General features: G+C 60.1%; 12 protein-coding genes across 47 annotated transcripts; 5 read left to right on the forward strand and 7 right to left on the reverse strand.

The window, feature by feature from the left end:
* Nucleotides 1-505: 505 nt before the first annotated feature.
* Nucleotides 506-134,298, reverse strand: BSG (basigin (Ok blood group)). Of its 3 annotated transcripts, XM_068919713.1 has the most exons (9): nucleotides 134,293-134,298; nucleotides 16,805-16,877; nucleotides 8,581-8,737; nucleotides 6,602-6,690; nucleotides 5,980-6,107; nucleotides 5,493-5,766; nucleotides 2,680-2,704; nucleotides 2,279-2,349; nucleotides 506-1,662 (listed from the first exon to the last, which is right to left on the reverse strand). In XM_068919713.1, exons 1-8 carry the CDS (start codon nucleotides 134,296-134,298, stop codon nucleotides 2,292-2,294), a joined length of 810 nt encoding a protein of 269 aa, XP_068775814.1. In that variant the 3' UTR covers nucleotides 506-1,662; nucleotides 2,279-2,291. The 3 variants fall into 3 exon arrangements, with proteins under 3 accessions (XP_068775814.1, XP_068775813.1, XP_009678697.2); XM_068919712.1 differs by lacking the exon at nucleotides 134,293-134,298 and having other exon boundaries at nucleotides 16,805-17,151; XM_009680402.2 differs by lacking the exons at nucleotides 16,805-16,877; nucleotides 134,293-134,298 and adding an exon at nucleotides 10,324-10,665.
* CDC34 (cell division cycle 34, ubiqiutin conjugating enzyme) lies at nucleotides 21,514-28,466 on the reverse strand. The gene is made up of 5 exons (XM_068919678.1): nucleotides 28,168-28,466; nucleotides 24,628-24,714; nucleotides 23,835-23,932; nucleotides 23,285-23,419; nucleotides 21,514-22,592 (listed from the first exon to the last, which is right to left on the reverse strand). Exons 1-5 carry the CDS (start codon nucleotides 28,342-28,344, stop codon nucleotides 22,382-22,384), a joined length of 708 nt encoding a protein of 235 aa, XP_068775779.1. The 5' UTR covers nucleotides 28,345-28,466; the 3' UTR covers nucleotides 21,514-22,381.
* TPGS1 (tubulin polyglutamylase complex subunit 1) lies at nucleotides 31,965-33,358 on the reverse strand. The gene is made up of 2 exons (XM_068920151.1): nucleotides 33,024-33,358; nucleotides 31,965-32,811 (listed from the first exon to the last, which is right to left on the reverse strand). Exons 1-2 carry the CDS (start codon nucleotides 33,356-33,358, stop codon nucleotides 32,280-32,282), a joined length of 867 nt encoding a protein of 288 aa, XP_068776252.1. The 3' UTR covers nucleotides 31,965-32,279.
* MADCAM1 (mucosal vascular addressin cell adhesion molecule 1) lies at nucleotides 34,212-42,897 on the reverse strand. 3 transcript variants are annotated; one of them, XM_068919716.1, is made up of 6 exons: nucleotides 42,388-42,897; nucleotides 37,808-42,301; nucleotides 36,732-36,998; nucleotides 36,297-36,611; nucleotides 35,282-35,950; nucleotides 34,212-34,863 (listed from the first exon to the last, which is right to left on the reverse strand). In XM_068919716.1, the coding sequence occupies exons 2-6, from the start codon at nucleotides 37,983-37,985 to the stop codon at nucleotides 34,739-34,741; spliced, it is 1,554 nt and encodes a 517-aa protein (XP_068775817.1). In that variant the 5' UTR covers nucleotides 37,986-42,301; nucleotides 42,388-42,897; the 3' UTR covers nucleotides 34,212-34,738. The 3 variants fall into 3 exon arrangements, with proteins under 3 accessions (XP_068775817.1, XP_068775818.1, XP_068775819.1); XM_068919717.1 differs by lacking the exon at nucleotides 42,388-42,897 and having other exon boundaries at nucleotides 35,282-35,947; nucleotides 37,808-42,150; XM_068919718.1 differs by lacking the exon at nucleotides 42,388-42,897 and having other exon boundaries at nucleotides 34,212-34,719; nucleotides 37,808-42,150.
* On the reverse strand, nucleotides 43,046-59,472 carry LOC104147632 (hippocampus abundant transcript 1 protein). Of its 2 annotated transcripts, XM_068919719.1 has the most exons (12): nucleotides 59,275-59,472; nucleotides 55,069-55,164; nucleotides 53,690-53,752; nucleotides 52,398-52,525; nucleotides 51,812-51,926; nucleotides 51,027-51,245; nucleotides 50,061-50,174; nucleotides 49,506-49,577; nucleotides 48,634-48,746; nucleotides 48,355-48,452; nucleotides 47,606-47,772; nucleotides 43,046-47,516 (listed from the first exon to the last, which is right to left on the reverse strand). In XM_068919719.1, exons 1-12 carry the CDS (start codon nucleotides 59,356-59,358, stop codon nucleotides 47,313-47,315), a joined length of 1,473 nt encoding a protein of 490 aa, XP_068775820.1. In that variant the 5' UTR covers nucleotides 59,359-59,472; the 3' UTR covers nucleotides 43,046-47,312. The 2 variants fall into 2 exon arrangements, with proteins under 2 accessions (XP_068775820.1, XP_009678694.1); XM_009680399.2 differs by lacking the exons at nucleotides 52,398-52,525; nucleotides 53,690-53,752; nucleotides 55,069-55,164; nucleotides 59,275-59,472 and adding an exon at nucleotides 52,169-52,379.
* On the forward strand, nucleotides 67,156-72,745 carry SHC2 (SHC adaptor protein 2). The gene is made up of 12 exons (XM_068919711.1): nucleotides 67,156-67,719; nucleotides 68,525-68,595; nucleotides 69,304-69,364; nucleotides 69,523-69,642; nucleotides 69,728-69,781; nucleotides 69,868-69,919; nucleotides 70,070-70,196; nucleotides 70,294-70,477; nucleotides 70,570-70,636; nucleotides 70,713-70,877; nucleotides 71,003-71,304; nucleotides 72,090-72,745. The coding sequence occupies exons 1-12, from the start codon at nucleotides 67,162-67,164 to the stop codon at nucleotides 72,216-72,218; spliced, it is 1,890 nt and encodes a 629-aa protein (XP_068775812.1). The 5' UTR covers nucleotides 67,156-67,161; the 3' UTR covers nucleotides 72,219-72,745.
* Nucleotides 77,433-81,635, forward strand: C2CD4C (C2 calcium dependent domain containing 4C). The gene is made up of 2 exons (XM_068920150.1): nucleotides 77,433-77,535; nucleotides 78,264-81,635. Exon 2 carries the CDS (start codon nucleotides 78,275-78,277, stop codon nucleotides 79,526-79,528), a length of 1,254 nt encoding a protein of 417 aa, XP_068776251.1. The 5' UTR covers nucleotides 77,433-77,535; nucleotides 78,264-78,274; the 3' UTR covers nucleotides 79,529-81,635.
* On the forward strand, nucleotides 101,395-119,937 carry MIER2 (MIER family member 2). 18 transcript variants are annotated; one of them, XM_068919822.1, is made up of 16 exons: nucleotides 101,410-101,452; nucleotides 102,666-102,876; nucleotides 103,745-103,819; nucleotides 106,835-106,922; nucleotides 107,064-107,118; nucleotides 107,478-107,629; nucleotides 108,373-108,558; nucleotides 108,998-109,121; nucleotides 109,907-110,016; nucleotides 110,697-110,766; nucleotides 112,322-112,470; nucleotides 113,292-113,373; nucleotides 113,469-113,563; nucleotides 114,365-114,492; nucleotides 115,541-115,677; nucleotides 116,701-119,931. In XM_068919822.1, exons 3-16 carry the CDS (start codon nucleotides 103,761-103,763, stop codon nucleotides 117,174-117,176), a joined length of 1,911 nt encoding a protein of 636 aa, XP_068775923.1. In that variant the 5' UTR covers nucleotides 101,410-101,452; nucleotides 102,666-102,876; nucleotides 103,745-103,760; the 3' UTR covers nucleotides 117,177-119,931. The 18 variants fall into 18 exon arrangements, with proteins under 18 accessions (XP_068775941.1, XP_068775935.1, XP_068775931.1 ...); XM_068919823.1 differs by having other exon boundaries at nucleotides 114,365-114,468; nucleotides 116,701-119,924; XM_068919825.1 differs by having other exon boundaries at nucleotides 101,417-101,452; nucleotides 108,433-108,558; nucleotides 114,365-114,468.
* Nucleotides 125,984-131,280, forward strand: PLPP2 (phospholipid phosphatase 2). Its single transcript, XM_068920149.1, has 6 exons — nucleotides 125,984-126,190; nucleotides 129,343-129,494; nucleotides 129,762-130,039; nucleotides 130,163-130,220; nucleotides 130,310-130,486; nucleotides 130,602-131,280. Exons 1-6 carry the CDS (start codon nucleotides 126,139-126,141, stop codon nucleotides 130,737-130,739), a joined length of 855 nt encoding a protein of 284 aa, XP_068776250.1. The 5' UTR covers nucleotides 125,984-126,138; the 3' UTR covers nucleotides 130,740-131,280.
* A 341-nt stretch (nucleotides 134,299-134,639) lies between the features above and the next one.
* Nucleotides 134,640-149,897, forward strand: LOC138062348 (transducin-like enhancer protein 1). Of its 4 annotated transcripts, none has more exons than XM_068920065.1 (21): nucleotides 138,517-138,637; nucleotides 139,107-139,236; nucleotides 139,999-140,147; nucleotides 140,852-140,915; nucleotides 141,405-141,449; nucleotides 144,064-144,126; nucleotides 144,259-144,333; nucleotides 144,649-144,829; nucleotides 144,998-145,014; nucleotides 145,130-145,234; nucleotides 145,312-145,356; nucleotides 145,440-145,595; nucleotides 145,669-145,789; nucleotides 145,886-146,061; nucleotides 146,131-146,207; nucleotides 146,311-146,560; nucleotides 147,897-148,144; nucleotides 148,338-148,485; nucleotides 148,569-148,719; nucleotides 149,155-149,231; nucleotides 149,497-149,897. In XM_068920065.1, the coding sequence occupies exons 2-21, from the start codon at nucleotides 139,213-139,215 to the stop codon at nucleotides 149,602-149,604; spliced, it is 2,280 nt and encodes a 759-aa protein (XP_068776166.1). In that variant the 5' UTR covers nucleotides 138,517-138,637; nucleotides 139,107-139,212; the 3' UTR covers nucleotides 149,605-149,897. The 4 variants fall into 4 exon arrangements, with proteins under 4 accessions (XP_068776165.1, XP_068776166.1, XP_068776167.1 ...); XM_068920066.1 differs by having other exon boundaries at nucleotides 146,332-146,560; XM_068920064.1 differs by lacking the exon at nucleotides 138,517-138,637 and adding an exon at nucleotides 134,640-134,757 and having other exon boundaries at nucleotides 145,669-146,061.
* A 1,200-nt stretch (nucleotides 149,898-151,097) lies between these two features.
* TLE2 (TLE family member 2, transcriptional corepressor) lies at nucleotides 151,098-171,041 on the reverse strand. 8 transcript variants are annotated; one of them, XM_068919704.1, is made up of 21 exons: nucleotides 171,027-171,041; nucleotides 170,016-170,113; nucleotides 169,283-169,346; nucleotides 167,794-167,838; nucleotides 165,684-165,746; nucleotides 165,374-165,448; nucleotides 164,688-164,880; nucleotides 162,352-162,368; nucleotides 161,495-161,569; nucleotides 158,803-158,904; nucleotides 158,245-158,289; nucleotides 156,899-157,039; nucleotides 155,717-155,858; nucleotides 154,316-154,476; nucleotides 153,844-153,920; nucleotides 153,248-153,497; nucleotides 152,818-153,065; nucleotides 152,405-152,552; nucleotides 152,171-152,321; nucleotides 151,944-152,020; nucleotides 151,098-151,820 (listed from the first exon to the last, which is right to left on the reverse strand). In XM_068919704.1, exons 3-21 carry the CDS (start codon nucleotides 169,301-169,303, stop codon nucleotides 151,713-151,715), a joined length of 2,139 nt encoding a protein of 712 aa, XP_068775805.1. In that variant the 5' UTR covers nucleotides 169,304-169,346; nucleotides 170,016-170,113; nucleotides 171,027-171,041; the 3' UTR covers nucleotides 151,098-151,712. The 8 variants fall into 8 exon arrangements, with proteins under 8 accessions (XP_068775805.1, XP_068775799.1, XP_068775798.1 ...); XM_068919698.1 differs by lacking the exon at nucleotides 171,027-171,041 and adding an exon at nucleotides 170,198-170,329 and having other exon boundaries at nucleotides 164,688-164,877; XM_068919697.1 differs by lacking the exon at nucleotides 171,027-171,041 and adding an exon at nucleotides 170,198-170,329.
* Nucleotides 171,042-176,718: 5,677 nt separating this feature from the next.
* TLE5 (TLE family member 5, transcriptional modulator) lies at nucleotides 176,719-189,140 on the reverse strand. 4 transcript variants are annotated; one of them, XM_068919707.1, is made up of 7 exons: nucleotides 189,012-189,140; nucleotides 187,320-187,417; nucleotides 185,415-185,478; nucleotides 182,066-182,110; nucleotides 180,173-180,235; nucleotides 178,689-178,763; nucleotides 176,719-178,002 (listed from the first exon to the last, which is right to left on the reverse strand). In XM_068919707.1, the coding sequence occupies exons 1-7, from the start codon at nucleotides 189,036-189,038 to the stop codon at nucleotides 177,784-177,786; spliced, it is 591 nt and encodes a 196-aa protein (XP_068775808.1). In that variant the 5' UTR covers nucleotides 189,039-189,140; the 3' UTR covers nucleotides 176,719-177,783. The 4 variants fall into 4 exon arrangements, with proteins under 4 accessions (XP_068775808.1, XP_068775806.1, XP_068775810.1 ...); XM_068919705.1 differs by having other exon boundaries at nucleotides 176,719-178,005; XM_068919709.1 differs by lacking the exon at nucleotides 180,173-180,235.
* Nucleotides 189,141-208,485: the final 19,345 nt, after the last annotated feature.

The raw sequence follows: 208,485 nt of genomic DNA on the forward strand, positions 1-208,485 counted from the left end.
AGAGCTGATACTATTACCCCGTCCCCCAAGCTGGATCAAACACATTAGGGCTTTATTTGGTTCCAGCATCCCTTTAGACAGCATAGCTTTGATTTAGCAGGACTCCAGGATAACATATAACAAAGCTCTTCAAGGTTAAGGCAGGATCTGGAAAGGAGACTCAACCTCTGCTTAGGTTTGTGCCATCCTCACGCTCCCACCAGTGTTGCTTCTGCTAATGTGAAACTGGGAACTGAAGTCTGTGCAACAAGAGCAATAATGCCAGAGACCCCATCACCTTGGCCTCTGTCTCTGCAGAGCAGGGAACAGTGTTCATCTCCATTTGTAAAGGCCTGAACACCTCTCAAAGGTGCAAGCACTTGGCAAAGAGTCCAGTCTGAGTTAGCATGAGCTCATGAGACAAAGCTTCATGTTCTACAGCCAGAGGACCAGAAATGAGTCAGAGCAGATCAGACAGCCCAAGTGTCCAACTAGTAGGGAAGAGTTACCAGAATCCAAACAGAGGTGGAAAAAAAGAGGAATCATCTTTATTTGTGAAGTATGTTAACAGATGGAATAGTTCAGTGCTACCCAACAATAAAGATAACAGACTCCACTTAGCATTTGACTGCTTTCAGGCTTCTATGTCACACAAACATCAAGATAGCTTAAGCACAAGAATACATGCTGTTAAGCTGCTCCCCAAAGCACCGCAGCCCCAGTGTTCACTCCAACACTTTGCCCCTATCCCCCACTGTAGCAATTTTAGAAGAGACACTAACAAAACCCCATTAAATAAGTTAACACTAATCATATTTAGTCAGTTTTCAGCTCTAACACCGCCTCACGGTTGTTCAAGAGGGCAACAAGAGCAACTCTGGAGGGAGCCAACTGGGATGCTGGCCTGAAGTAGTATGGCACTGTGTGCGAGTCCAGGGGTGGTGTCCTACACACCGAGGAATGAGTTGTTCCATCACTCTTCCCCAAGGAACCACACAGAAACATGCCCGGCAGCCCTGCATGAATGACTCACCGGAGCATACCCTGCCTGAAAGCTAGGGAAAGATGCAGCTTTGCTCCAGGTGATGCACTGGGAAAGACACATAACTAGTTTCCTAATCCCTTCAGTCAGGTCAGGCCACTTCCAGAAGGTTACCAAAGCAGTTTCTTCCTGATCGATGCAAAACAGGACAGCAGATCTACTGGAAACACAGGCCATACCAGCCACCTCCAACAGAATAGCACACAAGCAGCTGTGCACATTTCACTTTCATGCTCAGGGTCAGCTCTCCTTGCCTCCTTGTATGGCCTCTTAAAAGCTAAGGTGGGGCAAAGAGGGCATTTCAGAAGAGCCCTACCCAACATACCCTGTTCTTCCCACAGATAAGGAACAGAAGTAGGTTCTGCTCCCACCCACTCCCTCTGTAACATGAAGAAACCTAGGACAGCCAGCCAGTGACCAAGACTACCAGCAACAAGGGATTTACATTTATAGGTAGAAAAACCCTCCCACAACTCTTTCTTTTTTTTAAAAAAAAGTATATTTTAGATTCTACAACTTAAGTTTCTTTAGAAAGTGAAATAACTGAATCGCAAGGATGCACTAGGATATTCGTGGTGCTATTTTACCAAAAAAAATTAGAAGAAAAAAATGTCCAGACAAGTTCTTCAGCTACACGTCACCTGGTATGAGAGAAAAAAAGCCAGTTAGAGAACCCATTCATGCCAGCAAGGCCGCACTGCACTAGAGGGGTTGATAAAACAGAACCGGACAAAGGCTGCCTTGAGTGAAGTTCTGGGCTGGGACTCACTTCCTGCCCAAGTCCAGAGCAGGAGTTATCAGGCAGTCCTGACCCTCCCATGCTATAGAGGCACACAGCAGACTATCACTTTCTTCTCTGCCTCCCCTAGTCTATCTGACAGAGGCCACATACACTGTTGCGCCCTGCATACACTCAGCTCCAGCAGCTTTGGCAGTTTCCTGGGAGGCTACTACTGGCCTGTGCCCGAACTTCACAGCAGCACTTCCTACTCCCTCTCCCCAGATACTGTGGTATGATGTTCGGCCAGAAGAGCCTCTGCCTACAGGGATGTTACATCAGGACCTTTCTGCTTCCTCCAGGGTCCTTTTCTGGCTGCAGATACTGCAGTCCTCTGAACAACTGATAAATATCTCCAGCGAGGTTCCACCTAGACAATCCTCTCCAGACTACTGCGTGAACCTTCCACTGAGGAGGTAGAGATGTCCGATACAGCAACAGTTCTCAGCAAAACCTCTGCCCTCAGAAATTGTACTCACCTGGCTCCTGCTCTTAGTTAGCGTTTCTCTGGCGGACATTCTTGTCCTTATGGTTTGTGGCATTACTTTTCCTGGAAAAGGGAGAAAAGGGACAGTGAGGAAAAAAGCTAGCACAAAAGCCCACCCTAGCCACTACTGGAATTCAGGTCCCAGTAACTAATCTTATCTTGTCACACCTTGAGCATTTCTCAGGACAATGACAGTTTTAGAGACCTTTCTGCCATTCTTAGTTTTATGCCATGGATGCACAGGCCACATTAGATGAACTATGGGGTGAAAAAAGGTCTCCCAGAAAGCTAGTGAGGTATCCCAGCACCAGCTAGTTTGTATTCAGAGCAGATTCCCCAAGGAATGTGATCTACCAGTAGGAGCCGGGCTTAACAGGAAAACAAGGTACTTACAGTGGTGCAGAACCTCCATCATCATCTTCATGTTCAGGACAGCACAGAAAGAAGAGAAAAATAGCATCATCAGGGAGGAATATGCAAGAAGTAAACTGTTCTACTTTGCCACCTCTTTAAAACTCTCCAAGGACTGGGATTCCACACAGATTACTGGATACTAGTGTCCATGCAGGACTGGAGCCTGAAGCAATGACAGCAAGCTGTCATCCCATGCAACAGAACTTGCATTTCACTGGGGATAGCAGGGGGCTACTTCCTAGCAAAACACTGCCATCCCCTTCACGATTATTAAGCTGCTTTTTGTCTAAGCTCATGTCCTGCCTAAGCTTAGATATAAGCTCCTGTTATGCAGTTGCTTCTGTTGGCATGGAGTAGGTTTGGCTCACAGGATAACCAAGTCTTTACCCTCTGCTCAGCAGAGATCAGGTCCTGCACTTCATTAATCCTGAGGCACACTTTGAAGCCACCCCAGGAGGTTACAGAAGTAGAAGAATTACATAGGAAAGTGTCCTGGACAGTCTCTGAAGCAGCACCTGCTGACTGGTAAAGTCTGTTTATTAATATTTGCGCTCTTTGCATCCTCAGCATGCCAGCCAGTCCTCCCACTAGGGCTTAAAATTTGAACAGAGCCACACATCCATGCAGTGAGACAGCACAGCTGCCACTGGAAATATCCCTTGCTCTCAGCCCTTCAACCCCATGAATTCAGATGGCCCCCAGATCCAAACACACAGACTTCAACAGCAAGTCAAGAGGAATCCAGGGAGGATGCTTCAAGAATGAGGCTTTAGGTATCAGCAGTACTGAGCCCTTCCTCCTCCCCATACATTTTGCCAAATCAAAAGACACACTGCACACCACATTCTTGCTACACTGAGAGAAGCACAGATAAGAAAAGAGCTCTGCCAACATCTGCCAGGTTGTGGGACCTTTCACCAGCCCCTTGCAATCTGCCACCTTCCAGCAGAAGGCTCCTATCATCTCTTCCATTTGAGAGAAAGCCTGGACTATGGAAAGGACTGATGAGGTCCAAGCTCTAAGTACTGAGACTGCCTTGAGCACCAAGAACTGCATACAGCTGGTGAGAGGATTGATGCAGAAACATGCCTGGAACCATCTTCTACTTACCATTGAGGTAGCACCCAGCAGCAGAGGAGGGAAGAGCGGAAAGGTAACACCAGCAAGGATATCACATCAATACACAAGCTAGACTCTCCCCCATCCCAGGGGGCAGGAAGTGACCAATTCACAACCATATATCCTTAAGGAGCAGCGTTCATCTCAACACTGGCTTCCTGTTACCTCCTCAAGAGGGCCAAAGCTACAGAGTGATGTGTAAAGCTCTGTGTTTGTAGAATGACACTCCGTCCTCACCCACAAGCACCTGGAAAGCCGAGCTTAGGAACTCTGGCCTCAGAGCCACCTGAAAGGGTCTCTGGAAGTTTCAGTATACATGCCCTGTCTTCAAATGTCAAAGCATTCATTACAGCCACTGGTAGATCAGCACTTGACTGGACCTTGACCAGGCAGATGTTATCAGAAGCCAGATCACTCAACACCCAGGCTCTAGACTTTTTGCAGATAGAACAACCTTAAGATAGAAGTCATCTACCCAGCCTAGAGCATCAGATGGCAAAGCATTTATAAGACTGCTTTGAGTGGGATTTCAAGCTATGTAGACAGGGTAGGGATATTTAACATTTAGCCCTCTGCTTGCCTTGCACCACCACCCTCAGCCTACCTGGTGTGCTCTTCCCTAGTAAAGGGCTAAGGTGACTGACCTCATAAGCAGGAAGGATACCAATCATTTAGGCTTCATTGTTAACTGGATCAGATAAGGGAGCAGGCCGCTGGGCTAACACAATGGAGATTCTAACAGATAAGGAAAGGGAGGACCCAGTGTTTCCAGAACAGAGTAAAGATAGCACTAGACTTTGAAGACGAGCCTGAATATGTGGATTTAAAGCCCAAAAACAAACTCAAGGATGAGCTGAACTTAAATTAAGCTACAGAGCCAGCAACATGGTCCTCGGTTCTGCAGCACCAGAAAAGCTCTACTGCATAGTGGCAAATCAACTTCTCCAGAACATTACTGCCACAGACAAAATCCAGTCCTGGAAACACTCATGTGAAGTACTTCAGGAAAGTACAAAGGAACTGGTAAGATAAAGGGGTACTGAACCTTCTCCCACTCCCAACCCAAAGCACCACTTGAAGAGCTGTCAAAAACAGCACACTGGCTTGCAACTTCCTGACTAAAACACTGAATCACAGAATCACTGAGGCTGGAAGGAAACTCTGGAGATCATCTGGTTCAACCCCCCTGCTCAAGCTGGGTCAACTACTGTAGGTTGCTCAGGACCCAAGCAATGGAGACTTTACAACCTCCCAAGAATGGAGACTTTACAACCTCTCTGGACAACCTGTTCCAGCAGTCACAGTGAAAGTGTTTCCAATCTTGCAGTGAAAAAGTGTTTTCTTATGTTCAGATGGAATTTCCTGTTTTGGTCTTTGCACATTGCCTCTCGTTCTGCCATTAGGCACACCTGAGAACAGTCTGGCTCTGTCTGCTTTACATCCTCCCAATGGATATTTATAAAGGTTGATAAGATCCCCCCAGAAGTAAACAGGACAGACATTTTCTCTTTAGCCTGATTATATTGGAAACAGGCTGAGAAGCAGCCCTCAAATTCCAGTGTAAGGCCCATCCTACAAAGGGAACTCCTCAGAGTTCGCGATGAAAACCTTTTGCCTGCATTTTACAGGTTACTTGGTCTCCCCAGAAAGACCTAACTCCAGGTGCCTCTTACCATCAAGAACCTCATCTGGCTTCCTCCTCTTCTCATAGATGAAGATGATTGTGACAAGAACCAGGACTTCTGCCACAATACCCAAGAAGGGCCAGAGCGCTGCCAGACGGCTGCGTACACGCAGGTTCACTGTAGCCCCACCAAAGCCAAGGGAGTTGGTGGCATTGCAGTGGTAGTCGCCTGTATCTTCCTCTATATTCAGTTTAAGAATGCGTAACTCTGTTTTGTTGCTACCAGACTTGATAATGAATCGACCAGAACCATTGATGATAGGCTGGAAGGAGGGATAAAAAAACAGCTCTCAGGGCAATGCTGACATGAGGGGAGCAGTTCACTTACCATGTATGGTTCTACCACTATCGAAATCCTCCTTGCCAAGGCATTGGGAAGGCTATTTTGAAATAGCTTGTTGCAAGGGAAGATGTCCTCCACCTCTTTGCCAGAAGGCAGGGTAGGCAGAAGGGGAGGAAGATGCTCTAGTGCTTACCTCTTGACCATTTTTGTACCAGATCCAAGAAGCGACAGGGGGGAAAGAGGAACTCTTGCAGGTCAGCACTCCTGTGTCTGCCTCATTTCCATGCTCAGACTTCTTGTACGCCACCACTTGGGGTGGAACTATGGCAAGAGAAACCAGACACTTCAGATCAGACAAAAAGATCAGACAAAAGATTTGAACTGCCCACAGTCTACCTAGCTAGTACCAAAGGAAGTTACCTAGAGGACTTCACTTCAGTTTGAGAAATGCATTATGAGTCTTATTCAAACTTTAGCACTTAGAGAATGCACGTCAAGCTGCTTTGAAAGGCTCAAACTGATCCGACCACCAGGTATTACCCCTCTCCCATGTCTGGTGGGCATGTGTCCATAGCAGCAGATTGATTTACTGCAAGGCCTAAGACTTAATCTTACAGACAATTTAGCACTTGATCAAGTGGAACTACCTCACAGGGTGAATCTGGAAGTACACAAGTACAGTTCCGCAACCCTATTGGTGAGGCCTAGGAACAGCTTTTCAAGAAGTTGAAAAGTTACCAAAGCAAAGTATTCAGGAAACTACAGCTTCCCCTCTCCCCCTCCCCTCCACCCCAGAAGGAAACATATGAGGTTACCTGATATATTCACTTGTCCTTTTATCATTGGGCTTGTTTTGTAGATGCAATCATACACTCCAGAGTGCTCTTCCATCTTCCCCTCAATTCTGCCAAGAAAAACAGGTTGTCAGATAAGCATGCAGCACAACTGACTGCTGTTCACAAAACAGATACTGAATTCCAGAGCCAGGGAAAGTAAGTCATGTATAAACATCTAAACAGCAGTCTCCTCTATAGGCAATTTCTCCTCCTCCGGCATTTATGTAGCACCATGTATCTACTACAACCCTGCTCTTTACCCCTTTCCCCAAACATTTAGGGGAGCAGAAGAGGATTTCATGTACGCTTGAGTCTGACATAGGCCTGTCAATTCACAGTGATCATTTAGACCACCTGATCTTGAGTTCTGAAGCCTGGAAACCAGCAGCTTTTACTCCCTACCCAAGTCACTCTTCTCATCAGGGCCTTTACCAAGTAGAAAAATTAAGACCTGACCGTTAGCTAAAACCAAAGCAGGAAACCAGGAGCAACAGGACAATACGGCTTCATCACCAGATGTAGTATCACATGTAGTGCCTCAGTAGTGCTGATTCCACGCCCTTCCCTCTTTTATACAGGCCACAGGCCTGCTAAAAAACATAACCCTGCAAAGTAAGCTACAGAATCAGAAGTGCAGCGGAGTTTTCTAGTTAGTTCAACACAGGATATACAGCCACACACCTCAGGGCTAAAACATTAGCCCTGCAGTTCAGCTTTAAAGCAGATAGGCAAAGAGCCTAGGATAACAGATTCAGAGGAAGGCAGGCAGAGTTAGGAGCTATTCTTCCCATAAAAGAAACTCCACTGGAACACACTGCAATGCAGTGACAAAGAAAAAACTAGGCTGGGTTTCTAGACTGATGCAAGCATAGTGAGACCTCTCCCCATTTTCATCTTTGCAAATTCACTGCAATGGGATTTAGTGGATTATGGTGCATTGCAACAAACATCTCATTCTGCAGCTTAGTAATACCCGCTTGAGAGAAGGGGCAGGCGCAAAGTTTTAGTTCTCTGGCTGCACTGGGACAACAGGCTGTTTGTTAGCTCTGCTGTGCATGGAGCTTCCCACTCCCAAAAACCACTCAGCTAAGGAATTGAGGTCACGCGAGGGAGGCTGGGTTATAAATACTTTAATCCTTGTTCAGCTCCCTGTTGCTATGGGGAGAGAGGCACGTCGGCACAGCCACACAAAAGGACATGATGCCTCTCCAGCTGCTGGGCCAGTGCCAGCCAGGCCTGACTGTAATCAAAGTGGAAAGCTCACTGCACTGTTACAATAAGGTTGGTATTCCAGTTTCTGCTCAGCTACAGCCTGGAAACAGTTTCCAACTGTAACTTGCAGGCAACTACTCAGCTTGTTCTACAGGGACAGGCTAGACTTTGAAAGTATACTTGAGGTACATACATAAAAGCCAACTGTACAGATAACATTTCTCCTGTTCCACACATGGCCTCTGGGGGAGCAGAGAGCTCATTTCCTTTCCAGAGCCACAGATCCTTAAAGCTCTGGGAAAACATCTCACTGCACTGATGTCAATGCTGCAGAAAGCCAAGTGCTCATGTTCTCCAGACAGCAGGCCAGCCAAGCAGGCAGCCCTAGCCACCTGGCACCTACCTGGTGCTGCTGAATCCAATAGAAACTCACCTAGCCCGGCAGAACATGGGCAGGAAAACTTTAAGTAGCAGTACTTTTCAATTTATTAAGAGGGCATGGTGGCCTATTCACTTTCCCTTCTTCCTCCTTTCTGCCCCCTCCTCCCCAAAAAGGAAATGCTGGGCCTTAGCAAACCTTTATTTTGCTCATGTTCTGAAGTTCCAAAGTTTATATTTTATGCAAGACTGTATGTGACAGTCCTTCGGTTTAGGTTCAACTGATATGAAACATTAGCCGTTTCTGGTAAAATAACTGTCCCTTGCGTACAGACATATTCTTATCTGGCCTTGCCCCCGACACTTACGTGTAACTGGTGAAAGCATTCGATTCCGTGTCCGTTTGAAGTATCTTGTCTCCTCTCATCCACTCATGGCCCTCAATGGAAGCGTAAGGCGTAGTCATGTTACAGGAGAGGACCAGTTTGCCAGAATTGACAGTTACGAGAGTTACGATGTTTGGACCTGCATTTGTAAATTCAGCTGAAGTTAACATGTGCTATTCCAGAGGTTATACACCTCCCCAAGAACCTTTAAGGCAAATATTTCCCAAAAAATACAGCTCCTTGTCTCCACCATAGCTTTCTACTTACCTTCTTAAATCAGATTCCTACCAGGACTGATGATACCAGCACAGGACAGAGTTGAAAGCCCGATGACTAGGGCCTGATGGCACTTAGCAACAATAGGATACTGACCCTACAGCTGCTACCACCACGGTCAGGATCACTGCCATGCACTCAACAGTTTTGAGCCTCCTGCTATCTCTACAATGGGTGCAGTTCATATATTGCAATGGAGCTAAGTGCTCAAATAAGCAATGAAAAAGGTCACACTGAAGGGTTTCATGAACCATTTTAGCACTCGCTGCATGTTAGCACCTTCCAGAATTTGAGCAGATCTGAACATCTCCAGGTAGCATAATTGAGGACAGCAGTCAAGACACTTTCGTCAGGAGCAACAAATATGACAGTATGCAAGCAATATGCACACCACCTGATACAGCTCAAGAATTTATAGCTATATTTATTCCAATGAGAACCTATGTAGCCATGATTCCAAAAGGTCCTAGATCTCCATTATGCAACATAAGATTACTCAGACACTTCTACTTGTAAGAGGTAAGTCCAAGAAAATAGCTGTCATTAGTAGAGCCATTATACAGCCCTGTGACACTTTAGGTTTCCTACCCTCCCACCCATTTGCACTTTTTTGGAAGGAATAATTTTTACACAGGGCTGAAAGGCATTTTGTTTCTCCTCCTACCCAACAAATTCCCCCGGAAGAAAAATCTGCTGGAACTTTGTATTTCCTAGTACATTTAAGCTGAGGAAAATGTTAGTAATTTTGCTCCATTAACTTCAGGATTCACGACAGGATCTTAGCAGGATGTTAAATTCCCTCAAACTAGTTCAGGTTTCTATTATTGGGAAAGAAGCAGCCTCTTAGCTCAAGAGTTCAACTTTCAGCTCTGCAAGTAGAGGGAGTCTGGTCACTTCCACAGTACAAGCAACTTAATCACATTCAGTGTCACACACAGACACGGCCATTTCAAAAATGGTTGCTTCACAAGAAACTAAAAGCAGATTTTGATCCCCACAGCTTGTAACACTAGCAAGAAAGCGAGCTTAAAGCAAGACGTTCACAGGAGCAGAAGCTGTAATGAGCTGTAGGGCAGGGCTGGTTTGTCAGTGGTGGTTAAGGCAGAGTCTACCAGCAGAATCAAAATTCTTAATTCTGCAAGCCGGCACTAGGACACGGAGGCACTTAAGCAGTATGTTCTACTGTCTTGGGCTCTGGAAAAGGTATAGGATTGCTGCATGGTGTTTTGGTTGGGAAGTCACAACCCTTTTTGAGCAGGGCCACTTCGGATCAAGTCACAGGTGGTGAGGGAGATCACAGGAGGGTAGGAGTCTCAGTTCTACAGCCAGGATGGGAAGGTGAAGGGAACTTTCAGGAAGTCACAGGACACAGGTGCAGGGGTGAGCATGGCAAGAGACTCAAGACATCAGTGTCCGAGCAAGTGCCAAGGCCTCAGTATGGCCACTCACGTTCGATGACAAAAACGTTAGCCTGGGAACGGATCCACTTGACTTTGGGGCTCTTCGACAAGTGGTTGCGGTCAGGGTCGTTGCTAGCCCGGCACTCGTACATGCCCGAATCGTCGATTGAGAGGTTTGCGATGTAGATGGTACTGGTAGAGTGCAGGTTGTAGGTGGCGTTGATTTTGACACGGTCCTGCCGTGCACCATCCCAAAGCTGAGCATAGGTCTCATTTGGTTCGCTTCCCTCAAACCACCACTGGATCTCAGGAATAGGATTGCCAATTGCCTCGCAGTACAATTCGACGCTGTCCTGAGTCAGTCTCTTTTGAGACAGCGGTGACTTTACAAAACCAGCTATGAGTTGAAGAGGTATTAGTGCAAAGTGTTAGTGCAAAGCAAGAATTCAACCTCTACAAGGAAAAAATTTCAGCCACTGAGAAGATGGAACATAACTCTTCAGAGTAGCATACTCTCCCAGCTCCCTCCCCTCTACAATCCATAAGCTATCTCCAGCTACACAGTCAACTGCCCCATGCCGTGTCTACAGCCAACAACACTTTTCGCCACTCTGATGCAAAACCAGAGCTTGCAGAACAGCCACACTTACAAACACTAGCTGCATGAGCAGAGAAATACGAGGCAGGAAGAGAAAGAACAATGATAACGTTCCAGATATTCAAGAATTGCATTCAGTGGGCTGTAGCTGCGTCAGTGGAAGTTTGATAACTACTCCAGCCACAGAATTAAGTTTCAAGCTCAAAGTTACCAGCCCTGATCATTGTTACCTCATTACCTTGGTTAAGTTCTGCTCAATGGTCTCTGTCTGGGAATACAGAGAGCCTATTTGCAATACTGATTGAATTCCATTGTGATGTTAGTTATCAGCTACTTAACCAGCAGTCACTGAATTGCATCCTTTCTGTCACAGTCTGCATTACAAACATGATGCTCACACTGGGTCGGACCAAGTATCTCTCTAGCCTAGTACCCAGATTCCAGAGGCGACGAGCTAGACACGCCTGCAATACTTCTTTCACACTCCTCCCTGTCTCCAAGCATTTTCAGCTCAGGATGTAAACTTCAATGGATTTTTGTTCCAACAGCTTATCCAGTCTCTCCTGTCCCCCCAAAATTTTAGTATCTGCTATATTCTGAAAAGGAGGTCCACAGGTCTGCCAAAATCTCTGTTGCATATTGCAGTAAAAGGCTGGCAGCAGCAAGACAGCATCATCTAGTATGCGTTCCACTGTAAAAAGGACACAAAGAAAGCAGCCACACAAGCCTGGTGAACTAGCAATCCTACACTGGCCTCCCTACTCTGACACACTGAAGGTCAGAACATTTTGTGCATACAAACGTTCACACTACAGAGACATAGCTCCCCACTCGCCCGCAGAGAGGGGCATGTCAGTCCCTCCCTGAGCTTTACGCGCCCAAAGTCAGTTGATCTCATTTGAGACCTGGCCAGAGCCTGGCACTCATCCTGTCACTACGTGGTGACTAGATGATGTTGGGCATTGTTACACTTATGGTACCATTTGCCTGCCTCATCTGCCAGCCTTCATTGCACTGCAAGATCTGTTCTCCTTCACGTTCGCACATGCTTGCTTAGTCATCCTGCTCACTAAGATGCAAGTCAGATACTTCTAAATACAATATTCAAGACAGCTGCAATTTCTGAGAGCATCTTGCAGTCTGCAAGATGTCACAAGCCAGGTTAAGAAATCTGTAATATTCGTTGTAATACAAACAACGAAATTATACTTTCTTCATCCCAGGCAAGCTAAATTAATAACACAGATTAAAAAAACATGAGAGACAGCTACAGGCTAAAACTACAGTATTTTTCAAATTGCTCTTGTGCTCAGAGTCCAGAGGGTTCAACTTCTGAAAACAGACAGTTCAAAGGTAAAGCCATAAGTCAGTGCACTGCAGAAAGCAGAGCTGCCAACCATTTTTAGGGCTATTAGCCAGATGCAGCACTATCAACTACGAGCAGCAGCTCCCAGATGTAAGATTGTCCAAATCATTACAAGACAGATGGGAGGAGAAGGCCCAAGCAGGGCTTTCTCCCCCCTCCCCCCGGGGGGGCAGGAAGGAAGTCTCTAGCAACAGCATTTCAGGAAAAGACATCATATTTGCGTCAAGGTTACTTATGTGACTCAATTTCAGCAAGATTTAAGCAGAGCTACTTAACTTTGCAACATGCACTTCCTGTACACTGATTTCAGACTGCACTACTCAGACACCAACAGTAGACCTGCCAAGTATCTACCATACCAAGAGTCATTCCAAGAAGTTAACTTACTCAGTAATAAGTATTAAGAAAGCTCTGATTATATAGATGCCCTCCACACACGTATCATGTCATACAGGCTTAAGAGAGGTGGGTTGGGGGATTTCTTTGTTTTTGAATGCCCAAAGACATTTTAATAAAAAAAATCTTTTTTTGCAAGCGTGGGAATAAATCAGCATTATAAAACCAAGTTTGCTCAAATCCAAGCAAAACAGAGACGTTTGCTAGGTAATTTTCAGAGGCCTACATAAATAATTTCCACTGTTTAAACATTTCTCAAAGGAAAATTTAGCCTTACACTCTGAAGCTTTAGAAGTCTGAAAGAACAGACAGGTTTGGACAAGGGAGGAGAGAGCTGACTCTCACCTGAGACCAAGACAGTTTTAAGAGAAGGCTGATAATTAAAACTGAGATATTTTGAAGCAGAGGTCTGTTTGAGAATAACTCAGTGGCTAAAAAAGAAGTCTGGTGCCATTTCACGTACTAACAACAGTATCAACTGTTACATTCACAAATGCACCATTCAGTAATATATTGGCAGAGGTTTTTAAAGCCTCAAACTGACTCTGTATTACAGAATTTGACTAGATACACTAGAATGATCTTCCTGATTTTTTTTTTTTAAAAAGGTCACTAGGGGTTCTAAAAGAAATATGGAAGTATTAATCGCAACTTCCTCACACACTGAGCTTCACTTCTAGAACATATTAGAAGTTGAATCCTGTTAAGCAGCTAGAAAAAAGTTAAACAGCCCACCAAGGTTAAACTCATACTGGTGTGGGATAAGCTGTGCTGTATTTTGGTGGGTGAGTTTCCTGACAATTTTGCATGCCAGTTTAGTTTTTAAATCACAAGCCTGTGATTTAACCCTCCCAATCACCTAATGTTGAAAGTCACAGAATTGACTACAGTATTTGTAAAAATCAGTCCCATTTTAACTGAAGCCTGATTTAAAGTGGGAGCTGCTAGTGATCAAGGTTTCCTTTACAGATACAAGCTGATTATAGTGCACTGATAAGATATTTCAAAGTTACTTGCTCCAAATTAGAAGGCACTTCATGCACAGCTCAGATAGTAATGTGGATCTGCTGAGCCTCTCTAGGCACCCTTGAATTCAAATGATAAAAATAACAAGTATCATTCCCTTTTCACATGGGATTAATATCCCCTCTCTGCTTTTCCAACACAAAGCAGACTAATCGAAGTCTCGGACGCTCAAGGCTGGGGAAAGCACCTGCTGAGTCCTAGGACATACCAGTACAGCCAGCATCAACCCACTGGAATTGATCAGAGGCATTCAAACGATTTCAAATGGTGTTGGGCTGGAAATTGAAATCAGCTCACAAAAGCCAGGCATTCCTCACAGAACAGAGCCAATCACAGAGCTGAGCAATTCTCCTGGGGACCGGGCAGTATTCGATCAAGCTGGACAGTGGCAAAGACAGACATGACCAGATAACACTCTCTAGAGTCACCTTCAAACTAAAAACAACCTCTCCCCACTGAGCAGAGGGAGGAGCTCTCATGGCACTCGCAGCACCCAACAAGCACAGACAGATCTCAGTGCAGTTAAACCTGGCAGAAACCTGTGTCTTCCTGCAGGGTACACTCATCCATGGCATGACCTTTGTTTCTCAGCGTAGGAAGGGGATATATGAAGCTCTGACACTTATTGCCATTTCCACTAATAGCTATAAAGCCTACTCTCTCTCAAGTTTCATATAACCAGGCAATCACTAAATAACCAAGTCAAAGGCAAGTGCTTTCAGTCAGTTCAGGAAGTCGGAATACTTTGTCCTCTCATGATCTGAGAGCAGAGTCCAAGCATGCACCTACCTACAGACTTGGGCCTCTACAACTTAGGCAATTGTTCTCTGCTGCAAGCTGCAAAGAGTTTTAACAGTGCAGTTTAAAAGGAACATCTCTCAAGAAGTCTGCTCTCTAGATGGAAGTCTAATGTTAAACACAGCTGAGAGGTAAGGAAAATCCTTACAGTCCGCTATTATGTTTACTTCAGCAAAAATAGAGCATTGTTACACACTCGCCAAAAGCAGGACTTCAATGACCAACACAACTCTGTTACCATTAGAGGATCTCAGAACAATAACACCCCTACAAAATAAGGGTGAGCTAAAGCTCAGGTAAGAGACACCCTCAAAAGGCACAGTAAAATAGAGACAAGTCTCTACAACTGCCCAGAGAGAATGCTGGACTTCAAGAGACAGATGACCAATAAGCAGCTACATGATTGGGGGTTTTTGTGTTTTTAAGTTCAGCCATTTTCCAGAAGTAACATTTGGATTAGCAAACCAGTGTGAAGTGATCTAACCTAGTACTCCACCATCCAAAGCATTATAGCCCTACAGACTGTTGCCCTACAGACTGAGACCAAAGGCTTGGCTGGAAATACCAAGCCTAAGAGAATCTACATCACTAGAAGGGCAGGGTACACATATTACAGAACAGATTGGCCTGTGAAGGAACTCTTGCTTCCAAGGCGTTTCAGACCAAGAATAGAAATAACCTTTTCCAGATGTCTCACTTCGTGTTATACATTAAATACTTTGTTGGAAGTAAACAAGGCAAACAGGAGAGTCACTATCCAGATTAAGCCAACCTCAACTGCAACAAGGCAAGTTTACAACTGGTTTCTCATCCAAAATAGACCACCATAGTACCCAGAAATCAACAAATACACAATTAAGGAAATTAGTCAGGATTACCAGTCCCCCTAGGTGCGTCCTTCCAGTAAAATTTCCTAAAAACAGGCTCTTGCATACTCTAATGAACCATTTTCTTCATTTAATTTGCTCATGGAGAGAGAGAAAAAGATAAAAACGCACAGTAAGGGAAAGAAATAAAAAGTTTCCCCTTAAGAATGATATAAAAGCAAGATCAATAAATGCACAGACAGGAAGCATTCAAAATCCTCACCAAGGCAAGTGTTAAACTCTAAACTCAATTCCCAACCCTCAATTCAATTTGTGTCAGCCCTCTAGAGAAAAGACTGCTCATTACAAGTCCATGCAGAACTTCAGTGTAGTGGAATGGAGCAGAAGTACCCTAATATGGGCAGTTTCAGGTTAGCTTATCAGACTTGCATTCCTGCATGTGGGTTTAGGAAAGAATGCTCCCCCCACCCACTTTTCTGTTCTACAACATTAAAATGCAACTCTGCCACAGAGAAATATTAGAGCCTAAAACCTCCGTTGCTATCCTTGGCTTTTTCAGGCACTTCCCACCACATCGCTTTCAGTCTTCACATTTAGCTCTACTACACTGAAGTAAGTTTGATACCACGCACAGACTAAGAGAATGCCAGCATCCGATAGGCTAAACAGTGAGCAACTCAAGCAAGAGACTTACAATGAAACAAAGCCTCTAACATCAGCACCTCCTGCATTAGGTCTAAACCAGAGACTGGAGTCCTCCAGGCAAAAGACCAAGCTGCATTTGTCAAGGCAGACTGCTCACCTATGGCTCTGGATAGCTAAATCTAGCAGGCTTCTCTGATGCTAGCTCAAGAAGTGAGAGACTGAACCATCAAAGCAGCAGCACATGCCAAATCATGGTTCATTTAAGGCTCTGCTTTTAACAATAGGTTATTGTAACTCTTAGCACCGCATCCAGGCTCTATCTGTATATCATAAACGGCCAAGAGACCAAAACCGGGCATTGTTTCCTCATTAGGGGATTATCAACTTAAAGCACCATGTGAACATCCTTAAGGCTTTAAGTCCTAGAGATCTGCGCTACTTCTCATAAGCCGCAGAAACCGGAGAAGCGGCTGCGGGGAATAAAGCTCCTCGCTTGTAGTTCAGGGGAAACACACCCGCGTCGCCGAAAGCGACACCCACCACGCTTGGTTTCCGCAGCTTCCCCCCCTCAGGGGGCACCAGCACGTGCGGGGGGACCGCAGGGCCAGCGGGCGGCAGGCCGGGGGCTGCCGGACCCCCGCTCCGGGCACAGCCCCGACTGGGAGCCCCCTCCTTCCCCCCCCCCCCGCGGACCGCCCCTCCCCCCAATCCCCCCCACCCCCCCCGCCGAGGAGGCCTCGCAGGCCTTGCAGGCCTCGGCACCGAGGGGCCCAAGCCGCCCCCCGCCTCACGGCCCCCCCGGCCCAGCTCAGGGCCCCCCGCCGCGCCCCAGGGCCGCCCCACAAGGGCCCCCCCCGCCCCGGCCGGCCCGTACTTGTCCCCGCGGCGCCGGCGAGGACCCCACTGAGGACGAGGAGGGCCAGGAGCCCGCGCCGACCCGCCGCCGCCGCCGCCATCATCTCCCGCTCGCGCCGCGCCGCGCCGCGCGCCGCCCGCTATAAGACCCGCGTCGGGTCACGCAGGCGGGGCGGAGCCCCGGGCGGCGAGGCCCCGCCCCCGAGGCAACGGCCACGGCCAATCGTGCCGCCGCTTCGGCCGGGTGGCCCGCCCACCCGGCTCGGCCTGGCCAATGAGCGGGGAGAGCTAACGGAGGGCTTTCCCCCGCCCTCGTCTCCCCTGCGGAGCGAGCCGGTTCGGGCCAGTCCAGCCGCGGCCACGCCCACTGCCCGGGATGCCAGCCAATCGGAAGGGCGCGGCCGGGCCGCCTCCCGCCCACCCGGCCGGGCGGCGGAGGACGGGAGGCGGGAGGGGACAAGCGGCCGCGTGACCGCCCGCGGGGCTCGTGTGACCGGCTCCCCGTGGGGCGCCGGGGCGGGAAGAGCCGGGGCGCGGCCTGCCGGGGGGAGCGGGGCCTCGAGGGGCCTTACGGGGCCGCGGCCTGCCGGGGGGAGCGGGGCCTCGAGGGGCCTCACGGGGCCGCGGCCTGCCGGGGGGAGCGGGGCCTCGAGGGGGAGCGGGGCCTCGAGGGGCCTCACGGGGCCGCGGCCTGCCGGGGGGAGCGGGGCCTCGGGGGGGAGCGGGGCCTCGAGGGGCCTCGGGGGGGAGCGGGGCCTCGAGGGGCCTCACGGGGCTGCGGCCTGCCGGGGGGAGCGGGGCCTCGAGGGGCCTCACGGGGCCTCCCGGGGCCGCAGCCTCCCCGGGGAGCGGGCCCTCACGGCGCCATGGTCCCCGCAGGCGCCCGAGCTGGGCTCGCCTCCCCGCCCCGGCTCTGCCGTGGTGATCCCAGCGGCGAGAGCGGAGCTGCAGCTGGGCCCGGGGCCCCGGCGCTGCTGCCCGCGTGCGGCGGGGTCCCGGGGGCGGCCCGCTCACTGCGGCGCCAGGCCGCCGACCGCCCCGGGCTGGAGTGTGGCCAGGAGCTTCGCCCGGGCGCGCCGTTCCCCCTTCGGGTGCAGCTAATCCGACCACCTGCCGGTGACTCAGCGCAGCGCCCGGCCGCCAGCGCGCGAGCCCCGGGCCCCGGCCGGCGGAGCGAAAGCTGAGCACGCCGCATCGAGCTGAGCCGCGGGAGCGGCCACCCTCGGCGTCGAGGGCCCCAGGCGGCGAACGAGCCTCGGAGACGCTCCGCTCCTTGCCAGCCCCGGGCCGACCGTCCTGCGGGTGGCCGGGCTGCTGCAGGAGGCAGGCCGTTGAGTTTTACCAGGCGGCTGGAGGATAGATGCAGCGCGGCGCGCATCTGCGCGCGGAGCAGGGGCCAACGCGGCGTTTTGGTGCGCGTGGCACAAGGGGGGACGGCTCGGAGGGCTGCGTTTACTGCGGGGAGGTGTGTGGGGCTGCGCAGGCTCTCCCCTCATCCCCCGGCAGCATCCTGATGGCTACTTTTGGGGTAGCCTAAAGCGTAAGCAGATTGAGAGGCCAAGCAGTAAATGCCGCTCCTGAGCCTGACTTGCTCTACGGCTCTGTAAACTCAGCATGAGGAAGGGAGAAGAAAGCCCTGAGCCCAGGTCTGGCAAACTAGCAAACACGGTGGCCAGACATCCACAACGGCTTACAGTAAAACGCTGCCCAGATGGGAGGAAGTGCGTTTGGCCGCTGCCAACGGCTGCAGACAGAGGTACCGGAGGGTCCAGGCTTCTTTCTGGCACAAGAGCCGGATCGGTTCAGCGGGACAGCGAAACCCTCTTTGCCCCATGGCGCTGCCCCTGTGCCCGGGGGGCTCAGCCGCGGAGCTGGCCGCCCACCCCTCCGGCCCAGCTGTCCTCGCCTGTTAATGGTTAATGTTTATGGCGGGTGCAGCGGCAGCGCGGTACCTCCTCCCCTGCGGCCGGAGCGGGAGCCGGTGCCCTTCGCCCGCAGCCCTCGCCGGTGTCTTCCCCGGCGTGTTTACAGACAGGGATTTGCAGAGGCTCCAGTGGGCAGTGGGGGGAGTGTGGATAAGCCAATTACCCCGGGACTGGCTGCGCCGCCGTCCCCGAGCCGCACTTTGTGTGCCGTGCAGGGAGGCAACGGGGATGGGGCAGCAGGGACCCCCCCCCCGCAGGGACTGTGGGGGGGGGGGGGATCGACAGCCATGCAGAAAGGGAGGTTAAAAATATGTTTGCAAGAGTCTCCAGTGCTGTCAAGCCAAGGACGCTGTGTGTTGCGGAAGGAGCGCTGCCGTGACTGCCCGGCGGCTCCGGCGCTGGGGGAAGCCGGGGCCACCTGCCCGGAGCCGGCATTCCTGCAGTGGGGGTGCGCGGGAAGAGGCACGGGGCAGCGCTTCCTCGGCGTGGGGGGCAAGGCAGGAACAGTAGCAGCCTGCAAACAACAGCGAGGCCCGTGCCAAGGTAAACCGGCAGCCCCTGGCCCCTGCCTCCCCGGGCCCTCTGCAAGGGGCCCCGGTGCCCGGCCGTGCGACGGTCCTGCGCCGAGGCACGTGTCCCCAGGACCGACCAGCTCGCCCAGCGCTCCCAGGCTGAAATCGTCCTGGCAGCCTCAGCTGAAGCGGCCCGATAAGCTCAGAGGTGCTTGGGGCAGCTGATAAGCAGGCTGGAGGGGCCTCCAAGGGGCAGCAACTTCTCCCTGCGGCTCTGCCCCGAGCCGGGAGCAGGATCTGCGCCCCGGCCCGGCCCTGAGGACGAACCGGGGAGTGCTCAGAGCCAGCAGGCGGGGGCCGGGGCCGGACAGGAGGGGCAGGAAGAGGCGAAACAATGGGGCCCGCGGCGCCAGCTCGGCTGCGCTCCCCACGGGGATGTGCCGGCACTTGCGAGCCCCTCCGCTCCCCCAGAGTGATTCTTCCTCCAAGTGCCGGGTCTGTCCCGGAGCAGCCTGCCCGGCTGCCGCTCCCGTCCGCCCGTGGCCACGGCTGCTTGTGGGGCCGACGTGGGTTTGGGCACAGCGCCGTGGGGCGCAGACGCCTGCCAGGCCAGCAGCGGGGAGGGAAACCTCCGGGGCCAGGGGAAAGGGGGCTGGCAAAGCACCTCCCCAGGCTCGGTTTGGCACCCGGCTCGGTTTGGCGTCCGTCTGCTGCTAAAAGCGCTGCTGGGGATGCACAGCCCTCCTGTCCTGGGGGGGACCCCCAGCTGCCCACCAGAGCCCAGTGGAGGGACTTGGGGTCTCACCCCGGGAGAGGGGCTCAGACAAGGGCAGAGCCTGGGGCGCCCACCACCGGCCGGGTGACCTTGGCAGTCCTTTGCCTTGGTGAAGTGGTAATAATCCTATTCACCGTCTCGCCTGGTTTCCTAAGGCAACAAAGCACACGTGTCTGCCGCGTGTGCTCACAGGTGTCCATGGAGCCCTTATCCAATTTGCACAACAGGAACCAGGGGGAGGTTTTGCTAATTACAGGTGCAGGGAGTTGTGTTGGGGGAGGTGGGGAGCAGGGGCAGGAGCCCCACTGGGGCCTGTGGACAGCCCCAAATGAGGGGTTTGGCACCAGCACGGCCCGGAGGAGGGAGCCGGGGAGCTCGCAGGTGCCTCGCAGCCAGGACGAGGGACGAGCTGCGGCAGGAGGAGCGGAGCGGCACCAAGGGCATGGCCCGCCGCAGCCTCGGCAGCTCACCCGTCCCAGCCAGGCCTGGCCTGCGGGCTGAGCCTGCACCCAGCTGCGCCTGGCACCACCGCTCCTGCGTAAGCAGGAGGCACCGGGGCCGGCAGGTGCTGCCCAGACAAGTCCTGCTACATACAGAGGTGCCTGCACCGCACGTCTCCTCTTGGAGGAGGCGTTCAGAGACCTTAGAGGAAAGGGAAGAAGGAAAGACAAAGGCTTTTTCCAGTGCAATGCAGACTCCTCGTCGCTGGAGGGTTTTGAGGACCTCGCTGGGGTTGCTGCTGCTCTGGGGCAGGAGCTGGACTAGGTGCCCCCATCCCCTCCCACTCACCCCCAGCATTCCCCCAAGCATTAGCAGCAGAGAGGCATGTGAGGAGCAAGTCTCACCCTCCTCTCTGCAGCTTGGGTGATCCACACACTTATTTTCCTCCCTTGCTCCACCTGCAAAATCCTGGGGAGTCCAGCCACAGCCACCCAGCCCCACACAGCTCAATGGGGAAAAACCTCAGCTGCTGTTGGTGCCCCAGGAAGCTTCCCCAGGGTGCACCGAGGCCGAGCCAGAAAGGGGCCCCTGGGGCAGGCGCTGTGGGTGACACTGGCACACTTGCAGGGAGAGGTGGCTGCAGGGCCCTGCGCTGGGGCCAATGCCCAGGGCATGGGGAGCCAAGGCTGCAATTCTGCCAGAGAGACCAAAGCTCCAGGCCTCACTTCCCAAACGGAGCTGCTGTGAGCCAGTCCGGTCCTGACAGGTCTATGAGCTCAGGGCACAGAGGCAGAAAACATGCTGAGAGCAATTACTCATCTCCCCCCACCCCACCCCACCCGCAGAGATGCTCTTCAAGGTTAAAGGCAAGACTGGCCCAATATTCCTGCTCTCTCTGCAAGTTCAGGGAGGGAGGGGGGGAAGAGGTTTGCTGGAGGGCTCAAAGCCTGTGGCAGCCCCCATCCACAGCCTGGGGAGACTGCAAACATCAGGGAAAGAGCTTGTCCAAGGCCATCATCAAAACCCCTCCAGCCCAGGGGGAGGGCCAAGCTTCAGCCACTCACGCACAACACAGTTGTTCCCTTAAAGTACTTTATTAAATAGTTTCCAAAAAACAGAGAAGCAGAAAGATTCAGAACTACCCCGTCCTTCCCAGCTAGTTAAAAACTACAAGCTGCCCCTCCCTGCGCCAGCGCCCGCTAGCTACGCTGGACAGCTGGGCCCTGCCTGCCCCGCAGCCAAGGCTCGGGGTCCAGCTCCACAGTGGAGCAGGTGCCCCAGGAAGAAGTGGCAGAAAGGTCCCACACAGGAGAGCTGGGCTGAGCCACGCCAACGCCTGACTGCTCCTTCTAGCGGCCACAAACAGCAGGGCCACGCCGGGGAGCAGCTCAAAGCCCCTGGCAGTAGGAGGGAAGCACTGCTTACCCTGACACCCTTCCCACTCTGACAGCTCAAAGGCTGTAGAAAGCTACATAAAAGCTCACGCACCTCCCACCCAAAGTGGCTATTCACCAGCTCCACAGCCTCCTGAAACCGTTTCTCCCATGCAGGGGTTAAGATGAGTCGAGCATGCCCAAACAAAGAGCAGCCAACCCCAGATTTTACTGTCATTCCTCAATCCAGCCAGAGTCATCAGCTCCCTGGTTACTGTGGATTTGTGAATGCCCCAATGTGACTTTCCCTTCCCCCCCACCCCTCACCCAGGAAGTTTAAAAATAGGGTTTGGGTGTTTTTTTAGTTTTTTTTTCTTTTTTTCTTTCTTTCTTTTTTTTTTTTTTTTTAAACAAAGACAGTGGTGGATTTTCCTTTACAACAGCAGAACAGTCTCCCTGCGAGGTAGAGAGTTAATTTCAGGGCTGACAGATCCTAAATTCAAACCAGTTTGTCCTAGTTGAGGTAAAATTCAGTAGTTTATAATAAGTTTTGCAACTGCCAGAAGGCCATCAAGATTCCTCATTTCCAGAGTCATCCTCATCACCATAGCAACTGTCTGCTTCCTCCTCCATCTCATCATCTTCATAATAGTCATCATAGAAGAGGTCTGAGCCTTCATCCGGGGCTGGAGTCTTGGTCTTCACACAGTACTCTGCCAGAGTGGTGGGGACCTTCACGCCATCCCGCTCAGCGTCCACCTTTGTTCCCAAGACTTGCTTCCTGTGGGGGTGAGAAACAGGAGGGGTGAGAACAGAGGAGCTCTGATGGGGCACGTCCTGGTCATTCTGTGCAGCTCATCCCGCTCAGGATGCCCGGTGGCAATCTGGGGACAGAGCTCTTCCCCTGCACACGCCAGCTCGAGAGTCGCTGGCCTGCACTGTCACAAGACTGGCAAGCGAGGACAAGGCAGGGAGAGCACGAGAACACGCCCCACGTTCTGAGGCACCCTCTTGCCATTATGCCAGGGCTGGCCAGTCTGTAGCTCACAACCTCCAAGTACCAGTCTCATGACGTCGGGCAGTGCTGGCACGTCTGCTGCATATCCAGATCCCCAGCTCTGGAGCAGAAGAAAGCCAGGGCTTTGGCTGACATCAGAGCTGGACGTGTAACCCAGCCAAGCTTCTCCTCAAAAGCCATGCTCAGAGCCAGAATCCTTCCTCCTACCAGCCTGCAGATGGGAGCAAACAGGGCAGATGTGCCCTCAAGATCCTGGCACCTACTGTGTCTTACAAGATCACAGCTTAATTAGAAGTCTTCTCAGCACTGCAGCGTTGCTGTTACTTACAGCAATAAAAGGGGAAATCTTCAGAAGATCTTTGTTACACTTGCCCTCCACTCTACTTGCAAACATTCCCTCCCCTTGGTTAAGCACTCAGCAGTTCTGCTGAGTCTGGGCTCAGCTCGCTACGCACCTGATGATGTCCGTGTACTCCCGATCCTTCCCTTTACTCTCCTTCCACTTGCGGTACATCACTGAAGCATCCACGTTGGCTGGAGAAAACGTGTTGGGTTCATTCAGCAGTGAGATCACGCTCAGAAGAATGGTCCTGGCAAACAATCAACATTAGCAAGTAAGAGCCAAGGTGGGTCAACAAGTAACCACCTGCACCTCAGCAAACACTAGCCAGCCTCGAGTGTCACAGCACCGCTGCATCCCATGGGTCAAGGGGAAAGCTTGGTGCTGGCCCACCTGTGAAGGCATATTTTACAGGAACAGAGCAGGCCCCGCCCTGGAAAATGCAGAGGAGAGCAGTGTGTAGGCTGCTCAGCTCACACACGTTCCTGTGCAAGTTTTAGCTGTCCTTCAACAGAGCACACAGTCTGAGTGCCAGACACTGTCTTTCAAGAACCTCAAACGTATGGAAAAGGCATCTCCTGCAGGCTTTGGGAGTGGAAAGCAGTCTCCATCTCCCGTCTTTTCCAACCCGGCCTCAGATGAACCCTTGCCGGCGTTGTCCTTACCGCACGTTCTGAGTGGGGTTCCATCGCTCAGACGGCAGCTCCCCACTCTGTGGATCGTCCACTGGCGGGTGGAGGATTGAGATGCAGACATCACCGGTCTGAAAGCACGAGCAAAGCAAGCTCCTTAGGAACTAACGCCCCAAACACCTTCCACAAGCAGTTCAATTCTCTGTATGCAGTACCCTGCTTGCTCTTCACTTTGGCTTAAGCCAGGTGAGAAAATCCCAGCCAGGCACTTTTGGTCTCTAGGAGGGGACAGCAGAGGTGGCTGCCCCAGCTACGATACCTGCACCTTCGGGTCTCAGATAAGCATCCTGTACTGCTAATACTGTACAGACAAGGCTGCCTCGCTATCAACTGTCCAACACCAGAACCTGGTGTCATCAGCACAGCCTCCCCTGGTGCTCACTTGACACAACCCAACCCCACGTACCCTAAAGCCCTTCAAGCAGCCTTCCACCACAAGCACACAACTGCTGGACCTGTAAATCACTTGCTCACTCTGTATCCACCCTTGGCTTAAGCACAATCCCCCCAGCGGCCAAGCATGGCAAGCCTGGAAAGTCTGACTAACCCTGGAATCAGTCCCAGGAAAGAAGACAGGCTGTCACAGGAGACAGCAAGCCTAGGTTAGCTGCATTTCCAGTGCCAGACACTAAGCCCTAAAGACATGGAGTTTCCAGTGCTGTGCCCATGACAAAAGCTGGGGTTTTCATCCCGCACCTTTGCGGTAAGTAGGTTCGTGCCCTCCCTATCTGTCCCAGAAGCTCCCATGCTGTCCTGGGTGACCTACCTCATAGATGTTGGGGTGCCACATTTTGGTTAAGAACCTAAAGGCAGGAGGAGAATAGGGGTAGTCAATGGGAAACCTGAGACGAGCCTGCAAGGAAACAAGAAAGAGAAGTTCATGTCAGCTGGTGAGAAGGAAGGGAAGGAGGCCCACAGATCTCCTGGTACGCCAGGGCAAAGAAACCTCTGCCAAGGCCAGCTGTATTCCAGTGGAGACAGAGCCTTGTGCCTGCTGGCAGTCCTTCAGGAGGTGAGCTCTTTCTCCTGTGCCACTCCCACTTCCCAAGGCCAGGGCTAACCCCCAAGCACCCATGCATTTACAATCATTGAGACATCTTTACTGCCTGTCGAGGAAGAGGAAGTAGGCCACAGGGTGAGAGCAAAGGCACCAGCAAACAGAGCACCACTCCCCCCGTGGGTTACCTGCTAGCTCCGCAGTGGCTCCCTGCCACTGCAGTGAGAAAGGAGAATGGGTGGTTGGAAACGGGTGGTTTCCAGACCCTGAGCACTACAGCTCTGGAAGGAGCACAGAGTATAGGCTGGGATGATCTAGGTCACTCACAGACATATTAATCCTGAGCAGAGGACATGCCTGCATACTGTGGCCGTGTTTTGTGACCTACCCTCTCACCACCATGCTGCCCCACAACCTCTCCTCCACCAGGGCCCATCCGTACTAACACCAGCGCTCCTATTCTAGGAGGCGTCATGCATCTGACGACAGCCTCAGGAGCTCCGAGCAACACTGCCTTGAAAAGGTGCATCTCCCCTGCACAGTGTGGTGGGACAGTCCCACCTCGGGCCCCAGACACAGCATTATCCTAGCACCGTCCAGCCCTTCAAGCTCTGTCAGCTCAGGAGCAGTGCTGTGTGAAAACTGCCAGGCTTGTTTCTGCTCAGGAATCTCCAGGCTGTGCTTCCCTGCCTTGGACAGTCCAGTCCAGAGACTGCTAAAACAACATTCACATCTATTTTCAGTATGCTAGTAAGCGTGATGTGCTTCCTGCAGAGTAGGAAGAAAACAATGCCAAGAAGGGATGAAGCCATCAAGATGAGCAGGCTTCTCTCAAAGGCAAAGCTCGATAACCCCTGGAATGAGTTCCCACAGACAAAAGGGGGCAGGGGAGTTTCCAGGTTTCAGTACAGTCTTCTGCCCCTAACAGAAACAGCAAGCAAAGCTCAGCACCTCTCTGCTGCTTAGAAAACAAACAAGCACTTCAGGCTACTCCCCGGATGTTATTCTCACCTAAGGCCTTTAGAAACAAATTCCACCTCATCTTGCAATTAGCATCTCTGCACACCTGACATGGAGGGGAGCCGGAACGCCCCACACACAGCGTGGAAGTTGAGCTCACAACGCCCGCCCGTCCTTCTAGTCTGCCTGTCCAAAACAACTCCCTGTGTGTTTGCTTCCCCAGCTGCATACCAACACTGACGGGGGCAGAGCTGACAACAGGGCCAAGCTGTTTCCAGATGACAGAAACACAGCGGTGATGTAAGCGTTTGATGTTTATAAGAAGGTAAATGGGATTTGAAGGCCGAGACCAAGCAATATACCTGAACAAAACCAAACGGTAGGCAGAGCAAAGCCAGACGTCTCAGAAGGCCTAAGATTATTCCCCCTTCTTGCTGTAAGGGACATGGCTACAACTAGATGATCAGAGGAAAGACTTTTTACCTTTTATCAGAGCTTAAAGGGGAAAAAAAATCCACTCTTTGGCACTGTGATTAACACACACATTGATGAATCTCTAAAAATAGTTGTTCACCACTGAAAAACAGACCAAGTCAAAACTGGCCACACTGCATAGTTCAGGTGCTAAAAATAAATGCGCTCAAACACCATGCAGCAATCCATGTCTCCAGCTCGAGCAAAGACAACAGACCCACAGTTGGGTTCCCTTGCAGGCACGGGCCACAAGAACAGAAAGACTAAAGCAAGCGAAGGAGACAGGCTCACTGTCAGCCTTTGAGTGAGAAGACAAAGCTGCTCCTACAGCAGCATGATGGAGAAATACAGTAACATCCCTGCAGGGCCACTATTTTAGCCCATCAGCACCGCACTTCCCCACAAGGTTAGAGACAACTTCTCTCCACGTTGCAGCATAACCTCTGGTGAATGTTTTTGCTTTCTGGGTGTTTCCCAAAAGGTCAACATCCAGAAACCAAAAACACTGTTAAGATTAGGATTTAAAGTGCATAGTAACTCTCAAACATTTCTTGCTCTCTCAAGTCCTGCACACGCAAATTTAGAACAGTTAGGTCTGTTAAGCGACCGTGCCAGCTAAAAATCACTCTGCTTAGCAAAGGCTCCCCAGCGATTCAGAATCGCTATTCTCTCTCTCATCCTTTCTCCTCCGTGGAGCTAGACCCATGGACCTAATGCAGTCCCCATTCAGAAAGGTAATTGCAGACTAGGCTTCGGATGCTTCTGGAATTACAGCCTCAACAATACACGATGCTGCCTAACCCACTCATCAGCTAATAGCCGTTAAAAGATTAGTGTAGAAGGCAGAGACACATCTGTCTTTGTCCCTATTGCCCAAAATCTGATCCTCAGCTCAAATGCCTTTTCCCCCCGTCCCCCCTTTCACCCTGCCAGATTCAGTCCTGTGGCACAAGTTGTTCTTATCATGAGTCAAAGAAGCCTCATATCTGTGGGGAGCGATGGGAATTACCGTGATCTGTCTCTTTAAGTACGTTACCGTCCTGTTTTCCAATGTAGCCCTTTGTTTGACTACTCTGTTCTCTTCAACACAGAGGAAGGGGTGGAAAGAAGGAAAAATGAAAAAGATATTGGGTTTTAACCCATTTTGTGTGTATGCATGAAGCTTCAAATGGTTCAGGGCAGAACAGGCATACAACACAAGGCCTTGTGCCGCGCTGTGCTCTGGTCAAACCGCTGAACTTCTCCAAATAATCCCTTTTGTTGTCCTGGAGAGGATCAGAACAAAACCTTCCAGAGGCTAGATGGTCCCAAAAGGGGACTCTGAAAGCAGCCACGCTGCTTACATGGAAGAGGCTGACATTGTCACCAGCTGAAAGAGGGGACTCGGCCCCTTCCCTCTCCTCTCACACAGGAGGTCTGATCTACTGCCAAGGAGTACATCTGCCGAGTTTGAAAACTCTCGGGTACAAAGCAGGACCGTGAGCTCCCGAAAGGGTGAAACTTCACGCTTCCTTGAGGGTTCTAGAGCTTCGCATTGAGGGCCAGAAGAAGGGATGATGGAAAAGGGCTCCACTTCAGCAGAGACATAACACCCGTCTTCGAAGCATCCGACTCGCCTGCCACAGCCCTACATCAAAAACAAGTCACCCGGTTTCTTGGCCACAGCTGACCCCGGGGCTGGCTCACCCGCTCGGTGCCTCCCCACCCAGGCAGCGACAGGGCGGAGAGAGAGGAGCGCGGGGGGCGGCTGGGGGGGAGAAAACAGCTGCGCAGGTTGCACAACACCTGGAGGGGGCACACTGGCCCTTCCGCGGGGCCTGCCCCACAGCGCCCCCGGCCCGCCGCCCCCCGCCCGCCGGGCCCCGCCGGCCCCACCTTGAAGTAGCCGCCCTCGTAGTGGGTGTTGGGGGGCCCGAAGATGGCCACCTCCCAGTTGTAGAGGTCCCCCTCGTCCACCAGGCTGACCCGGAACCCTTCCACGGGCTCCTCCTGCAGCCCCTTGAGCTCCAGCAGCAGCGCCTTCTGCGAGCTGGGCACCGGCGGCCGCGCCATGCCGGGACCGGGCGGGACCGGACCGGGCCGGGACCGGACCGGGCCGGGGGGGAGGCGGCGGCGGCTCCTGCTGCTCCGCGCGCGCCGCTCTGAGCCGCCCGCGCGGGGCACCACGGGAGCTGTAGTCCGCCCGCGCCCGGCCCCGCCCACCGCCGCCCTGCCGGCCAATGACCGCGCGGCTGCCGGCGCGCGGAGGAGGACGCGGGCTTACGTGACGGCGGTCCGCGAGGGCCTTGTTACCTCAGCGGGGACGGGGCCGGCGGGGCTCCACCCCCCTCCCCCGGCGGCCTCCCTCCACCTCGGCCCCGGCCTCCACCCCCCGGGGGGCCTCCCCGCACCACAGTCCGGCCTGGGCCTCCACCCCCCGGGGGGCCTCCCCGCACCACAGTCCGGCCTGGGCCTCCACCCCCCGGGGGCCTCCCCGCACCACAGTCCGGCCTGGGCCTCCATCCCTCCGGGGGGCCTCCCCGCACCACAGTCCGGCCTGGGCCTCCATCCCTCCGGGGGGGCCTCCCCGCACCACAGTCCGGCCTGGGCCTCGACCCCCCGGGGGGGCCTCCCTGCACCACAGTCCGGCCTGGGCCTCGACCCCCCGGGGGCCTCCCCGCACCACAGTCCGGCCTGGGCCTCCATCCCTCCGGGGGGGCCTCCCCGCACCACAGTCCAGCCTGGGCCTCCATCCCTCCGGGGGGCCTCCCCACACCACAGTCCAGCCTGGGCCTCCATCCCTCCGGGGGGCCTCCCCGCACCACAGTCCAGCCTGGGCCTCCATCCCTCCGGGGGGCCTCCCCGCACCACAGTCCAGCCTGGGCCTCCATCCCTCCGGGGGGCCTCCCCGCACCACAGTCCGGCCTGGGCCTCCATCCCTCCGGGGGGGCCTCCCCGCACCACAGTCCGGCCTGGGCCTCCACCCCCCGGGGGCCTCCCCGCACCACAGTCCGGCCTGGGCCTCCATCCCTCCGGGGGGCCTCCCCGCACCACAGTCCGGCCTGGGCCTCCATCCCTCCGGGGGGGCCTCCCCGCACCACAGTCCGGCCTGGGCCTCGACCCCCCGGGGGGGCCTCCCTGCACCACAATCCGGCCTGGGCCTCGACCCCCCGGGGGCCTCCCCACACTGTGACCCCGGCCTCCACCCCCCAGGGGCCTCCCCGCACCACAGTCCGGCCTGGGCCTCGACCCCCAGGGGCCTCCCCACTCCATGGCCTGGACTCGACCCCAGTCCGTGGAAGGCTCCTCTAGGAGAGGCCACGGGGGCCGGACGGGGCCCCGCTCTGCGGAGGCTGGCATTGAAGGGAGCCCCCAGAGCCATTTCGCCCACCTTTGGCCCCGCAGTCGCGTTTCGAGGGGCCCAAGGGACCGCAGAGCCTCCTGGCGCCAGGGGGTCACAAACCCAACTGCCTCCTCCGCGGCCGGAACCTTCCTGCATCTTCGCAGCGCACATTCTAAGACCCTGTTTAAACGCTTCTGACGTCTTACAACACGCTCAATTTTCCCGCCAAACATAAATTGTTCAAATACGCAATATTGTTTATCAAAGATTTCCCCTTTCAGGCTAAACAACTGCTTTTAGGCTGTCACCTTGCTGTCTTTGGGTTCATCATTGCCTGATGGCCAGAAGAGACCATCCACACCGTCGCGCGTCAGGACGCTCTCTGGATCACTGACAAGCGCATCACTTCACGGATGGTAACACCGGAGCCCTGGCTGATGTTTGTAACACAGTCGTGCTGCTTCACATCAGGCTTCGGCATGAGTAAAGTGGTTTACGTTTTGCTAGATTATTATACCTGTCAGCTAGGAGGAAGCACTTAGTGCAATTACTACACTTACATAATATTTTAGGGCAATTTACAAGGCAGAGTACAGCAACACTGCTTGCACATACAAGAATGGGAAATTGCCTGGTAATAGGAAAAACAGTACCGTTGATTTGGCTTTTTGAGCACCCCTGAGAAGAGCAATCACTGGCTCTGCAACACTCACTGGTTACTTCCTGCAGTCTAGTGAGAAAGAAGATGCTTGCACTCTTATTTGCCCCGTGAAGAACTGCAGAGCACAGGAAAGGTTTATTTCAGTAGGCCTATTTTCTACTCCCCCAAGACAGTCAGGCAGGCAGACTTCAGCACTGATGATTCTGTAAGCTGCAGCAGCAGCAACCACCCCCTCATCCCTTCCCACTATGAGCCTAGAAACTATGAGCCTACGTGCCTAGAAACGTCCAGAGCTAGTGACGGCCTTTCTCCCTTTCACAGCACTAAAAAGGCAGTCAGTTTTCCAAATTTGATTGAAATGGAAGTCTCAAGAAGAAAAAATAAATTAAAAAAAAAAAACACACAGAGAAGGCAACAGTGCTGAGCAGCTGCTCCCAAGAATGAGGAAAGCAGTGAGAAACACAGGAAGCGGCACATGGCCAGGCCTTAGGCAACATCCAGGTCGAGTTTACTCACAGTCTGGATGTGAAGCAGAGGCCACTCTCGGAGCAGCCCCAGCGGAGATCGAGCCGTCCAGCACGGCTGGTTCCTCCCCCTCTCGTCCCCTCACAGCATCAGTCAGCTGCCGCCCGGAGCTCCGCGTGCGCTGGTTTGGTCTAGTGCCCTCTCCCTGCCTCGCTCATTCAGACACCTCCTGCAGGGATCAAAATAGCCCTTCCAAAAAGAAGGAGCCCCACAGTATCAAGGACGTCCTTTTTTCAGCTTTTTTTCATAGCAAGCACAAGTGCTTTGCACTGCCAGATCTTCACATGAGCAGGCTGCCAGAAGCCAAAAACAGTGAATCCTTAAAGAAAGAGGCTGTCTCAAGATTTGAGCACTTGCAATTTATCTGGCACTAAGTATTACCAAGCAGTAAATAAATTTGCCATTAAATAATAACAATAATTTTTTAAAAAGCTTTAATATATTACAGTAAACCAATAACTGGCCCAGTATAAATAATCAGCATGGATAATTTAAAATAAATAATGTATGATTCAAAAAACTTCTGTTTAAAAGCAAAATATCACCTCTAAGGGAATGGAGTTTGTTTTTACTCTACGTCATGCTCAAAGTCCCAGATTATTATCAAATCAGTAGTAGTATGCATCTTTGCTTGAAAAATCATTAGTCAAGTATGAGCTTTAATTTTCAGTCTAGACTGCAGAAGCCAGAGGCAGTTTGGTAAGTTCAGAACAATGAAACACTAAGAAGAGTTTAATGCCAACATGAGCTTTACAACTCAGCTATTGGCCAAGACAAAATGGACTTTTTGGCTAGCAGCTCTTCCCAATGAAGACTGCTTTCCAGCCAACCGTTCTTCTAAGCAAAATGTTTTAAATGCATCACAAATAATGCTTTATGTCATGCTTCAGATCAGCCCAGCATTTACCTGGGAATCCTCACAGCAGTCTGTGAGGTAGATAAGCATCACCCCTCATTTTATAGGTTGGGGGAAAACAAACCCAAAAGCAGAGACTAAGTTCCCTGCTGAAACTGCACAAATATGACACTGTCAGCATTAGAACGAAATGGAGGCTAGCTGGAGTACCAGCCCCATGCGTAGTCCATTTTGGCTCATTTTTAATTGCTAACACTGGCCTACAGTTTACGGGCCTCCTTGCAAGATCCCAATTAAAAACCTAAAAAAGGTTTACTAATGCCAGTCGTAGATGAAGAGGTGCTACAGCTAGGACAGGCAGACCTGGATATAGAAACATCAAGTGCTAAAGGTGACTGGTCAATCACAGCGCTCAGAGCAGGGGATAAAACACGAAAATCAGTAATCTCTAGTCAAGCAGATCCAGGGCCCTCCAGCAATGAGCAGGACCTGACAAGCCCACTGGCGCCTTACTGTCCGGCTTAGGTCCTGCAACTGAAGCTTCCTTAGAACAGACTGCTCTGTTTGAAGCACTTAAGGAATTTAGGAACGGAAGCAGTGAGTGTTGGTCCCACTTGGAAACGCTAGTCAATGGGTTTGACTTTCGCAACAAACAAGGCCGTGGCTTTCTTCAGGAACTCCTCCCTGCTCATGGAGACGCTCAGCTTCCTCTCCTGCAGCGCTCGGTCCATGGCCAAAGCCAAACAGTCCGGGCCCAGCTTGGAGCCGGCCTCCAGGTAGCGGATGGGCACAGAGAAGTCGCTGGCCCCGAGCGCGTCTTCCAGCGTGTGCAGGACGGCCTGGCAGACGCGCTTGTCTGCCGGGCCGGAGCCGCCGTCCAGCACGTCGTAGAGGGTGCCGGCCTTGGCGGCGAACTCCAGCAGCACGAAGCAGGTGAGCACGCCGTAGCGGAAGACGTCGAAGGGCACGGCCTCGTGGTCCCGGCACTGGATCTTCCGCAGCAGCGCGGCCACCACGTCCTCGGGCGCAGCCCCCGTCCGGCAGATCCGCCGCAGCAGCTCGCTGTACAGCCGCCCGTCGACGCCGGGCCGCTTCCGCCGGCCGCTGGCGCTCAGGCACTCGTAGGCCATGCCCATGTTGTTGCTGAACGCCGTCCTGCCACGACACGGGGCAACACGCCCTCACCCACCGCCGCGGGGCCGGGGCCGCCCTCCCGGCCGCCGCCGCCCCACCACCCCGCCCTCCCTCCTCCGAACTGCAACTCCCAGCGTGCTCCGCGCGCGCGGTCCCGCCGGGAGCACGGGGCGCCGCGCCCCGGGGCACGCCGGGAGCTGTAGTCCGCGGCTCCCCGCCCCGCCGCTCCGCACCTGTGCGAGTGATGGGCCAGGCGCACGTACCACAGGGCCCGGGCCAGGCGCTGCGACGGCCCCGGGGGCTCCGCGGCGGCCTCGCCCCCCGCGCCGGGGCCGCTCAGCACCAGCTTCTCGAAGTAGTCGGCCAGGAAGGAGACGGGCTCCTCGGGCCGCGCCTCCAGCACCTTCAGCAGCGCCTCCCGCACCATGGCGGTCACGCCCGCCTGCAGCAGGAACTCCGCCTCGGTGCCCAGCCCGCGGGCCGCCGCCGCGCGAGCCGGCTCCGCCAGCCCGCTGCCCGCCGCCGGCACCGGGGCAGCCGCCGCCCGCCGCTTCTCGTACGCCGCCATCTTGGCCTCGGGCGGCGAAGGCCGGTTCCGGCCATCTTGGCTGGGGGCCGCCATTCCGCCGGGGCAGGAAGCTCCCGCGCCGCCATCTTGCACGCTGGCATCCAATCCGTGGGAGGGGAAGAACGCGAGCGCGCCGCCATCTTCGTCCCGGGCAGCCAATCAGTTGGCGGGAGGAAACGCGCCCGGCCGCCGCCAAGCCTGCGGGGCGCCATCTTGACTGCGGGCAGCGCGGCCCGCGGTAGCCCTAGCTGTCCCAGCGCGGCGGGGGCCGCACCGACACCTGCCTCCTGCCGGCCGTCCCCTCCCGCGACGCAGCCCCTCCCCAGCCCGGCGGGAGGGCGCGGGCGCGGGCGCGGGCGGACGGCGCCCCCCGGCCCCGGCCGCCATGGCTACTCCGGGCAGGTGCCGCGCCCTCGGCCGCAAGTCAAGCCCCTGCCCTGGGCATTTCCGAAGGGAGATGGTGTCAGCCGGCCTGGAGCAGAGCAGCCGCCCTGTCGAAGGGACGGGGGCGAGGGGTGGGGGAGCGCATAGGGGCGGTTTTGGCTTTGTCAAGGAGGCTGCTCCGGCCTGGCGCTCCAGGCGTGAACACCAGCCCTGCTGGGTCAGGGCCTGGCCGGACGGGGCCTGGGCCTCTGCTTCAGCACTGCCCATGATTTTCTGCTGCAGCCAGAACGTCTCCTAAGAGATGCTCTGTGAGGCTTGTGGGTCGAGACCTCAGGCACCCCTCGGCCAAGCAATCAGGCGTAAACGCATACCCAAACCCCCCGCACAGACGCAGCCTGCAAAGAGGACAAGCAAGAGCCAAAGGACCAGAAGGAAATTTGTTTGGGGTGGAGACCAAAAAAACAGAAAAAAAATCACAAAACCCTTTATTAGAAAAGGATCCCCCCCTGTGCACAGACACTCTATGCGGTGGACTGGCCTCCTCACTCAGTTTTCAATGCGCAGATTGTTAACGCAGCCGGTTTCACCCACTGCACCACCCACAGCGGTTTCCTGACATGTTTTTTGTAACAGAGAGGACTTTCCCTCGGTCGGCAGACTGTCGGGGCGGCCGTGTGTGACGGAGCCCCCCCGGCCCCTCTGGAGGGGCTGCCCTGCCGCGCGAGGGGCACGGCCGCCTTCACGGAGCCGCTGCGAGATGACCCAGCCTGAGCGCTGCGACGGGGCCAGAACGCCTCCGGCCTGTCCGTCGCTGCGGGTGCTTCGCTCTTCTCTCGGGTCTCACAGCAGCACCCCGCAGCCGGCAGCTCCTCCGGCCCCTGGCAGCCTGGCACTGCCGGGCGCGCAGCTCCCCCGGGGGCCCGGCAGGTCCAGCAGCTGAGACGGCGCTCAGGACTGGTCCGGGGGGCTGTGGGCACCTGTAGGCAGGTCCCACTCTTAGGACAGATCATACTGTGATTTGAGTCGTTTCCACAGGCAACGAGATGTGACTGCGGTCACTATCAGTCCTAAAAGCGAGACCGTTGTCCCTACGGCTATGGTAGGGTCGGTGCTGAACGTATCTGCAAAGACACAAGAGGGACTTAAACTTGCAGCCAGACTCTGCTTGTGACAGCAAATACCCGGTCCGAGCGTAGCATCTCCGCACGGCCCTAACGCAACTGGCTGCAGCGCATGCGTTCGCCGATCCACAGAGGGGAGCGTGCACGCGCATGTGGCGTGCACGAGCGGGGACAGACCTTTGTGGTCATAGTGCAGGTCAGAAGGAGCCATGGGACGATAGGAAAAGCAGATACGAGCCTGGAGTGAAATCCCCGAGCGCAGCCAAAGCAGCGGGTGGTGGCGCCATGCGATGGGGAGCAGCTCTGCAGATTCTTCCCGGTCCAGCCCTGCGCGCCCGCATGCTCCCCTCCCCGCAGCCAGCTCGCAGCCCCGGGCCAAGCCGTGGGCTGAGCTCGGGCGCTGCAGGCAGCCACTCACCGGCGGACACGGCCAGCTGCAGGCTGGCCACCGGGGCCCGGCGGCTGAGCACGGCGCACTGGTAGCGGCCCTGGTGCTGCAGCTCCGCGTGGTCCAGGCTCAGCGTGGAGCCGCTGCCCGCCGCCTCCTCCCGGTACTGCGACAGGGCCACCGGCGTGCTCAGCCAGCGGACGGTGACGTTCTCGCCGCACTGCGCCTGGCACTCGATGCGCAGGGCCCGGCCCCGCGTCCCGCTGGGCGGCAGCGACCAGATCCGCAGGCTGCAGGCTGGCGCCGTGCCGGCAGCCGGCCCCGTGGTGGGGGAGCCCCGGTGGTGCCCGGTGCTGTCCGCGGCGGGTCCCTGCGCCTGGGCCGTGCTCCCGGCCGCGGGGCTCGCCGTGCCAGAGCCGGGCACCACGCTGGTGGCCGGACGTGCCGTGGGACTGCCTGTGGCAGGGTCCGGAGGAGCGGGGCTCGCCGTGGAGGGATTTTCGGTGGCAGCGGCCCAGTCCGAGGTGGCCCCATCACCAGGCTCCCACGATGTCGCGGTCCAGGCCGTGGTGGCATCGCGCACGGATGGCAGAGCTGCGGCAGCCTCGGACGTGGCCGTGCTGGGGCTCCCCGTCGTAGCCGCGGAGCTCGGGGGGGTCTCTGGGGCAGCGGCCGCGGCCGCTGGCTGCTCCGTCACTGCTGCAGACAGAGCCACAGAGCGGGTCGCAAGGGCTTGGCTGCAGCTCGGGGCAGGATGTCGCCCCCCCGCCGCGGCGCTGTCCCTGCAGGGCCCCTGCCGCCCCCGTCCTCCATCGCCGCCCCGCGATCGCAGCCGGCGCCGGAGCGGGAAACGTGCGGGGAGGAGCAAACCGAGCGCCCCCAGCGCTGGCGTCCTGGCCCTCTTGGGAGAGTTACGGAGCGGTGCAGAGATAGCGGCTGTTCCCCCTCCAGCAAACAGGGACCTTGAGCAGTGCAGGGAAGGGGGGGCTCGGGCGGGCGGGTAGCGCGCGCGGACTCGGTGCCCAGCGCCGCTCCCGGCACTCACCGGCATCGCTCACGGCCACAGCCGCCACCCGGGCGAAGGTCTCCCGCCGGACGGTCAGCGTCACCTCGCACCTGAACTCCGCGCCCGCGGCCACGTCGTCCCCCGCCAGCGGCAGCGTGGCGGCGATGTCGAACAGCTCCTCCTCGGTCTCCTCGACGTCGAAGTCTGCCTGCCGCAGCAGCCGGTCCCCGCGGTACCAGGCGAGCGCCAGCCCGGCCAGCGGGTAGACGCGCCGCGCCGCGCAGCGCAGGGTCGCGGGCTGCCCCGGCGCCAGGGCGGCCGGCTGCGCCGCCAGCTGCAGCGTGTCCGGCAGCGCTGCGGGGAGACGAGCGGGCGTGAAGCCGCGATTTTGGGCACCGCCAGCCCCGAGCGAGCGGGTCGTCTCGGGGCGTTCGGGGCTGTGCAGGGGAGGAGGCTGGAGCAAGGGATGCTTACAGTAGACCTTGAGGTCGACAGTGCGCTGGTAGCGCCGCCCGCCGCACGTGCCCTGGCAGATCTTGGTGCCCTCGGCGGCCACCACGGCGTCGCTCACGCGCAGGACGCTGTGGCCGGCGAAGGAGACGACGCTGCCCAGGTTGGTGTCCAGCCCCCGCCACTGCACCGTGCCCTCGGGGCAGGCCAGGGAGCAGTTCAGCTGGACCGAGCCCCCGTACGGCACCACCGGCTCCGGCGGCACCACCACCAACTCGTTGGCCGGGCGCCCTGCCGGAGGGAGAGGGGGAAACCGCGGGGGTTTAGCAAAGTGAGCAACCGCTGCAAGCCGGGCACGCGGCAGCCAGCACAGATTTCGGCTGAGGGCACCCCCCTCTCTGCTCTGCAACATGCCCAAGCTCTGCGTCTGCACAAAGACGGTATAAAAGTGCCTTTTAACGCGCAAACGGCCCCAGGCAGGAGCCCCGGACGAGCTCTCCGGGGGCCTTCTGCCCTCCGGACGGCAGGAGCGGCTCGAGGACGCCGTTTGTCGGTGCTCTGCCGCGGCGTTGGGCGCTGCTGGGGGCCTTGCTGCCGCGGGAGGAGCAGGTCCCCTGCGGCGCAAAAGAATCGAGAGCAGAAGTGGCTCTCGGCTATTTTCTAATGAAAGATGGCACAAACCCTCTCAGGTTCAGGGCTATCCATACTCATCAGCCTAACGCGCTGCAGACAGATCTGAAGTCTAGAGCAGGTCTGTCTGATGCGCAGGGTTTTCCTTCCCCTTTCTGAAGCGGTTTCGCTAAGTTTTAAGCCTGGAAAAAGACCATTAACCCCCTTCACTGAGTAAACGCTCCGCCAGGAGGGCTGGGACGGGGAGGGAACGGCACGCAGGGCTGCCTGCGCCTGGAGGAGGGCAGCGCCCTGGCGCCACGGTGAGGGTCTCCGGTCCCTCTCTGGGGCGAGCCCGGCCGCCGCAGCCCCGCTCGCCGCGGTGCGGCCAGGGGCTCCCTGCTTGTGCAGCCGGGGGCTCCGAGAGCCGCCGCGGCCCCCGCGGGACGGGGCTCGGGCAGAGCGGGGTGAGCGCTGCCCCGGGCACTCACCGCTGCAGCCCCAGAGCCAGCCGAGGAGGACGAGCAGCACCGTCTCCATCGCCTGCGGCGGCCTCTCCTCCGGTGCAGGGCAGCAGCGAGCAGCGGGTTTCACTTCCCTCCTTCCTTCCCTCCTTCCTCGCGGCCGGGAAGGCGACGGCTGGGGCTGCTCTCTGGCCGCCAGCCCCATCCTCGGCCTTTCTTAAAGCCCTGCGGGAACCGCCCCTGCACGCGCCGGCCCCGGGGCCTCCCGGCCTGCCAGCCAGCAGGGTATTTCCAGAGGGAGTTTCTAATTTTGCTCAAAATTTAGCTCTCGCGCATGCCCAGCTCTGCAGGCGCTGGCTGCGCTGGCAGCCTGGCGCCAGGGAGAGCACCTGGGTCTACGGGGCACCCGGCTGCGGCACTAGGACACCTCGTGTGCCCAAAACGCTCCCGCCCGTGGTCCCCCTGCTCTCGCCCCCGGGAGGACACGACCCCTCTGAGACAGGCGAAAACCTCTGCTCCAGCAGCCCCGGCCCCGAGCGAGGATGGCTCAGCCCTGGCCGCCGCGGTGCGGCGAGAGCTGAGTTCAAACCGCGGGGGAGCCGGGAGAGGCGAAGGGCCGGAATTTGTCCCATAGACCAGGGGGTAAAACCGAATGCTACCGAAGGTTGGGACCTCAGTGCTGCTGGGCCGAGGGTCTGGGGGGACGGGAAGCCCCATCCCAGCCTGGCTGAGCCACCCTCGGGCTGGTGGGGAGCAAGGGGATGCTGGCCAGCGGCTCCTTCGTGGACCCGGCCAAGCAGCGCCAGCCAGCAGGGACACTTCGCATCAGAGGGGCCTCGCTTGGCCCCAGAAGCGGAGCTAACGCTGCTGCTGCGGGACGCGCAGTGCTCAGCGTCGCTCAGCCCTTGCTTGCTGTGGGCCAGGAGCTGGGGCAGCCCCCGGAGGGGCTCCAGCTCCGGGGCAAAACCAGCTTTTCCCGGGTCCCAGAGGAAGGGGGTCAGAGCAGCGTCCCCGGGCCGGGGCTGCCGCGGGCTTCGCCTCCGCAAAAGCTCCCACCAGGAGTCACATCTCTCTCATGACACCCTTGGGAACAGCAGCTCCGCTACGAGGGGTAAAACCGCCCCAAACGGGGACTGTCTCTGGCCCACCCTGGTGACACGGGCACCTCTCGCCTGGACTGCCAGCGTCTCCTGTCCTGGTGCTCCAAGAGCCTGGAAACCCCGCATCGCGCGGCCCGAGAAGCGGCACCAGCTCACGCGGGAGAAACCGGCCCCGGGAGCGCCGGCTTTCCCGGAACGGGGAGGTTGCAAAGGGGCATCCTGAGGGCAGGAGAAGGCGCTCAGCCCCGAGCTGGATGCGGCGCCCCAGGGCTGCGGACAGTGTCTATTCCCAGGACAGGGAAGTCTCAAGGACAAAAGTGGATGTTCCTACGAGGGCTGGGTTTATGGCACAGAAGGAAAAAGTGTCTTAGCAGGTGGAAGATTGTTCCCACCCTACATTTTCAGGCTACGTGGCCCTGGCACGCGCCCTGTGCCCATCCTGGGTCCCCCAGCGGGTCCAGCATTGCTCCCTGGCTCCTCTCCAGCTCCCTGGAAAGGGATGGGCCCTGCTCGTGCCGGCATCCCATCCCGCTGTGCATGGCCGTGGGATGCTCCCGCGGAGCCGGAGGTTCTCCCGGCCCCCTGCGCCTTCCCGTATCAGTACCGAGAAAAGGGAAAGTCTGCACAGACCCCACGGCTTCCTGGCCGGGAACTCTACGGAGATGTCACTACTGGTAGTAGGCGTGTTGCTTATTCTGTCAGCTGGCTGGATAATTAACCATCTGACATTTTTTTGAGGCCTTCTGATGGCAAGGGAAGTGCTTTGTAAACAGCAGACCATCAGAATACGCGCATTCAGCCAAAACTGGTGATTAATGGCATTGGGGTTTTTGTTCCTTCCATCCTGTGTTAACATAGCCACTTCCCGGAGTTTCCCATGGCTGCTGCGGGGCTGTTCCCGGCCGCTACAGCCCTCCGCCACGGCCCCCAGCCGTCTCTTGGACCAACCTGCCCATTGGTCGTTTCTGCCATTGGATGGAGATGCTCTTTGGTGCAAACCTGGGGGCAAAGCGCTCAGGGGCCCCCGAGGCTGCTCCACCGTGCAGGACACGGCCCACGCCTCCCGCTCTGCCCCGGGCCCCCTTGCCGGCTCTGCGACCCCCTGGATGCCGCGCACCGAGCCCAACCCTGCTGCTTCAACCCTGAAATGAAAAGTGGAGCACGTCTGTAGGAGGCCTTTTTAAAAAAAGAAACTTTCTCCAACAGATCATTGAAAGATTAATAACTACCCGAAACTCATGTGCTTAATAACGTCCTTCCTCTGATTTGAGATTTGCAGAACACTTAAAGTTATGAGTGATTGGAGATTTGCATACAGCATTTCTCGGAGCTGCTGTGGCCTCCGCAGCGCAGGCGAATAAGCAATGCAGATTCAGAAGAAATTACAGCTATGGAAACTGAATAAATCCCCACTGTCAGGATTGCCAACTTTAACAGCTCTGGCACCTTTTGGAGGCGGAGGGAGGCGATGGGACCTGCCTGAGTTCAGAGCGAGGGGGTGGTGGAGCCACCAGTAGAAACAGATCTCTCGTCCCTCCGTCGGTCCCCGAGTTTCCCTTCATCCCGTACACAAGTGCCATCACCCCGTTTCCCACTCCGGGACCCCCCTTCTCTCCCACCCTGGCCAGCCGGGGACGCGCTCCGCCGCCCGACCCCGCTGTCCTCCCTCGTGCGAATGCCCCGGCGGCGGCCCCGGTGCCCGGCTCCCACCTCGCTCCCGTCTCGGACTTTAACACACTTGGGGTGTTTTTCTTCCGCGCTCACACAAGCAATACTTTGAGCCTGGCAGCAAGAGAACAAAGCTCCCTCATCCCCAAAATAGCAAAAAGAGATCGATCAGTCATCGATAGGATGCAGACGCAGGGCAGAAGGAACAAGCCCCCAGGTACAACCGTTTTCCAGGAAACAAAAAACCTTTTGGGTCAGAAAAAGGGCAACGCTGATTTTTGACGAAACGTAAGTCGCAGTTTTTCTCTTGGGAGCCGGTAACGCTCCTTCCCGGCAGCGCGGAGCAGAAGGGCTCTTGCTGGACGATATCAGCTCCACCAACATTTCTCAGGAAACAGACGGCGAAACAGTTCAAGGAGGTGAGAGGCAAGCGGCCGCCACGGAGCCCGCCAGGCCTGGGGGAGCGCGGGGCCGTCATCGCCTTCGCTCACCAACGCCCAGCCTCAGAAAGGAAAAGCGTGGAGGTGAAGGGGGAGAGCTGGAGCCAGATCAAGGCTTTCCGCCCCATACAAAGCACGCTCGCGCTCAGGCCAGGGCTTTTGCCAGCAGCTGCCGTCGGGCTCCCGAGGGGAACCGGCCGTCCCTGCGCCCATTCGCCCCGCGCTCGGCGCTGGCTTGGCGGCTGCTCGAACGGGACCTGACCGTGGTTCTTGCTGAAGGGCCCCGTAGCCCAGTGGGAGGGCAGCAGAAACTTAAAGGTTTTCATTTTGAGGGTGAGATAGGGTTACAGCATTGGACTTCTCAACTCAGGCATCACGGAAGAGATCAGACCGTTAACGAGAGGGGAACCTCGACCAAACCCTCCCTGGGAGGGAAGGGGAGGAAAACCGAGCCGAGAAGGACGCTGTCGAGCCCAGAGCCCCGACAGCTCCCGAAGAACGGAGCGAGGGCTTTCCCTTGGGGAAATCAGATCGGACACCCTCGCTGGGTGAGCGAGTCAAGCGGTTTCAGCTCCATCTCTTCCTCCCTCCCCGAGTATTTTTACTCCGTTAGCGTCAGCTCCCCAGGCACCCTCCGTCAACCAGAAACACGCAGGAGTTGAGCTAAGGCTGACGACCAAGTACCAGCAGCCAGTCGGCTCTCCGTTCCTGAGCAGAGTTCCCACAGCACAGGCAAATCCCATGAGCAGGCAGGGGCATCCACAGGATGCACAAGGTTACTCCGTAAAGGCGGTTTAGCCCATCACTGCACCATTCCTACAAAAATAAGCTTTCGATCAAAAGAACGAAAGCAACAGTTTTCACAAATAAAGGCCAATAGGCAATGGCAAGCAAGATGGTAGTTAGCCAGCACCAAAGTCCTTCTGAAGTTTGCTGTAATGAAGTATCAGACTCTCACAGAGCTTAAGTTACTTTGCTGCCTAAATCCCTCCAGCTCTTTTGAAAAAGCCCCTTTTGAACTCTAGGCTGTGATTGTACATAAACACCTTCCCTTTTCTCTCCAGCCAAACCAATGCAAAGGGAGACGAGCTGAGGGTTCTTGCTCAAGGAATGGCCGGGGGGCAGACAGAATAAGCTCAGAAGTCCAGAGGAAATAAATGCAAAATGCATTTATTATTTTGTAATAAATGGCTTGCTTTTCCAGCTCATTACAGGATATCAGCCATCAAGCAACAGATGCCGTCCAAGAGTTGACTTGGATTTGTTTATATTTCTTGTGATTATATTGTTTGCATTAGTACCATCCTCAAACACTAAAAAAAAAAAAAAAGGTTAAATGAATGAGATAAGATCTAAATTAGGCCTAGCTGGAAATGAACAGTTTCAGAGACTAACTTACGGCCTCAGCCCCCATCCCGTCACAAAAGAAGGCTCCTGGGGGTCAGGGCGGATGCAGGTAGCCTTACCCACGTCCTACAAACCAGAGCTGACGTGTCCTGACCTGTGAAATGCGATAAATTAGGCCACTAAGGCATTTACCGCACGAAATGCAGTAGACTAACTCATCCAGAGCATTTTCTTGCTCACTATGAGTCTGAAGGCTTGTCTTGCATTCCAAGCATTACATCGCACACTTTGCCTGAAACCCTCCCTCTTTGCAGAAGCACTCCGCATGCATTCGGTAAGACAGAGAGAGACAGCATGAGCTCAGGAGGTTTGTGACTCAAGAAAAGTTTGTATGCTTAAGCACCAAAGAAGTTAGAGCTGTGAAGATACAGTTCTTTTAATACTCTGGTGGATACCTGGATAGCTGTTTTAGGATCAGTGGAGAATTTGAATTGGTTTCAAGTAAGTTTTTGTACTAGAATGATTTAGCTCGTGTCTGTTAAAGACAGAACAGATTTACAGCGCCTGACGTGTAGCCTCTTGCAAGAATCCCTTTAGCACAGTTAACCCAAGGACCAAGAGGCATGTTGCCTAGAAGCACAAGAGACACTTTTGACCAGATGCCCTGTAACAGATGGGAGGAGAAGAACGAGAACAGAGAGCTTCACAACAACAGGAAAGTAGCAGTTTAATAAATAATCCATCAGAGGGAGAGATTAGCCGGTTCTAAACACAATTTGAAGTAAAATAAATACATTCCATCATTAGCTTAAGAAACAAACAAAACCCAGAAACACACGCAATAACAAACTTTAACTGAAAGAGCAGAGGTACTGCCGTTCTTCAATGAACGTGGGCTTGCCACATGCCCGCGCTTTTTTGAAGATAACCAAAGATGCTCACAGCCATCCAAGCGCAGAGAAAAGAATAAAACCCAGTGAAGTAAAAAGTTACTATTTTGCAAAAGTAACAGCAAAAGAGAAAGTAATGTTTTAATGCATTGTTCTTTTTAATGCAAAGAGATCAGTTTTTAAACTTTCTTGAACTGCTGCAATTAATACTGGAGCTGCAGAAGGGCAATTAAGCCAATTTTTGCCTTATGTTTGGGGTGTTGCTGTTACTGACCTGAACTACAACCCACTGCAGACAAATTATGGGAACACTGATGTTACACAGCCAGTATCAGTCATTACTCAGCAGATCAAGGGGATTTTAAGAAAAGGCTCTTTAAAAAAAAAAGTCACTTTTTGTTATAAAGTAACAAAAATTGTCAAAACTAGCTGAATGCTCTGTACAGATTTTCCAGTCTCCACAGGGAATGCTGCAAAAATTACCAGCCCTTCAGAACAGTAACATTCTTCATTCAGGTCCAGTAATTTCAGCTCCTCCACAGCTTGGCCCAAGTCCTTCTCTTTCACTTAAAAGGCAGAATGGTGGGTCGCGTCCCTACATTAACGTTTGGTTAAGATGCCCTCCCCTACCGAATAAGGTAAAAAATTCCAAAAGTGCGGAAACAAACTGCTGTCCGTTTCCGCTGCTAGTAACAAGTGGAATTTCGGGGGAATGCAAGCCGTCCTGTCACCACGCGGCACTCAAGTTTCCAGAGTAAATCATTACACTGCAGGCGCTACCCAGGCCCGAGACCTGCCACGGACCGTCCGGACTTGAAGCAGCACAGCTGCTCCAGCAGGAACTGCCGTATCAGTGAAAGGCCACCCACACCAGCACAGCTAAGGATAGCTATGCAAGCGTGCCACCTTTACACCGATAACTGCATCCACAGTGTAACTTTTACTGGTATAACTACATAAAATTGTACTCTCTTAACCTGGATAGCGATATCGTAAAGACATACAAAGGCAGACCAGGCAGCTGAAGAAACCAGCTTCTTCAGAGCTGGAGCCTGGCACGAACGGCCAGACCGCAGCCAAGACACAGCAAAATTGCTTACATCTTCTGGCTCCAAGTTCAAGGACTTTTTAACTGCTCTAAAACACTTAGGTTAACTAGTAACAAACCTGAGGAATTCAAGTGTTACTGGAAACTGGGGTATCACATCATGACAGAAAAGGACCGAGAAGCGAAGCTCGCCTGGTTAGCTCCATGGTCCGAGGAACAAAAGGCTGAGAAGCCTCAGGCAGCAGCAGTGGCGAAAGGGAACTGGATTAGAAACACATTGGTTTCAATAAACTATTAAATAAAGGAAAGGACTCTTAAAAATATATATATATATAATTTATATTATATAAATTATGTTTGTCTTTCTTGTAACGTTCTATTTTACCCGTGAAGTTTTGAGTGCCTCAGTGTGAATGAGGTAACTATTCAGTGTTTTGTTTCACTTCATTTTTGTGTGAGGGACAAAGTACTCAAGTTGATTTTCATACATAGTGTAAATAAATGAATTGGCAGATTTGCTTGTTAAACTTCAGTTTTAAAAAGTCATTTCTGTGAGCAGTACAGAGTTGGGGTGGTTGTGTAGAAGTTTAAACAAGTGGTTTTCCTTCAGGAAAGAAGTCTGCTGTGCATACGCAGTACAGACTATCCCAGTAACAGTTGAAAATTCGGGGCATCGCCACCATAAGCATGAGAAAACTGGAGTCACCATAGGTGAGTAGAACTTTTTGCTAGCTCTGTTCTCCAGTCCTGCAGTTAGATCCATATAAGCAAAGCCTCACATCCTCATACTGCCCTCGGTAACTGCCCTCCGCACAGACAAGAGTCTACTCTTTCAGTTCTGATTACAGGATCTAGGTACCAGGCAAGATTAACACTAAACAAACTCTGAATCATTTCATTTAAATGGCCACCTCCAATAACTAATTGTTTCAGAAAACTGGTAAACGGACATTACGTTATTAGTTCAGCCCAGCCTAGGCAAGCAGTGATTCCAAGCTTGTTAATATCTGACGGGCTTTTAAGTGACTTACATGAAAATGCAGATCCATCCAAAGTGAACATTAACCAGTCTCTGCTCTGACAAGCAGAGGGAAGAGGAGCTCAGGGAAGAGGTCAGAAGCTGAGTGTACCCTGGAGACCACATCCCTTTGCTCTCGTGAAGCGGACGCTCCAGGAGAGGGCCGAGCTGCACAGTCAGAGCAGAGCAGGGATTTTGCTGTGCTGGTCCCTATACTTGGGCTGTTGCGAGTCAGGGCACTGGGATCTTCGGGGCTGTCCAGTTGGTATTTTTCATTAAATCCAGAAGCAAATGGCATCTGTGAACACTGCTGCATATGCACAACATCAGCCGTGATTTCCTATTCACAAACAACCAAGACATCAAGTGACAGTACTCCCTTTGGCCTTTCTCCCCTAAGTTACTTGTCACAAATCTACAGATAAATGATCCCAGTCAGAGAACAATACAGCTGTTACACATACTCCACTCTGAGGCAGGATTATTTTTGGCAATTGTATCCTCAATTCCCTTAGCAATTAATTTCTTAAGTGTTCCTAATTTGGTTTTACTTCCCCAGAGATTGCTCAATCACATTACTTCTGATCTCACCCAAATGAGAAAAATTGTTTCCTGTCCACTTCACAATACCTCTATATATCGACAAAAAAATGAAGCTTTCGTATATATTTCTCTTAGCTTTTTCCACACACTCAAGTTCAAGCATCTTTCTAAACTGAGCTGAACCCTGCAGCTGAGGCTGCAATTTCATTTTTCAACAAAATGAAAGCGTTCATAGCAGGCTCAGAAATGCTACATGGAATCCAAACCTGTAAGTTCAAGTCAATTGTAAACATCATCATGATCTTTTGGACCGAGCAAAACAAGCTACAGTTATTACCTGGTTTTAACATCAGATGGCAGCATTTGGGGAGGAGAAGCGGGGGGGGGGGGAAATCAGCAAGCTTTATAAAAGCGCTCAAGATAAACAGCTATTTCTCTGACTGTTCTCAGGAAACTATGCTTTATCAAAGTGCTTAGCAGAGTTTAGTTGTTTCTCCAACCTCTCAAGGAACTATATTTTCTAAATAACCTTTCCAGTTCCAGAAAGAGACCACCCCCCCCACCCAAAACCTTCCAATTCCCCTCTAGAGGTAACTGCAGACAAGTGTTACATTAGCGTAACTATTCAACAAAAAAGAAAAAAACCAAGCCCAACCAGAAATACAAGTGTTGTCAACCATCTAAACATTTGTAATTCATATAATTGCCTTTCCACCATCTGTCCATTCTCCCTTGTGAACTAAGGACAGTCTCAGTTGCAACTTTACTTCTTAACTTTTGTTACCTTCATCACAACAGTAAAGTCTTTTTATTTTTTGTTCGAGTTTCACTTGGGCTGGAATGGACAAATTCATCAGCTCCTCAAGCAGTGAGGATCTACTCAAAGTTGTTGACTATATTATTTATTCTTCATACATGTGCCACTTTCTTCATAGTGTATTATCGCAGTACAAGTTGCGTATACTGCATAACACATCTTTCACCACCCTCCCAGGCCTGAGAAGGTTTGCCAATGGAGCTGTGATGGGATCAGTAGCGAGTACCAATTCTATAAGGGGATGGAGGGCATGTAACAGATGCCTTGCTTTATTCTTGCTGGCAGATCAGTTAGTTCACATTATAACAAAGACAAAGCTAGTTCCTTAATTTTTCACTGGCAAGTTGAGTATTTGGCAGGTCACATCATGAAGTTCAGTATCCACATACGAGAGCAGGTTTGCTTTAAAGAACTATTCCTTCAGGTAGTGCAGTTCAGTATCTCCCCTTTCCATCAGCACCAGATGATACAATTCCATTTTTGCACCAGCTGGATATATTTGGCTTGAAGGGAAACTGTTTCCCTTCTCATTAGCTGTTGATAGTACAGTCCATTACCTCGTTTCTTCTCTCCCCCCACCCTCTCTCTCCCCAAACTCCAACTGGCTAAGTCCTTTCTTGATCTGGAGTTGAGACACAAGCCAGGCTCTTCTCTCCCAACCTCATACACTACTGTCCTCGAGCAGGGGTTCCTTGCCATCCAATCCTCCAGCCTGTGGGCTGTGGGTCTGGGCTCCATTACTATGTTTCTTGTGGCTGCCTGATCTCAGTGCAAGGTTGTGTTCTGGAATGAACAAGGCCACTAGGAGCGACAGCAGGACAGAACATGCCCCAAACAGGAAAGGAGGCCCTGGGATAATGCTGCTCTGTAGGGCAAAGCAGAGGAACAATTAATGCTGCAAGTGTACTGACAGAAGACGACTGACAAACTGAATGATAAAGCTGAATGTGTTACCTCATCTGTAGGGTTGGCCATGTTGGGTTTTGGGGCTTTACCTAAAGTTTCCACCTCAGCCATTTCATTTAACTCGACATGAAAGAGATAGAAGACAAAGCCATAGAGAGCTGGCCCCAGTCCATTACACAGACCCCGAATTCCAGTGATCATCCCCTGAACTACACCTGGGGACGGAGAGAGGAAAGAAAGATAAGCATCCAGCTTTCTGGAAAAAAAAAAAAAAACTCATTTTTTTCAAGGGTGCTTATGTTTGAAGACAGGATCAAACATTTAGATCTAGATTGACACACACTCTACAGATGAAGTGGTTAGCTGATGATTAGCTTAGCTTAATAACAGGTTTTACAAACTCAGTAATGCTGGGCTGGCTTGCTACTTTCTAGAATAAAATGAGCATGGGTACATCGCGCAACAACTTCCAACTGAACTGAAACTGAAGGCAGCCAAATCTGAGGATTCTCTGTTAAACCGTGAAGCAGAAAAATGACTAAACAACAGCCCCCTCTCTACTTTGAGCAGGCAACATTGAACAGTTGTCTATGTGCATAATTTAAGAATCTCCTCCCAAAGCATCAAGTATGGTCAAAGGCAAGACAGGGTCAATACCACTAAGAATAAAGATATGCTTTATAGTTGACACAGATGTTATTACAGCTCTTTCCAGTGGGGACAATTAAAATATTTCTCAGTCTGAACGCCTGCTTAGATGAACTAACCCATGAGATAAATCAGTAACTCTAACTTACCCTGTTGGTCAGGGTCAGCGTTTCTAGATACCATGGCACTAATGGCTGGGAACGTGATGCTAGACATAGCAGCCACAGCTCCTGCTGCCCACATCATCCTTAGTGGGGAGAGAGGCAGAAATTAGAAGGCAGGCTCCCAAGGGATCAGCTACAGATCAACATCGAACAGCAGACAAGCATCTCCCTCTGGCGGGGGACTGAGCGCATCACAGAGCCACAGAGGTACCGAGGAGGAAGAAACCTGCCAACTCCGTTAAACAAGCGTTGGCAAACTCTTACCAAGGCTGTGATCCGAAGCCATACCAGGCAAGCTGCAGGATCTGGAAGCCTAATCCCAATAAGATGGTGTTTTTGTTTCCTATTGAACGCATGAGAATTCCCAACACTACTGTCTGGAAATAAAAGAAAAATGGGTGCTTTCAAATAAGTGCAGAGAAAGATGACAACACTGGAAGAGAAGAGGACAGGAATTAGAGGGAACCCTTGCCACTGTGAGACTGTTCTACTATGCACACGCTTTCCTCCACAGACAACAAAGCATTCTGATAACGCTTCACAAGGGCCACAAAGCATGGCTAGTGATAAAAGCCTCAATTCGTTTCTGGTCGGTTATGGCTCATCAAACCAGAACTCTACTAATTCTCATTCAAACTGTCCTCTGAGAATTTAATTCCAATGGTACACTACATAAAAAGCTTCTTTCTATTATCTTTAACTCTTTTGTACCATCTTCATCCATGCTTGCTACTTAAGTGTGGAACCTTTTTTCCATATAAACACTGCAATTTCTCCTTCTATTCGCAAGAGTTAGTTACACAGGGACTATGCAGAAATGCAGAAGGGACCTGCACTAGCAACCCTGGCTCTAATTGAGGGTAGGAAAGATAGGATTATATCAATAAGCATTCTGTTTGAAACTGGCGCTTCCCTTTCCACAGTCTGTGGAGTTTTACAGAGCAACATGGGGATGTCCAACATGCAGAAGTTTACCAGTTTGTTATGCAACAAAGAGCTACATTCAAAAGATAATACAGGGACCTTAGATGCATGGGACTGAGGATGCTTAAGTCACCATCCCAGCCCTGATTATCAACAATTTAAGGCATTCTTACAAACAGACTGCTGGATTATAGCCAGGAATTCCTTCTCACCTGGGCGAGTATAGAGAGAATTCCAACTACACCAATAAAGGCTGCTACAGTCTCTGAGGAAAAACCAATGACCTGTGAAAATACCAGAAAGGGACTTTTCAGGCAAAAGACTTGCAGCATATGAGAGAAACCACTCCATCAGAGAGTCAATAATGTTTATTGACATTGCTTATCAGGTGCTTAAACGTTAATCAGCTGTACCTCCCACCACCTCAGTGCTGCCACAGGAATAAAATAGAATATTTTCCATTGGCTATTGGCTAAAGTAGTAGCTTTAAATCAATAGGTACGCCTTAAATGCCTGAAAGTGACACAGGCAAGAGGGACAGGCAAACAGCTAGTAAGAAGCCAAGCAAGTGTCCTGGCAGTGCCTTTGAAGTGGTCACCAAACTCCTGTACTTTTTACAAAAGCTGGAATATGTCACTGTTTCTTATGGCTTCAACTCTACTAAAGTTATTGGCCAAGATCAGCTTTTCCAGCGCCTGCACCTAAGATAATATTTTTAGGCCAGGGGTTTTTGCATTCAGAGCCTTTCCTTATTGCAAGAGACTGACCTGTCGCAGATACAGGAAGAAGCTGGAGTACTGGCCAGCTTCAGGAAGGTAGGAGAGAAAGACGGTGATGCAGATGAGCAGCACCGTAGAATCCTGACCCACTTTCCGCAGGGACTGTAGAAAAGGGGAAAAAAAGAAAAAAAGAGAGAGAGAAGGCAATATCCTTAAATATTTTCCAAGTATAGAGAAATGAAAACCGAAGTACTTGCTGCAGGAAGCAGGACAAGCCTGACAATCAGCAACATCAAGCACTTCTACCTTGAACAGCGATCATATCTGCTGCAGCAAGAACTGTTGCTACTGTTGTGTCAGGTTTCTGCAACCAGCTCTCAAGAGAGCACACCTACAGCAGCAACTCCACTTCACTAATACATCAGCAAAGCTAACTCACCACAAGAGAGGCAAAACGTTGGCTTCTGTGTCCCAGTCAAGTTCACAGTTACTCCAGTCTTAATGAAATTCCCTCATTCCCTTTCATTTCATCCACATTCTCATGCATTTAAGTTACCACCTTATATCTAAGAAGTGAATTTTGCTGATCAAAAGCATTTCCCCTCCTTCCCTGCAGACTGCCAACACCACCTCTCCAGCAAGCAAAGCTGAAGGAAATCTATGCAGAGATTAACACCTTTAGTAAGGGTCCTAAAAAGCCAGCAACATAGAAGGCTTCTCTTGACACAGTACTACTGCTAGGTAATGAAACTTATATTCAAGCAACTGGTACATTTCCACCAAAAGATCTTGCTTCAGGGATACTTGAAGCTGGTTTTAGAAGTTACAAAGCTATATTAAAAAGTCAGCAGCTGCTAGACAGCTTTTTGATAAGTATAGCCTGTTATCAGTTGGACACTGCACCTTTGGCAGGGATAATCAGAATGCATCTTTCTTTTAAGAGAAAAGAGCAAAACTAAAGCATACATAAACATTACCTGGGTGCAGAAAACAAACAGCAGCAAGATTACTTACAGCAAACGGGTCTGCTTGCTCCCAAGAGATAGGAGCTCCCCAGGAGACTGGGCGCATTTCTTCTGGCAGAGATTCTGGCACAGCCAGCAAGATGAAACCAATATCCAGTAAAGCAACACCTGAAGCTAGCACAACCACCAGTGTATCGCCATAGGCTTGGGAAAGGTATGCACCAATTGCTGGACTTGTGACCAGACTAGCAGCAAATGTGGCTGACACCTGGAAGCATAAAACATTAATGCAGCCTCTTGCTAGAGCCTGTTTTCTCCTCCAAAGCAATCCAAGGGTATCAGTTTCACCACCTCTGAGAGGGATGATCCAGGTGGACAGGGCCTCCTGTACATAGAAAGATGACATGTCCCCTTCTTGGTACAATCTAGGCCAAGATCCAGCACAGGAAAATTAAAGCTATCTTAACACTTCATAAATGATACTTTCAGTAACCCTACAGAACGCGCAGGACCACAAGCTACTCATATGGATGACAGCATTACAGTTCCTGACCCCTTTACCGGTGCAAAGAATTTCACAGAGCAGGCTGGAGAAGAGACTTAAGTGACAACACATCTGGAATTCAGATCTCAGAAACCAGCCCGCTCTCAGTGCTAAGTCAAGAACAGAAGCAGAAACAAGGACAGTGTGCTGTTTATGAAGTGCCTGTCTTTTCACTGATACTCTCCTAAGACTAGTTGCCAACAGATCTCCCACCCTAATTTTACACCTCTCCTAACCTTGAAGCGCTAGATATTTCCTTCAAGAGGTAAGCCAGTTACTCAGTTCCTTACCAAGCCATATGCTGTGCTGCGTTCATGCTCCTGTGTGATATCAGCAACGTAGGCAAAAATCACAGAAAAGGTGACAGCAAAGACTCCAGACATGGAAATGACAGCAAAATACCACCTGGAACGGGAGTTGCCAAAGGTAAAGTTAGAGACCAACCACATGGCAGAGTCTACAGCTGCTGAATTAGAACCTTTCCCCATATTCCTCCTTCAGTCCATACTCTTTCACTGCATCACAAAGTGCTCAAAAACACTTAACTTCAGTCCTGTGGCCCTTACGTTTTATGGCTTATTTTCCTACACAGCAAGGAAACGTTAACATGCTTTAATAGCAATAATGTGCTTATCGGGAGAACAGACCTTAGGAGAAGCATGAAATATTTTTTTCTTCCTGAAACAGAGCCATCTGGTAGAACAGGACAGGTAAATTGGCATCCAGGCTGATGAAACGGTACACCCTCAGGCTCCTTTTCCAGTGCACAAGACACTTCCATCATCTCTAAATGCAACACCAGCAAATCCTCCACCATTCAGCTTCATGCTGATTCCTCTTCTCAGAAACCCTCAGCTACGAGGGGAGTAAACTCACCACGGACTGATCTTCATAAGGGGAATTGGCGCACACGTGAAGAACACAGTGAGGAGGAGGAAGGATTTCCTGCCCCAGACGTCAGAGAGAGCACCAATCAGTGGGGCACTTAGAAAAGAAAGCAGGCCCTAAGACAAGACAGACAAGATTACAGAGAGAAATCCCTCACTTTAAATTTAGACTGTCAATAGCAAGAGCTTTTGGTAACATTGTCCAAAGATAAAGTGTGAGGAGGCAATCCATTCCTATTTTCTACAAGCAGGAAACGTTACCTAAACACAACAATTAAAACTGCTGACATCCTTTACTGAGAAAAACTATCAGCTCAATGCTGCTAAATACTTCAGTCATTTCCCTCTCTCTGCAACTGCTTGGCCTGCAGCTGTGGTCTTCTCAGGCAGCCTTGTGCAGCAGGGAGTTGCCCTGCCAGTACCTAAAAAGATGTTGGCATAGCTCTATCACATTAACATCTGCTACGGTTCTAGGGAAAGCTTTCTCTTTTAGGTGGAGACAAGACAGTCCTGAACAGATGCCAAGGCCATAATGTCTTTCAAACTATGCAATGACTTTCAAACTGAGACAGATAGGTAAGAACCTTTAAGTGTATACAGGAGTGCCCAAGTCACATCAAAGGAAACCTCACTGAGGCCTTTTCTTGGGGAACCTCTTGCTAGAGCCAAGGCCTAACAATTAGTTTTGCCACGCTCCCTTGAGTCAGAATGCATGACCATTGCTCATTAGCTATACTTGCCTCAAATCCTGGTCTGGAAATGCTGGCCTAGTCCAAAGGCACTGCACCCATTTACTGTACCACAGCATACTCCCTACTGCTATGTGGGGACAGCCCACTCTTCGAGCCAGCATAGTTTCAGTTTCTATTACTGAAAAGTTCTGATATCATGAACTTTTTATTTTGTTACCCTCCAGAATGTGGTTACAGGGCCATCTCAGACTGATTAAAAATATTTTCAACCAAAATAAACACAGCTGTGATAGCCTTAAAAAAAAAAAAAAGTTAAAGACGTATGCTGTTAATACTACTTGGTAAGGTCTACTATGCAAGCAACCCAATTTTTATGCTCTGTCAATTCTTCTTTTTCCATCGAATTTGCCAGTGGGCTCCCCACACCGAAATACAGATGTTTATCTGTCAAATATTGGTTTACAACAGCAAGTGACATGGGTTATAATGGCTTGTCACTTCTTGCAATGATCTCAGGTTCAAATGGAAGCCCACGCACTCAGACTCATCTATTGCATGTGTCTATAAAACCAGAAGAGATATTCCTTACCTTGACTCCATGAATCAGGCCATTCATCAAGAACGTATGCTGAGGAAAAGTCTGGTGTAACACCTAGAAAAAACAGAGCCAGCACCTTTTACAAAATCTCCATTAAGTTCTGCAAGCGCCTGACAGCTAAATGCCTGTAAGAGCGCAACACAGGGAAAATGGGAAGTACACTGTGGACAATCCCACTGCTATAATCACATAAGGAATTCACCTCATCTCTCAGTCATGGGCAGCCACTTTCTCTAATACATCTCAGGCCTATAAATTATTCCACTATGTTCGGTTCAGGGTGAGCGCACAGACATTTTACTAAGGCTGAGATAATTTGACACATGCCTTTCTCCATCCCTGTCCCATCTGGTTTCCCCCTGTTTTTACTTCATGTAACCACATAACTTTTCTGTTCCTCCCTCTCACTTTTGTACCCTCTATACACTTGATTTGCATTTTACACTACTAAGCGTATTTCTAAAGGCCTTTGTATAAACAAAGACTCCTTTTGTGTAGTTACCTAGACATCAGGTCAAAAATATGCATGGCACATTAGACTTCAGCGTGAGCTTGGCATACCAACACCAGGAAAAAAAAAAAAAAAAAAAAAAAGAAGAACTTCCTGAAGTTGCCAAATTAGAAGTTTCCAGCTCCTTAACTCAAGACAAATATCTGAAATGAGATTTCTAGTTTCTTTAATAAAGCTAATCCTCTGTGCTTAACTTCATTGCGAAGCTGGGTTTGCTGCCTGCGTTAATCATAACTGTCAAGTCCTGAATGAATTACTGATGGGACCTTGTAGAATCAGCATGACATGGTGTGGTAAATAATTGCAGGGAATTTGTCTCTGTGCTTTGATACCTCAGGAAATGATGCTGGTTGCTCAACAAAAGGTTGTTTTATCCCTAAAAAAACTGACAGTAAATCCATAGTCCAGTATAGGGCAAAAGGAGCAGTCTTTGGATAAAAAAAAGTCAAAGTCTAACTCATCTTTCATTCATTAAGATCCCACATACACCTTTTTTTTTTCTAATCCCCCTCCCTTCAAAAAAAAGCAGTAAGTCATAGTAAGTTACTAGTAAATTCTAGTACTTTCAAGTCAGGTCTTTCAGTCTTGGTATCTCAAAATCCTGTGAAAACTTTCAAAAATGTTACTCACGTTTTACTGAGCTAAATGGTAATAACTTAAAAAATTGCTAAGCTCCATAAGAAATTGCTATAACTCCAGCTTCTTCATACAGAAAAGTTTTCAGGTACAAATCATTACATTTTTGGTTTCTATTTCTTAAACTTCAAACTCAAATAGCCTATATTAAGATCTTTACCCTCAGCATCGGGAGGTGTCCTCTAGTCTACAAGAGCCAGTACTCCCAAGGAGACTTACTCACCGTTAACATAGGAGTGGTCAACAGCCCCCAGGCAAAAAACTCCAGGAAAATAACCACCACTGCATGGTACACACTGGGTTCGCCAATCCCCTGTCGCTGTAAAACAAAGTTCCACAAGTAACAACAATACACGAATCCTGATCTGCTACAGATTTAAGGCTTGTGATTGGGTGGATGCTGAAGTGTAGACTCTGACCTAAGCTCTTCCTGAAACGATTCACTGCTGCTGCAGCACCACCTCTCCTACTGGGGACTACCCACGTACATCTCTTCCATCAAGCTAATCATTTTCAATTTTTTTCCTCCAATAACTTAATAGCTTCAATATCATAATCCTTTTCCTGAAAGGTGACTGAATGTTTCAACCTTTCAATTCTCACCTTAAGGACTTTGAGAGGAAACACCTAACTTCTTTGTGCATTTTGATAGCAGCATATGCAATACTTATTTAAAAAAAAAAAAAAAAAAAAACTGGGAGTTTGGAAAGGCAGTTTTACTCCTCAGTCCTGACTCCATATATGCTGCATGGTGGGAAGGGCACAGTCGTTAGATTAGCTAAAAAAAAAAGCCCTCAAGGCCTCGCTTATCTTTCTTTCATTGAAGACTTCTCATAGCACTTTTAGTGTAACATTTGTTCTGTCACTTTTCTCAGGGCCAAACCTCAGATGCTAGCCCAGAAGGTTTTCTCTTGCCATGCAGAATATACCTGCAAATTCACAAGTCTACAAAGAAAACATATCACGAGGCACTGAAGGAAAGCACACATTTCAGCCAACTCACATCGCAGAACTGCACAGACCAAACACGCACAATGTGCTTTTCCACAAAAGCCAGTTTCTTAGTCTTAGCAAACCATACGATTTGAACACACAAAGAAGTGTAGACTAACCCTCATAAAATTATTAACACAACCACTTGAGATGTCTGCAATCCCAGCAACTTAGACAGCTCCCAATGACTTGAAGAATACCAAAAGTTAAAGGGTTAAAGTAAAAGTTTCCCGTCTTGGTAACTGCTGGGTTAACTATGTGTTTTCTTCAGTGCACGTGCTGCAAGCTCCCCTTTCTGGTCTGGCATTGAAAGAGATCTGTATCCTAAAAAAACAAATCTTGTGGTCAGCTAACTCAGAGGATAAAATATTTGGGACTTAATACCAAAAGCTTCAAACACCAAAGCTATTGCCGTGAATCTGTTAGTAGCAGGTTGTCGTAGTCCTTGGTAAGACCTCAGCTGGGGTTCCACCAAAAACTTACATGGATTAAGTCAGTGGGGTACATGGTTTCCAACTCCTTTCCTCTACAAGGGTATTAAAATATTTCTATCTATGCTGAATGCAGCTGCAGAACATGCCAATCTACTGCTTGGCATACTTTTAACGTTGAAAACATTAAATATTGTTACGAATGGCAAACACAGATGGGATCTTGGGCATTTAATGGAATATGAATTTACTGACCTTTGTAGAAAAGCTATTTTATATTTAAGGTCTTGTTTAACAAAATAGAAAGTCTTTATATTCTATTTTACACCTTCTGATGCTGCCTACTCCTTTCACATGACCAGTTTTACACTAAAAAGCTTCTCTGACACAAGTTAAAACATTGAGGGTCGCATAGAAAAAAAAAAGTACAAATTAAATTCACTTTAGAGACTTGACACCATACACTGATGGAAATTTTCTTGTTTTGACTACTTATGTGGACCGTTAATAGTCAGACATGGAAACAGCATGACAGTTAGCATCTCACTGGCTTCTAATGCTGCTTCATTGCACTTGAATCCCATTCTGCATACCTAGTTCTTATTTACAGAAATACTCAGTTCCCAGTGTAGTTCACCTAAAGATCACTGTGCTAATTAGGTGTTTGGAGCACTTTGTATTTACTAATGGTGGAAATTTAACTATCGCCATTAATTAAGTAAACCTTTGAGTTCCAGATCGCTCAGCCTAAGCAGCAGAAGCTAAACTGGCTTATAACAATCAATTTCTCGTTATGGAATAAGTGCAGGTGAAGTCCAGATCTGACCTGTTCACAGCTTAATGTCACTCCTTCCACTTTGTCCGTCATCTTATTGTGTTAGACTCCTTAAACAATTTAGGAGAGTTAATCTCCCTTAGAGTATGTGGACAGCCCACCAAATCACTCTGCTGGAGGATGTAAAGCCGCCACAGCAAAATATAAACACAATGCTAGGAGACTGCAGGACAGGTCAATGCTTCATGGCTAGAGCTGCCACTGTCTCCCAAGAGAACAAGTACGCTCAGAGAGAGCTTGCAACCATCTTAAGCTCAGGTGCATCTACCTCAAAGCTGTCCTCGTACTAGAGGGAAGGTTGTAATTTGCACCATAGTTATACAGTAGCAATGCCTGGAGCTTCTTGCAGTGCTGTTCTTTTCCCACACTAAGAATTCTTCTCAAATGAGGTAAATATTTTACCTAGATTTGAAGGTGGTTTGACATGCTCAAAGTGAATAATAAATGACAGCATGAACATCTCAAGTACTAGTTAATACTTTCACCCAGTGAATTTGGAAACAGACAGGCCTATCTCGAGGATGACAGCTTCAGACCACGCTGCGCCGCTCCACAGAGGATAAGCTGCACTCGTCCACATTCGAGGGAGCTCCACGGCCCCAAGACCTTGGCAACAGGCACACGAGCTCCTGGCAGGCACTGGAGGCAGCCAGGACATGGCCTGCACCCCAGCTGCAACCTGGCTTCGAGAGCCCAGCGCGGCCGCTGAGGCTGCCAGGGCTTGGCATCCCCACCTTCACCTCCCTGTGCCCCCGCCCCTACCCTGACCCTCTTTCCCTCTGCATCCCCAGCACCTAGCGCCTCCACCTTCTGCTTTCCCCAGCCCAGCACCCCACACTGACCCCCCTGCCTTCCTCCTAGCACCCCACAGCAGCTCCCTGGCCAGCTCTTCATGCCCTCTGCTCCTGCACCCCACGCTCCTGCCCCCCTGGCAGCACAGGTCTGCATTTTGCTTCTCATGCATCTGCTCACCCCATGGCCACTGCTCCCCCAGATCCCTTCCCTCTGCCTCACACTCCCACCCACCCTGTGGTCCCCTCAGCCCCTTTCCCAGTGCCCCCAGCCCTAAACCACCATGCCCCACACACTCCTGCCATCCCTTAGCCCCCCTAAGCCCCCACCCCACAGCCCCCAGCTTGCCACACTGCACCCCATGGTGCCCCTGAGCTCCTAGTACTGCCTACAGCCCTGGCCCCCCAAGCTCCCCACACTGCAACTCACACTCCTGCAGACTCCTGGGCTCAGCACTGCCCCCTACATCCCTGCACTGTGCTCCGGGCCCCCCACATCCCTGCAGACCCCCCAGCACTGTCCCCCGGGCTCCCCACACCCCTGCACACCCCCAGCACTGCCCCCCGTGCTCCCCACACTCCGGCAGACCCCCTGCACTGCCCCCCGGGCTCCCCACACCCCTGCAGGCCCCCAGCACTGCCCCCAAACCCCTGCACTGCCTCCCAGGCTCCCCACACTCCGACAGACCCCCTGCACTGCCCCCCGGGCTCCCCACACCCCTGCAGGCCCCCTGCACTGCCCCCCCACGCCCCTGCACTGCTCCCCGGGCTCCCCACACCCCTGCAGGCCCCCTGCACTGCCCCCACATCCCTGCACTGCCCCCCGGACTCCCCACACCCCTGCAGGCCCCCTGCACTGCCCCCACATCCCTGCACTGCCCCCCGGGCTCCCCATACCCCTGCAGGCCCCCTGCACTGCCCCCACATCCCTGCACTGCCCCCCGGGCTCCCCACACCCCTGCAGGCCCCCTGCACTGCCCCCACATCCCTGCACTGCCCCCCGGACTCCCCACACCCCTGCAGGCCCCCTGCACTGCCCCCAAAACCCTGCACTGCCCCCCGGACTCCCCACACCCCTGCACACCCCCTGCACTGCCCCCACATCCCTGCACTGCCCCCCGGGCTCCCCACACCCCTGCACACCCCCAGCACTGCCCCCACATCCCTGCACTGCCCCCTGGGCTCCCCACACCCCTGCAGGCCCCCTGCACTGCCCCCACATCCCTGCACTGCCCCCCGGGCTCCCCACACCCCTGCAGGCCCCCAGCACTGCCCCCCACGCCCCTGCACTGCTCCCCGGGCCCCCCACGCCCCTGCACTGCCCCCGACCCCCCCAGAGCCCTGCAGACCCCCGTCCCCCCGCTCCGCGGCCCACTCACGCTGGCCCCGTCGCGGATGACGATCTTCTTGGCCAGCAGTACGCTGCGGTTGAGCCGCTTCTTCTTCTTCTTCTCGCCGGTCATGGCGCCGCCGGGCCGCTGCCGTTACCCGCGCTCCGCGGCTGCCCCATCCTCCCTGCGGCGGGCCGGGCCGAGCCGCGCCGAGCCCGGGCCCGGGGCTGGCCGGGCGCTCGGGCGGCGCCGCCGGGCGACGGTGGCGGGGCCCGGCCTGGCCGCGGCGGCGGGCGGGGGCGGGGCGGGGCAGCCCGGCCCGGCCGCCCGCGCCGTGACGTCACCCCGCCCGCCCCCGTCGCCCGGACGATGGCGCTGACGGGCGTTGCCAGGGCCCTATCGCCGTGCTCCCCGCATCGCGCGCCGCTCCCTCGCGCCCCATTGGCTGCTCCGCTCGCTCCCGCCCGCTCGCTCCCGCCTCGTGATTGGGTGAGGAGGACGGAGGGGCGGGACGGGGCAGAGGCGTTGGGGAGCCCCTTCCAGCGGCCTGGCGGGGCGCGCCGCCGCGGTCACGGGGCATCATGGGAAGCGCCGCTCCTCGGCTGAGCGGCGCCTCCTCCCAGGACCGTTGGGGCGGGCTCGGTGCATGCTGGGATACGTCGGTCCTCCGGGGCCCCGCCGCGGTGCCTGCTGGGATGTGTCGGTCCTCCTGGGCGTCGTCGCGGTGCCTGCTGGGATGCGTCGGTCCTCCGGGGCCCCGCCGCGGTGCCTGCTGGGATGCGTCGGTCCTCCCGGGCCTGGCCATGGCGGGTCGGTGGCGCCTGCAAGTCCCCGGGGGGCCAGGCTGGCTTTTGGCTGCTGTCGGGGGAAGCCCCCGCGTGGGGAGGGGGCCACGGGCAGAGGAGAAGAGAGGGGTCGCGGCAGCAGCTGAGCCAGGTTCCCGCCGACTTGCTGCCTGGAGTGACTAATTGTACTGCATTCAAATGAGCGACAGCGAAGCTTGCCGCTGGGAACGAGCTGCGGGCGCGAGTCCGCGGCGGTGACGGATGCGCTGCGCCTGCCGCTCCTCTGGGCCCTCGCCCGGGATTCGCGCCCTGCTGACCTGGGAGGCCGCAGAGCCCGCTCCGGCCGCCTCCGAAGCCGTTTCCTGCCGGCTCTGGCTGTTTGGGGAGAGCAGGGAGCCGTGCTTACTGCCAGAGCCTGGTGGGCTGGTTCTGCTGCGGCCTGTTCCCTCTGGACCCACCATCTCCCATGGCTTCTCCAGAACCATCTGTCGGTTGTTTACCGACAACGTTACCTCTGGGAGAGCATCTGGAAGTAACTCTGAGCTGTACCTTCATTTGCTTGGGCTCCCAGGGACGCAGAGAAGGGGATTTGAGCTCCCCCTATCACTGGCTGACCCAGCCCTTATGAAAGAGGAGTGCTGCATCCACTCCCTCATCCCCACATTAAAGGCACCTGATCTCCCCCAGAACAGCCCTGGCCAGCTGGGTGAAACCTAATGCTGCCGGGGATGCTCAGAGCTGTCCTGCCCCATCTGGGGTGCGCTGGCCGCCGTCTAATCCAGGGGTCTGCCCCCACTCTGGAGCAGGCGGCGCTCAGTGCTGGCTGGCTGCTGGGCGGACGTTGCTTCTAGCCCTCCCCGGGGTGCTGGGGCGCAGCACGGGCAGGGTGTAGTGTTACAGCCCCCCAGGGCACCCCTGCCCCTCGCGGGTGTCCGTTTTCAGCATGCTCGCTTTGTATCAAGCAACTGGCTTTGGAGCGTCAGCACTCTGGAGGGATTAAGGTTTCATGAAGGGCTAAACTCTGCATCTCCGTGAGTCTTTTGGAGCAGAGGAAGCTCTCCGCTCACGCACACGCCTTTCACTACTCATAGCAATTGCTCTGCAGGATTCACAGAGCCCAAGGGGGAACGTAAGAGACTGGGGAAGAAACCGATCCTGCTAAAGCATCAGTTCTCTTAGGTGCCAGGATGAAAGAGGCAGGGCGCCCAAAGGTGCTCGTGGTCGCTGCCCGCCCGAGACACCGGTAGGCCCGTTGCAGAGCTGCTGCTTGCTGTGCTTGGGGGGCAGGAGAGGCCGCAGCACACCGCTGCAGGGACTGCTCTGGGCCCGTGCAGCGCCTGGCACCCAGGAGTCTCGCTCCCTGGCTGTAGTGACTAAATCAGCAATAATTGGTTGCCTTGGTGTGTCCAGATTTTTCATTCTGTGTGTGGCTCAATGTCAGCGTGGCCTATATGTCCTGCAGTGACTCTGGTGAAATCATACAGCTAGTGGGGGCGGGCTGGAAATAGCAAACACGTCCCCAGTGCAGGACAGGCTGCTGAGCCGAGGGCCTGTCACCACCCCCCACCCTCTCTTTCCTGCCTGAAATTTCCCCCTTGCTACAGCATGACTGAACCCTGATGCCTAGCTTTTAAAAAGCTTAACATTTCTTCCAGTTTCCATGATGAAACTGAAATTAAACCCAGCTGGTGTCAAGCCTCTGCTTCCCCCATGTTCTGCCCTAAGAGCTGTCTCTGGCCAAGCCCCGGCACCTCTCCCTGCTGCAGTTTCCCCCCCCTTACAAGATGGGACTCATCCTCCCAGCAGGGCTCATTTCTCCCACGCTTGGAATAACTGCAGGTGCTCCGGCGGACGGATGATGGCAGGCTGGTTAATGCCGCTGCGAGCCCCCCTGAACCCAGCACGGGCTTGTCTACGTGGCACCTCCTTGCTGCAGCAGAGGCAGGGATGGGGCAGGAGGGATTAGACAGCAAACCCACAGCCCCGTGGGTCGGCAGCGTAGGAAGTAGTGGATGGGTTCTCACTTTTTAGCCCTTTGTAGTGTGCACCCGCTCAGGAGAGAGGACCCAGGTGTCCTGGCCGCGTCCTGCTCTCAGCTCCCCGGCAGCGTGCCTCGGCCGCCCCAGAGCCCAGGCGGCCTGGTCCACGGCCCCGTGGGGTGCCTCCACCCTGCCTGTCTGCTGCTTCTTGCCAGGCCCTGGTCCAGGACGGTACAACCTGCCTCCTACACTGGGATTCCTTAACCACGACTACACCCGGCTAACCGCCCCCGCGTACTCCTTCCACCAGAGACTCGATGGCGCTAGTCAGTTAAGGGGGGTTATTGAAGCAAAAGCAGTGGCTCAGCCCCCTCCTGCCTTCCTGGCGCAGGGCATTGCGCGCACCATGCACGCACGCACGCACGAGTCCACGCACGCATCCTGGCAGCACACGGTTGCGTCCCCATCCCAAAGCATGCAAAGCCCTGTTCTCCGTCCGGCGTGTACAAACACAGCCCCTGGAAATGTGTGTTTTTTGCATGCACATGTTCCTTCTCAGGTGGAGGGAAGCACGGAGCAGCATGTGTCCCACATCTTTTCTGTATATGTGATGTGGGCTGCATGTGTTTGTGTCTTCCCCTGTGTCCAGGAGAACGAAACTGCGCGTGGATCCTTTGTGCTGTCTCGCTCCTGCCAGCAAGCCCAAGGAAGCAGCCGCTGGCAAACGGCAGCTCTGAACCGGCCTCTTCCCTCCCTGCGAGCTCGGCGGGGGGAGGCAGCCCCCGCCGCTATTTATGGCTGAGGTCAGGCCAGCAGCTTGCACTAAAAAGCCAGAGCGCATTGTCCTCGAAATGCAGAGCATTCGTAATTACAATCGATACACCTTTCTTCCCTGCTCAGCCCCGCGCAGGACAAGCTGCCCGTCCTCCCGTCCCCAGCCCACCTCCCCTTGCGGGTCTGGCCCGGCCGGCGGCGGCGCCGGGCTCCTGCGGCCCCGGGGGCTGCGGGAGCGGCTTTTCCCGGCTTTCGTACAGGCTCCGAGCTCGGGCGCTCCTCCGCCCCGCGCTCGGAGCGGGTCGCAAAGGAGGGAGGGCGGCGTTTGCAGGGCAGCGTGGCCCTCGGGGCACCCGGGGCTCGCGGGGGGCTGGAGCGGGGGGTCCCGGCCCTGCTGCGCCCCGAGCCACCCCGGCCCCCCAGCTCCGTCCAGCTCCTTTGAGAGCCGCCTGGGGCTGAGGCCGGTGGTGCGGTGCGGGCACCCGCGGGGCTGAACCCCGGCCCCAGCCCGCCGCCTGGGGGGCTGCTGCGGCCCCCACCGGCCCTCCAGCCCCGGCGCCACCGTCTCCCGGCCCCTCGCCAGCTCCCCGCCAGCTTGTACCGTCGCGGCCCCGAGGCCCTGGACCGGCAGGAGCGAGCCCGGGCTCCCCGCGGGCATCCTCGCGCTGGGATGGCCCCTGGCCGCGGGAGCGGGGAGCAGCGGGCGCAGCGGGGCTGCCATCGCCGGCCGCCTGCTCGGCGATGCATCGCGCCTGCTGGCCTTCGCCGGCCGACGGGCCGGGCTGGGTTCCCCTTTGCAGCCCGGGGACCTGCAATAAATAAAGCGGCAGCACGCTGTGGCCCCCGCGCGTCTGCCTCCCGCCCCGCCGGGGTGGCCGAGGCCGAGGCAGCGGCGAGAGTGGCTGCCGGGGGGGCTGGGGAGAGGCGCTGGCACCCGGCCCCAGCGGGGCCGCGGCTGCGGGAGCAGAGGGGAGCGTGCTGGCACGGGGCTCCTCGCCCGGACCGTCGCCCCCGCAGCCCCGCTCGGCGGCAGCCGGCTGCATCCGTCCCCTCTCGGCCACCTTCGGTCGGGGTGGCTGCAGCCCGATGCCTCCCGGGAGGGTTCGAGGCCTTTTCCCTCCCAGCCTGGCTGCCAGGGGGAGAAATTTGGAGAAAGAGGCGGCCATGCCGTGGGGCAGGAGGGCTCGAGGCCGCCTGGTCCCGGGAGCTCAGCACTGACAGCTCGTCACACGTGTGCTCGGCCGTGCACGCGCCTGCTCTCCTCTCCTAATTAATCCTTCGTGGGCTTGAGAGCACTTGATGTCGATTCCCCTCGTGCAGCGCCAGAGGTGTAAGGAGATTAATTAGCACGGTTCAGAACGGTTATGCAAATCGCCCACCGCCGGGGAGAGCCGGGGTGCAGTCCAGCGGCCCCGGGAATCGCCCCGCGCTGCAGCAGAAGCGCGGGCTCCCGGGGAGGGGGGATCGCCCGGCCCCGCTCGGCCCGGCCGCGGGGGCTGCCGCGCGCCCCGCTGCCCCCCGGGCTTCGCTCTCGCGGGCTTTCCTTTAGGTCGTGGTTAAAAACAGGCAGGGGAAAGCCGTCGACGTGCAGCTAAGCGTCCAGAGTCTGAGACCGGCTGCGAACGAGATGAAAATAATCCCTTGGCCCCCGGGGACTGGTGCAAGGGAGGAGAGCGGCTCGCAGCGCCGCGGGGCAGCGGGACGTGGGGCGAGCGCGGCGCGGGGACCGGCCGCTCACCCCCATCCCGGCTGGCGCCGCGACGGCAGCACCGAGGAGCCCAACCCGGGGCTTTGCGGCTGTTTAAAAACAAAACCGAGGAGAGCAGCGAGAGGCTGGGAGAAGAGAAGCGGTTCCTAATACGGCAATAGCAAATGTAATTCTATTACCGTGATTTATTGATTGCACTTAGAGCAATTACTGGCGTCCCCCCCCTCACCTGCCGGGCGCGGGAGCCGGCACGGAGGAGGCAGGACGCCGGTGGCCGCGCTGCCCGACACGGCAGAGGGAATACCGGGGAGCGGGGTGGGCTGCGAGGGGGCACGACTGCCCCGTGGGGCTGCAACATCCCGTCGCCTCACACTGGCGGGGCTGGCGCCCACCCCTGCCCACGCGGCTGCCGGCAGCTCCGGTGGGACCAGCTCCGCTCTGGGCATGGGGCTGCAGGGGGCACAGCCCGGACCTCCCCGAGCCGCTGGTGGGGGCTCGGGCGGCATGGCCTGGGCTCGACAGGAGGCCGGAGTCCTTTCCACCCCTGGAAAAAAGAGACAGCCCCAGGTCTGGAGAGGGAGAGCGTTAGCGGGATTGTTCTGAGCTCAGAAAGTCCCTGCAAGGTTTTTTCTTTGCTTGCTGCAGATACTGGCAGAGAAGCAAGAAAATGATTGTGCTTTTTACCGGCAGCGCCCTCCAGACAGATATAAACATGCAAGAGACAGGCCTGGCTTTGGAGGCAGACAAACTCGGCGTGAACGAGACCACTGGGTTGGGAGGCAGAGAAATAGGCCAGCCCCACTGCGCGGCGGAGCCTTGCAAAGCCAGCCCCAGGCTCCCTGCAAACATTTCCCGATGCTGGAGACACGGAAAAGAGGAGAAAACATCCCAGGCGCAGGAGAGGGCAGGGGCTGGGGGCTGCTGGCCCTTCAGGAGCTGCCTCCTCGCCACTCAAGCTAATTGCAAGCGGGAGCTGCAGAGGAGACCATGCATCACGCTTTATGGCTCCCAGCGGGCAGGCAGTAGCTCTCCCCGGCTCCACGTCACCCGGGAGGCTCCGAGCCCGTTAACCCTGCAGCACCTGCTGCAAAGCCGGGCACCGTGGGGCAGCGGCCGGCCCCGGCCAGGGGCTCCGCTCGGCCATGGCCGCGGCGAGCTGGCTGGGAGCGGGGCGCGGGGCAGGCAGCGCCGTGCAGCTCTGTCCCCATGGGGCTGTGCATGCGGAGGGTGTGCGGACGTGGCGGGGCACCCCCGAGGCCTGGGGGGCTGCAAGGCCGTGCCTGGGGCTCTGCCGGGACAGCACGGGTACCCCAGGCCGTGCAGGGAAAACCCCGCTGGCCTCCATCTCCCAGCTTCGGGGGTCGAGGCATGTCCCCTGCCCTCCTCAGAAGGGATCCGGTGCAGGGACTGTTTCTGCCCTTCCCTGGGGCTCTGTCGCCCCTTCCCTGCAGAGTCAAGGGCTCAGGGGGCAGTGGGGCTGGAGGGATGCTCATGGGCCAGGAAGGATGCTTGCATGGCAGGAGGGATGCGTGTGGTGCCAAAGGCATGTGCGTGGGGTGGGAGGGATGCTTGCACAGCTTAACGGATGCTCGTGGGGCCAGAGGGATGCTGATGGGGCAGGAGGGATGTGCGTGGGGTGGGAGGGATGCTCACAGGGCCAGAGGGATGCTCATGGGGTCAGAGGGATGCTGATGGGGCTGGAGGGATGCTGATGGGGCGGGAGGGATGCTGCACGGCTGGAGGGATGCTGATGGGGCGGGAGGGATGCTGCACAGCTGAAGAGATGCTGATGGGGCGGGAGGGATGCTGCACGGCTGGAGGGATGCTGATGGGGTGGGAGGGACACTTGCATGGCTAGAGGGATGCTTGTGGGGCTAGAGGGATGTGTGTGGGGCCAGAGGGATGCTGATGAAGCAGGAGGGATGCTGCATGGCTGGAGGAATGCTGATGGGGCGGGAGGGATGCTGCACGGCTGGAGGGATGCTGATGGGGCGGGAGGGATGCTGCACGGCTGGAGGGATGCTGATGGGGTGGGAGGGACACTTGCATGGCTAGAGGGATGCTTGTGGGGCTAGAGGGATGTGTGTGGGGCCAGAGGGATGCTGATGAAGCAGGAGGGATGCTGCATGGCTGGAGGAATGCTGATGGGGCAGGAGGGATGCTGCACGGCTGGAGGGATGCTGATAGAGCAGGAGGGATGCTGCACGGCTGGAGGGATGCTGATGGGGCGGGAGGGATGCTGCACGGCTGGAGGGATGCTGATGGGGCGGGAGGGACACTTGCATGGCTAGAGGGATGCTTGTGGGGCTAGAGGGATGTGTGTGGGGCCAGAGGGATGCTGATGAAGCAGGAGGGATGCTGCACGGCTGGAGGGATGCTGATGGGGCGGGAGGGATGCTGCACGGCTGGAGGGATGCTGATGGGGCGGGAGGGATGCTGCGCGGCTGGAGGGATGCTGATGGGGCGGGAGGGACGCGCACAGGGCGGGAGGGACGCGCGGGGTGGGAGGGATGCTCGCGGGGCGGCCTTGGGCGCGCAGCCTGCCGGCCGGCGAGCACTCACACCATGACATCACCGCGCCGCCAGCCCCGGGGGAGCGGGCAGGGGGTGGGGGCCGGCGCGGGCAGCCGCGCCGCCAGCGCGCGCCGCGCCAGGCAGCCGCTCCAGAGGCACGGCCGCAGCGCGGGGCATGCTCCCGGAGCCCAAGTATGACCGCTTTCGCAACGACACGCTGACGGCCGCGGCCGCCCCGCGCCACCCGCCGGCCGCCCCCATGCCGTCGCCGGCCCCCTCGCCCGCCGGCGCGGCCCCGGCCCTGGCCCACCCGTGTCCCCCGCTCGGCGAGGAGCAGGAGGCCGTCACCACCTTCTGCATGCTCATCCCCAGGATGCCCCAGTGGAAGTTCCCCGGCCCCACGGGCTTCCTCAGCCGCAGCCCTTCGGGCTCCAGCAAGGAGCTCTCCTCGCCGGCCAAGGCGGGGGGCCCCGCGGAGCCGGGGGGGCCCCCCTCCAGCCTGGCCGCCGTGCTGAGCGCCTGCGAGCCCGTCTGCTCGGCGCCCTGCTCGCTGCAGGTGATGAGCCGGCTGCGCGGCGGGGCTGGGGCCGCCAGGAAGGCCGCCCGCGTCGAGGGGGCCAAGCTGGCCGGCGACGAGTGGACCCGCAAGGGCAGCTTCATCAGCAAGCCGGCGCAGGGCTGGCTCCATCCCGACGAGCGGGTGCTGGGACCCGGCGTCTCCTACATCGTCCGGGTAAGTCTGGCTGCGGCCGCGTCCTGGTGGGCAGGCGCGAAGCCCCCGGCGCCAAGCGGTGCCGTTGCCCCAGGACCGGGTGCTGCCCGGCTGGGGAGCTCCGCGCCAGCCTCCTGGGGGCTCCATGCTTGGCGCAGGGGCCGCGGCGATGGTTTCCGGGGCCGAAGGCTGCTGGCAGGCTGCACCGTGCTGCGGCCACGCGCCTGGCTCCGAACCAGCCCAGCCTGCACGCGGCTCGGGGCCGGGCGGACGCTCGGGGCCGGGGAGCGAGGCAGAGCCCAGGGATGCTCTGCCAGGACGCACCTGCCCCACGGCCCCGCCGTGCCTCAGTTTCCCTCCAGCCAAAGGGCCGTGCCTGCAGGGGAGCTGGCCGGCAGGGTGACTGGGCGGGTGGCCCCGCGCGGGCGCTGCAGGCGGCAGCCGGCTGCGGGCTGGGGCGATGCTCGGGGCGGGCAGGCCCGGTGGCACGGCGGCGGGCGCCATCCGCGCAGCCCTTTCTCCCCGTCACGTGGCGGCCGAGCTCTGTGAAGCCACTGGCACACGGCGGGGAGGGCGGCTGGGCCGGCTGGGGGCTCCCCGGCCCGGGGGAGCAGCTCTGGGACGTGGCCGGAGCCAGCCCCTCGCAGGCAGACGAGCGTGCCGGGTCTCAGCGCGGGTTCGGGGGCGCGACGGAGCCTCCCCGCTGGGCGTCTGCGCATCGGGGCGAGCCCCGGCGCGGGGTCTCGGGACGCCCCCTCGCCGCCCCGGCTCCCCTCCTTCGCGCCGGTGGCCGCTCTGAGCACCCTCCCCTCCTGCCGCCCCGCAGTACATGGGCTGCATCGAGGTGCTGCGCTCCATGCGGTCCCTGGACTTCAACACCCGCACGCAGGTCACCAGGTAGGGAGGGCCCCGCGCCCCGCCGGCCCCGGCAGTGGCTTCCCTCCCTGCGGGGAGGTGGGGGACGGGGCCGCGGTCGGGGACCCTGCGCCAGGATGGAGATGGAGATGGGGATGGAGATGGGGATGGGGATGGGGATGGGGATGGGGATGGGGATGGGGACCCCTGCACCATGCTGGTGATGATGCCATGGTTGGGGACCCCTGTGCCGTGCCAGAGATGGGGATGGGGACCCCTGCGGCATGCCAGGGATGAGGCCACGGTTGGGTGCCCCTGCACTGTGCTGGGGATGGGAACAGGGACCCCTGCACTGTGCTGGGGACAAGGCCATGGTTGTGGACCCCCGTGCCATGCTGGTGATGAGGCCACAGTCGGGGACCCTTTTGCTGTGCCAGGGCCGGGGCTGTGGTCAGGGACCCTTGTGCTGTGCTGGGGACGGGGTCCCCCATGCTGTGCCGGGGACGGGGCCACGATCGGGGACCCTTGTGCTGGGCTGGGGACGTGGGAGCGGCGCGGCGAAGGGCACCTGCTGCCGATCGATAGCAGAAAGAGGAGAAGGGAGGCGGCTCCGGCCGGGATTATTCACCCGCGGCAGCGGTGACATTGGGGACGGCGGGGGGGGGGGCTGCGGCTGGCCGTGCCCAGGGGACCGGGGGGCCGGGGGGGCCGGGGCTGTGCAGCCGTGACCCCCTGGCGCGGCGCTCGCAGGGAAGCCATCAACAGACTGTACGAGGCGGTGCCGGGCGTGAAGGGCATCTGGAAGAAGAAGGTGAGTTCCCAGCCCGGCCGGCGGCTGCTTCCCGGGGCCGAGCCGGGCCGGGGGTCCTCCCCGCGGGTCGCCCCGTGCCCGGCGCCTCGCTGCCCTCCTTGGCCCCGAGAAACCCGGCCGGGGGGCTGCTCAGCCCAGCGCCGCCCCGTCGCCCCCAGGCCCCCAACAAGGCGCTCTTCTCCATCCTGGGCAAGAGCAACCTCCGCTTCGCCGGCATGAGCATCGCCGTCAACATCTCCGTCGACGGCCTCAACCTCAGCATCCCCAGCACGCGGCAGGTGAGCGGAGCGGCGGCCAGGCGGCGGCCGGGCGGCGGCGGGGGGGCCCCGCGCTCACCCCGCTCCGGGCCGCGTCTCCCCGCAGATCGTCGCCCACCACCACATGCAGTCCATCTCCTTCGCCTCCGGCGGGGACGCGGTGAGGAGCGGGGCCGAGGCGCGGGGTGGGCGCCCCGCGGCGCTCCGGAGGCGGCCCCGGCCCTGACCGCCCCTCCGTGCCCCCAGGACACCACCGACTACGTGGCCTACGTCGCCAAGGACCCCATCAACCAGAGAGGTGACGCTCGCCCGGGAGCCCGCGGGGCGGCGGGGAGGGGGCGCGGGCAGGAGGGCTGAGCCGGGGGCCGGGGCCGGAGCGGGGGACGCGGCGGAGGGGGGCGGCCGAGCCTCCGTCCCTCCGTCCGTCCGCCCGTCCGTCCGTCCGCAGCCTGCCACATCCTGGAGTGCTGCGAGGGGCTGGCGCAGAGCGTCATCAGCACGGTGGGCCAGGCCTTCGAGCTGCGCTTCAAGCAGTACCTGCACAGCCCGCCCCGGGCGGCGGCGCCCGCGGACAGGTAGGGCACCGGCACCGGCACCGGCACCGGCTCCGCCGGGACGGGCGCGGGGGTCGGACGGGGCAGGGTGCGCCCGTCCCCGTGCGTCCCCGCGCAGGGCGCTGGCGGCGGAGGAGCCGGCGTGGCGGGACGACGAGGACGCCGCCGCCGAGCACGACTACTACAACAGCATCCCGGGCAAGGAGCCGCCGCCGGGGGGGCTCGTCGACTGCCGGCTCCGGCACGGCGCGCTGCCGGGCCACGTCCGCCCTCAGCCCCCCGGCGCCAGCCCCGCCGGCCAGGTGAGCCGGGGGCTGCCGCGTCCGGCGCGGGGTTGGGGGGGCCCGCGGACGCCGGGCCCTGCTGACGCCCCCGGCTCTGCTCCTCTCCCCAGGGCGGCTTTTCCCCCCGACGAGAGCCCAGCAGCCAGCCGGGACCGCCGTGGGGGCTGGAGGCGCAGGGTGGGTACGGCGGCGGGGCGGCCGGCCCGGGGGGCGGCGGGGCGGCGGGGCGGCCGCTGACGCCCCGTCCCGGCAGGCCAGCCCGGCGACGGCTACCTGCAGGCGGACGGGCAGCCCCCGGGGCCGCCCGACTACGAGCAGCACATGTACGTCAACACGCAGAGCCTGGAGGCCGGCGAGCCGGAGCCCGCGGCCCGCGGCGCCCCCCAGGACAGCCCCAAAAAGGACCTCTTCGACATGCGTGAGCCCCGGGCCGGGGCGGGGGCCGCGGGGCGGGGGCCGAGGGGGCTCCAGCCGCGGCGGAGGGCAGGGGCCGGCCGTGCCGCGCCGTGACCCCCCCTCCCCGCTGCCCTCGGGCTCCCGCAGGGCCTTTCGAGGACGCGCTGAAGCTGCACGAGTGCCTGGCGGGGGGCGGCGGCGGCCCCCCCTTCGAGGACCGCTGGCCGAGCCCCCCCACCCGCAAGGCCCCCGTCGCCCCCACGGAGGAGCAGCTCAAGCGGGAGCCCTGGTACCATGGGAAGATGAGCCGGCGGGACGCCGAGAAGCTCCTGCAGATGGACGGTGACTTCCTGGTGCGGGACAGCATCACCAACCCGGGGCAGTACGTGCTGACGGGCATGCACGGCGGGCAGCCCAAGCACCTGCTGCTGGTGGATCCCGAGGGCGTGGTGAGGACCGGGGACGGGACGGGGATGGGGATGGGATGGGGACGGGGATGGGGATGGGGATGGGGACGGGGATGGGATGGGGACGGGGACGGGGATGGGGATGGGACAGGGACGGGGATGGGGACGGGATGGGAATGGGGATGGGGACGGGGATGGGGATGGGGATGGGATGGGGACAGGGACAGGACGGGGATGGGGACGGGGATGGGGTGGGGATGGGGATGGGGATGGGGACAGGGATGGGGATGGAGATGGGATGGGGACAGGATGGGAATGGGATGGGGATGGGGACAGGGATGGGGATGGGGACAGGGATGGGGATGGAGATGGGATGGGGACGGGGATGGGGACGGGGATGGGATGGGGATGGGGATGGGGACGGGGATGGGATGGGGATGGGGATGGGGATGGGGATGGGATGGGGATGGGGATGGGGACAGGGATGGGGATGGAGATGGGATGGGGACGGGGATGGGGATGGAGATGGGATGGGGATGGGGATGGGGATGGGATGGGGATGGGGATGGGGACGGGGATGGGAATGGGGACAGGATGGGGATGGGGATGGGGATGGGATGGGAATGAGGATGGGATGGGGATGAGATGGGACGGGGACAGGATGGGGATGGGACGGGGACGGGGACGGGGATGGGGATGGAGATGGGGACGGGGACGAGGCGATGTCCAGGTGGGAAGGGCTGGCGGGCGATGCCAGCCGGCCGCCAGCAGCTCTGCCAGGGCTGGAGGACCGCCGGGCCCCAGCCCGCTGCCCTCTGCACCCCCAGGTGCGGACCAAGGACGTGCTGTTTGAGAGCATCAGCCACCTCATCAGCCACCACCGGCAGCGCGAGCAGCCCATCGTGGCCGCCGAGAGCGAGCTGCACCTGCGCCAGGTGGTCCGGAAGAAGCAGTGACGCCGGGGGCCCGCGAGCCCCCGACTCGCCCCGCTCCGTCCCAGCGGGGCCCCAGCCGGGCACAAGATATTTACTCTGCCGAAACGCCGCCGGGCTCGCTGCAGGGCACCCGGCCCGGCCCTGGCTCTGGCAGCGCTTCCCCGCTCCTGCCCCCGGCCGTGGGCGACCTGCGGGGCCGGCCCGGGGCCACCGGCGGACGGAGCGGGGAGGGGGCCTGGGCGACGCGCGGCCGCCCGTGTCCCTGCCCCTGCTCTGTGTCCGGTGGCCTCGCCGCGCCTCGGTTTCCCCCCGCGCGACGGCTCCTGGGAGGAAGCACCGGGGTCACTCTGGGGCTGGATTTTCCCTGCGGCTCCTGCCCTTCCAGCTCGGCTTCCCTCCGGGAGCCGCGGCTGTGCAAACTGCGGCGCTCTCGGCCGGGGCTGGGGCTGCCGCGGGCTCGCAGGATGCGCGCGGTCCCTCCTGCAGCCAGCGGGCCGGGGCCGGGGGCTGTGCTTTGGGATATGTTTCTAATTAAACCTGGAAATGAATCCGGTGGCCCCCATCATTCGTGCTGCCCTAGGCACCTCGTCGGCGGGGGACGGGTGCTGGGGCAGCTTCTCCATCGCCACCCGCTCCTGGCCGGCGCCGCGCTAGCCATTGCACCGGGGCTGGACACGGGCGCCTGCGCGGGAGCTTCCCGGCACGGCCCCGCTCAGCGGCCGCCACAGCCCGGCTGCCATCGGAGCAGCCAGGGCCGAGCGGCCGCTCGTCAGCAGCTAACGAGCACCGGCAGCCAGCTGGCGAGCAGAGCCCGGCGCGGGGCCTGGCCGCGGCTCCCGAGGATGAGCAGGGCAGTCGGCTGGAAACGACGCCAGCAAGAAGAGCCCTGCTCGGGCGCCGGTGCAGCTCTGCGCCGGGCGGGCAGGAGGCTCCCGCCGCTGCTCGGGTCCAGCTTGGCCCGGCCCCAGTGCCGGGCTCCCGCCGGGCACCCGCGCGAGAGCCCCCGGCTCGCCCCGCGCCCACTGCCGGAGCGGAGCCGGAGCGGAGCCGGAGCGGTCCTGGCGGCTGCCGGGCTGCGGGCAGCACCTGGCCGGCAGGCCGGCCTGCTGCGGGGTGAGTCAATGAATAACATAACCAACTAAATAAAGCCCCATAATGAATGTGTAATTTTCCATTGATAGCTGAATACCTACAGGGACACAGCGCTTCCACCGCGGCTGCTATTTTTTGCCCTGTAGTAATGCGTGCGCGCAGATAATTGCGCCGTTCCCTCAACAGCGGAGGCTCGAAAAGGCAGCGAGAGCCGGCGCTTACTCCTGCCGCCGGCGTGCGAGCTGCACCGCGCTGCTGGCTCTGCTCCCCGCAGACCTTTCGGCTTCCGGGGCCGCGGCCCCGAGGCGCTGCAGGGCTGGGGCCGAGGGGTCCCGCTGCTCTGCTCGAGCCTCGTGTTTGGTGCTGGTTACCCCCAGCCCCGGGGGGCAGGCTGGCCCCGCGGCCCCGGCGCCGCTGCAGGCAGCATGCCGGCGGCCCCGAGCCCTGCGGCAGCCTCCTTGCAGCGAGAAACAATTAACACAAACATGAGGCTTTTACTGAGTTAAGGGTGGACATGAATAATGCAATCGGTTCCCGGGAGTGCTCTGATCTGAAATTGGCTTTCTGCCTGCGCGCTCTGCGCGCCCGCGTTCGGCTCTGCCCCAGGGCTCGGCCTGGCCGGCGGCTCCTGGCGGGGCGGGAGGAGGCGGCTGGAGCCGTGGGACGGCGGCATGGCGGCGGAGAAACGGCCGGCGGCGCGCAGGTGCTGGAACAGCCGGCGACTGTTGACGCGTTTGCGGCAGCAACCTGTAGGCTCCAGAGTTAACACCAGACTGAGGGGGAGGAAGCAACTCCCACCTCTGCGAGCTGCTCTTTCAGCCCATCTGAAGACTGCGAAGCTGAGATGTTTTTGAAAGGTTTCCCTCAGAAGAGTGACTGCAGGAAAAACATGTCTTGTCTTGCTTTTCCAGGCCTTTGGGCTCGTGCAGGCTCGCCGTCCCTCTTTGTCTCCTGCAACGCTTGAAAACACCGGCCTGCTTAATGTTAACTGAACGGAGGGGTAGGCATCTCTGACGTTGATTTTTGATGAGTTTCATGGAGGTAAATAACCAGCTGGGGAAGAGAAGCTCTGCGCGACACCCCCGCCCCGCAGAGGCTGCGGCAGGCGCTCAGCCACGTACGAGACGCCCGAGCATCCCGGGGAGTCGCAGCGCCGGGGCTCAGCCCGGAGCGCGCCCGCGGCCGGGCGCCGTGGAGCGGCAGGTCCCGGCACCTCCCGCCCGGCTCTGCCCGCGGCACCGCCGGGGGACTCCGCTGCCGGAGCCGCCGCGGCAGCTCCCAGCAGATAACGGGAGCTCGGATCCGCCGCCGCCTGCCCCGGGCCTGGCCGGGCTGGGGAGCCGGCACGGGGAGCCCTCGGGTGCCTGCGCTCCCGGCCGCCGGCTCTCTCCTTCCCGGCTTCCAGCAGGTGGTAGCAGGCTGCCGGCTCCGGCGGCAGCTCCAGCCCCAGCATCCCCAGCCGGGCTCCGCTCGCCGCTGCGTCATCCCAGCCTTCGCCCCGCAGCGCCGGCCTGGCCGGACCGGCACCGCGCGCCTCCGGCACTCCGCGTGCCGGCAGCCGCGTCCACCCCGCCGGCCCTGCCGGCTCCTCGGCGCGCTCCCGAGCCCGGGAGAGCCCGGCGCCCACCTGCTGTGCCCCGCTGCCGGCCTCGCAGTGGAGCCGGGCCCCGGAGCGAGCCCCGGACCGCGGAGATGGGCTGGGAAAGGCGCTGCCGCCAGCCCCGTGCGAGGTGCTGAGTCCGGAGACCATGCCGGAGGAAACCTTGTGGATGAGCGTTTGCTTCCCACCCATTCCTGTTCACGGCCCAGCGCTCCCCTCCGAGCTGCAGCGGCTGCGGCCGACACGCCGGAGGCGAACGCGCCCCGTTGAGCTGTGGTGTTTGCACCAGCCCTGCTGCTGAGCGCGGAGGCTCCTGCGCCCCGCGCACCGGCACGGGACACCACCGACCCGGGAGCTGCCTGGAAACCCTGCCCTGAGCTGAGAACAGGCAAGCTCAGCGCAGGCAACGGGCACCTGCGGGCACCCCGCTCCCTCTTCCCTGCCCCAGAGATCGCTGGCCCTGTGCCCAACGTGCAGGCGGGCAGCGCTGGCCCTCGTCCAGAGCTTTTTATTATCTCGAGGGAACTCAACCATTTCTGTTCTTTATTTACCTCCCTTTGTACAGGGGTGGAGAAAAGGCAAACACAGGCCTTTTGTTCAGCAGCCTCTCTTTTGCTTGAGCCTCTTCCTCCTCTCCCCGTCTTCGTCCACCCCCTTCCCCAGCCGCCCAGGACCGAGCGCCCTGCGGCGCAGAGCCGAGCTCCAGCCAGGGCCCAGGAAGCCGCCGTCCCCCCTCTCCCGCTGCCGCCCAGGACGTACCCCGGAGAGGGGCTCTGGCGCAGCAACAGCCCCCCCACGGTTGGGAACCCAAACCCAGACCCTCCCCAGGTGCTGCGGAGGCTCCCGCACCCCGAACGCTCCCTTTGGGGATCCCAGCAGCTCTTCCCGGCTCTGCTCCGGTGGCTCGGGCGAGGGGCGGCTGGTGGCTCGTCAGAGCCGCCGCTCCCCGTGGGCAGAGCGACATGCCGAGAAACTTCATAAATCAGGAGCAGCGAGGCGGCTGCCGGGCGACGGCAGAGCCGGGCCGGCGGGGTCACGCGAGCTCAGCGTGGCGGCGCGGGGAGGGAGAGCGCCGCCAGCTCGTGGGAACGGGGGGCTGTTCTCCCCGGCCCTTGGCCGCGGGCTGGCGCCTCTGCCCTGACCCTGGGGCCGTGCGTCCGGCCGCGCCAGCAGAGCCGGGCTGGGGCTGGGGGGGGGACACCGCAGCCGCTTTCAGGCTGCCACTCGGCTGCCGACGGCCGGCTTCGCTGGCTGCCAGCGCTCTGCGGTCCGTGCGGGACCCTCCTGAGGCCGTCAGCAGGGCCTTGCCGAGGATGTTTTTCCATGTCCCCGTTCGTATGCACTGGCCGGAGCTGCCTCGCCTTTGGTCCGGCTTGGTGCAGCTTTTATCGGCTCGGCCACAGGCTGCGGAGGGAGCCGAGGCCTCCAGCCTCCGTGCCGGGCTGCAGCAGCCTGTAAGGACGGGGTTCCCGAGCCCCGTGTTCCTTTCTGGTAAGTCTACGCAGCCCTGCGCTGCCGTGGGCTGTCGGCACAGAGCACGGCGCCCCTCTGCAGCCCGTGCATCCACGGGGACGGGCCGCCCCCGAGGAGGAGCTGCTGGTCCCTGTCCCCGCCAGGTGCAGCCTCTGTGTCCGCGCGGTACCTGGGCTGGTGCTGATGACACTGGTTTGAGGGTCCCTTGCCCTCCCTCCCACCCCGCTCCGCTGCGCTGGGGCCTGCGGCAATGCTCCATGGATCCCCCTGATGTTTTGCCCTGGGCTGAGCTCCCGACACCACCTGGGCCACATCCTGCCGTGGAGCTGTTCCCACCAGGTGCTAGCAAAACGTGTGGCATGTGCTACTGCCTCCCCCACTCCTCCCAGCCACGATATTAAACCACTTAATGCACTCAGCAAGTCCTTGAGCTCTGAGCCGCTTTGGAGTGCTGTTGGCTTTGTTCAGCACTTTGATGAGCTCAAGAGCTTGGAGGGGAGATTACGCTCCGCGGGCAGAGGGGATCCGCTCGCTCCCTCCACCTTTGGCTCCCGATCGCGGCTCGTGGGGAGGGAGCTGGGGGACCCCCGGGTGGATGCACCCCCACCCAATCCCGGGGCTCCCGCGGGCCGGGCCGGTGCCCGCCGGGCTGCGGGGTCCGGGGGCGGGAGGGCACCGGTGGGGCAGAGCAGCAGGGCTCCCCTGGGGTGCACCGGGGCGGACGGCACGGCTCAGCATGGCTCGGCTCGGCTCGGCGCGGTGGCCAGCTCCAGCTCCAGCCCAGCCTGGCCCGGCCCAGCCCAGCCCGGCACGGGCAGACGTAGCCCGGCTCGCCCCGCCCGGCCCGGCCCGGCTCGGTTCGGTTCGGCCCGGCCCGGCTCGGTTCGGCCCGGCCCGGCTCGGTTCGGTTCGGCTCGGTTCGGTTCGGCTCGGCTCGGCTCGGTCCGGCTCGGTCCGCCCGGTTCGGCCCGGCTCGGTCCGGCTCGGTTCGGTTCGGCCCGGCCCGGCCCCTGGCGCAGCGGGCGCGGGCGGAAAGCGGGGGCGCCGCGCTCGGAGGAATACGGCGGCGGCGCGGCGGTGAATGAGCGGGGCCGGCGCGGCCGTATAAAAGGCGCCGCCGGAGCGACCGCCCGGGCTGGCGGCGGCGGCGGCGGCTCCTCCGGCTCCGAGCAGGTGCGGCGGCGGCGGGCGCGGGCCGCGGGCGCCTCCCGGGGACTTCCCGCCGTCGGGCCGGGGCACCGCGGCCGCCCCCTCCGGTCCCGTCCCGTCCCTCGGGGCCGGCGGCGCCGCCACCGCCCTGCGGGCACCGAGCGCGGCGGGCGGCGCCCTCGGTGCGGCCGGTTCTGCCCGGGCTGGCGGGTCCCGGGCTCGCGGCGCCCTCGGTGCGGCCGGTTCTGCCCGGGCTGGCGGGTCCCGGGCTCGCGGCGCCCTCGGTGCGGCCGGTTCTGCCCGGGCTGGCGGGTCCCGGGCTCGCGGCGCCCTCGGTGCGGCCGGTTCTGCCCGGGCTGGCGGGTCCCGGGCTCGCGGCGCCCTCGGTGCGGCCGGTTCTGCCCGGGCTGGCGGGTCCCGGGCTCGCGGCGCCCTCGGTGCGGCCGGTTCTGCCCGGGCTGGCGGGTCCCGGGCTCGCGGCGCCCTCGGTGCGGCCGGTTCTGCCCGGGCTGGCGGGTCCCGGGCTCGCGGCGCCCTCGGTGCGGCCGGTTCTGCCCTCCCTTCCCTGGGCTGGCGGGTCCCCATCTCCTGGTGCCCAGTGGTGCGGCCAATCCTCCCTGCAGCTGGCAGCTACTGGTGCCTGCTGTGGCCGCCCCTGTGCGGGGTCCCTCTGTGCCTGCAGGGCTGGTGGTCCTGGTCCCCCACCAGTGCCCAGTCCCTAGTGACCGTGCTGCCCCTTGGGTCTCTTGCAGCCTGTGGCAACATGTGGCTCCTGGAGCGGCTCCGTGGCACGGGGGAGAACGGCGGGTCCCGGGGTGCAGGGCCGGAGGAGTCACCGCGGGGTCCCCGCTACAGCAACGTGCTCACCCCTGACAAGATCCCCGACTTCTTCATCCCGCCCAAGCTGAGCGCGGTGCCGGCCGAGGCTGAGGGCCCTGAGGCCCCCCCGCCGCCTGCCCTGGGCGCCTCGGTCTCGGAGCAGGACCTGGCGGGACGCAAGCCCCCGCGCAGCCCCCGGCCGTCCAGCCGCTCCCGGGCCGCCGGCCGGCACATCATCCAGATCGAGAGTGCTGAGGACTGGGCAGCCGAAGGGGGCTTCGGCACCAACGTGGACCCGCAGGCGCAGACGGCCATGTCGCTGCCCTACGTGCCCAAGGCGCAGACCTCCTACGGCTTCGCCACGCTGGTGGAGAGTCCCCACACGCGGCGCAAAGAGTCGCTCTTCCACAGCGAGCACAGCAGCCTCTGCCCCTCGCCGGCCACCTCGCCGGGCACCCAGCGCCGGGCCAAGCTCAACGGCGAGAGCAGCCCTCGGGCGCCCGCCGACCTGGGCGCAGCCCTCATGCACCCCGGCCGCTACTTCAGCGGTGGCGAGAGCGACACGTGCTCCTCGGCCGAGTCCTCGCCCTTCAGCTCCCCGCTGCTTTCCCGCTCCGTCTCCCTGCTCAAGATCTTCAGCCAGGAGAGCCAGTCCAAGGTCATCAAGCTGAAGCACTCGGTGGCCCGCAACAGCTCGCTCTCCACCGACGACAGCTCTGCCGACACCAGCCCCAGCGCCCAGCGCCGTACCAGGAGTGCCCCAGCGGGGGGCCAGCCGCCCCCTGCCCTGCTGCCCCTGGACCTGCCGCAGAGCCGCGACCGGGAGCACAGCCTGCGCCTGAGCCGGGGCGGGAGCCTGCGCCTGGCTGCCGACTACGACCCCTCCAATGCTCGGCTCCGCGTGCGGCTCGTCTCGGCCGAGGACCTCTACGATGCCCTGGTCGACCTGCGCAGCATCAACTGCTGCGTCTCGCTGTGCCTCAACCCCGGGAAGCTGCAGAAGCAGCGCAGCACCATCATCAAGAACAGCCGCAACCCCATCTTCAACGAGGACTTTTTCTTTGATGGGCTGGGCCCCAGCCATGTCAGGAAGATGTCCCTGAAGCTCAAGGTGGTCAACAAGGGCAGCAGCCTTAAGCGGGACACGCTGCTGGGGGAGAAGGAGCTCCCGCTCACCGCCCTCCTGCCCTGCTTGTAGGTGCACCGCGGGCAGGCGCCCACAGTGCGGCGGGGCTGGGCCAGCCCTGGCCCCTCCGGAGAAGGGCTGGGGCTGCGTTGCTGCTGGAGCAGGGCATGGAGGGCTGGGGTCCCTGGGAGCGGTCCCTCCTTGGGGTGCTGCCAAGGGGCTCTGCCACCGTCAGCCCTCCTGCAGCCAGGCCGGCGGCTGCAGCCTCCCCTCCCTGCTCCCTTCCGGAGCCACCGGCCCCCCAGGAAGGGTGGATGTCGCTGCTGGGCTCTACCTGCCTCAGTTCCCGTGGTCTCCGGCTGGCCAGCAGGAAGGTGGTAGGTGGGTAGGTCTCAGTAGCATACTTGCTACCACCTCTCTCAAAGCCCAAGCTCCTGGAGCCAGCTGATGGCATCAATCTGCTTCAGTTTAAAAGACAAGTTTCCAGCCCTGGAGTCTGAGCAATATTGCAGAGGTGACCCAAGTATGGGCAAAGGTGCCCTGGAGCTCCTGGTAAGTGACCCCCCCCCCAATGGAGACCCAAGGGGACAAAACAGATTTCTGGTCTTTTTAGAGCCTTTCCTGGACTCTTCCCAGGCCCCTTTGCTGCAGGAGTGTGCAGGGTGTGCAGCCAGCTTCATCTGAGACCCTGCAGTCTCCTGGGAGCCATTCCTGCCTGCCCAGGGCAGTCACAGTCCCTCCTGCTGCTGCCTGTGCCTGGGGAATTGCCCCATAGTTGAGGGGTCTTTGGGCTTGCTCAGACCTGGGAGGCTACTTGTTCCCTGGCCCCTGCTGGTGGGAGGGAGATGGGGGACCTGCCACCCTGGGTGCACAGGCAGACCCAGGCATGGGTGCCTGGCAGGCTGTCCCGGTGGACGTGCTGGCGATGGGAGCAGGATCAGCTCTCTGCAGGGGCTGGTGGCCTTGTTCCTGCAGGTGCTGAGCCTGGAGAGCAGCACCTGGGACATCTCCAAGGTGTCCTCGAGAAGGGTGACAGGCCAGGGCTGGCTGCCATGGGCTCCCCTTCCCTGTGCCTGGGGCTCCTTCCCCACCTGGGGCTGATCCGGAGCCTGCGAGCGTTGGCCCTGCTGGGGGGAGGCCCCCGCTGTGGGGTTGTCCGTGGAGGGGTCTGCGAGCCCCTCACGCCCAGCAGACCCAGCTCCCCGCGTGGGGCCGGTCGGGCTCTGCAGCCCCCCGCTGCCCCTCTTCCCGTCCCTCCCATGCCAGCCCCGTCTGGCTGGGAGGGGGAAACGCAGGCTGGGGACGTTTTTGCAGGTGGATAAAACCTTGTTGTCGTTGCTTGTGGTGTTACCTATTGCATCGGGCTCTCTGCATGTTTCTGCGGGAGGGAGCAGAACGAGCGGTGCGGCTGCCTGCCCTGCTCGCACGCGTGGACACCAGCACACACGTGTCCCTCTCTGTTAACCTCTGTTGGTGGCGGTTGATGTTCCTTCCTTGTCCTTTGCAGCAGATGGCAGATTTCAGTGTTGGCTATTTATATCAGAGGCTGATCTTTCCCAGCGTGTCTGTCTTCTGTCTGTAAATATGTTTCAGGTACGCGAGGCATGGTTCTGATAGCGCGACGTTTGCATGTCAGGGGGATCTGGGGTGATCGTGGCTGTTGTTGAGCTTGTGGCTGAAAACAAACCACGCGGGATGCAACGAGCAGACGCTTCCTTGGGGGAGGATTTCCCACCTGCTGCTTCCATCGCTCTCCCCGAGGAGCAGGCAGGGGTCCCCAGCCCGATGCTGGCCCCTTCGTGCCCCGACAGGGCCAAGCTCCTGGGCTGGGGCAAACCTGCCGGTGGGCAGGGGGGACCTGCCGGGGCCCCTGGCCCTGCGGTGGGACGAGGGGGGTGGTGTCCCCCCGGCCGCCCACGAGGGAACGGGGGGGCAGTAGCTGAGGGAGGGTTTTGGTGCCCTACGGGCAGGTTGGGGGCGATGCCTCCCCCGGGAGGGGACCTGCTGCTGCGACTCAGCGGTGGGTGGCAGGACGGACGCGTCATCAGCCGGGAGCGTGGCCTGGCTGGGTCTTTCCTCCCCCTCAACTCTTTTCTAATGTTCCTGCTTTGATATATCTGTGGCTGGATTTAATGATGTATTTTTGGAGTGGAAAAATATATATATTAATGTTTGTTTACAGATGACTTCCCCTTTTTAGTGCAATAAAGTCATTTCTAAAGCAGATGCAGATGGTGCTCCCAGCTCCTGGTTTTCCGGAGGTGTTTCCATCGCTGCAGAAGGCACTCCGTGTTGGCGTAGCCCCTGGGTGGCTCCGGGGCGGACAGTCCTGGGAGCTGAGCCGCTGGGTGCCCTGGGTGGGCAGGGGTCCCCCGGGTCCCGTGTTACACTCACAGCTGCCTGCACGTCCCCAGCGCCGGGATGGTGGGGAGGGCAGAGCTGATGTCCCAGGCATGGACCCCTGTGCTTCCGAGTGCAGCTGCCCTTTTCCAACACCCCTCCTTGCCGCGGAGACGCTCAGAGCCCTTTGGCAACTCTCTTCCCAGTGGTGCAGACCAGCTGTCTGGCCTGTGCCCCCAGCCTTGCTGTGGCTGTGGAGATAGCAGCCGGGGAGCACTGCCCTTCCTCCTCCTCCTTGTGCTGTCTCCCTGCAGCTGGGCCCCTGCAGCTCTTCATGGCAATGGTGGCTATTAAGGATGTTATTGTATTTTTTTGCATTCCCATCACCAGTGGCAGCAGCCAGGCTGTGTGGGCTGGAGGCATCCGTGCAGCACGGAGAGGCCGGTGCCTCCTGCAGATGGACAACATGCTCCAGCCCCTGGAAACCTTGCCTTTGGGGCGAAGCCGTGCTCCAAAACAGGCATCCAAACAACCAGGGCGGACTGGAGGTGGGAGCTCCCCTTCCTGGTCTCCATCCCCACTCTTGTACAGGCTCCAGTGGAGCGGCTGTGTCCTGCTGGAGCAGCATCTCGAGCTGGGAATGAGCCTGACCCTGCACAACTATTTCAGCTCATCACATTACTCCATTTTTCCCCTACCTTCCATTTCCAAATCAGCTTTTAACCAGAAGCTGATAAAGGGAAAAAGTGAGGTTTGTGTTATCTAAATGCCACTTCTCTAATTTCCTCCATTCTAATAATTTGTCATTTTGGCAGCAATAGAGAATAGGAGCACTAAACAGAGCCGCCCTCTCCACTCCTGCCCCCACAGGGGCAGAGAAAGCAGCGTGGCGGGTGCTTGGCAGGTGTCAGGAAATTTAAGTAGTTCTTTTTCTAGAGGTGTAAAAGCTACAGCAGTTAGTAATAAAATGAGGCTGTTTAAGTTAGTCTGAACTAGAGTAGATGGGGTCAGCCTGAACACTTTTCAGGGATTTTTAGTGTTTCCAACATTCAAAGTAAGGGAAGCAGTCACATTTGGAGAGGGGTGTCTTGCGGGGGAAGATCTAACTCTGAATTAATAATCAAGTAATGGCAGGAGAGAAACGAGGCTTCCCACGGATGCCCGGGGCTGGGGTCGGGCTGGCGACAGCCGCTGAACTGGGAAGCGGCGGTGGCCAAGGGAGGGAGCTGGCGGCGCTGCCCCGGGGAGCCCCCGGACGGGGCTGGCAGCGGTGCCCTGCCTGGATGCAGCCCCTTGGCTGGGAGATGCTGGAGGGAAGCTGCCGGAGGCTCCGCGGCGAGGGCTCGGGGCCGGGGCGGGGAGCGCTGGCCTGCACTCTGCAGAGCCTCCCAGCTGTATTGGGTGAGCCGGGCTTTCCCACCCTGGGAAATCCTCCTCTCAAACCGGGACCTGGATGCTCCCCATCACCAGGAGCCTTCCTCAGTGCTGAGGGTTCGCTGGCCGGAGGTCCCTGACTGCGCTGCGCTGTGCCGGGGACGTGTGTCGGGGCAGCTGCCGTCCTCGGCTGCCGTGCAGGAAACCCAGGCTGAGGGAGAGGAAATGCTGTGTTTCTGAGCAAGCGGTGGCAGATGCTGCAGATATGGTCTCGCTTACCCTGACCCATCCTCCAGAGCGAGATTCACCTGGGTGAGATGCGTGCACAGACCTTGCCTATTTTTAGCCCTGTGTTCCCACAAAGCAAGGACTCAACTTCTGAGAAAATTGCCTGGAGCTCATTTAGCTGAGTGCTTGATCACCGGAGAGAGGGAGAGAGCAAATTAGGGGATCAATCTCACAGGGAGTGCTTAGGGGATGGAGGGACGGGGCTCCCAGGGAGGGTATTTCCCATGGCCCGGCCCCTCCGGATGCCCCGATGCGGCTGGCGGGTGGTTCCTGTGCCCTTTGCAGGGCGATGCAGGGAGAGCGATGGTTTTCAGCCAAACAGGGCAGCAAAAATGACTTTTCCATCCCAGATTTCCAGGTGCTGTTCGGGTGGGGGAGCCCCAAATGCCCCCTCCCAGCACCACGCTGGGGCAGGACCCTCGGCTGGGCCTGGGGGCTGCCTGCCCTTCTCCCCCCGGCAGCGGCGGGGGCTGGTCCCTCCCCCAAACCCCGTTGCTGATTATTATTTCGGTCAGGCAAAGCTTCTCCCTGTTGCTTAGCAACCCATCCCGGGCTGGCGCCCGGACCGCGGTCCAGCGCCTGCTGCGCCGCGGGATGCTCGCCCTCCGCCTCGGCTGGCCGCTCCCCCCAGGCCCCTTCATCGCCCCGAGGGGGGTCCGGGGCAGCAGCTCAGCCCTGCCGTGCGCCCATCCCTGTTCCTGCCACACTCGTGTCCCCATCCCCGTTCCCGCCACACTCCTGTCCCTGTCCCCGTCCCCGTTCCCGCCATGCTCCTGTCCCTGTCCCCATCCCCATTCCTGCCACACTCCTGTCCCCGTTCCCGCCACGCTCCTGTCCCTGTCCCCATCTCCATACCCACCACATTCCCATCCATGTCCCCGTCCCCATCCCTGCCGCATTCCCATCCCTGTCCCCATCCAGCTCCCACCCCCTTCCCTGTCCCCAGGCGAGGGTCTGCTGGACCATGCGGGGCCCGCGGCTGCACGAGCGCCGGGGCTGCGCGGCGGCGCTCCCTCGGGCTGCGCAAGCACGCGGTTTGCCACCCCGGGCTCGGCGCCGAAGGGTGTGAAACTGCCCGTCGGTGACGGGTTCACCGCTTGTGAGCGCAACCCGCCTCCGTCAGGCATGATGGCTCCCCCAGGATGTGATTCACGAGGCCGGTAAGCAGACAAGCACATCCAGCGCTCAAGCGGTGCGGAAGAAACTCTGGAGCGAGGACGTTCAGCTCGCGCTCAGGGCGAGAGCCCCGGAGCCGGGCGCTGCTGGCTGCAGGCGCCGCAGCTGCCCTCCCGTCCCGTCCCGTCCCGTCCCGTCCCCGTCCCCGTCCCGGCGTGCAGAGGCGAGGGCCCACGGCGGCGGCGGGGTGGGCGCTTGCCCCTTTGAGGGTGCAGCCCCGAGCGCGCGGCGGGGCCGGGTGGCTGCACAAGAGCTGTCGGCCCCCCTGCGGCATGCACGCGCCTTTGCTTTATTGCGGGCATTTGTCTTCCGTGGCAGCATGTCTGTTTTTAAAGCTGAGATGAGAGACTCCCGCTGTTACTGGGAAGAAAACAGAACTTAATTGAATCCCGCAGCCCTGTGCGGACGCATCGGCGAGGGCAAAAGCTGGCAACGAGCTCGCGCCCGCGGCTCGTGGGGCGCCGCGTCCTGGCCCCAGGGCTCTCGCCGAGCTTGTCGGGACGTGGGTGCAGTGCTGCCCCTGGCTCTGAGGCCGGCTCCAGCAGGGAGCCGGGGCCGTCCGGCCGCGGGCTCTCCCTGCCCGTCCTCCAGCCCCTGCGGCGGGGACGGCCGGCAGAGGAGGAAGCCACCGGGGCGGGCAGGCGCGCGGAGGGATGGAGGCGCGGGGAGAAGTGGCCGCGTGGTGCCGCTTCGCTTGGCCTCTCCCCTGCTCTGTCTCCAGTGACTTGTTCTTTCCTAGCTGCCTGCTGGAGTTTTAAATGCCGCCTTTAAAATGTTTGCAAAATGCCCAACGCATCAAACAGGCCCAGGTGGGAGGGGAAAAAAAAAAAAGGCATAAACAAAGCAGACGGGAGGATTTGTTAAACGCCAGCAGCTGCTGGCAAACGCTTTAACGTCGGTGCAGACAGGCGCCGATCGAGACGGCAGTTGGGGGCTGCGGGCTGACCCGCGCTCTGCGCCCGCGGACCCAGCGGTGCTGGCGACGCCGGGTCCCGGGGCTGCCGCCAGCGGAGCCGGAGCCGAGCGCGGCGGCCGCGCTGCGCGTTGCTCCTCTGGCATCGCCATGGCAATGGAGAGCGGGCGCCCGCTGCCCGCCGAGGACGCGCTCCGGGGAGGGGGCCACGCGCCGGCCCGCTGCCCGCTCCCGCCGCACCCTCCAGCCCGCGCCAGGCCACGCGCAAGCACATGCGAACACGTATATTCGAAACCTCAGCTCTCCGCGCTGCCGGGTTGTAATTAATTCCTATTTGCAGCTCAGTCCAATTTCCCTTGCGCGGGTCCCCGTTCAATCCAATTGCCGTATGAGGTTTCTGTAATCACTAATCTTATCAAGCCCGTCGGTGTGCAGCGAGAGCGCTGCAATTAGCAGCAGCAGGAGCAGAGCTGCGACGCGCCGCCGGCCCCCGGTTTATGCCAGGCGAGTGGGGGGCTCGGGGGGCTCCGCTGCGGGAGGGCTGCACCGGCCTCCTCCTGCCGCCCGCTGTCGGACCACTCAGCTCTGCGAGGGTGGAAGCACCCAGTTTTGAGCCCACTGAGCTGTGCGGGCAGTGCCAGAGCCGGGGAGGTGCTGGGACCAGGCTGGGGCACGGCAACAGCGCATCTGGCTACCCGCATCCCATCTCCTGCCCCTGCCCCTGCCCCTGCCCCTGCCCCTGCCCCAGCTCCTGCCCCTGCCCCAGCCCCAGCCCCTGCCCCTGCCCCTGCCCCTACCCCAGCTCCTGTCCCAGTCCCAGTCCCAGTCCCTGCCCCAGCCCCTGCCCCTGCCCCTGCCCCTACCCCTGCCCCTGCCCCTACCCCAGCTCCTGCCCCTGCCCCAGCTCCTGCCCCTGCCCCTGCCCCAGCCCCTGCCCCAGCCCCAGCCCCTGCCCCTGCCCCAGCTCCTGCCCCTGCCCCTGCCCCTGCCCCTACCCCTGCCCCTGCCCCTACCCCAGCTCCTGCCCCTGCCCCAGCTCCTGCCCCTGCCCCTGCCCCAGCCCCTGCCCCAGCCCCAGCCCCTGCCCCTGCCCCAGCTCCTGCCCCTGCCCCTGCCCCTGCCCCAGCTCCTGCCCCAGCCCCAGCCCCTGCCCCTGCCCCTGCCCCTGCCCCTACCCCAGCTCCTGCCCCTGCCCCAGCTCCTGCCCCTGCCCCTGCCCCAGCCCCTGCCCCAGCCCCAGCCCCTGCCCCTGCCCCAGCTCCTGCCCCTGCCCCTGCCCCTGCCCCTGCCCCAGCTCCTGCCCCAGCCCCAGCCCCTGCCCCTGCCCCTGCCCCTGCCCCTACCCCAGCTCCTGCCCCTGCCCCAGCTCCTGCCCCTGCCCCTGCCCCAGCCCCTGCCCCAGCCCCAGCCCCTGCCCCTGCCCCAGCTCCTGCCCCTGCCCCTGCCCCAGCTCCTGCCCCTGCCCCTGCCCCTGCCCCAGCTCCTGCCCCAGCCCCTGCCCCTGCCCCAGCTCCTGCCCCTGCCCCTGCCCCTGCCCCAGCCCCTGCCCCTGCCCCAGCCCCAGCTCCTGCCCCAGTCCCTGCCCCAGCTCCTGCCCCTGCCCCTGCCCCTGCCCCTGCCCCTACCCCAGCTCCTGCCCCTGCCCCTGCCCCAGCCCCAGCTCCTGCCCCAGCTCCTGCCCCTGCCCCAGCCCCTGCCCCTGCCCCAGCTCCTGCCCCTGCCCCAGCCCCAGCTCCTGCCCCAGCCCCAGCTCCTGCCCCTGCCCCAGCCCCTGCCCCTGCCCCAGCCCCTGCCCCTGCCCCTGCCCCAGCCCCAGCTCCTGCCCCAGTCCCAGCCCCAGCCCCTGCCCCAGCTCCTGCCCCTGCCCCAGCCCCAGCTCCTGCCCCAGCCCCAGCTCCTGCCCCTGCCCCAGCCCCTGCCCCTGCCCCAGCCCCTGCCCCTGCCCCTGCCCCAGCCCCAGCTCCTGCCCCAGTCCCTGCCCCAGCTCCTGCCCCTGCCCCTGCCCCTGCCCCTGCCCCTGCCCCTACCCCTACCCCAGCTCCTGCCCCTGCCCCTGCCCCAGCCCCAGCTCCTGCCCCTGCCCCTGCCCCAGCCCCAGCTCCTGCCCCAGCCCCTGCCCCAGCCCCTGCCCCTGCCCCAGCTCCTGCCCCTGCCCCTGCCCCTGCCCCTGCCCCAGCCCCTGCCCCTACCCCAGCTCCTGCCCCTGCCCCTGCCCCAGCCCCAGCCCCTGCCCCAGCTCCTGCCCCAGCCCCAGCCCCAGCTCCTGCCCCAGCCCCTGCCCCTGCCCCAGCCCCAGCTCCTGCCCCAGCCCCAGCTCCTGCCCCTGCCCCAGCCCCTGCCCCTGCCCCAGCTCCTGCCCCTGCCCCTGCCCCAGCCCCTGCCCCAGCCCCTGCCCCTGCCCCAGCTCCTGCCCCTGCCCCAGCTCCTGCCCCTGCCCCTGCCCCGGGGGTCCGCAGCGAGCAGCGCAGTGGGTCCCCGCCGCCCTCCAGCCCCTGCACCCGGCACCAAGACGCAGCCGGGGGAAGCCGCAAAAGGCGAAGTTGCCGCTGGCGAAGTGTCCTCAGGCAGCGCTGCCTGCGCCCGCCTTTGTCGCAGCAGCCGGAGCTGGAGCCGAAGCGTCCGTCAGCCCTCGCCGCGGGTGGCCGGCTGCGCTGGAGCTGCTGCCCGCAGCTCGGGGGGCTCCGCGGCCCCCCGCAGCCCCCGGCCACGCTGCAGCAGACGGCGGCCCCGCTCTGCCCCTGCAATGCGGCAGCAGCGCGGGGGCTGCCCGAGCCCGGCCCCGACCCCCGGCCCCGACCCCTCGGGGCTGCCGCCCTCCCCGGCGCTGCTCGCGCCCCGCCGGCAGCTTCGGCTGCAGCACCCTGGGGCCGGGCTCCGGTGGCGGCGGCAGCGGCGTTCGCTGCTCTCCTCCTGGCCCAGCCCGGCCCCTGCGCCGCCAGCCGCGGCTGCGCGCCCCGGGGGTCCCCGGCACCGTGCCCCGGGGGGCCGCGCCGCCCGCGCTCCCCAGCACCCGCCGTGCGCGCCGCGGCTGCTGGTGGCGGGACGGGCTCCCTGCCCGCTTCGCCCGCGCCGGGGCTCAGCCGCGGGGCCTGAGCGGGGGCAGCCTGCTCCCTTTGCCCTTCAGCCCCTTCGCGCGTTGAGCGATCCTCGCTGCTGGGCAAACTCGTCGCGCTTCGAGAGCGGGGGGTCTCCGAGTCGGCACGAGGCGGCGGCGGGGCGAGCGCGGTCACCGCGCCCGGGACGGTCCGGCCTCGCGGCCGAGCCCTGCGCTGCGCCGGGTCGGCTCTGGCCGGGCACAGGCGGCCGCCCCAGAGCCAGGGGACGGGGACGGGGACGGGGACGCCTCGGTGCCGCTCCCCACGGCAGGCTGCGGGCTGCCTGTAGTTTTAATTGCACCGCGCAGCTTTGATTCCTGGTTTTAATTGCAGCCTAACGAGGCCGGGGCAGCAGGAGAGGAAAACATCAAGCTTACGGGAAACAAATTGGGAGAGAAAAGAACATTTACTGGTGACTAATAGCTCTGTGGATGGGCGCGTTTGTGTTTGCCTGCCGCGGCAGGATGGTGCCGGCGCCCGGGGATTTCTTCCCGCGCTTGGCTGCCCAAGCGAGCGGCGCGGCGCTGCATCGCCACGAGAGCCGCTCGTCCCGGGGCCCGCGCCGCTTCCGGGTTGCTTTTAACCCGTCGCTGAGCGGAGCGGCACAAAAGCTGCCCTCCCTGGAGACAGGGCGGCTTCGCGCTGGCTGCGCAGGCAGGGTGGGGGCTACCTCGTCTAATTGTAAGAGGGGCCCATTTACACACCGAGCGGGGCTCGGGGCTCGTCAGAGGGAATTAAGACTGATTCAGTGCAGGAGAAAAGAGGAGAATCGCCGGCGCCGGCCGGTGCTGGGGTGCGGGGAGCCCCGGCGCTGCCCACCTCCCCGAGGGGCAGCCGCACCGCGAGGACGAGGCTGCGTCGCGGGGCCCCGCTGCGACCGGGGAGGCTGCGCGGGGCCGGGGACCGGCGGCTCGGCAGGCGGGACGGGGACGGGGACGGGGACGGGGACGGGGACGGGGACGGGATGCTGCCCGGCCTGTTCTCCCCGCGCCCGCGAGGGCCCATAGCTCGTTACCGAGCTCTCTGGCTTGGAGCATCTTGGAAACCGGCGCTTGCTAATAAGACAAAAAGGATGACAGCAAATAAGCCCAGCCGCGGGAACGTGGCCTTCTCATCTCACATTTTTTATTCCCTCACGGTCCCCCCCTTCCCTCCTTTGCTAACGGCTTGAAGCCACTGTAATAAAATTATTAAATAATTATTAAAAAAAAACGCTGTAGCCCCCACCTCGGTGCGGCAGCCATGGTAACTGGATCAAGGGGACACCTGTACGTTTCCATTCTGGGCTCCCGCTCGCTGCATATACAGAGGAGCGCTAATTAAAATCTCAAAGCGAGCGGCAGGCGGAGGGAAGGCGCTGGGCCGGCAGAAGGGGCGCGGGGCTCGGAGGGGCGCCAGCGGCGGCGCGGGGACGGGAGGGTCCCCGCCAGGCGTCCGACCTGCCCCAGACACCGGCCCGGCTGCTCCGCGGTGCCTGCCGGCTCCGTCCCAGGCCCCGTTCCCGTCCCAGGGGATGTTTCCTGCCGGCTGCCTCCAGCCGTGGCACCTCCCGCGGCCCGTCGAGGGTCTCCCCCTGGGCAGGGGGCAGCGCAGGGGCTGCCTCCGGCCACCCGCAGCTCCGCTCCGCTCCCTGCACTGCCGCCGCCCCAGCCGGAGGGTGCCGGGAGCACCGTCCCCACGCGGGGCTGGGCCGGCGCCGCAGGGGCGCTGCTGCGCGGGACGGCGTTCCCACGGCCGTGCGGGACGGTGTTCTGGGATCGTGTAGGATGCTGTTCCCACGGCCGTGCGGGATGCCATCCCCGGGGCCATGCGGGACGGCGTTCCCACGGCCGTGCGGGACGGTGTTCTGGGATCGTGTAGGATGCTGTTCCCACGGCCGTGCGGGATGCCATCCCCGGGGCCACGCGGGACGGCGTTCCCACGGCCGTGCGGGACGGTGTTCTGGGATCGTGTAGGATGCTGTTCCCACGGCCGTGCGGGATGCCATCCCCGGGGCCATGCGGGACGGCGTTCCCACGGCCGTGCGGGACGGTGTTCTGGGATCGTGTAGGATGCTGTTCCCACGGCCGTGCGGGATGCCATCCCCGGGGCCACGCGGGACGGCGTTCCCACGGCCGTGCGGGACGGTGTTCTGGGATCGTGTAGGATGCTGTTCCCACGGCCGTGCGGGATGCCATCCCCGGGGCCACGCGGGACAGCGTTCCCACGGCCGTGCGGGACGGTGTTCTGGGATCGTGTAGGATGCTGTTCCCACGGCCGTGCGGGATGCCATCCCCGGGGCCACGCGGGACGGCGTTCCCACGGCCGTGCGGGACGGTGTTCTGGGATCGTGTAGGATGCTGTTCCCACGGCCGTGCGGGATGCCATCCCCGGGGCCATGCGGGACGGCGTTCCCACGGCCGTGCGGGATGGTGTTCTGGGATCGTGTAGGATGCTGTTCCCACGGCCGTGCGGGATGCCATCCCCGGGGCCATGCGGGACGGCGTTCCCACGGCCGTGCGGGACGGTGTTCTGGGATCGTGTAGGATGCTGTTCCCACGGCCGTGCGGGATGCCATCCCCGGGGCCACGCGGGATGTCGCGGCAGCCGGGTGCAGGGCAGTTGCGGTGTGTGAGCCAGGGCAGGGCAGGGTGTGCAGGGCCAAGGCCTTGGCGCCCCTGGGTGCCAGGCTGCACGGGTGCTCGACCCCGCACCGCTCCCGGGGCAGCGGCGGGCAGCAGCCCCTGCGCTGGGTGCAGGGAGGAGGCATCTCCCACCTGGCACAGGGAGCAGCCCCTCTCCGTGGGGAAAACCGGGCATGCGGGGGCCGGCGGAGGAGGGTCGGGAGCAGCCAGGGGCCGCAGGAGCAGGGTGTCCCGGGTGGCGAGGGCTGCGCGGCACCCGCGTGCCGGAACGGGGGGGAGGCGGGCGAGTGGGCGCCGCGCCGGGGGCTGCGCTCGCTCCCGTCCGCGTGCCAGCCTGGCTCGCCGCGCGTCAGGCGCCGGTGGCATTTCCATTTTTAGGTTTCCGTTAGGAACTGGCAGTTGCTCTTTTCGCTGACGACGTTCGAGCTGCCGTCGCTCCCTGCGGCTGCCCGCAGCCCTCTGCCGCATCGGCAGCCGACAGGCGGGGGCCGACATGGGGTGGCTCCCGCGCCCCGGCCCCGCGGCGGCAGCACCCCGACCCCGCGGCTGCAGCATCCCGGCAGACGGGGCCGGGGACGCGGCCGCTTGTGCAGCAGCAGAGCACCAAGGCAGCAGCGAGCGTCGCTCGCTGCCGGGGGGAAGCTCGGGGCCGGCATCTTCCCCAGCCTGCGCTTCGCTTTAACTTTTTAACTTCCCTGCGCTTTGTTTTAGCTTTTTAACCGCTTTGCTGGCAGGAAGCTCCTGCGTGTTTGCACCCAGGAGGAAAAGGCTGCATTTAACCCTGCCGGCTTAGTTTTGCCTGTAGCTCGTTGCGGCGTCTCGAACGTTCTCCTTCTTGGGGCTGATTTTTGCTGTAGCTTCGTTTTAGTCGTTATCATCTGAATCCGTCGTCTCTGCGTTTATCTGGCGGAAACGCTCCTGGATTGCCGCCTGCAAGCTGCGGAGGCCCCGGGGCGAGGGAAGGACGGAGCGGCCCTGCGGCTGACGGCCGCTGCCGCGCTCCCGGGCTGAGCGCGCGGGAGAGCGTTTCCCTCCATCGCGGAGCCCTACTCTTCCTCCAGGAGGCAACCCGAGTCCTGCCATTGCCGACAGGCTTCGCTCCATCGTTTCTCCAAGCGTGCTTCCCAGCCCGGCGCGGCGGCCGAGCGCTGCCCCGGCCCGGCCAAGGCCGTCGCCCTCCCGTCTCCTCGCCCGCAGGACGGGGGTCTCAGAGGGGCGGGGGGGCTCTGTCGGGCTTCTTTTATGGAGGCAATTTGCCCAGCAGGCATCGTTTTCTCCGGCCAGGTTGCTGCCAGATGGCAGCTGGCATCCACGCGACGTCCCCACCTTCAGCCCCCTTTTCCGCCCGCCCCGAACCACCCCGATTTCTGCGGCGAGGCGCAAGGCTCCGGCCGGGCTGCAGCGCCCGGCGCCGCGCTCGTCCCGCTCCTGGGGCCGGGAGGCGGCAGGCGCCCGCCGCCCGCACCGGGGAAGGAGATTCCCCGTTTCCATGGGAACCGGAGCAGGAAAGTTCCCGGGAGGCGCCGGTGCTCGTCGTCCCCCGCACCGGCGCCGGACGGTCAGACCGGCGGATCGCTGCTGCGCTTCTTGCCGGGTGCTGCGGCGCGCCGGGCTCCCGCGGCCTCGCCGCTCCGAGCCCGCCTCGCCGGTCCCTGCCTTCATGCAGCGGCACGGAGGCTGCGGCGTGCCAGCGCCCTGCCGGCGCGGGGACCCCCTGCAGCCCCTCTCCCTTTGCTGGTGGCTCCCGGACAGCTTCAGCTCCAATTAGTGAGGCCCCTATTAATTTTCTGCGCCTGGCGGGAGGGGGGCTGCAGCCCCGGCCCTGGCAACGCGCCCGTCTGCCCCCAGCTCCCGTGGGGCGAGACCGGACGAGCCTCCGTCCCCCTTGCTCCGGGTGAGCCGGGAAGCAGCACGAGATTGCCTGGAGCAGGGGGTTAATGATGCACCGGAGACAGAGCCGACCTTTCCACCTTTCCACCTTGCAGCTTCACCTGCGGCTCCCTTTTCCCTGCCATTATCTGCATGGATGCCTGTGGATTTCATTTCCATATTCATGGTGTTTTAATGACCCTGTAATATCTTTATGTTCTGCAATTAAATGAGGAATCTTTTTTTCCTTCCCCAGATTAGCATCTGCACAGGATCATTTGTGGCATTGAGCAGAGGAGGGGCAGCCTGCGCAGGCGGGAGACGGGGTTAATTAAACTTCGGAGACCAGCAGGCTCCGCAGCACAACATCCTTCTCACCGCGGCTGGTGGCGGCCGCGGGGGGACGGCGCTGGGGTCACCCGCAGCCGGCCAGGCCGGACCGCTCTCGCGCCCCTCCCACGGCTGCTGGGGTGGCTCTGGGTCGGGGCAGCACAGGCAAACACGCAGCACACACTCGCCCCTTGCTCAAAATCTGCTCCGAGACCCTGGCCGACTGGTGTAAACTCCCGCAGCAAAACGCAAGCTGACCATCCGGGTGTCACCGGCTGCAGGGCAGTCTCGTCCCCACCGCCGCGGGGCCCCTCGCCAGGGCGCTGCCGTGCACCCGGTGCAGCAGCCCGGCATCCGCGCTGGAGCCATTAACACTCCTATCGCTCCATCTCCATTCCCCGGAGCTAATGGCCAGCTCTGCATCGTCTCCCTCCCAAGCCGGGTGATGGGGCGGTAATTGGGTTTCAGCCCTGGGAGATGGATGGGGCTGGGCTGAGAGTGGAGTCGGCAGGAAGGGGGGGGCAGCGGGACAGACCCCCCCCGCACCCACCTCCGGCTCGGCTGCAGACACTGGGAGGGATGGATGGAGGGATGTGGGACAGACGGCAGGGTGGAAGAGCATGGGATGGAGGGATGGAGGGATGGACGGAGGAACGTGGGACAGACGGCAGGGTGGAAGGATGTGGGATGGAGGGATGGAGGGAGGGATGTGGGACAGACGGCAGGGTGGAAGAGCATGGGATGGAGGGATGGAGGGATGGACGGAGGGATGTGGGACAGACGGCAGGGTGGAAGGATGTGGGATGGAGGGATGGAGGGATGGACGGAGGAACGTGGGACAGACGGCAGGGTGGAAGGATGTGGGATGGAGGGATGGAGGGATGGACGGAGGAACGTGGGACAGACGGCAGGGTGGAAGGATGTGGGATGGAGGGATGGAGGGAGGGATGTGGGCCGGCCGGCCATGCTGCATTGCATTCCTGTCGCTGCATCCTGCTGCTGCAGAAGGATGCGGTGCTTTATCATCCCGTAGCACTGACAGGCACCAGAATTAACGAGCTCCCCATCAGCGCCGCTTCGTTTCGCTCCCCGCGGCGTCGCCAGCTCGGGGCGGTGCGGGCGCAGCCCCGCGGCGGAGCGCCGTTAGCGCGGCGAGCGTGCGCGCGTGCCATACCCGCGCCCCAGCCCGGTCTCGGACGGCGTCCGGTGCGGCGGCCCGGCGGAGAGCGGCTGGAGCCAGGCGCTGCCCCAGGGCTGCGGGGGACGCGCCGAGGCTGAAACCCAGTTACACCCGGGGCTCGGCCCCTCCTGCCTTTGCTGGGCGAGACCGGCGCGGGGAGCAGGGGCGGCCGCGACGCCCAGGAAGGGGTGGCAGGATCGCCTCCCTGCATCCCTCGCCCGGGTGGGAACGAAGCACCTGCCTTTAATTGCTGCAGGAAACACCTGTGGCCAGGGCTGGTGAGGACCTGGGGAGGGAGACCGAGCGTGGTGCAGGTCTGCGCTTTGCCCCCAGCACTGACGAGCCGCTCCGAAGAGCGGGACTGAGGCACGACGCTGGCCGCTCCGCGGGCCGGCGGCGGTGGGAGCCGGGGATGGGGCTGCGGCCGCCCCCAGCTCCCCCTGCCTGCGCGGGGCGAGAGCCCAGGGCTGCGGGGCGCTGCCTGGCAAGAAACCGTTGCGCTTGCCGCTCCGGCAGTGCTTCAAGGCAGGTCGTTAGGAAGGGGAATCGTGGGCTGTAACTCGTCCCGGGGCACGCTTTGGGTGGGGGAACTTCGCTGGGTGCCGCACTGGTCTCCCCAGAGCCACCGCGGAGCCGGTCGGGGCCTGGGACGGTCGGCAGAGCGCCTGGCTCCACGCGCCCGCGGACCGGCCGCGCGTCCCGCTGCCCTTGCCGGGTTTCGGGGCACTGGGCAGACAGACTGCCTCCGGAGCCCCACAGATTCACAACCCCAACTAAAAACCTGTCCACGACTCCAAAAACCAGTGTTTTTTTCCAGCAGGCGGGAGGGCTGTTTAACAAATGGAGGTGGGTCAGATTTTTAAATGCCGAACCACCAGCTATGCACAGCACTTCAGAAAAGCCTTCGAGCAGCACGGAAGTGAGCTCGTCTTGCATGTGGTCATCATGTTCCGGGGGGATGGTTTTCCTCCAAAAGCAGCTCTCCAGGATCACAGATCACTTTTTTTTTTTTCTTCCCCTCCACAGCCTTAACTGTGAGACAAGAAGAACTTTCTCAACCCAAAGAATTACACCCAGACTATGAAGAAAACAGGTATGGAGAAATCAGTAAGAATGAATTGGTGTTAAAAGTAGATTCAGTCAGACAGCTTTAAAATTTGGATCCATGCGTATTTTTGTGAGTGAGCTCTGGCTCATCTTGCGACCAGCGGTCCGCTGCTTGGGCAGCTCCTGGTACGGCTTGTGCTAGCGCGCGTCTCAAAGAGCCAAAAGCTTTGGTGGATCCCAAAGTGCTCACAGGCTTTAGCAGAAGCATAAACACTAGTCTGAAAACCTGAACTCGGATGTTATTTGGGAGTAGCATAGCTCCATCTAGCATTCATGACAAACTGATGCTTCCCTAAAGCTTCACTCATAACTACTTCGGTAAGTATTAAAAGCTGTTCTTATTTCTGTTAACAGCCACAAACTGCAGGAATCTAAGTGCTTCTTTATATACAAAGCTTATTTATAAAGCTCTGTCACCTCCTCTGCATTTAGATTGTACTTTACCCTGCAGAAGAGACACACCTGGACAATGAAGCCTCTCCTTTCCCTAGGTAGAGAACAGTCCTTTCCCAATATTGACATACACTTTTCCTGTCAGATACCATCCTCTTCTGCACTTCTAACCCAAAAGAGTTAAACTTCAGCTACAAAAGCAACTGCATCCCATTAAATCGTAGTCACATCTTATTTGTCCATCACTTCATAGAGCACTGTGGCGTCCGGCAGGTTTACTCTGCCCCAGAAATGCTGAGTATTCTTGTTCCATGGATCCTAATAAGTTTCTCGATCTTCTCTCGGACCCAGGCCTTCTCCAATATGGCCCATGAGAGCCGCCACCTTGCAGGTGGTGCCTTCTCCCAGGGTAGCAGAGCTGGCGCGTCCCAAAGCCCTTGGCGGTGCCTGGGAAACAACTTGCTCAGCCTTAACCAGGGTGTGTACAACAGCAGTCGACGGGCAAATGGGTGTGTGTATTTGTGCACGTCCTGGGTTTCTGCTACTGTTTTCAGCATTAGCTATAACACCTTTAAAAGAGCTCAGCCCATGCATTCACTTTGCACCAACAGGAAGTGAATGAAAAAAGTTATTATTTCATGTCATAGACTTTGCAGTGCAACTAAAACAGCATGGATCTATCTCATGAGGGTAGGCACAGACGGTGGGGAGATGGTGTGAATTTTTGAATGACCGCTGAATGCATGACTAAGAAAGTTAAATTCACACAGTCCAAGACTGAGATATTTGCTTTTTAGTAAGGGCAGGCAAAGGAATGAAAACTTCTCTGGAACTGATTTTGAGCGCTGTGGTTCCAGGTGAGCGAAGCTGCCAAGACTTCTGCTCCTCGGGCACGAACGATTCATCTGGCTAAACCAAAGTGCCGAGACTTCTCATACACCCTGGACACCCCATCCACGCCTCCAAGGAACATAAAGAGTTTAACAAGAACTATATTCCTAGCTGGTCAGAGTTCCTGCTGCCCTCCTTTATGCAAGTCTGCTTTTCGCTCCTCCTAGGCGTTCCATCAGCTGGGAATCAGCTGTTCCTGAGGACAGAGAGCTGGGATCAGACCCGTAAGCAAAGCAAAAGTTCTCCCCTGCTCAGAAGGCAAACAACTCTTCTTCTGACTCTATTTTGTCTCATAGTTAGTCTCCCTTTGAGATACACATAGGTTTGTTTGTAATATACTGTATAAAACTTGAATAACACAAGCACTAAAACAGCCCTACTGGTTCAGAGCAAGCGTGTCAAGCTTGACCGGCCTTGTCTTCGGCAGTTTGCAAGAGGGGGTCCAAGGAGAACAAAGAGCAAATGTGCAGATGTACTTCCCCAGGTCGCACTGCACTTCCACTGTCTGTAGCTCAGGGATTTCCTGAACTAGAAGTTATATTTTTATTTTTTACAGCCAACGAAAAATTTGCCTTCTGTGAATTTGTCTAATTGCATTTGGAAGCCATGTGACTTGGGACCTACAGTGCTTCGTGGCTAAAAAATCCCTTGCTTAATGGTATCAAGTGGAAAAGTATTTGTCCTTTGTTTCAGGGCTGTAAATCTTTCTGAGAGGAAGCGTTGTCTACAGGGTAGAGCACAGGCCGAGGAGAGAAAGGAGAGCAAATCTGTGGTCCAGGCCAGTTTTGCAGCTGGATTAACACGGGGTTTGGGCAAAGCCACTTCACCTATGTTTTGTTTTCTTCATCCACAGAAGCAGCAACAGCAAAACGTTCTGCGGTTGGGGTTTCATGACCAATCATTTGCAAAGCAGTCTGAGATTCTAAGCCACCCTGTATCCTGATACAATTCAATTCTTTTAAAGGCCTCTGAAAATTTCAAAATACTGAATGTCAGATATTTAAAAAAAAAAGTTTTTTCCCTAATGGTTGGTCTTTGCAGAGCCCAAACTGGAACAACTGAGGTACTGCTGTGAGAAACTGCTACCATGGTCTGTCTCAGCAGCTTCAAAGAATGCTGTTGCATCAGCCAGAATCTTGGAGCTTGCCCGGCCCAAGATACGCAAACAAATCTTTGACGGCTACGACCCTTACAGGGTCCCCAGCGCTGCACAGCATGCCAAGGCAAGCCCCCATCTTCCTGAGCTAAGCATTCCCCACGGGGTGAAATGAAATAGGTTTTAAATCTCTGACTGTTACTATTGACGTGGAGACTACTTCTACTCATACATTAACTGTTCTGCAGCCCAGCTCCATGAACAGCTCGTGTGGCGTTTTCAGATCTGGTTGTGGCCGAAGGATAGCTGGAGAATTAGTTTGCAGAACCTGGTGATTCCAAGGACAGAAATTAACATACCGGGCAACGGAAACGTCCAGTGAAAGTATTTCACCCTTCCCTCTGGCAAGCACAGCCACTTGGAGAGCCAGCCTGGCAGATGCTATTGCAGTCATTAGAACTTTAGAAGTTGGCATGGATATTGACCCAGGTCATTACAACTGTGCTTCTGTCACAGCACTCAATGGGTAGAGCTGGGCAACTGTTACAAAGAATTAAACAAAATAAATTTGCTGCAACAAGTCCTTCTCTCCAAACTTTGGGGACAGCTAGGTTTACTCTGCAAAACTATGGGAAAATGAATGTCCAAGTGTGAACCTGAATTCACACAAGAACTTGTAGTTCTCGTGTGTGTGTGTGCAGTCAGCTTGCATTCCCTGCAGGTTTGGGGAACCGATCATTCATGGAACAGACCCAACAATTTGGGAATAGATGACCAGTTCCATGGTGCAGACTCTCAAAGCAGCAGCGCAGCAACTTGTGAGCTGCCTTCGAGAGAGACATGCACACCTGAACCACTCCTCCAATCACACTGCATGCTCTACAGACTAGTCAGACTGCTCCTAGAATAAACTGAACAAACAGGCAGAGGGCCTGAATGCATGGAATAGAATAGTTAACTTGCCCTAAGTTTTGACCCAAAATCCAGGCCTCTCTGCTTTTATGGTGGTAATATACATGAACTCAATGTTAGGAGCAGGACAGAAAGCAGCAAGTTTTTGTCACAATTTCTCTGAAAGCTAAAGACAAGTTTTTTAATTGCATAAACAATGTCTGCAATCTGTTAAAGTCCTTCAAGAAGAACTAGACAGATCTTCTGTGCTAGGCAATAAAGGTCTGTTGAAGTGCTCTAGTTCTCAGCTCAAGGGCCACCACCATCACTTCAGGAACACTTGATAACACTTTACTTCCTGAGCTCAAAAGCATGAGTGAAAATGAACACAAAGCAAATTGCCAGGGTGCCTGGTACAGAGGCTCTGCGTAACAACTGGAAACTAAAAAAGCTTCCACAAGCACAACTCTGTGGCTGAATCTTTATTGTTAGAGGGGAATCTGGATATAGCCTCCAGAGGTATGAACTTGAACAGAACCATTTACCAGATTCACAAATTGGTGAGACGCGGTGGCAAATATAGTTATGTGATCTGCCAATGGTGTTGGCAGCTCATTGACGTACACCTTTGCAAAGGAAGAATTGGCCCTCTGGCTGCAATTGTGAGTCACAGAGGGATGAAAGGGTCCCTTTGCAGAGCTGATTTGTTACGATTTGTAAGCTGATTTGCAAGCCTTGGAGATGTACAGAATTAAACAAGAACTAAGTGCACTGGAGGATTATGGTGTGGAAATGTGTGGCTCATGATCAAATTAAACAGAACTGAAAAGATCCATTAAGGAGCTTCTGTAAGTACATCGCTAGTATTTTCCTTGCAGAGCCACAGCAAGAAACTATTAAATAGCGTTTACCTTGTGGTCTTTGCAAGACAGGAACAACTCCTGGGTACCTATCCTAATTTCCCTCTTCTACACCCCCTAAATAAAATCTCAACAAGTTGCGCTGTTAGTCAATGAAGCTTCGTCTCCTGGTGTTTAAGAAGGTGCAAGTTCCAGTCGTAAGCCTTTAAAAGTCTTTGACACGTGGAGTCTGTGGTATATTGATGAAGTGTGACCTCTGAAGCTTTCCCCAAATAGAGTTCAACATAAGGTCTCTCTGCTCTACTCAGCTACCTACTTTCTCAAGGCTTTGTATATCCAATCTTATGTCAGGAATGGTGGAAATGGACCACAGAGTCAGGAGCTCACAGGACACAGGAACTACACACACACATACGCACACTGCAGATATAAAAACGTTTCCACAAAAATACGCATGCTATATATGAATTCTAGGGTATACACATCATTGAACACACGGAGTTGCATTTTTTTGCTCTAGTGTTTGTGTATTTACTTGCTTAGGCTTTGTGTGGATGTTCAAAAATATCTAAGCCACATTGCCTTTCAGAAGAGTGACTCTGAAAGCACTTTGGAAATTTATGCTCTTATTCCATTGGATCTGCTTTGGAAATTTTACCGTTTGTCAACATTAGAGAGCTGCAACTAGTAATAAAACTTTCCAGAAGCTAGTTAAATTGGAACAACCTTGATGCACACACAGGCTTAGACCTGTTCTACATTTTACAAAACAGTGGTAAAACACCATCCAACAGAAGACCCCACTTATCGCGATGATAGCTCTACGCTCATAGTTTGGAGCAAGACTGCGGAAACACCCCTTGTGTTTTTCCTCATCTGCGGTCTTACAGTACGAGCGTTACTTGAATGCAGCACCGACTGGATAACGCTCCCCACTCTCAGCAGCCCGGGCCTCGAGCGCTGGCTCCCAAGGGCGCCTGGGCATGTCACGGAGCAGGACTGTCACCGCGGATGGGATTCGGATTCACGGCAAGATCAGCACAGCGGTGGCAGGGAATTTGGGACCGCGACAAAAAATGGAAAAAGCATTTTTAAATCCAGTTTTGCAGGGGAAAAAGGAGCCCCAGCCCCCCTCAGCACGGCCCCCCACCACCATGACACCCCTCAGCCTCCCTCTGCCGCCATGACACCCCGACCCCCGCCACCATGACATCCCTGACCCCCCCCCGCCGCCATGGCACCTCCGCCCCCCGCCGCCATGACACCCCGACCCGCCTCGCCGCCATGACACCCCCGACCCTCCACCGCCATGACACCTCCATCCCCCACCGCCATGACACCTCCGCCCCCCGGCCGCCATGACACCCCGACCCCCGCCGAGACGCCCCGCCCCGCCCCGGCCCCGCCCCCTGACCCCGGCCCCTGACTCCGGCCCCGCCCCCGCCGCGCGCTCCCCGCCCCCGCCGCGCGCTCCCCGCCCCCCCCGCGGCGCCGCAGCCAATGAGCGGCCGCCGCCGCATCCGGGGCCCCGCGCGCCCCCCCGCCCGCTCGCGCTCGGCCATGGCGGAGGTGAGTGAGCCGCCGGCGGGGTCGTGCCGCGCCGCGCCCGGGCCGCCCCCGCCGGGCTGCCGCCGCCGGGGCCCCGCGGAGCCCCCGCTGGGCCGGGCGGGGCGCGCCGGGGGCTGGAGGGGCCGGCGGAGCGGGGCTGCCGGCCGGGGCAGCGGGGGCCGGCGGGGCGCGGACCGGGCCGGGGCGGGGCGGGCGCTGCCGGGGCCGCGGGCGGGCGGGGGCCTGGGGGGCCGGGCCGGGGGAGGGGAGGGGAGGGGAGGGGAGAGGAGAGCTTGGGGTGCGGTGAGTGGGGGTCAGGGTTGGGGTGCAGGGGGAGAGGGAGTTTGGGGTGCAGGGGGTTGGGGGTCAGGGTTGGGGTGTGGGGGGAGAGGGAGGTTGGGGTGCAGGGGGTTGGGGGTCAGGGTTGGGGTGCGGGGGGGGAGGTTGGGGTGCAGGGGGTTGGGGGTCAGGGTTGGGGTGCAGGGGGAGAGGGAGTTTGGGGTGCAGGGGGTTGGGGGTCAGGGTTGGGGTGTGGGGGGAGAGGGAGGTTGGGGTGCAGGGGGTTGGGGGTCAGGGTTGGGGTGCAGGGGGGGAGGTTGGGGTGCGGTGAGTGGGGGTCAGGGTTGGGGTGCAGCTGGCAGGGGAGAGGTTGGGGTGTGGTGAGCAGGGGGAGCAAGTTGGGATGCAGCTGGCAGCGGGGAGCAGTTTGGGCTGTGGCAGATGGGGGGGCTGGTAGAGGCCACTGGGGTAGCTGGGGTTCAGTGGAGGGAGTAGCAGTTTGGCTGAGCACCCTGAGAATTGGTCTGTGTGTGTGTTGGGGGGCTACTAGAAAGTGCTTGAGTTTAGGAAAACAGTCTCCCCTCTTTGTGGGGAAGCAGCAGAAACTTGGAGAATTGGAGAAAACATCTGGGGATGGAAGGGAGAGAGGAGGCAGGGATGCGTGGATGCTGCTGGGCACAGAGAGGGAAGCAGCTAGGGATGCTCGCCACTGTGACTGGCCAGTGGCAATTATCGTTGGTAGAGGTATTCATTGTGGGGCATCTGGGGAAAAAGCTTTTAAAGAGCGGTTGGGAGAGAGGCTAGAAATGTACTTTAGACCTGGGGCAGTCATGAGAAGTATCTGGGGCTGGGGTAGGCTGCTGAAGCATCTAGGGCTAGAGGCCATTTAGGGATGTAGAGTAGTGGGTTGGACTGCAGGGCCTGGAGCACTCACAAGGGATGTTTTTTCCTGCAGGACAGCAAAGATCAGAAAGGCAAGATGAAATATGTGGTGGCAAAGAAAGAAGCTGGAACCCTTGTGATTTTAGTGCAGTAGGCTCTAACAGCACTTTAATGGGATCACTAGGGAATTTAGGGTCAAAGAGATGCAGAACTATTGGAAAGAGAGTAGCAAAGGATGGAAGTGAACAACAGAAGGAACAGCAACAGAAGAAAAAAGCATAGAGGTAGGGAAAGCAGGAGTTAAACGGTTTGTGGAAGGCTGTAGGAGTGGCTTGGTTGGGAGAATGAACCGGGAGATAGTTTTGGTGCTAAGAAGGGTGTTTTGATGAGGTGGACTTTAGTCTCTTGTGCTTTGTTGCTAGGTTGGGATGGTCATGCTTCCTCTCCTGTTGTGTCATTGTGTTTATATTGGCGCATTGTGCTGAAACGTTATTCCTGTCACCTCACCACGCTCATGGTTGGTGATGCCATCCCCTATCATTTCTTGACATCTCTTTGAAATATCCTTGTCCTATCTTAATGGTGTTCGTGGCACATCAGCGGTTCGCTTCTGTCATGAGATTGTTGTGGCGACCACAACTTGGGAAAAATAATGTTGTGAAGACATCGAGATAGCTCACTGCTCTGCACAGGATTTCTGGGACCGCTGCTAGCTGAGACAATGTCCGTTCCACAGCAAGGCTTCATTTTCAGGGTTTACACTAGAATTTTGGAAGAGGAAGTTGCCATCTGGCCTATCTGTAGTGCCACAAAATGGTATCTGTGATGGGTTGGTTTTCGAAGCGGCCTTTGAAGCATCAAGGGTGCTGCATTCATCTTTGTGCAGAAACATTGCTTCAGGACATTATCACGCTAGCATAATGCATTAAAATGTCACCCTAGCACACCACACCAAATCATTGATTGAATACAGTGGCTTTTTCATCTTAGAGAGATCTGGGACCAGTCATTATCTCAGAGATGAGGTTTGAACTGTGCAGGATCTTTACTGTGAAATTGCACCTGCATGTGATTTGGACACTGATGATTTTCTGAACAGTACAGTAGATGATCTGTATGTCTTATCCTTCATTAATTTTTTTACTCTTTCAGATGCATAGGTTGTAAAATGAATACATTTCCATCCACGCTTCTTCCCTGTGTGGCTGCAGCTAGAGATCACAGAAGGCAAGTCTATATCAAGTAATACGGAAAAGGCAAAGGAAGAAGAAACGTTTCTCTCACTGAATCTGAGATATGCATTAAACTAGCTTGGGAAACCACTTTAGTTATTAAACTAGTAACACTGGAAAGGGAAGCATTCTCTCTTTTTCCCTCCCTTTCTTGCAAGAGTAGTTTCTGCCTGAAGGGTTTTCTCTGATAGTTCCCTGGATAGACAGAATCAGCATTGTGCTGGCAAACAACTTTGTCAGTGCAAAAACCTTGGGTTTTCCTCTACCTTCATTTCCTAAAACATGACTATCACTATGTTTCATGTGCTCAAAAACTTGAGTGCAGAATTAAGGAGAGAGTGCTGTGGTCTTCTAAAAGTACAAAGATGAGAGTGAGTAATTGGTCAATGTCTGTGTAACTTTTGAGAAAGGAAAGTTATTCTTATGCCCAAGAGGCAGGGATTAATGGAAGGAAAGCAGCTGCTGGAGGCACTTTTTCCAAAATTAACTGACCTGCAGATGTAAGAGTGTTTTCCAACTGTATGTTACACTTTCAGAATAATTTGAGATGACCACCGTGAACTCTGGTGACCAGAATTGTCAACATCACCAGCAATAGGACCATCTATACCTTATCGAAGTACCGTTCTTGATCTAGCGATATCTGCTAATGCCTTGTGTTATGCTTTCTGACACAGGTAATGCTTGTTGCATTTTCTGCCTCCTGTCTGACATTTGGATTTGACGTGTCAGACTGCAGCTCCCTCACCTTCAAATGAAATAACTCTGCATCGTATGGCATCAGCAATCAGTGTAATCAGGAATAGTGTCTCTGCTGTCATCACTTACATATTTAAGCCAGACCTACCTTTCTCACTTGTTTGTTTGACTTGTCTGTTCTCTTGTTTCTGTGGTCTTCTGGATTTGTAAGTAATTTGAGAAATGGTTCAGTTTCATGTGTGTTTAAGTTAGGGTGTGAAAGTGGGCCATTTGCTTTGTCTGTCACTTGTTCATTCTTTCCTCAGTCCAAACACAGCATTACTAATTTCTTTATGGAGACTTTCAGCTCACTGCAGGTCCCACTTGCTCTAATGCTATGTTACTGCTTCAGCAAAATAAACTCATGATTAGTTATTGGATTGTCGTCTTGTCATATTGACTATTACTCTTCATTTCAGCACCTGATCTTTAATATAAGGCCTCATCATTTCTGAAGTAGTCTTGACATCTTTTCAAGCCAGTCCTTGCACTGCTAACAGTTTCAGTCTTCATTTTCAAAATCCTTTGCATGCAGCTCCTTATTGATTCTTGTCTGAAGGAGGCATAATCAATATATAGACCATTGTCTCAGGACATAGAATTCTGCAGATTACTCAGGGCTAAAGAGAATAAATGTAGACCACACCCTTCTCCTTTTCAAGGAACTGGGATTGTTTGCTTGGGAAGAATTTATCCAAGAGCGTTTTAGTCACGTTCCATCAAGATCCAACAAAGGGACATTGATGCTTTCCTGAGTTATGAAGCCATTTCCCACTCCCAGCCATTCTCCAAATGAGGGAGTCTTAAACCTTTCCATCCCCTTCTTTCATTGTTCCATAAACTCCTTTTTATGTGTGTGCGTGTGTGTGTGCATGTATGTATGTGCACACAGTCCACTGGGCTCTGTCTACAGCCGGACAGAATGGTCTCCAGTGGGGTTATCTTGCTTCTTAATAATCAGACAGTAGGGGATGGTGAATTGCAGCCCACGTTGTGTATTCCCCGTGGGACTAGAGGCGTTCTCTTTTCACTAGTCCTTGTAGAGGAAGGAGCAGGAATTCCATGGTTGCTTCAAAGATTCTCTCACTCTCTTTCTCTCATAAGGCAATATCTTTTGCTGTCTTCCAGGCCAGCAGTTGTCATGGCAGTAATTATATCTAGAAAATAACTGGCTCTGTAGTCGTGGAATTTGTAGTACATGTTTCAAGACCTGAAGGTGCTAAATCAGGTCCAAAGTCTGTCTATCCTTTTTTTTTTTTTTTTTTTTGGTATGTACTTTGTTCTGTTGGTAGAGAAGATATTTTGATTTTAACCTATGCTTTATTTTCTTAAATAAGTTGTTGGAGCCTAGTATTGCAGAGTTCTAGATGTCTTAGCTCCCACTGACTAAGTGAGAAATAAAGTTGGACAGCTGAGAATCATAAAAAGATGTCATTGTTGACTTGGGGGCTGACTCTTACGATTTTCTTCCATAGTCAGATGCTCTCAGTCAGCTCAAAGGCATTGGCTAATTACCTGCTTGCTCCCTACCTAGGCTGAACTTGATGAACAGCGTTTCCATGTACATCAGCCCCAGGAGCAGCAGATGTTCTGGATTGTTATCCAGGCCTCAGCCCATATTGCTGTCTGAACTTCTGACCAAGCATTGAATGCCATAAAGCAGGTGCCTGTTCTCAGTGTCTACCTGTCTCATCCTTTTCCTGCCTTGCCCATGCTGCTTGCAGTCATACCAAATTCCTTCACTGCCTGCTCAGCTGTAAATTTCTTTGCTGACCTCTCTGAGCCTTCTAAATGCAGTGAGGCATTAGGGAGAAGTGAGCATGCGTGTGGCCAGGCTGTTTCTGATTCCATCCCCAGATGGTGGGTCAGTTTACAGAAGTGCTATGTTCAAACAAGCATGATGTGTGTTTTTAGAATAATGGTTTGGGGCCAAAATCCTTCTTTTAAGGGATGATGTAAGCCATAAACTAAGGTCTTAAACTGGTGAGAGCATAAATACTAGTGGAGTGATGAAGGTAAAATGGCACCACCATGCAGTTAGAGACTGAGGGGAAGGTGATCAATACAAAAGAGAGAAGGCCTGGAAGAGCTGTTAAATCCTCTTGACTAGAGCTCTTTTTGCACAACACAGTTTCTAATGCTACCCTGTGTGATTTCTATTACCTTTTGTTTTGAAATTAAATTAATTGCCATTGTCGGTGGGGTTAAGTGTCTGGAAGTGTCTTCTTTTTAAGAAGAGAGGTTTCAGGTGTATTTTTCTCTTTCCTTGAAGGCCTCGGTTGGCAGGCAGAGTCCAAGAGTGGTGCCATACCCAGCCCACGGTCTATGTCCTGGAGAGCCTGGCCTTCAGAGTGCAGCAGGTAGCCACAGTTTAAATATGCTTCTGTTTTGTTGGCCTGGTTTCCAGAGGAAGCAGGGCTTCTGTGATCAGTCTCTCTCTTCCCTCCCTTTCTCCTTTCAATCTTTCAAACCTGTTGGTTGATTCCAATGGCATTTAACAGAGGAGAAAAAACATAAAGATACCGAAGCTTCTACAAGTGTCTGCCAGTTCTTACAGTAAGTGGTAGATTTCCTAAAAATGCCTGAAGTGAAGGGGAGGCTGCAGTGTGCATTCATGTGTTACAATAATAAAGAATCTAGTCAGGAGAGAAACATACTCAGAAAACCCTCAGATTCACCTTTGAGTCAGTCATAGGACATGAACATGTAGGAAACCAGGCTTTGCTATGTAGTGCTCTTAGAAAGACTTCTTTTGGTTTGTGTCTCCCAGCCCCCGTCCCCCCCCTTTCCATGTAATTTCTTCCTCTGGCTTACCGTGGTTTCACACACACAAGAAGGGGTCGTCCCAAGCTTTGTTGCACCTGAAGATTTGGTTCAGGGTGGGGCTAGTATCCAGCTTTTTCTGATCCCTGCAGTTGTGTCAATGGGATCAGCTGATCATCGACTGAACCTAGCAGAGATCCTTTCACAGAACTATGGTGTACGGGAAGAAAGGGAAGAAGAAGAAGATACTCAGGAGAAACAGAAATCCTTAGAAGAGCTGGAAAAGAGTTTCAGTGCCTCTCAGGTAAAGGCAGCAAGGGAGGGAAAGGGGAACTACCCTTTAGATTTTCTTTTTTTCTTTGACAGTACGGGTACCGGAGACCTTCCTAGCGAGACGCTTGCTGAGTTACTTGATCTGCTGGTTATATGGTCTGCTTAGATCTGCTCAACAACAAGGCCTAGATTTGAATTGGGATAGGAAGCAATTGATTTGCCAGCAAGTGACAGCAGTAAAGTTTGGAGTCTTCATCTACCAGAAAGCTGCTCTGACAAGGTGGTCTTCACCCACCTTGCTGAAGAGCCGTTAGCTGTTGGGTGTATGTGCAATGCCCATTTCGCAGTGGAGGAACCACAAAAAAGAGATGACTTGATCCTTCTGTGGGGTAGTTCCCATGGAGCCCTCAGTGGAACGCAAAGCATAAGATTTCTTGGTGACAGCTTGTCTCTTCTGATTTGGCACAAGGATAACATGGCGATTTGCTCTTTCCTTTCTTTTGTATAAATACAGTTCTGCTGTTTGGCAGCACCAGCATGAAATCTAGAATAAAAAATATATGTAAAAAGTGCCTTTGACCATACTGCTTTGGGGTAAAAGTTTCTGGCTTATCCATTGCTTTGAGAAGAGCAGGTTTCTGTGCTCTGACAGACCTGATAGACCATGCCACCTTCTGGCATCTGTCATTACACAGCGTTATCCAAGGCAGTTCAGAGCCCCCAGAAGAGCAGAGCTGCCTTGACTGCCTCTGCATGTCTCTGTGTTTGCTACAGCTGGTGTTGTACTCGGTGATTGTTCCATTCCTGATGAAGCTTTGTCCTCCTCTCGCTCAGAGCAGTGAAATGCCGTTCGAGGAACTGCTTGCACTTTATGGCTATGAGGCATCTGATCCCATCTCAGAGCAGGACAGCGAGAGCAATGATATTACTCCAAATCTCCCAGATATGACGCTGGATAAGGTAAGAGCAGCTCTCTGCTTGTGTGTGCGCTATTAGCCTGTGCTATTGGTTGCTGTACTGTCTTAGAGTTTCAGTTGTCTAGTAGCTCCTCTTCATTCAGAGGTCTAGGACTTGTATTTCAGTGGGATTTAGCTGATGACGAGGGAGGGGACCTGCCTAATTCTGGTATCTCAGTGAGGAATGTCAGGTGCAGAAAGGTGAATGTAAAGAGTTCAGAGGAGACTGAAGAAATTATAACTTTTAAAAAGAGCACTGTAAAAACCTTTTATGGAACACAGCTTGCAATTCTTTGTACAGAGGTGTGAATCTGTGAAGATTCAGGGAAAGTTTACATCCCAGGTGAAGCTATGGCTCTAGCTGAAGTATGCTTTACTCTAGGCCTCACCACACCCCTGTTTTAATTTAAAAATATTTTTCACTTTCTTGTTGTTGTTAAAAGGAACAAATAGCGAAGGATTTGCTTTCAGGGGAAGAAGAGGAGGAGACCCAGTCTTCAGCTGATGATCTGACTCCATCCGTCACGTCCCATGATGCGTCAGACCTATTCCCAAACCAGCCTGGCTGTATGTGTTGCTAATTTCTCAGTAATTGTTTTGTACTTAGATGAGAGGTCCGGAGTAGGGCAAGAACTTATGTCTTTACTTTGCCACTAAGTTTCTTTGTAGTAAAACTTGTTCACGTTTCTTCTGGGGACTGTGAATATACCAGAGCGCCCATGTTTTTGTCAGGCATTTAGTTAAAACGTGATGATATGGAGCGTAGATTCGCAGTGGGATCAGGAGGGAATTATCTTTGGCCGTAACCCTTAATGTTGAGAGTTTGCTACCTGCTGTAACGATTGGGACAGCAACACAATTGAAATGGGTTGATGAGGAGCTTTCCTTTCACTGCCAGAGTTTTCTCTGGAATAATCAAACATTAGGGTTGGGCACAGAATTGTAGTCTGAAGGATCAGCACTTGATCTATGTCTCTAGAAGAGAATAAGTACCAGTGGTCCAATATATTGTGCAAATTCCTACGTATCTTTGAATCTAATATGAGGAATATGCAGGAGGCCAAAGTGCACGAGACTCAGCATAAAGTGATTTTGCTCCTTCCCCCAATAACTGCAGAATGAGAGAGTCTGAGGTCCCTAGGTTGGTCAGGACCGCCTATGTGGCAAGGGTGCAAATTCTGTTGCTTGAAAGGAGAAAGTGAGAATCTGGTAAGTTTTCCCTGTCTCATAGCCATGCTTAAAGTAACTTTATGACACAAAATAAAGGGAAGGAGAGGGAACATAGAGCAAGCAACAGGAAAAAAAAAAACTACATATTTTGTACCTACAGAAGATCTTTCTTTCCCTCAAAGCAAACAACTTTCTTGCTGATGAAGACAAAGAGCCCTGTTCATCTCCATGTGCTTCCTCCATGGCTGAGGATTCGGAGGAGGATTCCATCCCATCCAATGAGTGTAAAAAGGTAAATGATCTAAGTGCATCCAGAAGGGGAATTAATGCTATCTGTGCCTCAGTTGGAGGGAAGCGTGGCACCAAAGCCCAGTAGTATGTCCCTGAGACTGCCCCTTTAATTTTCTTGTGTTCACTGCCTTGAGTTGTGTGGAAGATGGTAGCAGACATGGATTAAAAGTGTGCTTTTTGGTATGATCATGAAATCTGTATCTGCAACTATCGTCTGCTTCAGGTATGGAAAAGGCCACTGTGCCTTGGTAAGTCAAAACTGCTTTGCAATGTGCCCAACAGGATTTACTGAGCGGGAACTGTCTTAGGAAGGAGAGGAGCAGACTTCCAAATTAATTCTGGGTGTGAAGGAACACAGGAAGCCTGCTGTGTTTCTTTATCTCTAGCCTTAGCTGAAAACTGGTTCTTTTCCATGTATATTATAACATTTGAACCAGAAGTAAATCCCGAAGGTCCTTAGGCTGTAATCTCGTTGTTTGTAAATCTTTTTGGTTACCCTATAAAATAGTCAAGCCTCCTATAAAATAGTCAAGCCTCCATAGAAGGAATAGTGACAGTGGGAACTGCTGATACATAAATAGGCCTCGCGCTGTGGTGGTCCCTAAACCATGAGGTATATTTCAGTGCCTACAATGAGCACGTTCTTTTTGGATTTACCACTTATCTGTGATGATGTTTCAGGAGATCATGGTTGGACCTCAATACCAAGCTACTGTTCCTATCCTCCACTTAAACAGGCATGGTGAAAAAGGTGAGGCAACTTGCTTTGTGTACCTTGTTTGGATGTAGGGCTGCTGGTGCGAGCACTTGATGGGGCTCTGGCTCACTGGTTCAGTTCCATATCTCTAGGTTTGGCACCTCTGGGTGTTGATACCAAAATGTACAGCTGTACCAGAGCCGGCTTATTTGAATATGGCTAGTAGTACAGCTACAGAAGCAGAAGGGCTCAGTCAAAACTGGATTGGTTTGACAGGTTTGGAGGAGGGGTGGTCCCCGCTGTAAACAAAGAGAGGGAATATCCTGCTTAAGACATTCTAATTTTTTTTCCTCCTAATTTTCTTCTAATTTATTTTTTTCCCCTTACATCCTCCTTAACAAGCAAGAGTTATTTTCGTTCAATACTCCCTGGAGCTGATCAGTTTTTAATTTGCTAGGGTGTCTACAAAGTAGATAGAGGTGACTTGATGGGCAGATTGTGTCTAATACTAGTGCAATACTAGCACCAACTGGTTGGGTTTGTGAAGAAGGTAGCTAACAGGAATCCTCATCTTTAGAAATGACTCACTTCCTCCCTGGTTCTCTTAACCTAGCAGATTCTAGGTGAGTTAGTTAAGGGAGATAAGTTACCAGTTTTGAAGATAGTGTTTCATTTATTCAATACAGAGCTCAGAATGTCTTACTGTTACTAAATCAGGAAGTTTAGGGTGCTCTCAGCTTTCTGTATTGAAGACCACAGATTTGGTGCTTGTTCTCCATTGCCTGTATGTTTGCATCAGTGTGAAATGAGAGAAAACTGGTAACAGATCCAGTTGAGGCCTTCTACCCCTGTATATACTTCCTCTGACCTGATATTGATAATTCTACAGGGCAGGAGAGAATTGGTTCCTTTGCCTGTAGAAATAAGTGAACAAATAAAGAACAGTGCTTGGTAATGTTTTTGTGTGAATAGAAAAATTTCTTTGACTCATGTTGATTTTTATTGCAGAGTTTTTCTTCTTGCTTTCCTTTGTGCTGTTATTTTACTTAAACACCTCTCTGCGTTGTTGTGTTCTGTGTTCTCATGGACTAAAAGCCTTGAAAGCTGAAAGGGACAAGAATCACTTAGTGATGTAGCGTGCTGCTGCTATTCTGTGTGGGTGGAGGAGCATTACAAGTTAGCACAGGGTAGGACAGCCTTGCAGCTGCTTAGTTTTGTGTCTAGGGCAGAGAGGGGGACTGCAGCCTCGGCTGGGGTTGTAGCTCAAAGCTGTCTTTGCCTCCCAATCCTTTCGTTTACTGTGTTAACTTAGAATCTAAGGTTTCTTTTCCTTTTTAAAGTTGCCAAATTAATGAATCAAAGCAACAGCCTTTGAGAATGTGGCAACAAAAACCCTGTCGTCAGCCAAACCTTCTGAAAAAGTTGAAACAAGTGGACTCCATGCTAGGGCTCTAAAAGAGCTGTAAAGAGTCAGGAGGGAAAATGCTCTACTAGTGGTTGTAAGCTCTAATGCCAGGTTGGAGTCTAAGCAAAGATTTACTCTCTCCTGTCTCTCAAAAGCAGTAGAATTCTTTGTTTGATTAGCTTATTTCAGTGTTTTTTCTGTTAGCCTATGAGAATGAAGATCAGCTGCTCTGGGACCCAAACATACTCCCTGAGAGAGAGGTTGAAGAGTTCCTGTACCGTGCAGTGAAGCGGAGATGGGATGAGCTATCTAGCACCCTACCAGAAGGAGAGATGGTGAAGGACAATGAACAGGTAAATACAGGGGCTTCTTGCAGGTAACAGATAATCAAATGATGCTGGCATAGCACGTAGTGGAATACTGCTGTGGGAGACAGGAGGTGTGAACAGTGTGCTTCTGAGCTGTTGAAACGAGGGACAAGGTCCTACAGAGATCCTGAGTGAGACCTAGCTCCTCTGGTCCTCTCCTCCTCCTTCATGGATAAGTGAGAGACTGCTTCTCAACTGCAGGACAAGGAGGCTGCTCACCCTGCACTGTGCTGTTTTGGGAAGATAGGAAATGGCCATGGTGGATCAGACCATAGGTCTGTCTAGCTTAATACTTTTTTTTCCAAGGCAGTTAACAGCTGCTTGTGGAAAGGATGTTAACAAACTGGGCAAGTAGAGGGTGGATACTGTTCTGACTGTATTCACTAAGTAACCTAAAAGCTCTGAGCCAGTGCTTGCAGCAGGATAATCCTTTTGGACCCATCCTCTATAAAATTGTTGGATTCTTCCTGAAGTCGACAGAAGATCAAACATTTGGCAAAGCAACTTCAGAGCGGTTTGGTTTCCTTTAAACTAGCCAGATTAGATTCTCATAGTAAGTCCTGGTATCTGCAGAAACAGGGACAGCAGTTTCTAGAGCTACTGGTAGAACTGCTTCTGTTCAGTCCCAGGGTGTGTAATCTAGTGCCCTGAAAAGTAGAACAGCCTATGCTGATGGTGAAGGTTGGGGTAGTAGTTATGTGGCTCCTGGGAAAAACATGTTTTACGAGGCAAATGTCATGAGCAGGTTTGCTTGTGGTGTGTTGCTGTGGCACATGCTGTCAGTCATGTTTTCTTTTGTTTCCTAGGCTCTTTATGAACTGGTTAAATGCAACTTCAATGCAGAAGAGGCGCTGCGGAGGTTACGGTTCAATGTGAAGGTTATCAGAGGTGAGAGACCCTCATCCTACCCTAAACGTCAAGGCACATATAACTTTTTCCCAGTTCTACAGATCTCCTCCACTTCCTTTTTCCTTCTGTTATAGATGAGCTTTGTGCCTGGAGTGAAGAAGAGTGTAGAAATTTTGAACATGGCTTCAGGGTCCATGGGAAAAACTTTCATCTTATCCAGGCAAACAAGGTAAGGACGCTCACCCCTGCGTTGCACTAAGACAAAGGGAAGGAGGCTTGTGCGTTTGCACCAGAAGTATGTTTTGAGCCTTGGCTAATGCAGAAAGTTCAGGACTGCTGAGTTCCAATCCCAGACTTTGTGTTGACTCATACTAGCAGGTGATGGGCTGTTCACTGCCCTGCTCTGCCTTATTTTCCAGGTGGGAGAAGTCACAAACAACACTGACCTACATGAGTGATGTCAGTTAATTACTGATTAGCCCTTTCTGGAGTCTCAAAAGTTCTTTCCAAACTCTCAGCCCTTGCAGTACTTCTGTGAATGAGTGAGTTGAGCATGTGGATGTTTTGTAAAGTCCCCTGGGGTCCTCTAGAATGAAAGATGCTTTTGTAGGGAGAACTGGGCCCCAAGACGTATGCTGCTGTGCTGGGAGTTGGCAGAACCAGAGAGTCCAGTTCTACCACTGATTCATTGTGGGCATGTTGACACTGGCCAGTGAAAATGGATGCAAGTTTGCTCTCTTGGTGTTAACTGTGCTACTGGAAGCACAGGGAAGTCCTGCGTAAATGTACTAGGTGTGAACCCACACTGGGGTCTGCAAGAACAATTATGCACCACGGGGAGTTCCTTCTCTGGGCGATACCACCTTGGAAATTTCAGTATCTGCTTCTGTTCTGCAGCGTAGATGTGTCCACAGTGACGTAAATCACTGTAATGCAATTAATTTTCGGTACTGGTAAAATGGCAGAACAATCCTTGCTCTGTGAGACATATCTTAATGCTTGGGATTCTGACTGCGATGTTTCCCCTCAGGTCCGCACCCGGTCAGTGGGAGAATGTGTGGAGTATTATTACATGTGGAAAAAGTCAGAGCGCTATGACTACTTCACTCAGCAGACTCGTTTAGGAAGGAAGAAGTACGTCCTCCACCCTGGAGCCACGTGCGTGGAATATTCTCACACTAAAATTAGTAATACTAAATTCCCAGTGAAGGTCCCTGGTGCAAAGCACCTCCACTTTAAAACTGTGCTTTCTGCTCTAGAAGGTTTCTTGGGTGGGAGCGTGGAGAGATGCGTTGGTTGTACTCAGAACATAGACCACCGTTAATGTGGGGAAGGAGGCAAAAAGCAATTATTTGCTAGGATGTGGACTTTCTTGTGTCAGAAAATACTGTTTTGTTTCAGACAAATGTGTTCACAGGAAAGATTAAGGTGAGGTATTCAGGGCTGATCTCAAGAAATAACTCAGTTCAATGAAGTTTGGGGAAGGGAATTTTGTAAGTGCAAAAATACTCTGTTTCTGAAATTTTGGAGGCCGAATTCATTTCTTTCCTTGCCCACCACCCTTTGAAGCAGATCCTTTGCCTTGAAATCTACGCTAATTACAGCAAATACTTTTCAAAAAAGTTGAAACTGAAGTGTTTTTAAAAGGTCGAAATGAGTTATTTCAGTTGAATCAATTAAAAATATTAGATGTTAGGCCATGAAAATGTATGAAATCTTGGCTTTTTTCTTCAGACTCAAGACAGGAAAATATCTAAAATTTCAGAAATTCCCCCAGGGTAGGGAAATTTTTTTTCTTGCCTTTTTTGCTTTTTGCTAGCACACTAACATTGTTGCAACCTGCTGTAGTCATTCTATGGAGATGACTGTTCCCTAGGAAGAGTATTTGGCCATTTATTACATTATGGAAGGGGCTGAGGCTCATGGAGACCTGGGGGCGGGCAGAGCTCTTTGTTTTGGAAAGCTGCAGAGTCCATTCTAGCTTAACATGTGCTGGTCTTAGCCCTGCTGACTTAATTGCAATCACCCCAGCACAGAAACTAAATTGGTCTCTGCAGACTAGGAGGGGGATGGACGTTCCTTCTGCTGAGGCCCTTTCATCCCCGTTGCTTTATCTGCTGGTGGGTTTTAATCTCAGTCATTGTTTTCCCTGCCTGCCTATCTCTGCTTAATGGATGGTTGCAATACTATCTGTCTTTCCCCACAGGGATTTTGCCGACAATGACTTGGATGGGGGTGAAGTAGAAAATGTCAGTCGTTCTCGGAGCTCCCCACCAATTCCCTCTGCCACTAGCTGCCTGGACTCTCACTTTGGTCAAGATCAGCTGGCAATTGAGAGCGCAGGTAACTTTCTTCTCCTTCTCTCCTGTCTGTCATGGGGATAACCTCTCTTCCTCGATCAGCAGCATATAGCCTCCTTTGCCTTTCTCCTGTCCCCATGATCCAGCTGCTGCTCTTCTTCCCTCACCTTGCCTGTGTGTGTGCTTTCTCTTCTCTATCAAATACCAGTCCAGTGCAGTTTGGTGTGAGTAAAGGAGACCTGTCTGTCTCTGCAATGACCAGCAGTGAGATTTGGTCCTGCTTCGGGGCACAGACGCATGGCCTAAATGATTCCCGAACCAAGGGAGTTTGCACTACTTTAGGCACCTGAATTAGGCATCTGCTTCCAGTGCACTCGCTTTAGTGGAGACACACAACTCCTCCAGACATTGGTTTAGGGCACCAAAAATCAGGCTGTGCCTGTGAGCTGCTTTCGGAGAGCTGGTCTTTCCCTCCCTTGACTGCAAAGGCAGGACTCCAAAGTTCTGTTTAATACACCCCACCTTCCCAAGGTCCCTGTTCTGTTATTCAGTGATGACCTTGTCAGGTGGAGCATAAGGTTTAAAGACTGATGTTGGAAGAGCTGATTCAGATTGGCTCTGAGAAGAATCTCAGTCTGAAATGGATTTAGTTCCTTTCACCATTTTACCACAGACTTGGGACTTTGTGTAGGTACCTCCCAGGGAGTGTAGGCTTGTGGGGACAGGATTTAGGATTGGGCATATCTTGGAATGTCTCTGTGAGATTTCCTTTAATTTCCCTAGAAGCACTGGTGTTTCCTGTCCTATCTGCTTGTATCTGCTGCTGTATCTTGCTTTTCTTCAGTAGTTGCTGGTGGGGATCTTGGTTCTACAGTAAAGAAACGAGCAGCTATGCTACTTTGTGCTATCAAATGCATGCTGCTGTGGTTAGGTGGGATTGAGCTGGGTTCTGTTTTCATATGTTATGGACTCACTCTAGTTTTCTTTCACTTGCTGTTCCACACCCTTTCTTCCTCCTTGTCTGGCTATCTGTCTCCTATATGTTTCCCTCTTTTGTGGTGTGCAGAGCCCCTGAGCGTGGAGAGCACAGCCTGCAGCCTGGGCAGCATGAGCGAATCAGGGCAGGGCTATGAGTGCAGTACTCCTTCAGAGACAAATTGTTCCTTCGACCCCACAGAGGAGACATCCTCAGGCACCATCTCAGCTCCTTGCACACGACATACTGTCAGCCCCTCAGAAACGGGGCTCTATGCTTTGCCACCAGCAGTACCAGGACTGGCAGAGAAGCAGGAGACGTTGCAGAGCTCTGGCGAGACGATAACCATGGACTTCGCTCTTCCTGCAGATATTAATGAGGGTTTGCCTTTAATTGCTGGCCCTGTGGATTTGGACAGAGACCCAGAGGCAGTGGTGGCCCCTGCGCAAGTGTCCTTATCGGTCACAGATTTTGGCCTCATCGGCATTGGAGATGTAAATAGTTTTCTGACTGCTCATCAGGCCTGCCCAGCACCTGTGGCTCGGTCAGAGCCTTTGTCACAGTGAGAATCTCCAGTCACAAACTTGTCACAGACCCAGCAAGGACTTTGACTTGACTGAGTGAGATCCTGGAACTTCCCCTGTTCCATGGGGATGGATTGGAGCTGTTGGTCAGAATCCGTCTTTCCATCCTCCTTGATCCAAGGCTGCAGTGAAACCAAACATCTTTCTGCTCTAGTGTTTTCTGGCACAATCATGCAAAGCTGGTGGCTGGCTTAAGTGAGGGGGAAGCCCATGACCCCCCAGTTTGTTGGCCTTGTGTCACCCCAGGTAATGCCAGGCTGTTCAGAGAGTCCCTGCCCTCAGGACAGTGGAAGTGTCCTTTGGCACCAGCGGGACAGCCTGGTACATCGAAGATGTTTTGAAAACAGGGATATATCATGGGCACTTCAGGGGCTGGGACAGAGGATGCAGTCTAGAGGTCCAAGAGCTTAGGAAACCAACAGGAAGCACAGTCCACCCAGGCTGGAGGGCTGTTTGCCTGCAGAGGTGGGCATGGTGATGCCAAAGGAAGATGAGTCTTGGCTGTTCACCCACAGATACTGTGTTGCAATAGAAGTCATTCTCCCTGTTCCTCTTCTGACAGCTATCCTGTACCTACTGAGCTGTGAATCATGACAGGCACACACATTGCTGTTTTCTAACCTTTTGGAGCTGTTCCTGTCTGCCCACGCAACTGCCAGCTCCAGATGAGATGCGGCCTTTTCCAGCCCTTTGGCTAAAGCTTCAGGTCTTGGAAAGAGGTAACTGCATGGTGAGGTAGCATTGTGTGCACTTTGTCCTTCTCACCCTTCCTTCCAGTGCTCTGCCATGGGCTGGGCCATGGAGAACTTTTACTGGAAATAAAGGGAGTTTCTAGACCAACAAAGTGATGTTGGCCCTCAGAGTGCTGCAGTGCTGCCACTTGTGTTATTGGCAGTGAAAGACTTGACCCTTACTGATTCTGCTGTGTTACAAGAGGGTTAAATGCAGATAAAAACCTGTGCAACTTCCCAGCTCATTCCAAACAGGTTTGTCAGTTGTGGAAGGAGGAAAGAGGAGGACCAGAACATGAGAAGGGATGGCAAGAAGGGGATGCCTCTTTCTTTGTTGGATGACTGAAGCTAGAATCCCGTAAGGGAGAAACAGAGAAGCAGAAGCTGCCCCTGAGCAGAAGGTGTCTGTAAGGAGGTAGCTTTCACCTGCTGTCCTGTTCCCAGCACACGCCCCACAGCTATCGAACCTGGGCAAGCTGAAAGCATGCATATACATCCTCAAAAGGCAGGCAGGCTTTCAGCCCTGGTATCTCATTGGAGGGGGTGGGACTTGCTCATAGCAGGACTGTGCATCATCATTACTAGCTCATGGGAGCACACTGCACACATCCCAGGCAGGAGATTTCTCAGCTCCCAGGGCATCAAGTCTAGGAAACCTGTGCTAGCAGAAACCCCAGCAGGAAAGCACACCAGTCCCTGGGCTTCCCTGCTGCTTTCCACCCCGCTCTTCTGAAATGTCACAAAATGAAGCTCTCTGTTTTCTGAGAGGAAAGCGATGTTTCAAGGAGGTGGCAAAGGTGGCAGTGCATGCCGGTGAGGTGGCCGGATGCTGGTGCATAGGGAGTCCTGAACTGCTTAGCTTCCCAGGTGTGTTCCGGATCTGGGGTTTGCCACTGGCTTAAATTCACGTGTTCTCATTCCCTCTTCCCCCGTGCAGGGAACACTGCCTACTAATTTGCTAGGCAGGGCTCTGATGCAGATGTTCCCCTCTTCTAGCCACTTTCTGCATTTGGGAAGGGGCTTGTGATGAGGTTTTTGCTTATTTTGGTAGATGGCTTCTGGTTGTGGCCCTGCAGTTAGTTCTGCTGTCTGCAGACTTGAAAGATGACTAAAACGATTAGCCTGGATCTTCCCCCTTACCCAGCTGTGCGTAACTGCATTCACCCCTGTAGTGGGAGCATAGAGACAACATCAGACAGCTTCCCAAGATTACTTAGCATCAGATCTTATCTCTCGTTCCAAACCCCAGATCTGTTTTGCCTGCGTTGCCAGGGATTTGTTTTGGTCCCTGGCCAGCTCTGCTTAGAGGCGCTGAGTTCCAAACAAACACAGTTGTCTTGACCAGGCATCGCTTTGTGAGGCAGATGTGCTAAATCTGAGGTCTCCACACTGGCTGCTCCCAATTGCTGGAAAGAGAAAGCAAATATGTGTGCTTGCTCCATAGTGGAACTTCCCCAGGCTGTAATTCCCCTTTTCTGGGGGAGAGAGGAAGCTTCCCTGACTGAAAGGAGAAGAAGAGGCAGGGGGAGAGCATCTGGAGCCCTCCCAGGGAGGGCTAGGCCTTGGCATCTCCTCTCCATCAGTCAAGAACATTCTTAGTTTTCCTGAAACCTTTTTTTTTTTTCTTCCCTTTGGTTTGTTTCAAGCCCTAATGACAGGAGAGGGGAGGCAGAAATGTCTCTTATTTATGTTCTTCAGTGTTGTTTACAGATTCGCATGGGGTCTTTCAACATGAGTGTGGCGCTCTTTCCATATAATGTTTTGGGAAAGGGGTGGAAAGGGCTGGGACAGGGAGGGGGAGTCACTTTTGGTTTGGGATTTTTGTTGTTTTGTTTTGTTTGGGGGTTTTCTTTTTCCTTCTTAAAAAGCACATTCACTTTGAGCCGCTCTCAATGCTGGACTCTTTTCCAACCCCTCCCCCCCCCCCAAGCCCTACACTGTGAAGTGATACTGCCTTGAAGACCCCTCGCCATTATTTATTTAATTAAAAACCTAATTTGAAAGTGAGCAGGAAGCCTGTCTTGTTTTTGCAGACTTGTACATTGTGATGGCAGAAGTGGGGAAAGGGGTCTTTGTCTTTTTTTGTCTGATTTCTCCCCCACCCTGGGCAAAGGCTGAATCTTGTGTGCACAGAAGAACACTTTGGAAGCCGTAGGCAGATGTCCTTTTTCAGTCATATGTGGTCTCTAAGAGAAAGAGCTTCAAGGACAGATTGTATGACTGAACACTGATTCAGGCCTGTCCTCTGGGAGTTGGCAGGTCAAGTAACGATCTTGGAGCCCCTGTGGGATTGTGTCCTCCCATCTTGGACGCTCAGATTACCCAGCAGTGCCTGCATCAGAACAGCCCAGGGAGTCATGTAGAAGCTGAACTTGACCTCCTCTTAAACACAGCCAGTTCTGCTTTGCGAAGAGCATCTTCATCTAAGGATCAGAGAAGAACTGGTACTCCAGCATGCTCTGCCTGGCCTCAGGTCAGTGGTGAGATACAGGTGGTCCCCATGGCATGAGTCTGCGTAAGCTGGCCCCAGTGATTGCTGCTCTTTGTCACAGGAGGGTCTGGGGCTGGTTCACAGGTTACCTGCTTACTCAGTGTTCCTTGGCCCCTGCTCTCCTTGCTGTGCCAGGAGAGATCTAGTCCCAGCTAGATACAGTCCCTGGCCGAAATATCTGCTTCCAAAACCCACGTTAGAAGACCTTCCAGTGCTTCATACCAGGGATGCCATCATGTCCTGGAAGGAGGCTCAGCTACCTTGGCTCAATTTACCCTCCCAGTTCTGTGTGTGGAGGGGAGGGAGGTGTTCATTGCTCTTACAGGTGCCCTGAGTCCTCTGAAACCCTGGCAGCCTTTGGAGAGCTGGCGGGGGGGTTGCCTATCCACGTCTCACTGGCTTCAGCCAGAAATAACATCCTGGAGGTGAGGGAAATGTTCCTGCTAGAACTGCTTTGTATGCTTCTGCAGGAAGGCTCATTCCTCGCCACAGAGCCCCTCTGTTTTGTTAGAAAACCCTTGATTTCTGTTCCCTTCTGTTCTGGCTCTTGTGCCTGTTGCTGTCAGCCCCTTTGGTCTGTGGATTGCTCCAAAAATCGAGGCAATGAATTAGGCAGCTGCCTGAGACCAGCCCGGATCCCTGGGCAGTGCTGGGGAGGAACGCCTGGACCCTCCAGTTCCTGCAGTATAACGCTATCCTGCTTCTGTGACTGATCAGATCAAATTGGCTCTCATCTTTTGCCCAGAAGGTTTGGGGTGGGAGAAAGGGGCTCTCGGGGCTCTCTGTTCTGCTCCTGGTCTCCTTCACTCACAGCCCCCTGCCCAGCTGGAAAATTCCACTCCAAAACCAGCAGGAAAGGGGCAAACCCACCATTCCCCTTTGGAAACTCTCCGTCCTGTTCAGGGGCGGCTGCCTGGCAGAGCGCAGGAGCGCAGCTCCTGGGCCGGGCGCCCCGCCGGGCAGCAGAGGGGCAGGACGCCGCGCTGCCAGCCCCGCTGCGAGGATGGGAGCAGCGCGGTGCAGCGCGGTGCAGCCCAGCCCCGGGCGGCTGGAGACGGGAGGGCCTCTTAGCCGCTACTGTACAGGGCTGCGGACGTGCAGACGGGCTCCTGGCTCCCCAGCCAGGGGGGTGAGTGTGGGTGCTTCCCAGGGCGCAGCAAGCGGGAGGACGTTTCCTGCTTCCTCCTCCGCCGGGCAGGTGAAGAGCTTGGTCTGCCCGGAGCTCCGCAGCTCCTTCAGAGCAGGGCCGGGGTCGGCCCGCGGCAGGAATTCGAGATTCGCTCCCTGGGCTTTTCTGTCATCCCCCCCGCTCCAGTGTCGCTGTGGCCGACCTACCCTTGGTTGTTTGATGCGAGACTGGTGGTGACATTGCGCTCTGTCCGTTAGGATGCCCCGGTGGGGAGGAGCTGTGTTTGCTTTTTCAGGAGCCAGCGTCTTAGCAGCCCTTGCAGAAGGCAGTAGGTGTTTTGCAGGAATTCGGCAGGCTCCAGAGAACCCACCAGGGACAACCTGCGGCTCCGTCCCCTCCCGCCGCAGCCCTGGCGAGGCCCCGGGCTCGGCCCCAGGGCAGGGCTCGGAGGGGGCACGGCTGCCAGGAAGGGCCAGCCGCTGCGCGGTCAGCGCCCCAGAGGGACCGGGATCCAACCGGGGCGCTCAGAAATCTTCCAACGGAACCAAATGTAGCGAGAAAACACCAATTCTGGGAGTCTAAAATGCTCTTGTGGAGATGTTTTGGGGTTGGCAAACCCTGGCCGAGTCGGAGGCTGAACATGAGCAAATCCTCCCCTGCTCCCACCTTGTCGTCCTGCCACCCCCAGCCTCGTCCCGGCACCTTCGCTGCTGTGAGGGGCAGAGGTCTGGGCGGGCAAAGCTGTGCTGCCGAAGAGATGCAAGAGCTGGGATGGTTTCTCCTTGCTGGAGGTGCTGTAGAAACTTTGGCTTTGAGTCAGATGACAAAAACAAGCATCAGCTCTGCTTTTCCAAACAGTTTTAGCAACAGCCCCCTTCTGTGCAACACGTGTGATGCCTAAACAGCCCCAAGGGCCAGCTGAAGGCGTGAGGCCGCTGCAGGGGCGCGTGCAGCCCCGTGACGGCAGGTGTGGGGCAGCTCTTGCTCGGTTTTGCGCCGGGCTCTGCCCTGGAGCGGGGCTGCGGCGGCGCGTCCTGCGGCCATGCTGGGCGCGCAGCCCGTGCAGGGGCCGTGCGTGGCAGCTGCAGCCGTGGCGCTTCGACAGCAGAGGGCAATCGCTCCGCTCCCGTGCGGCTGGATGCAGGCGCCGAGCCCTACGCGGCGCCGCGTGTGCGCCAGCCACGGCCCCCCGGGGCTGCGTCCCGCACGCCCCGTCCTTCCCGCTCCGGCCACGAGCCCCTGCTCTGTCCTGTCTCCCAATATCCGATGTTCACCACTCTTAATGGGATTTCCAAGAGCTCTGGGAGGTTACTGCGATTCCCAGAAGAGCTGCATCCTGCTCTTCTGTGCCCGCTGCTCCACCCAGCCTTATCGGGCTGGCAGGTCTGACCTTCGCTACCTGCTTCATTAAAACGCTTGAGGCTGCGAGCGCAGCTTCAGCTGCTGCTCCCGCTGCAGCGAGCGCGCTGGGGAGCGGCGTTTCGCTCCCTCCTTGCTCCGGTGCACGGGATGACGCCGCCTGCCCCCCCGGACCCCTCTGTGCCAGGCGGCGTTGGCAATGCCACGGGGGAGCGAGCGGGCGGCGGAGGGAGGAGGAAGCTGCTGGCAGCTGAGCCGAGCCTCGGCAGCCCCCCGAGCGCAGCCCCGTGGCTCCTGCGCGCAGCCCAGGGTGCTGGGCTGGCGGACGAGCCCGTGCCGGCTCTGGGGGGGGGTTGCAGGGCCACTTTCTTGCTCCAAAGATACCAGGACACATGTTTGCAGAAATGAGATCTGCTCCTGGGGCCAAAGGAGCAGCCCATTGCACGGGTGGGAACAGCTGCTTCTCCATGCCGTCCCTCGCCCCGTGGAGGAAGGGTTTCCTCCGTCCGCTGCTCCCAAGGGAGGGCCAGGGCTGGGTAAGGATGTGCTGGGAGCCCGGGCCGGGGAGGCGCCCTCCTGCCCGGCAGCGGCGGAAGGGGCGCAGCGGCCATCCCCGCTCCGGGCAGCGCTGGGTCTCCCTCCGCCCTGGCGCCATCCGACGGCACCGCGCAGGGCGAAGTCCTCCCCACGGAGCGGCTCCGCGCTCGGCAGAGCTGCAGCCTCGGCTCCGCTGCCCTCCGTGCCCTGCTCCGGCACGGAGCCGCCAGCGCGGGGCAAACCCCCCCGCAGCAGCGCCGGCCGGGCCGCGGGAGCGACGCAGCCCGCAGACCTGCCGGATCAGAGGCGCAGGTCTGCTGCGAGCAAGTGATCCCGCTCCTCTCCTTAAATCCCAGGGCATCCCGAGAGAGTTTCCAGCTCTGCTGGCTTCCCACAACAGCCTCGGGGTTCTCCGCAGGCCGCTCACGGTGGACTTAAATAAACCAGCCCAGTAGCTATCATTTAGGTGGTTTCTGTATTATTTACATTTCCTTCTGCTCCTAACCAAGAGTCAGGCCTGGATCTGGCACTGGGAACAAACAGCCCAGCTGCAGCCCTCCCCGTCCCCGGCAGGGAGCCACCGCAGGGGTCTGCGCTTGGCCCTTTGCTTCTGCTCGCACGCCAGGCGCCGCCGGCTCAGCGCGTCCCCGGCCCCAGCTGGGTAGCGCTGCGGGCCTGCCCTGCTCCCATGTCGTCCAGGGCGCAGGAAAACACCCCCGTGCGTTCCTGCAGTTAAATTACAGTTTCAAGCAAGCACGTGCCTTGCCCCGTGTTTAAATCTGGCTGCCTCTGCTTCCCGCTGCTCCTCGTTGCAGCCTTTCTCCGCTGCGTCTCCAAGTGTCTAATCCGGGGAATCTTTGTTCCCTCCAACAGACATCGCAACTGAGTCAGCACCTTATCTGCTTTGCAATAAACAGATTGCTGCACCGCCGCTCCCGCAGCCAGCAAATTTCTGTGGCTGCGTTTTTCCACTCTCCGATTTTTCCTTTTTTCCTCCTTTTTCTTAGAAAAGAAGTCCAAAGCTGGCGGGACACGTGCTGCTCCCATATGAGGCCTCCCTCTCTTCCCTGTGCCGCAGCAGCGGGGAGGAAGCGGAGATCAGGATCGCAGCACGGGGACGGCAGGTCCGACCTCCTTCCGGGGGCCCTGGAGTCGGACGGCTCTGACGCAGACCCCGTCGGGGCTGGGCGGGAGGGTCGCCCCCGGCCCCGCTTGGTGTCCGCGGTGCCGTATCCTGCCCTTCACGGCGCTCCTTTTCCCCCTCCCGCTCCTATGAGGTCACCTCCTTCCCCCTTCCCGAGCTTCCCCCTCTCCGCTTTTTTGTCTTCTCTCCTTTGCAGGCGCTGCCAGGATATTTCGCCCTGGCAGGGGCGCAGGAAAGTTTAAACAAACAGTCCTGTGCCGTGCGGTCCCTCGGGGGGCTGGCTGGGAGCCCCGGGGCCCTCGGCCAGCCGCAGGGGTCCCGCCGGGGCTGAGCCCGCGCCCGTGCAACCCCCGGGGCCCGGCCGCTCCCCACTGCACCCTGCCCCCGCGCAGCACCTCTGCCCCGCACCGTGCCCCCCAGCTGCCCCCCAGCCCCACACCCTGCCCCTGAGTCCTCATAGCCCCCCAGCCCTGCACCCAGCCCCGCACCCGCAGCCCCTGAGCCCCATAGCCCCCCCAGCCCCACACCCTGCCCCTGAGTCCTCATAGCCCCCCAGCCCCGCACCCAGCCCCGCACCTGCAGCCCCTGAGCCCCATAGCCCCCCCAGCCCCACACCCTGCCCCTGAGTCCTCATAGCCCCCCAGCCCCGCACCCAGCCCCACACCTGCAGCCCCTGAGCCCCACAGCCCCCCCAGCCCCACACCCTGCCCCTGAGTCCTCATAGCCCCCCAGCCCCGCACCCAGCCCCACACCTGCAGCCCCTGAGCCCCACAGCCCCCCCAGCCCCACACCCTGCCCCTGAGTCCTCATAGCCCCCCAGCCCCGCACCCAGCCCCGCACCCGCAGCCCCTGAGCCCCATAGCCCCCCCAGCCCCACACCCTGCCCCTGAGTCCTCATAGCCCCCCAGCCCCGCACCCAGCCCCACACCTGCAGCCCCTGAGCCCCCCCAGCCCCCCCAGCCCCAGCCCCGCACCCTGCCCCTGAGTCCTCATAGCCCCCCAGCCCCGCACCCAGCCCCGCACCCGCAGCCCCTGAGCCCCATAGCCCCCCCAGCCCCACACCCTGCCCCTGAGTCCTCATAGCCCCCCAGCCCCGCACCCAGCCCCGCACCCGCAGCCCCTGAGCCCCCACAGCCCCCCCAGCCCCACACCCTGCCCCTGAGTCCTCATAGCCCCCCAGCCCTGCACCCAGCCCCGCACCTGCAGCCCCTGAGCCCCCACAGCCCCCCCAGCCCCAGCCCCGCACCCTGCCCCAGAGCCCCCCGAGCCCCACCCGCAGCCCCCCCCAGCCCCGGCCCGCCCCGGCCCAGCCCGCGGGCGGGGGCACCGGCTGCCGGAGCCGCCCCGTCCCGTCCCACCCCGGAGCCGCCCCGCCCCGTCCCGTCCCGTCCGCCCCGTCGCCAGGACTTTACCTCCCGGCCGGGCCCGCTCCGCTCCGCTCCGCTCCGCTCCGGGCCATGTGAGCCGCGGGGCCGGGCCGCGGGGCCGCCACCGAACCGGCACCGGCACCGGCACCGGCACCGCCTCGGCCAGCGCCCCGGCTCGGCGGCGGCATGGAGCGCAGGAAGGTCTTCGTGGTGCTCGATGTCCTCTGCGTGGTGGTCGGTAAGGCCCGGCCCGGCGCCAGCCGGCGGCTCCCCCCGCCCCGGACCCGCCTCGCCCGGAGCTGGGGCTCGGTGCCGGCCCGGCTGGGCACCGCCCGTCCGAGCGCCCCGGCCCAGCTGCGCACCCCGCCGATCCAGCTGCGCACCCCGCCCCAGCTGCGCACCCCCCAGCTGTGCCCCCAGCACCTGCCCCAGCTCTGCACCCTCCTGCCCCAGCTGTGCAACCCCCCAGCTGTGCACCCCCAGCTGTGCCCCCACCCCAGCTGTGCACCCCGCCCCGCCCCAGCTGTGCACCCCGCCCCAGCTGCACACCCCGCCCCAGCTGCGCACCCCCCAGCTGTGCCCCCACCCCAACTGTGCAACTCCCAGCTGTGCCCCCAGCACCTGCCCCAGCTCTGCACCCTCCTGCCCCAGCTGTGCAACCCCCCGGCTGTGCACCCCCACCCCTGCCCCGGCTGTGCCCCCCACCCTGCCCCAGCTGTGCCCTCCCTGCTCCAGCTGGGCACCCCCGCTTCAGCTATGCACCCCATCCTGGCTATGCACCCCAGCCCCTGCCCCAGCTGCGCACCCTCCAGCACCAGCTGTGCACCCCTGTCCCAGCTGTGCACCCCTTGCCCCTACCCCAGCTGGTCACCCCTCACCCTGTCCCAGCTGTGCACCCCCATCCTGGCAGTGCACCCCCCCGCTCCAGCTGTGCACGACCCCTGCACTCCCTCCCAGCTGTGCACACCGCCCTGCCCCTGTCCCAGCTGTGCCTCCTGCCTGCTCCGGGGTCCCAGCTGTGCGTCGCCCCGGCACCCCTCCCAGCTGAGCCCCCTCGCAGCCCCTGTCGTGCTGCCAGCACTGTGCCCTGGGGCCGGTCCCCGTCCCTGACCTGGCTGGGGGCCTCGCGGGGCAGCCACCCCCGGGCCAGGGGGAGGCTGGCTGGGTGCCGGCAGCCTTGGGAGGCCAGTGGCGGAGTTGGGGCGGTCCCGCGTCCCCCATGGAGCTCCCGCTTCGGGAGGGGGTGGAGGAGCAGCTCTGCCCGAGCCGGGGTGAGCGGGCCGGCGCGTGCGGGGGCCGCAGGTGCCCCTGCCCAAGGCTGCGGCTGAGCGCTGCCGGGAGCCCTGCCCTGCCCTGCCCGCGCAGGTTGCGCGGGGCTCTCCGCTGGGGACGGGCAGGGGCTGGAGCACGGCGGGCGCCTGCCCCGGGCACCCGGGACGCTGCTGGCGCTAGCCTTTGTCCCCGGGAGTCAGCCAGGCGGAGTGGCACGGGGCTTTATGGCTCAACGCGGAAGCAGTCGGCCTCACGCACTGCTTTGCCTGCCTGGGAACGGCACGATAAGGTGCAGCCGGCTGGTGGCCCGGGGCTGGTGCGGGGCGCCTGGTGCGGGGCCGAGGCAGGAGCCTCCAGGCCCTGCAGCGCCCTGGAGCTGCTGGAGCCCAAAGCAGCGTCCTTGCGGCCGGGTGGGGAAACTGAGGCACGGGAGGCCACAACTCGCGCCGAGGCATCCTCAGGTGCTCGGGACGCAGCCTCGGTGCGGCGCGGGAGGCCAGGGGCCGGCAGCGCTGGCGGCCCTGCTCGAGGCCAGCCCTCTCCGGAGCTGCGGCTGCAGCCCGCTCGCTGGCGACTCGGAGGGGCCGCGTCCCGCTTGCGGGTGCCTGTTGCCCTGCGGTGCCTCCACTGGCGCCCGTCCCGCGGGGCTCGGTGGGAGCATCCCTGGCGCGTCCCGGCGGCCCCGAGCTCCGGCCGCTCCGGGCTCGGCTCCCCGGCGGCCGTAGCCGGCCGGGACGGCGCTGGGTGCCCGGGCGTGGGGCTCGGGGCCGCCGGCCCCCCCGCAGCCTGCTGAGCCATCCAGCCAGCCTCTCCCCAACCTCCGCCCAGGGCAGGAAGACACCCGTTTCCAAAATAGACGCTCACAAGCACCTAATTAGGATGGGCTAAAAATACAGGCCCAGGTCGTAATTTCAGCCTGAGCCTCCTGAGCGGGGAATCGCTTTCCCGGGCTGTGCCGGCCCTGGGGCGGAAAGGCAGGTTCCTGTGTGTGTTTGGGTCTCTGCTCCCTCTGTTGCGTGGGTGCCTTTTATTTTTAGGGGCGCTTTTTTGGAGGATGAAATTATCCAGAATGAAAATCGGTGTCTAATTTGAGCTGCAAATTAATGTTTGAAGCACACGCAGCGCTTTCTAAAAAGAGGCGCCGGGGCTGCGCGTGCGGCGGCCGGGAGCGCGGCCAGGGGAGCGCCGCGCGGGCGGCCCGCGAGGCCAGCGAGTAGCGCACCGAGGCTTTCTGATGGTTTTTCCCTTGCGCTCGGGTGAGAGCAGGAGCAGCGGGCCGGGCCGGGGGCAGGAAGGTGCCCGTTGTGGAGCACGGCGCAGGTTGGCCCAGGAGATGGTTAAACAAGGGCAGGCGGAAATCGCTTCCCAGAGGCGGAACTGGGAAGGAGTCGGCGCTTAAGGAGGACTGCGGGGAGCGGGAGAAGGGGCCCCGGTCCGCGGCGGGGAGCGCCGGGCTGCGGGGCCGTTCCCCTCCTGCCCGCGGCTGCTCCAGCCCTCGGCCTCTCCCGGAGCCGTGTCCCGCTCCGGCCCGCGGGGCCGCGGCAGCGCCTGCTCCACGTCTGCGGGGCCGGGCGACAGCGCGGCTCCTTGCAGCGGAGGAGGAGGAGGAAAACCCTCTCGGTCCTGCGGCCCCTCTCCGTCCCGCCGCCCGGGCGAGGGCTCCTCGTGCCGCCGGCCAGGGTCCGCGCGGGTCCGGCCTCGGGCGGGGGCCGGGAGCAGGGGCTGCAAGGGCCGAGCACGGGCAGCCGTGCCGGGCTCGGTGGCCGGCTCTGCCGCAGCCCCCGGCTCTCCCTGCTGTCAAACAGACCCGCCAGGTGCCTGCGCCTGTGGACGCTGCCGAGCGCCGGCGTCCCGGGCCGCGAGACCCCGGGAGCAGGGGCCGGAGCGGGGCCGCGGGGCTCAGCGCGCGGGGCCCTTCGCAGCCCTCTCGCCCGGTATCTGGGCGCCGCAGGCGGCTGCAGGCGCCCGATAGCGCCCTGCTAATCGGGGCGGCGAATCCTCCCGCCCCGGGGGCGGGCGGCTCCGGACGGCGTCGCCCGCGGGATGCCGGCCCGGGGAGGAGGCGGCCGGGGCGCTGCAGGCGGGTGCCCCAGCGCCGCTCTCCCCTCTGCCTTGCAGCGTCTCTGCCCTTCATCATCCTCACGCTGGTGAACTCCCCGTACAAGCGGGGCTTCTACTGCAATGACGACTCCATCCGCTACCCCTACAAGGCGGACACCATCACCCACGGCCTCATGGCCGGCGTCACCATCACCTGCACCGTGGTCATTGTAAGGAAGCGCCGTCCCCCGCGGCCAGGGCAGGGCGTCCGGCCCGCAGCCCCCCGGGCTCAGCCCGGCCCCCGGCGCCCCGGGACGAGCTCTGCCCCGTTCGGGGGACCCGCGGCCCGCCGGGCAGCGTGGCCCCGGGGCAGGCGGCGCTGGGAGCTCGGCTGCTGCCAACCCAAGCGCCGGAGCATCCCGGCGTCTGCAGCGCGGGGGTCTAGGAGCCGCGCGTCAGGCCCCGAGACCCTCACCCCTCACCCCTTGGTCCCGCAGATCTCGGGAGGGGAGGCTTATCTGGTGTACACAGAGCGTCTCTACTCCAAGTCGGAGTTCAACAACTACCTGGCCGCCCTCTACAAGGTGGTGGGGACTTTCCTCTTCGGGGGGGCCATCAGCCAGTCCCTCACTGACCTGGCCAAGTACATGATCGGCCGCCTCCGGCCGAACTTCCTGGCCGTGTGCAATCCCGACTGGTCCAAGGTGAACTGCTCCGTCTACGTGCAGCTGGAGAACGTCTGCCAGGGGGAGAGCAGGAACGTCACCGAGTCCAGGTGAGCCGCGGGGAGAAGCAGCCCGGCCCGCCGGCGCCGCGGTCGGAGGAGACGGGGGAGCGGGCAGGGGCCGGCTGGGCGCCGCGGGGTCCCTCTCCTGGCCTGACCCCTCCTTCCCCCCAGACTGTCCTTCTACTCGGGGCACTCCTCCTTCGGCATGTACTGCATGGTGTTCCTGGCGGTAAGTGCTGCGGGAGGCGGCGCGGGGCAGCCCCGGGCGCCCGGCCCGGCGAGGCGCCGGTGACGGCCCCCGCTGCCCTCCCTGCCCAGCTCTACGTGCAAGCCCGGCTGGTGGGGAAGTGGGCCCGCCTGCTGCGCCCCACCATCCAGTTCTTCCTCATCACCTTCGCCATCTACGTGGGCTACACCCGCGTCTCCGACTACAAGCACCACTGGAGCGACGTGCTGGCGGGGCTGCTCCAAGGCGCCCTCATCGCCGTCCTCATCGTAAGCGCCCCCTCCCCGGGGCCGCCCGCCGCGGCGGTCCCGGCCGGCAGGGTCCTCGCTGGCGCGGCAGGAAGGTGCCCGCCGGCCGTCCCACCCACCCAAACCTCCTTTCCAGGTCCGCTACGTCTCCGACTTCTTCAAGCACCGTCCCCCGCTGCAGTGCGAGGAGGAGGCGGCGGCGCGCAAGCCCAGCCTGCCCCTGACCATGAGCGACCCCGACCGCAACCACTACGGCTACCGGGGCGCCCCGTGAGCCCCCTGCCCGCCCGCCCGCCGTGGGCCCCAGCAGCGCGGTGGCGCGCCGGCGCGGCCGCGGGACGGGCGGGGGGGCGCGCGGCGGCCGGCGCGGGGAGCCGGGGGGGCCGGGGGCGCGCAGACCCTCCGCAGCGCCCGGGGAGGGGGCGGCTGCTGGGCCCGCGAGACTTTTGGTTTTTGGCAAGGGTCGAGGCGATCCAGAGCTCTTCTCCGCTCCCTGCTCGCCTTTAGAAGCGCTCCCGGCCGCCGGCAGGGCGTCCTGCTGCGACACCCGCCGCCGCCAGCTGAAGCGGCCGCTCCTCGTCCCCGCTTCGCGCCGGCCCGGCCCGGGGGCCGCCCGCGCCCCCCGCAGCTCCGGCCGCGGCCCCCGGGGCGACGGGAAGTCGAGTCGCCCCTTTGGGGGGGCGGGAAAGGGGCCTCCGGCCGCCCCGTCCCCCGCGCGCCGCGGCCCCGCGCACCTCTTCTTCAACTGCGCGCGTTTCCATGATGATGTGTTTTTATAAAAAACGTGTTTTTTAAATTAGATCAGCCTTAAAGAATGTCTGCGTCAGGCCTCTTCTCTCGCGGCGCGGACGAGGCGGCCCTGGCGCGGGCGCCACCGTTTCCCCTGGCAGGGAAGGGGCTGGGGCCGGCCGCGAGCAGGCGGCCTGCGCCCCGCGGCGGCGGGGAAGGCGGAGCGAATCTCCTGGAAAAAGTGACGTTTGGGGCCTGCAGCTCCCTCGGCGCCTCCAGGAGCCAGAGCCGCCGTGGCGCGGGGCCAGGCTGGGCCTCGGCAGAGCCCCGGCGCAGCTGCACCGCGGGGCGGCGGAGCCCCTTCGGGTGCCGGCGGCCGGGACCTGCTGCCAGCGGGGAGCCGGGCAGCCCCCGGAAGAGCAGAGCTCGCCGCGCCGCTGGAGCAGCCTTTTTTTCCTCCTTTTCTGCTTCCTAAAAGCAGCAGCGAGGCCGGGTTGCTGAGCGCCCGGGGCCGGGGCCGCGGTCTCCATCGCCACGCGGCAGCTGCCGGGTGCTCCCGCGCGCTGCCCCTGCCGCCGCCTCGCCGACAGCCCCGCGGCACCTCCCGGGCTCTGCGCCCCCCCAGGGCCAGCCGGTCCCGCGGGGTGCAGGGCCCTGCCGCCAGCCCCGGCCGCCCTCTCTGCAGCCAGCTGCGCCCCGGCCGGGAGCGGCCGGAGCCGCGCGCGCCCCGGGCTGCCGTCAATGCACTTTCGCAGCGCGGGTTGCTCCAGTCTTGACAAGCCTGGACCAAAACCACCTTTCCTGCATGGCGGGAACGCCCTTGCCGCGCGCTGCCCTGCGGTGGCTCCTCAGGAGCGTTCCCGGCCCCGAGCGGGGTCCTTCCCCCGCAGCCCCCGGGCTGGCCGCAGCCGGAGCGAGGGGCAGGGGTGGGACGGGCCGGGGCTGCCGGCACCGGCGGCTCCGCTCCCTGCTTTGCCCACAGACGTCTGTAAAGCAGCAGCCGCTGGAGTCGGGGAGCGCGGGGCACGGCCGCGTTCGGGAGCGGGCGCGTTTGGTCGCTTTTCCTCTCGCAAAGGGTAGCGGAGGAGAGCTCGCGCTGGACTCCTGCAGCGCCCGGAGCTGCCCCGTTCCCGCAGGGCCCCGGGCAGCGCCCGCTCCCTGCCCCTGCGATCGCCTTACACCCCTTGGATACAGCGCTGGAAAAACCAGCCGGGCCACAACGCTGCGGCGCTGGCTTCCTGGAAGGGCCAGGCCGGCCGGCGCGGGCAGCCGTGCCAGCGCTGCCTGCCCGCCCCCTGCGCAGGATCGGCTGAGACCTGACAAAATTCGTGGCGTGCCAAGCCACGAGCGGCCTGCGGCTGGAGGCAGCCCCGGAGCCGCGGCCGGCGTCAGCTGCGCCGCGCGCCCCGCGCTCAGCCCAGGCGCCTCCTCGCCTGGACAAGCTGCTTCGGGCAGCGCTCAGCCGCGCTCGGGCTTCGCGCCCCGCTCCCAAGGGGCGTCCGGCCCGCCGCCCCGGCTTGTCCCTCGCGGCCGCAGCTGCCGCGCCACTGCCGCCTCCCCTCCAGCCCGCAGCGGGGCTCCCCGGCCCCCAGCACCCGCTGGGCTCCCCTGCCCCGGCCCCAGGGCCAGGGCGCCTCCCGCTTCCCCAGGGATCCAGGCAGGGGCTGGGCGAGGGGCTGCGCTCCCCCCGCCCCCAGCCCGCTCCCGGGGCTGGGGGGACACGAGGGGCTCCCTGCACCCAGGGGGACACGGGGGCTCCCTGCACCTGGGGCGGACAGGAGGGGCTCCCTGCACCTGGGGGGACATGAGGGCACCCTGCACCTGGGACCATGAGGGTGCCCTGCAGGCAGAGCCGGGGTGAGCAGCGATGCCCCCAGGGCCCCCAGCTGCAGCCCCGCAGCAGGCACTGCCCTGCCCCACTGCCTGGCAGCAGGGGCCTCATCCTGCCCCCTCAGCACCCGGCCATGGGTCACGCAGGTGGCGGGGTGCACCCGGCCGTGTGTTGGCAGGTGTCGGGGTGCACCCTGCCGTGGGTCGGGCAGGCAACAGGGTGCACCTGGCCGTGGGTCTGGTAGGCAGCGGGGTGCACCCAGCCATGGGTCGGGAGTGGAGGGCCTGCAGGCCAGGCTGCGGCGGGTGCGGACTGCGCCGGGGAGCGCGGCTGGCGGCAGAGGGCAGCAGGAGAACAGCGCTGAGGCCGCGCAGCGCGAGCGGGGCGGGTGCGCGTGGGGCGCGCGTGGGGCGCGCGCGAGTGCCGAGCGCCCGCAGCCCTGCGGCCGGCAGCGGGGGCCCCTCGCCGACGGCTGCTGCCCGGGGCCCCGCGCTGCCCCGGCCCGCTGGCCCGCAGCACCCGTGCGGGACCGCCCCGGCAGCGCCGGCCGCGGCCCCGCATCCCCCTTTGCCTCGTCAGCAGGCAGAAGCGGCCGCGCAGGCAGCCTGGGCGGCCGCGGGCGGCCCACGGCAGCGTGGCCGGCGGCTTTGTCCCCACGTTCCCACTCCCGCACAAAGGTCCTTGATGCCGCTTCCTCCATGCAGCAGCCGGTGGGGGCCCGAGCCCCGCCGCGCACGCTCACCCCCCGGGTGCCGGGGGCTGCACAGCGGCCTGTGCTCGCTGCCCTCCGCCAGCCCCGCCGGGCGCGCGGGAGCTGCCCCAGACCCGCGGCAGGAGAAGCAGGCGCCTTCGCCGCTCGCCAGGAGCCGGTGGAGGTGGGCAGGTGCCAGGGACGCGCGTGCCGGCTGCGGGTGGGGGCCAAGCACCAGCCCTGCGCTTTCTGAGACGGCCTTTCCGGACCAGCCCTGGCTCTCGCGCAGATGAACGCCTGCTTCCCTGCGATTGTCCTCTCAACGGCAGACGAGGGGGTTTTCCTGGGGTCCTTTTCCTCTCTGTCCTCCTCCTGACACCCCCAGCAAACCAGACCTGCTCCTGGGAGCAGGGTGCTTGAGGGTGCCGGGGGCTGCAGGTCCTTTTGCATCATGGCAGGCATCACCCCCTTTCCAGCATCTGCCCCTGCCTCCCCCAGCAGCTATGGGAGAGCTGGCCACTGGCCAAGAAATGCCCCACTTCAAAACCTTGAAAAAACAATCAGCTCCTGCCTCAGCATCATCTCCCTGGTCCGAGACGAGAGCGCCCGCGGGCGGATCGCCGTGCAGCAGGTCCTCTGCCTCCGGGCGCCGCGCTGCAGAGCAGGGGCAGAGACGTGCCTGGGACCGAGGCAGGATTAACGTGCAAGGTGCAGTTCCGGGGAACGGCGCCTGGACTCGGGACAACCAAGGAAAGACGTGGCAGCCTGCCCAGGCCTCTCCTGTGCTGCCGCAGCCGCCGGCGGTAAAGCCGTCCCAGCCGGCCCAGCAGCAGCGGCCGGGGCAGGGCCGAGGGAGGGCAGAGGCAGGCCGGGGCTGCTGGCTGTGCCCAGGCTGAGCGGGAGCAGGAAGGACCAGGGCGACGGGAGCCGCTGCCCGTGTTCGGGGATGGGTCGGCGCCCAGGGACCTGGTGCCAGCGCCGAGCTGCAGATCCAAGCGGTCAGGCCCGGGGCTGGGCTGGGGACCCAGCTGGGGCACGGAGGTGAGCCAACGCCACCCGCTGCCCACCGGGCACCTTCCCAAGGCGCCCGCTCCGTGCGCTGGGAGAAGCCCGGCGGCGCCGAACCCCATGGCAGGCCAGGCTGCGGGAGGGGAGAGGGTGGCCCCGCCGGGTCTGGCAGGCGTCCCCTTGCTGCGGGCCCCCTCGGCTGCGGCGCGTCCCCTCCCTCCGGGAAGGGCCTGGGACGAGGCAGGGGCCGTCGCCTGGCGGGCGCTCAGCTGCACCTCGGAGCCAGGCCATCCTTCTCCGCCGCTGGCCCTGGCTCTCCTGCACCCCGGTGCGCGTCCGCCAATCCATCAACGCTCAAGCAGCGTAAACAGGTCTCTGCCTGCCAAGCCTGCGCCCCTTCCCTCCCCGCTCTGCCTCGGCCCTGACGGACGGCAGGAGGCAGCCAGGTGGAAGGGGAAAGCTGCTGGCAGTGACGGATGGCGCTGTCAGAGCGCCACCAGCTCCAGCACCTGGGCCCGGGCTGGGGCAGAAGGGCTGCGCGCGGCGGAGCGGGCAGGGCCGACGCTGCCAGCCCAGCCAAGAGCCGTGGTGGCTCTGCCGGCGCCCTCGCTGCCTTCCTTAGCAACGCTGAGATGGGGCCGGGTGCCCTGGCCGCTCGGCAGCGCTGCCCGGCTCCACGCCCGCCCGTCCTGGGAGCCCCGCGCGCGGGGGGAGCCCCGCGCCGCCTCCCGCACAGCATCCATCTCCCCCGCACACCGGCCGCATCCGGGACGCCAGTCACCCGCCCGGCGTGGCTGATGGGGCCCCGCGTGTGTCCCAGCCTCCTGCACAAGGGGTGGACAATCTGGGGGGCTGCAAGAGGACCCCAGCCTGGGCGTGAGGACCCCGGGGGCCTGCCCAGGGCTGCTCTGCGGCATCTCTGCTCCCCTCGGCCCAGGAGCCCCGGGGAGCGGCGGGCTGGAGCCGGCGGGGCCAGAGCTCCTGGGCTGCCCAGTGGGACAGCACGGGCAGTCCGTGCTCTCACCTGTTTTCTTTGTTGGTATTTTAATATTTTTCCCCTTTACACGGTTGCTGCCTTAACATGACCTTGGCCAAATTATTTCCCGTCCCTTTGAGATTTATGGCCCTCTTCCAGAAATGATCTGTTCCATCTACGAAAATAGACCTCGCGCTGTTATTACATTTTAAAATATAATAAGGGCTGGGAGCCCGCTCCTGTGCCACCCTCTGTCCCTGCTCAGGGGCAGGCAGCGCCCGGCACGGGGCCCGCCGGGTACGGGCAGCCCCGGCCCCTTGCAGCCCCGGGGCGCGGAGAGGGTCCCGCGGGGCTCTCCCAGCCGGGGCAGCAGCTCTTCTCCGAGAGGGCCGGGGCTGCCGGGACACAGCAGCGGGCGGACAGGCTGGTGTCGGAGCGGAGCCAGCAGGCAGGGCTGGGCCGGGACGAGCGGGGATCCCGTGCCACCATCGGCGGTACGGCACCGGAGGGGGCTGCGGGGGCCGGCCGCCGCGGCCTCAGCCCTTGCGTGGCGCCCCCGGGCCTGCTCGGGGCTCAGCAGCGGCCTGGCCTCGCCGGCACGGCCACTTGCCGCCAGGAGACGGCGGTGCCTCCGCTCTGCGAGGCCGCGCTGCACGCGCTGGAAAGGCCCCACGCCGCCCGCAGGGGCAGCGTGGCCTCCGTCGAGGGCCTGCGGGCGCTCGCTCCTCGCGTCGGCAGCTTTGCTGCGCTCGCTCTTGGGGTGTTTGGGGGCCTGGAGGTGGGTCGTCGTCCTCGAGAACGGGCTCTCGTTTCCCCGCTGCGTTCCCCACCGCACGCCAGCCCCGAAGCGGGCGCGCAGCCTGGCCCCCTGCCTCCCCGGCCCCCTCTCAGTCGGGGCGGCTCTTCCGCCCCGGCGTGTTCAGGAGATGCAAAATGACTGCAAAACCAACCAGACAATGAAGAAAATCGAGTCAAACTTCAACATTTCAGTTGTTGCTGTTTGCTCCATCGCTATTTTTGTTCCCTGACTTGTGCATGGGAGTGCCCGTGTGTGCTTACGCGTGTCTGGACGTACATTTTGGGATGATTTGCTTTCTGTTGGATTTTTTTCCTCTCCAGCTGTAAATGCAAAGCTTTGCACTGTGTTCGTTTAATTGTGGCAGCCCTTGGGTTCAGAAGGGCTGCACAGACACCGCTCTGGGGTAAGTTAATGGGGGGCGTTTAGCAGCACACTTGAACTCTGCAGGAGGGAGTTTCCCCTCTGGGTCTGCAGAACCGACATCTCTCTGCAAACCTATTTCTGGGAAAAGGGAAGGGGCCGGGGAAGCGGCTTGCTTTGCTTTGCTTTCTGCTCGGAAAAGCCCCTTTGGCCACCCAGGAAAGCCTGTAGCTGCCTGCTCTGGAGCGAGGATGGGTTTGTGCCGTGGGCGACAGCATCCATGCTGCGCCCGACCGAGGGTGACGGGACCAGGAGGACAGCGCGGGGAGGGAAGGGCTGCCCCTGCTCTTGGATTAAGGTTAAATAGGAGGAGAGGCTGACCCGGCGCAGCTGCTGCTGTTCAAATGTTTTAGTTCCTGCTCCGTAAGCCCGGATTGACCTGCAGGCAGTAGAAAATGTCGAACAACAAACGATCTCCCTGAAAGGAGCAAAAACCCTGAGAATAGCTGTGGCTGTATGGATTGCAGTGGGAGGCTGGGGGGCGCCAGGCAGGCCGGGGGGCGCCAGGCAGGCCGGGGGCCACCGGCGCTGCCTGCCCGAGGGCTGGGCGCCCGGGGGGGGGGGTCCCGGGCCCAGCCCCAGCCTCTCCCCACCCTTCCTCTCCCCCAGGGAAGGCACTCTCAGGGGGAGACCTGGAGCCCCCAGGGCCCCTCACTGGGGCAGGCGATGGTGAGCGCCGGGGCTCAGCCCCCACACCTGGGCCGGGCAGCTGCTGGCACGAGGGCCCCGGCAGAAAGGGAAACCGGGGCCCGGCGAGGCCAGACCCCAGGAGCCCTTCGCACACCAAGGCCCTTCGCTCCGCCGCAGCGCGCGGGCGGTTCCCGGTGGGCTAAAACCTGCGGCCGCGCACCAGCATTGCAGGTCTCATTTCTTCTCTTGATTAAAAAAGGTGCGTGTGGGGGGAGCAAGGGCTGCTGGTATCGAGGGGCTAGTGGGAAAGAGCCTGAACTATCTGAGCGCTTCTCTGCTGCTGGCGGGGGCAGAACGGCGCCTCTTGGGCAGAAACCTGGGGCGTTTGGCTCCGGGTCGGAGATGGACGTGTGCCCTGGGGGGCCGTGCGCTGGGCCGGCGGCGCTGCCAGCACCGGCACGGCCCGAGGCAGCTCCGGCGGCATCGGCAGCCGCAGCGGGGCGGCGCGTGCCCGGGACCCTCGGCCCCCGGGGAGGGGGCTCGGCCCTGGCGACGCCGCGGGGGCGGGCGGGGGCAGCCCCCCCCGTGTGCGCGGACACCCGCTCCCACGCGGGAGCCCCGTGGGCGCCCCGTGCCCCCCGCCGGCACCGCACGGGTTAACCGCTCCTCCCCCGCCCCTCGCTGTCTCTCTTTTCTTGCTACTTCGCCTTCCGCAGATTGACACATTCTCCTGGCGGCTGGGCCCGGCCGCCCAATCGAGTGCCAGCTCGGCGAGCCCCACGTGGGGGCGGGCCGCTCCCGCGGCGTTCCTATTGGCCAGCCGCCTCGGCGATTGCCAGCACGAGCCAGGCCCCACGTGGAGCTGGCGCTAGTTCATTGATCGGTCTCCCCGCAAAGCGGCTGCCGCGGCGGGCGGGGAGGGGGCGCCGAGCGCGGCCCGGGCGGGAGCGCAGCCAGCCGCCCGGTTCGGTTCGGTTCGGTTCGGTTCGGCTCTGCCCGGCCCGGCTCGGCCCGGCTCGGCCCGGCTCGGCTCGCCCCGGCCCGGCCCGCCGCAGGGGCGCGCGGCCGGGGCCGGGGCCAGCAGCGCGGTGAGTGCCATGCCGGGCCGGGCCGGGGCCGCTCCGCTCCGCGGCCCGGGGCTGCCGCCGGGCGGGGGCCGAGCCGCGCTCGGGGCTGGGGCTGGGGCGGCGGCGCGGCCGGGGCCTCCCCGCCGCTGTACCTGCTGCGGGCGGCGGCGGGGGCCATTGTCTGCGCGGCGCGGGGGGGCCGCGCGGGCCGGGCCGCGCCTGCGGCGGGGCCGGGGGCGGTGGGCTGGGGGCCGGAGCCGGGGCGCGGTGCTGGCGGCGGCAGGGGGGCCCGCAGCCCCTGGAAGGAGCCCCGGGACTCCTCGGTCTCCCCGGGGGCGGCTGCGGGCCGCGGGGGCCGCGCCCGGGCTTGGCAGGCCCGGCCGGGGGGCAGGGGGAGGCCGGGCGGGGGTCCGTGTGCGGGGCGGCTGCGCGCCCGGACTGGCCTGCCGGGCCACGGGCAGCACCGGGCACTGATTTCTCTGTCTCGCAGAGCTTCTGGCCGAGCTGGAGCTGCCAAACATCTGCGGGCCCCGATCCTGAGAGCGCATCCAGTGTCCGGAGCGGTGTAAGAGGTTCTGGGCCTGTCCGCTGCCGAGATGTTCCCTCAAAACCGGCCCCCGGTGAGAATGCGATTTGGCATCGTTCCCTTCCTGGGCCAGGGGCGAGCACGTGTCCTGTGACAGCTGTGCTGGCCCCATCCTTATCGTGCCTTTTGTGCCCCAAAACGGAGCTGCCCCCACACCCTACCAGGGATGGGTGGGAGATGTCTTCTGAGTAGCTGGGCTTGGCCTTTGCCTGGAAGGTTGTGCCAACTGCATGTAATGGGTGCAGGATTGTTTTTATTCTCCTTCTTTATAAATCAGTGTTTGCACCCCAGAGATTTTGGGGGTCATTTTTGTGAAGTGCTAGAAGCTGAATCAGAGGCTGGGCATTTCCATGGGGGAGTGTTGAATGAAAACGATGGAAAGCTCGGTCGCGTGACATATGGGTGAGGATGGACCGCTGTCCAGGGCGTGCAGGGTCTGCTGCTGTCGCTTGCCTGGTAGGGGAAGGGCCTGGGTGATGGCCCGCTCTGTCCGCATGGGTGGCGTTCTCCATGGCATTGGCAATTATTAATTCTCTTCTGGCTCCATGACTGAACCAGTGTAGAAAAGGTGGAAAACGATTGCCCTTCGTGTCTGGCTATAGCCAGTTTCCTTTGCAATAATTCTCTCTGCCTCTTCCTGCATGTGCCCCTTTCTTGAATGTGCCCATAGCCTCTTCCTGAGAGCACAGGAAAGAGCTCCTGGGCACTCGTGAGCCCGTCAGGGGCCGCTCCTGCCCTGGCCCACGAGGCACCGGGGACAGCGGCGGTGACCCCGCCGGCCCCCTCCTCTGCCCAGGCCCATCTCCAGGCACCATCCGCTGCTTCGGGAGCCACAGTGGCTGCCAGCGCCATCCCCGCCACCCCGCAGTCCCTGAAGCTGACTTATCCAGAGACCTTGGACCGGATCAAGGAGGAATTCCAGTTCCTGCAAAACCAATACCACAGGTGAGATGCTGCCAGGCCTCGCATGCCAGCAAGAAGCTGGGCACTTAACTGGAGCTGGCAAGAGGCTGCTCCCCTCTCGGTGCTGGGCATCAGTGCAGGCTGGCAGCAAGGCCCATCCCTCGCTGCTGTGGGCACTGGTCCATCTGGAGGGTGGTTGTGCCAGGCACCACCTTGGTTGCTTGAAACGATGTCGTTTGAGGGGGAAATTTACTCTCCCCGGCCTCCCTCTGCCAAAAGCTCTGGGGTGAGGCTACTGGCTTTTACAGCCAAGATTTGGGCTGAATTGAGCAGTCACTTAACAGACCTGCAGCCCCTCTGATCCCCTCTGCCAACCAGCAGGATCACCTCCCGTTCCCTGCGCGTTGCTGGTCAGAGCAAGGTTTGAAATGCAGCTCGGCTTTGTAGCCTGCTCCATTTGGGAAGCAGATGCTGGGGAGGGGGTTAAAGCGCTGCAGATTGCTCCCTGACACAGGGAGCCTCTTGCTGTCCGTCTCTTCTTCCTCAGCCCCTTCCCCCCCTCTTTCAGGTGGTTTTCTTGGCTTGTGCTGAGAAACAGGATTGAGCCCATGAGCAGGAGGCTGAAGCACATGGTGTGTGGGGAGGGTTCGTGCTCTGTCCAGCCTGGGAGATCTTGTCTGGCGGAGGGGGGGGAGCAGGGGGGCTCTTTCTCTCTCTCTCCCTCTTTCTTCTCTTTATTTTTACAGCTTGAAGTTAGAATGTGAAAAGCTGGCAACAGAAAAAACAGAAATCCAGCGTCATTATGTCATGGTTAGTGAGCTCCACCTGAAGGAGTAAGGCCGGTGGGGGGTTTCTCCTCTGAACCATCAAAGGACACGCGGCCCTGGGATGCTTTGGCTTCCCCTTGTATTTGGGTTTTGGGGCCAGACCCTGAGATCTGGTTCCTGTGATTGTTATTGTCTCCCTCTGCCCTGAAATGAGCTGTTGTGTTGGAGCAGCACTTGCTGCTGCAGCTCATGGTGGTGGGGGGCAGGGGGAAGCGTTCCCGAGCGGCTCGTCTCCTTTCTGGCCGGCAGCGATGGGAGCGGTGGTGGGGAGTCCCGGGAGGGCTGCGTCCGTCTTGCGGGCGGCGAGCAGAGCTCTGCTCCCAGGCACGGAGAGCCAGGGACCGTTTCCTCCTTCTGGCCTGATAGCGTTTGTGGTCAGGCCAACCTCGCAAACCAGCGCTGGAAAGGACTTTCTGGCCGCGAGTCCCCCGCGGCTCCCCGGCGCTGCTGACGCTCTGTTCTCCCCTTGCAGTACTATGAGATGTCCTACGGCCTGAACATCGAGATGCACAAGCAGGTGAGTCTCAGCGGGCAGGGAGCGTGCCTCTGCTCCCCCCCGGCGCCCTGTCCCTGCCCTGACCTCCTGGCCCTTCTGGGTTGTCCTTCCCCAGAGAAAGCGTAGGAAGTTGGGCCTTGGCCCAGGCCAGGGAAGGGCGTGCTGTGGGGAACGTGCTCTTTTCCTGTGTTTCCGGGAGCTCTGCCCCTCTCCGCGCCGCGGCCTCGCCGGGAGAGCTGCCCCCTGCACGCGCGTGTGCTCGCTCGCACGCACGCACGCGTGCCCTGGCGCGAGCGGGCTGGGCTTGGGATGCGCTCCAGGCTGGCTCGCGGCGGGGAGAGGCGTCGCGGGGAGCCGGGTTTCCACGCCAGGCTGCGAGGGGGCGCGCGGGGCGGGGGGGTGCCGCGGCTTCGCACCCGCTCGACAGGTTTGCACCTGGGGACGGCTTGCCCGGAGGGGCCGGGCTTGAGGGGCCCCCCAAGCCGGGGGCGCTGCCCGGGCGCGAGGCTGAGCCGCGCGTCCCCCGCTGCCCGCCCGCCGCTGTGCTGCGCGCTGGGTCACCAGCTGCTCCGCGCCTCGGAGACGGAAGGTTTCTTCTCATCTATTTTTAAAAAGGCTGCAGAGGAGCCTGGCGAGGCGCGCTCCGGCGCGGCCCTCCTTCCTCCCGGCCGCCCTCGCCAGCCCGCCTCGGCCAACTGTTGCGCGGGAGCCGCGGCCCCGGCCGGTCCCGCTGGCGTTGAACCGCCCGGCGGGGGTTTGGGCTGCTTTGGCTCTTCTCCGCCGCACGCTGCCCCTTGCTGCCGTCCCCGCCGGAGGGGAGGGACGAAGCTGGTGAAGCCGGGGGAGACGGAGGCATAAAATGGCCCTTGTGAGGGGCTGGGGGCCGTGGGGCCCGATGCCCCCCTCCCGCGGGGCCGCGCACGCCTTTCATCTGGCTGCCGGTTCTCCCTCCCGGCCTCGCGGGCGGCCGTGTTCGCTGCCGCTTCCAGGTGCCGCTGGCCGCCTGCCAGCGAGCTGTCTGCACTTTTAACAAGGGCCCGTAAGTCTCTGCTCTGACAGCCAACGGCCATTGTGTGAGAAATGGGAACCGCCTGCGCGGGAGGCCGCGGGTTATCGGCGCGGCGGGGGGACCCGCTCGCCTCCCCCTCAGTCCGGCGCGCCGCGAGCGCCCGGGGCTCCCGCTGCGCCGGGGCCGCGTCGCTGGCGCGACGCCTCCGTCCTGCGCCCGGCTCCCTCGGTGCGGCCGCCGGGCCGGGAAGGGGGCCGGCGGGAAGCGGGGCCGGCGGCCGGAGGACCGGGGCTCTGGCGCGCGAGCCCTGCGGGCAGCCGCAGGGAGGCTGCGGGCGCGAACGGGCTGGAGACGTTAGCGTTTTTCTGTTGTTTCGGGTTTGGCGTGGAACTGGCCTGTAGCTTTTTGTAAAACCACCTCCCCGAATCTGCCTGGCCTTGGACTTGCTCACCGCGAGCCGCAGGGGAGGTGACGGTGCTGGTGGCTGGGGGGGCTGCAAACAGCATGATCATTTTTCATGCTGAGAGCGTTAAAGTGCCAGTAAATTGCACATTAACGAGTGCGAGTGAATTGGAGGCAGCTCTCCCCAAGGAGCTGCTGCCCATCAGTGCATTAGGGAAGAGAATCCATCACTGCCGGCCCCAGGAGACAGCTAAATCCTTCCCAGAACTGCTGCCTGCCAAATCTCCTTGCTTGCTTCCCCCCCTCTTTCTTTCTTTCCCTTTTTTCCTCCTTCGGAAGGGGAAGTGAGGGCGGGTGCTGGGTTGTTTCTCCTCCGTGAGCCTGGCAAAACCAGTGAGCTGGCCGCTCTGGAGGGCGGCCCGGGGTGCCCTGGCTTTGCCCCCGCGCGGGCGGTGTCGCTGCAGCCCCTCACCCTGGCCTCGCGGCGCCCGGGCCCGGCAGGGCGAGGGAGACCTGCCCGAGCTCGGGGGCCGGGAGAGCCGGGCGTCCGGCGCGTCCCCCCTCCCGATGCGGGGTGTCCCCTGCCCTGGCCGTGGAGCGGGGGGCGCTTGGGTTTACGAAAAATCGCTGGTCTTCCCCCAGTCGCCTCTCAGGTGTTGGCGCGGTGCGAGCTGGGCAAGGGACAGCTCGGGCTTCTCCGCTGCTTCCCGGGAGCAGCGCCCGCCCTCCCGGGCGGCGAGGGGGCCCGGCCCCTTCCCCGCGATGGGCCGGGGGGCTGGCTCTCCCGTAGCTGGCGGGATGGGGGGCGCGCGGGCCCCGGGCGCCCTCCCTCTCCCTCCCCTGCTCGGCGCTCCTGGTCGCTCGAGGGCTGCAGGAAAGCCGCAGCTGTAAGGAGAGCACCTCTCCAGGGCTTCCCGGCGCTGCCGAGCGAGGCTGCGGGCGGACACGGCCCGGCTGGGGTCCCTTGGCGCGGAGCGGGGGGGCTCCGGAGCGGAGGGGGGCGACGCTGGGCTCGGGGCTTTGGAGGGGGCGCGAGGAGGCAGGGGGCTTTTCCGGCCCTGCCCTGGTGTTTTGGCCCTTGGTGCTGAGCAGCGGCTCTGGGGGGCAAGCGGCAGCAGCCCTTGGTGCGTCGCGGCGGGAGGGGGTCTCCCGGCCCCCCAGCCGGGGCGCGGGGGCCGCCCGGCCCTCCTGCTCTGACGTCCTCTGCCGGCCTTCCGCTTCCAGACGGAGATCGCCAAGCGGCTCAACGTGATCTGCGCCCAGCTCATCCCGTTCCTGTCGCAGGAGGTGGGTGAACCCCCCCGGCCCCGCGCTCCCGCTCCCCCCTGGGCGGAAGGGGGCTGCTTTTGCCCCCTTCCCGGGGGAAGGGAGCCTGCCGCCAGCCCGGCTCGGCCCCCACCCGCCCCTCTGTCCCGGCAGCACCAGCAGCAGGTGGTCCAGGCCGTGGAGCGGGCGAAGCAGGTGACTATGACCGACCTGAACGCGGCGATTGGGGTAGGTGAACCCTCCGGCCGGGCCGGGCGGGGGCCATGCGGACGGTGGCGCCCGCGGGGCTGGTGACGTCCCCGGGCGGGTGGCCGGTCCCGAGCCCTGGTGCGCCGGGTTTTTGCTCTCCCGGGTGGCATTGGGGTCGGGGGTGGGGGGAAGGTGAAGCCGGGCTGGGTTTAGGGGGAGATCGGGGCCGGAGTAGCGTGATCCCACCCCAGGGAGACACAGCTGCGCCCAAGCCTCGGGGCGGGGGTCCACGTCTCGCACCGGCCGGCCGCCCCCCGCCGGGGCCCTCAGCTCTGCCTCCCGCTCTCCCTGCAGCACCAGCTCCAAACCCAGCACCTCTCCCACCACGCTCCCCCCATCCCGCTGGCCCCCCACCCCTCGGGGCTGCAGCCCCCCGGCCTGGCCGGCCTCGGCGGCGCCTCGGGGCTGCTGGCGCTCTCGGGGGCGCTGGGGGCCCAGGCCCAGCTGCTCGCCAAGGACGACGCCGAGCACCGAGGTGAGCGGCGCCCCGGGGCCCCGGGGCCGGGGGGGGGGGGTCGGGGCCGGCCGGCCGGGAAGGGCCCCGGCTGGGGGCGGAGGGCCCCGGCCGGCCGCGGCGGGTGCCACAGCCGTGTCCCTTCCTTCCCGCCTCGTCCGGCCGCCGCTCGCCGTCGCGCGGAGACAGAGCGAGACGCCGGCCCCGTAAGTGCCCCTTCGCCCCCCTGCGCCTGGCGCCGCCCCGGGCTGCAGCTCGGGGGGCCCGGGCCGTGCTCTGCCCCCCGGGGGCGGCCGCTGACGCCGGCTGCCCCCTGCCCAGAGCTCCCTGCCGCTGCCCAACGGCGAGCGGGCGCGAGCCGCCTCCGAGTACCTGAGCGGCAGCAGGAAGAGGAAGGTGGAGGACAAGGACTTCGGCACGGACTACGTGAGCCCCCCGGGGCCGGGGTCGGGGCCGGGGCCGGGGCCGCCGGCTGGGTGCCGACCCCCCTCTCTGCCTCGCAGGGCAGCGACGCGGACAAGAGCGAGGACAACCTGGTGGTGGATGAGGTCGGTGCGCCGGGGGCTGGGGTCCGGCCGGAGCCGCCGCCGCCGCCGCCTGCCCTCCCCATCCCCGTCTCTCCGTCCCCCAGGACCCCTCGTCCCCCCACAGCGCCCACTCCTACTCGTCCCGGGAGAACGGGCTGGAGAAGGTCCCGCTGGGCCGGAAGGAGGCCGCGCCGCTCAGCCCCACCTCCATGGCCTCCTCCAGCAGCGCGTCCCCGTCCCGCAGCAAGGACGGGCCCGGGGTGAGCGCGCCCGCCGGGGCGGCGGGGCAGCGGGGGGGCGCGCGGGCGCTGACCCCGCGCTCTGCCCCCGCAGGCGGAGAAGGCCGGCGCCCCCAGCCTGAAGCCCAGCACGCCCACCTCGCAGGAGGCGGCCCCGGGGGCCGCCAGCGGCGCCCCGCAGTTTCGCCCCGCCACCAAGGCCCTGGACCCCTTAGGTGAGGGGCCGGCGCCGCCCGCGCCCCCCCGGCTCCGCCGCCGCCCCCGGGGCAGCGGGGCCGGAGCGGGGCCCCCTCACCCGCGTCTCCCTGCAGCCCTGGGCCTGCGCACCCCGCTGGCCGTGCAGAGCCCCTACTCGGCCGCCTTCGGCATGGCGCACGCCGCCGTCAACGGGGACGCGGCCGGGAGCAGCGCCTACGCCAGCCTGCACCTCGTGTCGCCGCAGCTCAACGGGGCCGCGGCCGCCGGGACCTACGGGCGCTCCCCGCTGGTGAGCGAGGGCACCGGGGGGCTGCCGGCCCGGGGGGCGCCAGCCGCCCTCACCCCGTGTCCTCCCCAGGTTGGCTACGACCCGCACCCCCACCTGCGCGTGCCGGGGCTGGCGGCCGGCGTGCCTGCGGGGACGTCGGGGAAGCCGTAAGTGGGGCAGCGCGCGGGGCTGCCGCCGGGTGGGAGGGGAGGTGCGGCCGGGCCCCCCGCGCCCCGCTGGCCCTTCCCCGCTCTGCCCCTTCCTTTCCAGCGCCTACTCCTTCCACGTCAGCGCCGACGGGCAGATGCAGCCGGTGCCCTTCCCGCCCGACGCCCTCGTCGGCTCCGGCATCCCCCGCCACGCGCGGCAGCTCCACACGCTGACCCACGGCGAGGTGGTCTGCGCCGTCACCATCAGCAACTCCACGCGGCACGTCTACACCGGGGGCAAGGGCTGCGTGAAGGTGTGGGACGTGGGGCAGCCGGGCACCAAGACGGCCGTGGCGCAGCTGGACTGCTTGGTAAGGGGGGCGCTGGGGGCGCCGGTGGGGATGGGGCCGGTCCGGTGCCCCCGGGCAGCCGGCGGCGTTGGCGCCTGCTTCGGGGCCGCCCGGGGACCGGGACGGGCGCGTGCAGGGTGCAGCACGGCCTTGGCAGGGGCGTCCTGCCAGGGGCAGCGGCGCAGGTCAAATGGTCGAAAGGGCTTGGAAAGGCCTGGGAGAAATTCCTGGAAGAGCGGCCCAGAGGTGGCTAATAAATCTGCCGCAGCGGAGACTGCTGGCTTCCGTCTTGGAAACTCCCTGACCGCCGGCTGCGGGCGGCCGGGTGGGCTGCGACCGGGCCCGGGAGCCCGCTCTTTGCGTGGCTTGTTTCCGGGGGGGGCGGGCTCCGGGGTGGCCCCTCCACCGGCCTGCGGGGTGCCTGGAAGCGGTAGCCAGGCAATGGGGACAGACTCGGTCTTTGCAAGCGACATCGCTGCTTGCGGTGGCCTCGGGGCTGCGCTGGCCTCCCCGAGCAGCCCCTTGGTTGGGGCGAGGTCCTGCACAGGCTGAGGCGTCACTTGCACCCAGCTCTGTCCTTGTTTCCGCTTTTGCTTGCGCGAGTCTGGCTGGCCAGGAGGGAGAACTTCTATTTCTTTTATAAATAAATTAAATGGACTGTCAGACCACAGTAGCTCGCTAGAGCCGAGCTCGAGGCACGGCCATCACCTGAGAGTATTTTTAACCTGTGTTCTTTGGGTTATTTTAAACGGGTGGCTGGGATCGGAGTCCTCATGCCTGCTTTGAACAGCCCCAAGCCAAGCCCTCCTCGTTTCTACTTGCTGGCCTTGGGGCCTGGGCAGCCTGACAAATATTATTCCTGGAGCGGTGCTGACCTTGAGGATACAGATGCATAAACAAGGAAATGACTGAGTCATGAAAATTTCAAGCCGCATCAGAAATTCAGGAGTTGGGGGGGGTGGGGGGGGGGACACAACAGTGTGTTAGCGCTGTCGCGGCCCTGCCCGGCGGCCACGCTCTGCTCCGGGCTGTTCGCTGCGCGGGACGAGCTCGCAGCCGGGGCAGCAGTGCGCCCGTCACTGCGGTTCGGTGCAGCTGAGGCACACGGGAGTGAAGGGACAGCACCGGGGTGGCAGAGAGGTGACACCCTGCGTGTCCCCTGGGCTGTGCACCAGCAGCCCTCGCTGCCTGCCCCGTGCTGCTCTCCCGTCCCCCCAGGGGCCTGGCTGCATCCCGGGTCCCCGGAGCTGCAGCGCTGCAGCCGGAGTCGGGCACGAGCCGGCAGCGCGGGACGGCTGCAGGAGCCCGGGAGCGGAAGGGGGGCTCACGGGGGCCTCCCTCTCCCCCCGCCGCCCAGAACCGGGACAACTACATCCGCTCCTGCAAGCTGCTCCCCGACGGCCGGAGCCTCATCGTGGGAGGGGAGGCCAGCACCCTGTCCATCTGGGACCTGGCTGCCCCCACGCCCCGCATCAAGGCCGAGCTCACCTCCTCCGCGCCCGCCTGCTACGCCCTGGCCATCAGCCCCGACGCCAAGGTCTGCTTCTCCTGCTGCAGCGACGGCAACATCGTGGTGTGGGACCTGCAGAACCAGACGCTGGTCAGGTGAGGGCAGGGCTAGGGGCCCGGCGGCCTGGGAAGTGCTCAGCCACCCCCAGGACGTCCCCCCTCTATCCCCAGCCATGGGATGCAGCAGGGATCTCCAGCTCTCCTGGCTGTCCAGGCCCCAGCTGGCCTCTGCAGGCACCGGCAGCCCTGACTGCCGCGTGCTCGTGCTTTCCATCTCCCTCTTTCCCAGGCAGTTTCAAGGCCACACGGATGGTGCGAGCTGCATTGATATCTCCAACGACGGCACCAAGCTGTGGACAGGGGGTCTGGACAACACGGTGCGTTGCTGGGACCTGCGGGAAGGGCGTCAGCTGCAGCAGCATGACTTCAGCTCCCAGGTAGGGGCTGGGGCTGGCTGGGACCATCGTGGGGCTGGCCGGGACCATCGTGGGGCTGGTACCTGACCCGGCCTCCTCCCCAGATCTTCTCCCTGGGGTACTGCCCCACGGGTGAGTGGCTCGCCGTTGGCATGGAGAGCAGCAACGTGGAGATCCTGCATGTGACCAAACCGGACAAGTACCAGCTGCACCTCCACGAGAGCTGTGTCCTGTCCCTCAAGTTCGCCTCCTGTGGTAAGTGCACTGGCTCCCGGCCACGTGGCTCCAACCACTCGCTGCCCTGGCCTTGAGCCAGGTCCGAGCACTGGCTCCTCTTGCCATCTATGTCCTGGATGGACAGAGGTGGCTCTTGCGCCCCGGGCAGCTGGTGGTGCCAGCTTCGTTGGGGGGGGGGTATCCCTTCGGGGCGCTGCCTGGAGCAGCACCTCCTGCAGCTGCAGGTTCAGCTCTATGTCTGTCCCATCCCCCCCCCCCCCCCCCCCCCCCAGGACCCCCTTCCTCTTCCCCAACTCATGATCTCCAGAGTTACAGCTGGTTAGCCAAGGGGCTGAGAAATTGCCTAGGTGTGTCAGATAACGTGGGGACAAAAGGGAGAATTGCTGCAGGAGCATAGCTGATGGCCCTGGTTTGGTGACACGATGCTCTTTGTGCCTTCTGTCCCTTGGGTAGGGAAGTGGTTTGTGAGCACGGGGAAGGACAACCTGCTGAACGCCTGGCGGACGCCCTACGGAGCCAGCATCTTCCAGGTGAGGGGCATGCGCCACCCTGCAGCCCGGGGTGGTGGGAAACGGTGCTATGGGGGGAAGTTGCCTGGAGCTGAGCCCTGCCCAGTATCACGCAGGTGGCAACTCACTTTAGCAGTAATAAACCCCATGAGCAAACTTATTCCCTGCAGCCTCCTCTGACATAAGTGAGGGCACTAAACCAAGGTGGAGGGGAGGGAGCAGGACCTCGTGGGCCCTCACTCTTGGGCCGTGCCTCATGCCCACCCCTGCTCTCTGCTCTCTCCAGTCCAAGGAGTCCTCCTCCGTCCTCAGCTGCGACGTTTCCACGGATGACCAATTCATTGTCACTGGCTCAGGGGACAAGAAAGCTACAGTTTATGAGGTCATTTACTGAAGGAGAGCGGTGGCACCTGCAGGAGCAGAGTGGGGAGGGTCTAATCCACGTGGGCAGACGGACAGCGGCATGGACGGACGGACGCTACCTGCCATGCTGCTGCCGTCCCAAAGACGTCGCCGCAGTGGCGGGGGGGGGGTGGCTGGGCCCGAGGAGGGCAGCGGGGCGATGGGGGCCCCGGGAGCACGGCCGGCCCCGGGCTGTGCTGGGAGGCCGTGCCTGCTGCGCGCAGTAAATTGCCTGGGGACTTTCTTCTTTCTGTTTTGTTCTTTCGTTGTTGGTTTGTTTCTAAATCGGGACTGGGGTGGGTCAGGAAGGGGGTGGGGGGGGGGTCCTTTTTTTTTTTTATGTAATGTTTTCTTTTTTTTTTTTTTTTTTTGGTTAAGGCTCTGGGCCAGGCTGGAGAGGACATGGTTTGTCCTTATCTCCCTCTGTGCCTCCTAGGGTGTATTTAATAATAAAAACAAACAAAACAGCAGAGCTGGGCCTTGTTGTGGGCAGCAGTGGGAGCCCAGGGAGAGCAGCAGCTCCTGCAGGAACGCAGCGGTGCGCTGGGGAGGTGGGAGCGAGCCAAGCTGCAAGGGGCGAGACGGGGGGAGAGCAGGCAGTAGCAGCTTCTCCTGCCGGGGATGGTGCTGTGTTTAGCCTCCACTGCTGCCTGCTCCAGTTCTGCTCCTGGACCAGCACGTTTGCTGCTGCGCTGTGCTTCAGGCCTGGTACCTGCGCTTGCGCTGCTCAGAGATGCATTTGTCGTCTGCTCTGCTCCTCTTGGAGAGAAAGCCGGTGGGGGAGCTCCCTGGAGCAGAGGACTGCTGAACTCGGTGCGTGGGTGCCAAAGGCAAGGGTAGAGGTGAAGGGAAGACCAGCTGTCAGATGTCAGTGGCTGTGCAGAACACCCCCCCCCCCAAAAAAAAAAAAAAACACCCTCCACTCCCCTGCCCTTGTCACTGCGGGGTGTGGGGGACGAGGTCACCGCTCGGGGAAGCGGTTTCCTAAGGAAATGAGATGTGAGCAGTCATCGTTGCCTTATTGTTCTGGACTTCAGCCAAGGCTGCTGGGGGGGGGGGGGGGGCAGGCTCGCGCACTAGGAGCCTTGTGAAACCAGCCGGCCGCAGCCTTGGTGCAGCAGCAGGCAGGGGCGCCGGGGAACCAGTGCTGCTGCCGCCTGGTGCTCTGGACCCTCCCCAGCCGCATGGAGGTCATTCAGGAGGCTGAGGCCACCGTTGCTCTGTGCTCAGGACAGTGCTGGATTTGTGCAACCCTCTCCTGGTTGTGGTGCCTCCCCAGCCGAGCTCGAGGTGCCCCGCTCCCAGCACCCTGCCCGATCCCTGCTGCCTCCGGCATGGCCAGCCCACATTGCGCCGCAGCCATCTCCGCTCTGCTCTGTCCCAGATGGGTTGGTTCCTCTGGGCTTGGGTTCCATGGCTTCCGCAATGAGATTAGCCCCCCACCCCCCCCCCACCCCACCAAAAAACCCACTACTAGAGCAGTCGCTCTTTTGCTCCTTTTTTATTAGTAAGGAATTGAAAACACCGTTAAATACATTTCTTTACTGATGAGAATTTACAGCTGTTTCTGCAGCAGAAAATTGGTGTCATTAACTCAGTAGCATTAATTTGGGAGCAACACCAGGCCCTGGCCTTTCTCAGTTGCTGATGGCCTTGTCTGTCTCCGCTGGCCTCTCACCGCTGGCCTCTCACCGCTCCTCAGTGCCTCCAGGGCTGAGGGAGAGACACTCCCGAGGGTGCAAAGCCCCCTGCCCCCCCCCCCCGGCTTCCTCCCTCCCACCCCTGCGGGGGGGGGGTACCTGCCACAATGATCGCCAGGATCCATAACCCCAGGCGCTGCCTCCCGCCTCTGCTCTAAGGCAGAAATGTGGGAAGGGGTAGCAAGATGTGTAGGGCCCCTGGGGCTTCTTGCCTGCTGGAAGGAGAGAAAGAGCAGCTGGTGCGAGAGCAGGCCTGCAGGTGAGCCGTGCCACTGGCTTCTGCCCTGCACTGAACTGGGAGGCCTCTGCCAGCAGTGGGAGCAGTTCTGCCAGTCCTAGGTGGCTTTAGCAAAACCTGGCTCCTTCCCTGATGGACGAGGGATGGTGACAGTCAGGGTCCTCAGTACACCACTTCGTACACAGTGGCCTTCTTGTCACCTGAGCCCGTAACGATAAACTTGTCGTTGATGGAGATGTCGCAGCTCAGCACAGATGAAGACTCTTTGGACTGAAAGAGAGAGAAGGGCTGAAGGCCCTGATGGACTAAGGGTCCTTCATACTGAGGGACAAAGCCCTCCCCCTCCCCCCCCCCCCCAAACACGCTCCCTGCACATGGCAGGACCTGCCTCACCTGGAAGATGCTGGCTCCATAGGGTGTCCGCCAGGCATTCAACAGGTTGTCCTTCCCCGTGCTCACAAACCACTTCCCTGTGGCAAAAGACAAAGTGGCTCAGTGTCTGGGACACCTTCTATGGGTCTGAGCGCTGGGGAACCACAGGGACGCAGCTGGTCTGGGGCTGCAGACAGCCACCCTGTTCCAACAGCTACACGGCCAAAGCAGAAAAGTGGCTCTCCTACCACAGGAGGCGAACTTGAGGGACAGGACACAGCTCTCGTGGAGGTGCAGCTGGTATTTCTCAGGTTTGGTCACATGCAGGATCTCCACGTTGCTGCTCTCCATGCCGACGGCGAGCCACTCGCCCGTGGGGCAGTACCCCAGGGAGAAGATCTGGGGAGGAGGCCGGGTCAGGTACCAGCCCCATGATGGTCCCGGCCAGCCCCACGATGGTCCCAGCCAGCCCCAGCCCCTACCTGGGAGCTGAAGTCATGCTGCTGCAGCTGACGCCCTTCCCGCAGGTCCCAGCAACGCACCGTGTTGTCCAGACCCCCTGTCCACAGCTTGGTGCCATAGTTAGAAATATCAATGCAGCTTGCACCATCCGTGTGGCCTTGAAACTGCCTGGGAAAGAGGGAGACAGAAAGCACAAGCACGCGGCAGTCAGGGCTGCCGGTACCTGCAGAGGCCAGCTGAGACCCGGGCAGCCAGGAGAGCTGGAGATCCCTGCTGCATCCCATGGCCGGGCTGGACCACGGGGATAGAAATAGAGCAGGAAAACCCCTTTCATAGAGCTCCTTGAGCTAAAAAAGTACCCCAGACTCCCCAGGAGCTGGCATCCCTCCCCCCTTTCCCTGCCCTGGTCCGCAGCCCTCTGCCCAGGGCTCACCTCACCATGGTCTGGTTCTGCAGGTCCCACACCACGATGTTGCCGTCGCTGCAGCAGGAGAAGCAGACCTTGGCGTCGGGGCTGATGGCCAGGGCGTAGCAGGCGGGCGCGGAGGAGGTGAGCTCGGCCTTGATGCGGGGCGTGGGGGCAGCCAGGTCCCAGATGGACAGGGTGCTGGCCTCCCCTCCCACGATGAGGCTCCGGCCGTCGGGGAGCAGCTTGCAGGAGCGGATGTAGTTGTCCCGGTTCTAAATTGGGATTATGGGGAACAGGACAAGCGCAAGAGGAGCTGATCAGTGCTCAGGGTGTGGGAGAACTACGTCCCTTTTTCATTACCGGCGTGAAAAGAGCTTCTACCCCTTCTCAGGGTAGCAGGGACATATTCCTCTTCCCAGCCTCCACAAAGTGTCTTTCTGTTCTCCCGCCTTACCAAGCAGTCCAGCTGCGCCACAGCCGTCTTGGTGCCCGGCTGCCCCACGTCCCACACCTTCACGCAGCCCTTGCCCCCGGTGTAGACATGTTGCGTGGAGTTGCTGATGGTGACGGCGCAGACCACCTCGCCGTGGGTCAGCGTGTGGAGCTGCCGCGCGTGGCGGGGGATGCCGGAGCCGATGAGGGCGTCGGGCGGGAAGGGCACCGGCTGCATCTGCCCGTCGGCGCTGACGTGGAAGGAGTAGGCGCTGGAAAGGAAGGAGACAAGAGGACTGAGAACTCCCTGCATGGAGGAGCCAACTTCTCCCATTAACCAGCCTAGAGCCAGGTGGAGGGTCTTTGGGGCAGTCTCACTAATGAGGGATGCGATCAGCTGTTTCCTTGTGATCACCAAATGCCAGCAACTGAAGCCCAGCTATGAAAGGACAAAGCTGGACTCCGAGCTGGAGATAAACTCCAGCCAGGCCTCCCCATGTCCCACAGGCTGCAAAAAGGGGCCATGGGGGGAGGAGACCCTCCTTGCGCCTGGCACATGCTGGCCCGCTTGGCCATTCACCCACCCTCCCTGCAGCCTGCAAGTTTGGCCACACTTACGGTTTCCCTCCAGGGATGGTGGAGAGTGAAGAAGAGAGTGAGGAAGCCCTCAGGTGAGGGTGAGACTCGAAGGCCACCTGCACAAAGCAAAGGGAGCCTGATGCATGAAACGCCAAGATCCCCAAGAGGGGACATGAAGGCAGGCACGTGCCTTTTCTCCCACATACCCCAGGACAGGGTTAGAACTGCTTTGGGGAAGATTCCTGCTTGCTGCTTCCTCCCACGTTCAAGTGACAACGGCCAAAAGGGGCTCCCAGCCAAAGAAACAGCTTCACACTGATGGGAACCTCTGGGGGCTTCTCAGAGAGCTCTGCTGCCTCCACTTGCCCCCCAAATCCAGGCTGCCTCCAGAAGGGAGCCCTTCCCTATGGATTCAATCGAGCTCACTGCAGGAATGCAACTATCACACCCTGGGCAGCACGGGGCAGGCAGCAGAGACGGCACGCGCCAGCGGCCTGGGCCAGCGACTCACCATCGGGGACCGGCCGTACATCACAGTGCTGCTGACTTGTGGGGAGAGGTGGATGCCCATATACATGCTGGGGGCCGTGAGCTCGCCGTTGAGGGTGGCATGAGGCACCATCCCGAAGGAGGACGTGTAGGGGCTGGACACGCTCAGCGGGCTGCGGAGAGCTGCGCAAGGAAAGGCTGTTCATTGACCCTGATGGGTGCGAGAGCTTCACCGGGGCAAAAGGGCACTGGCACCGAACCGCGGCTGCGAGAGGCAGTGTCCCCCTGACACAGGGCCCAGGCAAGGCTGGCACAAGCCAGAGGATAAGGAGGAGGGCAGGCAGCTTACAGCCAAGACGTGGGTGGTGCGTGGGGCTGTACAAACCCCAGGGGAGGGGCAGCCCCCAGGCCCCTCAATCCTGGACAGGGGACGCGGACCCAGGCACGCGGGAGGAAACGGCTCCGTCCCCCTCCAAAGGATGCACCGTGGACCAACCAGCCACTAACCCACAACAACCCTCACCTCCCCTGCCAAGCCCTTCTCAATCTTGGCCAGGCTGAATTACCTGCGGTTGATGGCTAAGTGGCTTTACCTCCAGGGCTTTGCTGGTTTATTGAAATCAATTCCAATTCAATTTTTGCTAAACCTCTGTAATTTTCTAGCCCAGACAGGGGCTTAGCATCTCCAGTTCTGGCTCTATTTCTCCCTTGTGCTATCTGTCCTTCTCCTCTCACCTTGTGGTCATGGCCAAGCTGTTCCTGAGAGCTGTCCCCACCTGCCTTCCCCAAGGTTCCTCAGGGAAACTGAGGCTGAGAACAGAGGTGTGACCAGCCCAAGATTAGCCACCACAGAGGCCACTGCTTTAGCTCTCACCACCCTCCCTGATGCTTTCAGAATGATGCAGCCATTCACACCGATTCCTGGGTCACCTGGATCTCACTGGGATCTTTGTAACACCAAGCACACGCAAGACATAGGGAGACCGACCAAGGACCGAGCCTTGGCCTCCTGCATCCTTGCGTGCTAATGGAGGCACAGGGCCATCCTTCCCGACCCCTGCAGCTTCACACAGCAACACAGCGACAACTCGTCAGAGAAGAACAATGACATCCAGACAAAACATCTGCCCCTCTGAATTCCTGCGGCCAAGAGTTCCTACATCCACACAAAACGCCTGGTCGGTCTGAGAACAGCACAAAGGCTGCAACATTTAGAGAGCTGAAACGTGCAGTTACACGACAGCTTCACACGTTTGCTGTGGTCAACACACCTGCTTCTACGGAGCAAAACTGCTCCCTGCACTGATATGGGTGGAAGTGTCCTGCCATCCCTCTTGCCCCAGCCTAACCAGCTGCAGAGCAACAGCTGCAGGAGAGGGGAGGAAATTCCTCCCCTCCATCACCGCTGCCCCCAGAAACTCACTGATGGTGTCTGTGGCAGGTGGCTTGGCAGGAGGTGGCCGGAGATGGGAGGCTGAGCTGGGCCCGGGGCCGGGCGTGAGCGTGTCCCGGGGAGAGGAGGAACCGGCCGACTTGGAGGCAGGAGCGCTGGCTGAGAGGTCGCTCTGGAAGGCAAGGGTGGGCCGGTGCCGCGAGCCCGTCCGGCAGCGGCCCCGGAGCTCGGCGCGGGCACGAAGGGTGGCGCGCTGCTGAGGAGGCCGAGGCACAGGGAGGCGAGGCCCCCTGAGAGGGGGCTACGGCCGGCGGGGACCCAGGAGTCCTGCCCCTCCGCCCCCCTCCTCCGAGCCCTCGCGCCCTTCCGGCGGGGCGAGAGGAGCCCACGTCTCCGCCGGGACCCAAACACGGGATCCAGCCCCCTCCTCTTGGCCGGAGCCTCGTGCCCCCGTGAGCACCCTGCCGCCCTCGAGGAGGCCGCGGGGACCCACGGACGAGGTGGCTTCCTCTCTCGCCGCCGAGATGCCCCTGTGCCGGGAAGACACCACCGCCTCGCTCAGCCCGGTCACACTCCACCTCTCAGACCTCCCCAGCTATTTCATTCCTGCCTTTTTTCTTGCCTCTCCTATTTCTTCCTTTTTTTTTCTGCCTGGGGATTTTGTCGACACCAGCAAAGGAAAAAAAAAAAAATTAATAACAGAGAAAAGCTACGTGCTGCGCTGGCAGATTGCTCAGGGCGCTTTGTCTGCTCTAATCCGATTGTCCTGGGGAGAAGCAGCCCGCTGCTCCCTGCGGCCCGCAGCGGCTCCCGACCCCAGGGCTGGCGCGGGACGAGTCCTCGGCGCCCCCGCCGGGGCCGGCCCGGCTGCGCGCCCCCCAGCCTTCCCGCCCCCGCTGATGTTTCAATCTGAGGACTGGGCTGGCGCTTGGAAAGGAAGAAGGGGGGAAAAAAAATAAAAAAGAAAGAAAGAAAAAAAAAAAATCGATCGCACAGAGCTCAGCGGCGCTCTGGGGAATCCTGCAGGCAGCCGGATGGAAAATACCTGCAGAGCCAGGCCTCCGCTTACCAGCCGATTAACCTCTCTTCCGAAGGGCCTGACCCCGCTCCCGGCCCGGGAAACCCAGCGCGGGGCACCGGCCGGGCGGCCAGGGACCTGCTCGCCCGCGCTCGGGCCGCGGCGGACCGGGGGCTCGCGAGGCGCCTCCTTACCGCGCTCGGGTCCTTCGGCCGGAGGGGAGTCGCGCTGCGGCTGGAGGCGACCGAGGCCGGGCTTCCGGGCAGGTCGCGGCGGGCCGGGGGCAGCCGGGCGCTGGGCGCGCGGCCGGGGCTGCCGGGCTCCGAGGGCGGGTCCTGGGGCACGAAGCGCGAGGGCGATCCTCAGGGCGGCGGGAACGGGACCCGTCCCCTCCGCGCCGCGCCGCGCCGGCGGCCGACGGGAGCGCAGCCCCCTGGCCCGCCGCGAGCCGGGGCGTCGGGCTCCCGGCCCGCTTCCGCCTGAGCAGCCTTACAGAGGAGCAGCTGCTAACAGGCCCCTGGGTGAGAAACCGACTTTCCCGGCTTTTTCCCCCCCTGAACAAAATTAGTGGTGACAACAGATTCACAGGACGCTGGTCGCCACGGATGCCTTTAACAGAAGGAAAGACGTTAACTCCCAGCGCGCCCGAGGAGCCGGGAAGGGGCCGCCGGGCAGCCCCTTGCCAGCACTTCCGAGGCAAGGCCACCCGTCAGCTCTTGCGCTCCCATACCATTCAATTAGGTCTGTGATTTTTATCACTGTAATTACACCAACGAGCAGTTTTTATAAGTGTCGTTTTCTGCGGAAATCCCAGCTGATGTTCCTTTTAGGGCTTGGGGAAAGTGGCAGGAGGAGAAAACGGCATATGCGTTTTTCCCTCCTCCCAGTCTTCCAGGGAAAAAAAGGGATGTCCCCAAAAACATCACCTCTGCCAAGAATAGCTGGGCTGGGATAAAGTACAATTGTATCTGTCTTGGTGGCCGGGGAAGGCTGCACCAGAAGGGCCTGACAGTTTGTTTGGAAGGGACTGAAATTCAGTGTACCCCCTGCAGTCTAGACACACTCAGCATTTTAAAGCAAAGGTTTCTTTTAGCCAAGGCACTGTAGGTGACCACCCAGGACGGGGACTGGCAGGGCCAGGACAAGATGGGCTGCTGCAGTCTCTGCCTGCTTGCTCCTGCCACCTCCACGTGCACGCGGTGCCAGCAGCACCTCCCTGGGGCTTTTGTCCCAGCTTATCAGCCTCCCCATATGGGATGCCACAGGAGACAGGCTGAAATGGGATTGCGAAACAGAGCCAACTAAGGATGGCAAAGCTGAGCCCTGGCTGGCAAACCTTCAGCCCAGAGCACTGCCTTGGCTGGCAGGAGCACATCAGAGCAAGGCTGGCATGTGTCCTGGTCAGCCGCTCCTGCCCCATAGCAGGGACCAGGAACCTGCTGAACCCCAAAACTCAGGAACCAGAGTCCTAAACCTGCTGACTGCAGCTTGAGCTTGATATCTTGCAAGGCTTAAGTTTCCTAAAACAGTCTGGGCTCACCTCATCCACCACAAGGTTGTAGTCACTCTTGTCCCCATCGCTGTCCTGCAAGGAAGAGCGAAATCCATAAAGGCTCAGTTAAGAGTGGGAGAAGCTGGAACCAATTCCGGGCTCTGCTCCATGGGCCCCCGGCCAGCACAGAGACCCCCATTCTCCCACCACACAGTGGATCTTGGGGCCAGACACCACATCCTGCAGGCAACGACTCCAACAATTTGGCTTGAGGGGTCTCCTCAGGAGTGGGGGGCCCTTCCTTTTGTTTATTTACTTTTGAAAGACTACTGCTCTTTCCCCCTCCAGCTCTTGAGGCTGCTGGGCCTTTCCTCGTACACAACTGCTCCACTTCTAAGCTGAGCTGGGGCGTTTAGCCAGACCATGCCCCAGCTACCCCAGGGAAGCTGCTCCAGCTCACCCAGTGGTGGAGTCTGCAGAGCAACCACACGGGGATGTTCTCCACTTCTGCCTCTTCACCCCCAGGAAGGGGCAGGCGGAGAGACACCCCTGCCACCTCCAGGACCCTTCCCATCTCCCATGGCCACGCTCTGCGGCTGCACTCACATAATGCCCAGGAAGGTCCTTTTCTTCCCGTTTCCGCTTCAGCCCTGTGCTGCCCGTCCGCTCCTCGTCCTGCAGGCTCTCAGGAGGGGAAGCAGAAACGCTCTGAGCCGGAGGGGGGAATAGGAAGGTGAATGAGCTGGAGAGCAGACAGGCTGCAAAGCAGTGCCAACCACATTTCCTCTCTAGAAGAGTCCTCTCGGTGCCGTTGGCTGTTTCCCAGCCAGCATCCAGAGTCCAGCCAGCTATTTGTCCAACCTATGCCACAGCTGCTTTGGGTGGCCGAGGTCCCCTTCCTCGGTTGAACCAAAGGGGGAAGGCATTACACACGTCCTCTGTGCAGATACCTTTGGCATCCCCTTACCGGTCTGGTGGTTTAAGCAAGGCTGGGGCAGGTGTCTCCAGGCTCCTGGGTTCCAGCCTGTTTCCCCATTCAGCCCTGATGGGGTAGGGAGCAGGGAAGGAGGATGGGGACTGTCTCCGTGGGTTGGCTGTCCCAACTACAGGATGGACAATCTCCTACTGCTGGCGGCAGGCAGCAAGGTTCAGGTCCACTCGTATGTCTAAGGTGCTCAGAGACTTGGCAACACATAGCCCCAACCACACTGTCACCTCCCTTTCCCAGCCTGCCCCCGGGACGTCTCTCCGACGGGAACTGCGCTCACCCTTTCCTACCACCCTCCTCCGCTGGAAGCCGGCCAGGACCCATGCCCCATCCCCTCCACGGAGGGAGGAGGGAGCGCGGCCCATCACCGCCTCCGCCACGGCAGAGCATCTCCCTGGCAGGCTGGCTGGCTGGCAGAAGGAAGAGGGAGAAAACAAAACCATGCCCAAAACCGCAAAGCCACACGCCTTGCTGGGAGCCAGGCAGGGCCACACACTTCCCAGCTCTGTCGGAGCAAAGGAGTGAGCAAGGGGGGGCCCTAGCCCGGCTGGCAGACGAGCCCTGCCGTGAACCGCTCTGCGAGGAGGGAGCGTTTGAGCGGGACGGGGAGAGGACAAGGAGTTGCAGCCATGCCCTGACCGAGCTGTTTGCACACAGGGCTACGTGAAACCCAGAGCTGAACAACGCAGCCTCCCCAGCCCCTGGACCGGAGAGCAGATCCGCCCCTTTGGGAGATAATAAGGCATGGCGGGAGTGGAAAATCCCCATTGGAGCCTGAATGTTTACTTTGCCTTAACCCTGCCGCTGCAGGAGTCAGCGGGGCTTGGAGAAAGCAGGATGGGGGCAGAGCAGAGATGAATGCCTCGTCCCCCTTCCTCACCCTCGGCCCCAGCCTGTTCCAGCCCGCTTCGCTTCCCGCCGAGAGCAGATTGTGCCGAAAGCCGAGGGGCGGCTTAAATCCCTTCCCTCCCCCCTCGGCTGTTTCCTCCGATGATAATACAATCAAGTGGTTCCTGCCCACCCACCAGCCCGCCCACGCACTCCTGCTCTCTTTCATGCACACGAGCGTGCGCGCTTGGGGGCCTGGTCCCATGGCACTAGCGGACAAACCAGAGGAACACCAGATCCGTCCCTGGTTATGGGAGAGGAGGAGCTGCCTGCTCCGCTCCCTGGCCCACCTCCAAAACCGGCTTTGCTTTCCAAAGCAGCCGGAGTGTCGGGGGCTGCGGTTTCCAGGGTGCAGTTCCCCAGCCCTCCCGGGGACTACGGTGCTAGCCGTTAGGAGGAAAATGCTCTGTCTCAGGGCACTGACATGGTCATTTACAGAAGGATCAGGAACCTTGCCACGTACAACCACAGAGCAAAAAGGATGGTCCTGTCCCCTGGGGTGGTCCCTGGAGGAGACAGCCTGGTCTATCTTGGATGCACTAGGGCAACCATTTCTCTCTCTCTCCCTCAGCCAGCTGATTGCAAGCTTATGAAGATCAATGCCAATTGCTCCTTAGTGGCGGGGCTAGTTAACCCTTCCTTCCCCTGCTTGTGGCCTGCGCTGTAGCTCCAGCTTACTGGAGCCAATTGGGAGTCACTGCTTTGGGACTCCTGCCAAGGCTGGGGGATATTAAAAGCAGAGGATGCAGCCAAGGGCTGGGGAGGAACTGGCATTGCTGGGCTTAGGTAAGGAGACCTGTTCAGCCTGTTTGCTAACCTGGAAACTCTCAAAAAGGACAGAGCTAGCTATTTTGGGAGCAGCACTTGACCTTCAGATACTCGCATCAGCAAAGAGTTTCTGAGTCAAGCTGGCCCAGCACCTTCACCTACAAACCTGCCTGGTTCCCTCCTCAATGCAAATACAGCCCACCTGAGCGAGCACAGCAAAGGGATCAGGGGTTACGACGAGCAGAACCCTTTGTCTTGTTTTCTCTGCTCAGACTCTCCCCTATATCTCTCTACACATGTACACTCCACTTAGCTCCACCTCTCCCCTGCAAAACTGCAGCTGGATTCCTCCAACCCCAAGCCTAGGTCCAGCCTCAAGTGAGGACCCTCTGGGGAGGGTAGAGCTGGCCTCAGCCTGGGGTCTGCAGAGGCAGAAGGGGACTATGACCCTAGCTCCTCTCCCCATCCCATCCCCCTCAGCTCAACGGCTTGCCCTTTTCTTCTTGGCATGCTGAGCCCTTGCAAACTCAGCACCCAGGGAAAGGCCAGTCCTGGGAGCCAACTGCCCTAATCATCTTGCGTGCAAACACAAACAGCCTGGAAAGGAAAGTTGACCCACAGCAGCAGGGAGAGATGTCTCCTGTCCTTACTCACCAAGTTGGGAAGGGAGAAAGAAGAAAGGAGCCCACACATCAGGAGAAGGCACTGGGCCACTGCAACCCACAGGTCCTTGGCAGAACGGGAGCAGGGTGTCTGCGCGTTGGTGCACAGCTCTCAAGGGAACAACGTGGAGCTGCTCTGCCTGCAAAGCTGCCTCCCCACCTCCGGCCGATTCTCCCCCGAGGAGCCCCACGAAACGATGTGGTGCCACGCAGAAAGGAAACCCCAGTCCCTGCCGCTCCCTCCCTTTGTCCTGAAGCATGGCCTCTGAGGCTGCCACCAAAAAGAGAAGGGCAGCTCCGCTATCTCCAGGCTGTTTACTTTCAAAGGTCAGGAAACAAAACATTCCTGGAAATCCTACCGCGAGTGCTTGCAAAGGGAGCTGGCTGCAGTGCCTCCGGAACAGGCAGCCCCTGTGCCAGCCCCTCGCTGCCAGCCCTCGGGCGCGGAGCATGGGGTCACCATAAAGCTAAGCCCACCTCTCCCTTGGATTCTCCCTGCCAGGGCCACCCCAGCACTCCGGTTCTCCCTAGCAGCATAAAGGTCTTTCCAGGAACTGACACCAGTATGGGGGGCTCCGAATCAGCTCTGCTTCCCTGATACTGGACCAGGAAATCTAGGACAAACGTCCTGCAAGCCCTGAGAAGCTTACAGGGAACAGGACCACACACATTAACAAAATATCTCTTAGAATACCCTGGAGATGCTCTAAGTGATGCTCAAGAGGGCTGGCAGGCTCCAAGAGCAGCCCAGAACCTCGTGAAGGAAAAGCCACACCACCCACCCATGCTTCCAGGAGGCCTGTTCATGCCACTGGCTTGGCCAGAGCCAGGCCTGTCGGTGTGACTTACCCGGCTTGGGGTGTGCTCTGGTGGCCAGGCGGCAGAAGAAAGCAGCCAGGCACATCCACAGTGGCAAAGAGGAGGGAAGAAAGAAAAAAAAAAAAAAAAAAAGAGGCTGTTAACACCATGGCTATGCTCAAACTGCAGAGGCGGGAAGGAAAAGGAGGGGCAGTGCAGCATAAAACCAGAGGAGACAGAGGGACCCAGGCTGCTTTGTGGATTCTCTGGTGCCTAATAGGAGGTGAGCACACTGGCCTGTCTCAGGGAAGCAGGGAGGAATCTGTCCAGCCACCCACTTCCAAGAAACTCATTAGAGCTCTGAAATCTCTTGGCTGGAACTGGCCAACGGGTTCCAAAGTTATTAAGAAGCGACAAGCAGACTAGCTAGCTGAGACCTCGTGAATCACACCCATCCCTTTTCCCTAGAAAGCTATGCTAAAAAGCCCTGCTTAGAGACCCTTTGATCAAGGCTTTTTCACATGCAGCGCATAAAAAACCAGCTCCTTCTCCCTGAGCTCAGGGAAGGCGCATCAGGCATTTGCTCACAACCTACGCATCAGGTTATCAGCTAGGGTCTTGCTGATAACTGGGTTGCTCCCCAGTGGATTTTCACTCCTAATAACCACATCAGCATTTGGAAAGGATATATGGGTCCCAGTCTCTGCTGGCAGGAGGACAGATGTTCAGGAATGAGGCAGGAGGGCATGAGGGGATGCCGGACCCTTAACGTGTGTGGCTGCTGCAGGACTCTGGTCAGCACAAACAGGGGGAAGGGGGAGAGGGGCCAGGTGCCCGGATCATCACTTCAGTGCTGGCTCACTTTGATCCACACCTGCTCCGGCTAACTATGGGGAGCACCAAGGATTAAACCTAAACCATATGTAGCATTTCACTAATTTTTTTAAGGATGAATCACTGCGGGTGTCTGTGCGCCCTCTGCCCTTGCTGGATGCCGGCCAGACCACTTTGCCCCAGCAGAGGACCAGCTCTAGTCCATGCATGGTGCAAGCTGACTCTGAAAGCATTCAGCACAGGCTGCCTGGGTCTTGAAGGGTTAAGGAAGGCACAGCACAGCCTGCTTTTATCCTCTTTCTGGAGTTTGCTTTTTTCCCTCAGGGGAAGGCCATCCTTAAAGAAACACTGACAGAATTAAAACTGCACACACCTGTGTGCACGGGTGCGACGCAGACATGTGTGCATACATGGACAATTTCCTCATGCTATTTTTACCACCTTTAGGTCTTACAAGCAAAATCAGATCATTAAGAAAATGAAACAAACCCCTCCAGCGACCAGTTTCCCTGCCACCATTGTGTCCTGTTACAGTAGTGCTTCCAGGCCCCACACCAGGGACTGTCAAGAGCAGCCAGCGCCTTCTCCAGAGAAGTCTGCAGAGCAGGATCGCTAAGGCTGCTAAGTTTTACTGCCTGTTTCTAGTCCAAGGACCTGTCCTGCTGTCCAGGGCTTGGAGCCCCATCTGTGCCTCAGTTTGCCCATCAGCAAAAATACTGGATGCCTACACTCTGTAGAAGGTGATTTGAGCTCAGAGTGGCTCCTCCTTAAAAAATGCTTCAAGAGCAACAGGCCACCAGCAAAGCTGGGTGTTGCTATTAATTTGGCCCAAGCCTGCCAGAAGCATTCACAGAACTGATTTAACGATGATTAAATATTGATGATGTTTGTAAAGCACTTTGTGATCCTGATAGGAGGAGGCACCCATAAGGATGAGGGATTATTGCTATCTACGAGGCACTGCATATGCAATAAAGCTTTCTAAATTCCTTGCCACAGACCTGTGTCTCCCACAATTTCTACCAGGGGCTTGCAACAACAAGGTGTTTTCCCTTAAAGTCTCCAGCTTCCAGCATCAGATGAGTGCCTGAGAACCTCGGTGTAAAGAGAGGGTTTCTCTGCAGTGGGGAGCTCACACCTACCCACTGCCTCTTGCAGGGGGACCCCCAAGGCTGGAAACGCCCAGCGGAGGCAGAAGGCCCATGTGCATGCACGTACCCAGAGCCCTGCTGCCCAACGTCTGGGGTGCGCGCGCAGCCGCCCCCCGCACTGCCACGAGCTCTCTGGAACTGTCGCTGCATGGCAGCTGCTCCCTTGGTCAAAAATAGAGCCAGCCTCTCGGGGCTGCAGATATTTAATTAGCTGGATCTGTCATTTGCTCTGCCCGCCGCTCCCCCTGGCCCCAGGGAACAGCTGCCACGCATTGAGGAGCCCTGGGAAAGGGGCAGAGCTGGGAACAGGATCCCCCCCGGTGCTGCCTGGCCACCTTCCGGGACCCTGATCCAGCCAGCCAGCCTTCAAAGCGTTAATCCAGCTGCATTTCGTCCCCTTACCTCTGTTCTCCCCATCCTGGACCACTCTGTCCTCCTTGGCAGCGAGCTGCGACTGTGCCATGAGTGCCCCCGAGAGGGCCAGGAGCCCCGAGGCGCTGCTGACCCCCGTCAGGCTAGATGGCTGCATGCTGGAGGGATGGGGGGTCAGCGGGATGGGGGGTGCGTGGTGGGAGAGGTGCTGAAGCTGCTGCTGCTGAAAGAGAAAAAGCAAATGGTCCTGGGTGCTGGGAGGAGACAGGCGCAGGCCAGCCATGCCTGTGCCCCGGAACCGCTGCGTGAAGTGCAATGCGAAGCGCGATGGGATGAGATGCGACACCAAGGACAAGGAGGGGAGCAGAGCTGTCACGGCTGCGCCGTTTTAGTCCCATCCCTTGCCCTTTCCCCCACGCCGTGCCTGGAGCACCTCCTACAGAAGTCGGTGGAGGTCACCCCTGAAACATGACAGACGAGCCCAACCCATGGCTCTCCCCTGCTCAGGTCGGTGTGGCTGGGGCTAGGGAGGCTCCCAGAGGCTGTCTGCCTTCTTCGTTATACGGGGGTAAACCCTGATCACCGCAGCAGACCACCCCTGGGCTCGTCAGGGTAGTAAAGACCTTGGCTTCCCCCATCGTTACGCTGTGCGGTCCAAATCCACAAGCCTGGAGCAGGGAAGAGCCCTCACTCCCCAGCCTGGCGGGGCGACTCACCCCAACGATGCTGTTGAGCTCCCCCATGGTCACCTGCTTGGCCCGCTCCACCGCCTGCAGGACCTGCTGCTGGTGCTGGGGGGAAAAGCCGGGGGGTCACGCAGTGCTTGCGGCCGCAAACCTCACGTGGCCCCGACCCTGCACCCAGCTGTGCTAGGACCCAGGACGTGCAGTCGCTTCCTCCCTCCCTCCGGTCCAGGTGCAGAGGTTTTCCCTCCCTGAACCTCCCTTTCTTCAGGCTGGATTCCGGTTCCCCTTTCCCAAGGGCCTCTGGAGAAGCCCAAGCAGTCCGGCACGTGCCCCCTCTTACCTCCTGCGTCAGGAAGGGTATAATCTGGGCGCAGATGGCACTCAGTCTCTTGACAATCTCTGCCTGAAAGAGGAGGCAGGTATCACCAGGGCAGTGGGGTGGGAGGGCTCTGAAGCCCACCCAGTCCCCCCGCTAGGGAGGGGGACAGCCACACATCCTGCAGATGCACCCAGCTCGAGCTCGGGGGAGTTAAGTGCTCCCCACCCTGCATCCGGCTCAGCGTAAATCCTCACACTGCCTCTCCATCCCTGCTGGGATTTCCCAAGCTCCTGCCAAGTGAGGACTCTGCCCAGGGCTCTGGGACCCTCCCAGACTGTCAGGTTCCCCCGGGCACACAGGAGGGAATCCGACTCCTAAATCCCTCCGTGGACCCAGGCCAAGCCAAGCTCTGAGCTGTCAGTCCTTTTTGCAGCCCAGCTGGCTTTGCTCAGCCCAAACCCATCTTGGCTTTGTGGGCTGCTGCTCTTGTAGCCAGCGGGCAGGCTGGTAGGGAAGGAGGAGAGCAGAGCTACAAGCACTGGCAACGGGCCATTGCTATGCTGCTTTCCCTCTCCCCGAGCATTGAACTGAAAGCCATGGGGAAAACGAGGGGAGGGGGAATTCATACAAATTAATTCAGCTTTCTCTCCCCCCCCCCATCTCTTCTGGATCTTCCCAGCAAGCCCTGCACGGCACTAGTGATGATACCTGCTCTGCCCTCCCCAGCCCTGGCCGGATCAGGAGCTCCCACCCCCTTCAAAACCACCATGGCCAACCAGGCAGTGCCAACTGCTGCTTTACAGAGAGGGAAACTGAGGCACAGGGCACCATGATTTATCTGTCCCCCCCCCCCCAAAGCAAACGGCAGCAAGGGAAACACCGAGAAGCCAGGTGCACCTCGGGGTGTCCCAACGAGCCCTGCTGAACCCCTCCCCGGGGACAGGGGCCCTTCCCAAGGGAAGGGGCCGCAGCTTCCTGGGCCACCTGCTCCAAAACAAACCTGCCTCTCCCGCTGGAAATCCCCCCCCCCCCCCCCCGGCGCTCGCCAGCCAAGGGATTGGCTGCTCCGAGGTGTTTTTTCATCTCAGGTTTCTACAATCTCTGACAGCATTGCAGAGAGGTCAAACCGTACACAAAGGCGGCAAAGAACAAAGGGGACGGACGTCTACCTGGCTGTGGGAGTCATGCAGCTCCCTGCCCGGGGCGGGGGGCAGCGCAGCCTGCACCCGCCTGCCCCGTCCCCCCAAACACCCTGTCACCCCCCAGACACCCCGTCCCCCCCGATCCAGCCTGCTGCTGCTTGGCCGCGACTCCCGACTCCCACCCGGGAGGGGCAGATCCGGTCCGGGTGACCTCGTAGTGCCCGCAGCCACCAGCAGGACCCAGGCGTGCCGGGCCCGAGCCCCCCACCCGTCTCCAACCCCTCAGCCATCCGCCTCCCTGCCGCCCTGCGGGGAGAGCCCCCGGGTCCCGGGCGGCTCCCCTGGATCCCAGTCCCACCAGAGTTCGGAGCACGTGGGGACAGCAGGAACGTGCTGGAGGGCTCTACAGCCCTCCCTGCCAACAAAAGGAGCAAACTCGGAGGGGCTGAGCCAGCTGGAGGAATATGGCAGTTGACTTGCCACTTTGTCAGGCATTGGTCCAAACTAATTTCACTGGCAGAGAGCCCGTGATGACTAGATTGATAAATCTGAAGAGGGAAAGCAAATTAACGCTGGAACAAAAGGGGAACTGGGGAAGGGTGAAAACACTCCTCTGGCTTCAGGAAAGGAAAAGGGGATTAAAAAAAAAAAAAAGAAAGAAAAGAAAGGCAATCCATTTGCCTCCGGGCTCCAGTTCCTGCTGTCTCCTCCACACTCCCTCCGGCGTCTGGGGCCCCAGGGAACCATTGCTGGCAGGTATGCACACAGGGACTGCAGGATGCAAGGCCAGACTTCGAGAGGTGCTTTGGGATCACTGGGAGGAGGTTCCGCCCAAGGTATCTACCAGAGCTCAGTACCACATGTCCTGACAACTGCTCAAGCCCTTTGCAAGGTAGTCCCTCACCCACAGCTGCGCTAGCTCTCCCATGCCACTAACAGGGACACAGAGACAAGGGAGATTGAGCTGGGGTCTGTTGGAAAACACTCACCTGCTTGTGCATTTCAATGTTCAGCCCGTAGGACATTTCATAATACTGAAAGGAAATCACAGGGCAGCTTGGTTAGCATTTGCCCTGAGCAATCAGCCCATTTCAGCCAGGGGTTTAACATCCAGTCCATCTCTGCTTCCCCTGTCAAACTTCCTCTAGCATAACCCTGCTGCTGCGGTCCCTGCTCTGGCCAGCCCCAGGGTCCAGGGAAAGAGCTGAGCGAAAGCGATGGGCTGACGCCCGCCCAAACTCATCACACCGTGAGTTCCAACCAACGCCTGGGACGAGCTGGGGGTGCCGCCGAGGTGCAGACTGAGGATTATACCCTAGATTCTGCATTAGCATAGACCAGTGTGTAGGTCAGACCGGAGGCAAGGAAAGGGGGTCCTATCCTGGCCTGTCCCTTCCTGCTCCTAACCCAGATCGACTCCCTGATGCAGCTTCCCATCTAGTCACACGGGCTGTCATGCCCGTGCAAAGAAAAAGATGACGTAAGGTTACCTCTTTCACCAGCTGAAGCCAATTGCGACTCTGGCAGTGGTGACAGCCAGCAGACTTCTGTCCCACCTCCCCTGAGGCCGGGGAGAAGGCGGGCAGTGAGTTCAAAGCTGCCCCTGGGGCCAGAGGACCTGCTTTCCTCCAGCAAAGCCCATCTCAGACACAGCAACCCACCTCCAGGAGTCCCCGAGGTGGCGAGAGGTGGGAGAGGCTCCCAGCTGATGGGGTGGCACTAACACATCCTGCCATGCTGATAAATCCTGATACCCCCGGCCTCAGGAATAGGGCAGCCATCACCCAGGGGATGGGGTTGCCCAGGTTTAGGTCTGTTTGTTGTTGGGAGGGGGGATAATTTGTGTCTCCCCCTTCCCCTGGAGGGGCCGGTAATGTCAGATGCAGAAGGAGAGGTAATGTTACTCCAGTTCTCCAATTCTCATTTTCCTAGCTTCCGGCCAGCAGTGCCACCCCTCCTCCTGCCCCAAGCTGCCCAGCAAGAGGCCTGGCACGCACCGGTGGGCTGGCCACTGCAGAGGGGTCCTGCCCTGCTCTTTTTAAAGGCAGTTTCCCCTCCCATCCAAAACACCAAAACATCAGCCTCGGGGTATCACTTCCAAGACATCCCCTCTTGGCAGAGAGACAGGGAGGAGACCTTTATCTTTAAGAGGCCAAACAGAAAAAGGGAAAAAAAGAAAATAAAAGAGAAGAAACCTATGGCATGATTCCTGGGCTCAGACAGCATCAAGCACGGCAGCAGACATCAGCAGAAGAGCCAGCCCGTTGCTAGGAATACAGATTAACTCCTTCCTAACTCACGCCCCCAGCCCCAGGACAACCTCGTAGGCCAGAGATCCGCTTAGCGGCAGTGGCCCGCAGAAGTCCGCGTCTCAGCTGGGCGAGCAACTGAGAGGAGCTCCGGCCCCGGGCCCTCGCCAGGAGGGCTGGGGGTCGAGGACACTTTGGGGGCGTGGAGGACAGCAGAGGGGGGACTTACCATGACATAATGTCTCTGCATCTCGGTCTTCTCACTCACCAGCTTCTCGCATTCCAGCTTCAGGCTGCAAAGAGGATCCCTGGTTTTCATTCACGGACCCACCTCCCCTGCCCTGTCCCCCTGTGTCCACCCCCACCCCAGGTCTCAGAAAGCTTGGCTCTTCTACCTTTCTCTCCCCCGACTCCATCTCTGCCCCCAGAGTTTCATGGCACCACAAGGGTGTCACGCACCCATCGCTGACTGCTGCTGCTGTCCTGGTCCTCGGTGCCTCCGGAGGGACCTGGACCCGTGGGGCTGGCTGCGCCGTGTGCTGCCCATGCAGCCCCTGCTCCCCTCGGGACTGCTCCATCTCAGCCCACCCCTTGCTCCATCTCCGCGGCACGGGTCCATCTCCCCTCCACGCTTCCCTACGCCCGGCTTGGCACAAGCCTTGGGGCCCCCTCAGGACCTGGCACCCCAATTCCCAGCCTCAGTCTGCCCCTCAGTCTAGACCCCTCTCCCTGCGCACCCCGATCACCCCTTCACCAGGACCCCTCTTCCATCCTCTCCTGCCCCTAATGCTCCCCTCAGTCCGGCCCCCATTGTCCTCCTTTGCCCGGACCTTCCTTTCCCCCCACCCTGAGCCCCCACTTCACAGCACAGCCCGGCCCCCAGCCCCTCCTGCCCCGCTCCTGCCCTCCGGCCAAACAAGGACCCCTCGTCCAGGCCCTGCCGCTGCCCGGCCCCCCCTCACCTGTGATACTGAGCCTGCAGGAACTGAAATTCCTCCTTGATGCGGTCGCAGATCTCCAAAACCGAGAACTTGAAGGGCTGCCCGGCCGGGAGAGGAGCCTGGGGAGAGAGGGCGCCCGGGCCGGCTGGTGAAGGCTGCCGCGGCCCCCCGAGCCCCCCGGGCCGCCGGTCGCGGGTACTCACAGGGTGCCGCCCCTGCGGGAACATCCTGCGGGCCCGGCCCCCGCCCGCCCCTCTCCGGGCCGCCCGCTGCCGCCCCCGGTCCCCGGTCGGAGCTCGGGCCGGGCTGACGGGGCCGGGCCGGGGGTCGGGGCCGGGCCGGGGGTCGGGGGCTGGGCTGGGGGCCGGGCCGGGGGTCGGGGTCGGGCCGGGGGTCGGGGCCGGTCCGGGGGTCGGGCCGGGGGTCGGGGCCGGTCCGGGGGTCGGGGCCGGGGGTCGGGCCGGGGGTCGGGGGCCGGGGGTCGGGGCCGGGCCGGGGGTCGGGGGTCGGGGGCCGGTCCGGGGGTCGGGGCCGGGGGTCGGGGCCGGGCCGGGGGTCGGGGCCGGTCCGGGGGCCGGGGGTCGGGGGCCGGTCCGGGGGTCGGGGGCCGGTCCGGGGGTCGGGGCTCGGGGGTCGGGGCCGGGCCGGGGGTCGGGGCTCGGCTGGGATCAGGCCGGGGGCAGCCCGTCGCCGCCGGGCAGCCGGGCGGGGGACGCCTCCCCCCGACGGCAGCGGGGTCTCTGCGGGCTGCCCATGGGGCCGGGGCGGCGGGCGGGCGGCGGGAAGAGGCCGGCGCGCGAGCGGGCCGGCACCGAGCAGCGTCCCCGGCCGGGGCGACCGCCGCCTCCCGGCGCAGCCCCCGGCGCCGCTTAAGGTGGCGCGTTCCCGCAGCAGGCGGCGGGGGGCTGCCGCGGCCCGGCGCACCGCGCCCCCGCCGGAACGGGCACCGGCACCGGGACGGGCACCGGCATCGGCAGCGGGGACTGGGACCGGCACCGGGACGGGCAGCGGGACCGCGACGAGACCGGGCACCTGGGCGGGCAGGGCAGCAGGGACCTGGACGGGCAGCGGGACCAAACCGGGCGCCCGAGGGACGGGGGCGGGGGGCAGCACGGGGCCGCGCCGCCGCCGCACAGCGACTCCCGGGGCCGCTGCCCCTCCCCGGCCCCGCAGCAGCCACCCCGAGACCGGGGCCGGGACCGGGGCGCCCCCCGCCATGGCGCCCCCGATCCACCTTAAACCGCGGCCGCGGGAGCCGCGCCTGCCATTGGCGGCCGCCTCGGGGGCCGCCGGCCAATCGCCGCGCGTCGCCCCCACATGGGTCCCTGACGTCACCGCGCGCTGAGGCTAATCAGAAGCAGCGGGGCGGGGCACCGCGGGGCACGCTGGGAGCTGTAGTCCACGCTCCGCCGCGCCGCCTGCGGCCGCTCCCGCCCGCGGCAGCCCGGGGCGGCGGCGCCCTCCCGGTCGGGCGGGGGCGGGGGCGGCCGGAGCCGCCGGGCGGGAGCGGCCCCGGCCCCGGCCCCGGCCCCGGCCCCGGCGCGGGCGGACTGCGCCGCCCACAAGGCCTTGCGGGCGGCCGCCGGCTGCCACTCAAAGTAACGTGGGCCGCGGCCCGGCCCGGCGGCGGGGGCGCCCCCGCGCGGCCCCCGGCCCCGGGGGGGGGGGGGCGAGTCCCAAAACCGCGCGGAATCCCCCCGAGAGGGCAGACGAGTCCCCGGGGAGGGGGGATGTCGAGGCGCGGCGCCCCGGGACCGGCGGCCGCGGACAGGCCACCGGTGTTTCCGATTTGGGGCAAAACGCCCCAAAATCTTCCTCTTCTCGGGGCGGGGGGGAGGGAGGGAGGAAATCAGAGGGGGAAATCCAGCACCGCAGCGGGAGGAGAAAGCAGACCCCAAACCCCAACGCGCTCCGGGTTTCGCCGGCAAGAGGTTCTGGGCTGATTTCACCCGCTTTGGGTGTTTCCCGGCCCTCGGAGGAGCTGCGATTAGGGAAGCGGCTGCCGGAGGCCCGCGGACGCCCGGGCCCGACCACGGCCGCTCTCGGGCCGCCGGGCTCCGGCCGCCCTTGGCTCGGCCCCAGGCCGCGACGCCGCCAGCCGGCTGCGGCCGCTGCCGCCAGTATCTTGGGGATCGTTGTCCGATTAAAGCTGGGCTTCGCCTCGCGCTCGGGGCTGGAAGCAGGGAGGCGCCGGCCCTGCCGGACGCAGCCGGAGCCTGGGCCCGCGAGGGTCCCCGCCTGCCCGGCCGCCGGCCCGCTTCCCCTTTGCGGACACCCAAAAGGGCCGGCCGCCCGTCCTGTCCCGTCCCCAGGCCCCCCGCCACGCACCGGCGGTGGCAGCAGAGCGAGGACTATCCTTAAATATTGCAAGAACCAGCTGTACCTGGGCACCGTGCAGGCAGGCACGAGGTTAAATATTTCATGCCTCACATTTCGTCCTAATCTTTTATTAATTGTGCTATTTCCTCGCCGCGTGCCGTGCCGGCGGTGGCTGGGCTGGGGGCAAGGCGGGGGGCACCCCTGGGCTCCCGCCCGGCGCCCCGCAGCCTCCCGGGGCGCAGGAGCGATGAGGGCGCAGATGTGCCCCGCGGCGCAGGACCCGAGGGGTGACGGGCCTGGCCTGACCCACTTCACGGGAGGGAGGGACTCGGCCTGAGAAGACGTTTTGGAGCGTTTTCAAAGCTTCTTGCCCAAAACGGCCCGTTTTCCACAGGCAGGGGTGACACGGGTGACCCTGAAGGAGGCAGCTCCCTCTGCTCCCGCGCTAAAACACCCGCCCGACCGCGGGAGCAGGGAGCGGGTGCGATGCCCTCCCCCGTCCAGCGCCTCCCCTGCCTCCTCGAGTCGGGAGCCCTGGGGCCGGCGGCGCCCGCCGGAGGCAGCGCCAACCTCCCGGCACGTTTCTGCCAGCAGCTGGCACGAGCTGGGGCCTTGTGCTGGCTGGAGCCCGCGCTGGAGCCGACAAGCTGAGAGGGGAAAGTGAGGGAGGGGACTGGCCGAAATCAGGGGTCCCCTCGCTGTGCCGGGGCGCTGCTGCCCCGGCGTGCCGGGCCGGGCGCCCGCACCCCCCGCTGCGTCCCTGCCGCGCCAGGGACACCTTGTCACCCCCTGGCTGCGGGACCCGTGGGAACCCACGCAAAGGAGGTCTGGGAGCCCTTAAAGCAACCCAGCAGCTGACACTCGTCTCTGGCGCTGCCTTCGATCTGTATGTTGGCTCCTGTTTGCACTTACCGGCTTTGAGTGGTTTTTAATTATTGATGCCTCTTTTAGCTTTTATCTCGCGTTGGCTGCAGCCGGGAAGGGCTTGGCGCTCCTGCATTAGTGATGAACTGGGAGGAGGCGCTGCCACCCGCAGGGCTGCTCGCCTGGTGGGCGAGGGGGCAGGAGCCGGGAGGGAGCCGGGCGGCCGGTCCCGCTGCTGCCGCGGGGCTGCGGGATCTGCCCGAGGGAAGGAGCCGGGGGCGACGGGCGGAGGGGCAGGAAGGTGTGGAAACCTGCGCGACCCCGTGAAAAGCTGGCGCCTGCTCGCCCCGCCACGGAGGAAAGATGACATTTTCCTGCGTCTAGTGACGGGCAGGTGGGAGGGGGAGAGATGTGGGACGGCGGAGCTTCGCCAAGTCCCTGGACGCTGCAAGCAGGAATCGATGCCAAGCCGCGGTTGAGAGGCGGCGCTGCCGCGGTGGGGGCATGGCACTGCCGCAGCCAGGCCCCGCGCGCCGGGCCCGCTCTCCGTCCCTCGCAGCCGGAGCTCTTCAGACGGCGGCTGTCGCGAGGCTGCTCCTTGCCCCCGAACAGCCCGGCGTTTGCAGAGCTCGTCCGAGCATCCCCGTGCCGGGAGCTGCTTCCCAGCCACCTGCCAGCGTCCCGCACTCGTGCCACGGCCTCTCGTGCACAACGACAAGTCGTTTCGCTGCTGGGAACGAGCCTCAAACCATCCTTAACCAGCTGGGCGGGGGAAGCCCCAGGCCGGAGCTCGCTGGGCCAGGAGAGGCTGCAGGGCAGGGCAGCCCGCCTGCAGCAGGGACGCTGCTTCCCTGGGCCTGAGGCTACCCTGGCAGTCCCCGCAGAGGCACTTTTGAGCCTTTTCTGCTGCTGCCATGGGGAGAGAGAGAAACCAGCCCACTTCGAGAGTGGATCGTCTCCCAAAAGCAGGAACAGAGCGCAAGATTCAGCTCAGCGTTCACTGGGGGCCACAGGGGACCTGACAGCCCAAAGGCTCTTTCCTAGCATGTTAACGCAGGTTGGAGTCCCGCAGCGCGGGGGGGCATACCCCCGGCTCAGGCAGGGACGGCTCCCACCCCTCTCCCTGTGAGCCGGGAGTGCTCGGCCGGCAGCCTGGTGGTCTGTTCGACCCCCAGCCCACCGCCGAGCCGCCAGCCTGAAAGCACCCCAGACCGACTTCGCCTCAGTCCTCCTCCCTCGCGCGTCCATCAGAACTAGCATCCACTTACGGCGCTCCCTACCTCAGGCTGGATTTGAACCCGTGACCTCGAGGTGAAAGCGCTGGGAGAGCGCCAGCCCTCGCCGCAGCCAGCGCGCTCCCGGCGGGGTTTCCAGCTGCGCTCACGGAGCAGAGATGGTTTTAGCAACTGTTGTATCGCAGCAGTCCCCGGCCCGAAGCGGAGTTGGCCTTTCGCAGGAGAAACCTGCTCGCTCAGCCCCAGCGAGGCCCTCGGAGCAGCTGCAAGACCAAGGGGTCGGGCTGCCGCCGGCGGCAGGGCTGCACCCAGCTCCCGACCCAGAGGAAGCAGCTCCAGAGGTTGCCCTGCACCCTCCGGGGGACGGAGCAAGCGGGGACCCGTCTGCCCCACGCACCTGCCCCTCGGCAGTGAGGTTGAGGTCAGGCCAGCTCGTGCCACACATGGAGCTCTGCTCCTGCCTGGGGCGAGCAGCCAGAGGGAAACCTCCACGCGCTGGAACCCTTCCTGCCACAGCTGAGTGGCTACCATGACCCGCTGCTGCTCCGCGAGCCGCCACGGCTGTGTCCGGAGCGCCCAGACGCTGCACAGAGGGTCCAGTGTGGCCGAGACCACCGACTCTGCAGAGGCGGCACCCAGGTGCTGCTTTCAAAGACCACCCCCAGACCCGTGACCCCCCAGCGACCTCCCAGCCCCAAACAAACCTCTGCCAGGCCCCAGGCATCCCTCCCCAGTTCATGTTGGCAAGGCGTTAGCGCGCAGGTAACGAGAGCGTTGTCCAGACTTCGCACCGTCCGCCGGCTCTGTAACCCATCCAGGGCCACGGCATGGCTGTGCCAACCCCAGGGGGGCTCCCAGGGAAGGGGGACACGGGACAGAGCCGCACTCCAGTCCCTCCATCCCCTCTTTGCAGCAAGCCAATCCACGCCAGAAGAAACCCCTCCAAAAGCAGCTTTGGGGAGAGCTGCAGCCACGTGAGCCCCGGTGAGTGTGCGTGCAGCACCACGCACCTTTTCTCAAGCCTCTCACATCTTGTATCTGCCCCAGCAGATACAGTCCCAGTCCAAAGTGCCCATCACTCCCTGGAGCCAGGCCTTAGTGCTAGGTTTGAGTTAGTGTAGCAAATCCCATCCTCTTGCAAGGTCCTGATCTTTGCTAAACGCCAGCAGGTCAGAGGGCCAATGGCCTCTGCTCCCCTTATTGCCTTTGCCAGGGCCCCGGCCTGCACCATCACCATCCTCTAACCTCAGCAGGCTGCAGGGGAAACCAAGCCCCCTCCCCCCCAAGACTTCCTTCCCAGGGGAAGGAAATTTTCCCACTCCAGCTGGCCTGGGAGATACCAAGAGCGAGATGTTATCAGGCAGAGCAGGCTCCAAAGCCAGAGGACAGCTCTAATTATTAAGAGCCAATTCCATTACAGCAATCTCAGCCCCAGGGCAACACAGCCCTGATTTTCCAGAGGGGCCAAGTGCCACCGAAGCAGCTTACCCTCTGCACCCGCAGGAAAAACAAATTACGCAAGTGTGGAGCAGCCCTGCAGCAGTCCCCAGGGAACAACGCTGTCCCCGCACGTCACCAAACCCCGCTGCTCCTGCTCTAGCAGAGCTGATAACGCGCCCCTGCAGCATTTAGCTCCAGCCCTCGTTTTTCTTTCAGAGAGCTCCCAGATCCTTCTCACTTCCATCCGTGTTCACCTCCCTCTCTGGTTTGTTGCTGCAAGCACATTGGCTCTGCCCAGACATCCTCCGTGCCTCCTGCTCCGGCAGGCTCCAGCCAAAGCCCAAGCGTGGGCGCACGGCTCCCCGAGGCTGCCCGGGGGAGGAATCGGCGTCCAGCCGCAGGACACGCAACAAAGACCATCCGCGTTCTGCCAGCGGCTGTGGCGAGGAGAGCTGGAGAGAAGCCAGAACCAGAGGTGTCAACGTTAACCTCCGCCCTCCCAGCTCACAGCCCAGCGCAGCTTGGAAAGACCCCCACGGAGCAGATGCAGTTGTCCTGGACAGGGGAGCTCATTGCATTTAGCTTCAGCTGAACCAGGTAGAGCAGACGCAGTTTTTGGCTGCACACAGCGGGATGATGGGGGGGAGGCAGCTTTTCCAGAGCCTGCTGAGAGCAGGTGACAGAGCACATGGGGAAACTGAGGCAGGGGACAGTAAAACACATTAGTCAGCAAATCCATATGTTCTTCCCCAGCTATTCCCCATTTTCCTTTTGGGGTTGGGGGGGGGAGAAGGGGAGGAGGAGGATGGGAAGGAGGAATGCAAGTCATCCGAAAGGCCCAAGAAAGCAGACAGAAAGTCACGGTCTTAACCAACCTTCTTATTTCTTTATTTGAAAGGCACAGCTTGTACGTCCTCGATACAGCATTTTCAGTTCCTCTTATTATAGGTCAAGTGATTAAACACAAAAAGCAAAACAAGATCTCTCTAAAGGACTATATACAAACACCAGATTATTTAATTGTATTCTTTTTTTGTTCCATTTTTGTTTTTTTAGAAGACACGCTAGCGCACGGAAATAAGAACAGAGAAAGCTGCTGTATCCTCTACATGGGGGTGGGGGCACAGGAAGGGGGAGGACCAAGAAAGGCTGTCACGCGCTCTGCCTCCTCCTTTGCCCCAGTCCTCTCCTCGCCTCCCGCACCCCCAGGAGGGCGGGTGCTATGCCACAGGGGAGCGGGTGGCAGGGACTCCCCCTCCAGCCCTAGGTCAAGGAGCAGCGCGAGGAAAAGAAACCTGGCAGCCAGAGAGCATTGTACTATTCCGGTGCTGCAGGACTGGTTAAAAACAGATACATGCAGAACAGCAAGGTGCCGGCCTGGTATTAGTGCAGGAGGGATGTGGGGGAGGACAGGACCAGAATCAGGGAGATGCAAAGAGATCAAGAGCGTTCGGGAGGAGGAGGAGGTGGCTTGGGAGGGGGGGAAATCCCAGCAAGGAGTTGTGCAGAAACCGTTAGGATCAAGGGTCATCTTTAAATACCAAGTGGGGCAGGTGGAAGGGAGCCTTGCGGTACCCGAGGAGCCAAGACTGCCGAGCGGCCCCAGAGCAGCGCGAGCCAGGCTCTGGCTCGGCTCTGCGACGGAGCAGGAGCGGGGATGGGGAAGCCAGGCTGGGCACAGGGAGAACACGATCGGCCACATGGTTACTGCTATGGCGCTTTTATTGCTGCGGAGCGGCCCATCTGCAGGGACGACAGTGGGGGCACCCCCCAGGCGCTGCTGCCCATGGGAACAGACCTGGCAAGCTGCCACCAAACACAAGCCCCCACAATTCTGCTGCACAGCAACTAGAGAGAGATACTGCATCTTGCATTGAACCCATCCCCTCCCACCCCCCAACAGCCCCCTCCCCCCATCCCCTCTATTCACTCTAATCAGATTTCTCCCCGTCATCATCTTGGTGGGCATCTCCGTCATGGCCGTTCTTGTCCTCCTTGGAGAGGTGAGCTTGGGAGCCCAGGGCCGAGAGCGAGAGGAGCCCCGTGCCGGCGCTGACAGCGGGGAGGGATGGGGGCTGGAGGCCCACGGGGAGCGGAGTCAGAGGCAGAGCAAGGGCCTGAAGCTGCGAGAGCTGGTGAGCTTGAAGCTGCTGCTGTAGAGAACGACGGACAGATGGGAAGATAGGAGAGGGATATTGTCATTTTCAGTGCACTCAGACTCTAATTCACCCTCCCTCAACTCAAGGCCCCAGGCTGCCTGGGCAGGCATACTGTGCCAGCAACCAAGCTCAAACCGGGGACCTCGAGGCAGAGTCCTGGAGAGCACCACAGGCTGAGGTTTTAAGGAAGAGTCCAAACTCCTTGGGCTGTGACAGCCTCAAGAGAATGCTTGACAGCAGGTCCCTAACATGACATGCAGCCCCCAGCCCACAGGGCATCTGGCCCCAGGCTTTGGCATGCCCCAAGGATGCGGTTAAACCCCTTCCTGACCTCAACCCAGAACAGATGGTGTTTTCATTCAAGGGAGCTGCTGCGGTTCCTGCTCAAAAACCATAACTCCTCTCCTCACACCCAGATGGGACAGAGCAGGAATCCATGCAACCCCACGCCCACCTTAAAACAAGCCTGGCCAAAACCAACCCCATGAAGCTGGAGCCAGCTCAGCACAGCATCCGCAGCCTCATCTTGGCAGGGTTACAGCAGTGTACATAGAGCAGCCTGCTCTCAGCACGCTGGGCACCTCTGTGTGTCATGACTCCCCTGCTTGCCTCTGCCTCAGAGTCCAAAGGCATGGATGCCTCTCCCTCCTAACCCAAACTAAACATGCACCACGTACACGGATGATGGAGTTCAGTTCTGGTGCTGTCACCTGCTTGGCTCGCTCAATGGCTCCCAGGACTTGCTGCTGATGCTGGCGTGGAGAGAACAGAGGAGTTAAGAGTCATTTTGATCTGTGGTAGCGAAGAGCAGACCGAGGCAGGGAAGGAGACAAAATTGTCTCATTCCAGGTCTCCACCCAAAGGGTTAAGCAGGTCCCCTCTCATTTCCCATCCTCATCCTGTTCTGTACATGCTGGCAGCTGGAAAGGCCCAGCAGTCCTTGACCAAAGGGCTCTAAAGGCCTCAAAAATGAGATACCCCCTTAAAACAAACAAACAAAACACTAAAATCAGACACTCTTGAGGAGCTCCTCAGTCCTTGGGACATGTCCTGAGTCCCGATCTGGAGCGGCTGGATGATGCTCCTGTGGAGGAGTCGAACACGGCTGCTCCAAACACCGGTAGGAAAAACAGCTGTATCACGTACTTTAAGAAATAAAGGATGCCTGTGTTTGCTTCCCTGATAGCACAAGGTCTCCAAACACTAGGTCTGCCCATTTCACTCCAGCAAGTGGATTTTTCTTTCCATCTTGGCAGGAGGACAGGGTTGCAGAGGGGGAAGGAGTTGCATTAAGATGCAAAGAGCTTAGTTGTGGCTTAGTTATTAGCCAGCTCTGATCTGATCAGGAAGCTACTTTGTCTTCCCTTTGAGCGGGTGTAGGGGAGGAATACAGCCTGTCCCCCCAACCCCACAGCTAATCCAGACCAAGAAACACAGCCTCCACAATACAACTAATCCTGACCCCCCTCCCCCCCCCCAAAAAAAAAAAAAAAAAAAACACCCAGCCATGAAAAGGGTGTTGGAGTTCACGGTCTCGGAGAGGTGCTGTGGGGAGATGGACAGATACTGCACTAAAGGTGCTTCATCATCCTCCTGCCTCAGGCAGCATCTCCCTCCCCTCCCTTGAGCACTCCCAATTAATCTCTCAGGGGAGTAGGAGGAGCACATCAGCTGCATTAATTAATGAGGCAGAGGAACTAGATCTCAAGGAGGAGCCATATGGAGGTATTTTTTAAATACACTCCCTCCCCCAATTAGCTGCCCGAAGCTCCCACCACCCCTCACAGAAGTGGCCGATGACTCAGGAATCATGGGAGCAGTGAGAGAACAGAGCCCATCTTTGTCCACAGCTTCCCAACAAAGGAGGACAGGACGGACATATCAGCCATAACCCAAGGGTTTGGGGGAGGGCTGCTTTAAAGACTCTAAGCCAGGCTTCTCTTTTAAGAGCTCATCCCCATGCAGGAGCTTAGAGCAAGCGACAAAGTTTTCCAGGCCTCCTGTGCCCTGGGTGAGGAGCTGGTTGGGAAGAGCCTATGTGTAGAGTGCCCAGGCTGGATGTCCAAAGGTACCTGGCCTCACAGAGGGAACAGGGGCCTCCATCCCTTTGTCACCAAAGCACTCCCTGATTCAGGGTTGAGTAAGAACCAGGGGGAGTTACCTCTTGCGAAAGGTAGGGCAGGACCTGAGCACAAATCCCATTTAACCTCTTGACAATTTCAGCCTGGAACATGGAGGGGGAAAAAAAAACCAGAAAGGAAAGACATCAGATGAGACCGGAGTTAGCACTGGACTGACCATCCTGAGCACGAGCTATCCCAGCTTCCCCCCTTCGTGAGGCAGGGCCCCCAGCTCCAGAGTGGCCTAATAAAATTCACAAGTACACCTGGAAAAGCCTGGCAGCATCCTTGTGTGTGTTGACGGGGGAGGCAAGGGGGATTTTGCCCCTAAGGCCCCTCCCCAAATAGTTAAATAAATCAATGCTGCTGACTGCACAGAGCAAGTTTTCAATATTCTTTTCCCTCTCAGCGTTTCCAGTATTCATTTAATGAAGTCAGGGGCAACCAGAGATAAAATTTATTATAGACTCAGGTGGGGACGTGTTGAATTATGTTCAGCTTGCGGACACAGACGCTTGTGCTGCTGCTGGAACCCTCGTTCTTCCCTCAGAAACGGTGGCTGCTTGGAGTCTCCTTGGACTCTCCTCCTCCACTCCCCTCCCCAAATCCAGAGAATTCGTCCGCTGCCCACTTCCCTGCAGCTGAGCTGGCAGGACAGAAACCATTCAAGCAGACTGCAAAGATGGGGGCAGCTTCTTCACTAACCCCACGCAAGCAGGTGGCAAACGTGTGAGGTTTTGAATGCTTTTCTCCTAGTAAAGAGTGAAGCTATCAGCCCTTTGCAAATCACTTTCCAACAGAATTAGAAGAAATACAGACCTGAAGGGTTTAGGCATGCATCAAAACTGGCGAGAGGCCCCAACCAGCACAAGTAAGAAGTGGCACAGGATGGGAGTGAATTCATAGGAGTGCAGTGAGGATTCATGGCTCAAATCTTTTTGCGAGCAGGCAGGTTTTCCCAGGGAAGCCAGGATCACTGGCTTATCTAAGAGGGTGACTGGATCACAGGCTTTAAGTACCTTCGTAGGGAGCAGAAGTGTGCTGAAGGGCTTATAACTGAGCTGAGAAACGTACAGATGACTTTGTGACTGGAAGATGAAGCCAGCTAGAGTCAGACTCAGAGGAGACTCACGTTGTTAACAGTGCAGGTAATTAGCTACTGGGGGTTATTAACAACTTAACCACTAGCGATGGTAATGAATAAACTTATCCAGGCTGCAACAGAGTCTCCTCACAGGGAGGCTTTTTTAGAAGTTCTGCAAACAAGTTATCTAATCACGGTTCAAGAGAAATGCTGTCTGATCTGTGAGAGGATGGGGGGGGGGTGGCTGGGGAAAGGCCAAAGGCATTCTCACATACAGGCAGTCATGAAAACTCTTCCTGGACATTAAAGAAGGCAGCACATCTACAAGCTTGCCAGGGGCCTGGGAAACAGGTCTGGGAGAGACCCCGACAGTCATTTCCTGCCCTCCGCTCTGGACTCATGTTTATGGATTCTGACATGACAACTCTGGCACCTTCCCTGCACAATCTTGTCCAGGGCTTAAATACCTGTTCAGGTCCCAGGGGAAGATCAAAGTGTACCTGCAGCACAGAATTGCTGCCAGCATGATCTCTAAAGGTGAGGAGGGATCCCTGTGTTTCAAAAGGGTTTGCAAGGGCAGCCTTTTGCCAGGGCAATTATTTTTCCTCCCAACAGGGAAATATTTTTTAAGGTCTGAGAAAAACAAAACAAGAGAGAGAAAGAGAGGGAGAAAGAGAGAGAAAGTGAACCTCCTCCACCACCCAGGAGCTAGCAAACCCAAAAGAAGCTTCAGCATTTTACAGGCTCGTGGCATTTCTAGTTCCTGAAATGCCACCAAAGTGACAGGGCAAAACACAGCAGACAACCCACCCTCCCCAGGAACTAGAGCTCTTGGAAATGCCCCTCCTACCTGTTTGTGCATTTCGATATTCAGCCCATAGGACATCTCGTAATACTGTAGAGCAGGGGAAAAGAGAATTTAAAAAAAAATATATATATATATAAAATGAGTCAAGTCTGTACAAGGTAAAGACACTCCATGAACCAGTACTGAAAACTGCTGAAGTTTTTCTAACAGCTTTCTACAAAAACTGGGCAAGGATAGAGGGAAGAGAAGAAGCCTGCTCCCAGACAAACAAACACAGCAGGAGGCAAACACAAATGCAGACACAGATCTTCTCCAGGTCTAAGGCAGAAATATCCAAATCCAGGGTCTCTCTGCCCACCTAGCTCCAGCCTAGCACTGTTTCAGATGGAAAACAGAAAACTTGCCAACCGGGCCTCATCCAATACCCCACCCAGACACCTTCTGGCGCTCTAAATCAAGGTGAGCACCACTGCTTCAAACCCAAGAAAGGACTCAGGGCTCCAAGAACTTCTCCTAACTATGTCCATGGCCAAAAGAGAGGCAGCTTGACTCTACAAACTTTGCCTGGCTCATATCCCAAAGCCCACATGGCTGGTTCTGCAGTGAATGGAAGAGATCACAACTGGGCTTCATCTAGCAAGTAACACATCCAGCTGCACACAGCTTCAGCTGTTTGGGAAGAAGCTGTGTAAAAAAAAAAAAAAAGAAAAAAAGAAAAAGAAAAGAAAAAACAATAAAAAACAAACAAAAACCCACCCCCACAGCAACAGACAGCTATAAAGCAATCTATTGGCAGGAGAAGCTAATTCCTGACCCCCTCGAAGAAGCTGTTTTAAGGCTGATGTTTGAGAGTTTAGAAGTAAGTCTCCCTCAGCTTGCAGGCTGGAATCCTGACTCTTCCAAAGAGAAAGAAAATCCACTTCTGCACTCATTTAATTCAAAGAAGAGAAGATTGTGTCCTTGGGATTTTGGTACCGACTCCACAAGTCTGAGAAGCGCCCAGTTTGGTATCACCATTATTTCAGTCTGATTTAACGCCACTGCTGGTTCTCAAGGTTTCTTTGCATTCTGAAGACTGGAGCAGGAAGTGGGAACTTGACCCCTGAGCTGCTAATTGTTTCTTATTCAAAAATCTGAGCAGCTGCAACAGCTTCGAACATTCACAGAAACCCTCCTCTTCACTTCCTGCGACTTGCTGCTGGTCGGGAGCGACAGCAGCTCTGTGCGAATCCAGCTCGGAGCAACACAGCCAAAATCTCTAGGGCAGGAGCTGCTGCATGCTTGCAGGCTGGTAGGACAGTAGGACCCTGTGAAGCCTGGAGCTCTGCGTGATTAGGAAGAGCCTCCCTCCCAGCCCTGCCGGTTCAGCTGACAGTAACCTGAATCAATTCTGGCGACTGTCAGCATCAAGGGGGGAGGAGGGGGGAGAATCTCACCCAGCCGCACCTGGAAATGAGTTTCCATGCAGGCTGCAGGGCCCAGGAAGAGATCATTTAGCAGTGAGAATGGGGACACAATTAAAAGCCTGGCTTCCCCATTCCCATACAATGAAACTAGGGACCTATTCTCCTTTGCCCCCACCCCAAGCATGCCCTGCTCACTGTAGCCTAGGAGTCTGGACACACAGACAGCGCAGGAGTATGGACAGGAGAAAGCAGGGGCCAGCTCTGTTATTTCTCATTTCAAATTCATAACTCTTCTCTGAAGAGCTGCTGTATTAATTTCTACATCTTATCTCTTCCTTCCAGGGCAGGTGCAGCAGTTGGCAGGCTGGCACCAGCTCATCTTTATGGACAGCATCACAAACTCCTGTTAACTCCTTGATAGAAAAGCAACAGACCACTGCCTGGCCCTGCATCCCTCACCTGTGCTACAAGGGGCTCTTGCATGGGTGGAATGACAGAGGCACTACCTGGAAGCCAAACTGTCATCCTACCTACAAGAATATGGCTAAGTGTTTCCTAGAGGATTTCTTTCTTTAGAGAGCTCCAGTTAAGCCTGCAGCCTACATGTGGCACCACTTCTCACACCTTTCCCAGGCATCGCCCTGGGCTTTGCACACTTTGTGCTGGGACACACATGCACACCACAGACTAGAAGTGCCAGCTCTTTGTACTGTGGCTCTGCGAGGCTGTTGGGGTCAAGGGAACGTGCAGAAGGCCTGAACTTTTGCACGGCAGCTAATTCCTGCTTCCAGCTCCCATCAGCCTTATGTGGTTTCTCAGCTTTGCAACTGCTCAAAGCACAGCTTCATCTGTCACTTGCCATGACTCTCTGTCTTCCCAGCAGGGCATCTCCCAGAGTTTCCAAACATCACCCCATTGGTACCTCACAGCTCTTTCTCAGGTATATAAGAGCTGTCACTTTCCTCAAGGCACAGAGAGCAAGGTCATGCAGTGAGTCAGTGGCAGGGCCAAAGATCCTGACTCCTAGACAGGGCTGAAATCACCAGATTGTCTTTATCTCAGCAGCATTTAAGCCTCAAGCACTGTCCAGCCCTCCTCAATCTCTCTCTGTTCTTTGCCTTCTTCAGAGGGGAGCCGCCTCTGCTTCTCCAGGGGTCAGTTAAAGGCTGGCAAGGTTCTTCTGCCTGCAGCTTGCAGAACAAGGGCACTTGCCAGGCACCAGCTCTGATAACCCCCTTTACCACTCTGCAAGTGTTAAAATATCACCAGGATGATTCCTGTACAGCTAGGAGATCCCCAAGCACCCTGACAATCTTGCTCTGCTCCACAGGACCCCACACACCTATTCCTCCCGCTGTCTGTTATACTAAAGCTGTTGGGGCAGGTTCTGTCACAGGCTCCAGCACCAGTTGCACAGGCTACTCTGCCCTGCACATCCTCTCTCAAGTAAATTTGGTTCTTCATGCTTCATTGCCAATTGGCTCAGCTACAGCACTATCCCACAGCAGCTCTACCATCCCTGCCTGACTTTTTGCACTCTCAAGTACCTCTCAATGCTCCTGGTCTCAGGGCACAGGCTCCACGCTCGGCTGTACTGGCTTGAGCCAGGTCTCACTCTTTCACAGGCAGTCAATGTAGGGGCATGGAATGAGTATTTCTTTCAGTCTCAGCTGCCACAGGAACACAGGACTGCAGAGGCAGACCCCCATCACCACCAATCAAGCAGTAACTAGGCCCATCAGTTTTCTATGTCCAACACTTCTCTGCCAGTTCCCTGCATTTCAACAATCCACTGCATGTGGACAACACGAAATACCAAAATAGCCCTGCTTGCAGAAAAGTCGACACCAACCTTGCCTACAGATCTGCTGTTCCATGGGGCAAAAGCTCTCTGCCAAACAAAACCCAGGCACGAGCACCTGCTCCGCTGTTCAGTCCCCACCCGTGCCACCCACACATTTTCTGCTGCCAGGACAGGTTCTTACCATGACGTAGTGACGCTGCATCTCTGATTTCTCGCTGGCTAGTTTGTCACATTCCAACTTCAAGCTGAAAAGCCAGAAAACAGTAAGAAAACCAAACAGGAGGTAACAAAGTCGATCATCGCAGAGCAGGGAACAGCTGCTTCCTGTGTTTTCTGTGCAGCACCTAACAGCCCCATCCCCAGTCTGGCTTCTCAAATGCCACCATTCAAGCACTAAAGGGCAGGTCCGAGCTTTGGTCATGTTGTGTTTGTACAGCAGCTACCTCAACAAAGCTCTTTCTCAGAGTCCTACCAAAATACAGGATTACCATTAAAGAGATGCTGGCAGCACAAGGCTGTCCACCAATGAGCCATTCGGACAGTGACGTGCCCACCAGACAAATCTTGCCGTAGCAATCCTTTTATAGGGAAGAAGAGAGGCTGGACAGAAGCAGCAGTCACTGCTCAAGGAGGGGCTTGCCTTTCCTCAGTTGATCGCTGGCAGGAGGGGAAAGTTTCTAGCGTGGGCCTGCTTGCAAGCTCTAGAAGTGCTTTATACAACTTAAAAAATAAAGCCACATCCTTTTCCAGATGATGAAGGGGAGGCCCAAGTGCAGCATACCCCTCCAGAAGAAAGGATTTTCTCTCCACTAGGTTCTTCACACCCTTAAGAGAAAATGCTGCTGCTCCCAGTGTTTTATGGAGCTCCAACTCCCCAGCCAAGCAACCGCAGCCTGCATGCGCTGTGGTTTTATGTTTCAAACAAGAAACAGCTTCACCTACACAAAACCTGTTTCTCTTCTAGCAGATTACGTCCAAGTGCGGTGGCGGGGGGGAAAGCCTCCCTTCCAGTGGACATATTTCTTGAGGCTTCCTGTTCCATCACTGGCACTGCTCAGAGGCGGAGGGAATCCAGGAAATAGCCATTTCTAAGCTGTTACTCTGATTGCCTTCTGCCAGAATGACATGACTACAAACCTATGACCCAGTTGTCTGGCAGAGCCCAGGCCAAGGTGAAAGGTACATAAAGGCACAGCAGGGCTACACAAACTGCCATAGCACCGTGGCCACAGAGGCACATGCTACAACCAGGTCTAGAGGCCTGCTAGACCATGACAGAGGGCATCACTGAGTTGATTTAAGCTCAGAGTTTTGTGTTTCTTAAATAAACACACACACAAAAAGCAACAAACCATCACAAGCCAACTTTCAGGTCAGCAGAAGTATTTCCACTCTCACATGCACAAAAGCGGAAGCATTTGGATTTAAGTGCTCCCTGCAGCATTTGTAATCCAAGAATGGCAGCCAGCGAGAAGAACCGAGGAGAAACTCCCAGCAAGACATGGGAGGCCTGGCAAGCCTCTGTGCAGTCCTGGCTGAGCAACACACAGAGGGAAGTCCTTGGCTGGAGAGGGAAGATTGAACATTCTCCTCTCTAGGCTCCTAAGCGGACATGATTAATCCCTTCCCTGAGGTCCCATTTTAGACAAACATGACCCGAGCTGTACGATCAAGTCCCTCCCTTAGTGTTCCAGTTCGGTCCACACTGCAAGGCAATGGAGCAGAAGAATCAAAGTGATTCTTCTACGTCTTGCCACTGCTTGTCAGCCCAGCAGTAAATCTGCTGAGCACTCAGTGCAGTTGTCCCTGGGGAGCCCAGGATGGGCGCAGCAAGCTCCTCCTCTCTTGTGGAGAAAGTCCCCCCAGAAGGTGAGGGGAGGGGGGTCCTTGATGACCTGACACAGGTCATCAAGTTCCTGCAGGGTATATCCCACCAACCAGCGCCCAGGACGGCACTACCCAGGGTACAGGCACCCGTGGGCGCTTCTAATGGTTCTTAGCTCTATGGAGAGCAATGCTCAGAGTTCCCTGTCCCAAGACAAAAGTGTGGAGGACACTGGGACCTGTGACACACAGGAGCACCCACCTGTGATACTGGGCCTGCAGGAGCTGGAACTCATCTTTGATCCGGTCGCAGGAGTCAGAGGTTGTGAACTTCAGCTGTTGTGGCAGGTGAGAGGAGCCCTTGAACAACACATGAAAGAGCGCTGGGCACTGAGCAAATGCAGGGGTGGGAAGGGAAGCCAACACATGCTCCTTCCCACGAGCACAGTTTCCTTCTCAGCTACCTAGAGGTGCCTGTGCTGGCCTGATCCCACCACGCATCCCACAGACACTAAAGCACAGATTTGCTTTTTCAGCGGTACATCTAACCAGGAGCACAGATCATTTTAAAAGCAGGACGGAAGCTGCCACGAGGAGACAGAGAAGGAGGTGACACCCCCAAGGGCCCTCCTGGGGAAACAGCATGGTCAGGCCAGGGGGACATGCCCAAGGTCACCTGTGGGAACTCGGACGCAGAAGTTTGGCCAGGGTCCCTTTTCCAGGTTTTATCTCCACAGTCACCTTGCACTACAGACAGGGAAACGGAAGCGGGAGGAAGCTCCTCCTGGGGCTGGGACCCACATCTCTTGCTCGCATCTCATCCCCCCAAGCTGTCCTCTCCCTCAGCTGGGAACAAGTCCCAGGGCTCTAACCACAAAGCCACCCGCCGCCTTCCTTAACAACTGCACAGAGACAGTAACCAGGGCATCTCTGCAAACAACAAACACCCCACGCGCGAACGGGAGCCAGGACTGTGCGGAACGCCCTGGCGGAGGGATGGGGGGCCAGGGCTCGGGAAGGGGGAGGAGACCCCCCGCAAAGCCTCCCGCTCGCTCCTCGCTGCGGCGAGGAGGCAGTCAGCCAGTCAGATCGGGAGGCAACGAGGGCTCCTGCCAGCACCGCGGGGGGGAGAGACGTTGCAGCAAGAGCCCCCGAGCGAGCGCGGGATGCCGGGGCCGGGAGCGCTGCAGCCGCTCCGCCAGAACATGGAGGCGCAGAGGCAGCCGCTGGGACACGGCGCGCGTCACCCCCGGGGCGCCCTGGCCCGCGCCCCGGCTCGCCAGAACCGCCCTCGGGGCTCCACCGTCCCCTCGGACCCCCAGCCCCCCCCCCCCCCGGCAGCTCTGCCCCCCCGGACCCCCAGCACCCCCCAGCAGCTCTGCCCCCCCCCGGACCCCAGCACCCCCCGGACCTCCAGCACCCCCCGGCAGCTCTGCCCCCCCGGACCCCCAGCACCCCCCGGACCCCAGCACCCCCCGGACCCCAGCACCCCCCGGACCCCAGCACCCCCCGGACCTCCAGCACCCCTCACAACAGCTCTGCCCCCCCGGACCCCCAGCACCCCCCGGACCCCCAGCACCCCCCGGACCCCCAGCACCCCCCAGCAGCTCTGCCCCCCCCCGGACCCCAGCACCCCCGGACCCCCAGCACCCCCCAGCAGCTCTGCCCCCCCCGGACCCCAGCACCCCCCAGACCCCAGCACCCCCCGGACCCCCAGCACCCCCCGGACCCCCAGCACCCCCCGGCAGCTCTGCCCCCCCCGGACCCCAGCACCCCCCAGCAGCTCTGCCCCCCCCGGACCCCAGCACCCCCCGGACCCCCAGCCCCCCCTCACAACAGCTCTGCCCCTCGGCCCCCAGCCCCCCCACCACCCCCGGCCCCCCGCCGTCCTTCACGGGCCCTGCGCCGCCCCCAGACCCCCCAGACCCCCCGGCCGGGCCCGGCCCCGCCGTACCGAGTGCCGGCTTTGTGGAAACATCATGTCAGGCTGCGGCTCGGCCCCGCACGGAGCGGCCCGCTGCTGCTGCCGCCGCCGCCGCCGCCGCCGCCCGCCCGCCCGCTGCCGCCGCCGCCGCGGCGCCCTGGGCCTGGGCCGCCGCCGCCGCCTTTGTCCGCGCCGGGCCCGGCCGCCCCGCCCCCGCGGCCGCCCCGCCCCGGCCGCCCGCTCGCCCGCGCCGCTCCCGCCGCCGGCGCCTATTGTCTAATGGCGGCTGCTGCTCCGGCTCCGGCTCCGGCTCCGGCTCCGTCCTGCGGCTGCTCGGCACCACCTGCCGCCGCCGCCGCCTCCCCGGGCCGGGCGGGCCCAGAGCCGCCCCCGCCCCCGCCGCGCCCGCCCCCGCCGCGCCGGCCCCAGCAGCCCCGAGCCCCGGCCCCGGCCCCGGCCCCGGCGGCCCCCGCCCCTGCAGCCCCGAGCCCCGGCCCCGGCCCTGCCCGGCCCTGGCAGCCCCAAGCCCCAGCCCGAGCCCCAGCAGCCCCGAGCCCCGGCCCCGGCCTCAGCCCCGGCCCCGGCCCCGGCCCTGCCCTGCCCGGCCCCGGCCTCAGCCCCGGCCCCGGCAGCCCCGAGCCCCGAGCAGGGCACGTGGGAGCGGCGCCGGCCTTGGCGGCCCCGAGCTCCAGGCCCCGCGGAGGCCGCTGGCGGTGCCCGGCTCTGCCCCGGGGCTGGGATCCCCTGGGGCTGGGGGTCCCGCTGGGGCTGGGGGTCCTGCTGGGGTGGGGGTCCCGCTGGCACTGGGGTCCCCTGGAGCTGGGGGTCCACTGGGGCTGGGGGTCCTGCTGGGGCTGGGGTCCCGCTGGGGCTGGGGTCCCCTGGAGCTGGGGGTCCACTGGGGCTGGGGGTCCTGCTGGGGTGGGGGTCCCACTGGGGCTGGGGTCCCCTGGAGCTGGGGGTCCCCTGGGGCTGGGGGTCCTGCTGGGGTGGGGGTCCTGCTGGGGTGGGGGTCCCACTGGCACTGGGGTCCCCTGGAGCTGGGGGTCCCCTGGGGCTGGGGGTCCTGCTGGGGCTGGGGTCCCGCTGGGGCTGGGGTCTCCTCCAGGGCTGGGGTCCCACTGGGGCTGGGGTCCCCTGGAGTTGGGGGTCCACTGGGGCTGGGGGTCCTGCTGGGGTGGGGGTCCCACTGGCACTGGGGTCCCCTGGAGCTGGGGGTCCCGCTGGCACTGGGGTCCCCTGGAGCTGGGGGTCCCGCCAGGGCTGGGGTCCCGCCAGCCGGTGTGGGTGCTCGGGGCAGCGCCAGCTTTTGCTGCGCACCAAAACTTCCCGCCTCCTGCAGCGCCTGGGCCGGAAGGGCCCCAGCCCGCGCAGCAGCGCCGGTTCTCGCGGCTCCCCGGTCGCGCGGGGAAACGGGCGCCGGAGGGAGGAGGCCCTGCAGCCGCCTCGGCTTCGCGCCGGTCCCAGCCGCGGGCCTGGGGCGGCACCATCGCGCCTGGCCCGCGTTCGCGCCCTCCGAGTGGGAGAGCAGGGCTTGTTTGCGCAGGGTTTTCCTTTTGCTTTCTTTCGGCCGTGCCTCCTGCCGGGGCCGGCCAGGGTGCAGCCCGCCGGCGCGAGCGCTCCGAGGGCTCCGGTCCGGCCGAGCTCGCCGCGTGCCGAGGCTTCACGGCCGAGCCGGCGCCGCCGCGGGTGCTGCCGGCGGTTCCCCCGGCTCCGTCCTGCTCGGCGCGCCGGGGCCGGGACCGGGGCCGGGACCCACCGGCGGCCGCGGGCAGGAGGGAGCTCGTGTGCCGGAGCGCGCGGGGAGCTCTCGCCACCTTCAGAGGCTGCTCTGCCTCTAGCTTTAAAAATCAGCACGCTTTCTGATTAAAAATAAAAGCCCGGACGTCATGACTCCAGCGACGCGGGCTGGGCTGTGGCGGTGTTTATTTTTAAAGAGAACAATATAGCAGCCGAGTTATTGTGACACCTCCTGCGTGCGGCGCGGTGGCTTTTTTCCTTCGCCGTCTCCGTGCTGGAGGCAGCGGTGACAGCTCCGCGCCGAGGACTGTCAGCGGCGCAGGCGGGCCCGGCGCCTCCGCAGCCCGGGGGCGGCGAAGCGGGGGTCCCGGCCCCCTGCGAAGCCGGGGCGCCGCGCGGGGGCTCGGCCGGGGCCGCGGCGGCCCCTCGACGGAGCCCTGCTTCCCCTCGGCTGTTTTATAGCTACCGCGTCGGCGAGTAAGTTAAGCGCCAAGAGGCCGTGCAGCGTGCAAGCGCCGTGGTCCAAACCGCGCGTCGGCAGCCGGGGCGGCGCGGCTCCCATCTTGTTCTAACTTGCTCCCTTTAATAAACCCCCTTTGGCGCAGGCCCTCCTTGCTGCTCCCGTGGGCTGCAAGTTCGGAAGAGCAGACCTCTTCTATCGCCGCGGCGGGCCGAGGCCTGGGCCGTGACGTCGGCTACCCCGTGCCACCCATCGAGCGTGCGCGCAGGAGGAGGTGGCCCCTCACTGCGAGGCAGGGCTGTTTTTCCCGTTTGGCAGACTGTTTGCCCGTGGGAGGCGCTGAGGGATGGTGCTGTGCCGTGTCGGGCCACACCGTGCTGTGTGCCGTTGCACTGTGCCGTGCCGTGCCGTGTTGCACCGTGCCGTGCCGTGTCACACTGTGCCGTGCCGTGTCGCACCGTGCCGTGCCGTGTCACACCGTGCCGTGCCGTGCCGTGTCACACCGTGCCGTGCTGTGTCGCACCGTGCCGTGCCGTGCCGTGTCACACCGTGCCGTGCCGTGCCGTGTCACACCGTGCTGTGCCGTGTCGCACCGTGCCGTGCCGTGTCACACCGTGCCGTGCTGTGTCGCACCGTGCCGTGCCGTGTCGCAGGTGGCTGCTCCCTCCACTTTCGCCCCCGGGACGCTGCAGGTTTGGTAGCGATGCAGGCGGAGACGCACGGCAGGGTGAGGCCTCCCGGGCCACTGTCCTGCCCGACCAGCCTGGGCTACGCACGCACCCCCCAGCTGCGAGCCGCAGCCCTCGTCTTGCCTCTCCCCTGCTCCTTCCTGTGCGGCAAGTGCTCCTGCAGACCTTACAGTTCCTTTTTCAACAGGAGTGGAATTTTTTCCAGCTGAGATAAAGCAGCAAAGCTGCCACAAAACAACCTGAAAGAGCAGATGTTTCCCCAGGGATGGTGCTGCCAGCGCCGCGAGGTGTTTGTCCTTGATGGAAATGGGACCAGGCTCCTCCTGCAGTTTACGAACTTCCACGAGCAACAATAATCATTATAAGAGCAGATTAAACTTCCCAAAAGATGAGGCAGAAGAACTCTTCCACGGTGCTGGGCCGTCAGCGCGAAGCTTTGCTCCAGCATGGCAGCGCTGCCCCTGCGATGCTGCCTGCACCCGGCAGCGGCTCCGACCCAGCCCTGGGCAAGGGCCGGGGGCCGTGACCGTGGGGGGGGACGGGTGACGGGACCGGGCACCCCGCACCCCCGAGCCACGCCGTCCCCACGGGACCCGCCACCCTGCGTCCCCATCACGCAGCCCCGCTGCCCGTCCACCCCGGGCGGGTTCAGAGCTGCTTGCAGTTGCTCCCTTCCAAGAGGAAAATGAAACGTTCCTTTATGGGCTTTTATGTTGGCTACAAAATGTTCCACTTTATGTTTTTTCTCTCCTTGCTTTCTTCCAGGAAACACGCTAATTTATGGCATAATCTTGGCAAATCTCAATCCAGGGGAACACAAACCTGCTTGTGCCTCGTAAGTGACATTTTAATAGGCTCCGTTACCAGCAGGCTGAGGAATCTGCATCTCAAAGGGGGGAATTATAATCTCACCCAAGCGATGGGTCCGCACGTCGGCAGGGGTGGACTCGGCCCCGGGAAAGCCTGGCCCCGAGCAGCCCAAAAGCAGGCCCTCGCCGGGGGATTCCCAGAGCCCACGGCAGCCCGGGCTCCGGGAGCGGAGGTTTTCCAGGGCGCTCCGGGAGCCGGCAGCAGCTCCCCGGTGTTTTTGTCTGCTGCGGGGACGGCAGTGCCGGGAGGCTGCGGGGCCGGTCCCTCCCACACCGCCCCCCTCGGCCAGCAGTGGGGTCCGGCCGGGCCCCCTGGGCCCTGCGCTGTTCCCGGCGTGGCCGGCAGGAGCGATTGCGCGACAACGTCCAAACCAGGCTGAGCAACTTCCCCGTCGCTCCTGAAGGGAACAGCCTAACCAAGCTGCTGAAAATAAATCCGTTTAATGAAGAGCCTTTGTAAATTATTCAGATATGATATCCCGCTCCAGCCGTGGTTCAAGGAGAGATGCTGCAGAGAGACTTGCTTCTCAGATGTGCTGGATGCGAGGTGAAAGTCATGCTGTCACTGCAAAGGAAGCGTGGCCCTAAGGTCCTTCTCTTACCTTGAAAATACCTTATAAGTTACCTGGAATTAAAGAAGGAGAGAAAAAAAGGCGCAGCAGCAATGCAGGCCCTGAGTGGAGGACCCGTCAGGACCGCTCTTGGCCCCCAACACTGAAAGCTGCCACGTACAGGAGGGCTTGGCAGGACTGGGGCCTGGGGCAGCAGGGTCCCCCGGCCCGGCTCATGGCACAGCGGTGCGGCAGGACCTGGCGGAGATGCGTTCAGCCCCTCAGCTGCGCTTTGCGTGCGGTGGGCTCCTTCCAGCAGCGGCAGGGCTGGGACCTGCCAAACTCAGTTCACAGCAGCTGCCATCCCTCTACCAGCTGCTAACAAACCCCCATCCCTGGCGCCGCGGCATGGAGATGTGGGACACGAGGAGGGCAGACACAGAGACATGGGACAGGGCACCTGGCTCCGTGGCAGCCGGGCCGTGGAGGAGCTGCCGGCTGCCGCTGCCACGCTCACCCTTGGCCGCTCACACGCAGCAGCGACAGCCTCATGCAAAGTCCCCTGGCGACTTTAACGGGGGGTCCCGTGCCTGAAAGTGCTTGGAAGCTGCAGGGGTTAATGTCCAGCGCTTTGCCTGGACCTCGCAGGACTGTACTGAGGTTTCTTTTCCTTTCCGTCGCACTTTGCACCTCGCCACCAGCAAGCTGTGGCTGCAGCAGTCCGCTGGTGCTGCGGGCAGGGGCAGCGTCCCGCAGGCGCGAGGGTGGGCGCTTGGGGAAGGGGCGCTTTCATGGCACCGTCCGGGGCAGAGGCTGCTCTCTGCCCCCAGCCCCCAGGGCAGTGCCGGGCCGGAGGGGCGCGCAGACCCGGCTCCCCGCGCCTGGAGCCAGCGGGTGCAGGTGGTGTCCCCCAGCCGTCGCTCCCTCTCCACACCGGCTGCTCCGAGCTGCCGTGAGTCGAGCAATTTGCTCTCTGTAGTTGTCCGCTGTCGAGTTTCTCGCATCTTCCCTTGAAATGTCTGCCACTAAGCTCCGTTGGGGATGGGGATGGAGCTCGGGGAGTCACCAGTCAGGTCCCATCCGCCGCAGCCACCTACTGTCGCCCTGCACACCGGCGATAAACTGCTCTTTTCCTGGGGAAAGTGGGCTGAAGCCACCCTGCTGGTTGCCCTTAGGGGCAAAAATGAACCCAGTCCTCATTTCCCCCCCCCATGCCAAGAAGAGAAAAGAGCTGCTCATGGAGGTGTGCAGGTCCCACCAGGGGCGGCCTGTGGGTTGGAAGGGCCTTTCTCCAAGGAAAAGCATTTCTCCAAGGAAAAGCATTTCTCCAAGGAAAAGCATTTCTCTAGGGAAAAGCCTGGGTCAGGGCCGGCTTTTCACAGCTGGTAAATCACTTCCGCCTTCTTTGATCTCTTTTTATCAGTGACTTGGAATAATTGAGTCCCATTACTCATGGTGGCTGCCACGGTCTCTGGTTTTGCAGCAGACTGATTAGGGGTAATTATCGCCCTTTTTCCCAGCCGAGGTGCACGGAGCGGTCCCGGCTGGTGGGAAGCAGGACAGGGGCTTTGCAGCTGAGGCGCGACAAGGCAGCACGTGGTGAGGATGCCGTGCCCCAAATCGCCCACTGCCCAGCAAGGGCCGGGGCAGCACCCAGCGTCCGAGACAGGCTCAGCTATGAGCAACGTCTCTGGGGCATTTGATGGGAGATGAATGGGACATTTGGGACTCCAACACCGCAAGCAGGTCCAGCTGAATGCGGCTGCCCCTTCGACCATGGCGAGTTTCCTGGGATGACTAGTTTCCAGAAGCAGCGTTCAAGTCCCTGCGCACGCGCAGCGGGGACCCTGGGAGGTGCGTGGTGCCGGGAGCGGCTGGCCGGTGCTGGGGCGGGCAGGAGGGCAGCGTGCCATGGGCATGGCACCGCAGGGAGGCTCGCCTGGTGTCGCTGCTTCCCTTCCCACAAGAAAGCAGCAATGAGTTACCAATTTTAAGGTCAAAATGGACCATCCAGGCTTTCCTCCTGCCTGATGTGAGGCGGATAATCTCTCCAGGGACTCCTACATCACGTTGCTCCCTGCCTTGCATGAGATCGGCACTCGTCTGCTGCATGGGAGCTCCATGAAATGGATATTTGCGATGATCTCTGAGAGCTGCACAGGGAAGACAGGTTGCTGCATCCCCGAGTGTCTCCCCGCGCAGCTCGTTTATCAGCACCGCGCTCCAGGTAGGGAGACTGCTTCTTCCTGACCTCAATTTATGACAAAACTCTGAAGGATGAGGCTGAATTGATTGCGCACGGAGATTGCAGCTTGGTAACTTGTGCGAGTGCTGCAGCAGCTGCACCAATTCAGCATGCCTTTATTTATGAAAGCTCTGTGCAGGCTGAGTGCAATTAAATGAGGTGCTTTGAGATCCTAGCGGATGAAAGGATCATGGTAAATGTAGGTTTGTTTTCCTGATTTAGCAGGCACCGAGCCCACCTACAACAGCCGTGACAAACCAGATGTGAAACATAAGGTTTAAAAACTGTAATCCTGCAATTGCTGTCACAGGCTGCGTGTGTCAGCGTGTTTGATCTGGGCGCGCTTCTCCTCTCTCCAGGGAACTCAGGCCTCCTCGTGACATCCCCGTGACAGGCGACTGAAGAGCCCATGACAATAATTTGTGGGGGAGGCTGAAACGTTTGACACCTGCTCTGCACTACCGACGCTTGCTACGCCGGGCTGCAGGAAGGGGTCCTGTGCACCTTGTGGATGTTCACGGGGACATCTCACAGTCTTCTGGCGGCGGCGGCAGCACCCAGGGCTGAAGGTAGCGCAGGGGAACCAGGCAGGGCTGTTGTGGGAGTCCCGCGGAGGGCTGCGCTCAGGAGCGGTGCTGCAGCGGGCTGGCGCCTGCCGGTGCAGGGCACAGGCTGGGCTGTCCCAGCCCATCCTTGGCTCTTGGTGTAAGCCACCGGGCTGTCCTCTGGCAGCTGCTCCTAATGTCTGCATCATCTTTCCCATCACAGAACATCCTCGTCCCCTGCTGGCTCTTAGCCTCTAATGCCTGCTCCTGTGTAATGGCTGTATCCTGTATCCTGGGTCCACCTCGTCGCAGGAGAGGAAGTTCTCTCGTGCCTGGGTTGTGCTCTCTGAGCTACGGTCCCCCTGAAGCGAACCCAGTGTGTGCCACCAGGGTCCTCGGAAGCACTTCCAGGCACCAGGCACGCAGCTCCGTCCAGAGGCACCCACACCATTGCCTCCGCTCCTGGGAGCGGCCGCGGAGCGTACAGGGGGCACGCGCTTCCTTCCCGTGCGCTTTAAATGTCATCCCAGACTGAGTGGAGAGGGCGCTCAGCACTGCACGGTTGCACACTGTGCCCCTCTGCCCACCTGATGGCAAGGGCTGAACACCGGATAACTCCCGTCCCCTGGCAGCGGGAACTGCCGCAGCCCCCCAGGGCCTCCACAAATGCCCAGGTGCTGGCAAGGGAAGGGGCAAAGGACAGAGGGCCAGGAGGAGCTGGGGTGGGTGGCAGAGGCAGGTAGAGCTGGCAGGAGTCGAGGGCCGCAGCGAAGCACTGGGAGAAGGGGAGAACTCAGGACGGGGGAGGGGGGTCGTAAGCCCAGTGTTTGCATTTCCGGGGGGAATAATGGTTTTTGTTCAGAAACTTAATCCCCACAGTAACTAAAATGGTGGAGATAACCCCATCACCCCCAAGCCTGGAGATGATGGTGCATCTCCGGGTTGGATGGAAAGTGTGCTCTAGCTCTTAATTGAAAGCTCATTTTAAAAATACCCAAATGAGAAATGGCTTTAAAGTGTCCTACCAAGGCCCCATGCCAGAGTGTTTTTTCCTGCTTTGTCCCTTAAATGCCCCACATAGAGCAGAGTTCAAACTTCTGGGTAGGCGACGGGGTGGCCTGGCCTGGCTGGCCCGCCTGGCCCGTGCTGCATGCGCTGGGGGTGCTGCCAGCGCTGCTGCAAGCCCTCAGCCCTGCTCGGGGCCCGAGGCTGCTTCAGTGATCCCAGGTCACGTCCTGGTCCCTCATCAGCTCCCACTGGAGCTCAGGGCAGCTCCCCCCCTTCCCATAACCATGCAGTAGAAACGCTGCTGTGCTGGTGAAGGCAGGAAACGTTGAAAGGAGTGAAGAAGGAAATGAGGGAGCAGGTGCGAGAGCTACAGAAACACTCGTGAGGGGCTTTAAATATTTTTTTCTTATTTATTTTAAATGGAAATTGGTGAGCAGCATGAAACCCAGATCAAAGAGGAAAGAGTTGTCGTTTCCCCCCCACCTATAACGAGAGCCTTACATCCTAGCCCAGGTCCCAGCAGGCGTCAAAGCTCTGCTGTGCAGTTCAAAAGGTGTTTTGCCTCTTAGACATGCAGCGTGGGGCTGGGGGCAGCTCATCGGGCCCCTCTTTCCGGCTGCGGGCAGGGGAGGAGGCTAAGGGCTGTGCGCCGGGGGCAGCGCGGGGAGCGGGCGGCGGCAGCCGGACACCAGCACGGGGCTCCACCCGCCCGGGGAGCTTCCTCCCTGCAGCCCTGCAGCCTCCTCGTCCTCCTTTCCGGGGGTGTCAGCGGGACGAGCAGGACGGAGCGGGGACAGAGCCGAGTTAGAGCCGGGCGCCGAGCGGGACGGAGCCGGGTGCGGAGCGGGACAGAGCCGGGTGCGGAGCGGGGACAGAGCCGGGTGCGGAGCGGGGACAGAGCCGGGCACCGAGCGGGACAGAGCCGGGCACCGAGCGGGACAGAGCCGGGTGCGGAGCGGGACAGAGCCGGGCACCGAGCAGGACAGAGCCGGGTGCGGAGCGGGGACAGAGCCGGGTGCGGAGCAGGACAGAGCCGGGCACCGAGCGGGACAGAGCCGGGCACCGAGCGGGACAGAGCCGGGCACCGAGCAGGACAGAGCCGGGCACCGAGCGGGACAGAGCCGGGCACCGAGCGGGACAGAGCCGGGCACCGAGCAGGACAGAGCCGGGCACCGAGCGGGACAGAGCTGGGTGCGGAGCGGGACAGAGCCGGGCACCGAGCGGGGTCAGAGCCGGGCACCGAGCGGGACAGACCCGGGTGCGGAGCGGGGACAGAGCCGGGTGCGGAGCGGGACAGAGCCGGGCACCGAGCGGGGACAGAGCCGGGCACCGAGGGGTGACAGAGCCGGGTGCGGAGCAGGACAGAGCCGGGTGCGGAGCGGGGACAGAGCCGGGTGCGGAGCGGGGACAGAGCCGGGCACCGAGCGGGACAGAGCCGGGTGCGGAGCGGGACAGAGCCGGGTGCGGAGCGGGGACAGAGCCGGGCACCGAGCGGGACAGAGCCGGGCACCGAGCGGGACAGAGCCGGGTGCGGAGCGGGACAGAGCCGGGTGCGGAGCGGGGACAGAGCCGGGCACCGAGCGGGACAGAGCCGGGCACCGAGCGGGACAGAGCCGGGTGCGGAGCGGGACAGAGCCGGGCACCGAGCAGGACAGAGCCGGGTGCGGAGCGGGGACAGAGCCGGGTGCGGAGCAGGACAGAGCCGGGCACCGAGCGGGACAGAGCCGGGCACCGAGCAGGACAGAGCCGGGCACCGAGCGGGACAGAGCTGGGTGCGGAGCGGGACAGAGCCGGGCACCGAGCGGGGTCAGAGCCGGGCACCGAGCAGGACAGAGCCGGGTGCGGAGCGGGGACAGAGCCGGGTGCGGAGCGGGGACAGAGCCGGGCACCGAGCGGGGACAGAGCCGGGCACCGAGCGGGACAGAGCCGGGCACCGAGCAGGGACAGAGCCGGGTGCGGAGCGGGGACAGAGCCGGGCACCGAGCGGGACAGAGCCGGGCACCGAGCAGGACAGAGCCGGGTGCGGAGCGGGGACAGAGCCGGGTGCGGAGCGGGGACAGAGCCGGGCACCGAGCGGGGACAGAGCCGGGCACCGAGCGGGACAGAGCCGGGCACCGAGCGGGACAGAGCCGGGTGCGGAGCGGGGACAGAGCCGGGCACCGAGCGGGACAGAGCCGGGTGCGGAGCGGGGACAGAGCCGGGCACCGAGCGGGACAGAGCCGGGCACCGAGCGGGACAGAGCCGGGTGCGGAGCGGGACAGAGCCAGGTGCGGAGCGGGGACAGAGCCGGGTGCGGAGCGGGACAGAGCCAGGTGCGGAGCGGGGACAGAGCCGGGCACCGAGCGGGGACAGAGCCGGGCACCGAGGGGGGACAGAGCCGGGCACCGAGCAGGACAGAGCCGGGCACCGAGCGGGACAGAGCCGGGCACCGAGCGGGACAGAGCCGGGCACCGAGCAGGACAGAGCCGGGCACCGAGCGGGACAGAGCCGGGCACCGAGCAGGACAGAGCCGGGCACCGAGCGGGACAGAGCTGGGTGCGGAGCGGGACAGAGCCGGGCACCGAGCGGGGTCAGAGCCGGGCACCGAGCGGGACAGACCCGGGTGCGGAGCGGGGACAGAGCCGGGTGCGGAGCGGGACAGAGCCGGGCACCGAGCGGGGACAGAGCCGGGCACCGAGGGGTGACAGAGCCGGGTGCGGAGCAGGACAGAGCCGGGTGCGGAGCGGGGACAGAGCCGGGTGCGGAGCGGGGACAGAGCCGGGCACCGAGCGGGACAGAGCCGGGTGCGGAGCGGGACAGAGCCGGGTGCGGAGCGGGGACAGAGCCGGGCACCGAGCGGGACAGAGCCGGGCACCGAGCGGGACAGAGCCGGGTGCGGAGCGGGACAGAGCCGGGTGCGGAGCGGGGACAGAGCCGGGCACCGAGCGGGACAGAGCCGGGCACCGAGCGGGACAGAGCCGGGTGCGGAGCGGGACAGAGCCGGGCACCGAGCAGGACAGAGCCGGGTGCGGAGCGGGGACAGAGCCGGGTGCGGAGCAGGACAGAGCCGGGCACCGAGCGGGACAGAGCCGGGCACCGAGCAGGACAGAGCCGGGCACCGAGCGGGACAGAGCTGGGTGCGGAGCGGGACAGAGCCGGGCACCGAGCGGGGTCAGAGCCGGGCACCGAGCAGGACAGAGCCGGGTGCGGAGCGGGGACAGAGCCGGGTGCGGAGCGGGGACAGAGCCGGGCACCGAGCGGGGACAGAGCCGGGCACCGAGCGGGACAGAGCCGGGCACCGAGCAGGGACAGAGCCGGGTGCGGAGCGGGGACAGAGCCGGGCACCGAGCGGGACAGAGCCGGGCACCGAGCAGGACAGAGCCGGGTGCGGAGCGGGGACAGAGCCGGGTGCGGAGCGGGGACAGAGCCGGGCACCGAGCGGGGACAGAGCCGGGCACCGAGCGGGACAGAGCCGGGCACCGAGCGGGACAGAGCCGGGTGCGGAGCGGGGACAGAGCCGGGCACCGAGCGGGACAGAGCCGGGTGCGGAGCGGGGACAGAGCCGGGCACCGAGCGGGACAGAGCCGGGCACCGAGCGGGACAGAGCCGGGTGCGGAGCGGGACAGAGCCAGGTGCGGAGCGGGGACAGAGCCGGGTGCGGAGCGGGACAGAGCCAGGTGCGGAGCGGGGACAGAGCCGGGCACCGAGCGGGGACAGAGCCGGGCACCGAGCGGGGACAGAGCCGGGCACCGAGCGGGGACAGAGCCGGGTGCGGAGCGGGGACAGAGCCGGGCACCGAGCGGGACAGAGCCGGGCACCGAGCGGGACAGAGCCGGGTGCGGAGCGGGGACAGAGCCGGGCACCGAGGGGGGACAGAGCCGGGCACCGAGCGGGACAGAGCCGGGCACCGAGCGGGGACAGAGCCGGGTGCGGAGCGGGGACAGAGCCGGGCACCGAGCGGGGACAGAGCCGGGTGCGGAGCGGGGACAGAGCCGGGCACCGAGCGGGACAGAGCCGGGCACCGAGGGGGGACAGAGCCGGGTGCGGAGCGGGGACAGAGCCGGGTGCGGAGCGGGGACAGAGCCGGGCACCGAGCGGGGACAGAGCCGGGCACCGAGGGGGGACAGAGCCGGGTGCGGAGCGGGGACAGAGCCGGGCACCGAGCGGGGACAGAGCCGGGCACCGAGCGGGGACAGAGCCGGGTGCGGAGCGGGGACAGAGCCGGGCACCGAGCGGGGACAGAGCCGGGCACCGAGGGGGGACAGAGCCGGGTGCGGAGCGGGGACAGAGCCGGGTGCGGAGCGGGGACAGAGCCGGGCACCGAGCGGGGACAGAGCCGGGCACCGAGCGGGACAGAGCCGGGCACCGAGCGGGACAGAGCCGGGTGCGGAGCGGGGACAGAGCCGGGCACCGAGGGGGGACAGAGCCGGGTGCGGAGCGGGGACAGAGCCGGGCACCGAGCGGGGACAGAGCCGGGCACCGAGCGGGGACAGAGCCGGGTGCGGAGCGGGGACAGAGCCGGGCACCGAGCGGGGACAGAGCCGGGCACCGAGCGGGACAGAGCCGGGTGCGGAGCGGGGACAGAGCCGGGCACCGAGCAGGACAGAGCCGGGTGCGGAGCGGGGACAGAGCCGGGCACCGAGCGGGGACAGAGCCGGGCACCGAGCAGGACAGAGCCGGGTGCGGAGCGGGGACAGAGCCGGGCACCGAGCGGGGACAGAGCCGGGCACCGAGCGGGACAGAGCCGGGTGCGGAGCGGGGACAGAGCCGGGCACCGAGGGGGGACAGAGCCGGGCACCGAGGGGGGACAGAGCCGGGTGCGGAGCGGGGACAGAGCCGGGCACCGAGCGGGACAGAGCCGGGCACCGAGCGGGGACAGAGCCGGGCACCGAGCGGGGACAGAGCCGGGTGCGGAGCGGGGACAGAGCCGGGTGCGGAGCGGGGACAGAGCCGGGCACCGAGCGGGACAGAGCCGGGCACCGAGGGGGGACAGAGCCGGGTGCGGAGCGGGGACAGAGCCGGGCACCGAGCGGGGACAGAGCCGGGCACCGAGGGGGGACAGAGCCGGGTGCGGAGCGGGGACAGAGCCGGGCACCGAGCGGGGACAGAGCCGGGCACCGAGGGGGGACAGAGCCGGGTGCGGAGCGGGGACAGAGCCGGGTGCGGAGCGGGGACAGAGCCGGGCACCGAGCGGGACAGAGCCGGGTGCGGAGCGGGGACAGAGCCGGGCACCGAGCGGGGACAGAGCCGGGCACCGAGCGGGACAGAGCCGGGTGCGGAGCGGGGACAGAGCCGGGCACCGAGCGGGACAGAGCCGGGTGCGGAGCGGGGACAGAGCCGGGCACCGAGCGGGGACAGAGCCGGGCACCGAGCGGGACAGAGCCGGGCACCGAGCGGGACAGAGCCGGGTGCGGAGCGGGACAGAGCCGGGCACCGAGCGGGACAGAGCCGGGCACCGAGCAGGGACAGAGCCGGGTGCGGAGCGGGACAGAGCCGGGTGCGGAGCGGGGACAGAGCCGGGCACCGAGCAGGACAGAGCCGGGTGCGGAGCGGGGACAGAGCCGGGCACCGAGGGGTGACAGAGCCGGGCACCGAGCGGGACAGAGCCGGGCACCGAGGGGGGACAGAGCCGGGTGCGGAGCGGGACAGAGCCGGGTGCGGAGCGGGGACAGAGCCGGGCACCGAGCGGGACAGAGCCGGGCACCGAGGGGGGACAGAGCCGGGTGCGGAGCGGGACAGAGCCGGGCACCGAGCGGGACAGAGCCGGGCACCGAGCGGGGACAGAGCCGGGTGCCGAGCAGGACGGAGCCGGGTGCGGAGCGGGGACAGAGCCGGGCACCGAGCGGGACAGAGCCGGGCACCGAGCGGGGACAGAGCCGGGCACCGAGGGGGGACAGAGCCGGGCACCGAGCGGGACAGAGCCGGGTGCGGAGCGGGGACAGAGCCGGGCACCGAGCGGGGACAGAGCCGGGCACCGAGCGGGACAGAGCCGGGTGCGGAGCGGGACAGAGCCGGGCACCGAGCAGGGACAGAGCCGGGTGCGGAGCGGGGACAGAGCCGGGCACCGAGCGGGACAGAGCCGGGCACCGAGCAGGACAGAGCCGGGTGCGGAGCGGGGACAGAGCCGGGTGCGGAGCGGGGACAGAGCCGGGCACCGAGCGGGGACAGAGCCGGGCACCGAGCGGGACAGAGCCGGGCACCGAGCGGGACAGAGCCGGGTGCGGAGCGGGGACAGAGCCGGGCACCGAGCGGGACAGAGCCGGGTGCGGAGCGGGGACAGAGCCGGGCACCGAGCGGGACAGAGCCGGGTGCGGAGCGGGACAGAGCCGGGTGCGGAGCGGGACAGAGCCGGGCACCGAGCGGGACAGAGCCGGGCACCGAGGGGGGACAGAGCTGGGTGCGGAGCGGGACAGAGCCGGGTGCGGAGCGGGGACAGAGCCGGGCACCGAGCAGGACAGAGCCGGGCACCGAGCGGGGACAGAGCCGGGCACCGAGGGGGGACAGAGCCGGGCACCGAGCGGGACAGAGCCGGGTACCGAGCAGGACAGAGCTGGGTGCGGAGCGGGGACAGAGCCGGGCACCGAGCGGGACAGAGCCGGGCACCGAGCGGGGACAGAGCCGGGCACCGAGGGGGGACAGAGCCGGGCACCGAGCGGGACAGAGCCGGGTACCGAGCAGGACAGAGCTGGGTGCGGAGCGGGACAGAGCCGGGTGCGGAGCGGGGACAGAGCCGGGCACCGAGCAGGACAGAGCCGGGCACCGAGCGGGGACAGAGCCGGGCACCGAGGGGGGACAGAGCCGGGCACCGAGCGGGACAGAGCCGGGTACCGAGCAGGACAGAGCTGGGTGCGGAGCGGGGACAGAGCCGGGCACCGAGGGGGGACAGAGCCGGGCACCGAGCGGGACAGAGCCGGGCACCGAGCAGGACAGAGCCGGGTGCGGAGCGGGACAGAGCCGGGCACCGAGCGGGGACAGAGCCGGGCACCGAGCGGGACAGAGCCGGGCACCGAGCAGGACAGAGCCGGGTGCGGAGCGGGGACAGAGCCGGGCACCGAGGGGGGACAGAGCCGGGCACCGAGCGGGGACAGAGCCGGGCACCGAGCGGGACAGAGCCGGGTGCGGAGCGGGACAGAGCCGGGCACCGAGCGGGGACAGAGCCGGGCACCGAGCGGGACAGAGCCGGGTGCGGAGCGGGGACAGAGCCGGGTGCGGAGCGGGGACAGAGCCGGGCACCGAGCGGGACAGAGCCGGGTGCGGAGCGGGACAGAGCCGGGTGCGGAGCGGGGACAGAGCCGGGCACCGAGCGGGGACAGAGCCGGGCACCGAGCGGGACAGAGCCGGGTGCGGAGCGGGACAGAGCCGGGTGCGGAGCGGGGACAGAGCCGGGCACCGAGCGGGGACAGAGCCGGGCACCGAGCGGGGACAGAGCCGGGTGCGGAGCGGGGACAGAGCCGGGCACCGAGCGGGACAGAGCCGGGTGCGGAGCGGGACAGAGCCGGGTGCGGAGCGGGGACAGAGCCGGGCACCGAGCGGGGACAGAGCCGGGCACCGAGCGGGACAGAGCCGGGTGCGGAGCGGGACAGAGCCGGGCACCGAGCGGGGACAGAGCCGGGCACCGAGCGGGGACAGAGCCGGGTACCGAGCAGGACAGAGCCGGGTGCGGAGCAGGACAGAGCCGGGCACCGAGCGGGACAGAGCCGGGTGCGGAGCGGGACAGAGCCGGGTGCGGAGCGGGACAGAGCCGGGCACCGAGCGGGACAGAGCCGGGCGCGGACGGAGGCGGCCGCCGCAGACCGACGGGCGCTGCCGCCCTCTGCCGAAAGCGCCGCGTCTCCGGCCCATCCCGGGCTGCGGCGGGGGCCGCTGCCAGGAGCTGTCTACCCCGCGCCCCGCCACAGCCCACCAGCACGGGCTGCCCCTCGTCGCCTGGCGCGGACGGCTTCAGGGGGCACTGCCCTGCCAGGGCCGCCGTGGTCCAGCGGCCACAGCCTTGCGTCTGTTCCCTCCGCAGCCCCTGTCCGGGGGCGTTTCGGGATATCGGCCCTGCTCAGTGTCTGCGTGGCACCTTCCGTGACGCCCCGGGCTCAGCGGGGGCTCTGAGCTGGGGCCGTAAAACACGGCCCTCTTCGGGGGGATGTCTGCAAGGAAGAGATTCTGCGTCAGGTCTGACACTTCCGTTAGCTGCTGTGTTTCTGCCGCAAGGCTGGAAGCTCCCAGTGGGTTGCTCCTGGCAAAGACTTTGTGACAGTAACACACCAGCTGTCTTCGTTTTCTTTCTCATCTCTTGCAGACCACTTCTCATTTTCCTCCTCCTTCCCTCTTCTCCCTGGTGATGTTTCCTCCTTCGTTTTGATCTTGCTGTGCACTCTGAGCCAATCTCCTTCCCAGTCTAGATCTAGCTTTCCCAGTTGTTTCAAACTATCACTGCCAGCTTGTGAGGCTCGGGAAGGGTTCACCACAGCACCTGGGCAGCCTCCTAACCTGGGAAATGGGATTCCAGCTCAGCTCTGTGGGGTTGAGCTAGAATGCTCGGTGCTGGAGAGACACTGAGCAGTGAAGCCCCACACTGCATTTTCAAACAGCTAGAAGGGATAAAATGTTCACTGGCAGCAGGGCACTTCCTGGTGACTGAGCAGAAAAACCTTGCCCAAAGTTGGGGCCAGGAGAAGACTGTATAACCCTGCACTGCCTTTGGTGCTGAAAGCTCAGCTGACAGAGGTGAATTTTGGTAACTAACTCTCCAGCAGCTCAAGGAAACACTTGCTCAAGTTAAGAAATAATAGCAAAGCAGAGGATGCAACGGGGTCCTGATTCAGCAACGTGCAGGGACACCTGCTTGGCTTCCCGAACATCACTGTCCGTATACACCAGCTGAACCAGGGATCCTGTGTTCCTGCATTGATGAGAGAGCAGTTCTCATAGTCTGGTTGCAAGCTGCTTTTTAAAGCAATGAAAACTTTCTCTATTAAGTTATTGGTCAAGCAGCTGCAACAAAATACAGCTGGGATGTCCCTGCCCCCTCCCCTTCACTCCCAAGCACCTGGAACTCAAATGTATCCTTGAATTGGGGCCAGAATGGAGAAAGGGAAAGCGACTCTGAGATGTTGGCAATGCTATCTAGCAAGGTGTGCTGACATCCTGACAGGCCCAGGGACTGGACATCACTTACTGGGCTGGCACCTCGCTCTCTCTGGGGACTCACCTTGGTGCTGTAACTGCTGCAAACACGGGCCATGAAGATAGTTGCTCTGAAGAAGCAACTCTCTCTTGTTCAGAGCAACTCTCTTGTCTCACAAGAAAGAGAGTGGGGTATTGATGCTGTGAAAGGCCAAACTATGGAGAGACCACTGAAGGAAGAAGTTATAAACTTTTAATTGAAGGCAAGAGCTCATGGGAATGGCACAGGTATTAGAGGAGCAGACAGAATTTAGGTGGAAACTAGAACTGCTGTTTGCGAATATCTCTTGTTTCTGTCTCAGCCAGGCTGTCGTACGCTGGTTGGAATGAGACTGGGACCAGCAAGTCCCAGCACAAACTGGGCAGATAACAAGCTAAGACAGAGAACTAACAGCTGTATCAGGCTTTTATGGGCCTGCTGAAAGATTGTGGCAACACACTCCAGAGTGGACTGGAAAAGGTGAGAGTGATCCTAGCCCCTGGCATGTGGGAACACTGAATGGGTGTCCTGAACTCCGTCATGCCAGCGGTGGCACCTGCGGAGCGGTAGGGAAGCTGCGAGCAAGACAGAGAAACAACAGCAGATGGAGCAAGAGAAACCAAGACAAGCAGGGAGGGAAGAAGGCAGGGAGGTTGCTCCTTTGGAAAGTGGAGTGAGCATCTGTTTACCTTGCCATAGGGAACGAGCAGAGGGCTTGCTTTGCCTGTCCCGCTCCTCCTGGGAGGAGATTGGGAATGAGCAGAGCGTGCCGGAGCACGCACTGATCCGGCAGCTGGGGCAGAGGGTCCGGCCGACATCGACACATGCCCTCGCCAGCGCCGTGTGCCGGAGCACGTGCCGATCCGGAGGGTCCGGCCGAGGCCGACATCGACACATGCCCTCGCCAGCGCCATGTACCGGGGCACGCGCTGATCCGGAGGGTCCGGCCGAGGCCGACGCGCCCCTCGCCAGCGCCGTGTGCCGGAGCACGTGCCGATCCGGAGGGCCCGGCCGAGGCCGACGCGCCCCTCGCCAGCGCCGTGTGCCGGAGCACGTGCCGATCCGGAGGGTCCGGCCGAGGCCGACGCGCGCCCTCGCCAGCGCCGTGTGCCGGAGCACGTGCCGATCCGGAGGGTCCGGCCGAGGCCGACATCGACACATGCCCTCGCCAGCGCCATGTACCGGGGCACGCGCTGATCCGGAGGGTCCGGCCGAGGCCGACGCGCCCCTCGCCAGCGCCGTGTGCCGGAGCACGTGCCGATCCGGAGGGCCCGGCCGAGGCCGACGCGCCCCTCGCCAGCGCCGTGTGCCGGAGCACGTGCCGATCCGGAGGGCCCGGCCGAGGCCGACGCGCGCCCTCGCCAGCGCCGTGTGCCGGAGCACGTGCCGATCCGGAGGGCCCGGCCGAGGCCGACGCGCGCCCTCGCCAGCGCCGTGTGCCGGAGCACGTGCCGATCCGGAGGGCCCGGCCGAGGCCGACGCGCGCCCTCGCCAGCGCCGTGTGCCGGAGCACGTGCCGATCCGGAGGGCCCGGCCGAGGCCGACGCGCGCCCTCGCCAGCGCCGTGTGCCGGAGCACGTGCCGATCCGGAGGGCCCGGCCGAGGCCGACGCGCCCTCGCCAGCGCCGTGTGCCGGAGCACGTGCCGATCCGGAGGGTCCGGCCGAGGCCGACGCGCGCCCTCGCCAGCGCCGTGTGCCGGAGCACGTGCCGATCCGGAGGGTCCGGCCGAGGCCGACGCGCCCTCGCCAGCGCCGTGTGCCGGAGCACGTGCCGATCCGGAGGGCCCGGCCGAGGCCGACGCGCGCCCTCGCCAGCGCCGTGTGCCGGAGCACGTGCCGATCCGGAGGGCCCGGCCGAGGCCGACGCGCGCCCTCGCCAGCGCCGTGTGCCGGAGCACGTGCCGATCCGGAGGGCCCGGCCGAGGCCGACGCGCCCTCGCCAGCGCCGTGTGCCGGAGCACGTGCCGATCCGGAGGGTCCGGCCGAGGCCGACGCGCCCTCGCCAGCGCCGTGTGCCGGAGCACGTGCCGATCCGGAGGGTCCGGCCGAGGCCGACGCGCCCTCGCCAGCGCCGTGTGCCGGAGCACGTGCCGATCCGGAGGGCCCGGCCGAGGCCGACGCGCCCCTCGCCAGCGCCGTGTGCCGGGGCACGTGCCGATCCGGAGGGTCCGGCCGAGGCCGACGCGCCCTCGCCAGCGCCGTGTGCCGCGGCACGTGCCGATCCGGAGGGCCCGGCCGAGGCCGACGCGCACCCTCGCCA

This window comes from Struthio camelus, chromosome 26, assembly GCF_040807025.1.
Source record: "Struthio camelus isolate bStrCam1 chromosome 26, bStrCam1.hap1, whole genome shotgun sequence".
Classification (NCBI taxonomy): domain Eukaryota; kingdom Metazoa; phylum Chordata; class Aves; order Struthioniformes; family Struthionidae; genus Struthio; species Struthio camelus.

Excerpts from the sequence above, each read along its gene's own strand:
- BSG (XM_009680402.2), bottom strand. The coding sequence starts at position 10,426 with ATGTACGAGTGCCGGGCTAGCAACGACCCTGACCGCAACCACTTGTCG. Across the intron at positions 8,738-10,323 it reads TAACGTTTTTGTCATCGAAC|GTCCAAACATCGTAACTCTC; the intron begins GTGAGTGGCCAT and ends TTACAAATGCAG. Across the intron at positions 6,108-6,601 it reads AGGACAAGTGAATATATCAG|TTCCACCCCAAGTGGTGGCG; the intron begins GTAACCTCATAT and ends CTCTTGCCATAG.
- CDC34 (XM_068919678.1), bottom strand. The coding sequence starts at position 28,344 with ATGGCGCGGCCGCCGGTGCCCAGCTCGCAGAAGGCGCTGCTGCTGGAG. Across the intron at positions 24,715-28,167 it reads ACGAGGGCGGCTACTTCAAG|GCTCGTCTCAGGTTTCCCAT; the intron begins GTGGGGCCGGCG and ends GTTTCCTTGCAG. Across the intron at positions 22,593-23,284 it reads GAGTACACGGACATCATCAG|GAAGCAAGTCTTGGGAACAA; the intron begins GTGCGTAGCGAG and ends TCACCCCCACAG.
- TPGS1 (XM_068920151.1), bottom strand. The coding sequence starts at position 33,358 with ATGGCGGCGTACGAGAAGCGGCGGGCGGCGGCTGCCCCGGTGCCGGCG. Across the intron at positions 32,812-33,023 it reads CTGGCCCATCACTCGCACAG|GACGGCGTTCAGCAACAACA; the intron begins GTGCGGAGCGGC and ends GTGTCGTGGCAG.
- MADCAM1 (XM_068919716.1), bottom strand. The coding sequence starts at position 37,985 with ATGGGGCTGGCGGCCAGAGAGCAGCCCCAGCCGTCGCCTTCCCGGCCG. Across the intron at positions 36,999-37,807 it reads CTGGCTCTGGGGCTGCAGCG|GGCGCCCGGCCAACGAGTTG; the intron begins GTGAGTGCCCGG and ends TCCCTCCGGCAG. Across the intron at positions 36,612-36,731 it reads TGTCGACCTCAAGGTCTACT|CGCTGCCGGACACGCTGCAG; the intron begins GTAAGCATCCCT and ends GTCTCCCCGCAG.
- LOC104147632 (XM_068919719.1), bottom strand. The coding sequence starts at position 59,358 with ATGACCGGCGAGAAGAAGAAGAAGAAGCGGCTCAACCGCAGCGTACTG. Across the intron at positions 52,526-53,689 it reads GCCTGATTCATGGAGTCAAG|GGCCTGCTTTCTTTTCTAAG; the intron begins GTAAGGAATATC and ends GTCTTGTCTTAG. Across the intron at positions 51,927-52,397 it reads CTTATGAAGATCAGTCCGTG|GTGGTATTTTGCTGTCATTT; the intron begins GTGAGTTTACTC and ends CTCCCGTTCCAG.
- SHC2 (XM_068919711.1), top strand. The coding sequence starts at position 67,162 with ATGCTCCCGGAGCCCAAGTATGACCGCTTTCGCAACGACACGCTGACG. Across the intron at positions 69,643-69,727 it reads GCATCCCCAGCACGCGGCAG|ATCGTCGCCCACCACCACAT; the intron begins GTGAGCGGAGCG and ends GTCTCCCCGCAG. Across the intron at positions 70,478-70,569 it reads GCGCCAGCCCCGCCGGCCAG|GGCGGCTTTTCCCCCCGACG; the intron begins GTGAGCCGGGGG and ends TCCTCTCCCCAG.
- C2CD4C (XM_068920150.1), top strand. The coding sequence starts at position 78,275 with ATGTGGCTCCTGGAGCGGCTCCGTGGCACGGGGGAGAACGGCGGGTCC.
- MIER2 (XM_068919822.1), top strand. The coding sequence starts at position 103,761 with ATGAATACATTTCCATCCACGCTTCTTCCCTGTGTGGCTGCAGCTAGA. Across the intron at positions 110,017-110,696 it reads CATCCAATGAGTGTAAAAAG|GAGATCATGGTTGGACCTCA; the intron begins GTAAATGATCTA and ends ATGATGTTTCAG. Across the intron at positions 112,471-113,291 it reads TGGTGAAGGACAATGAACAG|GCTCTTTATGAACTGGTTAA; the intron begins GTAAATACAGGG and ends TTTGTTTCCTAG.
- PLPP2 (XM_068920149.1), top strand. The coding sequence starts at position 126,139 with ATGGAGCGCAGGAAGGTCTTCGTGGTGCTCGATGTCCTCTGCGTGGTG. Across the intron at positions 126,191-129,342 it reads TGTCCTCTGCGTGGTGGTCG|CGTCTCTGCCCTTCATCATC; the intron begins GTAAGGCCCGGC and ends TCTGCCTTGCAG. Across the intron at positions 130,221-130,309 it reads ACTGCATGGTGTTCCTGGCG|CTCTACGTGCAAGCCCGGCT; the intron begins GTAAGTGCTGCG and ends CTCCCTGCCCAG.
- LOC138062348 (XM_068920064.1), top strand. The coding sequence starts at position 139,213 with ATGTTCCCTCAAAACCGGCCCCCG. Across the intron at positions 140,916-141,404 it reads TCCAGCGTCATTATGTCATG|TACTATGAGATGTCCTACGG; the intron begins GTTAGTGAGCTC and ends CTCCCCTTGCAG. Across the intron at positions 148,720-149,154 it reads CCTCAAGTTCGCCTCCTGTG|GGAAGTGGTTTGTGAGCACG; the intron begins GTAAGTGCACTG and ends TCCCTTGGGTAG.
- TLE2 (XM_068919697.1), bottom strand. The coding sequence starts at position 170,221 with ATGTTCCCGCAGGGGCGGCACCCT. Across the intron at positions 165,747-167,793 it reads ACATTGAAATGCACAAGCAG|GCAGAGATTGTCAAGAGACT; the intron begins GTGAGTGTTTTC and ends CTCCTCTTTCAG. Across the intron at positions 165,449-165,683 it reads TACCCTTCCTGACGCAGGAG|CACCAGCAGCAGGTCCTGCA; the intron begins GTAAGAGGGGGC and ends TTTTCCCCCCAG.
- TLE5 (XM_068919705.1), bottom strand. The coding sequence starts at position 189,038 with ATGATGTTTCCACAAAGCCGGCACTCG. Across the intron at positions 185,479-187,319 it reads CTGCAGGCCCAGTATCACAG|CTTGAAGTTGGAATGTGACA; the intron begins GTGGGTGCTCCT and ends CTGGCTTTTCAG. Across the intron at positions 178,764-180,172 it reads TGCCCTACCTTTCGCAAGAG|CATCAGCAGCAAGTCCTGGG; the intron begins GTAACTCCCCCT and ends TCTCCACGCCAG.